This window comes from Sus scrofa, chromosome 4, assembly GCF_000003025.6.
Source record: "Sus scrofa isolate TJ Tabasco breed Duroc chromosome 4, Sscrofa11.1, whole genome shotgun sequence".
Lineage (NCBI taxonomy): Eukaryota > Metazoa > Chordata > Mammalia > Artiodactyla > Suidae > Sus > Sus scrofa.
Window position 1 is genome coordinate 122,795,606 of NC_010446.5, and position 260,096 is coordinate 123,055,701.

At 43.9% G+C, this 260,096-nt stretch overlaps 2 protein-coding genes and 4 long non-coding RNA genes across 17 annotated transcripts; 3 read left to right on the forward strand and 3 right to left on the reverse strand.

Annotated features, from left to right (window-relative positions):
* LOC106508578 lies at nucleotides 5,740–8,774 on the reverse strand. Of its 2 annotated transcripts, XR_001305526.2 has the most exons (3): nucleotides 7,822–8,520; nucleotides 6,885–6,955; nucleotides 5,740–6,067 (listed from the first exon to the last, which is right to left on the reverse strand). It is a non-coding gene; the product is annotated as an uncharacterized LOC106508578 (long non-coding RNA). The 2 variants fall into 2 exon arrangements; XR_001305525.2 differs by having other exon boundaries at nucleotides 6,885–8,774.
* On the forward strand, nucleotides 31,413–42,068 carry F3 (coagulation factor III, tissue factor). 2 transcript variants are annotated; one of them, NM_213785.1, is given in 8 exon segments: nucleotides 31,413–31,631; nucleotides 32,646–32,757; nucleotides 36,829–37,019; nucleotides 38,838–39,016; nucleotides 39,753–39,912; nucleotides 41,109–41,218; nucleotides 41,220–41,233; nucleotides 41,236–42,064. In NM_213785.1, coding segments are annotated over 8 exon segments (876 nt in total). In that variant the 5' UTR covers nucleotides 31,413–31,531; the 3' UTR covers nucleotides 41,246–42,064.
* On the reverse strand, nucleotides 52,320–133,849 carry ABCD3 (ATP binding cassette subfamily D member 3). Of its 3 annotated transcripts, none has more exons than XM_021088666.1 (23): nucleotides 133,658–133,849; nucleotides 108,279–108,315; nucleotides 101,328–101,426; nucleotides 96,950–97,038; nucleotides 90,537–90,606; nucleotides 87,600–87,697; nucleotides 87,126–87,249; nucleotides 84,698–84,754; nucleotides 82,723–82,865; nucleotides 79,776–79,845; nucleotides 76,798–76,867; nucleotides 76,611–76,708; nucleotides 76,401–76,492; nucleotides 74,461–74,552; nucleotides 74,309–74,372; nucleotides 74,117–74,180; nucleotides 68,522–68,599; nucleotides 68,353–68,418; nucleotides 67,633–67,722; nucleotides 67,029–67,148; nucleotides 59,741–59,845; nucleotides 55,762–55,818; nucleotides 52,320–53,802 (listed from the first exon to the last, which is right to left on the reverse strand). In XM_021088666.1, exons 1-23 carry the CDS (start codon nucleotides 133,765–133,767, stop codon nucleotides 53,725–53,727), a joined length of 1,971 nt encoding a protein of 656 aa, XP_020944325.1. In that variant the 5' UTR covers nucleotides 133,768–133,849; the 3' UTR covers nucleotides 52,320–53,724.
* Nucleotides 136,157–205,691, reverse strand: LOC102161678. Of its 7 annotated transcripts, XR_002343596.1 has the most exons (7): nucleotides 203,042–205,691; nucleotides 195,156–195,293; nucleotides 175,590–175,671; nucleotides 166,475–166,602; nucleotides 158,480–158,553; nucleotides 146,060–146,236; nucleotides 136,157–136,816 (listed from the first exon to the last, which is right to left on the reverse strand). It is a non-coding gene; the product is annotated as an uncharacterized LOC102161678 (long non-coding RNA). The 7 variants fall into 7 exon arrangements; XR_002343595.1 differs by lacking the exon at nucleotides 158,480–158,553 and having other exon boundaries at nucleotides 136,158–136,816; nucleotides 203,042–205,689; XR_002343594.1 differs by lacking the exons at nucleotides 136,157–136,816; nucleotides 146,060–146,236; nucleotides 158,480–158,553 and having other exon boundaries at nucleotides 166,159–166,602; nucleotides 203,042–205,678.
* Nucleotides 175,678–179,381, forward strand: LOC106510223. The gene is made up of 2 exons (XR_001308524.2): nucleotides 175,678–177,490; nucleotides 178,572–179,381. It is a non-coding gene; the product is annotated as an uncharacterized LOC106510223 (long non-coding RNA).
* On the forward strand, nucleotides 221,337–225,063 carry LOC110260378. Of its 2 annotated transcripts, XR_002343603.1 has the most exons (4): nucleotides 221,337–221,596; nucleotides 222,189–222,267; nucleotides 223,526–223,647; nucleotides 224,920–225,063. It is a non-coding gene; the product is annotated as an uncharacterized LOC110260378 (long non-coding RNA). The 2 variants fall into 2 exon arrangements; XR_002343602.1 differs by having other exon boundaries at nucleotides 222,189–223,647.

The following is a 260,096-nucleotide window of genomic DNA, read 5'->3' on the forward strand; positions in this document are numbered from 1 at the left end:
ACCAGGATCTCAGACTTGGAGCTCCAGAACTGTGAGAAAATACGTTTCGTTGTTTAAGGCACCCATTCTCTGGTATTGCGTTACGGCCACCTGAGCTAATTACTCTCCTACCCTGTTTCTTATTTTGATTTCTGTATCACCTCCTAACTGCGTTCCTTATTTTATTTGTAGCATTCATCATAGTCTAATATACTACATAGTTTTATCTCATTGTTTGTCTTCTAGTCCATTATAATATGAATGAAAACATAAAAGATAAAAATTTGCAAAAATAAAGGGCAAGACAGAGCAGACCTAAGGGTGAATGTGGCAGTGCCCCCCCATTCCCCCTCAAAGCAGAGTCTGAAGCAGAGTTGAGCCTGAAAGGTGCCCTTGGAATCAACATCTGTGGGAGGAAGCGAGGCGGGGGCAGAGGGAGGGGTCCAGCTAGAGTGCACGCTTGGAGGTGGTGTCAGTGACCCACAGGGGACTCTGGTGCTAGATAGGCCTTCAGGTTAGGCCGAGATCACTTCACACTCTGCACTGATCCACCAGTGGGTGTCAGCCACCAGAAAGGGGCCTGACTGGGGCGGCGGGGGCCACCCTTGGGTAGCTAGACGGCCGAAGGCTGTCAACTGACAGCACTTCCGGCAGCTGGAGCCAAAAGCCCTGGGATTGGGGGTAGGGGACAGGGATCGCAGTGCCTGCCACAGCACCCAGCGAGCAGAGACAGCAGAGGGGAGGAACAGACCCGCTGGCAAGCATCATGACGGCTCCACTGAGAAGAGTCCTGGATGATGAGAGCCAACAAAGAGGAGTGTAACTCTGAGTTATGGTGCACAGGAACTATTGTCGCCTGGTGGGCTGGGGAGGGTGTGTTGAGGGGAGGTGAGAGGGTCATTCTCTTCCTGCCTGTTGCCAAGACCTGATTTCATCTCCTCTGTGAAGCCAGAGAGCCTCATCTTGTGCCATAAACACTAGAAGAGCCTAACTATGCAGACAAACTCTAAACTCCTGTGGCCAGAAAGAAATCAAATTATGATCAGCTGGTGAGCAACTCAACAAAATATTTTAATGGGCAAATATTTAGTCTGTTAATAAATACCAGTACCTGCATGATGGCTGCCAGCTTCCCTCCCCACAGGGTGGCCCAAGTCTGGTAGCCTCAGTGATGAGATGAGTGGGGAACACCCACATCCCTGACTGAGCAACTTTCTCTTTGTAACCTGAGCCCAGTCACTTCCTCTGGGCTTGTGGGGCATCACCTGCAAAGCAGAGCTAACACTTTCTTCCTGGGGTTGGGTGGCTTAAAGGCAGCAATGTATGGATCGTTGCGTTGGGCACTGCTGGGGTGGCCCCAGTACGGCTCTGCCGCCCTGGACAACTCACTAGGGCTGCAGGAAGTGCTCCCCCACTCCCACCCCCACCCGTGTGCTTTAGGGCCACCGCAGGTCCCATCCACTATGTCAAGAAAGAGGACACTATGGCCAGAGCAAGCCCGAGGCCCTCGTTGTGTTATGTAAGCCACTGCTCAATCCGGGATCGGTAATGAGCAGAGGCAGGACATAAGAGGCCTTGTCTTTTCTTCTTTTGCTGGTCCTGATCCGGGTTAGAGATGGTTGCTTAGCAACAGCACTAACTCAGCCTTGGGGGCCACCAGCCCAGACTCCCGGTTCCCACCAAGGAAGGAATGCCACGGCACCGGCCAGAGTGTTCATTTGGGCGGATTGTGTGGACACTTTTTCCTGAGGGGGGGGTTATTTTGAGGTAAACCGGGAACATTCCTCTGATGGGAATTACCCCTGGGATGAAAGAGGAGCTATGGGGGAGGGGGGATCAGAGCCGCAACTTGGGGCTCCTGCCCACCCTTTTCAGGGAGCAAATTATTCCGGAACAGAGGCAAGATGACTAAAGAGAAGCTGCACAAGTGGGCCTCTGTTTCATGCTTGGCAGGGAGCGTGAGGGAGTCCTTTTTCTCTTAAGTCTAATTCTCAGCCATTGTGCTGCCGGCAAACACGAGGGCTCCAAAGCGGCTCAGAGGTGGGGCTGAGCGAGAGGAGTCAGAGCGCCTGCAGGCACCTGCCTCGGCCGTGAGTTAGGAATTTCTGGACTCTTCCCTTTGAGCTGGACTCCCAGAGCTGTCAGGTCCCCCCTATTCTGGGGAGGGGACACACGTTCATTCCTTCAGCCCCGAGCCTGGGTTGCAATTGCTTTTGCAGGTTGAAAGCACGAAGCAGTGAGGCCATAACAGTGAGATTTTCCATAAGATTAAAAAGAATGAGCTGCAGCGTTTTAAGAAAAGACATTCCTCGGTCACTAGCCTCAATTGCCTTTCAAGGGAAAAAACAATGAAAAAAGCAGAACTATCCAGAGCAGCCTGGGTTGCATTTTAAATTCACCTCACAATGCAAGTTTATAATGCCCCTTTTAAGGGCGACTAACCAAAAAAATCAACTTTCAGTGAACGTTTAGGTGAGAAAACCATAGAGTATCCGATTGTTCCGTCAAATTCCGCCTTGAAGATAGAAGGATGCCAAGCCCACTGGGACGAGTTCCGGTGGCGCTGTTCCCGGCAGTGCTGCCCTCTGCAGGCCGGGCGCCTCTGCGCCTCCTGTGCAGAGGCCGCATTTACACCCCATTGGCTGGGGAAGGTCCCTAACAGGTATCAATCTGATTAGTCCGATCAGCACCAGGTGAGCTGAAACTGCCTTAAAGTTCACAGCTGGACCTGAACTTTTTAAAAAATGTCTAACAGCCTGATATATGAAAATCAAAGACTAGTCTGTGTCACAGGGTGATGAGCCTTTTCAGGTTCCTTCTCCTACCGTCTAGAAATCCAAAACGCCTGCTTGAGGAATTCCCTCCTCCCCTTCTTCAAAATTCTCCGGGAGAAAAAAACAAAACAAAACAGGAAAGGTCACCGACCTCTGTGCCCTTGGCCATTTCTTAGCCAGAAGGCAAACCCTGGGTACAAACTGCGAAAGGAACCAGATATGAGGAGAGGAGTGATGACTCTGTCCAGCAATTTAGAGACGAATTGATCGCAGGCCTGGCACTTGGAAGGTCACTGATGAGTGAATGCGGAGAATCTGCCACAAGAGCAACCTGGGATCAGCCCCCACTCGAGTCAACAAGCCCTCTCAGCACGGAGAGTCCATTAACAAGAATCATCTGAGCTCTGCTCCACCCCCCCCCCCCACCCTGAATCACTGCGAGGAAGGAAGGGAGGAGGACAGCATCTGCTCTGACTTTTCCAGTTTGGGTGGAAGAAATCGATATTTATTCAGTCAAGTAAAGAGAGATTTATTACAAGTGCACCCTAACCCCGGAAAAAGTATTTAGGGCGTATTCTCAGCTATTCTTTCTCTGCTCGTCTACGTTCTGCCATGTTCCCTCCCTCTGTTCAGTCTTATTTTTGCCTCCTGGTAGTGCTTTGGTTTTTACCTCCAGCCTACCCTTAACTTCAGATCCCAAGGCCACGGACCCTGCGTGGCCCCAGCTTCATCTGCTTCTGAATGTGCCCCTTCTGGGTTCTGCTCCCGGAAAGTCATCCTCTCGATATTTTTAGTTGAAACTCCTGGTGAACTGGGTCGTGACAGTTTGCTGGACAGACTATACATGATCCTGGGTCAACAGCCTGCCCTGGGCCACTTCCTGTGGCTGGAGGAGAGGCCGTGGGGGAGGGAAAGAGAAGAGGATCCAGCTTATCAGGTCTACTAAGGCGGACCCTTCAGCAGAAGCCCCCAGTTGTCAGGTGTTTAAGGCACCCAACCCCTTGGCTCTGGCCGAACAAGACAGTGCCAGTTTGGGGCACTCTGTATTAGAAAGACAAGCATCCTGAGAAATGAGTTCATTTTGCCTGAAATCTATTTCACATTCAAGACGACAGACATGAACAAACTGTGAAGTGCTTTCAGTGTTGAGTGAATTGCAGGTCTTTGGGAAGGACCAAATCTAAGCGAGGTGCTGGTTTGGTCATTCACACAGAACTAAAAGGCTTAGAGTGTCTAGAGTGGCTCAAGCTTTTGATGTAGGAAGTCCTGGTCCGAAGGGAAGGAACTTTCTAGCAGTGCCTTTTTGAAACCAGGGAACTTTAGAGAACCAAGAAGACCTCTGGGCCAGGGTTAAGGGAGAGAAACTGTCAAAGCTAAGGGTCCAGCTGGAGGAGAGCACCCCTGTCCCCTGTCATGTGCTGTGCTCCCCCCCCTACCCTTGGCAGATGACTTCATCTGTTCCTGGAGGAGGAGGTTTGACTATGACAATTTGTTCCCTTAGAAAAACCACAGTTGGGGGCTTGAAGCCCTAGCCTCCCTGGGAGAGTTATGCCCTCACACTCCTCAGCCCGACCCCCAAAAAAGGATCTTTGTGCTTTTTTTAAAGGAAGAAAAACGTCCTGTTTCTCAACACGCTCAGGGCTTCACTTCTGATGCTCAGAACACTTCTTTCTGGTCACACTGAGAAATTCTCAGACACCAGCTAAGCGCCCTACAAGTTAACTCATTCTGACACCGTCCACCTGGAGAGAGCGTCAGATCCCTCGGGTTAAGGGCTCAGTCCCACATTTCAGATGCCAGCCGCAGGTCCAGGTTGTTACCTGGGCTTGTGACCAATAGGCTCCTAATCAGAGGTTCCCATGACCCCCTCCTTGGGTTCAATTAATTTGCTAGAGTGGCCCAGAGAACTCAGGAAAACAGTTTCCTTTCTGTTTACCCGTTCCTGTAGGCATCATAGAGGGAACAGATCAACACCCAGGTAGAAGAAATGCATGGAGCAAGCGTGTGGCTCTCCCGTGCCCTCCCAGCCTGGGCCACTCTCCTGGCACCTCCATGTGTTCGTCCCAGAAGCTCTCTGAGCCCCCGTACGTTTGGGATTTCACATAGGCATGTTTGCTTATTCAGTCAGTTTCCAATCTCTCTCCCCTCTCTGGAGAATGGGGAGTGGAGCCGAAAATTCCAAGCTTCTAATGAGGCTTGGTCTTTCTGGTGAGCAGCCGCCACCCAGGAGCCCAACCAGAGTCATCTCCTTAGAAAAAGGATGCTCCAGTCACCCAGGAAATTCCAAGGGACTTCGGAGCCCTGTGTCAGGAACTGGGATCAGAGACCAAGTATTAGATCAAAAGATGCCCCTAATGCTTTTATCGCTTAGGAAATTAAAAGGGTTTTAGAAGCTCTGTGCTAGGAACCTGGGGCAGAAACCAATAGATAAATTTTTTCTATTTTCTCCCATTGTGATTCTGACCACTGGCTAGAAATTGGAGGTTCCCACGCCCCCCCTCTTTGGTTCAGTCCTTTGCTAGAGGTGTTCACAGGACTCAGGAAAACAGTTGGCTCGCTCTATTAACAATTTTTCATAAAGGGTTATAACTCAGGAACAACCAGATGGAAGCGATGCGTAGGGCAAGGCTTAGGGGAGGGTATGCAGAGCTTCTGTGCCCTCCCCAGGAGCACAGCCCCCCAGCACCTTCACGCCTTCACCAACAGGAAGCCCTCCAAACTACACCCTCTTGGGTTGTCACGGAGACTTCATGCCGAGGCAAGTTGATTAAATTATTAGCCACTGGTGAGTATTCAACCTTCAGCCCCTTTCCCTTCCCCAGAAGTAGGAGGGGAGGAAATAAACTTTCCAGTCCTGTGGTTTGTTTCCTTGGCAACCAGCTCCCACCCTGTGATTATCTAGGGGCTTTCCAAAATTCCTCCCATGAACAGAAATGCAGATACGGTCGGAAGGATTTGTTGTGAATAACAAAAGATGCTGATTTCATAGGGTTTTTTAAAAAAATTTCATTGAAGTGTAGTTAATTTACAACATTATCATCATTCTGTCATATGACGTCATGTTTACCCCTCTGAAGCTATTTCAGAATCTGAGGACAAAACCAAATATTTGAACAAAAGATGCCTTTATCGCTCTCATCAATTAGGAAATTGTAAGGGATTTGGGAACTGTGAGCCAGGAACTGTGGATGAACACCCAAGTGTATATTTCTTAGTATAAATCACAGTATCACCTGCTTCTTAGAAAAATCAGTAAATGGTTATGGAGCATCGCTGTCAGGGGATGGAGAGGGCCTGACACCGCAGTGAACGTCCTGCAGAGATGGAAAATATAGATTCTTATTTGAAGGAATTTTGAGAAGGCATTCTTTCTTTCTTTCTTTCTTTATTTATTTATTTTTTTTGTCTTTTTACTGTTTATTTGGGCCACTCCCGTGGCATATGGAGATTCCCAGGCTAGGGGTCCAATCGGAGCTGTAGCTGCCAGCCTACGCCAGAGCCACAGCAAAGCGGGATCCGAGCCGCGTCTGCAACCTACACCACAGCTCACGGCAACGCCGGATCGTTAACCCACTGACCAAGGGCAGGGACCGAACCCGAAACCTCATGGTTCCTAGTCAGATTTGTTAACCACTGCGCCATGACGGGAACTCCGAGAAGGCATTCTTTAAAGCTTTATTAAGTTTCTTGGATGTCTAATAGTGTCTCAAATTATATTTTAGTAACTTTTAATATTCATAAACAAAAACATATACATTCAATTTTCCTTTAAATGTAGTTTTTTAATCAAATCAAGAGAAAAAAATAGACAGCTGACTTCATTTTGATGTTTAAAAAAACCTCAAACATTTAAAAACTGCCTCAATGGCGTTGCCATTGTGGCTCAGTGGGTTAAAAACCTGACTAGTGTGTGTGAGGATGTGGGTTCGATCTCTGGCCTCACTCAGTGGGTTAAGGATCTGGCGTTGCCGCAAGCTGAAGTCTAAGTCTCGGATGTGGCTTGGATCCAGTGTTGCTGTGGCTGGCGTAGGCCAGCAGCTGCAGCTCCGATTTGACCCCTAGCCCAGCAACTTCCGTATGCCGCTGCCACAGCCCTCAAATGGAAAAAACAAAACAAAACACATAACCTACCTCAAGATATGTCCAGATTCCCTCATCAGATATTAGCATAAGACAACTTTTAAAACCAATTTCTTCATTTCCTGGAAAACATCAAGGTGAACCAATTAACTTACTTATAGAGAATTAACTTATTTATCCGTGGTGAGGGATCAAACCTGAGCCACAGCAGTGACGCCACCAAATCCTTCACCACTGGACCACCAGGGAACTCCCTCAGGAGGCCTTTTTGTGGCCCGCGTCCCTCACATCTGGGTTTTTCCAGTCACCCTCTAAGATTAGGCAACTGTACCCCAAACCCATGCCAGCTTATAATCGCCACAGTCCTCTCACGGAAAAAGAAACCGCGTCTTCCTGAAGTCTGAGTACAGAAGAAATAGTTTGGCCAACAGCCCACATGACCCCAGCAGGAGTACTTGAAAAAGCTCCTAATAACTTGTTTGTCGACAGTGTCCAAAGTCCCTGATACTAAAGCTCTAAACCCTTAGGCCTCCAAGAATCACAAACGCTTGATGGTGTTTTGCCAGAGAGGCCATCACGGAAAAGCTTGCAAGGTCTTACAGGGCTTTCTCCCCATCTAAATGGTAACTGCAGAAAGGGCGAGAGCGTAGGTGGGGCTCTTGGACTGAATGCAGAGAAGCATTGGCCAAGGAGTTGAGATTCACTTGCTTTTGCCATATAACATTTGAAAACAAAAGCTTAATTCAGTGCACCTTGTGGGAAGGGTGCCTATTATTAGTGTACAGGTAGATGCATCTTTACGAAGAACGCAGCTCTGCAGTCGGCACTCAGCACAAAGAAAACCAAGGGATCACCAGCATCCCTAAGACCCGCTTCCCCCTCCTCCCCCAAAGGGCCGTTCCCCACTCATGAGTTCGCCTGTTTCTGTGCTGTGTGGTCAGGGAAGCACAGAGAGCTCCCCCGTTAGTACCTGTGGGCCTTCACTCACCCGCATGTTTGAGTCACCGTCGTGTGGCACCAGCAAGGGCTATTCCTTGCCAGCCCCTGCACGCTCCACTCTGGCAAACACATCCCGGATCATTCCCCCCATGGCAGGTGTCCTTTGGGCCAAAGGGTATTGTCTGGTTTGGGAGAGTCTTCTTAAAAGAATCCCGTATCTGAGGCAGACAAGTCTGGAGATTTTGACGCCAACATCGACCAAGAAAATAGAGGGGCCACGTCACTTGCTTGGTGCTCTAGCCTCTGTTCTGCATCCCACCCCAACCCCTAGACTCGGGAGGAAAAAGTGAGTCATGCTCCTGAGAAGGTGATTGCTGCAAGGAGGGGGAGGTTTGGAATCCCAGAAAACGAGGGGGACTCTTGGGGCTGCAGGAGCGGACGCAGGAAGTCACCCCTGGGTGTAAACTTCAGCGAGACCCTCTGGTCACCGGAAAATCCTCCGTAATCTTCTCAGAGCAACTGGGGTGCCTCCCTCCACCCCAGGGTAATGGGGCTTCAGTCTCTAGAATCTCAACAAGAGTAGCTATCCAACCACTACCCAATCCCAGAAATTCTCAAGAGAAGGTGGCATCAGAAGAGGAGCATCTGGGAGTTCCCATTGTGGCTCAGTGGTAATGAAACTGACCGGTATCCGTGAGGACTTGGGTTCGATCCCTGGCCTCACTCAGGGGGTTAAGGATCTGGTGTCGCCATGAGCTGTGGTGTAGGTCACAGATGAGGCTTGGATCCCGCGTTGCTGTGGCTGTGGTGTAGGCCGGCAGCTGCAGCTCTGATTCAACCCCTAGGCTGGGCACTTCCATATACCCACAGGTGCAGACCTAAAAAGACAAAAAAAAAAAAAAAAGAAAAAAAAGTATTTGATTCAACCAGCAGCGAGGCTTAATGAGAGAGGTTTACCTCTCCGTTTTCAATACAACCATGGCCCAAACCTTCCCTCGCCTAGAGCTCGTATTTTTCTCCCTTCTTGGAGAACGCAACAGTTACACCACTAAAGGACTCTTTTGGGAACTCGCTGTTCCCTGCTCACTACATTTCCAATAACTTGAGGAAAGCCAGCTTATTTCCACACAGTTTCTGTTTATTTGGGTGCAATAGTTTAATATAGTCCTAAACACTGGAGAGAGGAAACTCTTGACATTTTATTCTCTGATCACTAGCAGATAAATTCAAAGTGCCTTTGGGACCTAAAAAAAACAAGTGCTCATTTGAAGGAGGGAGACTGGGAAAATACACGGAAGTGTAGTGTTTAGATTCATTACGAAGACTTGAAAATATTTATATTAGTATCGAGAACTTATTGATGTTTCATTTCTTGGCAAGGCTTTGAAGAAATTATATGTATATCCTCAAGGATTTTAAACAGTATTTCACAAAGAATATGCTAGTATTAATAAACACAAAAATGTTTGAGATGACTGTGAGCATATTTTTAAAGAAGTGAGGCTTTGAATTCTATTTTCCTCTTTTTCCTACCTCTCTTTACCGCATAGGTCTTTTTACTTGGTTCCTTATAAACTTTATAACACGCCGATGCTATGAGACAGTGGTTTCTAAAAAGGCATCTCAAAAACAAGTATTTGTGCTTGAGTTCAGGACTGTCAGTCTTCTGTAAAGTTCACAGACAAGCTAAAAGTACAAAAACAGGATGATAACAATTTTTTCCAGCTTTCTTGAGAAATAATTGACTTCCCTCACTGTATAAGTTTAAGGCATCCAGCATGATGGCCAGACTTACATGTAGCAGGAAATGATTTCCTCAACAGATTCAGCTAACATTATCCTCTCATATAGATACAACTAAAAAAAGAAAAGAAAAAAGGGGGAAAAAGTTCTCTTTGCAATGAGAACTCTTAGGATTTACTCTTTTCACTTTCATAGATAACATACAGCAGTGTTAACTAGTTAGTTCGTTACATCCCTAGTATTTAGTTATAGCTAGTGACCACCTGCCTCTAGTTCCCCTCCCTCCACCCTCCACCTCTAGTAACCACGAGAGTCTGAGCTCTTGTTCCGTGATTCTATGAGTTTGAGATCATATAGTATTTATCTGTCATGAATTCATTGATGGATCCTTAGATTGATGATAATAGTTTAAGTACTTTTCATATTAAAATAGCTGTTTACTTTTGTTTTTATTTCTATTGCCTTGGGAGACGGACCTAAGAAAACATCTGCATGGCTGATGTCGGAGAATGTTCTGCCCATGCTCTTGTCTAGGAGTTTGATGATGTCTTGTCTTATGCGCATGTCTTTAAGCCATTTTGAGCTTTTTTTTGTGCATGGTGTGAGGGGGTGTTCTCGTTCCATTGACTTACATGTAGCTGTCCACTTTTCCCAGCACCGCTTGCTGAAGAGGCTTTTTCCCATTTTATATTCTTGCCTCCTTTGTCAAAGATTAATGACCATAGGTGTCTGGGTTTACTTCTGGGCTTTCTATTCTGTTCCATTGGTTTGCAGGTAACACTGTCTTGATTAGTGCAGCTTTGTAACATTGTCTAAAGTCTGGGAGAGCTAGGTGTCCGTCCTGCTTGGTTTTTCTTCCCCCTTCAGGATTGCTTTGGCAATTCTGGGTCTTTTGTGGTTCCATATAAATTCCTGGATTGTTTGTTCTAGTTCTGTGAAAAATGTCATGGGTAACTTCATAGGGATTGCATTGAATCTGCAGATTGCTTTGGGTACTATGGCCATTTTAATGATATTAATTCTTCCAATCCAGGAGCATGGGATAGCTTTCCATTTCTTGGAATCCTCTTCAATTTCCTTGATGAATGTATAGTGCTCAGCATATGAGTCGTTCACCTCCTTAGTCAGGTGTATTCCTAGGTATTTCATTTTTTGAGGTGTGCTTTTAAAATGTATTTTTAATTTTCCTTTCCTAATATGTCGTTAGAAATATTGCACAGAAATGCAACCAATTTCCGAATGTTAACCTTGTGTCCTGCTACTTTGCTGAATTAGTTAATTAGTTTGAGTACTTTTTGTTTGGAGTCCTTGGGGTTTTCTATATGTAGTATTATGTCATTTGCATATAGTGACAATTTTGCCTCTTCTCTTCCAATTTGGATTCCTTTTATTTCTTTTTCTTGTCTGATTGCTGTGGCTAGGACTTCCAGTACTATGTTGAATAAAAGTGGTGAGAGCGGGCATCCTTGTCTTGTTCCAGATTTTAGCAGAAAGTCTTTGAGAATGTGAAATAGCTCATTAATAATTTTTGTACTAATTGAAATGACGTTTTGAATATATTAAGTTAAACATACTATTTTTTCTTTTTCTTGCCTCAGAACTTTTAGTACATATAACATGTATGTCGTATATGTTAACCTTTTATTAGAGATTGTCTTGTTTTCGAGCAAAAGCCTAACTTCAGGCTTGATCTTGAATTGAAAGGATGGTTGTGAGTGTCAGGGTGTTGGCAAGTTGCTCTCAGAATTTTAATACCCGCTGTGTTGTTGATGGGTGTAAATATGACTTGCCTCAGGGCTCATGCAATCTAGACATGAGGACCGAGATTTATCTCCTCGACAGGGAGGAGGCAAGTCCTCAGACTTGGAGACACATACTCTCGAAATGAACTTTGCCTGTTTCTTTTTACTTTTCAGATGGAGCTCCTGGGAGACTGAAAATTAGACTATATGACTCATATTTGTGGCTTACATTATATTTCTATTGGACAGCACTGGCTTTATAAATGAAATTACACAAACATATGCCTCGTTATTTCAAGACTTGCTGTCCATTTTCTGATTGTTATAAAGTTATGCAAAGCATAGCTGATATAATTGAATTTAATTAGTGGGGGGAGAGTGTTGGAGCATCTGCCTCACTCCAGCTTTGTTCTCAACACCTCTCAGTGGCCCTGTTTTAGTGAAGATTACTGGTAAAGTAGCTCTTCCCCATAGGCTCTGCCCCCGGAGGGACCCTGGCCTGCAGTCCTCAGCGTCACACGTTCAGAACTTGAGTCTGTCCCAGTTCCTGGATGAGACCCTGGGGACACATTTCTCAAGAGCTGGTATGAGAACAGTGACTTTCCAGAAGGACAGGCTTTTCTGGGTCATTCTGTCTGGTTTCATGCTAACTTGTCTCTTCATCTCCCAAAGGTATCTATGTCATGGGTTGGGCTCCAAACCCAGGTGGGGCCATGCAAGGCACAGGGCAGGCCCACTGTGCAGGGGCCGAGAGGTTCTCCCAAGGGTAGATTTACATGGGTGGGGCTGAGGCCTGGGAACGAGGTGCGGAGACCTCACAGAGATGGCCACAAATGTGCGTTCTCCCCGGGGTTCACCCCTCCCAATCGTACTGGGCACTTCCAACACGTCCCATCCCAGCAGTGACCAAGTGCTGGAGGAACAGTTTGAACTGTTCAGGTTCACACATGCGCTCGGAAAGCAGCTTACCAGTTTATAAGAAGAAACATAGTCAAGCATCAGCATCACGGAGTTCCCATTGTGGCTCAGCGGTAATGAACCTGACTAGTATCCATGAGGATGCGGATTCAATCCCAGGCCTCGCTCAGTGGGTTAAGGATCCGGATCTTGCATTGCCGTGAGCTGTGGTGTAGGTCACAGGTATGGTTCGGATCCCACGTTGCTGTGGCTGTGGTGTAGGCCAACAGCTATAGCTCTGATTTGACCCCTCACCTGGGAACTTCCATGTGCCTGCCACATGTGTGGCCCCATTTAAAAAAAAAAAAGAATCAGAATCACTTAGCTCTGCTCTTAGTGGGAGGGGCAGTGCACAAGAGCAAACCTATCAGTATTTAGAGTTTGTTTGCTAGGTAACACAATGACTATATGAAGAGGAGAGATAGTGGGGTCTCTCTTGGAAAAGGGAGCAATGGGGACCCTGCGGAGTGTTAAGTCATAAAACCAAGTTGCCCAGTGTTCAGAGCAGATCCATTTCTATAGCTCAGCTTAGAGGGAATATTCCAGAAATATTTATGGTCTGCCTGCCCGTCTAATCTAAGCGTTAGTGAGACAGAATGATTTCTAGGTCAGACCAGGACTTGACTGAGTATTAACAGACCTCATGGAGGAATGAGTTCATCACCCACGGAAGCCCAGAAAAGAGAGAGTTTCAGAAACAAGCTTTGACCGGAGGGTGGGCTAACGGGAGCCGGACTGGAGGCCAGTGAGGACGTAGAGGTCCCAGCTGTGGGGGAGGACACACCCAGCTGTCAGAGCCCAGACCTTCCAGCATCTGAGTCCTGGAATTGGGTTCCAGGCTCTGAATCCAGGATCATCACCAAGCGGATCATCTGGCTTCCTGTGCAGCTTTTCCCTGGGAGAGACCCCGCCAGTGAGCTCAGTCTGCCCAAGAGCTATATTCTTCTGTCCTGGTAAGGTCCTTGGATTTATGTTGCGAGATAGCATTTTTAAAATTATTTTTTGTCTTTTGTCTTTTTAGGGATGCACCTGCAGCAGATGGAGATTCCCAGGCTGGGGTCTAATCGGAGCTGTAGCTGCCAGCCTAGGCCAGAGCCACAGCAACGCCAGATCTGAGCCATGTCTGCAACCTACACCACAGCTCACGGCAACGCCAGATCCTTAACCCAGTGATCGAGGCCAGGGATCAAACCCATAACCTCATGGTTCCTAGTCTGATTCGTTTCCGCTGAGCCACGACGGGAAATCCCTGGCGATAGCGTTTTTAAGCATAGAATCCATTCATGTAATGAAGCGCTTCAACGAATTGTGTCTCCATGTCCACAAGACTTACTCCAGGAGCAGAAGCCGTAAGTCCAGCCAGTGTATTCCTCCTGTTGAGACCCCCCCATGCGACACTGAATTCCACTGCCTTGCGCTACAGTCTCCAGCAGTGACTACGAAGAACCACGTTCCCGTCTGGCTACGACGGCCAGTGCGGCATCTGCAAGTCCACTCGGCTGACCACAGCCCCACACTTTGGAAGCTGTGTGGCCTGGGGTGGAAAGAAGGGAAAGGCACTGAGCTGAATGTTACTCAGCCCAAGACAGCTCTTGAATGCTTTTTATTTTTTAATTTTGGGGGCATATGGAGTTCCCAGGCTAGGGGTCGCATCAGAGCTACAGCTGCCGGACTGTGCCACAGCCACAGCAACGCGGAATCCCAGCCGAGTCTGCAACCTACACCACAAGTCATGGCAACACTGAATCCTTAACCCACTGAGCAAGGCCAGGGATCGAACCCAAACCCTCATGGTTCCTAGTCGGATTCCTTTCCATTGAGCCAAGATGGGAACTCCTTGAATGTTTTTTAAACAGAAGTCTCTATCATTGGGATTTTTAATGTGTAAACATATAAAACCAGGATTGTGGTTTACTCATGCATGCTGTGTGGTCAGGCCACTCAGGACGGCTGCTCTCTGGCTCTCTGTGCAGCAACCCCTGCCAGACCAGTGCCTGCTTCACCTGCACCCTTCACCCGCACCCTTCACCCTACTCATAGGACTGAGCTCCCTACGTACTTGTCCCTGCCCCAGCTGACTATTCTAGCTTTATTACTTTTATTTTTTGCAATCAGTAGTTCATATAACTTTTTAATGTTATCTTATTGTGTTTCAATTGAAGTATAGTTGATTTGCAATGTTGCATCCGTTTCAGGTGCACAGCATGCTCTATATCAGAACTCCCCCCTGTGCTTGTCGAAGGGACGGTGAGGGGTGTGCCCCTCTGCTCGTTTCCCTGGTAACTGATGAGCCAACCTGATGTCAGCGCCTGCTATAACTGGCACCTCCCTCTCCCCGGAGACTGCTGCCACGTCCTGCCCACCGTCCAAGGCGCATGGTGGGGTGCTGCTCCAGGACTTTGCTTCAGACCTGTAAGCTCCCCTAAACCACTGATGTCTCTCTCACTGACTCCCGGCTCTTTCTTTGGTCTTGAAGTTGGGCACCTACGAGCCTTGCAGGCCTGTGGGGTGCAGCCCAACCCATGCATTTCACAAGTATTTATTGAATATCAGTTATGTTTCAAGCCCCGTTTTTTAATTTTTTTATTTTTTATTTATTTTTAATTATTATTTTTATTTTTTTTATTTTTTGTCTTTTTGCTATTTCTTTGGGCCGCTCCTGCAGCATATGGAGGTTCCCAGGCTAGGGGTCCAATCGGAGCTGTAGCTGCCGGCCTACACCACAGCCACAGCAATGCCAGATCCTTAACCCACTGAACAGCAAGGCCGGGGATCGAACCTGTAACCCCAAGGTTCCTAGTCAGATTCGTTTCTGCAGTGCCATGACGGGAACTCCCAATCACAAATACTTTAAAGCATTTTTAGGAAAGTGAGGAAGAGGGTCACAAGAATGGGTTAAAATCCGGGAGGCAGGAACGCCAAGGAAGTATGAATAATGCATGCTTGGTTTGCAAAATGGAAGAGCTAGAAGCAGCACAGAACTAACATTTTGTGGCTTCGACTCATGGTAACAAAGCTGGTCTAGAGGGTGGCGATTGAAAGCCCTGGCCGACTGAGGAGGAGCGGGGACACCGGGACAGGGTCAGCCCAGCTCCCGCAGCAGGCGGGAGGCTATCATGAGGACCTCACGCATTGCACCCCAGGACTGCAGAGGCCCTTCCCAGGCTGCCTTTAAGCAAGACCTTCCCCGGGGTGAGTAACCGTCATTTAGTTATTCATTCCACAGAAATTCACTAACCCCCTGCAATGTACGGGCACTCTTCTAATTTAAATTTTTTTAATTTTTTTTTCTTTTTTTCAGGGCCGCCCTAGCAGCATATGGAAGTTCTCAGGCTAGGGGTGGAATCCTAGCTGCTGTCCTACGCCACAGCCACAGCAAGGCTGGATCTGAGCTGTGTCTGCCACCTACACCACAGCTCACGGCAACACTGGATCCTTAACCGACTGAGCAAGGCCAGGGATCGAACCTGCAACCTCATAGATACTTGTCATATTCTTAACCTGCTGATAGGTAACTATTCTAAGCACTGCAGAGAAGAAAGAAGACAAATAGTAGGAACACCCCACCCTCACGGGAGGCAGAGGTAGTCCAGTCCACCCACCGGAAGGAGGGGGCGGGTGAGCCCTCGGTCCCTACTCCCGTCTCACTCCTAGCTCTGGGGGACACATTTGTGGCAGTTAAACATGCAATAGGGACATGCCTGTGTCCCTAATAGAGATACTCCTATAAAAAACAATATTTCCCCCAGGTTCTAGTTTATTCAGTTTAATTCCACAAACATTTATTGTGTGCTAATTCTATGCCTGGAAATGGAGCTGCTGAGACAAACATTTTCGATAAAAAGCATCACTCCTGGGAGTTCCCACTGTGGCTCAGTGGTAATGAACCCAACTACTATCCAAGAGGATGCAGGTTCAAACCCTGGCCTTGCTCAGTGGGTTAAGGATCCTGCGTGGCCGCGAGCTGTGTTGTAGGTCACAGACGCAGCTCGGATCCCGCGTTGCTGTGGCTGTGGTGTAGACAGCTGTAGTTCTGATTTGACCCCTAGCCTGGGAACTTCCAGATGCTGCAGGTGCAGCCCTAAAAGATAAAAAAGCATCGCTCCTGCCCTCAGCACAGGAGGCATGGCAGATCCCTACCATTTTAACCCAGAAGTTGCTGCCAGCAACTGGAGGATTCCACAGGCTCAGGCAGAGGGTGGGAGGTGACGCGGGTCAGGGCAGCTCAAAGGTGACCGGAGCTGCAGTGCTCCCGTGGCTGTGGCTGAGGGCTGGTTTTCCATAGGGAAAGCCTTTCGGCCTTTGCCTCATAAAAACAGGCTCCGCTCTCTCTTCAGCGGCACCTACAGTAAAATTAGAGCCAGAACAGAGACTAACAGGGCTCCTGCGCAAGCAGGCCCTGCAAATGCAAACGAAGTGTTTCGCGATTTTGTGACTGGGTGGAGCCCAGAGGATTTTCAGGGCAGCGAAATGCTCTGTGCGCTATTTCCTGGTGTAATTGTAGACACGTCGTTATACTTGTGTCCCAACTCATGTGCACTCCCAGGAGAGGACCGCATGTCAACTGTGGACTTTGACATGTAACAAGTGTACACTCTGGGGGGGGTGATCACCGTGGAGGGGGGAGGGGTGGGGAGGGGGAGGAGTGGGGGAGGGGTGGGGAAGGGGGAGGGGTGGGAAAGTTCTGTGCCTTCTGCTCAATCTTGCTGTGAACCTAAAAGCACTCTTTGAAAAAGTCTTAATTTAAAAAAAAAATGATTTAAGAAAAAAAGAAGTTCAGGCAGCTGAATAAACTCCCCGGAACAGCCAGACAGACGAGACAGGCCATCCTGCAGGGGCCTGAGGAAGCTGGAATAGTTCCACCGGGGAGGGGGAGAGGAGGAGGGGGTGGGAGGGGGGGGCTCACAGTCCATCTCTCCCTCCCCATCTGGAAGGGGGCGGGGAGTGGAGACCCGTACACTGCAGTCTAACTTTCTCCTCTTATACGAATGCTTTGCAAAAAACACCTAAGTAATTTAACGTGGTCAAATGTTATAATTTACTCTTCATTGTACTCATAATTAGGGGAAAATACATATGAACAAATTTCTTACATTGTAAACCCTTTTTTTCTTTTCTTTTTTTTTTAAGCCTTCCTCTGGGCTGATAAGGAAAAAGAAGACTGTCGGGTAGTCCAGATATCTTGCTCCTGGTGTTCCGCTCAGAACGGCACTCTCGGGACGGTACTGTGGGCCGTGACTTGAAAGTACAGATGCGCTTCTGTTTCATAAGAGAGAAGAGGTGGCGTCCAAACTTGGACATCCTTGGTGTAGAAGCGCTGCTTCCCGGGGTCTCTGTTTGCCTTGGAAAGTTACATTTTTAACCAAGGCCATGGCTAGCTAAGGGCACGGTTGACTCAGTCCCAGGATGCCGGGTATCGTGTAGCAATTTGTGCAGAGCTTGCACTCTCTGTTTGCCAGACAGGAGAAGGGCTGCTGGAGCCCTGCCAGCCCCCCCATCCTCCACACCCACCAGGCCTGCAGCCCGGGGCTCAGGGCAGACCTTCTCACCCGCCTCACCCGCTGGCTTCCTGCTGCCTCGTTTCGAGTGCATTTGTCTAGAAAAAAAGTTACTAAGCTGGATCTGTTCCTAAGTAGCCTTTTTATTTTATTTCATTTTAATTTTTTTTACTTTTTAGGCCCTCACTTGCAGCATATGGACGTTGCCGGGCTAGGGTCGAATCGGAGCTGCCGTTGCCTGCCGACACCACAGCCACAGCCACAGCTCATGGTGACACTGGATCCTGAACCCACTGAGTAAGGCCAAGGGTGGAACCCACATCCTCGTGGATACTAGTCAGATTCTTAACCCACTGAGCCACAACAGGAACTCCCCCTAAGTAGCATCTTGATCAGGACACTAATCTAAGGGTTTTCGTCACTCTCAACACCTGAAGACATCAGTGAAGATTCAACCTTTGTCTAAAACAGGGTCACTATTGTCGTTGGCTGGAACAGCCAAGTCAAAGCATTACACGTGGGTCCAGCAACTGGTTGGGGATGAACTTGAGGGTTGGGTGGACTGGGGTGTTGTTTGCTTCTTCAGCCTGTTGGTTAAAGCATCTGGAGTGGTCGAACAGGAATGGGAGGCCAGGGGCTGTTTCAGGGCCTTCTCCTCTTCCTCCTCGGCTTGAATTAAAAGATCTTATATCAGCATTAATGCCTTGGCAAGGTATCTGTTAAGGAAGCTGAATCCACCCTTGGAGAGAAGAGACGATACAAGAAAAAATGAGTGAACAGAAGGACACCCAAACATCCCAGCCTAGCGCTTACCAGGGATACAAATGAGAAAGCAACCTCTGGAATTTTATTTAAAGCCATACAACTTTTTTTTTTTTTTTTTTTGGAAAGGCACTTTTTCCTAGTTTTCAAAGTTGGCATAGTCATTTTTATAGACCTTGATTCAAGTACGCCGGTGAGTTTGAAAAGATAAAATAGCTCCCCGCCCAGAGCGGACCTCGCCCCTCTCAGCGCCTGCACACTCTGCATTCTGTCCCCGTCGAGGGCAGCGTCTTCCATGGCATTGGCCTAGTTCTGCCTTCACCTCCCCAGGCCTCCCGAAGGCGGGGGCGGGGAACATCTTGGTCTTCCTGGTGCCCCGGCTGCACCTCGCCCTGTGCTGGCCTGTAGTGGGTGCTTAGGGTGGGGTGCTAACAGGCTGGGTCAGGGTCAAGTGTATACACTTTGGACTCAAACAACCTGCTCTGAGCCCCAGCTCTGACGCATCCCAGTGTGTGATCTTAAGCACGTTTCTTTAGCCTTGCTAAAGGCGAAGCGGTGAGACAACCGTCCTTGCTTCTCAGGATTTTCATGAGAAGTAAATCAGAAAATCCCAGGGCATGGTAGGCACTCAGAACCTCCTGCGGCTCAATCACGATGCTCTAGGCCAGAAAGTTCATCCATGCTGGAAAAACCGTCGGAATGAATATATGCAGCGTTCAGCAAAGGGAAACCGACTCACTGGGACTGATGCTCCAGAGAGACGGGAGTGTTAGGAGGCGGGTCTTAGGAAAAGCCCCATTCCTTGTCCAGTGGGATCAGAAGGCTTGGAGGAATTGAGGTCTCAGGAGCTCTTAGTGGGAGGGGATTTGCCCAGGAGAGTCTTGGGGGGGAGCTGGAGAACCCCAGAAATTGCCTTGTGCCTTGCTCCCTGAGCTGCCCCTCTCCCGTTCTCGCTCCCCACGTCACTGCTGAACTCGGAGAGAGATGGGACACTGAGGAGCCATTTCAGGGCCCGCCACGCATTCATCTGCCGCCCAGCCTTGCCCACCCTAACTCCTAGGTGTGTGTGTGTGCCCCGCAGGTGTGCCCTGCTCCGGAAGCTTCCCTGTGTGCCAACTGCACGGCTGGATCTCAGTAATGATGGGCATTGCTAAGCCTACAATATCCTACCATTCCGCCAATGCAGAAATAAGATAGCCCCGCAAGCAAATGGCTCCTAACATCTGAGTTATTTCTGGTAACAAAGAAACGGCGGGTCTGAATTCGGTCTCAAACCCTCCTGACCAGTTTCTATCGGCAACACTGGATGCCTTGAACCAAGGCAGTTCAGAAGGTGTGTTCGCAGCAGCTATGAACTGACATCCTTAGAAGATGAATGTTAGTTACAGACTTTAAAGAGAAATGTGGCAAGAGAAACTCTGATACCACTAGCATGTATCAGCCATGATTACAAGCTCTGGCCCACATTCCCACGTCTCTGAGATAACATAACATAGAGCATGAGGTCTGAACCACTGTTCTGTTGTGCCCGCTTCATGAGAGGAAGCCCCCAACCCTGAGAAACGGATGCCTCACACATCTGCACACACGCGCACACAGCGCAGAGAGCTCTCCCTCTCGGAAGGAGCGTGTGCCACTTTTCCGGGACCACGTTTGATTTGAAGCCTTGGCTATTTCACATGGCCTCACAACCCAGCGTGATTTGCTCTGGGATTAACTGTGCTATTTGAACGAAAGGCTTAGCTTGTTCTTAATCTTCCCTTTGAAATGCTGACTTCGAGCTTCAGTGCCCTGCCCATCAGGTTCCAGGCACGGATGAAGCCCAGAGCCAACATGCACGCAGCATTAGCAGCAGAAAGCGCCTGGGTCGAAGATCTGGGGACCAGATTTTCATGGCGCCTGTGTCGGGGCCACATAGCAGCCTTACAGATCAAAGCAGAGACAGAGATAGTGCAGCTTCTCTGGGGAGGCAGCAGATAACGATAAGGAAGGATAATTCAGAGGGGGTGGGTGTCTCCGCGACAGAGAACACACGCCTGTTGTCATTATCCATCCCTGATGAGGCTTCGAAACCTTCCCCGCCCGCCTGGCCAAGAACCAGCTGGGAAGCAGACCCCATGTGCAGTGGCTTCCAGAACTGGAGTAATACCTCCGCTTAAACGTGACCTTTCTGCCCTAGTGGAGACGGAGGCAAAGTGACATTCTCAGGTGTGGGGACGGGGCACTCTTTCCCGCCCTCTCTCGCGGTATTGGGAGGCAGCTGCTGAGAACTTGAGGTTCGCATCCATGAAGTCAGCTGCAAAGTCCTCTCCAGCATAGAAAGGAAATTGTCTCCCTCTGACCGCACGGCTCCCTGACGTCTCGCACACGGCCTCCGTCGGCTGCTGCGGCCCCATGGGCTTGTCCTCCCCCGGCTGCCCTTAGGGATGACTGGCATTGCCCAAAGATAATCATGCATCTGATGAGAGGGAGGAAGAGGGCCCAAGGTGACTTTGCCCGGGCTCAGCCTCAGGCTGGGTTCTCAGACACCACTTGCATTCTTCTAAGTGGCTTTGAAGGTGATGGGATGAATCAGGCCGGGCGCAAAGGTGGTGACGGTTTAGTAAGCAAGACCCGGGCACTCAGGCACTGATGCCATCTGCCCGGCTCCCACGGCCAGGCTCGGAGGTCAGTGTGGCGACCCGGACTGGGTTTGGGAGGAAGCAGGGCGGCGCTGAGGGCGGTTCCTGAGCCCCAGGTGTTGGGGAAGGGGGACTGCAGGAGCCTCCCTCCTGGGCTGTCAGGAAGGAGGAACCATTGTTCGCAGACGAGTGGACATGCAAGAGGCTCCGCAAGTTCCACCTGGAGCCTGGCATGTGCATCACGAGGACACGAGTTCATAAGGGAGAAAATGCAAGTGCGGGTCAGGTAAGCGAAGGGGATTATGGGTGAAGCGAACGCCTCAGCTCCTGACCCAGACTCTAGTTTATGCATGGTAATCATGGCCCATGTTTCTTAACGAGGCACAGAAATGCTGAGGAACATTTATTTCATGCTGTCAGGGCCCACACACACACACACACACACACACCATTGGCAGGTAGAGTCTCTTTTTATTCTGCTCTGGAGAGGAAAAAAATTTGAATGTTGAAAAAAACGGTCAAGGACTAAATGAGTTGAAAACAAAGCGAGAAAGGAGCCCTTTATTCTCTAATTAGGTCAGATTTTGGCCTGGCCTTTGTTTTGGAAATTCCACCCCCCCCACCCCTTTTTTGAAGCCTGGAATTTCAGAGAGGGCCAGCTTCACAAGGTATGAAACAAGACTGGAATGCAAGCGGTGGCCTCCACAGAGCTTTCCTGGGACATACGCCCGCTGTGCTGTCCCCAGGAGGACAGCACACGCGGTGGTGATGGAGCCACACCCCGGAGCTCAGCTGCTGATGTTTGAATCTCAGCTCTGCTGCGTCGCAGCTGTGTAACCATGGAGACGTTCCTCAACCTCTCTGGGCTTTGGGTTAACTCAGGTTCAAGAACTCTATCTTTCACGGGGTTGTCCTGAGGATTAAATAAGCTAATCTCTAGAGGATGCTAAAATCGTATTTTCTGGCCATTTTTACTAGCTGCAAATAATAGAAATAAATTGCTGATGAGGACCCCTGAATATTTCCAAATGACCCTTTGCTATCCCACGGGCATCATGACATCAGCTCGGAAGAAATAAAAGGCTGATTGTAGAAGGAACTAAGTCAGTCTGCAGGTTTCCTGGATTCTTAGATAGTGACATCATGTCAGAACTCTGTTGACTCTATTGTCCATTCTTTGCTAAATATTTGATGGAAGCATCTAGGCGGTAGAGGTCCTGACCTTCAGTGAAGCAGTGAAGGAGCAAAGCAGACATGTTCCCACCTGCGTGATGCTTAGACCAGGGCAGAGGAGAGTAATGTCCTAAGTAACCTCAATACCGGGCAATGCAGGTGGTGAGAGGGTTCATACAGTATCCTGGCCACTGACCAGGTAGGAGGCTGGGTCTCGCACAGCCCCAGCCCCGCTAGGTGCCCAGCACAGACCAGACATATAGTAGGTGCTCAACAAACATCCAAGGAACTAGCAGAGACGGCACGGGCCCATGTGTCTCGTGTTGTCCTTTCCCTCCTACTCTTCAGAGCAAGGACGCTTGTCCATCATTTGGGTGACCCAGCACCCAACGTCATGCCTGCACGTGGGGTGGGAGGCGGATGAATGTTCGTTGAATTGGTGCGAATGGCTGCTAAAGCCTAGTGTGTCTCGCCCTGTTCAACTGTGGGGGCCTTTCTTGCTTCAACCCAAAGAAGTAGGAAACTTGACAAGCTTGGTAGCCACGTTATTCTTAGGGGTTGGATCTTTTCATACCCATTGAAATGACATGCGTCCCTGGTTTTCCGTGCGCTCTCAGCTGCCAGGTCCGCTTCTTTCTTCTTAAAACTCTTCTTCTTTAGGACCAGGATCCCCTCGGTCCTCCCACATCCCTCTGGGACTTTGTTTAAAAATTTTTTTTTCCTTAAGTATAGTTGATTTATATTGTATATATATATATATATACACATTCTTTTTCTCATATTATCTTCCATCATGTTCTATCACAAGTGATTGGATAGAGTTCCCTGTGCTGTGCAGTAGGACCTCGTTGCTTCTCCATTCTAAATGGAATAGTTTGCATCTCCTAACCCCAAATCCCCAGTCCATCCCCCTTGGCAACCACAAGTCTGTTCTCTATGTCTCTGCATCTGTTTCTGTTTTGTGGATAGGTTCACTGGTGTCATATTTTAGATTCCACATATAAGCGATATCATATGGTATTTGTCTTTCTCTTTTCTGACTTCATTTACTGTGATAATCTCTAGTTGCATCCATGTTGCCGTGGATGGGATTATGTCATTCTTTTTTATGACTTAGTAATATTCCATTGCATCTATGTACACTTCTTTTTTTAAATTTAATTTTATTGGATTATAGTTCATTTACAATGTTGTCTTTTTGGTATGCAGCAAAGTGAATCAGTTATGCATGTGAATGTATTCATTCTTTTTTCCCATATCGGTCATTACACACTGTTGAGTAGATTTTCCTGTGCTCTACAGTAGGTCTTGTTAATTACCTATTTTACACGGTCGTGTGTATATGTTATTCCCATCCTCCCACTTCTTCCCTCCCCCCCCCAGTGGTTTCACCTATGTAACCATAAGATTGGTTTTGAAATCTGTGAATTTGTTTCTATTTTTTAAATAAGTCCTTTTGTATCATTTTTATTAGATTCCACACGTAAGCAATGTAAGCTATAGTATATGACATTTGTCTTTGTCTGACTTACTTCATTCAGTATGATTATCTCTAGGTCCATCCATGCTACTGCGAATGGCATTATTTCATTCTTTTTATGTCTGAATAATATTCTTTTTTTTTTTTTTTTTTTTTTTTTGTCTTTTGTCTTTGTTGTTGTTGTTGTTGCTATTTCTTGGGCCGCTCCCGTGGCATATGGAGGTTCCCAGGCTAGGGGTTGAATCGGAGCTGCAGCCACCGGCCTACGCCAGAGCCACAGCAACGCGGGATCCGAGCCGCGTCTGCAACCTACACCACAGCTCACGGCAACGCTGGATCGTTAACCCACTGAGCAAGGGCAGGGACCGAACCCGCAACCTCATGGTTCCTAGTCGGATTCGTTAACCACTGCGCCACGACGGGAACTCCTGAATAATATTCTATTATATGTGTGTATATATATGTATTTCCCATCGTCTTTATCCAATCCTCTGTGAATGGACGTTTAGGTTGTTTCCATGTCTTGGCCACTGTAAACAGTGCTGCTATGAACAGTGGGGTGCCCTTTGTATTTTTTCGAGTTGTGGTTTTCTTGGGATATACGCCCAGGAGTGGGGTTGCTGATTCATGGGGTAATTCTCTAATTAGTTTTTAAAGAAACCTCCTTACTGTCCTCCACAGTGGTTGCACCAGCTTACATTCCCACCCACAGTGTAGGAGGGCTCCCTTTTCTCCACACCCTCTCCAGCACTTACTGTTTGTAGGTTTTGTGATCAAGGCCAGCCTGACTGGTATGTGATGCCTCATTGTAGTTCTGATCTTCATTTCTCTAATGAATAGTGATGTGAGCACTTTTCATGGGGATTTTTTTTTCCATGTCTGTCTTCTTTGGAGAAAAGTCAGTTTAGATCTTTTGCCTATTTTTTTCTCTGTTTTTTCCCCCACGTCATCTTCCTCCTCCAGCAACATAGCATGGTCACCTCCCAGCCTCAGTTCCAAGCCCTGTTGTAGACATGGTTGCTGTTAGACCACTAAGTTTAGCAACCTGCTCCCTCCAGGAGCAAAACCACCCCTGACCCCAGAAGTGGACAGGTGGCCAGGTCAGATTGGCCCAAGAATGGGCATGTGCTTCAAGCATGGACAAGTCAAAGTCATTCTCGGGCGGGATGGCTGGACCCTGGTGTGAGAAAGCTGAGAGGATGTCGCCCTGGGGCTGTTGGCAGCAAGCAGGCCCTACGACGGGGAGTCTACCTGCAGAAAAAAAATGGAGACCGGCTGAAATGAGAGGTGGGAGAGAGAGCAGGTGAGAAACCCAGTCTCAGAGGCTCTGGTTCCGGCAGCCCTTCCCCGGCTCTAAGCTCCCCTGGCCTCTAACCCTGAGTCTCCCCGCTAAGGTGAGCTGGGCAGAGGGGGTGCTCCTGCTGGCAAAGGGCTCTGCTGTCCCCAAAGGCCCTCCTTCGGAGACCTTGCCTGCTCTTACATCTCCAGCCAAACCTCTAGGCAAACGGCTCCCCGTTTCTATCCACCCTCCATCTCTTCACAAGCCTGCACCCCACTGCCCACTCTCCGTGCTGGGCATTTTTCCGGATGTCACTGCCCCCCTCCGCTTCAGCAGGTGTAAAGCTCATCATTGCCAAGCTGAGAACCTTCTCCTCCAGGCTCTGTCTTGACCTGCAGGGTCTCATCTCTCTCCCCCAACACCTGCCTCCCCTCTCTCCTTCCCACCACATCAGTTAGGGGCGTAGCTTCCCGATGTGGCCCCCAGACTCAATCCTTCTGACCAGCCGTGACCAGAGGGGTAAGCCTGAGATTCTGTCTGCTGAATTGCGTCCAGGCTTCTTAGCGGGGCCCACAAAGCTGCCCTCAGGCCATCGAGCCAGCTTCTGGCCACGCTTCTCACCTGCAAGACCCCTGCTCCCTAACCCCACGCGCACAGCCCCTGCTCCCACCGCTGCTCCTCTGCGGTCCAGCTCAGACACTGCTTTCCTCCAGGGAGCCTTCGCTCTCCCCCTCGGCAAAAGTGAACTCTCTCCTCTAAGGTCCCAGATACCTTTTAGCCAATCAAATTACTTTAAACGAAGCTTTGTGGATATGGAGGAACGGCTGTGTGCCAGACTCTGGGGACTTTGCTAAGGAAAGTGGCCTCTGCTGGCACGGAGATCTCAATCCACTCACAAGAGACCAGGTCCCGATGCATTTATACCGCCTTCTTGTGGGAGCATGTTAGTCTTGGCCCCTTGGCCGCCTGCTTGGCATTTCAGGAACAGGGCTCATAAGACAGTTCCTGGTACCTTCTCCTATATGTAGTAATTCCTCAATAAATATTTATTAGCTTGTATAAGGCTGGGTCTTGGTTAGCAAACCCATAAAGGATAGAAGGTGTGAAACAAATACTATTCTTACAATGAAGGTCCGGGCTTAAGACCAGTCTTTTCAATCTGGTCATTTTAACAGCTGTGTGTAAAGTTTACCAAATTCTGCAAACCCAGTCACCGTCATGATACCACAAGCACCCTCTAGAGCATATGTGCTGTTATTCCCCTCATGACGGGGAGTAGAAGTCACATCCTGCTTAGTTGCTCATTTAGAACTGTGAGTTGCTACGATAGAGTAACTTCAAGGGCCATGGTTCAGGATGGCAATTCCAACTAGCCAGACATAAACACGCTTCCAGTGTGGAAATAGCTTATTCGGAAATTATTTCCTGGCTTGAAAATCTGTTTGCTAGAGGAATTGGTGTAAATAGGACAGAGCATCTTTCACTAAAGGCAGCGAGTGATTGGATGGGTAATGGGCTAAAATTTTGGAGCATTTGTGACCTACACTGTTTTATAAAATGGCAGCAAATGAATTTTCTGAAAAAGAATGAAGCCTCCTGTGCAAACGCTTTTAAACGAGTTATTTCACATTTTTTTATTCTTCATCTGAGGAATTCCACCTTAATTATCTTTTCTATTAGACTTGCCTTTTTAATAGAGCTGTCTTTCTATAATGGAATTTTTTTCCATGTACAAAATTTAGAGAGTTCATCAATTCAACTCAATAAAGTACATACACTTCAAGCCCACATAATTTTCTGAAAGATACCTGTTTGATGGACTGACTGTGACATACCTACATTTTACATTAAAAAACAATTTGCATGGAACAAAATTTATTAATAAAAACCATTGTTAAGATTTTTCATATCCAATCCAAAATGCTGACAGAATATCATTCAAACCAGTAAGTAGGTGTTATAGTCATACATCATATGATTCATATATATATACATATTTGGAAAGGACTCTTTGGGTTTTATATCCAAAGTCAAGCAGAGAACTCAGCATCAGGTAAGCTATGCAAGCACTTATTGAATGAATGGAAGTATGTTCATCCACCTAGCACATAGGTCAGTGTGTGGGCAGGCCGCTCAAGATGGCTATTGTCTTGCTGTCTGTGTGTCTCCTGTTTCACCAGGCCCTGCTTCACTCACATGACCAGCCAATCCTCTTAATTATAGGGCTTAATTCGTCCCTTACAATTGGTGAGCCCACCTGACATCAATTCCCCCTATAAATGGTGGCCGGCTTCTCCCCCATCCCCCAGTAACGAAGACTGTTGCCTGGTCCTGCCCGTCACACACGCACAAGGGGAGGTGTCAATCCAGGACCCTTTGTGTAAGAGCCCCCCCCCCCATCTGTTAAACCCTTGATGTCTCTGTCTCCAGGCTCTTTCTTTGGTCTCGAGGTTGAGCAACCCAACTGGTGTAGCCCAACAGTCAAGTATAAAGAGTTATAGAAATAGGGAGTTAAGGGATGCTTACATAAAATGATACCACGTAAAAACTTTTAAAATCATGTTATATTAATAAGAACATATATTTAAAAATATATGTTAAGGACTGAAATTTTAAATACCTTTTTGTTACTAAAACAATATCCACAGCTTATGATTCATTTAATCATAAATACATCATATGTAGAGGATGTATGATGAATATTTACTCTTTTTCAAACTGAAATCTGGCAGGTAGTTTCATAAGCCTTAACATTATAAAGAGAGTGATGTACTGAAAATACCAATCCCGTATTAGTAAGGTTGAAACTGCAAGCTTTTTCTCTAAAATTATACTTTTCAGGATACTGCTGCTATGGGATAACTTATTTGGTAAAGTTTCTTGTAAACTATTCTAGAAAGCTAATAGAAGTATTTTGAGTGACCAAGATAACAGATTTCATTATATGGGCTCTTAACTACTTCATTTTGGTTGAAATGTTAGCTGCTGGACTAGTATATAATTATTTTCTCAAAATGCATAGTCATGACTGTCAATTTTTCCATGACTAATTATACCCTGCCAGATGTTTTTTAGGTTCTGCTAAGTCACATTTTTCTCCTAGAACTCTGTGTTCCCACTCCAATTTCCTCTGGCCTTTTTTCATATTTTGCCTTTTACCTGAATTTTGAGTAAAATGGTTTTCTTGCTCTCTTTACTATGTCATATGAACATAACATTTTTATATGAATTTGAATTGCTCTCAATCTCATATTCTATCATACAGCTGACTTTATCCCTTTCCTGGATAGATTTTGTGCAATTTATCCTGAAAAGTTATTCAGCCTTTTTATGCAAGGAAAGCTATTAACAGCTCATGAGATGACTGAAAATCTTCTGAATCACTTTACTATCAAGTCTTTCAGGAAAACGCTAACAAGTTCCCAAGCTCCCGCATTTGTTTTTTCTCTTCAGCCACATTTCCTGATGAGATTGCGGGGCTGTAGCAAGAAGGATCGCTAATCATGAAACGTCTGGAGCTTACGCTCAAGCGATGCCTCGCAATAAATGCTGGATTTGAATTTTCTTCCCGGTTGAGCCTTATGGAACATTCACTGCCAGCCACTAGACAGAGACATTTCAATGACAAGTTTCGTCTCTTGAATGCCAATGAAAATATCTGGCTGCATGATGGTTTTAAAAAGTATTCATTGATTCAAAATGTATTAAAAGCCCATCAGGTGCTTGTAATTGTGTGAGAAGTGTTTTTTAAAAAAGCAGAAAACCCAGTCCTTCCTCCTTTAAGGAGTTCGAGTGGGAAAGACAGAAAACGACACGCAGGTGAAATCAAGTAGTCAATGAGAGCAGGTCTGTGCGATCGGGGTGGGGGGGGGTTACTATAAATCACAGAGGAAGCCCCGAAGCAGGGCCCCCGTCCCTTTCAGGCTCCTCGTCAACCACATTTCATCACTGGTTATGCAAACGCAAGGCGACCTCCTCTGCACGTCTCCGTGCACGCGTGTTTGAAGGAGAAAACATGAGGATATTTCTGCCGGAGAACAAACTGCAAATATTTTCTACCGCAGCTGCCGAGCATGATGGAGCACCTGCGGATGAACACGTTAATCCGGTGAGCCTGGGCTGCGGCGTCAGTCTTACTGCCTCGCATAGGGAGAGAAAGCACCCTCTTGGAAGGACAGCTCTGGGGCAAAAAATGACATCTGCATCATGAGATCCCACTGGGGCCAGCTGAGGGCAGGAGCCTCTGTGAAGGCATGGCCGCCAGGTCCCCCCAAGTCCTCTGATATTTCATAAGATCTCATGAAAAGCGGATTGGTCAGAGAAGCTTGATCAGCGCTACAGCTTAGGAACTTCGGCAACTTCGCAATGTCTCCGAGATGCATCATAACAGGAGGGAGCTCTGGTAACTGCTGAGCTTTACTGAAAGGGGTCGAAAAATTGTTTTAACAATCCATTTGTTTTCTGGGCAAAAAAAAAAAAAAAAAATCAACGGTGAAATTTTAGGAATATACTTAAGTTGTGCCAATTATCACTTGAAATCAGCTGGCTACAGTCTGCTCAAGCAGAAAAAAACCTTACCGTGTTATTTACCACAGCTGGTTTTCTTCCTCTTCTTTTTGAAAATGGTAACATGTTTTAGCATTTTTCAAATCTTGAAGAATGTCATTCTATATTTACTCCAGCCTATGCCACCACCCAACAAACTCCTGTCTTCCCTGCCTGGTAACTTTAGTGAATACGCAAAATGAATGTTTGTGTACTTTAGCAACACCTTTTTGTCACAATATAATGTTAAATGTTAAATGTATTTGTATCAAGTTGGTGATTCTGACATTGCTTAAAGCCCTTAATAATTTCAGGTCAGTGGCTGCAGATGGAAAAATGTAGTCCGCAGACAGAGCAACACTTCCTTGGGTCTTGCAAGGCACTTGATCCAGGTGTAACATTTTCTCCCAGCTATCTTCAACTCCTGATTACAATCACCACCCAGACAGGGCTGAGATCTGTTAAGGAAAATGACTCGGGCCAGAGACTGCAAAAAAAGAGGATTGCATGGCGTAGTTTTGCAAATATAAACTTTGTGGGGTTTAGAATCGGAAGAGGGCTCAAAGAGGAAACCAGCAAGCACAGCTTTCAGCTTCCAGGAAAGAAAGACTCCCAGAGCTAAACCTGGATGTGCTATTTCAGTTCAAGCAAAGGGGGGAAATTAAATTTCAAAAAGTATTATTTCTTTTAAAATGAGTGTAATGCTATGGCTCAGGAGGCTATATGGAAACATGCAGAGAGCAGGCACTAAAATGCAAGGCTCATTTCCCAAGGGGAAAAAATAGGAGACTCCACTCCTCCCTAAAAACTCCCCAGTCTGCCTTGGAGACAACTACAGAGTAAAGAATAATGGGAAGGACTTTGACAAAACCAGGTACTACGCTATTCAGTAAAACAAAAGAGCTTTATTCTTTTATTCTCCCGACAACTTTACAGCAAAGCCCAGAAGAGGAAGCCAGAAAATTCCGAAGAACCAACGCTGAAGTCTGATTTTATTTTTTAATTTCATTTTTGGTTTCTTTATATTTGAGCGGAACTAACTCAACCCCCCAAAACGTCTTCAACGTGAGAACAATCCTTTCTGAAACCACAGGGCGGCAGATGTCACGCTGGGATTCTCCCAGAGGCACACTGCCAGATCTGGGGGCAGCTCTTCTTCGATCACTAACCCAAGATGGGCTGGGCCGGGCCTGGGTTGGGTGACCTTGGAACCTGTAAAACACCTGCAGAGACCTACGCTAAGGGCCCCGGGAGGTAGGCAGCCCGGGTATTGTCGCCTTCGGGGTAGAAGATGAACCCGCAGCTGGGAGAAGGCTCTGCTTCTCTGCACGCTCTTACTTGGCTGTCGATTCCAAGGCTGAGCCCCACGTAGGCAAAGCGCCGGGAACTGTTCCGCGTTGCCCGAACCCAGCCCGGAGCGGGTACTTTCTTACTAAAGTCGGTAAGTGCTGCGCCCCCGCCCGCCCAGACACCGCACCGCCAAACCGAAGCGGGGACGGCTTCCCTCCACCTCGAGGACTCTTTTCCACCGCCCCCTTCTTCCCCACAGACCTGCCGCCCACCCAGGCCTGGGTGCCCCGGGGGCTGGACGGCTGGGGGCCCGGTTCCGCTCAGCACCTGGAGCCGCCGAAGGGAACCAGCGCTCGGCGGCGGGTTGAATCACGGGTGAATCAGCCCTTGCAGGCTCTTGGAGTTTCCTACGGGAGGGGGCGGGACCAGGGCGGGGCCTCGCCGGGGCCCGCCCACCGGGCGTCGGGAGCCGGGCTGGGGGCGGGGCGGCGGGAGGAGCGGCGGGGGCGTGCGCGCGGCTCTTTAAAGCGCGCGGGGCCCGGGCTCCCGCAGACGCAGGGCTCACCGCGCCCCTCCCGCTCCAACCGGAGACCCCAGGCGCCGCCAGCCCACCACCCCAGCCTCCCGGGCGCCGTGGAATCCTCCCGACCTCGCGGCCAACTCTTGGACATGGCGACCCCCACCGGACCCCCGGTGTCCTGTCCCAAGGCCGCCGTTGCTCGCGCGCTCCTGCTTGGCTGGGTCCTCGTCCAGGTGGCTGGAGCCACAGGTGAGTGGCACCCGCCCCTTGAAGCCCTGGGGCGCTCTACTGGGAGGAGGGGGAACAGTCCTGCCTGGCAGTGGCTCACTCCGCTGCCCCAGGACCCCCGAGGACCCGCTGGCACTTCTGCTAGTGGGTTTGAGGCTCTCGCTTTAAGTTTAGGGAAGGAGCTTCCCAGGGAGCCGCCGCCGTGAAGGTTGTGGGCCGTGGGGTCCGCACCTGCAGTGTTTCAGTATTATCCTTCATTACCTATGCACTGCCCGTACTAAAAAGCGGCCCTCGGGCTTGTTCGTCTGTATTACATGGGGTTCGAGGCAATCCTGTTGCAAAATGTCGCTTGGATTGGAGCAGGCACCACATCATGCATGCCCTCTAAGCCTGGTCTGGGGGGGGCAGGGGCTGGGGCGCAGGGCAGAGACTGACCCGCTGAGAACTGGCCAAGCAGGCCTTAGTAATAAAGCATCCTAACCGATTTCATGGGACAGGCATAGCAACTCTGCCTGGGTGTCCGTGGAAGTTTCAGTATGGACACATTTTAGATAAAAGTGAAAAAAGTCAAGCTTTGGCTTCTTTAGTGTATGCATTCTTAATTTCCCTCACACACATGGGCTTTGCCTGTTACCATAATTTACCGAAAACCTAATGAGTTCATCCTGGAGACCTGCCCTTCCCTGTCGCCCTTCCCTAGCTGGGCCATGGGCAGCCTGGGCCAATGAGGACTGCTGGGCTGTGCTTCCAGGTCACTGTCACAGGGCATTTTCCCTGTGAATAATTTCAAACAAGGATTTCAAGATCCTTGTGTGTTTCCTGAGATTACCAGGTCATTCTTGCTGAGGGGAAATTCTGGGTTTCGGAAAAAAATGCAGATTTGTCTCACGGTAATTCAGTTAAAGCTTTTGTGGTTGGGAAATAATTAAGGAGGTTTGTGATGTCGGGTGTAGGACGATGTTTTCTGCTATCGACCCAAAATCGTGTGCTGAGACATTCATGTAAACTGAATAGCTGTTTCTCTGTTGTTTAAAGGCACTACAGATGTAATTGTAGCATATAACTTAACTTGGAAGTCAACTAATTTCAAGACCATTTTGGAGTGGGAACCCAAACCCATTAATTATGTCTACACTGTTCAGATAAGGTAAGCTAGGTACCAAAAAAAAAAAAAAAAACCCAAAAAAAACTGTTTCCACTTTGCTGTGCTCAATATGGTTGTCTTTAAAGCTGATTAATGGATGATTTAGCCATGATGATGAAGGCATTCATGGAAATTTGCTGTCCAGAGCCATACTCTGTCAAGCCTGTGACATTTCCAGACCTTAAACTCATAGAACTTTGTCAGTTTCTGGAGATTGTGGGGCACTTCCTAAGCAGCACGTAAGCTGTGGAGAATGAACCTTCTTGAGCAGGTCCCAGTGGCACCGATAGATGTGGCTCTGGATCGCTGGGAACTCATCTCCTCTAAGCCCACCCGTCTTTTTCTCTGCTGTCTAGACTGCGAGCCGGATCTAACATGTTGGAGAAGAGACAGGGAGGAATTCGGATGTATACATTGCCCTCAAGCAGTGTTTGATTCATTAATTTTCGGACTCGTGATTCAAAATTGGGTTGCATACATGATCTTGGAGGCGGTCAAAGTCGTGACTCAGTAACCTGGGGAGGAAAACGCCCCTGTCTGCCCCCTGCGCCAGGGCTGCTCTGCTCATCCGGCCGCCTCCCTGATGGGCAGCTGGCCCCAAGAGCTCCTCATTCAGCATATTCACCCCAGGGTGCTCTTGTCTTTCCTTGATGGGTGGCACCATATTCTTGGCAAGTTTTGGGTGTCTGAAATGTTCTGAGGCTTGGTAGCGATCTTATTAAGTAGAGGGGAACAGGTGTGGAAGTTATTTTGACCCTACTTGTAGAAAAGCACAGAAGTATCTCTTCCTAAAATGAAAGGTGCTTTGCTGTTTGTTTAGCTTGTGCCAAACCTTTTGCAGCATTCTGAATGCAGCCAAGTATCGAGTGGGTCTTTTAGGCAGATATTCTTTTTTTTTTTTTTTTTTTTCCAAAATCAACTTGATGACAACTGTTGCCAAGTCAACAGGGAAGGGAATTTGTGCGCGTGCGTGTGTGCGTGCATATATAGATATACAGATTTAAAGGAATTTCATAACTGGAGGTAATAATTACAGTGACGGTCAGACTTGTCGACTCAGATTCCACTGGTTGAGAGTCAGGAATTTCGCTCAGAGAGAGCTGAGGTTGACCTTGGTAGACACTTTCCTGCTGGGTGGTGAAAACAAGATTTTAGGAGGAATGCTTATCTCCTAAATAGATTCAGTCTTAAATATGTTTCCTCATGTTTGCTGAACTTAGGATTGGCCAGGTTTTTGTTTTTTGTTTTTTTGCCATTTCTCGGGCTGCTCCCACAGCAAATGGAGGTTCCCAGGCTAGGGGTCAAATCGGAGCTACAGCTGCTGGCGTACACCAGAGCCACAGCAATGCAGGATCCAAGCTGCATCTGTGACCTATACCACAGCTCACGGCAACGCTGGATCCTTAACCCACTGAGCAAGGTCAGGGATCAAACCTGCAGCCTCCTGGTTCCTAGTCGGATTCGTTTACCACTGTGCCACGACGGGAACTCCCATGGATTGGCCAGGTTTTTAAACATAAGCCTTTGTTAACATGAAGTTCTTGGGCTTTGCGTGGCTGCTGGTACTTAAGTGGATGTGGCCCCCGATGTGCCTGGGGGTGCCCTTAGACATGGGTGGGGGTGTTCCAGCCGAGCCATCTTCCCACGTGCCAGAGGACCTGGGAGCAGCCTCCCAGGGACCCCGCCCTCTCCCAAGACCTCCCCACGGGTGATGTGGGGTTCCCGGGCGAAAGGACCCTAGCAGTCATTTTATAGAAGAGGAAACTGGCCCCGGTGAGGTGAGAGACTGGTTCCTGACGGTCCCCATGGTGCGTGCCCATCCGGGTCTGGAACCAAGGTCTACCCAGCCCTGAGGCCACGGCCTCCTCCATGGGTCTGCCCGTCTGATGAGCAGCCCCAAAGTCAGATGGGGAAAGCAAGCCGTTCCCACTGGGAGCGACTTTCCCCTCCTGGTGTCCTGCCCTGAAGAAAGCACCTTGACCTGCTGCTCCTCACCCATCAGCCTGTCCCCAAACCCAGGGTGCCGCTGCTGTGCCTGTAGCCCTTCTTGGAGCCCCAGCTGCGTTTTTCCCTTTTGGAAGCTCTTTTCAGTGGTGTTGCAAGTGTTTCTGGCTCAGGCTTAGCACCGAACCATGCCCTGCAGTACTGACCCCGTGGAATGTTCTATATTCTAAAATTGAACTTCTAAAGTTTTTAGAAAACAGCCTGCTCCTCAGTTGCTGAGTCCAGATTCTGTTGGGATTTTTTAGTAGTTAAGGCAGAACTTCTATTATTTCTAAATCGGGAGATTTTGCAATAATACCCAGAAGAACCTCCGGAGGCGCGTTTGAAGTGTCCAGTGCTGCTAACAGCATTCAGAGGAACTTCCTGCAGAATTGCCCCTTCCCAACCTGTCCACAGCGCATTATGGCTTTAATTTGCTTGTGTTCAATTGTGCCAGGGGGCTGTGGTTCCTCCTGGGAGCTGGGAGGAACCAAATGCTATCTCTCGGGTGGAATGTAGCCAGAGCGCCCAGCCCAGCCGTGTTTCTCCTGTTATCTAAACGACTGGTTGGCTATGGATGGAGAAGAATCCTCATGTTCGCCTTCACTTTTTAAAATAGAAATGATGTGACTTTTTACAGTGCATTTCAGCCATTCTGGAATGAATACTGGATCTCTACTTTTATCACAGAAAACTCGAGAAATCTAAGAGTGTCTGAACTGATGTTTCTGCATCCATCTTAGTTTATGGATTTAAGGACCAAGAGTGGGTTACCCACACCCTCTTAGCCCAGTTAGTCAGTTCAGACTTTTAAGAAATACTTATTTATGGTCTTGCGCCTGGATTTAGACAAATGGAATCCACATGACAGCTTGTTGTCCCCCATTCAACCTGTAAATGTCAACAGTCTAATACTCAAAGGCCTGGCCCTGTGCAAGCCCTCAAGCCACGTGGCTTAATAGGGGAGCCCAGGGACGCAGGGCCCTGGCCCACCTCCACGCTCAGTGCTCTTCTGAGATGTCTGTGCTGGGGACGGGGAAGCGGGAGATCTGGAGGTTCCCGTGGAAGGTGGGATTGGACGTGGCTTTGAATGATGAGTTGGGGGGCTCTGGTGGTTGACAGGGAGGGAGGAAGAGCAGGGTGGCTGCCAGCTTCTGCGGGACAGCTCTGTGTGGATCAGGTTGCAGTGCCCTCACCTAGGAATTGTTTCAGTCCTGGAGGAAAATGTCATTTTTAGTAGTTCTTTATAGCATTTCAGAATCATTTCATTTTTAGTCATTCTTTAAATCATTTCCTCTCAATGACACTTTACAGAAGAAAGCTCTGTCTCTACTCAGATTGTCTTAGTCTCAGCCTTGGCTAGATATTTCCTGGACTGTTATTCTGTAATCTTTGATGGCACAGCTTGTGGTATCACACAGAGACCCAGCTCTCACCTCCTGGGGGGTGAGACCCTGTACAAGTTGCCTCGCAGCCCTGAGCGTCAGTCAGGGTCCTCATATGTGAGAAAGACCCAGTATCTTCTTGGAAGGACTATACCAAGTGGGAGAACATGTTTCAGGGCCCAGCACAGAACCTGGCTCATGTAGGTTAGTGTTAAGCAGCCGTGGTCCCCCTAGAATGTATTCCATAGACTGTATTATGATATTGACTGCCATAAGCAGAATATAATAAGTAGCCTGTAAGAGACTGAATCTTGATGGAAAGTTGTCCTTTATCCCGCATAATCATGCCAGATCATGTGTGTTTTAAACGGGTAATTAAGAGCATAGACCCAGGAGTCGAATTGCTCTCTGGCTCAAAATCCAGCTTTGTGACTCTGAGCTGGTCACCCAGGCACACTTGGCCTCAGTTGCACTTGGCCTCAGTTGCCTTATCTATAAAAACAGACAATCAGAGAGCCACCCCCGGGTTGCTGGGAGGACTCGAGACTCATCTAAAGTGCTCAGCAGAGCAAACACCTCCAGGGATTGTTTCTATAAGAAGCTTCTCCGAGAAGCTGCTGCGGTAACACTGCCCTGAAGCCAGCACGCGCTCTGTCTTGGATACTCGTCCTGACGTTCCTCTTGTTTCTCTTCCTCCTGCGGTCAGCCCTAGACTAGGAGATTGGAAAAACAAATGCTTCCACACGACAGACACGGAGTGTGACGTCACGGACGAGATCATGAGGAACGTGAAGGAGACGTACGTGGCGCGGGTCCTGTCCTATCCTGCGGACACCGTGCTCACCGCTCAGGAGCCTCCGTTTACCAACTCGCCCCCCTTCACGCCCTACCTGGACAGTGAGTAGCTCGGTCCCTGTCCTTGTTCTCAGAAGCTTCCGCCTACTCCCGTGAGCGCGGACCCCGGGGAGTCAGCGCATCCATGCATCTATCCAGCGACACCTCTGACTCCCCAGACTGCTGAGCACTGAGCCCTCTTCGCTCATTCCAGATTTGGGGGGGCAGGCAGGTGTCACAGACCGAGAACTTTGGGGTTGGTGATGGTGGTTGGAAGCAGGTTTGTCCCCAGAGCCTACCAGGACCCGGCTGGACCGGTGCTGGTGGGGAGGGAGCAGGAAGTTCACCAGCGCCGAGGATCCAGGCTTTCCTCATGTGTATTCTGGAGCTTTTGCATAACTCTCCTCTGAGCTTTCTGTCCCATCATCAGACCAGAAGTCCCAGTTGAGGTTATTCTTATTTTTATTTTTATTCAAATGGTTACAAATCCACAGGGAAAGTTCAGTTTCCCTCGGATCTCATGATCGGGCCTGCGGATCTTTTTAACCCCCCCACCCCCCCACCCCCGACGAGGACAGCACGAGCCCCCCGCTGGGTGGCAGTGCCACCCCGCTTCCTTCGTGCTGGTTTGGAAAAGCAGAGTGCTTTTCTCCGCTGCCTGTGGCCCAGTAACCGACCTGAGCATCCACGCAGGGCGCGCACAGGGTCCCTGCCACGAGGACGTACATTGTTTGGTCCCAGCAGTGGTTCTGAGCGGCTTCTGAACGTGCAGCCCTTGGAGAAGGGCAATCGGCTGCTCCATCAAGAGTCAGAATGAAAGCGTGTCACTGGCGCTCTTCTGTTTACCCCTCAGGCAGCCAGAGGGGCGTTTCTCAAGGCAGGGATGGAGAAGGGGCAGAGGGACAGACGGCCGCTTGCCCTTCATACTAGTATCTGCTTGGAGGGTGGAAAGGGGGGTGGCCTCCCCCCAGCTGCCTGGCTGCCGGCCCAGAACCCGTGGCCAGATCCTGTCTCCCACCTCTGGGGCTTTTCCCTGGGTGCCTCGCCGGCCCCCTGGTGGGAGTGCAGACCCACCCATGGCCACTCGCCTCCGGTAACTGTGGGATCGTGCTATTTATTCTCCCACCGTAGGCAGCATCCTCAGGATTTCTTTTATAGGTCTTTAGTTTTCTGTAAGCCGCTTTAAATCCTTTTTTGGTGCAAAAGAGAAAATGTTTTATATACTTTGCATGTGTGTGCCTGCATGCACCTGCAGGCACACACACACTTGCATGTAATTCCTGCAACATCATTGGGATTTGTCTTGCTGTCATTCACCCAAAGCACACGCCGTAACTGAGCCCTCGCAGAGACCTGGTGGTTACAACTGTTCCTTGAGGTAGCCAAGGACATTGCCTGGGCTTTCCCACAGCTGCTTATTAATTGTATCTACAAATATGGAAGCTCATGCAGCTGTTTGGTTAACCACATGTGGCTGCTGAGCGCTTGACATGTGGCTAATGCCCAGTGTGTGAAAGACAATGGGCTTTGAAAATGCTCTCCCCAAGTTCTCAAACTGATGAACTGTCAAGGTCATACTGTAGCCACATCGGGTAAATTATCTTAAATGAAATGTTATTAAATTAACTTCAGCCGTTGCTTTTTACCTTTTCTAATGGGTACAAGGTTTGAAGTGACGGCTGTGGCTCCCGTTACTTTCCCATGGGACAGCCCGCTGCAGAACGTCGCAGGGTTTGGCTCTGGTGCCCCTTGGTGTACCCCCGCCAGAGTGCTCGAGTGTTTTGAGGGCTGACGAGCTCGCTATGAACCGCGGTAACTGAATGGGGTTCTACTTGGTAGCGAATTCTTTGGTTCCAACGAAGCTCATTTTCTATGTTTTAGCAAACCTCGGACAGCCAGTGATTCAGAGTTTTGAACAAGTCGGGACAAAACTGAATGTGACCGTAGAAGCTGCTCGCACCTTAGTCAGGGTGAACGGCACATTCCTCAGGCTGCGGGACGTTTTTGGCAAGGACTTGAATTATACCCTTTATTACTGGAGAGCTTCGAGTACAGGAAAGGTGAGCATTCTTTTGGTTTTGTGACCTGTTTTAAATTGCGGCTCCGTGATTTTCCAGTCCACCTCTTCTCCAACTCGGAACCCCCAGGACGCGGGGCGGGTGGGAGGGCAGGGGGGTGCAGTGGGAGCGGCTTCTGTCCGGGTCTCCCGGGGATGTCGGCCGCCTTGGGTGGGGCCCCCTCAGATGCCCAGGTTCCTCAGCCCAGGGCCTGGACCAGTCATCCCCGAGGCTCCCCACAGCTCCCACGTGACGATCCAGAGACCAAACTTGTTTTCCATTCAGCAGTTACTCCTTCACTCCTTTTTTCCGTTGCTGCGAACATCTTCGGAAGGGGCCAGGTTGGGTTGGATATTTTCATTCTTGGGGAAAAAACTTCCTTAGCAGTTATGGGTGGAACTGATGAGCCAAGTCACTTGCCATCCTTTCTATGTCACATGTGTCCACGTAGGCTTTTCCTACCACAGTGTCTTAGTAGAGGGGACAGACTTCACTCTGGACCCAGATGAATCAAGAACTCTATCTTTTTGAGGGCCGCACTTGCGGCATATGGAGGTTCCCAAGCTAGGGGTCTAATCAGAGCTGTAGCCACCGGCCTATGCCACAGCCCCAGCAACGCGGGGTCCGAGCCGAGTCTGCAACCTACACCACAGCTCACAGCAATGCCAGACCCTTAACCCACTGAGCAAGGCCAAGGATCGAACCCACAACCTCATGGAAGAACTCTATCTTTTAACAGAAAAAGGCCACGACCAACACTAATGAGTTTCTGATTGACGTGGATAAAGGAGAAAACTACTGTTTCAGTGTTCAAGCAGTGATTCCATCCCGAAGAGTTAACCAGAAGAGTCCCGAAAGTCGCATTGAGTGCACCAGCCAAGAGAAAGCTGTGTCCCGAGGTGAGTGGCTCTGCCCATGATGGCCTGGGAGGCAGGGCCCCCCTGCAGGGGACACACCAGCCCTCGTATTTTAGTGTCGTTAGTGTTTGGGGTACTCATAATTTTAGGCATTCAGGGATGTTTCTGTGATGCTCCCTTGTATTAGCATGTTTTCTTGAGCGCCTGTTATGTACTAAGCTCTCTGCTGAGCACCAGGCCCATGGTACATGTTTAGGATTTAGCATCAAAACTATTTAAACTGCTCTTGAGGGTTTGGGGGCAGCTTCTGGACCCGTGGCTGCTGCACCTGATGGACACTGGTGAGCACCCCCTGTGGGCTGTTGCCACAGAGGCTGTACCCCATGAAGGGAAGGGATTGAGTCTGTCGGATACACTGCGTGCATGTGTGCGCGCCCGGCCAGCACCAGTGTGTCCACATAGGTGCCACACCAGGCCCCAGACGCCAGGGGAGGAATGGATCTCTTCTGGAGGGGCCGTGGGGGCTGGGCCACACCCAGAGGCTCAAAGCCCGGGAGTCTTCCTCCAGGCTTGATCAGGACAGTGCTGTGAGTGCGAGGGAGCAGGGAGCCAGGATAGTCATGACCACGCAGGGCCTTGCCGAGATGAGACTTACACATTTGAAACCCTTTAAGACACGGAGAGAAGGAAGGGGCCCTACCTCGCCTCGGGTCCTGCATCTTCCGGCCATCGGCCCTCACACCCATCTTCCTAAAGCCGGCCGGGGTTCCCCTGCCTCTGTCTTCACACTCACTCTGCTTCCGCTGTCTCCTCTGTCTGCTGAATGGTGTCCTTGAGAATCGTTTCGGATGCCACCTCCACCAGGAAGCCTTCTTAGTGCCCCGGTTGTCGTCTCTTTAGCTGAATCTCGGTCGTGCTCTGTATCTCTTTGCACTGAGAGTGTATCTCCTACTATAATCGTTGCCTCTGAACACAGCATCATTTTTAGCCACGTGTTTCTAAAAGGCGCTCTTGCTCCCACGTACATGGGTCTGTCTAAGCTGTGAGCATCACCCAGTTTATGAGATGCTTTTCACTGCTGTCCGTTACCCCAAACATCTAGAGGTTGAGAGGTTCTTTCCTAATGGATGAAGTGGGCGGTGGGGGAAGGCAACTGCCCGTTAGGCAAAAGCAGGATGGTGTGATTTGCTTTCCACCCACGGAACATGGGGTTCGACGTGGTCCCTCTTCTTTTTCAGAACTGTTCCTCATCGTTGGAGCGGTGGTGTTTGCGGTCATCGTCTTCGTCCTCGTCCTGTCTGTGTCTCTGTACAAGTGCAGGAAGGAGCGGGCAGGGCCCAGTGGGAAGGAGAACGCGCCCCTCAATGTGGCGTGACGGTCTCGCGGTCAGACCTGCCAGCTCCGCGGCGCTCCTGTCGCGCGGGGACCAAGAGCTTTTGAGACAGTACAAGAGTAGAATCCATGGAAACACAACCCCTGGGCTCCAGGAAGGCTCTTTTCTGACCTGGTCTCGCGACGAGCATTCTGGTTTCAACATTAGCATTAGACACTTGGGCATGTAATGAGCGGTACAACCAATTCCGAGGGTTCTGAAATGTCTTTTAACACTACGGCACCTTTTGCACATAATATTCTTGAGACTGTATGTTCTCTACATTGAGGTGAAGCCAGGTCATCCAAGGAAAAAGAAATGCCCTGGAAAACCCTGGGTGGACTTGGGAAGAACTTCTGAGAAGGTGACTTCAAACCAACTGGGGGGAGGGAGCAAGATGGGAGTTGGTGGACTTTTCTAACAGGTCTGTCCTTGTGTGACGTGGTATTGAGGGGTTTTGTTTCATTTTGAGTACTTTTGGAGGTTCAGAACACTTAGCAAAACTTTTATATGAATGTGTTACACGCGGCAGCCTTGTATCGGGGGCACATTCCTAATCTGCATTACAGTTTAGCACTTTAACTGACCTGAAGGCTGTTGATGAAACACGTGACAGCTCACCCTTCTGTTATAAGACTGCCAACAACCTACACAGCTTAAGGTACTTCAAGGTTGATAGTCAACATTGTGTTTATTTATATACTTTTTAAAAGGTTTTCTATATGGGGTTTTCTATTTATAGAGGCAAACTGTTCTGTTTGTATATATTGAGATAATTTATTTAATATACTTTTATATAAATAAAGGTGACTGGATATTGTGACTATTTCTGTCTTTCACATGTTATTTATAGAGTTTGGCCTTTGTATTAGCTGACTCTGCTGCAGTAACAAATGACCCTAAAATTCTCAGTGGCTTTTGACTAATATAAAGATACCACACACTTACAGTTTGGTGGCTGTGGGCTGACTCTGTGGTTGCAGCTCTTCTTAATGTCATCTCCTGCTAGGACCCAAACCAGAGGTGACAGACCCTCGTGGATCAGGGTAGAAGGAAAAGCAAAAAACTGGTAGACTAGGGCAGCCAGATCGTTTAGCTGCCGTCTCAAACTTCTGTCCGGAGTGGCTCCCTGTCACTTCAGTGCCTGTGCCCCTGGCCCAAGCAAGACGCTGGACCCAGCCTGACAATCCCCTGCCTGCCGGGAGGCATCACAGGTCACATAGCAATGGGTGGTGTGTCACGTTGTGGGGAAGAGGGGAGATGCTACAAGCACCTGCAGGCTTAGCAGGAGGACGTTCCCATGGGCCTTTGAGCTGCAGGTGAGGGTTGGAGAGGAGAAAAGAAAAATTCTCTGGATTATTCGTAAAACTGGACAAAAGGACGAGGTAAGACAGAGAGTGGGGTGTCGTCTCTAGAGTTAGTTCAAGGTAAACTAGACTGAGAGCTGTCCGGGGGCAGAATTGGGTCTCGATCCGGCTTGCAGCTCCTTCAGGGCAGCCATGCCAGGCTTGGCTGAGTCCAGCTGCCTTCACGACCTCGGTCGGAATGTGGGCATGGTGGGGAGTCCTCTGTCCCAGTGCAAACAAAATCTGGCAGAAGACTCTCCGTCCCACAACTGGAGGGAAAGGATTCTAAGCAGAGTGAAAATGAGGCCTGAGCGTGGATGGCTGGGCCGATGTGGTCCAGGGAGCGCTCCCAGAGGGCGCCCCACCCGCACGGGGTCCCACCAAAGGCCCAGTGGGCAAGCACTGAAAGGGGAACTCAGCTCACCGTCCCGCTGCTCCTGAATTCTACATGCATTTTGTTCCTTTGCTCCAAGGAATGCCGAGCACTGTCAATAAAATTCTAAACACGCAAAGTTAGCTGGAAAACCACATTCGGAGCTGGGCAGACCCCTTCCCATCCTCATAGGGTCGGCAGCCTGAAAGGAAAGAGAGACCCTTGGGAGAAATTAAGGCAAACAGGCCCGTGGCTGGTGTATCCGGCTGGTTGTGGTGGTTTGTTTGCCATCACCGACCTGTGCCAGTGCTGGAGTGGCTGAACGGTTCGCTGTTGCTGAGTTCACACCAGAGAAAGAGAGCGGGCATTCGCAGCAGAGCCAACAGAAGAGAGGTCGCCACGGGGGCATGGCCTGAAAAAAAGTGTGCTCTGGCCATTATCTTGAATTCCTGCTCACGTGGGGCTACAAGGGACAAAATGGTTCGTGCAGGAGGGTCAGACGCGCTCCTCAAGCAGGCATCTGACCAGGCAGCTTCATCAGGCTGCTCGCTCCCTGCCAGGAATAACAACAGCCTTACGCAATTCCTGGCCTCATAATCTAAGGAATTTAAATCGTCCCCCCAATGAAAGCACTGGTGGAGTGAAGCGGGTCTGGGTAGCAATGAGGTGTCTGGCTGTTCCCAGGGAAGGAATTCATTACAGATCCAAATGAGGCTGCACTGCAATCATCGGGAAGCTTCGATCCTGCACATTTTAACCACAACCCGGGTTTCCACATTCATCCTTATCCCTGAGACGAAAGAGCTGCTGCTAAAATCAACAATTAGCATTGGCACAGAAAACTAGTCTACATTGTGGGCTGGTATCCAGAAACTACTGCCCTCCAGGGGGCCAAATTACACTGCATTATTCATCCTGGCCCTTAAAGCATCTCCTAAAGCTGTTAGTAAACTCAACAGTCATGCTTTGAAGACAGGTTTTTACTACTTTAAATTATTAACCAAGTTTAACTTTCATGTGAGACTAATACTTGTGAAATCTAAAGTCATTTTACCTTTGTCATAGCTGATAATAGCCTCTAAGGACCTGTGTCAAATAAACAAAGGAACAATTCTATCAAATGGTAAATAAACACATTCCCAAACGCAATTTTTACCTGTTATAAGACATGCGTATTTAGCATGTGTTATTTTTCTCCAGTGGTTGCCTGGGAAGCTTTGTGACTGTTACAATGTGACTCCCATTCAGAGTGAACTCCAGTTCTTTTCCCACAGCCCTGCTTTGCTTTGCCGTTCAGCACATTCCTTCCTCATGGCTGCAGAAATTGGTTTAGGGAGTTTCCATTGTGGCTCAGTGGGTTATGAACCCAACTAGTACCTATGAGGACGCAGGTTCAATCCCTGGCCTTGCTCAGTGGGTTAAGGATCTGGCGTTGCCATGAGCTGTGGTGTAGGTTGCAGACACGGCTCGGATCCCGCGTTGCTGTGGCTCTGGTGTAGGCTGGTGGCTACAGCTCTGATTTGGCCCCTAGCCTGGGAACCTCCATATGCCGCGGGAGTGACCCTAGAAAAGGCAAAAAGACAAAAAAAAAAAAAAATTAACAACTGAAAGATAACACTTTCTCTGGGTGAAATGAAAATACGTTAAAACAATCCACGAATCCTGTAATAGAAATTGTGATTCATCCTGAATATACAACATTTCATAAACTTTAAAAACAGGGTTCTAAAAAACCTTTAAGAAAAAGGTTTTTGACATCTTAATTCAGCTTGATTTTCAAAAATCACTGGAAAACTGTGCTCAATCTGCAAAGAAACTTCTCATCAGGCCAGCGAATAAGAAACACTCAGAGGGACAGGAAAATGCTTTTCCTTCGCATAATGTCCTTCAGGAACCAAAGTGTCTGAAAACTACAATTGTGGCGCCACCTCCCGTTCCCAAGGAGGATCACAACCGGACCAGCACTCAAGAACTGGGCTGCGAAAGTAAAGGAACAGGAAAGCGCCCCCACACACCTGTCCACAACTAAGAACGAAGGCCCGAAGGGGATGGGTGGGCAGAATCAATAGAGAGGAGAATCTTCTCCACGTTGCTGCAACTCCACCTGGGATGGTCTCTTGAGTCCACAGCACGAGCTCTGCCCAGATGCTGATGCTGAAAGTGTGGTCTGGGGACAGCGTCTGAGCACCCTTTAAGGGCCAGTTACAGGTGCAAACTCTCAGACCCCCCTCCGACCTACTGAACCAGCATCTGCATCTTTCAGGTGATCTGCATGCAGGCTGAAGTCTGAGCAGCTCTGTGCTCCATGCTCTCCTGAACCCCTTAGCCCAGATTTCTGATTTCACAGAGGCAGGGAGGGGAGGGAGGTGGACAAGGGAGACGCCTCCTCAGTGGATGGACCTGCACAGCCTTGACGAGAAGATGCCACTCACTAAACTTAAATAGCAGCAATTTATGAATCCATGCCAAAAATAAGAGCTATGACCACAGAGCAAATATCACCCATTTCACCTCAGCCTTAATCCACAGCTTTCTAAAGACCAAAAGCTTTCCCGCCTCGCTTTCACTGATTGTTGAGTCCTGCTTCTACCTGTCCATCCTTCCAGCCTGTTGAGAATATCTCCCGGGTCTCCCCCAGGAACTTGCCTCCCCCAGGTTCCCTGTGTCCTCTTGTTACCTCCTTGCTGTACTCCACAGCTCTTTCCTAATATTCTAGACAATAAATAGTTCTGTACCTGTCACGGCCCCCTTTCTAGACAGTAACTTTTTTGGCAAGAACCATATTATGCATTTGGATTCATTCATTTTTTCTAATACTAAGCACCTACTATGTGCCAGGCATTTTGGATTTGACAAAATACAACAGGTATCAGCTCTTGCGGAGCTCACATATTTGCAGGGTAAAATTTCAAACAAGTAATGATAATGGAACATAAATATCATGAAAGTGGAAGTATAAGGTGCTTGGGGAACTCAGTGGGGCCATCTAACTTGGATGTGGAAAGGCTAAAATCCCAGGAGAGGGACAGAGCTCACCAGGAGGACACAGGGAAGAGAGGGTGGAAGAGCAAGGAATGTTCCAGGAAGAGGGAAGGCTTGATGATACATCGCTATCTGGGCAAGGACAATGCCCCAAATTAATGCGTTTGACAAAGTCTGGAGTTTTGCATTGCCTCAGGCATCCCAAAGTCAAAGCTATTTGGCAAAATGTCTTTGGCTAAATGAAGAATTGGGCCAATTTACGTTTAAATTTTATCTTTTCTTTAAAAAGATAGCTTTGAAGAGTTAACAATCTGGCACTGCCACAAGCTGTGGCATAGGTCACAGATGTGGCTCAGATCCGGCATTGCTATGGCCGTGATGTAGGCCAGCAGCTGCAGCTCCGATTCGACCCCTAGCCTGGGAACCTCTGTATGCCACAGAAACGGCCTTTAAAAAAAAAAAAAAAAAAAAAAAAAAAAAAAAAAAAAAAAGGAAGAAACTATTTATTCTATTTTTTAATTCAGGATAATCTATCTATCTACTTATTTAAATGGGGCCACAACCACAGCATACGCAAGTTCCCAGGCTAGGGGTCAAATCAAAGCTATAGACACTGGCCTGCACCAGAGCCACAGCCACACCAGATCTGAACCATGTCTGTGACTTACACCACAGCTCATGGCAATGCCGGATACTTAACCCACTTAGAGAGGAGAGGGATTGAACCTGTGTCCTCATGGATACTAGTTGGTTTCGTTACTGCTGAACCACAATAGGAACTTCAGTTAGTACTTCTTAAAAAAGCATTTTCAGAGACCCAAAATGACCAGATCACAGAGGCTGCTCTTGCATTCTAAGAATTAGCAAAACAAGCTTTGCCTGAATCAACAGAATGTTCTTAAAAAACTAAACAACTTGATTCTGCTCTGCATAAGCACTTGAAACACGATGCTCTACGGAACACCTCGAATCATGTCCCAATCAGTCACTCCAAGTTTTCCTAAATATACTATCCTTTTTATTGCTAAAATAAGCAATCTTCTGTGGGAAAAACAAAACACAACAAACACAGATTTCAGAGTCTTTATGGTCTTCTAGTCAAAGATACAACAAAGTTTCTCCTCTCCTTCCCAAGAACACACTAATATGATAAATAATCTCAAAAGGTCAAAATCTATAGGGGCAAAGAGAAAAGGAGACAGGAAGTTAAGGGACCCGAGATGTCAGTTACTGACGCACGAGGAACAGAAAGGATGGCTCACACTCGAGGAAGCCGGACCCTGTGTGTGCAGAGAAGAAAGAAGGAAAATTCATCTGCTTCCACCGAGCTCTCAAGAGGCTCAGATGCTCCAACTTGCCAGCCACAGCAGAGGATATTTTTGAGAAAGACAGAGGGGGAGAAGGGAAAAAGCATCACCAGTTATGTGCAGAGGAACAAGAATCAGAATATTGAACTTTGGAACAGCAAACTGGATGTAACAGATATAAGAGGACAATGAGGGTAAGAAACGTCTCAGGGATCTTACGCCTTCAATTCAGTATTCTAGCTGAACTTCCCACCAAGTGCGTTTTCAGACAAGTACATGAGACTCCAGAGAATTTTCCTCCCACGCACCCTTTCCCGGGACGCTGCTGTAGGACACATTCCACTAATAAAGGGGCAAAGCCCAAACAGACCAAAGCACGGGACCCAATGCAGGAGACCTCGGTGTCAGGCTGACAGCTCAGTGGGCCTGCAGAACAGTGAAGGGGGACAGAGGACACCAGAAGTGTCACCACCAAGTAAGGGCACACTGATTGGGTGGCACAGCTGGAAACAAGTAAGGACTACTGTCTGTCCGGACAATTACGGCAACGGTTAACAACAAGAAGGCAATCAGACCCTAGAGGGAAAAGACAGTAAGAAAAGAACGCAGTTCCCTACTTGGCTCTGCAGTGAACATCATCACAGATTCATTAGAAACACTGTGAATTTAAAATAATCTCACCAGAACTCCTACTGCGTTATTGCAATACTGCATTCTACTGGCTGCAGAAGTCCATTATAAATACACCGAGACCCCCGCTCTGTGATCGCCTGTAATGACCCCTGTGGGCAGGCTAGGATCCTTAGCCAATAGCCTACCTGTGACAAACACAAATCCTCACTCATCGGGCTGCCTTTTTGTTTTTTTTTTTTTTGGTCTCTTTGTCTTTTTAGGGCCACACCCGTAGCATATGGAGGTTCCCAGGCTAGGGGTCGAATCATTGCTGTAGCCACCAGCCTACGCCCCAGTCACAGGAACACCAGATCCGAGCTGCATCTGCAACCTACACCACAGCTCACGGCAACGCCAGATCCTTAACCCACTGAGCGAGGCCAGGGATAGAACCTGCAACCTCACGGTTCCTAGTCGGGTTCATCTCTGCTGCGCCACGACGGAAACTCCTCTGACTGCTTTAAATAGAGTCCCAAACCGTTAAGTTCAGCCAGTCAGAGCCTAGCTACTTTACACACCACAGAAAATTGAATGACCATCAATAAGACAAGCCTGCAGCTGCAAGACCCCAAACTGCTGCTTGCCCATCAGAGCAACTGCTGTTGAGTGACATCACCCGACATGTGAGCCCCTCTGACTGCCCCGTTCCCCCGGGAGTCCCCTTGTCCGAGTCCCCTTTTATGTGGTCCCATACCTCCACCTCTGGAGGTCATTTTCTCCTTAGTTCTATCAGTTTTCACGTAGTGAGGGGCTTCCTCTCTCATGCGATCCTGTCCAAGTGCCACCCAAATCAAGTTTCTGTGTCACCGCCTCTCGTGAACCTGTCTCTTCCTTCATCAACTCCCAAGCCCTCAAACTTACCGCAAGAAGTTACAAAGGTTCGCAGGTTCAAGGGCAGGGAGTACAGACGACCTCCCCACGCAAGAGGGTGAAACCACACTGTAAAGAGATGTGGGGTCCTTGGAAAATCAATCTGTCCAAAGATGAATTTACAAAAATTAACAGTTAGAAAACAGATACTAGAATGAACGTCAAAGGCCTAGCCACAAAGTTAATGAAGATGTGCATGACATCTACACACAAAATGACACAACACTGTGACAGAAACAGAGGTCAAATCAGTAAGAGGCTCTGTGATGTCCGGTGGGCTCTGCAGCGGCTGGGTGCACGTGGCAGGTCAAGGTGGTTAAGTGTGTTCAATATTTACGTGGGGTTTTGTTTTCTGTTAGTGTTGGAGCTACCCTGTATCACTATGAAATGTCCTTTTTAATTTTTAGAAACTGTTTTTGTTATTGTCTTAAAGTCTACTTTGTCTGATATTAGAACATTCATCTAACAAAGGACTCATTAAGAACATATACAACTGTCTGTAATATGAATAGAACAACTTATAAAAGGGGGTTCAAAGATTTAAAAGGGCCCCTTCGAAAAGGAGGAGCTCCAAATGGTCAGTAAACATGAAATGAGTCCAGCCTTGTTACTGGTCAGGGAAATGCAAGATGAAGTCATGATCGTCTACTGTTGGTGGCTAAAAACACACAAATAAAAACACCGATAACACTAGGTATGGCAAGGACCAGAAGAACCAAGTTTCTCATACACTTACGGTGTCAAAATGGCACAACTACTTTGGAGAACAACTTGGTAGCGGTCTACCTAGTAAAGTCGAAAATGCGCCCATGTGCACCAAGCGCCATGCCTAAGAATACCTACAAGGACTGTATGTGACAGCTCCAAAGAGAAAACTTTCCAAAAATGCGCCCATGTGCACCAAGAGCCGTGCCTAAGAATACCTATAAGGACTGTATGTGACAGCTCCAAAGAGAAAACTTTCCAAAAATGCGCCCATGTGCACCAAGAGCCGTGCCTAAGAATACCTATAAGGACTGTATGTGACAGCTCCAAAGAGAAAACTTTCCAAAAATGCGCCCACGTGCACCGCCATGCCTAAGAATATCTGTAAGGACTACTTGTAACAGGTCCAAAGAGAAAACCCAGTGCCATCAATGGAGGATGATTAAAGTAAGGTCTAGTCACATAATTACATATCATACAGCAATAAAAGGGAAGGAATTATTGCCACATCCATAATGGATTAATCCTCTTCACAAGGTTGAGGGAAAGAAGCTGCACACGAAGGCTAATATATACACAGTTCAGAAATGAGCAGCTAATTCATCAGTCAGAATAGTGGCTTTCATGGGCTAAGAACTGGACGAAGACATGACGAAGCCTTGCTGTGTGACAATGTCTTATGTCTTGATTGGGGGAGTGCCAATGAGCAGGAACACTTCCTAAAAATTCAATAAGCCCAAGGTTTATGAGCTTTCCTGCTTCGGTATTATACTATAATAAAGTATTTACAAATTTTAAAAAATGATTTAACTGTATGAAGAGGACACAGCAGACATACGGACAGGAAGGAATTAAGAAATAGCTATATAGCTTACCGCTTAAAAAGCAAGCAGCAATTACCACAAAACAATTAGAACTTAAAAATGGTTGCTCCTAGGGCGTGAGGAGGGACTGATTCGTTAATTTCTGGTAGAAATATTTTTTAAAAGTGACACTCATGTTATGTTGATAGGCAGAATATGTCCATTCTTTACAAAGGAGAAATTACGGATGCAGGTCAAAATGCAAAGCCGTTTCCTACAACTAACAATGCTAAAGGCCATCTGAAAGGAAAAGAAAATTCACTGTTTTTAGGGAAATTATGGCTTTAAACACCAAATTTAAAAGTTTAAAAATTCCCTAAAAAAAGAATGGGATTTCCATTGTGGTTCAGTGATAACGAACCCGACCAGAACCCCTGAGGATGCGGGTTCGTTCCCTGGCCTCGCTCAGGGGGTGAAGGATTCCGTGTTGCTGTGGCTGTGGTGCAGGCCGGCAGCTGCAGGTCTGATTTGTCCCCAAGCCTGTGAACTTCCACATGCCCTGGGTGTGGGCCTAAAAAACGAACCAACCAACCTTCTGTAAGGAAACATCTATGAGCTCACCAGGTTTAAGCCAAGTGCTAACCATTAAGAGAGCGCGGAAGGGTGAAGGTGGTGAGATCTGTCATCCGAAGATGCCACTTGGCATAAGGACAAGCTTGAGCAAAACGGCAGGTCCTGACAGGGCGCTCTGTCCCTTTTCTTCCTGGAAACAGGAGATAAAACTCCCACATGGGAGGTGTCCTCCCTGCGCCCGAAGGAAAACACCACTTCTCTCCGAGACAGCATGCGGCAGATGAGAGGATTCTCCAGAAACAGCATCACCGAGTAACTCTCATCTTCCTGCAGCCTCTCCACAGCTGCTTTTCCGCAACTGCTCTTCCTTGTTCAGCCTCACAGGCTTTGGGTTTTGCTGCATCTCTGGGGCTTCATTTCCTCAAGTGGGCTCCCTTGTCCCATGATGCATCTTACGTCAGCTTACTTCTTGGGTCCAGTCAAAACCCCTCAGAGGCGAGTGGTAAAATCTTGCCTGCCCTGCAGAGGCGAACCCTGGATGCACTTTCTTAGTGCACAGGAGACAAGCCCGTTGTTCGCATCCCTGTTTTCTCCGTATACAAAAGCAGAAGCTTGCTATGAGCCCAAAGTGATACTTGCCACATGCAGTTGGGTTGCTTTAGCTTATTCTTCAGATGAAGTGGTCACTTCCCAGGGCTCTTCGGAAGGGGCTGGCAGGAATCACACGGAAAAGGAAGTTGTGTGGTCAATCGTGTTTTGGAAACACTGGCTTCCTTTATTGCAGGCCTTCTTAGAACCATCATGTCCACTGTGCTTCTCCAGGGAAGGGACTTTCCTTCTTACCTCAAATGGTGAGGCACCTGAACACTTCTTAAATTAAAAAAGAAATGGAGTTCCCTGGTGGCAGAGTGGGTTAAGAATCTGGCATTGTCACTGCAGCAGCTTGGGTCACTGATGTGGTGTGGGTTCAATTCTTGGCCCGGGAACATCTGCATGCCCTGATGCAGCCAAAAAAAAAAGGGGGGGGGGGGGGGGGAAGAAAAAATAAAAAAACTTTCACTGCAAGAATTAATTACAGAGAAATTAGGAAGAAGCTAGGAGAACCCTTCTATTAGTAGGTTTAGAATAACCTAGAAATCTGAAAATCTGAAACTTCCTCCATGCCATAAAATCTTTCCCAGGACTGACATAATCTTTGAAGGTCTCTTGGCTATTTGGTAGTATTTGTGAAGTACACTGAATGGGTTTTTTTTTTTTTTTTCTTCTGGTTTTTCTAAAAGAGAAATTCATTCTGTTAAAACCACATGATAACTTTTTTTTTTTTTTTAAAGAGACAATGGGTGCATAAAAAAGCTTTCTGAATGTTCATTTTTGTATTTTTGAAGTTAAGATTATATGAACTTCCTAGGATTTAGACAGCAGAATAAAAAGAACAAGCAAAGGTTGTACAGGGTATCTGATTCTTTTTTATTCTGAACAGAAAATAAGTGAGTATACAAGTCTGCTAAAGAGAAGTGGTAAAAACTCAATGTTATGTGTTATGGAATCAGTACATCAAGTTCTACTTCGGTAGTCAGTGATTCTTATAGTTAATTCTGCAAAAAAACGAAACTATGCAGAAATGAGAATATAAAAAGGCCCTTTCTAAATCCCAGTTTGATAAAACTGATTTCATACCTAGCTCACTGATAATACCCAATTTCAGCTCCCCCTGTGCAAATAATACACACAGTCATTCATGGTGGTTTGGTGAGAGGAAATTGATTTCTCTTAGGATACAGTTCAACATCATAACCCAAATAATAAAAAGTTATTAAATAGTCACAGAGATAAACCACTGCCTTAGGGAACATAATTCACCCATGTGCATAATTTTATAACATATGTTTTGAATATAAAAATCACGGTCAAAGACAGTGACCACAGTGCACCCTTAGCGCTTGACTTCAGGCAGTGCATTCCTACGGCTCGTCTGGAGTTTAGCATCATGTAACCACCGCGATTCTACTGCAAGGGTTTCTCACATACAGAAATCCACCCAACTCTTTGAAAATTCTAAAAATCTCATAAGACCTTGAGCTCAATATGTAAGGACTGTGTTTGAATACCCCAACCACTGAGAAGATCAGGCAGGAAGCACAGTAACCACCCCTTGTAAGCAAGACTGAACGTATACTTGTGTGGCACCCCACAAAGAACCCTCAGAGCAATTCAATACTGAAGACTGAGAGGGGCGCATTTATCCTTAGGCCAAGGAAAATTCAAATGGCTTTCCTGGAGTCTAATGCACCCCAAGACATATATAAGGAATGAGCGTAAGTGTGGCAGCTGAAGAAATCTGCCAGCCAGAGTGTAATAAATGCTATTATGTGATGAGGATATAAATTTGGATAATACACTATGATTTGTTTCCCACTATCATGGGGCACAAGAAAATGAAACTCAAGACGATCTTGTTAAAACAGGACAAGTGATGACCCCAGTTTTAAATAGGGTTCTTCATTGAAGGAAAACACAGAGCCATACAAGTCAAAGTAGCTGACTTCAAATGGTTTACATCCCAGGATGAATCAGGTTACACTGATTTAAGCCCAATTTAATTTAGGCAGGTTTTTAACCACAAGAATAAGGACATTCTTAGTACATATTAATAATTAAACCAACATATACACAATTAGCAATATCCTATATAATATGAAATGTTTTAACAACTTGTCGATTATCTAGTTAATTTGTTGCTTTGTTTAAAAAACAAAAAACAAGTTCAACTTTATTTTACAATGTACTTTGTATGTCTAATGGTATTGTGTAATTACTTCACTGAAGCCGGTACAGTACAGTTCTCCGGATTCTAAGAGCCAAACTCAACTGTATCTTCGGTTATCTGTTTGAATTCATAATTGCCTCTGCCATCCATATGCAGATAGTACTATGGGAAAGAAGGGGAGAGAAAAATCAGTAACTAAGAATCTTCTTTTTGTCAGAAATTTACAGAGAGGTTATCATACAAGAAAATGATTGGAAATAATTCTTTCAAGCCACTAAAATCTTCAAAAGTTTACAGTCAGAAACACATACCATTTCCTGAGGAAAGACTAAAGGAAAGTCCGCTCTTTTTAAAAATAGCCCGATACACCGCTGCTTAGAGTGGGTACAGTACTGGACTTCATGAGAACCGCTACACCAGGCTTTCTCGTTATGCCGAAGAAACCAAATCTGCAAGCATCCCACAAATGAGAATGCTTCTATCACTCCAACCAAGGACCTGATCTCCTGATCTACCGAGGGGGAACGGCACCAGGGCAAGCCTGTCAGCTGGGACAGCTTCTAAAACACTGACTTGAGCTGGTTTCCCAGACCCGCGAGAACCTCTAACTTGAGGCTCTTTGTTCGTGTATTCTCTGACTCCGCAGAGGAGGATGAGAGCTGCAGAGTGAGCCCACGTACCCCGCCTGTGAGGATGCCCGGGACGGCGGTTTACAGGTACCCCACCTGTGAGCAGTTTGCAAAGCCTTCTGCTTCATTTAGCGGTTTCTTATCTACAGAAAAGACCTTTGTGTTTCCCTGTTCCATACTGTTATTTTAAGCGATTCTGGACTCTAACCCTGCCGTTCTTTGCGCCACACTCCTCCCTCACGTGATCTCTGGCCTGATGGCTCTTTGGCTACTTGTCCACACCTCCAGGAGAGGAGGAAAAGGGGACCCCAAGCCCTCCGACTGGGCTCTGCTAACGTTTATCAACTTCTGAGAACACCCAAAGGCTTGGACATACTGTAAACTGCTCTGATTTCTAGTTACTTCTCCCTTAATTCATGAAAATGGGCGTGTTCTCTATGCCACTAAGGCAACAGAAGTGTCTTTAAAGTTCGGTCATCGCGGCTGATGAGGCGCTCAGGGCTCCGGGGCGGGCACCTCGCTGACCTCGGCGCGGCGCGATCGATAACCAACGACAGGACGGAAGCAAGTCACGCCGGAACCCCGGCTGCCAGAACCGGGTTTTCTGACTTCAAATTCCATGCTCCTCATTTTACTCTCTGTTCACTGTCCCCTAAACTGTAAGGTTCTTGAGATGAAGACGTCCTTGGTACCCCTCACGGCACTACACAGTGACAAAGGCGCTCAGTCAGACGGTGCACTTGATGGGACAAGACACCCTTACCACGGTCCAGTTCTTCTCAAACCCTTTTCTTAAAAACCCAAAATTTCTGTCTCGTTTAAGAACGAGCAAGAGGAAGGAAGAGTAGGAGGGAGGAAAGAGGGATGTGGGGGAAAAAAGAACGAGGGTAAGAAAATAAAAGGAATCGTCTGGGCTTGATCGGTTTACGTTCAGAGCTGCGAAGAACTGCCACCCCGAGGACGCTGGAGCCCTGGCCCGTGCGGACCTCACTGCAATGGCTGTGCCAGTTCGGGACCACCCGACGATCCAAGCTAACACAGCGTAATGATAAACACGGCCGGCACTCAGCAGCTTGCTCCCGCTAGTCCTGACCGCTGTGAAAACTCTCCCTAAACCTTCTGCTGCCTCAACCTTCTTAAGACTCTGTCCCCTTCTGTCAATGCACAGTTTATCTGGCCACAGCTGTGATAAGATTATGCAGATTTGAGGAAGTTGTCACACAACAGTCATTTATAAAACTGGAGACCATTAACTGGTTCTCTAAGATCTCTCATACATAACCAGGGATTTGTTATATATATTGCGGCTTTCAAAATGGATGATTACAATAATATTTTTTAAAATCCTATTTTATTCTATAAAACTGAATTAGAATCACCTTTTCTTAAGGTATATAATTGTAAGGGAATGTAAACCAAAATCACCAGAAGTCACTTATGAAAGTAAACTTTCACTACACCACTCAGTGCAAACTGAATAAGAAATACAAACCTCATGGTGCTTCCAAAGAGACTTCCTGTGTGACACAGTGAAGAGGGTGATTCCAACCTGTACGAGGAAATTGGTTAGGTTAGAGCAGTAACACAGAGTCACCAATTAGTGTCTACGATGCAGGCTGTTAAGACAAACAACCGTCCTCAGTAGCTGTGGCTGAAAAGCAACGCCAAGAGAGACAATGACGGATGACCGGTGCTAACAGTTTAAAGAAATGGAAAAGTACAGGCCATCAACCACATAACAAACACCAACAGGTATCAACAGTCTTTAAGACAAAAAACAAGGCTAACCCAAAAGGCACTAGCTTAATTAAGTGTATTACTTTGTCTGGGGCGAAAAAACACACATTCTAGCATATTTTCTATTTTACTGTGAAAAATATAGGAAAAGATATAAAGACGGTAAAAATAGCAATAGGTCACAATCAGGAAAATTTAATCAATATAGTAGTAGGTGCCTACAGTATATTTGTTTTCCAAAATAGGGTCATAATTTTTTGGTGGAAACCCTTGTTTCAGAACGTGTCTGGCATTCCGTTTTTGGAGAAGTAGTCTCTGTGGCCCCCAGAGGGTCCAAGGCAGAATTCTGTCATTAAACACATCAATGTTTCTGCAACAACTCACAGGGACGGTGACATTCAGGGAGACAAATAACAAAGCTTAAAATTTTTGTTGTTTGTTCAGGCCAGGTTTGGCTACCCAGTGAGCCGGCTACAAAATAATGAAAAAAATTCTGGATGTAAAAGCTTACTGGATTTTGTTTTCTTTTTTGGTCTTTTTGTCTTTTTTTTTTTTTTTTTTAGGACCACACCCACAGCATATGGAGGTTCCCAGACTAGGGGTCCAATCGAAGCTGTAGCCGCTGGCCTAGGCCAGAGCCGCATCTGCGACCTACACCTCAGCTCACGGCAACGCCAGATCCTTAAACCACCGAGGAAGGCCAGGGATCGAACCTGCATCCTCATGGATGCTAGTCGTGTTCGCTAACCACTGAGCCATGATGGGAACTCCAAAGCTTACTGGCTTTTAGACTGTGAATCAGGATTTATGGATCGTTCCTAAGGTTTTAAAAACAATACTAACAGAGTCAGTTGCTCTGGATCAGTGATTCTCAACTGGGGAGGGGAGGCAGAACATTCTGTTCCCTGGGGGACATCTGGCAAGTCTTTTTGATTGCCACAGCTGAGAGTGCTGCCTGCTCTAGATCACCATTTCTTGGAACGGATCTCTCAAGGCTGGACACGTACTAAGGTAGCCAGGAAATCTCCATCATGAGTTCCAATTTTTTTTTTTTTGGCCACGCCCTTAGCACATGGAAGTTCCCAGGCCAGGGACTGAACCAGCCCCACACAGCAACCCAAGCTACTGCAGTGACAACTCCAGATCCTTAACCCACGACACCACAAGGGAACTCCTATTTTCATTTTGATAATGAAAACAAATTGTGCATGAGTATATTCTTCTTATCACTTTTATCATGAGATTTAAGCACCCAAATTTTTTTTTTTTTTGACTTTTGTCTTTTTCTTAGGGCCGCACCCACGGCATATGGAGGTTCCCAGGCTAGGGGTCTAATCGAAGCTATAGCTGCCAGCCCATGCCAGAGCCACAGCAACGCCAGATCCGAGCCACATCTGGGACCTACACCACAGCTCACAGCAACGCCAGATCCTTAACCCACTGAGCGAGGCCAGGGATTGAACCCGAAACCTCATGGTTTCTAGTCGGATTCATTTCTGCTGCACCATGACCAGAACTCCGAAGTACCCAAGTTTTTGTTGATACTTCTGCTGGTACCAAATAATGACTTCAAGTGGTATCACTTAAATCTTTAATGTGTTTTAAGTTTCGCTTCCATAGGAAAAGTTCTCAAGTCAGGAACTGCATGCCAAGTGTACTATCAGTTATTAATAAAACATATATTGTGATGGTGAAACACTTATTTGATTTTGGAAAGCTCATTTCAGATACTATTTCTCTTACAATTCCAAAATAAGTGAATTAGATCTCGACTTAATGAAGGTATTCTTTATAAAAGAATTACTTAAGATACATAAACAAAATTCAGAATATAAGATCTGGACCTCAGAATATATTTGGACCTCAGATCGAACCCAAACCAGTGGTTTAGTTTCAGCAAAACAGTATCATAGTATCAAACAGTATCACAGTGGCTTTAATGCTGCAATTTTGCAACTGTGTTTTAAAGTTTTCCCTGTACTTAATCTGTAAATTTATACTGGCTTTAGAGCTGTAAATGAGTTATAAGTTCATACCTCACTTCATGCTTATCCATATTCAAGTGCCATTATAGTAATACAATTTTAATGATCAAGTGGGGGCCCTAAAAGAATTTTTGGGGGTAATCTACACATCAGAGAACTACATCTTATGTGGGGACTTGTAGCCTAGAGCTAGATATAAGAGGAAATTGCGTGGCCAAAATTACCAGCAAAGAGCAGCTAAATCACAGATCAAATAGAGAATACACAGTTTTGGGTATAAAAGAATACCACAAATACCTCTAATACCTATTAATCTGAAACTCTGTATGGAGAAGTAGGTAAAAAAATCACAAATGGACAAAACTGATTCAGAACAGGAAACAAACCACTAAAGAAATAAAATCAGTACCTAAAATCTTCCTAAAAAATGAATGTAGCAAATCTGTTCTTTCATCGTGATGCCAGTTCTGCTCAAACTTGAATGTGCACGTGGACCGTCTGGGGGTTTTGTTAAAATGCAGGCTCTGGTTTTGTGTGGCCTGAGAGCCTACATTTTCCATGTGCTGATGCTGTGGAGCTGGGAGCACACGGGGAGCTTCCAGTGGGAACACACTGGGAGCAGGGGTTCTCACTGCATATGTGAGAGCTGTTCGTAGCTTCCAAAGAACAGTTAACAAAATGTCATTAAAGACTCCTGCATTTCATTTGCTTACGCGAAAACTATTCAACAGTTAGGATACACTACTCTTGTTCTCAAATCTGGCCAGAATGTAGATGATGGTGACAATTCCTCACAGAAAAACAAAAAAACCTGAGACTACTGGATAATTCCTTACAGAATGGAACCAATGCAGCCAGCCTCAGAAAAGGCTACTAAAAGAAGCCTTGGTAAAATACTGGTCAGGCCAGAGAAAAAAAACTGATAAACTGATAAAATAAAAATTGCCAAATATTTACTGTCAATTTTTTTTCAAATAAAAAATTTTTTGAATTTTTTAAATTAAAAACCAAATGATATTTAGGTAAAATTAGTGAAACAAATTAAGGCAATATCGGTTTATTAATTCTGAATATAGGAAATGAGGTAAAAAGGACATAAATGTAAATATTTCATATCTAATGCACAACTAAAAAAATTATATACAGAAATCATTGATACTTCATTTTTTTACTCATATCTGTTAATTATCAGTTTAAAGTCTTTATTAAAACAAGATATTATAAACACCATATGAAATCACTTATATCTGGACTCTAACACACAGCACAAATATACCTTTCCACAGAAAAGAAACTCATAGACTTGTGGTTGCCGAGGGGGAGGAGGAGGGAGTGGGATGGACGGGGAGTCTGGGGTTCATGGATGCAAAGTATTGCATTTGGCGTGGATAAGCAAGGAGATCCTGCTGTGTAGCACAGGGAACTGTCTAGTCACTTGCGATGGAGCATGATGGAGGATGATGTGAGAAAAAGAATGTATATGTGTGTGTGTGTGTGTGTGTGTGTGTGTGAGAGAGAGAGAGAGAGAGAGAGAGACTGGGTCACTTTGCTGTACAGTAGAAAACCGACAGAACGCTGAAAACCAACTATAAGGGAAAAAATAAAAATCATTTAAAAAAACCCCCCAGAACAAGACATGATGCCTTGATCCTAACTCTGTCACTTCCTAACTGGGCCTCTCGTCTCTGGATGGAGACCTGGCTGGACGCGGAGGAAGCTGGGAGGGGCGCTGAGAAGCCGCCGCCTTACCTTCCGGCAGTGGCTGTAAATGTAGTCTTCCACGTCCACACTCACCGCGCTGGTGCACTCATCCAAAATGGCAAACTGCGGCTTGTGATAAAACAGTCTTGCCATCTGAAGATAAAAAGAAACCCTCTGTAAATCACACATCTAGAATTAATAAGCTAAAACAGACTGACTTCAAATTAATCGTGTTTAGTCTTGCAAAGCGAAGATGAAATTACTCTAGCTCAAAAAATCTTACTTCTCAGAAACAATGTAAAAAAAGCCTGATTATTTCCATTGTCTTCGCAAAGGGGAAAACGTGAAAACACATGGCAAATACTGTGATGAGTAAAACACCTTTCAGATGGATATGAAGTGAGGCTGAGTTTTAAGCTAAAAGAAAATTCTCTACGCAAGGTTACAAGATACACATTTTAACCAAATTTTAGAGTTCAGAGTAGAGATGCAAAAACTGACTCCTTTAAACAGTGTGTGCTGATTAACGCGAGCTGCCAAGTGATATTCCCGACGGTGTCTGAGGGCCCGAGCCACTCCCGATGGTCAGGACCGGCGATGCTCGGATTTGAAAGTCTTTGCTAATTAATTTACAAGGGAAAATTACCATCAAGATCACTGGAGCTTACGTTCTGTTGATTAGCAGGAGTGCTGACCGTTTTCCCGTGTCTATTTTCCATGTGTATTTTATTTTCTGGGAACTATTTATGCTGATCCCTTGCCCAATTTTTCATTGCTCCGAACAGCAATCTCCATGTTGCAAGACCAATAAACAGCCCTTCCCATCCTCGCCGAATTTACCTTCCCTGCAACATTCAGCTCAGGGGACCATTCCCTCGGTCTTGAGAAAGGCAGAGTGAACCATGGCTTTAAGTTTCCATTTCTTCGGCTGCTTTCTCAGTTTCTTTCCCAGCCTTTTCTCTTCCATTTGACCGCTCAATGTTGGGGTCCCTGAGGGCTAATCCCTGGGTCCTCGTCTCCTTTTCCTATATTGTATCTCTCTAAGGATCTCATCAAATCTCATGATTTCAAATATTATTTACATTTATCAACTCCCCATAGATACCTCTCACCCATGTTTCTCTTCTCATTTCCAAACTGATACATAAAAATTCCTATTTGATCTTTCTATCAGGTTAATCTTACAAGATGGCAGACTTTAAGAATCTAAAGCTCAATGGATAATGGATTTTCTAGGTTTCTCCCTAAAATCCATCCCCTCACCCCACCTTGAACATTTCAGAAAATGACACTAGCACACAGCTGCTCAGGCTGGAGAGCTGAGCCCTCAATTTGTCCCCCCCCCCACCTGCTTTTCAGTCCTTTCCAGTAAGGCCCGTGGGGGGGTGTGGTCTGCCCCCTTTCCCAGCTCTCGGCCCTGCCCTGCATCCTGAGCCCACGGCCGCCTGCCTGGACAACCACAAACGGCTCCTACTTCCTCTCCAACCCATCCTCCATAAAAACAGACAGGATCTTCCAGAAATGTAAGTCAGAGAATTTCACTCTTCTGCCTAAACGCTTTGATACTTTCCCAGTTCACTGAGAAGGAAACTCGGGCTCCTCGCCATGGCCTACGAGGCCCTGCACGACCTTGTTCCAACTCTCACCTCAACACTCCAGCCACCACCACCTCCTCTCAACCACCAGGAGCCGAGTGTCACAGGCCTACAGGCTCAGCAGGTGTCACTCCCCTACGTCTCAAACGCCTAACTCTGCGCCCTCCATCCTCCAAATTCCTGCTTCATTCCACCTTCTCAGACAAGCCTACGCTGCCCTCCTCCAGTCCAGGGGCCCTTCGGCGGCATCTCTGCGGCTCTTCACACAGCCGAAACTCTACCATACCTGGTTCCTCGTCCGGCCCTCAGGCTGTAACAGTCACAAAAGCCGAGCCTCCCATTTTAATCACTACCGGATGCTCAACACCTGCACAGTGCAGGAAACATTCCAAGATTTGACGCCTGAATGACTAAAACCTACCAACAGCTCTCTTGGGGTTTCTACCTTATTTACCGGTGGTGAGGAGGGGGAAGCAGCCAGGACCAGCCATCACCTGCATCTGTGCAAGAACCAAAGGGCGGACCCACGGGACCTCGGAGGAAGGGCCATGGGACCCACGGGACCTCGGGTGAAGGGTCATGGGGCCCACGGGACCTCGGGGGGAAGGCTGTTTGCTTTTTAGATCACCAGACCTGAAACAGCTTTCTGAAAGCGGAGGACTGGACGAGATTAACTAGAGGGGTTTGTCTGTGTTGCGGGCGCACAACTGATGTGAGAAAGGAGGAGGAGGGAGGGGCCAAACACAGAGGGGACATGGGGCCTTTTTCCAGAGGACGGAGGACACACCCTGCCCAGCCTGGAAGCAGGGAGGTCAGGACGGCCCTGGGCAAAGTCACCGAGAGCAGTGGTCCCTGGAAGGCGGGCCACAAGTGTGCCTCCTCCGTGTTCCCGTGGGCTGCTCCGCACACCTCATCACCACGCTCACCACGTTCTAAGGTGTCCTCTCCCCCCCTGTGACCTGCCACTCGGCCCCGCCCTCTGGATCGGGAGTCCAGCAGCGCTGCGGTCCCAGGGCCGCCTGAGCGAGCGGGCACCCGCCGCCCCAGCTTGAACACGCACTAGATGCCTCGGCCTGGAAAGCCACTGCACCGCTCTGCGGTTCCATCTCCTCTGAAACAGGACACCCATAGCTCTGATCTCACAGGACCGCTGCCGGACGAAATAAGATAACCTGAAAGTGCTGGGCACGCTGCCTATCACCTATTAAGCACTCAATAAAAACTAGCTGTCATTTAACTGAAATAACAGCTTCTCTTTTTCTTTAAGACGCTAAGAGGCCAGTTATTCTGCTGAGAGCGGTGGAGCAGGTAATGGGATAGAAAGCCCGAGACTGGTAGTTCTCAAACGATTATCATGAGAAATGAGACAAAGGGACAAAAATAAGTAAAAGGATTGCCAAGCCAGGCTGTGAGTCCTTGTCACACAGGAAACCACCAGCCCAACTCATTCTTAGATTTTTTTTTTTTAAAGCGGTGCTCAGAAGCCTATGTCCAGAAATGCCAAGGTGAACAATTGCTCTTCGGTTGGTTAAGTAGTATGAAGAAACTAAAAAGTGGGAAAGGAAATTAAGGAGAAGGGACCATTTGTTCATTCCTTTAAGAAATTATCTCCCAAGTAGCTCCTATGTGCCAGCCCCTGGATTATTAAGTCTGTGCTGGACAGGAAGTGAAGCGGAGTCAGAGAAAAGGAAGGGGCCAATATTAGAGAGAGCCCAGTGAGTCTGAAGAACAGAGACCGCTGCCAGCTAGGTAAGAAAAAGAATTAACTACAAAAATGGATTTAAAAAAACACGAAAAATTTTATGACAGAGGGATCTCTAATAAGGTGGTCTGGGCCTTTCTTTATACTTTTATAAATATCCCAACTTTCCTATCATATATACTTTTCCATAATTCAATATAAAAAAAAAAAACCCCACTAAAGAGGAAGAGAGCTGGAAGAGTGCAGTGAAAAGACAACCATGGGTCAACCTAGGACATCGGGTAGAGCAATCCTGGCTGATGGTGGCTGGACCCAAGGGGAGGGATTGGGGACAGGTCCCTTGAGACTTCAAGGACAGTGTGGAAGAGAACTGGGGAGGTGGACCACCTGCACACTGAGGGCCACAGACCGTCAGGGACAGTTCCAGAGCCAGAGCTCTGGCTCAGCCCCACCTGCCCGTGGCCCTCTGTTCTGCCACTCAGCGGCTGTGCTACTGCTGAGTTAAGCTCTCCAGGTCGTTCCCTTGTCTGCACCTGCCTTCGCCTGGCTGCTGGGAGAATTCCACAGGGGCTGCCGTTCCACACCAGTCCTTCCCGCCTCCAGCTCCTGGTGCGCTTTCCGTGGAGCCATAACTAAAGGCTGCCTGCCCTGCATCAGAGTTACCTGCATCTGGCTCCCCTGACTAGGTTATGAAGGCAGGCACCTGGCGAAGTGCCTTGGCCAGAGCAGAGTCTCAGCTAATGCTGAACTCTGTGGAAAGTACGCCACGATTAAGTTTTGCCGCTGTCAAGATAACGGACTAACAATCTTATTTCCCCCTACACTGATGCTGACTGTTTTTCAAGGAACTCCTAGGTCTCCCTTTTTTCAGCAGTATTATTCCATTCCCTGAAATCCAAATCCTGACTCTCTTTACCTGAGAGCTCCTTTGGCTCATTCGTTTTACACCCATTTTCACTCTTGTGGTTGAACCTTTCACGTTTATTTATTCTCTCTAAAAATTCTAAGTTTTTATAACTAATAGATTTTAAGTCTTTATGATTTATAAAAATTGTCTTCTCAACTTTTTACTTTGAAAACTTTTAATTCAACCAAAAAAACTGGAAGGATGGTAACATGAATCCACATACACTCTCCACGCACCTTCTCAATGTTCATGCACGTTGCATCAACCTTTTCTCTCTCCAAACCTTCCAAAGTAGCAAAAGAATATGCTTTCTTTTAAACTTCACAGCAATTCTCCAAACACTGGCCTACACGGAACACACCCTGTCCACGGCCTGGTCATGCAACAGTGGCCCAGGACAGCGCTCCCCACTTCCCAAACAGGTCCATCGAGGTCGGCCTGGCTGTACTGGATTCCTTTCCTGTCACTCCTCTAGGCTTCCCCTTGAATTTCTTCTCTTCTAATAAAAACTGCCCCTGTACATTTATACCCCACACACAGGATTCCTTAGCTTTAGCACATGTACTTTTCTTTCTCTGAGTTTCTATTGTGTCTATCTGTGAGTCTTGCCTTATCCTTCCATTTTCTGTGAAGTCAGAGGATAGGAATTTAAAGCAATTTTCTTGACGAGCAGTTATTTCTACAGTCACCTTCTAAATTAATTCCCCAAATGCCTCACTTCAACTTCTCACTCCTTCAGCCGATTTTCGCTTTGAGTTTGGCTGGTAATGGCTCTTTTCTTCTGTCTACGGCTCATTGCTCACTCTAGATTAATCTCATGTAATAGCACGAGCCAACAAATCACAGCATTAGGTTGAGATTAAGTCCATATAGAATAGGTATGACTGAGGAAACACAACACACAAAAGCATCAGGGAAAAGGAGGGAACCAAAAGGCAGACTATATCCGTTGTGGCTCAGCGGGTTAAGAACCCGACTAATACCCACGAGGACGCGGGTTTGATCCCTGGCCTTACTCGGTGGGTTAAGGATCCAGAGTTGCCGGGAGCTGTGGTGTAGGTCACAGACGTGGCTCGGATCTGGGGATGCTGTGGCTGTGGCGCAGGGTGACAGCTACAGCTCCAATCCAACCCCTAGCCTGGGAACTTCCAGAAGACGTGGGTGTGCCCCCCCCCAAAAAAAAGACCAAAACATAAGGTAGACTATAAGCTAAAGAGTGAACATTTCTGCAACACGCCATTTCTTTTGCTGTCTTTCCTTGGCTACATTTTCCCACAAGGTTAACAATCTCCCACCAAAGATCCCTCTGCTCAAACTATGGTGTATGTCTAGTCAGAAAACGACTCTTGAAAAGTTCTCCCTCCTCCCAGAGAGACAGGATTAAGGTGGAAGAGTAGGAGGACTGGAGCTCAACTTCTCTCCTAAAAACAACAAAATTCACAACTAAAGACTGAGCACTCTTCACCCAAATGGACCAGAAACCTTAAAAAAGACACCCTACTCCAGAAGAAAAAGAGGAGGCCACATCAAGAGGTAGGAGGGGCGATTTCGTGATATAAACAACCCCATACCTCCCAGGTGGGAAGCCCCACAGACTGGAAACTAACTGGTTCACAGAGACTCACCTACAGGAGGGAGAGTTCTGAGCCCCACATCAAACTCTCACATGTGGGGATCTGGCACGGGGAGAAAGAGCCCTGGAGCAGCTGGCATTGAAGGCCTGTGGGGCTTGTGCGCAGGAGCTCCACGGGACTGGGGGAAACGGAGACCCCATTCTTTTTTATTTTTTTTTGTCTTTTTGCTATTTCTTGGGCCGCTCCCGCGGCATATGGAGGTTCCCAGGCTAGGGGTCAAATCGGAGCTGCAGCCACCAGCCTAGCCAGAGACACAGCAACACTGGATCCGAGCCGAGTCTGCAACCTACACCACAGCTCACGGCAACGCCGGATTGTTAACCCACTGAGCAAGGGCAGGGACCGAACCTGCAAGCTCATGGTTCCTAGTCGGATTCATTAACCACTGCGCCACGACGGGAACTCCAGACCCCCATTCTTAAAAGGTGCACATGGACTTTCACGTGTACTGGGTCCCAGGGCACAGCGAGGTCTCCATAGGAATCTGGGTCAAACCTGACCGCAGTTCTTGGAGGACATCCTGGGAAAACAGGGATGAATGTGGCTTGTTGTGAGGGAAGGATATTGAAAGCAAAGATCTGGGGAATATTCAGCAGCAGTGCCTTTCTCTGGAGGTGGCCATTTGGGGAAAATCTGGCCCCACCCGTCAGCCAGCTCCTGAGAAGCCCCAGGGCAAACAACAACCCAGGTGGGATCACAGCCCCACCCATCAGTAAACAGGCTGCCTAAAGACCCCTCAGGCACACAGCCACCTCTCATCCCATCCAGAGACTAAGCCCCACCCACCAGAGGGAGCAGAATCAGCTCCACCTACCAGTGGGCAGGCATCCTTTTTTTTTTAGTTTTTTTTTTATAATTTTATTTTATTTTTACTGAATAAAATACATATATTTAAACACAATTACATTCACACAGATTATTATATCATGGATTTTAAAAAACAGATTAAGTGACTCCCTCTGGAGAAGTGGAATGGAAAATATGCTGAAACAAATAGGAAATTTATTCTACACTTTATCCCTTTTTGTATGGCTTTCATCTTTACTATTTAGTATTATCTATTACATTTCAATTTTTCTTTAAAAATTAGCATTACATTAAAATTGTGTGTTTTATGCAACTAAAGTTTATAAAGAAGAAAGCCTTGTATACCACTAAATATTTTATATAGCATAATAAAAAGAATAGCTTAACTGGTAAGAATAACAAAAATAACATACCCTCTGAAAATAAGTAAAATATAAAATACATAAATTGGTTAAAAAAACAGTGTAACTATATAAATATGTCCTCATAATTTGTTACATCTTATTGATTCTTCAATATAGGCATTACACCATTCCAGGTGATGTGATAAACAAGACATTATAGACCTTACATTGTACCACGGAGAGAAATGGTTATTCATAATACAATTGTCGGACTGCATTATTTAATTGTACAGCTGCATTCTTTAATTATAATTATCATAAATTCTTTGACTTCGGGGTCCGCTTACCGCCATTCTCTGCTTCTCTCCGCCACTGAGCACGTCCATCCAGTCCTGCACACTGTCCCAGCCGCCTTCACGTTCAAGGATATGACCCAGCTGGACATTATCCAAGTACTCCTTCAGGACCTTTCAGCAAATGGTTAAGAATAAAATCACGCTTAACGAATACCAGAACGCTCTATCTCGCTTTACTTTTCAAACCAGAATCACTGTACTTCTGTTGCCGAAATCATTAAAAAAGGCACGTTTCACAAAAGAATGTGGCACCAAGGTAACCGACACTCCTGACACTCCTGACGTCCTATTAATTTTGACAAAAATCTACCTAGTGGCTTACAGAGCATGACACTATTGTATGTAATTAAAGGATGAGGGCAATGACCAAACGGTAACAACAGTGTAAAGATGAGGCTACACCTTCAACGAGTCACATTTCAGCCAAGTATAACACCTTCCCTCAACCTGCAAAGTTATAATTAACGATAAGGCTTTAGGAGGCTTTTGAAAAGATAAGGATGAACTGCCTGGTATCTAAAATACTTCACCGACTGAGAGAAAGAATCTGACATGGAGTGTTTTCAGTGGGTCTAGGACATAAACGTCTCCTTACGAGGTCGGATATCCCCTTCTTCTTCTGCTCTTCTCTTCCATCTGGGTAGATCACTTGGTCTCGAAGTGTTCCAAGGGTCATGTAAGGTCTCTGAGAGTAACAGCGCAAAAATCATTAGAAGTGAATTTTTTTTTTTTCTTTTGTCTTTTTGTCGTTGTTCTTGTTGCTATTTCTTGGGCTGCTCCCACGGCATATGGAGGTTCCCAGGCTAGGGGTTGAATCGGAGCTGTAGCCACCGGCCTACGCCAGAGCCACAGCAACGCAGGATCCGAGCCACGTCTGCAACCTACACCACAGCTCACGGCAACGCCGGATCGTTAACCCACTGAGCAAGGGCAGGGACCGAACCTGCAACCTCATGGTTCCTAGTCGGATTCGTTAACCACTGCGCCACGACGGGAACTCCTGAATTTTTTTTTTTAATGTCTTTTTAGGGCTGCACCCACAGCATATGGAGGTTCCCAGGCTAGGGGTCCAATCGGAGCTGTAGTTGCTAGCCTACACCACAGCCACAGCAACGCGGGATCTGAACAGTGTCTGCGACCCACACCACAGCTCACGGCAACGCTGGATCTCTGGCCAGAGATTGAACCTGTGTCCTCATGGATGCTAGTCAGGTTCATTTCCGCTGAGCCACCACGGGAACTCCATATAAGTGAATTTTCAAAAAATAAAGATCTTTAAATCAGACATTATAAAATAACTCAAGCAAAGTCTTACCTGGGGAACATAAAATAACTTTCCTCTCTCGGGTTTAGTCAGACGTCCCCCAAAAAGAGGCCACAACTATAAAAGCGAAGGAAGAGGGAGGCACAGATGTAAAGTCCACAACGTTGTAAGACCATGTGGCAAATAAGACAGCAAAACCTCGAGGCCAATTTTTACTTACTTCACCAAGAACTCGGAAAAGGGAACTCTTCCCACAGCCATTTGGACCACAAATTAGAACGTTGGCCCCAGATCGAACCTAAAAGAAAATGAGTCTATGAATGACTTTATAGAATATAAACTCAGTGAACATTTCCTTGGCGTCGGCAAATAGCTCTCTGCTCAGGATAAGTGTTCTATTTTGTCTGGAAGCATGAACTACGGTAGACGCAGGGGGGTGTGGCTGAAGAGACCTTTAACTTTCGGCACTTTTTCAAATCGGATGCAGTTACCTTGTTTTCGCTTAAAAATCACTACTGATTGATGTCAACTTATTCTCAATGCTAAAGCCTGCATTCCTGGAAACAGTAAACATGCATGTACACAGTCTTTTGTTTAAGGAAGGACGTGTACCATCAACACTGCTCTAGGACTTGTTACTATTTAAGAACCTATCACAGGTTTTCTTCCAAATCAGCATTTTCAGATCCTCTGCATTCTTCTCCTAGTGCCTGCGGTGTATTCCACAGTAAGGATGTATCATGATTTATTTCAATACTCCCCTTTTGTTAAGTAACTAGGTCATCTGCGTTTTGTTTGCTCCTTTAATGATGCCGCAATGAAGCTCCAAGTCAGCGGCCAAATTGATGCACTAATGAGAAATGTTTCTCTAGACCAGATTCCTAGAAATTAGAAGTGTTGGATCAAACAATATGTGTATTTATAACTGCCACCCCATCGCTCTGCAATAACCTAAAGTTAAATGCAAACCATGTCAGGAGTGGCTGAGTTCTAACTTATGGTCTTATGAAAGGGTTAACCAACCCTGTGAAGAATCGGAAAACCTGGGTCCTGAGTCCAATTTACACAGCAATGTAATCACAGCAGGAAAGAAGGTGACAGAGATAAATGGGGAACCTGCCTGTTTTAAACCGGTGACTCTGAGGTTCCTATTATTTAATTACATGAAAATGTACTGAATACTCAGTGTCAGGCTCTGTTCTAGGCAATGCCGCTACGTAAGTGAACAAAAAAACCACACGACAAAAAAAAATCATCAAAATCCTTATTGTTACATTCCAGCAGGAGAGAAATACATATGATAAAGAATATGTATAATAAATAAGTAAATTAAACAGTATTTTAGAAAATAAGTGCTATGGGGAAAAATAGATCAAGGCAAAAAAAAAAAAAAAAACCAAACAAACAAACTGGGAGTGGGTGGGCAAGGCTGCATGTTTCAGGTGGTCAGGCCAGGCTGCACCACCTCACACCCTTGACAACTGGGCAAAACTTTGAAAGCAGGAATAAATTAGGAGTTTATCTGGAGGAAGGCTGTTCATCAGCCAGAACTCTATGCACACAAAGTAGCTGCAGGTATGTGCCCGTCCCAGTCAGCAAACAGAGGGAGGCTCATGCTCCTGAAGAAGCACGAGTGGGGGGAGGGAAGAGTGTGAAGTGAGTTCAGGGAGGGGAGGGGCGGGGGCAGGGAAAGCAGGAGACTCCTGCAGGGCTCGGAGCCGCAGAGAGAACTCGGGCTTTCCTGATGGACCGCAGAGCCACCTGCACCATTCACCTCAAGCAAAGGCTGGAAGCAACCTAAGCGGATGAACAGATAAACAAAATATGAAAACACATACACACACCCTGGGATATTATTATTCAGCCTTAAAAATAATGAAATGCTGGTACAGGCCACAACATGAATGAACCTGAAGATATGACACTAAGTGAAATACGCCAGACACAAAAAGACAAGTATTAGGCGGCCTCTCACACCAGGTACCCGGGATAGCAAATTCACTGAGAGAGAAAGTAGAACAGCGGTTACGAGGGGCTGGAGGGGGGGAAGGAGGAGGACTTCTTATTTAACGGGTACAGAGTTTGTTTGCCATGACAAAAAAGTTCTAAAGATAGTGGTGACGGTTGCACAAAACACTAAACGTACTTAATGCCACTGAATCGTACAGTTAAAAAGATAAAATGGTAAATTTTATGTTACATACAATTTTATCAGAGTTGACCTATAATAAAATACCACAACTGGAGTTCCCGTCGTGGCGCAGTGGTTAACGAATCCGACTAGGAACCATGAGGCTGCAGGTTCGGTCCCTGCCCTTGCTCAGTGGGTTAACGATCCGGCGTTGCTGTGAGCTGTGGTGTAGGTTGCAGACGCGGCTCGGATCCCGTGTTGCTGTGGCTCTGGTGTAGGCCGGCTACAGCTCCAATTCGACCCCTAGCCTGGGAACCTCCATATGCCGTGGTGTAGCCCTAGGAAAAAAAAGAAAAAAAAAAGAGGATACATGAAAGTATGCTGTTTATGAAGATTTATATAGGCTTTTCTTTTTCTTTTTTTTTTTTTTTCTTTTGGCTGCACCCACAGCATGTGGAAGTTCCCAACTCAGGGATCAAACCCGCACCACAGCTGCAACCCAAGGCGCTACAGCGATAGTACGGGATCCTTAACCCACTGTACCAAAAGGGAACTCCTATCTAGGCTTCCTTACATATTAAAATGTGCTTACTGAAAAGGTATACCTGAAAAGGTAAAAATTTTAGTGAGTCACAAGGTATTTCTTAAGCTATAGTCCTTGCTCCTTTTCAAAAAAATTTTTAATTAAAAAAAAAAATTTTTTTTTAATGGCCACACCTTGGCATATGGAAGTTCCCAGGCCAGGGACTGAATCCGAGCCATAACTGTGACTTATACCAGATCTTTTAACTTGCTATGCCGGGCCAGGAATCAAAACCATACCACCATAGCGACCTTAGCCACTGCAGTCAGATTCTTAGCCACTGTGCCACACGGGAACTCCAAAAAATTATGTTCTTTTCCATTATGGTTTATCATAGGATACCGAGGACAGTTCCCAGTGCTATACAGTGGAATACTGTCATTCATCCATTCCACATACAATAGTATATGTATCTACAAACTCCTGCTCTACAAAGTACTATTTTAATGCCCACATTATAACCTACAAGTTGTTATATTTTACAGTCAATTTAGTCAACATAAATATACCACTACTGAAGGAGTTTATAAAGGAATAAGATATAAATTCTCCTCTCAAAGAAGCTTATATTATTTGGTTATTAGGTAACCCAAAAGGCAAACTGGTTCACAAAGTAGGAAACATTCATTTCTGATGGCCAAGCCTCTTTGCAGGAGGAAGGAAGCTTTATTTTCAAGTAAGCCAGATGGATAAAAAACAACCAGATGCTTCAAAGAAGTGAAGGACGTTGAATTAAAAAAAAAAAAAAAAAAAAAAAAAACTGTTAAGAAAAATGATGGGAAAGACAAAATATATGACAAACAGCCAAGTCTATCTTAGACTACTTTAAGTCCGAAAGAGACAGAAGAAGAATTTATAACAGAGGACCCAAAGGACAGGGTCAAAAGAAACAGCTCCCAGTGGAGGAGAAAACAAAATGAGAATCACAGGACAGACAACAGGTGACACAGAACATGGTCACAAAGTAAAAACACTTAAACCAGTAGGGATATGACTGGTCACTAAAATAAGACCTTCCAAAATGAATCCAAAATAAAAGCAAAAAAATAAGGGCATTTCTGAGACAAAAAAAGTGAAGATACTGGGACTGGCCAGAAGTGTGTTAAAATTCAAACATAAGGCCTTTTGTTGGAAGGGTTCTGGACTAAAATGAAAGTGATGGCATTGGTGCAGCCTTATGCCAGAGGGAGCTCCATCACACCTCAGCAGCATCATCTATTTCCTCCCGCATCTGTACAGACAGATCCCCCACCCCTGAGCTGCGCGCGCATCTGTGTGGCGGGGATACTCTGTCTGCTCAGAGACACGAGGGAGGGAGGGCAGGGGAAAGGGCTGACAGGACTCTGCCGTGGAGAAGTTTCTCGGGGAGTCGCAACAAAGAGGCTACTGGGAATCTAACAAAGATGGGTTTTGAGCTCTGGTTTATCCTCACAGAGACCTGTGTGGCCGAGGGAGCCCATCTGACTGGAACTCCCGGAGCTAAACGAGAAAACACGTCTGCAGCACTGGTGCCATTAAATATTTGCCAACAATGTTCACGTTCTCTCTCTGTCTCCTTGTGTTTCCTGGCTTTAAAATAAACCTGACAATATATAATATATAATGCTCATTGATAATACAGAACACTCATTGTTGAATAAGTGCCAATTACTTTGCATAACTAGCACGTCTCATTTTTACAGTTCCTTAAAAAGAGGGTAGCAATGTATGCAAGAAACGCACAGGACTAAGAGTAGAAAAACTAAAACCTTTTTAGATTAGAAAACAAATCCGATAATTACACTCCTTATTTCATAAACTATCAGAAAACACTTCTTCAAGGAAAGCCATTGAAAAGAATCTCCATATACAACCCAAATTACAAAAGGCCATACACATAGGCATGTAGAAAATTCTAGAGCTGTGCTGTCCAACACAACAGCCACTAATCACATGTGGCTCTTTAAGGTCAACGTTATTAACATGAAGAAAAATTTTACATTCAGTTCCTCAACTGTACTATTCACATTTCAAATACACAACCACATGTGGCTACTCTGCTGGACGAGAAAGACAGAGAAAACTGCCGTCACTGCAGAAAGTTCGGCTGCACAGTGTCGTTCTAGAGTGACAGTATCTGGACCTGGACAGGCAGCCCCCCTGGTAGAAATCCACTACTAATTTTCAAGACTTTCAGATGTGAACTCTTCATAAAGTCACAACAGACACATAACCTAAACAGTAACCTTTAGGTCTGAGAGCCTTATACAATCACATAATGATTCCACCTTTTGCTTTTTCTTTTGCATGTGGGCTGCCCCCTTCTCATTTGAATCAGCACCACCATGCACTGGCCAGGAGAGAGGTTACGTGTCGTGATCTGCAGTGCTATTAGGAATACAGAAATCTGTATTTTGTTTTTATAGGTACAGATCCTCCTGCACCATCAAAAAAACAATACCAAATCATAAATTATTTTAACTCAAAGAGACTAATGTTATACTGGCATGTTTAAATATCCATTTTACATTAGAGATTCCAAATAATTACATCTTCTAAGGCTTTCTTGACATGGACTTTATTTGCAAAAATAAAAAAATTTTGAGAGTAGTATTTTAAACCTTAAAGCCCTGACAAATAAGAAAATCCCATTTCTAACTGTTTCAAAGACTTTATTTTTTCTCTCTCAGCTTCACTGAGATATCACTGATACGCAGCAGTGTGTAATTTAAGGGGGACATAGTGATCTGACTTCCACACCCCAGGACATAAGAATCACCATCATCTCACATATAGAGACATAGAAAAAAGGTTGTGTGTGTGACGAGAACTCGTAGGATTTACTCTCTTAAACTTTCACATACAACGTACAGCACAGCTAGTTAGTCAGCATGCTGTACACTGCATGCCTGCTACTAATCTTACGACTGGAAGTTTGCAGTACCCTCCGACTGTCTTTATCCAAGGCAGGCCTCCTTTAAAAACGTTGACTTTTTACAGCAATTTTGTGGATTCAGAGACTACGTCAAGCCTTAAAACTATTTTAAATATTCAGACAACAGTTTTGCATTTCCCCTTGTGGAAGATGATTTAAGCTTTTATATAACCATGTAGAAACTTACTTCAAAATTAAGGTCTCTGATCAAGATATCTCCATTTGGCGTTGCTAAAGGAACATGATCAAATCTACAGAGGAAATCAATAAAAAGAGAACAATTTTACATTACACATTAAGCAGAGGCAGCTGAAAGAGAAAAGCTACTGTGTAGTTTAACAAATGTTTGCGGCGCTAACAAGTGCTTTTCTGTACCTACTTTATAATGTTATCTGCATTGATGATTTCTCCAGCACCAGGTATCAAGGGAATGCCCTGTGCACCTTCAACACATTAAACGGAAAATCAGTACCAAAGCGTCATGCCATGTCAGCAAAAACATACTCTATGATCCAGTGCGTTCACAGTTACCCTTTTCCTGCTGAGAGACCATAGTGCGCTCATATTTGCCATGATTTAAATCCTTTAATACTTGCATTAATTCCGTAATCCGGGCAGTAAAACTGAAATAAAAAAGAAAGCAAGCCATAGTCAAAACTCCAAAGGCTGTAATATCTTTTACTTTTATTATTTATTTGAATATAATTGCCATATAAAATTAAGTTCATATCTTTTATTTACACAATCCTAAGTTTATAAAATTATTAGTTTAAATGAAACAACGTGAGAGAAATCTCAACATGAAACACCGGTGCTGGCAGACCTGTTTTATTAGTACGTGTCAGCAGGAGAGCAGGAATGAGGGGCTAAGAAAAGAGGTCTCATAGGATCCCACTCCACAGACACTCACTTCGTTAACAGCTAAGTCAAGATAGTTGTTTGCCACTAGAATTTTAAGGAATGTTCTAGCAGATGCTACAAAGGACTGCATTAGGGTGTCCCTCAGACCTGGAGAGCACGGAGCCTGAGCTCCTGCTGGGGGGAGCTACAAAGCCTCCGACACAGCCGGCCTCCTCTCTGAGAACATCAGTCAAGTGTGCCGAATGCACGCTACTTCCCTGAAAACAAGGAAGGGGGTAAGATTCCTGACTTTCTTCCTCTCAAGAGGGGAAAAGGTGAAGCAGCCTCGATATTAGAGAGAAATCACTGTGATGGTAAAGTGCAATCAAACTAATGACAAGACGTCGAGGCACACAACAACGCCACGACGGTCAGACAGCAGGCATCTAACCAGAGACACAAACAGGATTTTTCTCTGGGAGACACAGCAACTTCCTGAAGGAACAGAAGCGTTCTGTATGCCAGGATCGGTAAAGGCATGAGAAACGTTATTAAACATTATTAACAGGTACTAACTGTCTGCATTTTCTTAAGAAAAGGAGACTCCTCGTTCCGGTCGTGGCTCAGTGGTTAATGAATCCGACTAGGAGCCATGAGGTTGCGGGTTCGAGCCCTGGCCTTACTAGGTGGGTTAAGGATCCGGCATTGCCGTGAGCTGTGGTGTAGGTTGCAGACATGGCTCGGATCCCGTATTGCTGTGGCTGTGGCGTAGGCCGGCAGCTGCGGCTCCAATTGTACCCCTAACCTGGGAACTTCCATATGCCGCGGGAGAGGCCCTAGAGAAAGGCAAAAAAAAGATAAAAAAAGAAAAGGAGACTCCTCATGGAGTTAACAACTTCTATCTGCCTTGAATACCTTAACTGCCAAAGGAGCAGAGAAGAAGGAAGAGAGGAAACAATCCAGATTAATCACAGGTCTGGAAAAGACACAAAGTCCTCCAGCATCTTCAGACGACCTGAAACTTAAGGTACTTTTATACATTACGTGTTTTCTTTTTTCTTTTTTTTACAGCATACCAAGCTCTTTATATTAGATCTTGAAATTCTGAAATACTTAATTCCATTTTATGGTCTAAGAACAATTTTAACAGACAACATGACCATATTTACAATTGGATCTAAGCTACCACAAGATAACTTCATTTTTTCCCATTAAAATCAACTTCGTCTTTGTTTTATCTTTTGCTGGGTTGCCAGTAACAACAATCTAAGGGGGAAAAAAAAAAAAAACTATGGTAGGGGACAAAAAAGTTCAAATGAGAACATTCTATTCACTAACTTACTTTTCTGTGAATTAAGAACAACTGCCATGATTCAACGTTTCCCAGCTTATTGAATACCTATGTCCACTGAGCAGACAGCTTGAGAACTACTAACCTAGTTTAAGGTTCAACAGCTCCTTGTAACGGAAACATGAAAAGCTCACTATGAGAGAAAAGCGTGCCTTAATTCTCCACCAAAACCAGCTTCCGAGAGCCGGAAACATGGGGCTTCAGTGGGCACGATCATTAGGGATAACATATTTTTAAAAAATTACTCCCTGCAATGCTCATAAATATTACTCTTACTTACCCGGCCAATCTAGTCATCTCACGGCCAGCCAAAACTATTCGGCCCAAAGCTTGAGACATTCGCAAAAGCATTCTTCCGCTTTGGTAGTAATCCTGACATAGAAATAAAGATTAATTTTCACTTACATTTCTAGGATGAAAACAAGCTTTTCTTTATCTTTATGGTTAAAATTTCCAGGGGTCATGATTATGATGGCTACTACCACGTTACCTCCAGAAGTTCTGAATGTGAACTTTTGAGATGTCGAGGATGAGACAAATCTAGGAAAGGACCACTGACAACGAGGTAACCAACTACGGTGGCAAAATCTGAAACAAAAGTTACGGTTTAAAAATATCAACAATACTTCACTTTTTCCACCAGTCTCATTCCACCATCTCTTTTAAAGCATACTTACATTTGGCAATTATGTTATCAATGAAGCCCATAGAAAACCGAAACAAAATGAAATTATGGAGGTGCTCCACCTGGCAGGAAAGCAAAAACAAAAAATAAAACACATACTTTCAATGTATTTTTTAAAAATGAATCTACCATGAGGACAAAAGAAAATGTATAATTTTTGCATTCAAAAAATATTTACTGTTGTTCCCACTGGGGCTCAGCATTAATGAACCAGACTAGCATCCAAGAGGATGTGGGTTCGATCCCTGGCCTTGATCCGTGGTTAAGGATCTAGCATTGCCATGAGCTGTGGTGTAGGTCGCAGACGTCACGTTGCAACAGCTGTGGCTCAGGCCGGCAGCTGCAGCTCCAATTCCACCCCTACACCTGGGAATTTCCATATGCCACAGGTGCAGCCCTAAAAAGCAAAAAACAAAAAAATTCAACGAGGACCTAAGATTTCTGGTTACACTATACATCACATTTCATCGGGCACGGTGCTGACGACAGAAGAGGTGCTAAACAAATACTTTAAGGAACCATTTTTATGCAGAGAATGGAACCCAGAGAAACTACAAAAAGCACGTATATGACGTGCTGTATACGGCGACACGGTAGTCCTAACACTGTCCGATACCTACACGCCAGAACTGATCAATCATCAAGCAGAGCAGAAAGATGAGCTAATTTAGGTGAAACACTAGCTGCCTGGAAATGGCCCTCGAAGGTTTGTTTGAGTGGGAGCCACCTGGTCTGTGCTTTCTCCGAGAATTATATGACACTCCATGTGAATCAGTGCTAAGGCAATGCCATAAAGCCTGGGTCTGTAGCTTGAATCTCCTCCGCACGCATTATCTCGAAATCACAAGTCTAAAGACGACTTCAGTCTGCATGTTTGGTGTTCCTGACTCTCCCATCTGTAGGATTACTCAGGGCCCTGCATGAGGCGGCCCGGGGCTCTCACCTAAACCGTGCCTGCTCTACTTCTCGCCTTCTCACTGAGCTACAGAAATACCGGCTCGTCAAACATGCTCCTGCTGCCTGAAGGCTTTTCTCCTGCTGTTCCCTCTGCCAGGAATATGCTCTTCCTCCATAATTATAGTTCGTGACTAACCCCCATCCCTCCTATGGGTTTCTCCTCAAGAAAGACTTTCTTGCCATCCCCGAGCAAAAAGGGCTGGGCAAGAGCCCCACCCTACGCTGCCCCTTTATCTCATTTTATTTTTGGTCACGAAATCCATTATGACCTGAAGTCATTTAAAATATCCAGTTATTTATTTGTTTACTGTCTCTCCCACAAAAATGGGGGCCTCCTGAGAAGAGGGCAGCTTGATCTTAATACCTCCTGCACAAGAACAAGGGCTGGAACCCTTATTCAGCAAGTGCCAGATGTTACATGCTGTGCTTGATACTGAACTACCGCAGCCGAGGTCCCTGAGCTCACGGAACTTACATTCGAATGAAAGAGACCAACTAGACCAACTAGTAAACAAACAGGATAATTATAAACTGCAATATGCTTTTAAGGAAAGAGATCGTGAAAATGGGCAGTAACTGGGAGAAGCTATTTTGGATGGACTAATCAGAGAAGATAAAACCTCAAAAAGGTGTTAACATGTGGACGAAAATCTGCAGGGCGAGATTAGGCAGGCCATGTGAAGAGGGAGCTCGTTCACACAGCCGCCTAGAAAACTACCTTAACTACATCTTATCAGTGAACACTATGGAAGCTCAGTCATGGTCAATATGAATGAGGCAAAAATTCAATTTCTGAAATAATCTAAAATAATTATTAATAATTTAACATAACACCTTTTAAGGGAGTTCTCGTCATGGCTCAGTGGAAATGAATCTTACTAGTATCCATGAAGACACAGGTTCGACCCCTGGCCTTGCTCAGTGGGTTAAGGATCTGGCGTTGCCGTGAGCTGTGGTGTAAGTCGCAGAGACGGCTCGGATCTGGCGTTGCTGTGGCTGTGGCGTAGGCCAGTGGCTATAGCTCCGATTCAACCCCTAGCCTGGGAACCTCCATATGCTGCAGCTGCAACCCTAAATATTTGTATTTAAAAGCAGGATTCAGTCACACTCACTCCTGTTGTCACACTGACAACTTGGATGAGCACAGGCGCTCAGCCAGATGATGGTCCGTATCTTTTGAATGAATGTCGGTGTTCAGTATCTCCTAGTAGGCAGTATCTTTTGGAGTCCAAAAGGTGTGTGGTATCTTTTGACACGGAATAATAAAATTAATGAAATTCAAATTTTCTAAGTGGCAACTACACAAAAACTGAAGTACGGTTCTCATAAGAAATACAGTTTATATTCTAAATCAAGGGTGAGCCAACTATGGTCCAGAGTTCAAATCCAGCCTGCCACGTCTTTTTATGAGAACACAGCCACATCCATTTACTTTACGGGTAGAACAGGGTTACTTTTTTTGACCACGTCCGTGGCACGCAGAAGTCCCCGGGCCAAGGATGAAACCCAAGCCACGGCAGTGAGCAGAGCCAAAGCAGTGACAGTGCCAGATCCTTAACCCACTAGGCCACCAGGGAATCCCCAGAACACGGCTACTTTTGAGAGGCAACGTTGCATTACTGCAGTAGAGACCATCAAGGCTGAAAAGCCTAAACGACACGTGGACTACCTTGCCCCACACAGAGACTGTTCCCTGGCCTGTGCTCTAAACAGCGATCTCCACGGTGTTTCCAGGACTGCTACAAAACACACCCTTCCCGTAACAGTCACTAAACTTATCACCAAATGCGACGCCTAATACACTGGTGATCATTTTATACATCATCCGTTTTATAACTGGGCAGCTTAATACATTGCTTTACCAGTTTTTAGGAGAATGCAGTCTAAAAATACTTATAGCTATTTGAAAGTAAGTATTATAAATAAAGAGTAAAGACACATACACACATATATGCACAGGCCGAAAAAAAATCTTTCTCCATAAATACATGAGCCTCAAACATGTCATCTTACCAGTTTGCGGAAGACTGCGTGGATTGTCTGCTTTTCTCTTTTATTTCCACTGTAAAAGGCAATTTCTTCACTATTAAAGAAAATAATTTAGAAATTAATTGTAACGGTACCTAAGCTTGAAAAATAATTGAAACACAGTATTTGATGAGTGACTATTTGTATTTAAATGGCTGTTTTGTGACTAAGCTTACTGGCGTCATCTCAGGCCACGGTCTACCCAGCTCCCCTGACAGAGTCCAGGCATACACACCCGACTGGATTTTAGAGACCAGATCAGCAACATATGCTGCATGTGCCATATGCAGCCTGGGTGAAAAAGATGTGCTGGACTAAGTCTCAGAAATGTGAATAAAGAAAGAAGAAATAAAAAGGAAATTGCCGTGACCTATAGGAAGCAGGGCTAAGACAGACATTACAGCTCCAGCCAGAAGGGAGAGAGGAAAACAACAGAGAAGAACAGGTAGTGATGTTACGACATTCGGCCTTTGAAAGAGAGGAAAGCAGACGAAGCCCTGCTACCCCCACGGCACCATCTTCAGGGAGCCCTAGCTGCACAGCTCTTCTTATCCTTGGCACCCCACCTGACCCTCTCAACAACTCCGCTTTCCTCGAGCCGATCTGAATGGGGACACAGGAGCCACAAGGTCTTAGCTAGGGAAAGAGGGCATTTTTAAGGATGAAAAAAGTGTCAGAGCAGTTAAGGTAATCTGCAAAAATCATGCAGCTAGCAAGTCAAAGAGCTGAGATTCTAACTCACATTGTTTTCCACTCTCTTCAGTATGATATAAACTTTCCCAGCAAAGTACCTTCTTATAGCAGAGGAAAGTAAAATTACATAGAAGTCTAGAAGGCACAGCGAGTACAGCCTTCAATAAACACCTGGTATTTCTTTAAAGTCTCTTTTTTTTTCCCCTTAAAAATGTGTGAATTTTATATTCTAGTCCAAAATGTACCTGTATTTTTTTCCATCATAAAAACAAAGTAGCGGAGTTCCCGTTGCAGCGCAGCTGAAACAAATCCAACTAGGAACCGTGAGGTTGCAGGTTCAATCCCTGGCCTCACTGAGTGAGTTAAGGATCCGGCGTGGCTGTGAGCTGTGGGTATAGGTCGCAGACGCAGCTCGAATCTGGCGTTGCTGTGGCTCTGGCGTAGGCCAGCGGCTACAGCTCTGATTGGACGCCTAGCCTGGGAAACTCCATATGCTTCGGTGCAGCCCTAAAAAGACAAAAGACAAAAAAAGGTAGCCTTCACCTCAACCCCTTCAAGTAAAATTAACTTTCCACAAGGATGCATCATGTTTGACCTGAATTTCATGGTCTCCTTTACGAAATGATGCAGAGCCCCAGGGTACTGGAATCCCAGTTGCACACAATTCTGCACCTCTAATTTCTTTTCTTGCTTTGTTCTCCCCTCCTTTGTACATTTAAGTCTAGGGAGAAAGACGTGAGAACTCTACTTCTCCTGAACATTGCAGCCTAACCAAAAACCTGAAAGAACAGAACATCCCAAAATACTGATAGCTACCTATCCCACACCGCTTTTCGTCCACGTCCCTCTTCCTAGGAAGAGAACCCCAATTTTCTTCATGTTTCCTATCCTTTTCTGTGCACCCAAATGGTTCAGGAACAGCCTCAACCCAACCCCACAGGGGAAAAGTCCCAACTGGTCTAAGCCAACCACTTTGCTGTAATTGCTTTAGTGATAATTCTGGCCAATGAGAAAGGAAAGAAAGTCTGTTTGGGGGCTTCTTGGAGAGTTTCCTTGTTCTCTTCAAGAGACAGCAGAAGAGGTCTGCTTTTACTTCTAGACTTTGGCAGAGGAGGAGGGCTGATGAGATCTAGAACTGCTTTTGCCAACTCGTGATCACAGAAAGAAACAGTCAGAGGAAGAGGGGGACACACAGAGGAGGACAGAACCAAGAGAAGAGGCAGAGCCCTGATCGTGCTGAGCCTGGAACTGCTCTGCCTTAAGGGTTCTGATGTGAAGTACTAAACGTCTCACTGCTGGAGCCACCTGAGTCAGGGTTTTCTGCTTTTTGCACTGGAAAGCATCCTAGCTGATACCATCTTTCATTCACTTGGCAAATCACCTCGCTACTCAACTTCTACTCTTCTTCCTCCCTACACCACGAAACCCTATTTAGGACTGGTACCATTTTAGCAATCCAAGGAAATAAAGGGAGAGGGAACTGTGAAAAGAACCATCTCCTAAATAATTTTGTAAAATGCCATAGGGTAGTAAATAAATATTAGGACCTTCAAAACGGCTTCAGGTCCACAGATCATCAATAGGTGAAAAAAATATACTGACCACCTGCTACATACTCCAAACAGTATTGGAAGCATTATTTAATACTCCATGTTTAATCTTCACAATAACCCTGTATTATCTACCTAGTATAAATAAGAAAAGTGAGGCTATTAATAACTTGCCAAAAGTCATATATTACATCATTGATAAGTCATATAATTGAAGGTAGATTTTGAAACTCGTCAGGCTGGCTCCAAAGCCCAATACTTTTTTTTCCCTATTTTGGATTTTTAAACTACGGGAAATAGAGACCCAGGCAGTGAGGCTGAATTAACTTTGAGTATTTCAAACACAGTCTCAAATAAAAATATCTGTGGATAAACTGAGACAAAATTTTCTTTGAAGAAGTAAATTTGAATTTGGTATTTTGACTTTGCTTAAAAAGTGAAAATAACAGATAGTCATCAGAAGATATGAAGAGGTAATCAGGAGTACTATAGTTAACAAGAAAAGGCCTAGAAATGTGGACAATTACTAGTTTGTAAAACCAACAGCCTTCATAGTGAATATTTTCAAAAGAGGTAAATAAACACACATAATTTTAGTGACACTGTGACTAGACATTTTGGAGTCAACTGACATGCCTTCCATATCCAGATAAAGGAATTTTTAGGACAGCTGAATACATCATCCTTACCTATTTGTGATGAGCCGAGAGTTAACGTATCTATACTCCCCTTCGTACTTTTGCTCAGTTATCGTCATCTTACCGATGGGCCTTCTAAGTCGAGTTAGGAAAAGCCCAGAGACCAGCAAGTAGGCCATCATGCTAGCGGGGCCCTGTTTTCAGCGGCAGAGAAAGACAGACAAAGGTCAAGGATATAATAAGGTCACTGAATGCAACGGGCACCATTAACGCCAGGGACTTTACTCTCTTGACCAACCTTTTTCCCTCCCTTGTTTCTTTTCTGAGAAAATACACACTCCACATTTTGTGCTACTCATCTATTCCTCCTCCCACCATTCGTCCCCAGCTCTCCCAAACTGCTCACTTAGAAACTCCTAACTGGAGTTTTCACTCTCTTTCTATAGCATCTAAAACTCTTCTGATGGAACTCTTCTTGGTAGTCTCTTCAGATGCCACAAAAACTCACAGACCTCTTTTTTGCCTTCTCTGTGCACGCTGATCTTCCCTGAGGCTTCTTCTTTAGCTCTCTTCTCCTATCGCTAATCCCACCGCTCTTAAGAATCCAAGGTATTATCTCCAAAGACACACTCTACATCTTCAGCCCCTACTCTGTCTCAAGCTCACCTCCTCCAAACGACCTCAGTCTCCTTTCCATCCCACATCTCGCCTCCAGCTGCCATACTTTCTAATGTGGTAAAGTGCCTCCTCACCCACGGACCCCGTCCACGGAGAAGCGTCAAGCGTGCCTTTCCAAGCGCATCGAAGGCTCTTCCCTCTTTCCCACAGAAGCCCATGTGCTGCCACAGTGAAAAAACTGCTGCCTGACACACCATTCAGAGATGTTCTCCTGTCTGGCAAGCCTGCTGTTCCCAACGGAGGCCTCCTCACCATCCTCAAAGCCGCTCAAGTATCAGCTCCAATTCTCCTGGACGCTGAATACATTATTCAACCTCCCATGACTGGACCTACCACTCTGCACTACAATTGTCTGAATACCTACCCTGTCACCAGATCATAATTCCTCTTCAATAGGAACTGTGTCTTACTCATCTTTTTATTCAGACTACCTAGCACAATACGTATGGAATACAGCGTACATTCAAGATCTCTTAAATTCAATGATTGATCCAATGCACTTCAATGATTACTAGAAGTACAGGCAAAAGAGATAACTAGTACATGGAGATACATTTAAGTATTCTAAAACATGTAATAAGTACCATTAAAATATTATAATATACATATAAAAAGATATTAAACCTAGTCACTTGTTTATAGTAAAAACAAGTTATAAGAATGACTAAATCTGATATCAAAAGTTTAGGAAGATAGACAAGAAAATTAAAATTTAAAAACTGCTTTCCCCAATGTTCTGGAATGAACAAAAATCACTCTATAAATTTACTAATCAATTACAAAAACTATACACACACACATGTACATATATATATAAAACAACCACACTATTATATGGCTTTGTCATAAATATATAATAATAATATTACATATTAAATGACTAAAGTTAGACTTTAATGAGAATACTCAGAACATTTAAAGGTTATTCTTACCAACATAAATATCAGAGAGAAGGAGCAAGAAGAGAATCTACCATTTATATTATAAAATATTCTGGAAACTGTTACAGCCTTTCCAAAAGTATTTCTGACATTTTCAAATTTCATATTAAAACAGCAGTCTCCAAATCTCTTTTTAGACATTACTCTGCAACAATAAATACATCTATGTTCAAAGTTTAAGTCCTCCTGGTTATTAAAGCCACAAAAATTATCTGACTTAAGGAAAATTGAGTCAAACCAGAATACATGGAAAATCTCGAATACAGTATTATTTTATAACCAGACTTTGTTAGGTACATCTTAGAAAAACACATTCTTTGAGATACATGAAAATTCTTATAAACCATCCAGCCATTCGCATCACAGTCTCACAGCAAATGTAAAAGACAGAATAACAGTAAACTTACCTGAGCTCCTATTGCACTCGTTAACTTGAAGATATATAAAACTATGTCTAAAAATGGCTGTAAAATAAACATTAGAAGGTAGAGAATTAAAAAGAACTAGACTGCCCAGACTGATAGCTAATACAACATGTTAAATACAAAATGCTACTCAAAATCTAACACATAATTGTCAACATGCAGAGTTCCCACTACGTGTAATGTACTGGAACAGTATGCAGCTCAATGAATACATAAAAGACACAGTACTTATTCTCAAGAAACTCCGAATGGAGACAGCCTGACCAAAACTACTCATCACCAGTAAGAAAAATATTTATCATTTTCCATCAGCGAAGGCAGCTCTACTGTGATAATTAACCATTATTCACTTTGCAGTTTCTCAATGTAGTACAAAGACACTGAATAAAATGACCTCAGTTGTAACCACTGACATACCACAAGCTACATCTATTTTGAAGTGTTTTTCAAGACACTCAAATTGTGTTCATTTACTTTAAGTCCACAGCTACCCCTTGCTGACTAAAATCTGCATTACTGCTAGGACAGGTGGCTTAGTTTATTAATTGACTTATACTAAGATGAACCTTTTCTCTCTTGCCTTATAAATTATCAAGAAGTTAAACATATTTATACACATACTTAGACATATAAAACTCAAGTACATTTAAATCACTGACAAAAATAATGACTCACAATTTAAGTCAGAGTTCAGATGATATTTTAAAAAGTAAATGTACTGTAATATACAGCACTATTGCAATTAATTTGATAATATTTTTCTCTATGCAGATTTGACAAGTCCAGAGCTAGAGACCTGCTCAAGTGCCAGGATGTGATAAAGAATATACAATGGTGTCTATAGAATCACATGAAAAATATTATGTACAGGCCCCTCACCCCTAGAGAACAACTTTAAAATGTGGTAATGGGGGGGGAGGGAAAAAGCAGAATTACTGAATAATTTGTAGTTGTAGGGGTTTTTAGAGTTCGGATCAGTAGTAAAGACTTAGCTAAATAAAGAACAAAGTTTGGCAGGAGGCGAAAAGGTATCTTAGTAGCAGCTTTCACGGGGGTGAAGTTCCTGTGGATACTGTCACTCTTCCAAGAACTGCCTGACCTCCTTCCATCCACACGAGCAATCTTACTCTTAGATACCACCTGACTCCTTTACACAGCTTTTCTTTTTTTTTTTTTTTTGGTCTCAAGACTGGATGTGTGGGAGTTCCTGTCGTGGCTCAGTGGTTAACGAATCCGACTAGGAACCATGAGGTTGCAGGTTCGATCCCTGGCCTTGCTCAGTGGGTTAAGGATCCGGCGTTGCCGTGAGCTGTGGTGTGGGTCACAGACACGGCTCGGATCTGGCGTTGCTGTGGCTCTGGCGTAGGCTGGTGGCTACAGCTCCAATTACACCCCTGACCTGGGAATCTCAATATGTCACAGGAAGTGGCCCTAGAAAAGACAAAAAACAAAACAAAAAAAAAGACTGGATATATGGATCCACTGTGGTCAGTCTGAGAAAAGCTCTGGCCGCAGACTGCAGCAGCCATGTGGACTGGACCGGGAAATGGGGCATCTGAGATGAAGAGGAAGGGGAGTGGGCAGATAGTCTCACAGTCCCGCCAGTGCTCCAGCAACCACCACGAAGACGGCTTAATGAGAAGACCATAGCGAAAGCTGTAGGGTGGCGAGGGGGAGAGGGTGATACGCAAGAACTGACGTAATTAGCAGGAAGGAAACCGGTCTGGCCTGTCATCAGAGTCAAAAGTTTTCCACTCTCCTGGGAAGGAGCGGGATAAAAAGCACTCAGAAAGACTGAAATATAGTAATATCCTGCGAATTTTTTTTGACTATGACTTAAATGATCTATTAGAATTAGAGACACTGAAGGAGAGGAATGGGCAGGAAGACATCTTAACCTAGCGTTATGGATGTGGAATTAAAAATAAACTGACCATCAAACTCTAACAACTGCCAGAAGTAATACAAGTCAAGAGACAAAAAAAAAATCCAAATTTCTGTTGTTTTACTGAAATCAGCCTGCAAAATTCTTTTTTTAATTTAATTTTACTGAAGCATAGTTGATTTACAATGTTGTGCTCATTTCTGCTGTACAGCAAAGTGATTCGGTCATACATAAACACACCTCCCTTCCCGTACAGGTTATCATAGAACAGTGAATAGAGCCAGCTGGCAAAATCCTGGTGACGTCTTTAAATGACATTCATTCTCAGTTCTTGGCCAAAGCATGTCACAACAATACAAAAAATTAAGTAACTGTAGTTAAAACTACTGTAATAACTAGTATTTTCTTATAAAAGCATGAAATATTTATACGCTGCTATTATGGTCATCAAGTCAATTCTATATAAATTTGCTTAGATTCAAAATTCAACAAATTAACAACAACCAAAAGAATAGAGAGACTTACCTTACTAAGATTTGAATACAGATCAACTACACTGTTACAAAACTTTTCTACATCCTGCGTAAGCAGCTGGTCTGGATTAGCGATTCTGTTGTCCAGGTTTCCCATTTTATAGTATGTGAAAGCTCTAGAACAAGAGCAAGAAAATGACTATAAAACAAATGGTTTTAAAAACAAGAAAAAAATTCGCATTGTACTACGTAGTGTAAACTCATAGAAACAGAAAAATTGGGGGCTAGAAGCGGCAAATGAATGTATTTTAGAGACACAGAAGCAAGTCCAGAAAAGGAGGACTTGCCAGTTAAAGAGGAGCCAGGATTAGACACCAAAGAGCTGAGGTCTTTGCCTATACGCTTCCGGGTCTGGAAGAGCAAGTCCCATGAAAAACACATCCAATCGGAAAGAAAAACTTCGACATCTCAACATCCTAAGTGTTATTCAATTTAAGTATTTTTAATATAAAAATAGGTCACTTACTGGAGGTATTCCTCATAGAGGTACTTGGTTAGTCTTATTCGGAAGCACAGTTTGAGCTCATTTAACCCAAACTTCAAGAAGTTATTAACCAGGGAGATCTAGAACAAAAAACACATAACATTGGTTTTGCTTCATTTCTACTTACTAAATCATAATTTATTTCCCTATCATTGGCTTTGTCCCCAAATCCTATAATTTGTGACAAATGACAGTCCAAATTGATATAATTCAGTTCTGTTTTACTCAAAATTTACAAAGATACAAAGAGAACATACTAAATCAAGTGCAATTAGCTATACTACCCTTTACCTGGAACTTAATTTTAGAATATATTAGTACCATCGCTTCTCGGCCTTTTGGCTAAGACCAAGTGTAGAATATATTAGTACCATTAATTATGAGAAACATCTTGCTGCCTTTCTTTTTTTTTCAGGGGGTGGGGGGTGTATGTAAACAAACAAAAAGCCAAATCTGTACCTTTCTACCCAATGTAAAGAACTTGTTTTAGGAGTACTGACATTTATGTGTTAATATATCTTCTCCTTCCTGCCACCAGCACTACAACTTTAGACAACGGGATTCTATACACACTGTACTCGCATTTGTAAAAAAAAAATATATATATATATATTTTACATATATATATGTTTCATACTAACTAATGCCATTTGCTAAATTATTTCTGGGGTTAGCTTTACTACTCTTTTTCACCATTATATGGAAATTAATTCTTCCATAATTCTGAAGTCACATTTACATAAAAATTTTCTCAAGAAAACACTGGTTTTCTGCTGAATCTTAATCTTAATTGAGATTGATGCTGCTTATCTCAATTTTCTATTTTAAACAATTATAATTTAGACCACCTACTGCTATTTTTAGTAAATTCAGATAATAAATTGCAATTCAAATTAAATTACATTAGTGGTTCAAGTTACCATAAGAGCTGTGGGCTGAGAGCCACGATTCACAACTAGGATTTCTGTTGTCACCTCTCTGCCTCCACAACCTCGTCTTAGCACCATGGGACATTTGGCCATATTTGGAGACACTGAAGACATTTTTTTGTTGTCACAGCTGGGAGAGAAGTACTACTTCCATCTAGTGGGAAGTTACTAATATTTAAGAAACCCCCAGACTAAAGGTCAAAAAAATGATCTACATTTGTATACACCTACATATGTTACAAAGAAACTAAAAAAAATTCTGTTACATTTTTCTATCTGGTGTAAAGGCTTGAAAAATTCTGCTCCAAGTTACAAAACTAAACGTGAAAAAAAACTTAGTACCATAAATCTTTAAAGAACTTAATAAGTAAAAATCCTTAAAAGAGTTTAGTTAGATGCCATATTTTTCCCTATGTAAAAATTGTTTAAGAATCACACTTACGAGAGGCATGGCAGCGATGAAGTTGAATAAGTATTTCTTGAAATCTTTTCTGCTACGACCAATGATACCACTGCAAACCACCACATGCAATGAATTAGTTGCAAAAAAAAAAGCAATTTTCACACTATAAAACCTCTGCAAATCTCTAAAATTATTTTTGAAAGTTTTTATTGAATCAAAAGAATCAGGAAGAAAAAAGACGCTAAAAGTATTTTCTCACAAAAACATGAACTTTTGAAATGTTATCATTTTAAACAGCTTGCTTGGAAAACATTCTATAAATGGCAAAATTAAGTAAGAAGAGAGCTAGTTCTCTCCTTCATAAAAACAGTAACTAAATAACAGGTTGAAATAGGCTGTTTTATAGGTGAAACAATTAACAGCTTTATAGACCCAGGAATGAATTTCTGTGGATAAAACAAACTAGTATTTCTTTGTTTTTAAATATTTTAACATCCTGATTGTCATCTGTATGAACTACTGGCAGGGAAATAGAGACTAACAACAGATGAGCAAACTCTTAGTATAACGAGCCAAGAGCGAACATTTTAAGCTTTGTGGGCTATAAGGTCTCCACTGGTACTCAATTCTGCTACTGTAGAGCAAAACCAGCTAAGAATGCAACTGGCTGTGGTCCTGAGAAAATTTACCCAAACAAATGGTGGTGGGATTTCAACTATTTTATCTGTTTTTAATCTGTTTTTAAAAAGCTCCATTAAGAACTTATTTAAAGTAAGGGTTCCCCTACTTTTTTTTTAAAGTTAGCAAATCATTGTACCATCGTAAGTAAAGGATCTCTGAATACTAAATGTCTGTGATCTAGCACAAAGATATAATTTATTTGATCACTACTTTTTTTTCAAATAATATTTATTAATATTCCCCAAAGTAAATTAAATATATTTTGTAAAACAGTGTGTTAAATGACTCAAACCTAGCCCCATACAGAGAAATGAGCGGTAATACAATTGAGACATAATTTGTTTTATGAGGCGGCAGGGGAATAATGCCAAGCAATGGGAACTGATCTTTTGGAGCAAAAAAGTTCCAGGGTCAAATAAATGTAGGAAAACCTGAGTGAAACAAAGCTAGTGAATGTCTTACCAAAGACCTTCTCAAAGCTCTAATGTATAAGATGCAGGGGAAAACTCGCTGAGAGGGCTTGGTAACACTGTAACCTTCCCTCCACCACAGCTAAGATTCCAAAGAAACACTTTGGGAAATGTTACTCTAGACTGATAGAAAAATCAATAGTCCAATTTTGACACAGCTGCTAAAAAGTAAAAAAGTAAAAAGTGAAGCTGAACTAGAAAAAAGGTAAACCACCACAAAAAAAAGGTAAAACCCCACAAAGATGTTGTTTACAGCAATAAGAATATTAGAGACGAGAAGCAATTAAGACAATACAAAAAGTTTAGAGGTTCCAATTAAAATTGTTTGAATCAAACGTTACATAGAACTAAAGTGCTTTAGTGCTGCCCAAGCTGTGAAACACACAAGGTTATCACACTCTGGTAAAACACATGCTATCATTCAGCAAGGATTTACCATTGGAGTAGCAGCTATAAATTTAAAAAATGGTTTCCTGAACAAAACTTTATTTCTGCTTATTATTCCACTGCAAAAGAAAAATGATAATCAATAGAGTAATTTTACAGTAGTACCAACATATTACTTCCAAAACATATAGGAATTTTAAGCTAGTTTAGTAATTTTAAAATGCTATTTGTAGCCAGGTTGGCAAAAATATATACTTATGACTACATATGGCATATGGGGGAACAAAATCTGCCACTTCAAAATGTGCCTTTAGGCATAAAGATTATTTTAGGCTTTTTTTTTTTTTTTTTTTTTGGTCTTTTTTAGGATTGTACCTGTGGCATAAGCAAGTTCCCAGGCTAGGGGTCGAACTGGAGCTACAGCTACCAGCCCATACCACAGCCACAGCAATGCCAGAGCCGAGCCATGTCTGCGACCTACACCACAGCCCACAGCAATGCTGGATCCTTAAACCACTGAGCAAGGCCAGGGATTGAACCAGGGTTCTCATGCATACTAGTCGGATTCATTATTGCTGCGCCACAACAGAAACTTCAGGCTGATTATTTACAAGAAACAGAAGATTCAGGAAGTCTTTTTGGTTTTTTTGAGGGGGGCCATGCCCATAGCATGCAGAAGTTCCTGGGCCAGGAGTCAAATCCATGCCACAGCAGTGACTCAAGCCACAGGAGTGATGATGCTGGATCCTTAACCACTGAGCCACGAGGGAACTCCCAGGGAGTCTTTCTGCCTCCCCTGCAGTTGCCTAAAGAATAAGAAAAGGGCCTGCTTTTGGAATAGAGTTATGACCAAAGATATCTGAAAAGAAACCGGCTAAGTGTGGTGAGGTAACCAGGCAGGACCCAGAGATCAGAGTCCACTCTGTGTCCTGTGGTCTCCACGGGCCCAGCCAATATTTGTTTCCCAAACATCTGCTTTTCCATCTCCATGTGAATCACCTCCCTCCCCCGTGAAGTCCTAAACCTCTACCCAACATGCTCTTTGTCTTTAGCTGAGGATGGTGTTTAAAGTGAAGGCTTTGGCCATTTTGGTGACTTACTAAGCTCTCCTGGTCTCTCCCATGTATACATGTTATTAAAATTTTGTTTGATTTTCTCATGTTAATCTGTCTCATGTCAACTGAATTCTTAGACCAGCCGGAAGAACCTAGAAGGGGAGAGGAAAACGTCCCCCTAACAGCAGCAGCAAGAATGAATGACTGCTCTCCACCTCACAGACTTGCCAGCCTCCACCTTGAACAGTCCGCCCCCTCCAAAGCCCTAAGTCAGTACCAACAAGTAAGCCTGATGGACGTGAAGGATACTAAAATGAAGCATATTAAGAGACTCCCTTTTAGCAGAAGTATATGAATCTAAACATACTTTGGAAGAGGCAAAATGGAAAAGACAGAGAAATAAATCTACAATGTACCTTAGCAGCATGTTAGAAAAATGTGTTAATTTCTCAAATAAAACTGTTCTGTATTATGAATTCACAGTTTTTTAAAACTTTTAATTTGACCAGATATCAAAGATCTCATTCAGAGCAGAAGCTTTTAATGTTTTAAAATATTTATTTAGGAGAAAGTTAACAGTTAACTTTAAAATGCCTGTTTTCATAATCAGTGCACTTGGGTTAAGAGTGTTAGGAAGTTCCTTGTATTACTCTTAACAACTTTTCTGCAAGTTTAAATTATATCAAAATAGTGTGTTTTTTAAAAACGCTTCAGTTTTTTGTTTTTTATTTTTTTTCTACATTTTAACAATTTTTTTCATAACTAAATTTAAAAACCAAGTACCCAACAAGTTGATTACTCTAATAGAATTCTAAGTTGGCTCATGCTGATAGGGCTGGAGTAGGAGAGTTACACAGCAGGTGTACAGGTCCCGGGAGGGACCACAGACAGAGAGGGAGACCTAGGGAACTTTGGGAGACCACTGTAAGTTAATAATCGCTCAAGAAAGCCATCAGAATGTCATGGAACGAGGGAGGTCTTGCTTAACGGTAAAAGCACGAGATATGCCTCAGGCCACTAGGTGAAAGGTAAATGTGGCCTGCATTCAAGTTTGGCAAGATAACGATCTTTAGGACCGAGGACAGGAAGTTAAGGGATGGAGGACACACACGCCAAAGGAGGAAACCCGAGATGATCCAACATACTTCAGCACCTGTGACCACCTTCTGCTGATCTGAATAAGCACCGGGCCTAGTCGGAGCCCACAGGGAGGAGGAGCTAATGATGCAAGCCCGCCCTCTACTTGACGGACAAGGAAGAAGGCGGGCTTTTCACCCTCCCCACTCTCCTTAGATTATAAAAATGCAGCCCACCCAACCGCTCAGGGCAGGGCTTCTTTGCCTGCCCACTGCTATCTCTCACAAGCGTCCTCTTAATCTGTTTCTTGCCCATCATTTTGTCTCTCACTGAGACACAAAAACCTGAGCCTCAGTAAGGCCAGACACTGAGTGAGTGATTCTAATTAAATACCTGTGGGCTCAAGGCCCAGTCTGGGTTGAGTCAGAGGTGTTTTGGTTTCAATGCTATGTAGTAACTTTCCTCTTATCTATCATCACTAATCAAATTAATACACCACCTACTCTAAGTAATGCATTTTCTCCAGGGCATTCAGTCTGAGAAAATTAAAATAAGCATTTTATTTAATTAAAATTGGAAATCCCAGTTTAGAAAACTAATCTTTTAGGTTACAAAAATATGAAATCGCAAAATCTGAATAAAAGGTGGAAACTTTAAAAAAAATAATCTTCTATCCTATAGCATGACTGTGCAGGGTTCTTTGTATGTATTATGTGACTAATTCTATACAGTTATCTAATATAATGTTACATAATGTTACATAATAGATGTAACCTGTTATTTTTGTCACAGATAATTAATAATGCTATAGGTATGGAGCCCATATATCTATTAATAGATATGACATTTAAATAATAAGTCATCAAAGGAAAAAACAAACTTCTATAACCATGTCAAAGGACATAAACGGCTTCTCTATGCTAATTATACAAATGATGCAAATGACTTGATGCACAAAGCTCAGAGAACCAGAACTTGGCCATAAAACTGATCCTCCTAAAGCTGATGTGCTAAGAGCAATGAGCAAACACTTTAATTACACTTAGGCTTAACTCAGAATTTGTCAGAGGACACACACACACACAACTGACCACACTCCCCCGACAAACAGACAACACCCTTCAGGGAAACCAGACAATCCACAATCCCACAACCTGTCTCCTGATAAGTTAAATATCAACACATAGCCACAAGCGACTGCTTAAGGGAAGTTCTAACATGAGTGACGAAGATCAGAACAACAAAGGACAGTGAAAGTCACAGACTTGAAAGAGTGATTGCTACAAAAATGCACATTCATGCAAAAAAAAAAAGACAGCTCTTGGAAATAAAATTAAAACAAACAAAAACGTGGATAATAAAGTTAAAAGAACTTTCCTAGAATATAGAATAAAATGTCAGAGACAAAAATGGCAGAGAAATCATAAGATAATCAGACGATCAGTCCAGAGAGTCCAACACTCTGTAAGGATTCCAGAAAAAGCGCAGGGAAAAACAAAGAGAGAGGAAGAACTTTTTGAAAAACACAAAAAAATTTTCTCAGAATGAAGAGTTTCTAGATTGAAAAGAACCAACTTGGTTCCTAGTACAACCACCACAAATGAAAAAAAAAAAAAATTCACACCAACATTCAATGAAATTCCTAAACACCATCAATACATAATAGAGAAATAACAAAAGCTTCCAGAGTGGGTAAAAACAGATGGTGGCTAAGGCAGGGCAATTAGCACAGGAATGTACCTCAGCACCCAAGGCAGAAGCCAGAACAGTGGGGTTTTTCTGGGTTGTTTGATTTTTGCCTTTTCTAGGGCCTCACCCGCAACACCTGGAGGTTCCCAGGGTAGGGGTCTAATCAGAGCTGTAGCTGCTGGCCTAGACTACAGCTCCTGGCAACACCGGATCCTCAATCCCACTGATCGAGGCCAGGGATCGAACCCGCAACCTCGTACTTCCTAGTCAGATTCATTAACCACTGAGCCAGGACGGGAACTCCAGACCAATGGTTTTTAACCTTGGCCGAGCATTAGAATCGCCAAGGGGAGGGGCTTCAACCAGACTCTCTCGGGGGCGGGCCCAAGCATTCTCAAAATTCCCCACATGGTTCCAGTGATCCTCCAGCCAAGGCTGAGAACCCCTGAGCTCTTTAGAAGACAAGGATGATGCTTCCCAAGTTCTAACAGAAAGTGATGTTCAACTCGGAATGTGCATAAATACAGCTAAATTACCAATCAAGTGAGTACAGGACTTTATCAGATGTACAAGTTCTCAAATTTTTACTTCCTTTGTACCCTTTTCTCAGAAAAAGACTGCACCTGCCAAACAGAAAAGTAAACTGAGGAAGAAGAAAACAAAAGATCCAAAAAGCAGGAGTTACGTAACGCAGGAGAGAAAGATGGAAAAAAATCCCAAGATGATGATAAAAGTAAATTCAAACATGACTGCTATTTAGTGGAGCTAAAGTGCAATCAATCCTAATGAGAGCAGGAAGACAAAAAACCAACAAGTGGTATGGGGCGGGGTGGTAATAAAGATAGAAATAAGTTACCTGCATGTTTGACATATTATAATACGGAGATTTCATAGTGTTGTCAATAAGCCTGAGCTGAATTAGTAGGAGGCAGGCAAAAAATTAAAGCACACAAAAACTTGTAATTTATAATGCTGGGAAAAACAAAAAGATGTATATAAAAGAAACTACCGGAGTTCCCGTCATGGCTCAGTAGTTAACGAATCCGACTAGGTACCAAGAGGTTGTGGGTTGGATCCCTGGCCTTGCTCAGTGGGTTAAGGATCTGGCGTTGCCGTGAGCTGTGTTGTAGGTCGCAGCGTGGCTTGGATCCCAAGTTGCTGTGGCTGTGGCATAGGCTATAGCTCCAATTAGACCCCTAGTCTGGGAACCTCCATATGCCGAGGGTAAGGCCCTAGAAAAGGCAGAAAGACCAAAAAAAAAAAAAAAAAAGAAACTACCAAAGAAGAGCGTGTGGCTCAGCTGTAAACAACAGTCAAAATCATATAAACAATAAATCCTGATTTAATAAAAAACTGCTATATAACATTGAAAGAATGAGCACAGGCATGGGTAGGAGTGTAAAAGAGCTAATTTTCATGTTGCAAAAGAAAAATAAATAGTGCGTGCTCTCCTAAGACAAAAACCTAGAGACAATAACATCAGTATGTTACGATGAAATGCAGAGATTAAAAATATGACACAAAACTAAAAAGAGCAGAAAACTGGCTCCAGGAAAGACAGTTATGGGTGGGGGGATGGGGAACGGGGCACAAGCTACTGTTTTTGTGATTAAGTCCTGCAAGGCTGTTTGACATTGAACTGTGTTCATGTTTTACTTCTTAAGCTCTTCATATACCATGATTAAAATAAAACAGAATGGGACGGACCACAGGCGCCAGGGAGACCTGAGTTGAATATAAGAGTCTATACAATTTACACACATACTCAGTGGGAGGCATGTGGCTGGGGTTTTAATCCTCTGCAGATAACCTTCCTTCTCCCAGAGGAGAGGCAGGAAACATGCGCGTAAAGCAGCCTGCCTCTCCTACAGGTGCTCTAAGCTGCAAATCAAGGATATCAGAAAAAAACTTTCAAAATTTGGGAGCATTTAAAAAATTTCAGTATTGTCATTTGAAAAATTAGATTAAGTATTTTTTTTAAATTTTCTGATAAATGCTGCATCCCAAGGAAACAAAATTCCAAGAAAAAAACATTTACTGACATTCAAATTGGTATGAAGAATAAATCCTTTATTAACAGATAAATGTTAAAATTCCAACTGTTACTGTTATTTTTGTTTTTAAACTAAAATCATCAATTGCAGTGATTAACACTATAATATGTACAAAGACTACAATGCAAAAATATATAAAACACTGACATTGGAAACAGAAGAAAATGTCTAAGAATTTTTTTTTCTGTTAATAAACATTCTCAATGTGACTCCCTGAAATGCTTTCATATTGTCCTCAAATTATCTCATTAATTTCAGATACCCAACTCGGTGATTTTTCTAAGTTCCCACCGCAGCATTAATCATACTGTACATTAATTTTCTGTGTACTTGTCGCCCTTGCTAAGCCACTGGCTCTGCAGGGCTTGGTACAGTGTCTCTCCCACCCACTCGCGGGTACACCCCCATCACTTTCTGTGGCACAAGGGAGACAGTCGATAAGTATCCACTAAGTAAAGGAACAAAGAAAGAACTCGCCGTACGTACGTAGACCTAATTTAGAATCCACTTCTTGCTCAAGATAATGCTTCTATGGGACACAAATCGGCATTTCACACATAGAGGAAGGAAGGTGAAGAGAAAAGTACCTTTCAATGAGTGTCCCATTTTGAATCATCCAAACGTCACAGTATGTTCGAGACACCAGCATAATAGCAATGAGTATCAAGTAGCCCGTCTGAAATAAACCAGGGACAGTAAATTAATTAACTGCACGTTAGAAGGTTAAAAGAGACAACTCTTGTGGTAAAGATTTTTGATTTCCAAATTCAAAGCTTTATTCTGGCTTTAATATAGCTGGATGACATTTACCTATAGGCAATTTTTCTTGTAAAAGAAATTTAAAACATAATGTAAATGGAAAAGACCTTACAGATCGTTTAATCTAAATTTCTCATCCAGAATTCAAAAGTGACTCCCAGTTTTGCCTTCCTAGGCAGTCAATGACAGAAACTAGCACTATCACTTAGACTGACTAAAATACAATGTATTGCGATTGTCCTGTATTTTTAATATATAAACTCTAATAAAGAAAAATGACAATAACTGCCAATATACAGTTAACAAATTTTGAAGCCTAAAATTTTGCTTAAGTAGAATAAATTTGGTTCGGTTTTTTTAAAAAAATCTCTAACAGTGCCCCTGCCCTTGCAGGGCTCTCAATTTAGTCATTAAGGCAAGATTTACCCATAAAAAGTAAGAAAACAGACCAGTGAAGGTGAGTCTACTTGCATCACTTCAAGCAGTAAGTGGTGGGATGGGAAGTCTGAGGTAGCAAAAGAGGGTTATGACATTAGAAATACATCAAATAAGCCCAGTAAAACAGAGGAGAGAATGTGGATGACAAATAAAAAAAAAGACGAAAGAGTTAATGGAAAATAAAACACAGACTAGAAGCATGTGAGTTACGGTGTTGCATATCCATCAGAGCTTCTACAACTATTCCAAGCTTCTAGGTAGAACCAAATGTTGTTTAGAAGGCATTGCTCAAGCAATGCTGGGCGAGATGGATTCTGGACGGGGAGAGATGAGACGCTGAGTGGCTGGCGAGGAGTCAGCTGTCCCTGTGTGGGATGGGAATCTACCCTCCAACCTCCAACTCCAACACACGCCCATTCAAAGCTGACCTTAAACTTTCTAAATTGGAAAACTATGACAGCAACACAGCAGCTTAAGTCAGAGAAGCACATTTGTGGCAGGAGGAATGTCTGCTGGAGAATGTGTTTGATTCCCAAGTTATGGAATTGAAGGGGAACTCATCCGTGACCTTTGTAATTTTTGCAAAATAAATCATCTTTTTAAAACAGGTAAAAGTACTGCCAATATAGCCCTTTAAGTGAAAGACAAGTCAGGGAGTCATAAACACAATGAATAAATGAATCCCTAAGAAAGAAGAGAATGTCAAAAAACGTCTCTGTGACTGAGCTGGGACAGCGGCTCCCCCAAAGTTGCGAGACTGGGCTAGTGAGGAAGGTACCAACCTCCTATCTTATCCCCTCACCTCAAAGTTAGGTATGAAATGGACAACGGAAGCGCCTACTGATTTTAACAAATGCTACCTGTAGATGGCACTTTAACTGGTTCACATCTGTGGCTTAAGGGCTCCAGGGAGTGAGTAACACCCCACAGGCCTGGTTAACTATCGGGAGTGGACCTACGCCCAGGTGGACATTAATCCCTGTGCCTCAGTTAACAGGGAGAAAAGGGCGAAGAAACTATGGGACTTTCGGGACATTTCCACCCCTAGGACCCTACTGGACAAGGACTGATACAGGTAACTGAGCAAGGCCAATGGGAGAAGATGACATCTCTCTGGACCCCACGTTGGTACCCACCCCCAACTTTAAGGAATTAAAATCCCTAAAGGACAACAGAGACAGGGGGCTCTTCTTTCCCCTCCCAGCAGCCCTGGGAGCAATCTGCTTTCCTTTGATAAAAACTTTGCTTGCTTGCAAAAAAACAAACAAAAAAAGCCCCCAAACAAACAAAAACCTGTTTGAGTTCAGACCTTAAACACAGTCTCAATCCTAAATTAATCAACCATCTGAGGAATAAAGGTAACATCAGACAAAGATAATCAGTTTTCTTTTATTTGATGTTCTTTCATTTTTTCCTCGAGTAAGGATCAAGTTTACTTGTCTCACTTTAGCAAAATCTGCCAAATTTTGATTACAGATAGTCCTGAAATGCCTTTTTATGCAAAAGATGTCCTCAGATTCACCATAATTCCATTATTGGATTTGTAGAATAGGTCAGAAACTAAAGATCAGCCTGATTTAGGCAGTCCCTCCCTCCACCTTATGATATAGATGAACTTCCACTGACTCACATGCAGCATTTTCACTTCTTTATTTTCATAATCGATTAATCATCTGTGACTTCTATTGGAGTTTATCTCAATTTCTTGACCTGGGGCTAAGCTTGGATTTTTTTTTTTTTCTCTAATATCCCTCCAAGATGGTTCATAAAATGGCTATGGCACAGATACACCTGTTCTCCCTATAAAGAATGGGAGGTTGGCCAAGTTAGGCCCGTCTGTCTTCTTACTAACTTCCAGAGGGCTACCCAGTGTGTCACATTCACCTTATACTCAGCAAACCCCTGCTAAAAGGTTAAGTGAACGTTAAGCTGTTAACTGATAAGGGGCAGTAACTCACGAATCTCTGCAGAGGAGCCTGTATTTTAAATAAAGGTTCTTCAAAGTCAGGTAGGTTGTAGAATGAGAAAACAATTAATTATGCCTAAAGTCATGGGCACCTCCCCAAAGACGAGGAGGAGCACTAAGCTATTTTTCAAACATTTATTTTTGTTGGGGAGAGGGGGTGTCACAGACATGATGTCAGGAAAATATGAGAGCACAGGGCCTGGCTACAAAACAGCAAAGAATCTTTTAAGGAGATGATCCTGAAAGAAAGGGCTAAGTCAGGCTGTGACGTGCCCTATAGGAAAAAGAACGCCAAATGTCTTTATTAGGGTTTTAGAAAGACAACTAGTTAGAAAAGCAAAGGCTGCAAAAAGACCAATGAAGAGATTATAATGATCCAAGTAAGTAAGAACAGTAAAAATGAAAAGGAAGAGACCGATCTAAGAGAAACTCAAGGATGCTTGGGGGAAAAAAACATTTAAAATATAGGAGAGGAGGCAGATTTAAAAAGTGTCAGTGTGATCTCATTTGCATTAAAAACAGGTGCTCACACACAAGAAGACTATATACACTGAAATAATGATAGAAGTTCTGAGTGGGAGGCTATTAGGTACCAAGGGAAAAAATAAAACACCTAACTGCATTTTCTAATTCTTTTTCAAGAAACACACATTATCTCTATCTAATTGGGGAAAAAACCCCCATGCTATTATTTTCTGGAGTTTCCTAAGGACAGAATCCACCAGCCAGGCAGCTGAAGTGAGAAGGAGGGGCCCAGAGCGATGGAGGAACACGCCCCACCTTGAGAACCACAGTGCTTGGGAATGACTCACCCCTCCTTGCTATCAACAGACTAGTAGCCTAATGCCTTTTAAAATTTGAACAATGGAAACAATTATGTTTGGAGGTCTTTTGTTTTTGTTTTTTAGGGGTTTTGTGGCTGTGCCTGCAGCTTGTGGAAGTTCTCGAGCCAGGGACTGAACCTGTGCCACAGCAGTGACCCAAACTGCTACAGTGACGATGCCAGATCCTTACCTACTGTGCCAAAAGGGAACGCCCATTACGTTTTAAGGGGACAGATTTGGCAGCAAAGATTTTAAATGGGGAGTTTCTTTGAAATGAGACTAATTACAGGACGCTATAATACCTAGGACAGAATATTTAGAAGGAAGAATTAGTAGATTATCAGTGGAAGGAGAAGGTAGGTAAAGGGGAGAGTCAAACATGACGATGTTTCTAGTTGTACAAAAAGAGGACACACAGGTGATTAAGACGAAGAACAGGGTATTCTTTTAATCAATAAAATACTTAATAAAAATGACAAAGAAAATCTTGATAAAAGGACAAAGGAAGAGATAAGAAAATGTTATTCTTACAACTAGCTCACTTCCTAAAAATACTTGAAGAATTCAAGTATCTTAAAAATACATTTTATCAAATACAAAGCAACCCTCAAGCATATTTCATATCAATGTGACTTGTTAACATCTTAATGTAATAAAAACATCTTTCTAAATTTAACCTTGTCTTCATTATAATGAAGCAATACACATTTAGAGCAGTTGTACTGAAGTACTCCAGTTTTCACAGAAAATAAAATAATATTTTATAAACGAGAGAAAATTATTTAAAAACTAACAATGAACAACCGGAATACCTGCACGACAGGCAATGATTTAAAGACAAAAACTCAGTATACTGTCTTCTTTCCTAACAGAGAAGACATTTGACCTGAAGTAGAACAAAGGCTTTATAATTTTATTCAATAACTTTATGCAAAATTATAGAGGTTCAGTTGAACATTTTAATTTCATAGGACTTACCTCTTTACAAAATGTTCTAGGAATCATGATTTTCAGAATCCGTGTGAGCCTTAAAAAAAACACCTTGTCCACCACAGCTCGCTCTTTTTTACCTTCTTTCTACATTAAAAAAAAAAAAAAAAAAAGGCTTTTAAAATAGCTATAACAGATAAAATTAAAGACCTGTTTAAGTCAATATAAACAGCTATTAAGATAGATACTGCATTCAGAATTACCATCGTGGCACAGTGGTTAACGAATCCAACTAGGAACCATGACGTTGCGGGTTTGACCCCTGGCCTCGCTCAGTGGGTTAAGGATCCGGCATTGCTGTGAGCTGTGGTGCAGGTCACAGACACGGCTCAGATCTGGTGTTGCTGTGGCTCTGGTGTAGGCCAGCAGCTGCAGCTCCGATTAGACCCCTAGCCTGGGAACCTCCATATGCCACGGGTGTGGCCCTAGAAAAGGCAAAAAAAAAAAAAAAAAAAAAAAAAAAAAAAGATAGATACTGCCTTCAAAGAGCACAGATCTGTACTGCTCTTCATCTTCAAACACGCTTTCAAGAAAAAAAGATGTTAGCAAAGCCTGAATAAGGACTTGAGAAGTTCTGAAGCTGCAGAGCTATCTGGGAGAAGATCACTGCGAAAAGAAGAATCAGCAAGTGCCAAACACCAAGGTGAAAGCCTCTTTAATGTGCTGGAAGAACAACAAACTGGACAAGCTGACTGGGGCTGTGAGCAAGAGGTGGGAGCAGAGGACGAGGTCAGAGGGACAGGTAAGAAATGGTCCAGTTCTTACTGACTATTCATTACCCACTTCCTGACTGACAGCAGAAGTTTTTAAAAATCTTGAACAGGAATTTTCCTGCTACCAATTACAGGAAACTTTCGAATTCCTAGATTTATCACGTATCATTTCCAATATGCCATCCACCAAATCACTCCATCTTCCTTGTAAATTCAAAAGAAGCCCAGGTGTCCTCGCTCCTATGGTTCACGTTCTAACAGGGGAAACACAGATAAAAAGAAAACCATCAATTGTTACAGACAGACTAGGCAGGAACATGAGGAAAAGAATGATTCAGAAAAGTCTGACAAGAGAAAGTCCCTTTGGGGAGGTGACATTTAAGCTGAGGTGTAAATAAAGTGAAGTCACATGGTCACTGTGGGGGAGGAGGGTGGTAAAGCCCAGGGAACACCAAGCACAAAACCCAGCTCAGGAACAAACTGGGGTGCCCGGCGAAGAGCAGGAGGACAGCACTGCAGAGCAGAGGGACGCCGGGAGAGCCGGGGTGGGCAGAGCCCAGAGAGAGCAGAGGCCCGAGGCCGGTGAAGGACTGAGGGTCTACTCCAGCACGCAGGGAACCCACCACCGATGAGCCAAGGCAGCGACTCCCTCAGACATCTCCTCGTTTTCGCCAGTCCCTGCGCACAGAGGCAGGGAACGACTGGCAGGGCTAAGGAAAGCGTGCCATGAAGTGGGTCTGGTGGAGGTTATTTATTACTCTGGGGCTGGCTGCAAGAACAGGCGGCAGAAACGTCTTGGGATGGGCGGGCTCTCCACACGAGCCCCATTCCCAACTTCGTCCCTTCCCGCAACTCCCACAACCGCAGCTCACTTATTTATGAACTGCTGTGCTCTTGATAAACAAATAGCCACGGGAGAGTCAGTTCTGTCAGTGAGACAAGCGCTGGTGTAAATATGCTTTAATTAAACTAATACTTAACTTGGTAAGCCTTAAGTGGATGGTTTGTGTACTGAATTAGAATAATAATAAGCTACCATTCATATGTCAGACACTGTGCTAAAAGCTTTATATATATAATCCAAATAAATAGTCACTGTATACAGTACGGAAGAGTAGACCGAGAAACGAAGGTGCTGAGTGTACAGTTAGATCAGGGAGATTAAATAGGAAGAATCGGACGAGAACCAGCCTACCTCGTAAGAGTTCACATCTTCCAAGCCTTATAAAGGTTCTAAACCTCATCCCACTGAGACGTGGGCTCGGGCTGCTTCATTCACACATGTGTGCATTCATTCATTCAATCAATATTAACTTGGCCCAAGGCACTGTCCATAATCCACAAGACACACCAGAGGAAACCCTCTTCACAGTCTAGTTACTCTAGCAAGTCTAGACTCCTCAAGCCACACCTTACAACTTCAGCCTAAATCTTCCATTCCCTTTCCCCAAACTGAGAAGGTACAGAAAAAAAAGAAGAAAAAAGGATAGAGGGCAATATATATCAAATTCATTAAAAAAAAACAAGTTAAACTTGTAGCCTCAAGTTTTTCCTCCTGCCACTGCCTCCCCACCTCTCCTCACCCCACCTGTGGTCCACACCTTCTCCATTCCTGGGCTGAGCCTTAGCTGGAATAATTCCAAGGTGAAACGGCCATCTTCTGACTTCAACAGAGGACTACTACTTCTAGCTGCCCTCAAGAAATGATCTAGGGCAAAGGATGAGGAGGGTTTAAAAAAAAATTTATAAGAAAGTAACAGTGAAGCCACCTGGCATACAATTAGCAGTTTACCTGGTATATAATCCTTCCTCTTTTTCTTCTGTTCCTGTTGTCACTGCTCCTATTTCTTAAGCTGTCTGAAAGGTGACTTTCTTGTTTTCGTTACATTGGACTCCACCAAGAGAACTATATGCTTCCTAAAGTTAGGCAACACCAACACATGGACCAGAGGGTTGACTCAGAAGGGCCGAAGAACTACCAAGATGCTCTACCACTCTTGAAGCATAATAAAGTTCATACCCAAAATCAATCTAAATGCAAATACCTACAGAGACAGTACAATTCAAAAGCACTCCTGCCTCTCCTAAGAAATCATTTTAAATTCACAACTGACTTTATCCACCTTTAAAAACTTCCTAGTAATGTTTTTAAAAATACAAAAAAAAAAAAAAAAGCTTTAATGATAAAGATCTAACATGCAAATCACAGAAGAAGCAAAGCACCCATTAGATAAAGATCATTTAGGAAGCAAGAGTAATAATTCAACCAGGAAAAAAAAAAAAGTACCTAACATTCAGGAGGCAATAAGGTTAAAGGGCAATGAGAAGTTCTGAATGATGTGTCAATCAACTTAGAAAGGTGACATGAACTTAGACAGATGTTTGAACTAACAAATAAAAATGAAAGGCCATATGGTGCTGACAAAAGTGCAAGCATTTCTGTATACTTTTATAGAAAGTGTAAATCAACATAACTATTATGTCCCATTTATCAAAATGTAAAATGTACATTCTCCCTAAAATGTAAAAAATATCTAGCACATTTACTTTTAGAAACGTATCCTAGAGATATTCCTACACATATGCTTGAACACATAAATGTAAAAAACGTGCACATTGTTTTATAACACTGTAAGATTAAAAACCTAAATGTACATACATGCCACATAAATGATGGCAAATTTGTGCAGGGAAAATTCTACACAACTGTAGAAAAGGAAGCACCTCATACTGCTACAATAGAATACTATAAAGTGGTTGAACTAACTAGATCCATAGTTATCAGCGTTGATGGATCAGAAAAAAAAACATGATGCTGAAAAAAACACAGAATGATAACACACAATGATTTGATTTATAAAATCTTTTAATATGCAAAATAATTCTACTCATATTGTTTCCGGAGATAAGTATACCATACGCACACCCCAAAAGTATAAAATACGCATGGGGATGCTGAACACCAAACCCAGCACAGGGTCACCTTTATATATTTTGAACTTCATATCCCATGTATTACATCACAATTAAAAGAACATTATAAAAATCGAATCAACTATCTCTTTATACTATGCTCTATCTAAATTTTTTCTCCTTAAATCTCATGTCTTACAAAAATTCTCACCCTAGCACATTCCATGAAAGACGATAAAAAATTTCAATTAAAAAGATTCCCTTTTTAATAGCTTCCCCTTATAAGGAATACATTTGCTACTGAAAAATTAGAAAATTCTGATGAGCAAAAATAAGGAGCCTATACCTACCATTCAGAGATGTCAACTGTTAACATTTGGCACATATCTTACCAAACTTCATTTTAGCACATCGGTGAATGCACTTCCTATAAATTTTACAAATGTCATCAGTGTGCACACTGTCTTAAACCTCTTTGCCAACTCCTGGATGTAAACTAAATTTATCTTGCTTACACTATACAACTAACAAACAAGTATATAAACAAGAATTAAGAGAGTTCCCGTCGTGGCTCAGTGGTTAACGAATCCGACTAGGAACCATGAGGTTGCAGGTTCGAACCCTGGTCTTGTTCAGTGGGTTAAGGATCCGGTGTTGCCGTGAGCTGCGGTGTAGGTCGCAGACACAGCTGAGATTCCGCGTTGCTGTGGCTCTGGTGTAGGCCGGTGGCTGCAGCTCCGATTCAACCCCTAGCCTGGGAACCTCCATATGCCGTGGGAGCAGCCCGAGAAATGGCAAAAAGACAAAAAAATAAAAGGAACTACGAAATGAATGAATGAAAACTGCTGTACTGAACAGTTTCAACAATGTCCTAGAACTTGCCACGGGTGATGGTAATACAACTAGGAGATATAACAAGATAAATAAGGTTTGATAGCTCAGGTACCACTTAAATATGAGCTTATGAAAATGGGAATTTTCCAGAAGACTGAAGATAAGCACATCCTGTCCCATTTTTCAAAGATGGAAACTAAAGAACAGCAATTTTAATGTCAATCTCTAGGATATTCAGAGAATAGGTCTTAATATTGACTGTTTAGGAAGACCTAAGCAATACTAATCCCTAGAAGCCAGCATGAGTTTACGACGAATAAGTCATGTCAAACTCTTCCAATTTCCTTCTTGGTTAAGGATATTGTATGAGTATAGGAGCTAACATATACAAAGGAAGCTCCATGGAGGTGGGAACTTACTTTTATAACTGCTGTACACGCAGAACCAAGAACAACACCAGGCTATATGAGAGGCTCAATCAATATGTGTTGAAAGGCTGACTTAATAAATGAATAAATTAATCAAGGAATTTGATGTTCCTTATAAAACTACTGTGGCCTTAATTTGATGCAGCTGATACAGTTACAGCCAAATAAGCCATAACCAAAAAAAGAAAGATTAAGAGATGCCACAGAGGAATTTTTTTATCCTAACCTAGTCAATATTATCAGCAATTGTGAGGAAGACAGAGAAGGCAAATTAAATTTGTAGATAATACCCTCTACCTAACATATCAGATGGTAGAATTACATTCAAAATTACACTAATAGAATAGACATACTAATCAAGCGACTAATAGTATAGACCCTGGAGGCTGACATTTACAGAGATAAATTAATGTTTATTTAAAACGACTAAGTTACCACATGACCTAGCAATTCTACCCCGACATATAAACCCAAGAGAAGTGAAAACATGTCCATACAAAAACCTGTACATCAATGTTCATAGCAGCATTATTCATAATGCCAAAAATGGCAAACCACCTAAATTTCCCTCGACTGATGGACAAATAGAAGTGGTATATCTATACAATGAAATACTATACGGCAATAAAAATTAATGAAATGTTGATATATGCAACAACACATATGAACCTTGAAAATGTCATGTTAAGTGAAAGAAGCCAGTCATAAAAGGCTACATATTACATGATTCTATTTATATGAAGTGTCCAAAATAGGAAAATCATCAGCAACGGAAAACAGATCAGTGGTTACCAAGGGCAAGGAGAAGAGGGTAATGAGGAAATGACTGTTAATGGGCATGGTATTTCTTTCCAGGGAAATGAAAATTTCCTAAAATTAGACCGTGGTGATGGCTGTACAACTCCGTGAACATACTAAAACCACCGAATTGTACACTTAAATGGATGGATTTGATGGTATATGAATTACATCTCAATAAAGCTGTTATTAAAAAAGAAAAAAGGAATCAATGGATGAATGTGGATGCAGGAGATCTGTCAAAAAAGGTGTTCATCAGAAATCTACCTGAGGGTTATAAGGGACCATAAGCTCCACTTAATGTGAACAAAGTTACAGCGAAAGAGGTAAAGGCAATTTTAAGCTGAATTTTAGCAATATGGTGTTCATATCAAGAGATGTAATAGTGTTGATATATTCCAAGCTGGTCAGGCCACATCTGGGCAGCCAGGTTCTATTCCAACCATAATGTCTAGAGGAAATGACGAGTACAGAGCCAAAGGAAGGCATACGCTGAAGAACAATCAGAACCCCGTTACCTGAGAAGCACTGGAAGGAATGAGGATGGCTTAGCATGGGGAAAAAAAAAAAAAAAAAGAGTCAAAAAATACAACTATCTTCAAACAATATGAGGATCTATCAGAGAAAACAGAGTCAAGCTGTCCTGTGTTTCTACAAAACACAAAATAGAGGTAGAGAGGGAAGATTAATCATGGGCTAGAACTGATATATTTATGGCTATCTTTTAGGTAGGACTTTCCACCAAACGACCAGATTCAAATACGAGAAGTCACCTATCAAGAATTCCTAGTTTAGGAGTTCCCGTCGTGGCGCAGTGGTTAACGAATCCGACTGGGAACCATGAGGTTGCGGGTTCGGTCCCTGCCCTGGCTCAGTGGGTTAACGATCCGGCATTGCCGTGAGCTGTGGTGTAGGTCGCAGACGCGGCTCGGATCCCGCGTTGCTGTGTCTCTGGCGTAGGCTGGTGGCTACAGCTCCGATTCAACCCCTAGCCTGGGAACCTCCATATGCCGCGGGAGCGGCCCAAGAGATAGCAACAACAACAACAACAACAACAACAACAACAAAAAGTCAAAAAGACAAAAAAAAAAAAAAAAAAGAATTCCTAGTTTAGAGAATTGCTATAACATGCAGTGGATCAGAGATGATAAGTTCCCTTCTAATTCTAAAAACCCATGATTTTATCCTAATTCAAAAATATGTAATGAAACAAATGCATGAAGTCCCAAAGAGTAGATGGTTTAAAATTTTACCTCATTGTTCTGTAACGGTGGCTTTCCACTTTTCTTACTGCAGAGAAAAAAAGAAAAAAGAGCAAGAGAGCTTAATTTGTAAACTGTTTCCATCATAAAAATTATTGCAAGACATCAAAAGAATATGCCAAATTTTCCAAATGAGTTTCTTCTTTTACATATCATACTGAGATAGAATATAGTCCATACAATAGTCCAGCTGCTTCTTATTAAATATAATTCACAGAAAGTCCTCAATTTTAACTACTATCATGTTATCAGCCATTATTTTGTAATTTTTTCACACACACACACACACACACACACACACACACACATTTTACAAACGCTCCTATGGAGAGGTAGAGTCTATTTGTCCATCCTTGAATCAGAGCTTGGCCATGTGAACTGCTTTGGCCAACATGACATCAGCAAGCTGACTCAAGCATGGGCTTGAAAAACCTCTATGCATTGGGGCCTTCTCTCTTGCTGCTGGAAATCCTTGTCCCAGCCCTGTAAGTAATTCCAGGTGAGCTGCCTAAAAGATGAGAGACCAGGTGTAAAGGTTACAAATGAAAACACTGGCTTTGAAGAGTCAGTAGCAGGCCGGGGTTCACGCTACTCAAAATAGTTCATCCGGTACGTAAGCCCAGGTCCAGCTACCCTCCTGAACAATGTAATAACCAGCTCTGGGCTCTTTTTAGACACACTGCCCTCGCACCCCATGCTTCCACGTAACATTGATCCCATTTTACATCTCTTGCTTAATGTATATTTCCTCCCAATAAATTAGTTTCATGAGATCAGGAGCCACTGCAGGTTGGCTTCTCTGTAACAGAGGTGAGGTAGTATCCAGAGTACAGAATGTTTGTAAGAGATCAGTGTCCGAAAGAACGGCGAAGGAGGAAACTTTGGGCAGAACTCTGACTGGGATGGAGGCCCCATTAACTTTCAGCCAACCCGCTGGGGAGGAGCCCCGAAGCGAGTGCTGTCCATCACGGCGTTCAGTGAAGGGCGGAAAGGGTCAGGTCTTTAAGCCTCTAATTCATACACACAAGCAGCTGCTCCAGTGAGGTCTCGGCCCTGGGGAAGGCAGCTCTGCAACTAAGACTGACCCTAACGTGTGCAGAGGGGGTTACCTGGGGATCCGTACTCCTCATAGCTGGACAATAAGCCCTTCTGTGAAAGGCAATCTGGGTAGCACATCTCCCGATCCACTAGAGGGGCCATACATTACCCAGCCATCTCTATTCAACACCTAGCTGAGCTCCAACCACCTGCAGAATGAACATTTTCAGTGACAGGTACCAGGTCACTGAACAAGGCTAGAAAGGCAAACAATTACAATTCGGTAGATGCTATCATTTTTTTTTTTCCATCTTTTTTTTTCTTTTTAGGGTCACACCGGCGGCATACAGAAGTTCCCAGGCTAGGGGTCGAATGGGAGCTGCAGATGCCGGCCTACACCACAGCCACAGCAATGTAGGATCCGAGTCACGTTGTGACCTAGACCACAGTTCAAGGCAACACCAGATCCTTAACCCACTGAGCGAGGCCTTGGGGATACTAGTCAGGTTCATTTCCGCTGAGCCATGATGGGAACTCCAGATGCTATCATTTTTAAAGTGCTTAGGTTTATTAGTGTTTATTAGTGCTTCTAGTTTTACTTGTACTACAGGATCATTCATCTGTTTTTAAATTTTCATGAGACTGTAAAACTATTTGAGAAAATGTTTTTCATATATACGTTCAAGCATGCATAGTTAATTATGAGTCCCTTTTATAGGGCTTTCTAAATTCCTCTTTTGAAAGAATTCTTTAATATTTCCTCAATTTTGAGGCTATGAGCTATATAAATACAGATAAATTGCTTAGGATACACTAGAACGGTCTACTAGAACCCTATTTAGTGGGTTACACTTTTTTCACTTGAAATGTATGCTAAAGACTGCAGAGAAGTTAATTTACTTCTCCAGAACAAGATCTACTAGTAGGCAGATTCAAGTCTAACAAAAATTCAGTATTTTCCTTTTCTTGGTATTTCTCCCATGAAACTAAAAAGAGTCTACGACAAACCTGTCTTTTACTCTTGTGTGTTCCTTCTAACAAAAAAATCTATCTATCAGCTAAATCTATTAAAATAGAAGTATTCAACACATTCAAAATACATTAGCGATATGCACACTAAATGGTAAGGAATCTGTAATATCTATAGCAGTCACCAAATATCAGTTGTCTTGTTACATTTCAGGGTATAACCAACTGCAATTATTTTTAAATCTCATTTTGTGACTATGAATCATGATCGCTTATAACACCAGTCAATGTTAACAATATCAATGTCATGTTCAATCAGGAGGTCCTCATCGACTTTCTTCTTACTCAGTACATCAGCACACGTCCCAAATATGACAACAATCTTGCATCAGTCCTTTTCGTTGCCTTGTCCAATAGTCCTGCCTGGACAAGGCAAGGAAAAAAGAATCAAAGTACCAGGATTTGATCTAGAAAAACAACCTGGTTGCTAGAGTATGAAAGAAGGGCACACAGAAAAGATACGCTGTCAAATGCATGCTACTGAAAAGACAGATAAATTATAAAAGTGACATGGTCAAGAATCATTCAAATGCATACTAATTGCTTACTATATGCTAGGCACTATCCTAGATCAGCATTTCTCAAATCTTGGGGTCTCAGGATCCCCAAAAACTTTTATTTATTTGTGTTAAGTGGATATCTGTCATGTGGAATGTCAACCTCAGAAACGTTTAAAATATTTACTAATTTAAAGATAATATATTATAAAAAAAATTTTATAAAAATATCTATATTTTCCCAAACAAAACAATTTAGTTAAAAATAGTGGCACTGTTTTATATTCTCGCAAATCTCCTTAATGTCTGGCTTAATAGAAGACAAATGGATTCTCATAGCGGAGTCTGCATTCTTTCCAGCTACTGCCATACAGATAATTGTAAAACAGGAGTATTCTAGTAATTGTGGATATTCTTCTGTGATACTGTATTGTTGCAATGCAGTTTGAAACGATCTCAATGAACTGGTACTCTGAAACAATAAAATTCACCCATCTATGTTATACTTCCATTGGCTCTTTTTACCCATTCAAAATTTTCTAAAGTCATGCATTTGTCATTTGGAAAATGCTGGTTCACTGAGTTATAGAGTATGCCTTCCAAATGTAATATATTTTATTATACAGTTTTAAAAATTATATTTGTTAACATTGCCACAATCTCATCAGAAAAGTCTTAAGCATTAAAAGGATAGCAAGCTCACAGGAGCAGATAGGTTTTCCAAATTCTTATTTTCACTTGAAAGCTAAAATTGTAACTTTAGCAACAATCACTGCCAGCTGTTCTTCCCTGAAGGCTTGGCAAGAAAATGTCTGCAATGTTCAAAGCCAAATAATCACAGTTACTCAGTCTTTCTTTCAAGTAAAAAATGATGATTGACAAAAAGAAAGGAAGGAAGGGAGGAAAAGGAAAGAAAGGAAAGGGAAGGAAGGAAGGGAGGAAAGGAGAGAGAGGAAGAAAAAAGGGGGGGAGAGAAAGAGGAAGGAAGAGAGAGAGGAAAGGAGAGAAAGAAAGAGGAAGAAGGAAAAGGCTGGCTCAGTGCACGACTCAAACCACCGCACGGTGCTTTCCTTCAAGACCTTGGTACTTCGGCACTTCAGTAAGAAGGGCTTTTGCCAACTTTTCATTTTTCTTTGGCAAAGACATTGCAAAAAAAGAAAATACCAGAAACCAACTACTTATAAAAAGTATAGGAGAGTTTTATTCAAGAAATATAAGGTCAGGAGTTCCCATCATGGCGCAGAGGAAACAAATCCGACTAGGAACCATGAGGTTGTGGGTTTGATCCCTGGCCTCGCTCAGTCAGTTGAGGATCCAGCGTTGCCATGAGCTGTGGTGTAGGTCGCAGACGTGGCTCAGATCTGGTGTTGCTATGGCTCTGGCATAGGCTGGCAGCTACAGGTCTGATTAGACCCCTGGCCTGGGAACCTCTATATGCTGTGGGTGCGGCCCTAAAATGACAAAAAAGCCAAAAAAAAAAAAAAAAAGTAAGGTCAGATTAGTATTTCAAAAACCAATGTAACTCATCATAGTAACAGTCTAAAAAAGAATAAACATCTGATTACAATAGATAAAGGCCATTGACAAAAATCCAACACCTACTCATCTTAAAAAAAAAACTGTCATCAAAGTGGAAATAATAGGAACTTCCTCAGTCTGATAATGGGCATCCACAAAAACCTATAACTGTCATCATATCGACAAACCAAGTCTCTTAAGATCTGGAACGTGGCAGAGATGCCAACTCGCACTTCTTTTATTCACTACTGTTACTGGAAGGCACAGACAGTGCAGTAAGGTAAGGAAAAGAAACAAAAGGCATGGAGAATGAAGACAAAGAAGTGAAGCTATCTTTATGGCAGATTCCATAAACTTCCATATAAAAAAGGCAAAGAATTCTACAAAAAAAGCTGAGTTCAACCAGTTTCTAGGACACTGTATCTATACATAAATATCAACCGTATTTCTACATACGAGTAAAAGGAAAAAAACTGTAGTATTTCCATAAAATGTACTCAACAATTAAAAAACCAAACTATTGACGCATGCAACATGGATGAAGCTCGAAATCATTATGCTGGCTGAAAGCAGCGAGACAAAAACCTACATAGAGTAGATTCCACTCACATGAAATTCTAGAGCAGTCTAATCTCTAATACGAAAGCATGCCAGGCTAGTGGAGGGAGAGGACCAACTACAAAGGTGCGTGAGGCATCTTCCAAGTGATGGACATGTTATCTTGATTGTGGGGATGGTTTCACAGGTGTTTGTGTGTCAAAACCCATTAAGTTGTGTACTTTAAATATAAGCACTTTATTGTACATCAGTGATGCTTCAGTACATCCATGCCTCAATAAAGCTGCAAAGAAAAAAACAACCAAAATCTAGGAAAGGCTTTTTCCTAAGAACACAACAGAAAAGTACATTTTGTTTGCTCTTTATTGCTGGAGGGGTGAGGGAGAGGGAGATGAAATTAACTGTTCCTTAATAATGCCACAAAACATGTAAAATTAATAAGCAGAAACTTCCCTCAAAGACAGAAGGAGACAAACTGTGAGACTAGGAAAAAGAAATTGACGAAAGTTAAAATAGAATTTTGCAGATAACTTTCAGACTAAGTAAAAAAAAAAAAAAAAAAAAAAAAAAAGCACAATCCTGAAAACTTGAAGCAAAATTTAGCTACCCAGAAAAGTAACACTGACCCTAAAATTTAGTTCATTTTTCTAGGTCAGTGTCTCCTAGACTTCATGTAATGTACATGTATGGACCTTTCCTGAAGGAAAACAAATTCTTACAGAGCCCAGCTTTGCATGAAGTTAGTGCTTCCATAAAAAAGTACGAGTATAAAATTAAGCACAATTGACCCTTAAAAACTCAGGTGTGGAGTCCATCCTTCACACAGTGGAAAATTCACCTACAACCAAGCAGGAGGCCCTCCAGCTCTGAGTTTCCACATCCTTCATTCAACCAACCATGGACTGCATATCGTCCTACATATTCAGTGAAAATAATCCACCCAGAAGTGGACCCCCAAGCTCAAAACCATTTGGGTCAACTGTATACACTCCTTTTGTTTATAGGTCTTCCAAAAACAACAAAATAAAGTTTATCATTTAAAAACAAGGAAAAAAATTTAAAGCCAATAAAAACAGAATCAATATTCATTTAAAGTGACAGGTGATAAGTTCTCACTGTGGCGCAGTGGGTTAAGGATCTGGTATTACCATGGCTGTGGCACAGGTCACAGCTGTGGCTCAGCTTCAATCCCTGACCTGGGAATCTCCATATGCTGCGGGCAAGGCCCTAAATTATAAATAAATAAATAGATAAATAGACAGGTGAGATAGAGTGACAGGTGAGATAACATCCCTACCAACCAATCACCAGCACTGGGGTAAAAGAGTAAAAGGAATTATTTGCATATTATATGTTCCTGCTGACAGCCACGATTTTTTAAAAAATAATCTTCATTATTTTTCTTTTGTAAACAATGAGCTGGCTTTAAATCACTGTTCCATTAATGCTGATGAGATAATCCATTTATTGGTATATTCCAAAACAAAAGGCTAAAAATTAAAATATTCAGTGAAACTATCACAGGACTCACTACTAATAACTGTTACAAACTGGAATGTACAGAGATGAATGACGATCCGTGCAATGTACCTGCTCACAAAAATGCAATCTGGCATAGACGTATGTGTATCCTACCTGCCCACACATACACACCCCACGATGGGCCGGCCACATGCTCAGTCAGCTTTTTTCTCTTGAAGCTTCCACAAAATACCTAGTTCAGAGTGTACAAGGGCATCTTAAAAGGCCTTCGCTTGGCCCAAACTAATCCACACACGAGCCCGAAGGTCTTTTATCGGTGTGCGACAGTTAAAGTAACACTCTACTCAATTGCTCTTTTCCATGATTTCAAACAAAGCTTCATAAAATTTGACTGTGATGATCGTTGTACAACTATGAATGTAATAGGTTAATTTAAAAAGCTATTAAAAAAAGGATTTCCATTTCCTAGAAATTCTATGAAAACACCTTTCACTTGTAATTATCACTACAAAAGAAAATTTTAATAGCAAAATAATTCAGTATGAATACAAAAGTTGAAGAAGATTTTCTTAATTTTACATTCCTACGCTTCAACCCAATGTGGGTTCTAATGCAGCAGATTAGTTTGCCATACAGGTGGTTTCTTTGGATGCTCACTTAAGCAACAATTCGAACACAACGATTAAACACAAATCCAGGAGCAAAAGTCTGCGATAGTATGGTAGCCATTCGCATGACCCAGAATGTGTTTATCCTAATGTATTTGTAATTTATGACCAAGATGAAAACACAAGTTAGAAACTTCTCATAGAACTCTACGGCCCTGAAGAATGAATCTTTAGATCCGCTATCTCTAGGCGCTGCAGATACTGCTCTGGGACACCGATCAAAACATGATACTGACTATCACCTGGTCTCTAATGACTCCCCACATCTCTAGTTCTCTCCTCTTTCCTGAGCACCTGACCTGAATATTCATTTTTGAATAAAGTATCTGTAACCTGGAGTCCCCGACGTGGCTCAGCAGTTAACAAACCTGACTAGTATCCATGAGGACGGGGGTTCAATCCCTGGCCTTGCTCAGAAGATTAAGGATCTGGCATTGCCGTGAGCTGTGGTGTAGGTCACAGACATGGCTTGGATCCCCCGTTGCTGTGGTTGTGGTGTAGGCCGGCAGCTACAGCTCGGGTTGGACCCCTAGCCTGGGAACCTCCATATGCCGTGGGTGCGGCCCTAAAAAAGACAAAAAAAAAAAAAGCTATCTGTACCTGGATCTACTGAAACTGTTTTAAACTCTTACTTTCCACCCCAAATCTACACTTCCATCTTCTCATACTGAACTGGGCCCGACTCAGTGAATGTACCTTCTTCTACCCAACTACCCGAGCCACAAACTTGGGAATTGTTCTTAGATATTCTCCCTTTCTCATACCCTTCTCTCCACACTCTCCTGTTCCTCTACGGCCATGATTTCAATCCAGGCTATCAAAATCTGTCACAGAAGTGAACAATTTTCTCACCTGCTTTCTGCGTAGTTTCCTTATCATTTCTATTCTCTTCGAATTCACGTCCATCCACAGCCATATCAGGCACAGCCATACCAAACGAACCGAGGCCAATCAGGGCCCAGAAATGAGGAAGCCCTGAACAAAACTGGTGGCTATGGGAATGGAAAGAAAGATGCAAGAAAGCTCTGAGAAATGTCAGGGTGAGGGATAGATAAGAGCTAAGGCCTAACTGAATATGGAAATGAGAGAAGAGCAGAGACTTAAAGAACTACGTAAAGATAGAGGAGGTATTAGAAGCCTTCAGCTCCAAACTTCTGCCCTAAAAGGCAAAAATCATTTTTCCTCAGGTCTCACAGCTTGCACCCTGAGTGACCAGAGGACAGGGATCCCCTTACTATAATAAAGAGTAACAGTAGAAGCATTCAGGGAAAGAATACTTGGACTCTTTGTACATGTGTGAAATTTCAAGTTCCAATAAGATGACCATACGGAATTATCCAGAAGTCAATAGATTTGAAGTTCAAGAGTAGCGATGTTGATTTGAAAGAAATTAACATGACAATAACGTGACTATATAAGGATACAACTCCTTTGGGAAACAAACATTAGAAATGTGAAAAGTGATTCTTGTATCTGTTTATTAAGACACTGCACTCAAAGTTTTAGAATGTGCTCTTAAAAAACTAGGTTTAGGTTGTTCCCTGACTGATACTGCTCCCAGGCCCTTTAAGAAGCAAACTTTCCTCTTAAAATGAAAGTCTGTTTACTGTAAGCCTCCAAATTATTCCTACAAGTAATCTGAAATAAAATGTCCAAACCATAATCAAAAATAACGAAGCACATGAGAAACTAGACTCTATAAGCAAGAATCAGCAGGAATTACAGAAAAAAGGAAGACCCAAAAAGATTTCAGATGTTGGAATTTCCAAACATACCCTACAAAACAATGCAGACCATATCTAAAGAAATAAATTGACAAAATAAAGATAGCTACCAAGACAAGGAAAGCAACACAGACTTAAGAATACCAAATGGAATTCTGAAAAATACAAAATACAACAATTAAAATTAAGTACTTAATCAATAGGCTTAACAGATTTCACACAGCTGAAGAGGAAATAATCTGGATGCTAAATCAGAAATCGACTCTCAGAGTATAGCAAGGAGAAAACAAAAAGATGGCAAAGAAACTAGAAAGTGGTTACAATAAGACTATCTCAGTTGGTATCCAGGAAGAATAAAGACAGAAAATAAGGCATAGATAATGGCTGAAAACATTCCAAAATGGAAGAAAGATACCAATCCACAAAAATCAAAAGGCCCAGGGAATCCTAAGTAAGATAGATAAAAAATAAATCCACACCCAACCAAATCAAAATGAGCTTCAGAAAACCAAAGACAAACATAAATCCTTAAAAGCAACTACAGAAGACAAAAAGAATGACTACCTTCAAAGGAGCAAGTTATGAACTGATAGCTGACTTCTCAACATCGATAATGGAAACCAGAAGATGGTGGACTCAAATCTTCAGTGTACAGAAAGAAAATTACTGCTAATCCAGAAATGAATATTCAGGGGAACAAGACACTTACATGAACTCGGGCAAATACAGATATTACCTGACAACATGGATAGGGTTCATCATGAGCAGATTTGTACTAAAGGAATTTCTAAAGGACACATTTCAGGGGAGGGGAGGGTTGATCCCAGTTGGAAGGTGTAGATTGCAAGAAGGAATGAAAAACAAAGACTGTGCTAAATATAAAATTAACTCTACATGAATATTATATAAAACAATAATAATAATGTACTACTAGGAAAAAAAAAACTTCTACAAAGGCATGTAAATCAGGAGTGAAGTCAACGGGATCTCTGAAGTTCTTTTACTGCCTGGGGGATGACAAAGTACTGGATGTAAGATTTCTAGGGTAACCCACAAAAAAAATTATTAAAGTATAGCTTATTTACAATGTTGTCCCAATTTCAATTTCTGCTGTACAGCAAAGTGGCCCAGTTGTCATATATACACATGCCCTTTCTTATATTATCTTCCATCATGGTCTATCCCAAGAGACTGAATGTGGTTTCTGTGCTATACAAGAGGACCTCGTTGCTTAGCCATTCTAATAGCTCGCACCTACTAACCCCAAACTCCCCATCCATCCCACTCCCTCCCCTCTCCTGGGCAACCACGAGTCTGTCCTCCATGTCTGTGAGTCTGTTTCGGCTTTATAGACAGGTTCATTTGTGCCATATTTTAGATTCCACATATAAGTGGTATCAAATGGTACTCTTTCTAACTGCACTTTGTATGATAATCTCTAGTTTCATCAATATTGCTGCAACTGGCATTATTTCATTCTTTTTTAAGATTTTTTATCTACACCTTCCATTGAATATATGTAAAATTAAAAAAAAAAAAGTTCAATAGAGAGATAACTTCCAAACTACTAAGAGAGATAAAGACAAAATGATGAATAAAAGAAGGCAATACTCTAACCACAAAGCAAGTATGCTGGTAATTAACAGCGAAAAGAAAAATACAAGAAAAATTCCCAAAGTTTGGAAACTGCAGTAGACTATTCAGTGAGACAAACTCCTACAAGGAGGAATCTTCCCCATCCTTGAATCTGGGCCAGGCCTGTGACTTGCGCCAGCCCACAGGATGGGCGGAAGCCCTTCTGCTTTCACCCTGGCTTCTCGGAATGAACACCTGAGACGACCATGCGAGGAAGCGGTACAGCCGACCAAGGGATATAACGTCACGTAGACGAGAACAGAGGCATCCCAGCCACCAGCCAGCACCGACTACCAGATATCAACCTTCCAGAGCAGCCAATCCTCTTCTGAATACAGCCTCATAAGGGAACCCAGACAAAACCAGCCAAGGAACTACCCAGCCACCCAAAGAAATAAGGGGGGGAAATAACCATTGAGGTGGTCTGTTATAAACCAACAGGTAACTGACATAAAGAGATCCATGGGTCAAAGAAATTTAAAAATATTTAAACAAATAACATACATATCAAGTGATATGTTTACAGAATGATAGCTTACGTATCAAACAAACCTGTAGGATGCAGCTCAACAATGCTTAGAGAGCTTCATAACCTTAAATGCATACATTAGAAAAGAAGGCTGAAAATTCATCACCTGTATTTTTTTGTTCTTAGAAAGAGAACAATTAGGTGAACAAAGTATGAGGAATAAAAGAATTCAAATAAAAGCAAAAAAAATGAAATAAACAGATACTCAGAGTTTAGTAAAGCAAAACGAAGTCAGATTTTTGGAAAAAAATAACATATCTTACAAACGCACAGCAAGACTGATCCAAAAAAGTCAATATAACCAATTTTGAAATTAACCTATAAATTAGACGAAATCCTCATCAAAATTCCAACATGCTAATTCTAAAATTAAACAGAAATAACACCAACGCAAGAGGTGGTAACTGAGGCTCATTTCATGTTCTCATGAGATTGGCTGCCTTCATAAAGATTCCTGCAAGGCACCTTTAGGAGAGCAGTAAATACTTATTTCCAAGGAGTAAATCAAGAGGTTCATAATGACGCTTAAGAAGAACTCATCAGGCAGCTTCAGGGAATAACAAGGAACAAGTGTGTTATCTTAAATCCTAAAGAAACAAAGATCTAGCCTGCCTTTCCTAACCGAACTGTGCCACGGGGTAACCAAACAGTAGATTAAGTTTCATGTTATGGAAGCGTTTCACCTGGTAAGTGAAGTAATAACAGATGTCCAATATCACCATTTTACAAGCCCTACTAATCCCACTGTTGTAGGCGTCAAGTATCAGCGGCTGCCCAAATCACAAAAAGAAAAACAACCAGACATTATACACCACACACCTTGTGACAGAGGGTAGATACCACATCAACACCTAGGAAGTATACTTGTCCAAAACCAAAACCAAAATCTAAATTTGATCAAGTTTTTAGATTCATCCACCAACTTACAGGCAAAACCAGGAATAAGGAATATGTGTACAACTGGTATAATCTTGATGACAGAGACTGTGCAGCTTCAACAAATTAACCCTAACACAGAAAAGGGAAAGAGAAAAGGCGTGGGGACAAGCAGATTAAGAGAGAATTAAACAATAACAACAAACCCCACAAATACAATTAAATTATTCAGGAGTGTACCTTTAGGTGATAAAACTACAAAGAAACAAGAGGACGCAACTGCTTAGGGCCGAACAGGGCAGGAGCTGAGATTGGGAAGGGGCGTGGCAAGGCTGCCAGGCGGCTGGCCGAGACTTCCCAACCCGAGTGGCAGTCACCAAAAAATTCATTAATTTATATATGCGTTTTATGCAATTTTCTATATTTGCTGTATAATATATAATTAAAAGGTTTGGGACATGCTGTAAAATTTGGTTGTGATGATTGCTGTACACCTATAAGAGAATTCATTAAGTATTTTTAAAAAATCTTAAGAGTATTTCACCATGACTATAACATTTTAATATTAATATACTACACTAAAACTGTTAATTTAACAATTAACTTCACTTTGAATTTAACAGAAGACTTCTTTTAACCCCTGAATGGTTCTTGACCGGTCTTTTGAATCTGAAACTGAGCTGCCTTCCTGAGTTTGATCAATCTCTCTCTCCAAATCTTTATTCCCTTTTTTGTCCCTTCTGACCTCAATCCTGAGCTGCCTGAACACTAATCCACCAGAGTCAGATGACTCGAGTTCCTGTTGTTGATAACACCGTTCATGTGCTGAAACCACGAGTATATACATTTGTCCTCATTAACGTCCAAACTCAGGTGTTTCTCCAGGGCAGGACGAGCCGACAGACCCCTGGGCCATGGACCACCTGGCCTGAGATTCATAAACCAGAACATCCTGACTCCCGAAACTGTCACAAGATGATGATTAGTCCCAGCCTCTTTGTTCTTCCCTTAAAAAAAATAAAAAGAGTTCCTGACGCGGCTCAGTGGTTAAACCAACACAACTAGTATCCATGAGGATGTGGGTGCAGGTTTGATCCCTGGCCTTGCTCAGTGGGTTAAGGATTTGTCATTGCTGTGGCTGTGATGTAGGCCAGCAGCTGTAGCTCCAATTCAACCCCTAGCCTGGGAACCTCCACATGCAGTGTGTGTGGCCCTAAAAAGAAAAAAAAACAAAAAAAAAAAAACAAAAAACCTAACTCAAAGAAACAAGATGGAGTGGATCTGAGGCTTGTCTCCCACTCCCCTGTTTGGTGCCCTGCAATAAAGCCTTACTTTGCTGAAAACACTTGTCAAGAGTTAGCTCTCTGTGCCATGGGCATGACACCTCGCTTGGTTACAAACCTAAGTCCGTCAGAAGGCTTCAATAAAAATTCTTTATTCTGTCTTTTACCTTCCACATGGCTAATTCAAATTTAAGAACTGTTATAATCAGGTACCATTTTTACCTTCCTGGTAAAAATAATGATAATAAAACAACTATCTCAAAAGAATATAGTAAAGAATAAATGCAAAATATTTACAACAATGCCTATAACACGGCAAGTACTCAATAAATAATTAATAGTAACATTACCAGCTTCGTGTCTTTGCAATGCCGCCTTCTCAGATCATAAATCCATTAACATCGGGCTCTACTCATGCTGGTTTAGCTACCTAGAACGCCTTTAGCCCTTAAATCTCTCAGGATTAGGCACAAATGTGAAACATGCCCAGGTAACAACCAGAACAATCAAACACTGCCAGCTTGGTGCTCCCTCCCACAGAATTATTACTAGATCACAGGTCTAGGCTTCCTGACTGAACAATTTCCTAGGTATTTGTATTTCCACAGGCTAAGGTTAGAAGCAAGGTTCATCAATTTGATCTCTCCCTGCCTAGCCTAGTGACATACAGCAAGCAGTCAAGAGAATGTGCCGGATCAATGCTGCGTTTCCTCCCATTTTGGCATTTTCTCCAATGAAGAAAGCTATTTTGTGTGTTGTTGAGCCAGGGATAAAATATATGGAGAAATGTATTCACCCATCAATAGTTAAACCGGAAATTATCTGATACCTATATGCTGATTCTGTCGTATATTTGCTTCCTCCCTGGCCTCACTCCTTTAAACAACGTATCTTGGGCATTAGTTTGGGGCAGGGAGAGCATATGAATGCTATAGATGAAAATGTCTTAAATCTAACTTCCTGATTCAATAAAATTATATTCACAGGTAAATGGAGAATAACATTTTATGTAAAATATACCAGGAGTTGTTTTTTTATTTTTATTTTTTATTTTTTTTATTACTCAAATGAATTTATCACACCTGTAGTTGTATCAGGAGTTTTTTCAAACTGGAAACTTGATGTGATATTTTAAGACACAGGATTCTCTCTTTTCATAGTCTGTGAGTTTCTTAACTGCAAAAGTCTTGTCTGATTTCATGTTTAATCTTCCCAAGCGCCCAATTCAAAAGTACGGTGAAATAGGTTCTACCTTTTCCCAGCCCAGGATCCGCCCAGGAAACAGACTTTCTCATCCACTAGCACAAGTCCTCAGCACAGAGCACTCGATGCTGAGGGAAGGTAGAGACCTGTATCAAACCCCAACTCTTGAGAACAGGACCTTTCAAGCCTGTCCCCAAACCGAGCATCTGACCCAGCCGGCATGCCTGCCGCGGCGTTTGACCGCGCGCATGTTCTTTGCGTTCCCTTCTTGGAGTGGTTCGCTGATTCCCAAGCCAGCCTACTTACTCCAGCACTTGTTCCGGAAGGAGAAAAAGATCTGATTCTACCTCAATGTCTTCTTTTGCTATAACTTAAGTCCACCTCTAAGATTTAATGAAGAAAGAACGACAATAACACTGAATTTGAAGTCAGAACATTGAGTTTGATGAAAATGACCACAAAGCATTTTTATAAGCAGGTTAAAAACATGCATAGTGACAAGGAAATGCAACAATATGCTAATACTATATTAATCAAAGCTAAGATGCACCGGCTGTAAATTGTATCCAAATTTCAGAGAAGCTGAAATGTGAAAAAAGTCCCACTCACTAAAGTAAGACAAATTTAAAGGACAATACTTTTCCCTTCTGAGGACACACCATGTCTCGTGCAGCTTACTGCACAGGTTTACAAAAGTGTACAAATATTTTACACGTGACAGGCAGTGACACACAGAAACAGCATGCTGATTAAATGACTACATTATAAATTATCTAGAGAAGGTGCCTCATTCCACAAAGAACATTTTTTTTTTTTGTCTTTTTATTATTTTTATTTTAGGGCCGCACCCATGGCATATGGAAGTTCCCAGGCTAGGGGTCCAATTGGAGCTGTAGCCACCGGCCTGCGCCACAGCCACAGCAATACAGGATCCAAGCTGCATCTGCAACCTACACCACAGCTACAGCAATGCCAGATCCTTAACCCACTGATGGAGGCCAGGGATTGAACTCGCATCCTCATGGATACCAGTTGGGTTGGGTTCCTTAACACTGAGCCATGATAGGAACTCCTATTTTTAATGCCAATAGATAACTTCGTAAGCATAGAGTATATCAGTAAATCATATAAGCCACATTTACGTCTATTATTATGGCACCATTATAGCAGTATGTGAGATTGCTAATCTATTCACAGATATCACATTAGCTGAATGCTTTGATGATCTTTCAATTTTATACTTTATTAATTTAATTGCATTCATTCAGGACTGCTAATCTGGCCAAAGGACAACAAATGCATGTTTGACAAAAAAAACAAAACAAAGCACCATTAGCACACTCATTGGTTTCACCTAACAAGGCTTCAAACTATCTCAAAATGCCTAATGGTTCCCACTGAAGAGCATTATCCAGAGCATTTTACTCTTATGCTTACGGAAGGCTATCTTCTTGACAGAGATGCCTAAAACAAAAGTGATCGCCTCATAAAAAGAAAGTCATGATAGGAGTTCCGTTGTAGCAAAGCGAGTTAAGAATCCGACTGCAGCAGCTCTGTTTGCTGCAGAGGTGCAGGTTAGATGCCCAGCCCAGCACAGTGCATTAAAGGATCCGGTGTTGCTTAGCTGCAGCGTAGGTGACAGCTGTGGCTTGGACCGAATCCCTGGTCTGGGAACTTCCATATGCTCTAGTTGGGGCCATAAAATTAAAAAAAAAAAAAAAAAAAAAAAAAAAAAAGGAAAACCTCTTAAGCAAGGGCCTTACATCTACTTTGCTGTAGAAATGACTACAAATGACATTTTTAAAAAACCCCAACATTCCATAAAAATCATTGCAAAAAAAATCATTCCAAAAAAATAACAATAGGGAAATACAGTATTTCTTTCACATAAAATTCAATCTGGCATATGCAACTCTAAAGAAAATTACAAGGAGCACCTATCTTTCTTCTTCATAATTCTAGTTTACATTTTTATTACAATAGATTAGAAGGTGATGATACTCACCAGGTCTTGGCTAAGTCTGACGTTGATCCTGGGGAAAAAATAACAACTTATTTTTCTAAATGGCTAGTATGGTATAGGTACTTAGAAGAAAACAGTAAATTCCTGGAGCAAACATGAGTTCACCAAAAAGTCCTGGCAGGAGTTTCCTTGTGGCTCAGTGGATTAGGGATCCAGCATTACCACAGCTGTGGCTCAGGTTGCTGCTGTGGCGTGGGTTCGACCCCTAGCCAGGGAATTTTCACATGCTGCAGGTATGGCCAAAAAAAAAAAAAAAAGTCATGTCAGACCAAGCTACTTCTTGTCTCTGAAGGGACCATGAAAATTCTGTAAACTTGGTTTATTATGCTCCAAAGCATTTGTTACAAATCCAATCAGGGGTTCTCCATCTTTTCCATGTACAAAGGGAAGATGCCACATAGAGCTCAAAGGTCTCATCCTCACAGCTGAAGGGACTGAAAGAGAGACCCTCCCCCCCTGGCTCCAGCAAAAACATCACGGGGAGGAGGACTCTGACCCATCCAGCACGGATCAAATGCCTAGCCCTGTGGCGGAGTGCCACGTCATCACCAGAAGGCATGTAATTACCAGGTGTGGAAAGGAACTGATAAGTTAAAGGTGAGAACCAATACAACATCCAAAAGGAATCGTTTAAAACAAAGGTTACAGTGATATAAATATACTGTTCTATGCTTAGTCCTGTCCAATAACTTTATTTATTGACAAAATACACAGGAGGAATACTAATGAAATGTACAGGATGAAAAAAAAAATTTAGAAAGCAATGTGCTCATCAAGATAAGCTGTAAATACCCACAGCCAAGTTAAAAAAAAAAAAAATCAAACACAAGTTGAGAAGAGGAAAGGAAGGGAAAACAACTGTGTAAGCTAAAATACGAGTGAAAAATACTATTTTAAAAATGAATAAGACCTGAACTATTTTAACAAAAGCTTTGAATTTACAGTCCTTTCCATGCTGTCAAGGCAGACCACACTTAGAAGAAGGAATTCAGTTTCACACCTCCTCCTTAATAAAGGGTGGAGAAATAAAGATTATCATATTCAGGAAGAAGCAACCGAAAAACTGCAGAGGCCTGAAACCATATCACATAAAAGTAATTCAAATACTTTCCAACTCTCGGAGTTCCCATTGTGGCTCAGTGGTTAACGAATCCAACTAGGAACCCCGAGGTTGCGGGTTCGATCCCTGGCCTCGCTCAGAGGGTTAAGGATCCGGTGTCACCGTGAGCTGTGGTGTAGGTCGCAGACTCATCTCGGATCCAGCGCTGCGGTGGCTGTGGGGTAGGCCAGCAGCTACAGCTCCAATTCAACTCCTAGCCTGGAAACCTCCATATGCTTCGGGAGCAGCCCAAGAAATGGCAAAAAGACAAAATCAACAGCAACAAAGCAAACAAACAAAAAATACTTTCCAACTCTGAAGGATTCTGTCAGTTCAAAAGGTTTCCTTAGGGAGATTTTCATGGGCATATCTGAGGAAATTTTTAAGAAGGATAAATGGTTTTTGAGACCCTAACAATGCGACGTTTTGCTGTTTCTTTAGCAAGCATGGGGAGCGCTAAAGTTATCTTTTATTTACGGAGCTGTGTTCCAGCTACTGAATTAAGGTATTTTCTCAGTTAGTCCTCACAACTACTGAGATAAGTAAACACTATTATCCCTGTTCTACAGATGAGGAAACCGAGGCTCAAAGAGACTGAGCATACTGACCAAGGTCACAAGCCTACAAACAGCCGAATAAAAATCTGAACCCATATCCAACTCCAAAGATCGTGCCTCCCTGATAAAGCGATGTTGCCATATGTAGAAATGTGCAATCCTACAAATTTAAATAATTCTGCAATATTACTCTACACCTCTAAAGCTGTCCCCTCCAAATTCAACCACCCCTGACGGTTACAGAACTAAATCTGCTCCCGCTCATAGTGCTCTCTAGCACAACTCTTTGTTAAGTAATATGCGGCATGTGTGTGGCTCCAGAATGTTCACACCTTTTCCATAAACACTAAAGGAAAGCTCATAACATTACACCCTTCATTCATCCTATTTCTGGTCATTCATTCCAAGGAAATAATTCAGCAGAGACAGAAATGTTCACTCAGAAAAACATATAGTATTATCTACAAAAATTACAGAAGCAATCTAAACACCCAGTACCTAAGGGTAAAATAAATCCTGAAATAGTCACACAAGGTTTGTTTTGCTTTTTAGGGCCCCACCTGCAGCATAGGGAGGTTCCCAGGCTAGGGGTTGAATTGGAGCTACAGCTGCCAGCCTACACCACAGCCACAGCAACGCCAGATCCGAGCCCCATCTTCGACCTACACCACAGCTCACCACAACGCTGGATCCTTAACCCACTAAGCAAGGCCAGGGATTGAACCTGAAACCTCATGGTACCTAGCCGGATCCGTTTCAGCTGTGCCACCACGGGAACTCCACATAAGGAAGTTTTGTTTTTTTTTCTTCTTCTTCTTTCTTTTCTTTTTATGGCCACAGCTGCAGCATATGTAAGTTCCTGGGCCAGGGACTGAATCCAAGCCACCAGCTGCCACCCAAGCCAAAGTCCAACCCCTTAACCCACTGCACCAGTCTGGGGATCAAACCTGCACCTCTGAAGAGACCTGAGCCACTGCAGTCAGATTTTTAACTTACTGCACCATGGCAGCAACTCCACAAAGGAATATTTATGCATTTCTTTTAAAATACAGTAGTGGGAGTTTCTGCCCATGGCACAAGGGTATGGGTGGCATCTTGGGAGCACAGGGACACAGGTTCGATTCCCCAGCCCAGCACACTGGGTAAAGGATCTGGCATTGCCACAGCTGTGGCTTGGATCTGATCCCTGGCCCAGGAATTCCATATACCTCGAGGGTGGCCAAAAATGGGAAAAAAAAAAAATATATATATATATATATGTATACACACACACACACACACAGTAAGGAAACACAGGAAAGATGCCTAAGTTTTAAATGAAAATGACAAAAGATGTATACAACTTTGTGAAAATATATGCATATAAATAATAAAAGGTAATAAAAATAATAGGTGTGTTATGATGACATTATGGATGATTTTTAATTTTTTTAATTGCCTTGAACGTTTCCACTCTAATTGTTAACTGTCAAAAGCAGGTTATAGGAAATTCTCTTTGTGGTTCAGCAGTTAACAAACACGACTAGGATCCATGAGGATGCGGTTCTTTTGATCCCTGACCTCACTCAGTGGGTTAAGGATCTGGCATTGCAGTGAGATGTGGTGTAGTTCACAGACTCAGCTCAGATCCCACGTTGCTGTGGTGTAGGCTGGCAGCTGTAGCTCCAATTCGACCCCAAGTCTGGGAACTTCCATATGCCGAGGGTGCGGCCATTAAGAAAAAAAAAAAAGCAGGTTATAAAATAATAATGATACTATTTTAATAAATTTCTACTGCTTGCTTTTACCCATGCATATACAAGGGGCCCAACTCCTAAAGAGCTTAAAATATACTTAAAGAGACAACATTTACATCTGTAGCAAGAAAAAAAATTGTTATTTAAAACAGTAATCATAGCCCTTAGAAATGAGCATCTCAAATAGTCATTCAACAAACATTTTTTGAGTGCCTGCTATAAGCCAACCACAGCTCTAGCCACTGGAGTTAAAACAAGAACAAAACACATGAGAAATTCCTGCCCCCGCAGAACTTATATCTAAGCAAGAGACAAAATAAGAAGTTAATGTGTGAACTAAATAGTGCAATTGACGGTGATAAGTGCTAAGGAGAAATCGAAAGCCAAGAAAGGGGCAGTGTGCATGCGTAGGACTCTATTTTCAAGTGAATAGCAATGAGGAGTTCCCACAGTGACTCATCGGAAACGAATCCCACTAGTATCCATGAGGATGTGGGTTCGATCCCTGGCCTCACTCAGTGGGTTAAGGATCCTCGTTGCCGTAAACTGTGGTGTAGGTCGAAGACGGGGCTCGGATCCTGCGTTGCTGTTGCTGTGGTTTAGGCTGGAAGCTACTGCTCCGATTCAACCCCTGGCCTGGGAACCTCCATATGCCATGGGTGTGGCCCTAAAAAGACCAAAAAAAAAAAAAAAAAAAAAGATAAGGTGAGTAGCAATGGAAGGTCTCACAGATAAGACATCTGGTAAAAGACTAAAAAACGAGAGGAGAAACAGTGGGGAAATATGGGGAAATCCAGGCAGCGGAACAGCAACTGCAAAGCCCTAAACCAGAATGTCTAGTCAATGATGCTAACGTGCCCCGAAGTGAGAAGTGTAATTAATTAAACGGTCTGCACCCAGTTACCCCCAGCAGACCCCAGACAGCCCTACAGTTCTGAGAACACGACTTGCATCTGTTGGTTTTGGTTCTCAGCTGCTTTTCCCCGCAAATCCTTTAAGGCCTTCTGTATCTATAGTCGCTTACGCATCTCCTTTTCGTTCGGGGGATCTGTATGGGCCCAGCCCCCGGGCCATGCACTCGGGGTTCATCCTGAGGGTCTCACGCAAGGCCAGCCCCTCACCTGACGCACTCGTGCACTTCGCAGAACACTCAGTGAGCCCATGAAACTGAGAAAAGCGCAGCCCGATCACATGAAGGAAAGCTGACGTCAGCATGCAGGAGAGTGGTAGCAAGGTTAGTGGGGAGAGAGGACAGGGGGTAGGAGCCAGCGACAGGAAAGACCCAGCGACAGGCCACAGCGCCGAGGTGCAGGGAAAAAGAGCCGGCAAATTTCCAACAGTGGGAAGGTCCAAGAAACCTACAAATCAAAGGATGTCTCCGTGTGAAGCTGTTCACTATGTTGTGATAGAATCCTTGCCACTACTCCCAAATTTTCAATAAAACTCCACTACAAACACCTGCTTTGTGATGGATACTTTAGAGGAATCAAGGCAGGTACCAAATGACAAGCTCAAGAGACAAGACAGAAGTGGGATCGAGAATAGGGCAGAAGCACAGATGTGAAGTAAGCCATGACCCAGAGAAAGACCAGCTCCAGGAAACTCCTCAGAAATAGCTGGGGAGGAAACTGTGTTCCCACCATCTACACAGCCTGGGACTTTGAAGCTGGTGAACAAGGCTACATCCTGATGGCCAACAGCTAGATCACACCCAGTAAAGCAATTAATCCATGAACCAAGAAGAGTATCTAAATTCACAGTCTAAAAACCCTTCATGGAAAGGGGACCTGGACCTAACCCTTAAAAGTTAAGAGTTGAAGAACAGAGGAAACAGGAAGAGATATTCCAGGTGTGGCTAATATCACGAACAAGGCTCCCGAGCCAGGAATGAGTGTGGCCTGTTCAGAGAACAGTACAGAAACTGGTCTGTTTGGTGCGGGCCACACGGGAAGTCCCAGAAACTGGCCTGTTTGGAACAGAGCACGGTCACTGGCAGGCAATGGCACAAGAGATTAGCCAGGTAAGATGAGACCAGATAGACGAAGGTCTGAAATCCAGGATGAGAAATCTGAACCTTGACAAGCATTCATCAGAAGGGAAAGAAAACTGCTTTGTTCTGCTTTTGTTCTTGGGTTTTTAAGATCATAAACAGTTTGTCAGTGTCGACTGGCCCTTGCCCTGCCTTCTAAAACTGACCCACTGATTTCCTACCCCTCAGCTCACATTACATAATCTCAGATACACGACGACCGCTGGCTGCTCTGAAGATAATGTCTCTACTCGTGCTTGTACTGATAGCCCATCTCCAGCTGCTGGTCACACAATTACCCTTCAAAGGGTTTCAGCTATCCTACTTCATTCGTCCACTCCTCAATACTTCCTGAATGTCTATCCCGTGACACGTGTAAACGAGGAACTTAGAGACAACTCAGTTCACGCCCTCTAGAAACTCAGGTGGATGTAGGCAGAAGCCAAGAGCATCAACTCGTACAACACAGAGCAGTAACCAGCGTAGAAGGATGCTTAGAGCAGCATGAGAGCAGCGGACAACAACATCAGTCTGGAGACCAGGACAAGACAGAAAAGATTCACGACAAAGTGCTGACTGTCCTGAGGGAGAACACACACGGGGCTGGAAGTGATTACAATCCGACTGCAACGAGCCTGTCCTACTCAGAGACTGCAGCTCCACAGAGCTGGCTGAGGAGGAGAAGTGGACCATTCTCGCAGACTAAGAACTGTGAATTTTAGAAGAGCTGAAAGATTTTAATGAAGAGATAAACATGAATCATGATCATGTTTGTGTTTCTTCAAAAGAGCTCTGGTGGCAGCAGGAGGACTGAAAAACCACCACCAAGCTTCTTCCTCCCATAAAATGCAACAAAAATCGGATAAAGGCTGCTATTAACAATCAATTCATCTCCAACTACCCCCTTTACAGGTTTCGTTCACATCCTTCATAAAACCTTTCTTAACTCTTCCCAAACTCATCAATCTCGTCTTTCTCAGCATTTCTAAGGCATAACTGTCTGTACACTGCATTGTCATCATCTTACTCATCGTTTTAACGAATTCACATTTAAAGCTATCATATATTTTCTGTATGTGTGAAACACACACACCCCTCTCTCTATCCCACAGCACCTAGCGCCTAATACAACATTATGAAATAGATACTTCCTTTGAACCAAATACATAAAATAATCAAACCTAGGGTGAAAAGGGTAATACCATGGTCACGTGGCATGAATGCAAGGGAACTTTCCAGGGAGATGAAGATGTTCTAATTTATGAGCCGGATGTGTTATGCTGTTGTATCCATTTATTTTAAAAATGTAAAATAGTTCTACAGTTCAACACATATAAATTTTACCTAAAAACCTTTAAAAATAGAGGTGGGAGCAAGGAGCTTAGGTGGAACAGGAATGGTAGACTATTGATGGTACTTCTCCTGTAAAGTGTTTAGGGGGTCCATTATATTATTCTGTTTACTTTGAATATGTGTGAAATTTTCCATAATAAAAAGTCATATATAGAGATAGACGGAGATACATATGATTTGACTGGGTGAAATATCTGCATTAACAAAACTAAATTTTACTCAGAACATAAAATTACTCATTCTCCTAATGTCTGGAATAATATGACACTTTAACTTTTAAAGTGACTTTACTAGCTCTATTATCTATCTGATTCTAAGGAATGTCTTCAAAGACAAATCTACTATTCATAATAGAGGCCAAAAAAGGCCAAGCAGTCGCAGGTTCCTTAATTAGGCACTAGATAGTAAAATTAATTAGCCCTATTACCAAAGATATCCAAAAAGCCAGTGAAATATAAAGTTAGAATTTTCTAATCTTCAAGCTATGATGCCAAAGATAGTGACTGAAAGACATCCAAGATTCAGGAAGGATATTATCTACATAGACTCAATACCATTCTTAATGATTTAAAAATAATTCAACCATTTTATCTCAGTAATTTAAACTTCTTATCTGCTCAGAATTTGCATTCTCCTCCCACAAACTATTTAATATGTAAAATAAAGATTTTCCTCACTCCTGCCAATGCAAAAGATTAACAAACTTTTGCTCGGTAAATTAAGTGTTGCATAATCTAATCTCCCAAAAAGTTTACAAAGTTTCTCAAAAAGAGATTTTTCAAGCATTTTATGTAATAATGAATAAACACCTAAAATTATTTGCTAAGACAGATTCTATTATACTATTTTGTTCTTACTATTCCCATTAGATTATGTTTAAAATTTCCCTTACTCACTAATCAATGGCCTTATTAATTAGTAACTCCTTTAGCTGTGATTGGAAAAGACCTGAAGAGTTTCTGCACTGCTGATAATGTTACCTTGGTGCAGCTCTGGGTGGTGATTAAATGAATGAGCTCCATTTGTGAAACTCTTTCAAGCTCAACACTTAATGAGTATTTTTCCACAAGTATGCAACACTCCAATAAAACAAAAAAAAAATTTTTAATCATAAAAACAAGCTAGAGCTGCTAGGGCAGCTCATACTAAAATACGTGTTTCAGTTCTATGCGCTGAAACACGTCTCTGCAAAAATGTAATTCAAAGGTATTTTACATTTTCTATTGGCGTATTCCCAGGTAACAAACAACTTCCATCTGCAACTGGGAGCTCAGCAAGCATACAATTTAATAGAAAATTTGGTTTATATTTTCCAGAATTACTCATTTTAAAAGCAATCTGAATAGGAGAAACATGAATAGGTACAGTATTGTCTGGACAAAGATGCAAATCATTTTCAACTCTGTTAAACAGATTTAGGAAGGAAAAGAAAGGTCACCGATTCAGACTTTAATAAGATAAGGAAGTCAGGAGATGGTTAGTTAAGAACTTCATGGGAATTAAAGCCACTTGTCAGTGGTTTGGTCAAAAGTCTACTAATTAGATATAACGGGCAAATCAAAACAGAAGGCAAACAGTACCTGCCCAAATAAATAAATAAATAAAATGCATGAAAGCACTATGCCAAAATTTAATATGAAATATACAAGAGTGGCAGGAATGCTTAGGAAGTAGCCTTTTCTCATTCATTTGCTGAAGGAAAGTGACTCTTGGCAAATAAAAAATTATGTCAGTAACCCCAGAACAGTAACTCAATTCTCTCTCTCCCTTCTCTAATGTTATAATCTCCCCAAATTAAATCTAAACATTAAAATTCTCGAGGAGGCAAGCAGGGGAGTATAATCAAAGAGAATCCTAACCCTTACCTAAAACACTTTCACCTTCCACCTGCGAGTCAGGGAAGGGAACCTGGCCCTCCTAATACCTCGGAACCGATCAGCCTTTCCAGATGAAATGCCTGGGAGTTCAATGACCAACTCCAAGGGGACACCACTTTACAAGGCAACTTTGCCAAGCGGACCCAAGATAGTTTGTGTGAACCATCCTCGCGACTCTCAACAGCAACTACTAAGGAATCGTGCCAAAGCTCATCCAATGCTCTAGACCACAGCCTCTAGCCTGGTGAGTCCAGTCTCCATCCTCCCATCATACATACACGTCCACAAAGCAAACCCACGGTCTGGCAGGGGATGAGGTGGCAAAACTAAAACACACCCAGAAAGTTAATGCAGGAAGGAGGTGGTTTGGGGAGGACACGGGGAAGCCACGTCGGGACAGAGGCACAGGTTTGCCCACGGGCGCAGAGAAACGATTCCTTCACACCCCCGGGGGCAGAGTGAGCAGCCGGAAAGGCGGGCGGAGCGCAGGCAGCTCTGGGGCCGCCCGCGCCTCTGGGACACCGGGACACCCTGACATTGGAGCCTGGCAGCGGCGGCCGGCCCCTCTACGCTTGACCCCGCCGGGCAAAGATTGAGAGCGCGCGGGGAGCTCCCGCTCGGGCCCGGGAACGCGGCGCGGCCACGGGCCTTCTTACCCGTGCAGGCCGAGGGCGCGGCGCCGTTTGTGGAGCAGGCAAAGCAGCAGGAAGGCGGCCCCCGCCAGCGAGGAGTTTCGCACGGTCAGGTGCTTGCTGAAGGCCGCCATGGCACAGCCTGTGCGAGCGACTCGGGGACGGGGACCCGGGCGCGGCGGCGGCTACCTTAATGCAGGAAGCGCGGGGGAGACTGGGAGGAGAGGAGCGCGCCGAGGGAGGGCGGGGCCGGCCGCGCAGGGCCGCCCCCTGGCGCGGCCGCGCGCCGGAACCCCCGCCCCCGACCTCGGCTCGGCGGGAGCGCGCGCGGGCGCCGCGGAGGCCGGACAGTTCCCGGGATGCGCTCTGCGCACGCGCGGACCGTCGCAGGGTCACCGGGAGCGCGGGCGCAGAGACGGCCGCCGAGCCTCCCTCGGCAGCAACTCGGTGCTCCGAGGCCTCGGGGTGGCCCCCGCCTCGCCCCTACCCCCACTTCCGCGCGCGCGCACACCCAGGCTTTCTCAAGAACTGGAAAAGCGGGCCTGGCCTGCGCCGGGGCTTTGGTGGGACCAGCCACGCCACTCGCCTGGATGGGCTGTCACCACCCTCTTAAAGGCGCCTGGAGGAGAGGAACAGCCCGTCACAGATCATTTACTCAAAACTGAGCGCACAGTAATCCTTTAGATGAAAACACCTGTCGGGACAACGTGTGGAAATGGGGAAGGAGTGACTGCAAATCAAACACCTTTTTCCAAGCCAGCGGTGGCTGTAGGGGATGGTGCTATCGGTTTTCCGCCACTTTTTTTTTTTTAATGAATTCTGGTCGAACAGAACATAATAGAAAAAATCTCGGGGTGCATTTTGTGTAAAAGAATTGTTTTGAGAAAATGTTTTGCCAGTTTTTCGTATCTATGTGTCCTGAGGAGTAATACAAAATGTATTTCTTACTGTGGATCTGGTCAAACAGAAAGTTTGAGAAACGCTGTTGGCGAAGGGGCATTCAGAAATAACAAGCATGCGTTGTATTCACGCTGGCCTGACTCCCAGAATCAGAAAGGCATTACAGATTACAGCATTCTTCTGCTAGGCCCTGTGATACAGAAATCCCTCTCCTTAGCATTTGGACTGGGGAAATGTACGGTGACTCATGAGTTCTTGTCTTCAGTTGAGGAAACCAGAGAAAAGCAAGTGTGTCAGTCAGAAAATAAGTATATAAAATCTGCACAATAGGCGTATTAAAGTACTCCACATTAAAATAAAACACAAAACAATGGTTCCTTAGGAGTTTTCTCACCTAATAGAGATTACAAGAATTATTCAGGAAGAGGGAAAATTACTAATTCACTCATAAATTGCATAGCACTGTAAAAGCGTTAGAAACCCTGGGAGAAAGTGTATCACCTTGGAGTTAGTAGCAGTGAAGGTAGGGTGTGTAAGGTTAGTCCAAAATATATCCATTTAGTAAATATATTTCAAAGGAGAGATATATTTAGGAAGTAGACTATAGTTCAAAGGAAAGGTAAGGTAAGAATGTTACTCATTGGGCAAGGTGTTCTGAAAAACCCACCCTTGGCTCAAGAAGCATGGGTAATTTGTTTTGTTTTCTTTTTTGTTTTAGGCCATTTGGGAAGTTCCTGGGCCAGCTATCAAACCCACACCATAGCAGCAACCCAAGCCACTGCAGTTACTATGTGGGATCCTTAACCTGCTGAGCCACACTGCAACTCGTGATATGAGCTCAGATAACACCAAATGGTCATAAAGCCCTAGGGACAAAAATTGTAACCCAGCAAAGTTGGGTTTATTAACTTGCTGCAGCAAAAGAAACTGCATAGCAGAGGAATGGTGGGCATGTCTCCAAAAAAGGAAAGAAACTGGGATCATTATGGTGTTTGGAGTAGGGAAGAGTTAGGTCGACTCTAAATGACATAGTGCTTAACAGGCTCAGGGCAGTTCAGACCTACATGTAAAAGGATTCCTATCAGACCTGGGTTGGGACGCAGGCCAGGGATTCCATTTCGTTGAAAGAAAAATTTAAGATTAATGTAGAATATCTGAACAACCTTTTATCGGAACCTCTGCACTAAAATTGAGGCTACTTCTCCAGGTCAAAGTGACTTACATGGCACCCATTTCCCCAGGCAGGAAAGGAATAATCTGTTCGCACTAATATGTGTTCCAAAGAATGAAGTTTCTGCCAACCTAGGATTTTAGAGAAAGTTCCTTAGCACTGTATCCATTTATAATTAACGCAAGCAATTTTTCAGATTTACACTTTATAATAATAATAATTAAGGGGGAAAGTGTTTGGTTTTTTTGGTTTTTTTTTTTTTTTTTTTTTGCCTTTTCTAGGGCCACTCCAGAGGCATATGGGAGTTCCCAGGCTAGGGGTCTAATCAGAGCTGTAGCCGCTGGCCTACACCACAGCCACAGCAATGCAGGATCCAAGCCACGTCTGTGACCTACCCTACAGCTCATGGCAACGCTGGATCCCCAACCCACTGAGCAAGGCCAGGGATCGAACCCGCAACCTCATGGTTCCTAGTCGGATTCATTAACCACTGCGCCACCATGGGAACTCCTGAAAAAAGTGACTTTATCAGGAGATCTCCAGGAGCTCTGATTTTTTAAAGAATTTGAACTCCTGAGAACAGGGAGGAGAGGAACATTGGAGTTAAGGAATCTAGCTTCTTGAAGAGATGTGTGTCCGCCAGCCTCCAACACTGTCCCAGATGATACTTGCTTCTTGGTATATTCAGCCACTGTGTAATCTTCCTCACATTAGGGCTGGTCTGTGTGAACAAGAGTATGGCGAAGGTGATGGTGTGTGACTTCCAAGACCAGATCATAGAAGGCCTTGTGGTTCCTGCCTTGGTCCCTTGACCTGCCTGCTGCTGGGGAAGTCAGCTGCCACAGAGAACAGCCAAACAGCCCTAGAGAAGAATCAAGGACTCCCATCAAAAGCCAACACCGGGTTGCCAGCCGTGGAAGTAGATCTTCCATCCGCAGTCAAGCCTCAGATGACTGCAGCCTCATGAACAGTTCTGAACCAGAACACTCAGCCAAGATGCTCCGTAATTCCTGACCCACACAGACTGGAGGAGGTGACAAATGCTGGTCACTGTTTTAAGCTGCTGAACTTTGGGGTAATTTGCTACACGGCTGATGTGATTTGGGCCCGACCTTGAAAAATAGAAGAAACGGGCTTTAGGAAAAGATATGATAGGAGCAAAGATACAGATACAAGAGGTACAAAGCAGATTCAGGAACATGATTAAGGGGTGTGGATGAAGATTCAAGACAAGCTGTGAAATGAGAGAAAGGGATAGAATGTTTAATAGAAGTCAACTCGTGGAAGATCTAAAACCCCAGGTTAACCAGCGGGTATTTTATTCTGCGTGTAAAAGGGAATATTGCGGGTGTGCGAAAGGTCAGGACCTCACCCATCACTTAAGGAAGATTATGCTAGCAGCAGGGTGTGGAATGGATGGAAGGTGGAAGCATCAAGTAGAAACCAGTTTGAACACTCTTGAAATAATCTAGGTGAAAAGTCGTGAGCATCTGAGTCAGGGCAGCACAGAGCAAACAGGGAGGAAAGGACTTTGGATGGAGGGCAGAAAGGAAAGGACTCTGGCCTTTTTGGATGGAGATGGGTGAGATCATTATTTGGTAGGAAGAAAAAGTTTTCACTAAGTCTGAAACTTCCTAATTGAGCACCTGAAAGGATGATAATAGTGACCAGAGGGCAGGGGCACAGAAATAGGCACCTGCTTGTTAGGAAGGCCAGGAGAAGTAGACAGATAAATTCCTCACTAGTGTCTCATCACCAAGATAAAGGCCAAGATCTTTAGCATCTCACACAAAGGCAGTTATGATCTAAGCTCTGAGCTCTCTGAACTCCTCTGTCCTGGCACTCTTCCCCTCTAGCACGTGCGTTCTCCCTCTGCCCCAGCACATTGCTACTCCCCTCTGTGGTTTTCCCTTGCAGATGCCATTCTTTCTACCTGAAATACCAATCCCTTCTGGCCCTAACATCCTTTGAAATGAAGCTTTGATGATCTCCTACCCCAAACTGTCTTTTCTGACCACTTCGCCCCACCTCCTGCAAAGTCAATCACTCCCTCCTTTGTCCTGCTTCTGTTTCCCATGTCATTCTATTACTGTATAATAGGGTATCTGGGGAGGCAAATCTTAAAAGAAAAAATTTTTAAGAGAAACTGTCCGTCGTTTCTCTGACAAGGTAAGCACCTCAAGTCACAAGGAACATTTCATCTTTGCTTAGAAAAGAGTCACTTGAGAAGCCCCCTCTTGCTGACACAAATAGAGGGAGAATTAGGTACCCAATTCCCCGGGGGGAAAGTGTGTAACAGGACATCCCAACAACCCCATTTCTCCTCGTCGCCCTCATTAGCCCAAATCGGTAAGGGGAGAGTTTGCCTCGGGGTGCCCCCCCCTGAGAAGAAAGGCTGAGATCTCAACCTCCTTCCTTTTGAGGTTCTATATTATCAAAACTTTCTGATACACTGACAGAGTCCTGTCTAACAGGTTCAGGATCCTAAAGAGAAACTCCCCAGGGAAATAGCCTGGGCTGGTGGACTGGTTCAACAATGGAGCCTCATGGCCCCAAGGAGACCTGGTTCTAGCACTGTGTTTGTCTAAGCCATGGAGGCCCTCCCAGGTCAGTCATTCAGGAATAGTCATCCATGGTCTTTGGGGGAAATATCCAAGCAGAGAAAAACCGTGGGAGGCCGTGTCTCAGCCACTCTACAACCTGTGCACCTGGGACATCAGGAGAGGGGAGGAAGGATTCGGAGGATAGCCAACTCGCCATGGCAACACTAGCTAGTAGCCAAAGATTTTTGGCAGATAAAAATCCAGTCGATTATTTGGAAGCCTCACTTTCCTCTCTTATCTGGAGACAGCTAACTTCTAACTTCTCTGGGCTGAATTAGTGCCTGTGGGTTTGGGTGAATTAGGTGAGAAAGGCAGCCTCAAAAGGAAGATACTGGATTTCCTAATAAGTGATTAAATTGGGCAATTAATTTGAAAAATAAACAGTAGGAAATATGTGACTTTTATACTTTTACCCCAAACGGATAGAAGCAGGTCGCAATGATTAAAAGCATACACACGCACAGTTGTGCTCTTGTTTCTTTAGAGTAGGTCTGTCCTCAGGCCCTACCCACTGTCTGCACATGGGAGGCACATTAAACTGAACAAATATTCTGGGCTGTTAAGAGAATGGCCCCAGGAAATGCCCAGTCGAAAATCAGAAAATTAAGATCTAGTTTTTAGGAAAAAATGATCAATGCTAAATACTTAATTCAGGGACAGTCCTTATTAATGGTTTATGATGTGCCTGGCACTGGGGCCAGTGGTGAGAAAAACAAAATAGTCCTCACCCAGAACAGTCTAGTGGGTGAACAGTTATTAAGTAAATAATCATATATAAATATATATATAATTCCAAATATAACACGAGTTTCAAATATACATTTAGAAAAAAATATGGGTTCATAGATCTTCCGTATTCAAAACTGATGAATCCTTGGAACTGAGTAAGAATTTTAAAAAGAATGGGCAGTTAAGGAGTGGACTATAATCCTATGGAACACGTACATTTTACGAATAAAGAAAAGAAAAGGAGCCAGGACAATGAGAATAATTTAAAAGGTAGTATGGGAAGCTAGCCGAATAAGACTCGCAGAAGTGAAGATAAAAGAAAGTTCCAGAAGGATATCGGAATGCTGATTGAGATTATCACTAAGTATTGGAGATGTATTCCTTTGTGAAGCTTTTTCTGGACTCTCTTTTCCTCTTTGGTGTTCCCAGTGCACCCTATTCTGATTTCTGCCAACAGCCTATTTATTTAAATGGCAGTAACCATTATAAGGAGAGGATCCAAGTCTTATTTTTCTTTCTTTCTTTTTTTTTTCCTTTCTTTGTCTTTTTAGGGCCACATAGGAGGCTCCCAGTTTAGGGGTCGAATCAGAGCTGCAGCTGCCAGCCTACACCACAGCCACAGCAACTCAGAATCTGAGCTGTGTCTGCAACCTACACCACAGCTCACTGCAACACCGATCCTTAACCCAGTGAGCAAGGCCAGGGATCAAACCCATGTCCTCATGGATACTAATTGGGTTTATTAACCACTGAGCCATGACAGGAACTCCAAGTCTTATTTTTCTTTAATCCTGTATCATCTCAATAAAAAGAACTGGATTCATACCTCATGCTCCAAACAAAATAAAGAGAATAACTTCCAAATTGCTCAAAAAATGAATAAGAAAAAATAAACGTCAAGAAACCGTAAAACTATTGGGTGAAAACGTAAAAGAACTCCTCGTGAAACAATTATCCTAAGATCTTGGCACAAGGAAGACCTTTACAAGTATTAAAATCCAGAAATGAAATAGAAGAAAATCACTGATGTTTAGCTACTAAATGTAATCTCTTCAAGACCAAAAAAATGCACCATAAATAGAGCAGAAAGACAACTGTAGGAAAAAATTGCACTTTATTTCGTGGATTAGTGGTTCATTTACCTAAAAGTACATCAAATCAGTAAGAAAAAGGCCATAGCTAAATATAAAACTGAGTGAAAATGTGAACTATAGGTCTTTGAATGAAAAAATTAAAATTAATATGAAAAAATGCTTTCATCACACATGGTAAGTGGTACAAAATAAAACTACACTAAAATATAAATTTCACCTACCAGATTGGCCAAGAATTCAAATTTTTTTGAAATTTGAACACGCTATGTAATCTTTGATCAATATTTTTGAGAGGCTGGTAAATGAGTGCAAACTGTCAGATAACTGATCAAAAGTTTTAGCAGAGTCACAAAGGCACATACCTTATGATGCAGCAATTCACTTCAGGAAGTTGATTCTATAGATGTACTCTTACATAAGTGAAATGTTCTAGATATAATGCATCTTTGTTTTTAAAAGCAAAGAATTGGGAATATTCTTGAAATCAAAGCCATTTATGATAAACCCACAGCAAATATAATCCTCAATGGGGAAAAACTGAAAGCCTTCTCACTCAAATCTGGAACAAGACAGGGATGCCCACTCTCACCACTGCTCTTCAACATCGTTTTGGAAGTCTTAGCCACAGCAATTAGACAAACAAAAGAAATCAAAGGCATACATATAGGAAGAGAAGAGATCAAACTGTCACTGTATGCAGATGACATGATTCTATACCTAGAAAACCCTAAGGACTCAACCCCAAAACTCCTTGAACTGATTAATAAATTCAGCAAAGTGGCAGGATATAAGATTAACATTCAGAAGTCAGTTGCATTTCTGTATACCAGCAATGAAACATTAGAAAAGGAATACAAAAATACGATACCTTTTAAAATTGTACCACACAAAATCAAATACCTCGGAATACACCTGACCAAAGAGGTAAAGGACCTATACGCCGAGAACTATAAAACTTTAATCAAAGAAATCAAAGAAGATGTAAAGAAATGGAAAGATATTCCATGTTCCTGGATTGGGAAAATCAATATTGTAAAAATGGCCATACTTCCCAAAGCAATCTACAGATTCAATGCAATCCCTATCAAATTACCCATGACATTGTTCACAGAACTAGAACAAACAATCCAAACATTTATATGGAACAACAAAAGACCCAGAATTGCCAAAGCAATCCTGAGAAACAAAAACCAAGCAGGAGGCATAACTCTCCAAGACTTCAAGAAATACTACAAAGCCACAGTCATCAAAACAGTGTGGTACTGGTACCAAAACAGACAGACAGACCAATGGAACAGAATAGAGAATCCGGAAATAAACCCTGACACCTATGGTCAATTAATCTTTGACAAGGGAGGCAAGAACATAAAATGGGAAAAAGAAAGTCTATTCAGCAAGCATTGCTGGGAAACCTGGACAGCTGCATGCAAAGCAATGAAACTAGAACACACCCTCACACCATGCACAAAAATAAACTCCAAATGGCTGAAAGACTTAAATATACGACAGGACACCATCAAACTCCTAGAAGAAAACATAGGCAAAGCACTCTCTGACATCAACATCATGAATATTTTCTCAGGTCCGTCTCCCAAAGCAATAGAAATTAGAGCACAAATAAACCCATGGGACCTCATCAAACTGAAAAGCTTTTGCACAGCAAGGGAAACCAAAAAGAAAACAAAAAGACAACTTACAGAATGGGAGAAAATAGTTTCAAATGATGCAACGGACAAGAGCTTAATCTCTAGAATATATAAGCAACTTATACAACTCAACAGCAAAAAAAACCAATCAATCAATGGAAAAATGGGCAAAAGACCTGAATAGACATTTCTCCAAAGAAGATACACAGACGGCCAGCAAACACATGAAAAAATGCTCAACATCGCTGATTATAAGAGAAATGCAAATCAAAACTACCATGAGATACCACCTCACACCAGTCAGAATGGCCATCATTAATAAATCCACAAATAACAAGTGCTGGAGGGGCCGTGGAGAAAAGGGAACCCTCCTGCACTGCTGGTGGGAATGTAAACTGGTACAGCCACTATGGAGAACAGTTTGGAGATACCTTAGAAATCTATACATAGAACTTCCATATGACCCTGCAATCCCACTCTTGGGCATATATCCCGACAAAGCTCTACTTAAAAGAGACACATGCACCCGCATGTTCACTGCAGCACTATTCACAATAGCCAGGACATGGAAACAATCCAAATGTCCATCGACAGATGATTGGATTCGGAAGAAGTGGTATATATACACAATGGAATACTACTCAGCCATAAAAAAGGATGACATCATGCCATTTGCAGCAACATGGATGGAACTAGAGAATCTCATACTGAGTGAAATCAGCCAGAAAGACAAAGACAAATACCATATGATATCACTTATAACTGGAATCTAATATCCAGCACAAATGAACATCTCCTCAGAAGAGAAAATCATGGACTTGGAGAAGAGACTTGTGGTTGCCTGATGGGAGGGGGAGGGAGTGGGAGGGATCGGGAGCTTGGGCTTATCAGACACAACCTAGAATAGATTTACAAGGAGATCCTGCTGAATAGCATTGAGAACTATGTCTAGATACTCATGTTGCAACAGAAGAAATGGTGGGGGAAAAACTGTAATTGTAATGTATACATGTAAGGATAACCTGACCCCCTTGCTGTACAGTGGGAAAATAAAATTAAAAAAAAAAAAAAAAGACAAGGGGAAAAAAAAAAAAAAAAAAAAGAATTGGGAATATTCTTGAAACTCCTATCAGTGGAGGACTGGTTAAATGAATGTAATGGAATATTGTTCACTCTTTAAAAGAATGAAGCAATTCTGTACATACTAATATGAAATGATATTGAAATATAATATTAAGCAGAAACAAAAAAGGGCCAGGGGCAGAATAGTATGTAAAATGGGTTAGAGAGGCAGGAAAAAATATTTGGACTGAATAAATGTGTACCTTTTATATTTTTAACTATGTGAACGTATCATCTATTATATTTAAGAAAAAAATTTAATGAAGTAAAATTCACATAAAATTAACTGTTTTAAAGTCAACAACTCAGTGGCACTTAGTACATTCACAGCGTTATGCAAGCACCACCTCTAACTAGAGCTCCCAAAAATCCCCAAAAATCCCCATATCCATTAAGCCCTTCCACCCCACTCTTCCCTCCCCTCAGCCCCTTGCAACCACCAGTCGGCCTTCTGTCTCTATGGTTTTACCTATCCTGGATATTTCACATAAATAGAATCACACCACATTTGACACTTTGTATCTAGCTTCTTTCATTCAGCATAATGTTTTCCAGGTTCATCTCCATCATAGCGGCCCTTTTATAACTGAATAATGTTACATTGTAAGGAGAGACCACGTTTTATTTACCACTCATTGGCTCATAGACATTTAGTTTGTTTCTACCTTTTGACTATGGTGAAAAATGCTGCTATGAATATGTGCAAATATTTGCCTGAGTACCTGTTTTCAATTCCTTTGGGTATATACCTAGGAGTAGAATTATTGGATATATGGTAATTCTGTGTTTAAGCTTTTTGCAGAGCCACCAAACTTTTTCAAAGCAACTGAACCACTTTATATTTCTACCAGCAATGAATGAGGGTTCCAATTTCTCAACATTCTCACCAATACCTGTTACTTTTTTTTTTCTTGATTATAGCCATCCTAGTGAGTATGAATACTTATTGCAATGTTTTACATTTTCTCAGTGATGAATGATGGTGAGTAGCTTCTCATGTACTTGGCCATTTGTGCATGTTCTTTGGAAGAAGTCTGTTCAAGTACTTTGCCTTTCTTTTGGTTTGTTTTTTGACTTTTTAGGGCCACACCCATGGCATATGGAGGTTCCCAGCCTAGGGGTAGAATGGGAGCCACAGCAACACCAGATCTGAGCCACATCTTTGACCTACATCACAGCTCATGGCAATGCCGGATCCTTAACCCACTGAGGGAGGCCAGGGATTGAACCTGCATCCTCATGGATAATAGTCAGATTCATTTCTGCTAATCTACTACGGGAACTTTAGTACTTTGCCCTTGTAAAAGCTGGGTTGTCTTTTTGTTGTTGAGTTGTAAGAGTTCCTTACCTTTTCTAGATACTAGGTCTTTTTTAAAAAATTTTATTGAAATATAGTTGATTTATAATGCTGTGTTAGTTTCAGCCAGCAGAGTTCCTTCCATGTCAGGCGACTTTGGATGAGGCTGGGTTCTTCTGACCTACCATCCAGCTGAGCTGGTACACTGTGCAGCTAAAGAGCCCTTCTTTCCTCCAGTCACAGGCAGAATCTTTTTATTTTCTTCAAACCCCAGTCTCAGTTTAAGCTTGGAAAATCAAAAGTCATGAAGCCATCCTACCAAACCCAATCGAGGCAATGAAGCACAGAACTTGCTCCCTGAATGGGAACAGGAAAGGGGAAATGATAGGGAGAAAACATAAACTGATCCTGCCACACACATATTGGGAACCAAGTCATAAGAGATTCAAAAACAAATAAGATAGTCCCCACGCTCTTGAAATTAACAGTGTGAGGACAAATGCAGACTGGAGAGTTAGAACGAGCCATGTTCAACCAGACCTCGTGGGATTCAGGAAAGCTAAGTTAGACTCATTCAAATGCCATCATCTCGCTCCTAGGACTAAAGAGCTGCCCTGACCACAGCAAGGACTGGACTCTGTGCTGAGCCTTCTCAGGCCTCCTTCTCAGAAAGAGAACTTTGCACAAGAACTTGGCCACCCTAGTATCCTGCTCCCCAGCCCCTGTGGATCAGAGTTGGCCATTGTCTGACTCTCAGATTCTCTGCCGGTGTGTGCTACCCATCAGACTGGAAACTTAAAAGGCTGCTAAAATTTGGTGTGTCAGAAAAACCATGATAAAGCCAGACAGTTTTGAAATAAACAAGCCATAAAAAAAGCAAGTCTTGAAGTCTTTACTATTTTCATTATATAATTTTTTAAAAAACTTAATGAGTACTGTTTTACCAGTACACTTGACCCCGAAACATCATGGGTTTGAACTGAGTAGATCCACTTCCAGGCAGTTTTTTTTTTGGTAAATATAGTACCCGATCTACATTTTATAGATCTTTAAATTAACTCAGTGTGGGGGAAATTTGTCTTCAATAAGGGATCACAAAATGTAGAGTGAAAAGAACCAGGGTTTGCATTCTGATTCTATCTATCTAAACTGTTTCACCTTTCATCTTGGGTGAGTCATTTATCAATTCCTTTTTTTTTTTTTTTTTTTTTTTTTGTCTTTCCTCTTTTTAGCGCCGCACCTGCGGAATATGGAGCTTCCCAGGCTAGGGGTCAAATCGGAGCTGAAGCCACCGGCCTACATCACAGCCACAGCAATGGGGGATCCTAGCGGCATGTGCGACCTACACCAGAGCTCACAGCAAAGCCAGATCCTTAACCCACTGAGTGAGGCCAGGGATTGAACTCACATCCTCATGGATGCTGGTTGGGTTCACTAACCACTGAGCTATGACGGGAACTCCCTCAATTCCTTTGTTTGAGGCAGAGATAGCAGTACTTGGATTTTCAATTGGGCCCCTAACCCCCACATTGCTCAAGGGTCAACTGTGTATGCTGTGATAAACTCTAAGATAAGAAAAATGAAAATGGCTTATAATAAAAATGTGGACTAAACTAATTCATCCTGTTTGTCCCAATTGTCTGTCATAAAATGTATCAAAGATCTGTCAGCAAGTGCTCTTTAGAGAGAAAAGACTGAAACATAAAACAGTTAAAAATATAAGGTGACATGAGTTAATGTAGAAAAGACCGCAGGCAAAAATGGCTTAGAAGTTATAAAAAGGAGCACAATAATATGAATGGAATTAGTATGGTGAAAAGTTCTTTGTTCTCTGAATATTTCTTTTATAGAATCTCATACTTACATAATAGCTGCAATATCCTTTATCTCTCTGAGATTATGAATAAAATCTCCTTATTTTTGTCTTCTCTTTGCATACTTTGTTTCCTCCATGCTGTTATTTCTATCATGATTTTATCTTCCATATAAGAGCTTTTCATGGAAATTTGTTAATCCTTGATTGCGTGCTCATGATCCTTGACTGTGTGGAACAATTTTCAAAGCCTCCAATTAGCACTGATTTAAAACAAAAACAAAAACAAAACAACAACAACAAAAAAACACCAGCATCTAGGTGTTATACTTTAGTCAACTGACTGAGTTTATTCACTTTATTCCTTGGTATCTATTCTTACATTTACTTGGGTTTTACTTTGTGAAACAGGTACAAGAAGAGGATTATTTAAGTTGCAATGGTAACTATGGGAGGGAGAGCTATAAAAAAGCAAGTCTGAGCAGGAGATTCTAAATCTACCATGAACCTTTACGGTAGACCCATGGGAGAGGTGAAGTGACTTGGCCAATGTTCTGTGACTCATTAGTGACAGATTCAGTATCATTTTCCCTGTTCCATCATTTGTTTCTTTACTTTCCCCGCTTCCTTCCTCTTTAATGTAGTTGCAGAAAGACAGATCCATTCAGAGCAGGGTGTCAATGTTTGTAACCACTTGAATTCAGATATTTCTGTTTAAAATTGTTAACTTGAGGCTTTAATCACCAAAACAAGGTTATTGGAAAGATAAATAATGAGATTCATTAAACAATTTAAGTAATTGCTAATTAATATACTTTTTTAAAGAAAGCTATACCTTGGAAAATTGACTTGATTACCAACCGTTATCAGTAAGAAGGTTTTGATGGTTTTGTTTAAAATTTTTGTTTATTTTTTGCTTGGAGGGTTAAGTTCATCTTTTGTTCTATTTATTCTATTCTCTCGGTATTAATTAATTGTTTCTTAATGGTCCTGATAGCATCTTGGAGCAGCTTTGTCCACAGTTTCATTTGTGCTACAAAAATGGGTGGATATTTTTTCACCATGATAAGTATATGAATCTTACTCCTAAAGGCAATTTCTCATTTTTCTTGTTATTTTATTTATTGACTAATTTTGTTTACTTTATTTATTTTTTTTTTTTTTTTTTTTTTTTTTTTTTTTTTTTAGGGCGACACCACAACGCAAGTTCCCTGGCTAGGGGTCGAAGCAGAGCTGCAGCTGCTGGCTTAAGCCACAGCCACATCAACGGAGGATCCAAGCCGTGTCTGCAAACCACAGCACAACTCATGGCAACGCTGGATTCTTAACCCACTGAGCAAGGCCAAGGATCGAACCCATGTTCTCATGGATACTAGTCGGATACTAGTCTGATTTGTTACTGCTGAGTCACGAAAGGAACTCCCCACCTGTTTTTTTAAACAAAATTTTAATGCAAGACATGTACGTCTACTCATTTGTGACTTGTCTATGGCTGCTTTTGCACTACAATGGCAGGGTTGAGAAGTTGCATAAGAGACTTTTACACCCTTAGGTCTGACATAGTTACTCTCTGGTCCTTTAAATAAAATATTTGCCAACTTCTGCCCTAGGGAATCAATGATAAAATTATTTCAAACAGTATAAGAATTATAAAAGGTAGCAAGATATAAAATTATCATGTAAGAATCAATAACATTCATATACACAAATAACAACCAGTTAGAAGATGTAGTGGATGAGAAAATCCCATTTACAACAAAAAGGAAAAAATATTTAAGAATAAACTTAGTAAGAAATGTTCAAAATCTATATGAAGAAAATGATATAACATCCCCAAAAGACACAAAAATAGATTTGAACAGGTAGAAAGACAACCCTGTTCTTGGTTTAGATGGTTCAACATTATCAGTATGTCAGTTCTCCCTAAGTGAACTAGTAAACAGTGCAACTTCAAGAAAAATTCCAGCGGGCTTTGTATTTGAAGTAGGTAAGTTAATCCTAAAGTTCATACAGGAAAATAAACATGCAAGAACAGCTGAAAAGAAAGGGTTTAACTCTTTCAGACATTAAAACATACCGTGAAGCCTCCATAATTAAAAGTGTGGTGTTGGCACATGAATAGACAGGCCAGTGGAATAGAATAGAAAATCCCCAAATGGAGCCAACTACACAAAACAATCTAGCATATGATAAAAGCTGTATCTCATCACTGAGCAAATATAATCTTTTTATGAAATGGTGTTGGGACAACTGGATAACCATTTGGAAAAAGACACATTTAAATCCATTTCTCACACCATACACCAGAATAAACTCCAAATAGTTCAGGTATCTAAATGTAAAAAATAAATTATACAAGTATTGCAAGAAAACATGGGTGAATTTCTGTATAACCCAGGTATCAGGAAAGGCTTTCTAACTATGACTACCATTCAGATGTAGTAAAAGAAAAAAATGGATACATATAAGCAATAAAAATTTAAAAACTTTGATATGTCCAAAAACAGCATAAGCAAAGTCAAAGGCAAATGATAAACTAGAAGAAAGTATTTGCAACCTACATTCCAGATAATGGGATAATATTCCTTATTTATAAATAACATAAAACTTGGGGGGAAATAAAGCCTGTAGAATATTGGGCAAATGACAAAAACCAGACAACTTATAAAAAGAGATCATAAAAATGGCCTTTAAACATATTGACAGGTGTTCAACTTCACTCCCAATAAGAGAAATCCCGAATTAGCCTTGCTAAAGTATATTTCTTACTCATAACATTGGCAAGAATTCAAAGCTTAGCCATGTTACTTGGCAGCAATGCTATAGGGAAAACAGACACCCTCATACCTCACTGTGGGAATGGGAAAAAATTGAGGGAAGCTTGGCAATACAGATACTGAAGTGAGAGTTTTAACTAGAGGACCCCCCACCACCTGGTTAGGAGGCAGCTTCGTGCCTGACAGCAGCTTTGCTTGCCCCCATACCACCCTTCCCATAATCTTGTGGCAACTACTTGACTTATGTCCTTGCTAGCAGCTCTGCTAGCTGTGCTTCAAGCCTTGCTTACCAGTTTTGTTTCTATAATCTTGTTTACTCAGCTTCTTAGGCAGGAACACTGTCTGCTGGGAGGGGGGAGGGCGGGCCGCTGGAGTGGGAAAAACAGGACCTGGAAGTCTAAAATTGCATAAAAGCTACCCAGAGCCAAAACCTATTACTCAGACCCTGGAGGTGATGCCTCTGAGCCCGCACTGGTGCTGAATAAACCTGGCTATTCCGCATCCCTGACTGCCACTTGTCTCTTTCTGCTGCCACGGTTTCTGCACCAATACAAACACAAAATTATACATGTATTTACCCCTTGCCCAGAAATCCTACTTGCAGGAATTTAGATGCCAAAGAAAGGAGATCCACTTTTAGAAATACAAAAGTATATATGCAATAATTCTTTCTTGCATTATTTTGAAATTTTTGCAAAATCATGGAAACTAACCAAAGATTGAAGCATAGGACATTGAAGAATATTTGGTATAGGCATGCAATGAATTCTGTGCAACTGTAAAAAAAATAAAAAAGTAAGAGAGACCTCTGTGAACTGAAATGAGGTCATTTCAGGAGGTATGATTAAGTTTTTAAAAAGCAGGAACGCTTACATAGTTTTTACATACATTTATTACCTTTTACCTACAAAAGAAGAGAAAATAAGGATACATATATTTGCTTATCTTTACGAAAGTAACACGGAAGGAGAAACCAAATAAAAAAGGTGGGAGGAAAACAGACCAGATCAGGCACGTTCAGGGTGGTCCCACGGAGACAAGTGGGAGGAAATAGGGTGGAAGGAGTGTGAGGAGAATCACTTCTCGGAGGATACATTTTTGCATAACTTTGACTCTGGAAAGGACGTCTATGTGCTTGCTGCACATTCAAAAATTAAATTCAACCACTAGGAATAAACCCAATCGTACGTCACATGAATACCATAACTACACTGGGGGGACTGAGAGGTGAGGGAGGAAAAAGACAAGGAAAGAAGAAAGCCTTGTAACTTAGGAACAAATATTTGACGACACAACCTGAGTCTTAGGCAGGACAGGACCTGGGAAAGAATTACGAGTGAACCCTAAGCTCATTTTAGAGATTTATTTTACTGGTACTTACTGAAGCTATTTTTAGCATATATTATAGTATTGAACAAATGTACTGACATTCTTAGGAGCTAGAGATCTCACAGGGGAAGAAAGGACATATCAGTACAGAATGGAAGAAGACAAGAGAGAAACCTGAGGGGACAGGTCGGAACTGGAGATCTCAGATGTGAATTTATGATTTCTAAAATAGGTATTCGGGGGGTGTGTGCATATGTAAGTGCATGTGTATAAGTCTGTGCATATGTATTTTTTTTTTGTCTTTTTGTTGTTGCTGTTGTTATTGTTGTTGCTATTTCTTGCGCCGCTCCCGCGGCATATGGAGGTTCCCAGGCTAGGGGTCGAATCGGAGCTGTAGCCACCGGCCTACGCCAGAGCCACAGCAACGCGGGATCCGAGCCGCGTCTGCAACCTACACCACAGCTCACGGCAACGCCGGATCGTTAACCCACTGAGCCAGGGCAGGGACCAAACCCGCAACCTCATGGTTCCTAGTCGGATTCGTTAACCACTGTGCCACGACGGGAACTCCTGTGCATATGTATTTAATTTTGTCCATTGAAGGGCCAAGAAGCAGAGATACTGGTAGCAATGATCAGACCTAGTACCCAGATTTTGGTCTTCACAAGAGCGCCTCACAAAATGACCACTCTCAGGGATGGAGCAAGGGAGATATAAGAAGAACCTTGAAAATCTAGTTATGCTGAAAAATAAGCAAGTCATTTTAAAAAATAATGGCGGAATGTTGCAAGAACACGCATTAATCACCTGTGTGGGACAGAGGGACAGTTCATGCCTCCAACTATGCTACCCTGCGAAGGATATAGCATCTCCTGTGCAATAGTCTGGTCTAGAAAGCAAAATGGGAATCTAATTGTGAGGAAACATCAGAACAATCTGAAATGAGGAATGCTTATTTATTATATATATATATATATATATATATATATATATATATATATATATAACATACAGAGGTTCCCAGGCTAGGGGTCAAATCAGAGCTATAGCTGCTGGCCTACGCCACAGCCACAGCAGTGAAGGATCTGAGCCACGTCTGCAACCTACACCACAGCTCATGGCAACACCTGAACCTTAACCCATTGAGCGAGGCCAGGGATCGAACCTCATGGATTCTAGTTAGATTCGTTTCTGCTGAGCCATGACAGGAACTCCAGGAACACTTTTTTAAAAAGAGAGAAGGTATCAATTTGTCAAAAATGTAATGTCATAAAGACAAAGGCTTTAGAAATAGTCCAAATTAAAGGAGGTTAAAAGAGGTGAAAATTAAAAGCAATTGATAATTCTAAACTGGATTTTTTTATCAGAGGAATAGGGGACTTTATTAAGGACACTACTGGGTCTATAATTGACAAAACTGGAATATATCTGATAGATGAGTGTACTACACTGCCATTAAATTTCCTGAAATTGGTAACTATTCTGTGGTTATATTAGAGATTATGCACATTCTAAGGACATATATACTGAATTTTTTGGAGTAAAGGACCATAAATTTGGAGCAAAAGAGCTGCAAATGGTTCAGGGAAAATACAAACACACACACACATAAATGAGAAAGCAAAGTTTAAATATTTACAATAGATAAATCTGGGTAATAGGTATATGAGTGTTTCTTTGCAACTTTAATTTTTGCTACCTTTGGTATTATATTTTAAAAAAAAGGTTTTTTTTGTTTGTTGGTCTTTTGGGGGGGACCTCATTCGCGGCATATGGAGGTCTCCAGGCCAGGAGTCCAATTGGAGCTGTAGCCGCCAGCCTACTCCACAGCCACAGCAACACGGGATCCGAGCTGCATCTGCGACCTACACCACAGTTCACGGCAACGCTGGATCCTTAACCCACTGAGCGGGGCCAGGGATCCAACCCACGTCCTCTTGGATGCTAGTCGCATTCATTAACCACTGAGCCACAATGGGAACTCCCCCCACAAAGTTTTTAAAAAGAGAAAATTTAAAGACCAATTGAAGAAGAGCCTCACCAGCCTTTTTCATAACAGCCTAAAGCTGTCCATCAACAAGGGAATGAGAAAACAGACTATGGTATATCCATGGATGGATATAATGGAAGGGCATTTAACAACAAAAAGAACTACTGATAAGTATGGCAATATGGATGAACATCAGAAACATTCTGTGAGGGAAGATATATGTATGCATGTGTGTACGCGCACACGCACACGCACGCACACACACTGCTTGACTCAATAAATATGAAGTGTAAGAAAAGGTAGAATAAATGTATGATGGAAGTCAGAAAATTGTGGCATTTGGAAGTGGAGTAAAATCAGCTAGAAGGTAACACGAGGGAACTTTCGGGGGCTGATGAAAATGCTCTATATTTTGTTGGGGGTGGTGATTTCACATGTATTTACAAATGTCAAAACTCATCAATCTGAACTCTTAAGAGCTGTGCCTTTTGTGGTCTATAGATTATACCTCCAACTAATTGAATGAACAAACAAACAAGCTTTTTTTTTTTTTTTTAAATGGGAGATATTTTAAGGTAAATTCACATCGAAAGAGAAGTTCAACATCCCTGGAATTTGTTCCAGTGTTAAGACCATTATGTCCCAAGAAAGACCCGGGGTTTCTAAAAACATAAAAGGGAAATAATTTATCTTAAGAAGACCTAGGATATCTGAAAATATATAAGGGAAATATCTTAACCTTCTCTCAAACAACCTTTACAATATTTAAGAATGTCCTGTGGGATGTATGCTTAATTTCAAAACATAACTAACCAGTTTGTTACCCAAGAAGATGCATAAATTGCTGCACTTGGAAGGATGTCCAGATTTTGCTGCTTGGGACTTTTCCTGGTCATACATATAAGGAGTGGCATGCATGCATAGAATTGGTGCCTGTTTGGGCACCATTCAGTACTGAGCATGCCTTCCTGGTTTGCCCACGCCGAGCAACAACCAGGGCTGCAAACTACACGTGTTAAGCGAGTTCCACCCAGTTCAGGCCTCTAATATCTTTAGCAATACAGGAAGGAGTGCATTTTCTCCAAGTGGTAAAAGAATTAGTTCACAAAAACTCAATTGTGCAATGGAAATAATGCTAGTTTAAGGATCTGTGTTTAGTTCAGGCACCCACAGGCATAATCATGACATAGTTTTAGAGTTGCAGCAGCTCCTCTGCTAGAGGCTGCTGAGGCTTTTGTTTAAGACACACAGCGGTGATGCTCTATTCTGGTCCTGTGGCAGTTCTGTGGGTTCAGTCAGGCTGGCTCTGCAAGTTCTCTCCTCAACCTCTTTTATTCCAGAGTGCCACACTGGTCCAGTTAGAGCATGGTTTACTGTCACCACAGCTAAGACACAACTTCTGTAATTTCACCATCTTTTTAGTTCAGAGGCACAGATTACGTCAATAATTCTTTCATTGTTCTAGAATATTATGCTTCTAATTGCTACTGGACCAATCTTTACAAAACAGGGACTTCCATGAGAAAATCTTGGCTGATGCCTTCTGTCTGTGAGCTTCTCTGTGAATCCCTACTAAACTCTGGCTGCAGCCAGAATGGAAAAGTTTTTTATACTGCCCCTTTATCTGCAGCGGCTGAAATCAGATCGGTCTACTTACCACCTTATGAGGATTTTGCAAGTTATTCATTTCACACTCACCCATATCAGGGTTGCAGATTGATCTGAGTACCTGTGTTTGAACAAAACCACCAGGAAGTTGAAAGAAAAATGAGCTGGGAGTCTTGAGTCTAAGTTCCACCTCGATTTTGCCATAAATAACTACGGGAACCTTAACCACTAATTCTCAACTTTCTCAGATGTGAACTAAAAGCATCAATGCTGGTCAACTCTGAGAATGGAGCTCAGAACCATTAGCTACTGGGCCAGACAAGACATCCCAATGGAGATCAAAAGAGCCACAGGAGTAGACAAGTCCTTACACAGTCACACACGCAGACAACTGAGAGAGAATTATTTGTTCACATTCTACCTTTCTCTACCATTAAACAAAAATGCGTATGCATGACTTTCATAAACTTTAAAACTATAAAGTAAAAAAGTTTTAGACACGTTAATTCCTAATATTCTTTATTGCTCAACAGTGAGTATTGTTGAAAATGTTACCAGAAGCTGTTAGAGCAGGGGAGAGAATGTATAAAGAATGTATGACCTAACTGCATACTGGGGATGGGAGAAGACCTGACCTATGTAATTTGAGGACACTATGTTTTTACTGGAAACTGTAAGGCTAAAGACAAAAAGGAACTGACAAAAACACTGTATTCTACTTGGTAACTGTGTGTCACACAGAGTTCAGTTTAGCAAGTCTGATATTACTTTATAAGTATACTAGGGCTGAACAAAAGTAAGTGTACTGTAGATAATAGAAATCATGTTTCTCATTGTCAAAGAAAATAAATGACAAATAGGCAAAGGGGGAAGGCTAGAATAGCCCTGTGGAGCTGGATGAGTCAGAGCCATCAGCATAAACTCTAGGAGGGGTGAGAGAGGGAGAGAGAGAGAGGGAGGCAGGGAGGGAGAGAGAGGGATGACGCAGAAATAAAAAGAGCTTCCTTGGCCAAACTTGGAACAATTTGAGGGATAAAATTAACAACAATAGTATTGGATTATAACGCAAAGAAGTTGAGTAATTTGAAAATAAGTATCTATTAGTCCATTACTGATATAAATAAAAGATTGAATAAATAAATGGAGGAGAAGAGAAAACGCTTCCTTACAGAAAAATTCCAATATTCCAAATAATAAATGTAGAAGGAGTGAGGGCAATAGAAAAACCACCATTTGAAAACCACAGTAATAATTATTGTGGGCAAGATTCAAGGATACATGCTAAGATTAGTGGGTGAAACTTTAAGGAAAAACAGAATAGTTGCATAGCCTCAAAGTTCTCCCCCTAAATAGTTATTGTACGTTCTCATGGTTTTATTTACTTTATTTTATTTTATTTTATTTTTTGTCTTTTTGCCTTTTTCTAGGGATGCTTCCTGCGGCATATGGAAGTTCCCAGGCTAGGGGTCTAATTGGAGCTGTAGCCTCCAGCCTACGCGACAGCCACAGCAACTCGGGATCTGAGCCGCATTTGCAACCTACACCACAGCTCATGGCAATGCCAGATCCTTAACCCACTGAGTGAGGCCAGGGATCGAACCCACAACCTCATGGTTCCTAGTCGGATTTGTTAACCACTGAGCCACGACAGGAACTCCCTCATGGTTTTAATATATGTCCACAAATTCTTTGATACGCCTCTAGGTGTATCAAAAGGAGGTGTCATTTATTTCCCCAAATCTTGAATGTTAACTAGACTTAGAAACTTACTTCTGATGAATACAGTATGGAAATGGGAAAACTAGTAATTTTACAAACATCTGGCAGATACCGCCTTAACCAAGTGATCAAGGTTAATATCACCAGTAACAAGTTAATTAGAACATGTGGATATAATGTATCCCTGATATGATGCAATGAGAAGGGCATTTCAAAACTGTGATGCTCTTAAAAAAAAAACCCACGACCCTGGTCTAATCATGAGAAAACATTAGACAAACTCACACTGAGGGACATTCTCCAAAATATCTGGCCAGGGCTCTTTAGCAGTTCAAGTTCATGAAAAACAAGGAAAGACTGAAAAAAAGCACCATGGATTGGAGACGAAGGAGATATGTGACTAATCGCAACGTGGAATCCCCCTGGATCCTGGAGCAGATCAAGCGAAAATGGGGACAAGGGTGAGATTCAGATTAGTCTGCAATTTAGTTAATAATGCTGTAACCAAAACGTTCTTAGGCATTGCGAAAGGTGTTATACAATGTAGTCACGTTAGAGGAAGATGGCTGAATTCTCTGTACCATCTTTGTAACTTACCTCTGCACAATATAACTTATCTTTGTCATCACCTATAAATCTACGTTGTTTCAAAACAAAAGGTGCAGGAAAATGTCATGATAAAAGGCATTCCGAGTTGGTATACAAAATATATGTTGATATAAAAAACATCTGTCTAATCAGAAGCCAGAAATCAAGTAAGAAACTGGCATAAATAAAAGGAATCCTAAAAAAGGTTACATGTAAAGAAGTATAGGCCATTACACTCTTGTTTCTTGGAGACCAGCCAAAAACATCTCGGGCTTAACAACAAAGCCTGGGCACATACCTTGTGCATCATGTAAGGCTAGATGGAACTCGTTATTTTGTCCTTAGCTTGCTTTTCATCTCTCTAAAAGAACCTCCGGAGATCGAGTCCCAGGCTGGGAACCGTTTCATTCTCATCCAGGCCCATGGCCCCGTAGAAAACCAAAGCAATTGAATGCCATTGCAGTCGCTGGGTTTTTTCCCCCAGAGATAGAAATGTGTAACATTATACTCATGTGCATATAAAATTAAGAAGAGTTTACATAAAATTCTTCCATAAATGTGGGGAAAACAACCAAAAAAACCCTGTCTACCCCCAGGAGGCACAGAATGTGGAATGAGAAGGCAAGGAGAGAGAAAGTGGGATGAGGAGCTGCCGGACACCCCTAGGGAGGCACTGATTTGGGGCCTGGACTTCCCAGGGGGCCCTAGAAAATGAGGCTGGATGGGGTGTTTGTGTGAAGCAGCCCCTGAGAGGAACTGCAGTGGGTGTCCTGGTCAAGGATGGCTGTTCGTGTTCAGAGAATTTGTTGTCCGCTCTGAGGGGTGAAAGGGGAAAGACTGAGTAATTACTAGAGCTTCCACTTCAAAGGGGAAGATCTCATTTTATTTATTTTTAGGGTAACTAAAGTGAATGGACATTAAGAAAATTACCCAAGGTCACACAGTCAGTAACTGGGGAAACCAGAATTGGAAGCTAGGTTGATGTGACTTCAGAGTTTGAGCAGTTAACCATAACACAAAAGGAGTCAATAGCTGAGCAGACACAGGAAGCAAAAACAGAGAGAAAAGCCAGGCAGGAATAATGGGAGGGAGTTTAGCATTTGCCTTAAATACCTGAGATTCACTTGTAATGGCTGCTGGGGTTTCTGGGTTTAAAGACCCAGCGTTGGTGCAAACAAGGAAATGGCAATGGATACAGTAAAAGTTTTCTCTCCATCTCTCTCTCTCTCCCACACTCACACACACAGAAACAGGCTCACAGAGAAAGAACTGGAGCCTACATCACACTTTCAGAAGCAGCGTGTTGTCTCCTCCAGGGCCAACCTGCTCCCCGGCTCGGCTGTGAACGCCTTGAGCCTGGCAGAGCCCAGGCAGGTTGGATAGTGACTGGACACTCTTTCCCACACAGCGTGGGAACTAGAAGTGGTTTGCTGCTCTCACACCTGCCAGAAAGCTACTATTTCCACATCGGCCAAAAAAACTACAAAACTAAAGAAGAATACAGCCGCTTTCAAGGCCTTGCGTTCCTTGGGTTCGGCTTCCCCTACCTCTTTGTCTCAGGTGACATTGGGGTCTTCCCCAGAAGCCATCCTGTGTTCAAACACTGCTCCCAGGGCCATCTTCCTCTCTCCATCTCTGTGAAACCTGATGCTTTAAAATCAGACTCTCTGAGAATCCAAGCATGAAATCCCTAATTCTGTTCCAAGTTAGCCAGAGCAAATAAACAACTAGAAGGAAAAATTGAAATAGCAATTGCCCTTGATTTTTCATAATAGACAAATATATTCCAAAACTCATAGGAGAAATCTTGCTTTCTCTTTCTGTCAGTCTGTTTGTTGAAGCTTTTTGCTAAGTCCCCCATTCTGTTCAAAAGTGGGAGCTTTATTTTAAATAAGGCCACCTTAAGGGATGGCCTTAAGAGAAAGGAGGCAATGGAATGCATTCCTTAATTTTTATGCTGAAGCTTAAAAATTGAGACAATCTGAGACAAATTGACTCAAAAAAACAACTCCAAAAAGATACTTACCGCATGCAAAACCAAAACAAAACAAAATTAAAAACACACACAAAAAAACTTTGACCACCTGGGCAAGTAGACACAATTTGGATCCAACTATCTTTTGAGTTTGTATGTGAAAAAAAAAAACAAGATTTAAAATCCAAACTATCGTTTTGGAGTTTGGTATGTGGTGGAGACCTGGGACCCAAAATTTAAAAAGCAGCAGTAAGGCCCTTGTCTCCATCTGTCTGTATGTTCGTGTTTGTCTGCATATATACATACATATGTGTTGTAGATGTGTGGTGTTTTTTAATCTCTGGATGGTATTGCTAAAATTTATTGGTAAGGAGCTCTATTTAATTGACTCAAAAAACAAAGAAGCTCTTACATGAATTAAAGAATTGTTATAGAAGTTAACCACCATTACTTTAAGGTAGTTGGTTTAATTAAAACAAGCATACCTTTGGAATTATCAACACCAAAAAAGTAGGGAGTCTCCTGGTGGTCCAGTGGTGAGGATTCTGCACTTTCACCACTGCAGCGGGAGCCAAAAAAAAGCAAAAACAAAAAGAAAACCGCAATTCTTGAAACAAAACATAAGCAAACACACTGAAAGAAATGCAGTCATACAATTTTAATTCCGCAGGGATAGATTGACCAGATAAGTTTTATGTTATCCTCTTTACAAAATTTGTCAGCAAGAGAAATAACTTCAGATGGCTAATGGTTTTAGGGTCATATTGAAGTTTTTGTGACTAATCTAAATATAACTGTTGGCAACAAATGACTTAAGTAGAGGAAAATTGGATGAGAGTTTTTTGTACAGTAAATATGTTTTGTATAATAAATACAATAAATATGGTATGTGTGCTTGGAAAGCAAATTCCTCAAAACTTTTTGTTAACTTTAATAAGAGTTTTGCAAAGATTAAATTAAATGATGGACATCCTAGGTCTACCCATACGGAAATACCTAGGTAATCTCCAAATAGGATGAAATACCGAAACATTACTAAAAATAGGTTCATCCACTTTTTGTTTTCTTTATAAAGGAATGGATATCTGTTCATCTAATTTTGTTAATTAAGGTCTGTATTCACCAAGACTTACTTCCCAGATAGTTCTTTGCTGTTATGTTATATTGTTGCAAGGTTTAACTGAGCTTCTAAAAGGACTTTCTAAGCTTGTTTCTAAAGCCATCTCAGTAACCTAGTTTTGTTTTTTGTTTTTTGTCTTTTTGTCTTTCCTAGGGCCACACCCATGGCATATGGAGGTTCCCAGGCTAGAGGTGTAATCAGAGCTGAAGCCACCGGCCTACACCAGAGCCACAGCAACACAGGATCCAAGCTGCATCTGAGACCTACACCACAGCTCACGGCAACGTCAGATCCTTAACCCACTGAGCAAGGCCAGGGATCGAACATGCAACCTCATGGTTCCTAGTCGGATTCGTTAACCACTGAGCCACGATGGGGACTCCTCAGTAATCTAGTTTTGGGTGAAGATCAGATGCCCCAGGACCTGCAACCAGCAGATTATACATATTGGAAAAGACATAATTTAAAGGACATTTCCAAGGCAGATGGAAAGGTGCTTACTAGGTACTCTTAACAGCTCATGGGCAGCAAAACTAAAGGGAATCAACTCTTGGACTCATATCTCCCACTTAAAAAAGGCCCCCTGTACTGGGCTGGTCTGTAAAGAGGACTGCTGAGCTCGAAATCATCTTAACGCTCACATAGAGGGGAAACTACACCAGGATGAGAAGACAACACCAGAAGTAGACAGCTGGACCCAACTCTTACGTGGATTTTTAGTGTTTTCTTGACTTCCTGGACTTTTGCATACGAATCAAATGTTTTTCTATCATGGGCATTGTCCTATGCCAATTAAAAAAAAAAAAAAAGACAAACAAAAACAAAAACAAAAAACCAAACCAATTGTTGGGTCCAATTGTGGCTAATTCCCTATGCCTAGTACTTCTGGGTTACCTTGGTGGATTTCTCCCAACCAAGGCTCTGATTGGATAGCCCTTAGAAAATTTACTTTATTACTAGATGAGATTTTCCCACCTGGCCAATTAATAATACTTGCTCTGACCCTGACCATAAATACGAATTTTCTTTTAGGGCCACTCAAACTCAAGAACAACAAGCTAAGTCTTAATCAGAAACTGTAATCTCCTATTTATTAGAAGGGCAGCTTCCACAATTATGGGATGGGTTTATGTGGTTAACACCAGGCATGGCCATTTACATTTAAAGACTCCTCTAGTTGGGAACAATAAATCACATTAACACTGATAAGCCTAGCCTAGTAACATTAGAAAATTAGGCTGGGCGCCTTATGAACAATGCCTACATATTATTACCCTTAGAGATAGTGGCTGGTATGGAGCAGACTGGGTCAGACTAGCGGAAACTCACTGCGTCTCACCTCATGGAATACAGTGGGTTTATGGTACTAACTCATGGCCTTGGCTTCCACCAGGATGGATAGGAAGATGTACTCTAGGATTCTCTTGGACTCAAGGCCATAGACAGAACAATTTAAAAATGACCCTAAGCACTCTTCCATTGGTACAAGAAATCTGTAGTCTACTAGTACAACAATTTAGCAGCTATTTTGTACCTTCAATAGGATTAGCGTGTGTAATCAGCCATATCGAAGGGTTAAGGAAATTCACTCAACAGATTTTAAATGACAGTAACCAGGCTATTAACCCACTGAATTCTGAGACCTCTAAGCTGCTCTAAGTGACCCACTCCCCAGTCTTGACAACACCTTCAAAAACTGGTTTGACATAGGAAGCTCTTGGCTGAAATATTTACTTGTAACTCTGTGAAAGTTATTAGCTATGGTATTTCTATTTTGACTGTTTTACAAGATTATTGTTTCTTATATTGCCAAATATGTGACTGAGCTTTCAAAAAATAATGACTAGATGAAGCAATTGATCAAATATATTTCTTTACCAGATCAATGATTGTAATAGTATAACTCTACATATGGAAAGATGCAACAAGAGGGAATATTTTCCTGGACCATAACAGACTAGTAAGACAGGTGTTCCAGAGACTTTTGGCTACTATAATAAGGCCAGTCCAGTAATAGCACTTTGAGTGGCCTGTCAATGAAATATTTGCCAGACCTGGGAATGAGCATTCCTAGCACCATGGGATGAAGTGGTCATGAAACACCTCCCAAAACTAGGGTCAAATTTTTCTTCCTTCCTACCTTCCTTCCGTCCTTTCTTTCTGTGCCGACCTGTGGCACATGGAGTGCCTGGGCTGGGATCAGATCTAAGCCACATTTGCAACCTATGCCACAACTGTGGCAAAGCCAGATCTTTAACCCACCTTGCTGGGCCAGGAAGCAAACCTGTGTCCCAGTGCTCCAGAGACACTGCTAATCCCATTGCACCAGAGTAGGAAATCCTATGAACTGGAGACTGGCACTTGCCATCTGCCTCAGTGTGCACTGAATCATGAGCCAAGGCAGCTGCCAACTCTCAACATGCCCTGAAAGAGCTCAGGGCAGAGATCATGTGAAGAACTCTTTGGGAAAACTGGCAGAACAGGTCTTCGGAGAGTTAGATATTTTTAGGCGAAGAATTTATGAGCCAATTCTTGCATCTCCTTGTATCTAGAAAAGCACTAAAATCCTTCACGGTGATAACTGTTCCTGTGACTGGCAGTGACCTTCCGAGACTAGCGGCAGACTTCTGTCAAATGCGTATATGGCTGCATGTACCTCTCCCTTCACCAAAATCGCATGTATACTGATGTTTCCCCCTACGTCTTTGGAGTGATAGTCAAAGCCATCTGAAGTTCTACCTCCTGGGCTATAGCCCTCATTTCGCCCCAGATAAAACTGAACTCGCAACTTTTAAGTTGTGCACATTCTTTAAGTTGACAGAAACATTACTAAAAATAGGTTCATCCAGGTTCGGCTTTTTTATAAAGGAACTAAAGATATTTGGGTTTATTGGTGAACATTTTTTGTGTCACATTAGAAAATTTACTATAAGAAAAATAGGCTTTTACAGTGGTCTGCTTCTGAAGACAGATTGTGAAGGATTTTTCTTTGCCTGCTAAGTAATCTGCTTAGAAAACAAAGATTTGTGTTTTCTGAAAATAATTTCTTGCCTTCATGGGGTCTTAATCAGGCCTTTCATTACAAAAGAGAACAATCTTCTCAATATTGAAAGAGCTTAGTTTTGCTACGACTGTGTAGCCTATTTGTATTTGTCTTTGAAAACTTTTATGGTTGCATTGGTCAAATAGATAACTTAAGTAACATTTCAAAAGGATCTGTGGTCCTGTTCAGTGAAGTGTCCCAAACCTTTGACAAATTTCCAAAAGTCAGGTTCTAAATAAAGTCTTCTTGACCTTGAACTAACTTTGGGTTCATCCAGGGTCCCTGAAAATTTTTAAAGAATTTGTCTTTCACCTGGTATATGCTTAAATTACATGGGAAGCTTGTCAAGAAGGCAAACAAAAACTTTTAACCTCATATTTGTATAGGTACATGCCTATGAGTATTCTAAAATTGTGTGAAATTCCTGAAATTCTAGGATGTCCTAATATAATGATATTGGTCGTAATTTTAAAATGTATGCCACAGAAATAAGCAGATGCCTTTGTCAATCTCATTATAATGGTCATTTTCAAGTCTTTTTTGTCATTTATAGACAGGTATTGCTTTACTCTGATGCTTTTGCAAATGTGTTTCATCTTCCGAAAAAAATCATGGGAAGGATTCTGACGGGAATTCTGGATTAGAGGGTTTTTGATAACTTCAAGATGATAGCACTGAACTGGATGAGAATTTCTAAAACTCTAATAGAAAACTCGTTGCCTTAGTGTTTTATGTTCCAGATGTACAGGGATCCCCCTCTCTCTTCTCCTGTAAGCAATTTAGAACTTACAGCAACTTGGGAGACTGTATCTTCACAACAAATGTTGAAGCAGTTCTTCTTTTTTCTCCTACCTGATCCTTCAAGAGCTCTGAGACACTTTGTAAACATTCTTGTTTCTCATGACAATGTGTGTATTTGCACAGGTTCATTGGGAGGCTGTTCCCCTTGTAATGGGATACTTAATACACCCAGCTCCTGCTTCTTATGGTCCACGACTGATAAAGGAAGACAGACTTCTACATTGCCAAGGCCTATTTGCTTCGACTGAAACCCACCTTGCTTTGGTAGAGCGCTCTTTTTTGCAACTTGCTGCCAGAAGACAAAGGCCCCAAACATCACACCCTACAACCTGGAAGGGCTTAGGGAGTAAACTTCTGGATCTGCATGTTGCACCTAAAGAAGGCACCAGGAGTTCCCGTCGTGGCGCAGTGGTTAACGAATCCGACTAGGAACCATGAGGTCGCAGGTTCGGTCCCTGCCCTTGCTCAGTGGGTTAACGATCCGGCGTTGCCGTGAGCTGTGGTGTAGGTTGCAGACGCGGCTCGGATCCCGCGTTGCTGTGGCTCTGGCGTAGGCCGGTGGCTACAGCTCTGATTCAACCCCTAGCCTGGGAACCTCCATATGCCGCGGAAGCGGCCCAAGAGATAGCAACAACAACAAAAAGACAAAAGACAAAAAGACAAAAAAAAAAAAAAAAGAAAGCACCAAACCCCAAAGGACTGCACACTGCATGAGGACCTGAAGATAAAGCTCATTAGGAGATGAAGCAGAGACATCTGAGGCTGACAGTTGTCCCAAGATGTCCATACCAGGCTTATACACCCATCTTTCAATACGGTCTCTTACCCTTCCGTGGAAGGACAAGGCCCTGGTCCATATTCCCCACTCTCTTGAGAAAGAGGGAAGCCTCTCTGATTGCTGGATCTGCCATTGGAAACTTCAGTCCATCCAAGGTAGCAATGACCCTTTGAACTATATAGCTGCGGCCTATGCCACAGCCACAGCAACGCCAGATCAGAGCCACGTCTGTGACCTTCATCACAGCTCAGGGCAACCCCTAATCCCTGACCCACTGAGTGAAGCCAGGGATTGAACCTGCATCTTCTTGGATACTAGTCGGATTCGTTTCCCCTGCACCACAACAGGAACTCCCAAAAAGGACTTTTACCAGGAAACACCTGAGGGTTCTCCCTACCACTTTTCTTGCTACTCAAATGCAGCCCCGTGAGGTTTCTGATTTGTGTGCTTTCCCCTTCCATATGGGACATGACAATGAGGGAAAATCCTTCCTAGCACCAAGGGACTCTTGGTCAGCCCTTACAGGAAGGACTTTGACCAAAATGTGAAAATGTAGAATTAATTAAAGAAAGTGCAACGAAAATTGGAGTTAGGATAGGCCTGTAGGGTGAGCTGTCATGCTGAAGCATGAATCATAAATTACTCCAAATAGGAAGAGATGTCTGTCTACATCTCTAACAGGAAAATGTTGCCTACTTTACCAGCCAGCAGGAAGGAGAAACCTTCTCCCTGCTCAACAATAGCCCAGTCCATCAGAGACGATAGCAGCCCAACCAATGAGAAGCTTCTAACTTTGGACTCCCGGCTTCCTCCAATGGACTTTTTGGTTATACAGCCCATCTCAGTCTCTCCCTTTTCCCTATGAAAGCCATCTTCCCTCCCTTGCTGTCTGGGCCTGCCTCTGGCCTGCCATCACTCTCATGTTCCACATTGCCATTCCTCTTTCAGTTCCCAAATAAACTTGCTTTTGCTGGTAAAAGAACTGGTCGTTATATTATCAAAGTTGGCAGGGTATAGCAGAACGAACAGGGGACCAGGAGCAAGGAGACACGGGTTATTATTCCAACCCTAAAACTAACCCGTTTGTGATTTTGTTTACTTCACTTGAACTTCCTTGGCCTTGTTTACTCATCTGAGAAGTAAAGACACTAACCAAGACGATCTTTTCATTCCCTCCGAGTGCTGAAGTTCTTTAGACCATGTGAGGTGCAAGGGTCCTAAACCTCTGAACCACGAAATAGGAACCATCTGGCAGAATGTTCCCTTCCTTCCAACCCCGCTGCACTGCGTGATAATCTTGACACATAATAAGTGCCTTTAATGAGTGTTAGTTAATCAGAGTTTACCACATTGAGTAGTCATAATAATCCTCCAGGGTAAAAAGTATTCTTCTCGCTGTACATTTAAGATGATCTTCTGGAGGCTGAATTTATATGCTTAATAAGCAAGAGAATCCCATGGTCTCTCTGCTCCAAAGTCAAGGTACACTTTCTGATATGCAGACAAATTAATTTCAGTGCAGAAGGTCTGTTACAAATTTTAGCAACAGGATCAATTTCAATCTAAAAGCAAAACTAGAACTTTTTTGCCCTATGCTGAATTACGGAAAAATGTTTACTCTTGACTATTTTGTAAAACACAGTAATAGGTTGTTTATTGAAAAATTAGTACTTTGACCCTTCCCTTTCAGAGACTTACAGCTTAAAACAAGTTGTACACATGTAACAATGAGTAACACATATAAAATGTGTGACAAAAGTTTGCAAGATTACAGGACAAATGCTGATTCCCCCTGAATTCTTTACCCTCTGCAAATGTCAGTGATTATATACCTTGACGGGTCTCCTATTAAACTGCTTTCACTAAAAGAAAAGTCAATATTTACATTGTATTAAAAACCAGGAATTCTCGGAGTTCCCATCATGGCGCAGTGGTTAATGAATCCGACTAGGAACCATGAGGTTGTGGGTTCGATCCCTGGCCTTGCCTGGTGGGTTAAGGATCCGGCGTTGCCGTGAGCTGTGGTGTAGGTTGCAGATGCGGCTCAGATCCCAAGTTGCTGTGGCTGTGGCATAGGCTGGTGGCTAGACCCCTAGCCTGGGAACCACCATATGCCATGGGTTCGGCCTCAGAAAAGACAAAAAGACAAAAACCAAACAAACAAAAACCAGGAGTTCCCATCATGGCTCAGTGGAAATGAATCTGACTAGAATCCATGAGGATGCAGTTTCTATCCCTGGCCTCAATCAATGGGTTAAGGATCCCATGTTGCCATGAGCTGTGGTGTAGATTGTAGACATGGCTTGGATGTGGCGTTGCTGTGGCTGTGGTGTAGGCAGCTCTAATTCGACCCCTAGACTGGGAACTTCCATATGCTGCAGTGGTGGCCTAAAGAGACCAAAAAAAAAAAAAAAAAAATTTAAGCATTTCTCACATTTTGTTTCAATCAGACTGCCCTTACAAGCACCCTCCTTTCCCACTGCAAGATTGTTTCTTTAGTATCTGTTAATATTTAGGTCTTTCCTTTGGTCTCTATATCCATCACTGTCAAAGACACTTCTTGGCTCCCTCTTTGTTCCAAATTCCATACTTAAAATCTCATTTCACCCCTTCTTACTCCGAATACACGCGCACACACACGTGTATATGTATATGTATATGTATACACACACACATATTTAGTGTTATGGTAGGATTTTATATGCTTTTATTAACTTCCCACATGGCACAAACCTTACCCGGCATGTAGGACGTGCATGCCCATGTTCTGCTGAGCAGAACCAGCTTCTCGCAGATCTGTGGATGGGATGACAGACTTCTTCCCAAGTGGCAGCTGGAACCAGCCCTCTCTTCACTAGCTCTTGACCTTTGCGGAAGAGAGCAATATTTTGGAGACATTTGAAAAACCACACCTGAGGCAAGTTCCTCTCAAGGTTATGAGTATCTTCCTCAAGATCTGACCTGCCTTCCCTCATTACCTTCTGGTTGGTAACGAAGCATAGTTGATATATAAGCATAGTCCCAGAGCAGAAATATAGCTTCTATTGTGGCAAGAGGTAGCCTACCAGCCAAAAAAATTTCAGGACTTGATGAATATGACTATTTCAGGAGAATATATATGGAAGGGGAGCTTGGGGATTCTGGATCAGGGGTGGTGGTGGCAAGTGGGGATGTAAAGCTGGGTGGAGGATAGTTTATTGACACACGAGTCCTCTTCCATGACTTGCAGCTCAGTGCTCTGCCGAGGACACCAGGAGCCTGTCTACATGCCAGAAAGATGGCTCTCTGCAGCTTGTGCATGATAACAGCCTAGTATAAATGAGGTGGAACTGCATAATATTGAAGAAGGAAGACAAAGATTCAAGGAGGTAAAAATATTAGGATAAATTTATTTTGTGTGATCAGAGAAACTGGCACTCAACAATGTTCCCTGGAAGGACCCAGAGGACACTTTTTTTCACTAAAGCAAGAGGAATGCATGGCTCAGGGGCACCGGTTAAGTTAGGAAGCTCTGTGATAACTATCCCACGTAGGCTGTGTAGGCTGGGTTGGCAGAAAGAAGGTGTTGCAAGGGGAAGGGAATTGCTAATATCGGGAGACGATAGGATTGCGGAATTGCAGAGGCCAGTGGCAGCACCTGACTATTAGAATAAAGGGAACACAGGTCATGATAGGCTATCTGTAGAAGGACTCAATACACCTTGACCCCTCGGAATTGGTAGCAGTACTTAATAAATCATGGTATTCCCTTGGGGGAGAGAGATGGAGAGCCAATCAGAATGTTACTCGACTTGTAAAAAAGAAAAAAATCAAGAGCTGATGAATGGAAGAACCTTCACCAGCTTTCCCTTCAGAGGAAAAGCGTCCCTACTCAGTTTCCAAATACATTATTTCACAGACCCAAAGCCCTCTCATCGAAGGAGAGGTGGATCCCCTTGAACAAAGACAACGCAGGGCTGCCACAAGCATGTATGATAAACAGTCCCAGGATCCTTCCCATAGGTTAATCTAAAACTGTTTATCTGGTTAGTAGAAACTGACAAAATGGGAATCCTTGGACTTTTAAAGAACAGTTGAATATAGGGACTCTGCTCTGTGTTCATACTAACTCAAGGGTCCTGAAATTATCCTCCAGTTGAAATGAGGTCATAGGGAGGCCAGGTTAAGAATGGAATTCTAGCTCAAGTAAGTCTCAGAGGGGTTCAGCGGATCTATTGGTCTACTCTATGGTTATTTCTCTGGTTTCTGAGTCTGCAGTTGGGATGTATACAGTTAGTAGCTGGGAGAACACTCACTTTGTTCCCCAACCTATGAAGAGCCATTACGGTAAGAAACTTAAAAGTGACCCTTCTTTCAGCCAAGTAAACAAGCCAAAATAATAACACATGCTGGCAGTATTGTGTACCAGCTACCCAGAACGGTCACTAAATCAATAAGACATCATGAAATTTGGGGGTTATTTTTTTCTTCTTCCCTGTTTTACTCCTCTGACCTTCAGTCTTGCTCCTTGGGATTACTTCTAAAATAAACTACCTGTAAGCAAGACTGCTTTGGGGGAGACTCAGGATAAGCTGATTCCTCTGTGGCCTTGTCTGTGTTACTCCACTTAATTTGGGGGACTTCTGTGGAAACATTTTCAGAACGGGAGCTGCCATATTCTTAGGGAACTTCGTTTTCCTGGCCATAGTAGTTGGTCCAGAGATGGACATGGGACACAAGATGGGCCAAGTAGAGTGCTTCTCCAAATTTTCTCTATCTATGGCTATTGGGAAAAACAGCCTCAAGCCTGGGCACTACTAACAGAACATGAAGTCTGGCCAGACCTGCAAAACTCCTATCTGCCAAGGCTGCCATGTCTGCCTCCACCTCTTTTGGAAGAATGCATTTGACTACCTCTCCCTTTCCAAATATTTTGAGTGTAGCTCATTGAGGCATTTAAATTGCATCCAGAAATATAGTTCTTGAGCTTCTAGCCCTTTGAACACAAGGAGAAGCATAGAAAAGGGTGGACATAAAAGCTGATGGCTAATAAATAATATCAAACATGAGAGATAGTGTATATTTCATAGGGTTGGCAATAACTAAATAAGACTATATAGAATGGCTGGTTCAGAGTAGGAATTGAATATGTGAGAGCATATTCAACTCAAAGAGCAGGTAAAGTGATGTTGCCATGGTGAAAGACTGTATCTATTATGGACTATTTCCCTTTAACACTTCTGCAGAGGTAGACTAACCAGCCATTTCCACAAACACAGCATAAAAGTTGGACCATCTTTTGTGCCATGATATTGTTTCCATCTGTATTATTTGCTCTATATAACAACCTGTGAGATAGACATTATTATTTCTGTTTCATAATGGAGAATCTGACTTTTAAGACCTATGTATTTTGCTCCAAATTATGTGGTCAGTAAGTGAAAGAAACAGGATTTGAACCCAGTGTTTTTTAGCATCAAAGTTCATGGTCTTTTTCTTGTACCATGATGAATTATAACAGAACTACAAATGGCCTTTGGAGTATAAATGAATTAATCCCAGTTTGGGGAATCTGGAAGCGTTTTGGAGGAAGCAAGACTTATGTCTGGCCTTTCTTTTTTTTTTTTTTTTTTTTTTTAAGAATTTATTGAGCCGGTTTCTTTTCTTTTCTTTTCTTTTCTTTTCTTTCTCTCTCTCTCTCTCTCTCTCTCTCTCTCTCTCTCTCTCTCTCTCTCTCTCTCTCTTTAGGACATGCCCATGGAATGCCAAAATTCCTGGATCAGGGATCAAACCTGCACTACAGCAGTGACCTGAGCCACAGCAGTGACAGCACCTGATTGTCAACCTGCTAGGCCACCTCAGAGCTCCCGTATGCCTTTTGAATAATTCAACAAATGATGGACATGCTATAAAATTTGGTTGTGATGATTGTTGTACGCCTATAAATGTAATAAAATTTATTAAGTAACAACAAAAAAAGAAAGTGTTCAGAATAAAACAAAACAAAACAAAAGACCATGGGGAAGAAATACAATCCAGGTAGAGGACAAGCCTAGAGAGGAAAAGCATGAAGCATATCTGGAGAGTGATGAGTGACTTGTTGGGTCCAGAAAGCATGTCTCCGATGAAGCTCCGTGAGGCCAGTGACTGGACCTGGTGTTGCTCATGTCTGTATCCTCAGAGTCGAGCACAGCACCTGGCACAGAGCAGACCTAGTAAATATCTGTTGAATAAACTGACTGAAGAAAAGTCTGGAAATGTGACTAAGGTCAGGATGTCAAAGTTTGAATGCCAGGCTGGATTTGCACTTTACTCCATGCACGATAGGAAGTCATCTGAGAACTGCAAAAAGAACAGTTACATCACTGAATGTGTGGAAATATTGTCCTCAGCAGCCATGTGTTGGAGACTCTGAAGGAGAAGACCCGAGGCAGAAAGGTTGCCAGAGAGAGTAAGGCATGAAGCCTGAATGAGGGTGGAAGCTGTAAGAGCAGAGAGTAGGGAATAAATTCCAAAAGTATTTTGGAGATGAAATCAACAAGATTTCTCAAGAGATTTTTGAGTGTGGAGCCAAAAGTAGGAGGAACGTGGAGATTATAGAGATTTCAAGGCTGAATTACTGGGAAGATGGTAATGATTCAAGGTAATGAACACAAGAGGAAGGATAGAACAGGAATCTAGGTGGGAAAGTCTTGGGGCAAATGATGACATTTGTTTTGAACAATTTGGTTTTGAGATGCATATGGAACACGAAGGAGAGATATTCAGCAGGTGGCCAGCAGGTGCTTCCCTTAGGGGACAATGAGAAATACAGTTGGTGCCAGTAGTACGTCCAGGACTTGACAGAAACACTGGGGAAGGCATTAGGTCTCCCCTAAATTGTGAAGTAGAGGTTCAAGCATATTTTAATAGGATAAATTTCACATAGAAGATATGTTTGCAGGTAGAGAACCAAAGGCACATAATGTATCTGAGCACTTCTACAGAAAAGAAAATGATAGCAAATCAAAGAACTAGCTAAGCTTCTTGTAGCAGTGAAAATAATCATTGTAGACTTTCTGAGACACTGAGCTCTGAAAATGAAATTGGATAAAAGAAGTGTTGCCAGTAGAAAACCTTAATTGTTCCAGTGAATGTTTTTCAGTGAATTCTTTTACTGTAGTAATAAAATATTAGACTGCTTAGAAAATCCAAATAGTGGAGTTTCCATTGTGGCTCAGTAAGTTAAGGACCTGATATTGTCTCTGTGAGGATACAGGTTCAATCCCTGGCTTCATTCAGTGGATTAAGGATCTGGCCTTGCCGCAAGCTGTGGTGTAGGTCACAGATGTGACTCCAATCTGGTGTGGCTGTGGCTGTGGCAGAGGCCTCAGAAGCAGTTCTGATTCCACCTCTAGCCTGAGAACTTCCATATGCATCAGGTGCAGCTGCAAAAAGAAAAACAAAGGCAAAAGAAAATCCAAATAGTTAAATGGGTAGTCCTCGTAATGACCCTGAAAGATTCAGAAAGTATCAATTTTTTTTTTTTTTTTTTTTGTCTTTTTGCCTTTTCTAGGGCCGCTCCTGCGGCATATGGAGGTTCCCAGGCTAGGGGTCTAATAGGAGCTGTAGCCACCGGCCTATGCCACAGCCACAGCAGCGGGAGATCCGAGCCATGACTGAAAACTACACCACAGCTCACGGCAATGCCAGATCCTCAACCCACTGAGCAAGGCCAGGGATCGAACCCACAACCCCATGGTTCCTAGTCGGATTCGTTAACCACTGCGCCACGACAGGAACTCCAGAAAGTATCAAATGTTCTTATGAGCATCTTTTACCATTCTGACTACCTTTGCTTAATTGATTGTACTCTGATCTGTGATATTGTTATTTATGTACTTGTGTTTTCTCTTTCACTAAGTTAAAATCCAGCTTTGCCCTCCTTCAAACTACCTCGGACGTAGTAAGAGACGAATATGTGCTGAATTCAATAGACCATCTTCCCAGGGCTGATCACATGTAATAGAAGAGAATCAAACCTAAGTTATCTTAGCAATTTAACATTTGCTTTGAGGTAAGAATGTGTTCATGAAACTCTTAGACTTTTCTTGTTTCTATGATGAAATTAAAATGTAATTCAGGATCACCCAAATTGTTATCACACCTTTCTTCTAAGGAGCTCATTGCTCATCATGGCCTTCGAGGCCACCGTTTAGGAAGCTTAACCGCTGCTAAGCCCACAAAGACCCCCAGCCACCCCGACTCTGAGAGTTTTGCTTAAAAGGGAGAAGTGGCTCCCGTAGCAAGAAAGGGAGAGAGACAGAGACAGAGAAAGAAAGACAGAGGGAGGGAGAGAGGGGAGGGAGATACAAACATGTACTCAATGTGAAGAAGAACATGAATTTAACCATTGTCACATTTTATTGAATATCTTTGCAGTCGTTTTTCACAGTTACGGTTATATAGTATAAAGTCTGTTGGCAGCTGTGTGTATGTATTTCCTCACATTTTATGAAAAATTCAAGACACGTCCTTAGCGACATCAATAAACATCCCCTGCAGATAGGTGGATTAGGGCAACGTTTCTCCAGCTGTGGGTCATGACTGATAGAAGACTCATAACTCAGACATAGAGGCTCTGAAATGCAAAGTTATTTGGAAAATTGGCTACAAATATTTTCCATGGGCAGGAAAATAGAATTTGGGCATGTTTGAGTCTGCGACTGATACATACAGGTGCCTTTCTACCACGGGGTGCATGGCAGTCAGAGGAATGTCGACAGGTGGCCGGGGCTGGTGACAGGGCCGCCCAGCAGGTGGGATGTGCTTGTGTCAGGGCATAGCGCAGTTCTCTGGTCCTCTTTTTCTTCCGTAACGGTTCCCCTCTAGTGGGCTCTCTTGACATGTTTGCTCCCCTCCTTTCTTCTCCATTCGCCTTCCCTCGCTCGCTCTCTTTCTCTCTGCTTTATATTCCGGAGTCACTTCAAGGGTTGTGTCACTTCAAGGTCTCATTCCAGTCCAGGATCACATTTTCCACTTCTAGATTTCCTGGAAGGTCAATTCCAAGAGAGTTCCTTTTGCCCGTCAACACTCATGTTGAAGTAGGACCGCTTGCCTTCCCCTGGGCTGAGAGAATGCCCCCACGTTCACTCTGTAATAAACCCATGAGATATTGCAGAGCGAACAAAATTCAATCTGCTCAGAGCTGGTACAGATCTGCTACAGGAAAAACTCAATTTTCAGGCTTTCATCTTCCTGGCTTCCACTGTTTGCTGTTCTGTGTGCCTGCAAAGTCATCCGCAGTGGCCACCATTTATTCACACCGAGCTCAGCCTCTGAGCAGCATGCCTGGTCTTTATGGGCTCACTGGCCTTTAAGGCTGGGCGAGCCAATAGCTCCTTTGCTCCTGTCTTTGTTGTGGACTCTGGAGAGAGATCCAGGCTTTTGTCTTTAATTTTACCCAGCATTGCTTCCGCTAAGGGCTCTGAGCCACCCTTCGTTCCTAAAAGTGGTTGTTTCGCTTTAATTGAAAGGTCGGTTTCAGAAACTGACTCTCAGGGTGATGACGTTGAAAGAGCAGAATGACTTGGGATAAGAAATATTTGTATTAACTGCTATTCATTGGGTTTCTGGGTTGGCCATGTTCTCGACGTATGTTATCTCAGTTTTATCAACACAGAAAATATGGGAAAGTAGCTATTACTTGTCCCATTGCAGGTGAGCAGAAGCTGAGAAGACCATTAACTTTCGCAAAGGCACACGCCTAAGAAATGGCAAAACTGACACTCAAATCTAGGTCAGACTGGCTCCAAATGCTGGCTCTTGGTCACTATGCTAACTGCCCTCCACAGAGAAAACACTAAGGTCCCCTCCATAAGCATGAAAGCATGGGTCGTGTTATTTTAACACAGGTTATTGCAATCTGTACTAATCAGTCAATGATTTACAGGGTCCAACTACATGCAAGGACATCAGCAGGTACAGCAGGTACAAGCCAAAGTGTAACATGGTCCTTGCTCTGAAGCTGGAGAGACGACATCCAACTGAATGTGGCATGAAAGTGCCAACATTAAGAACAACGTCAGGCAACAAAAGAGATACGGCAAATAACACAGAGAATGTACTGTGCCTCAGACCCTGTTCCTTTAAAAACATTTTTTATTGTAGTATAATATACTTTTTAACAATCATTTTGTGGCATAATAAATATAACAAAACTCAGTATTCATCCCCCCCCCCCTTTTGGGCCACATTGGTGGCATGTGGAAGTTCCTAGGCCAAGGATTGAACTTGCGCCACCACAGTGACAAAGCCGGATACTTAACCTGCTGAGCCACCAGGGAACTCCATAAGTTAACTATTTTATTGATTGTGTTTTACTTTTGCTTTTTAGGACCTCGTTCACCACATATGGAAGTTCCCAGGCTAGGGGTCGAAGCCAGCCTATGCCACAGCTACAGCAGTGCGGGATCTGAGCTGCATCTGCAACCTACACCACAGCTCACGGCCATGCTGGATCCCCAACCACTGAGCGACGCCAGGGATCGAAGCTACAACCTCAAGGATACTGGTCAGATTTGTTCCGCTGCGCCGCAATGGGAGCTCCCCATGTAACCAGTTTTAAGTGTACAGTTCAGTGGCAGGACACGCATTCACACTGCTGTGCAACCAGCACCACTTTTCATCTCCAGAACTTCCTCCTCATCCCAAATCGTAACTCTGTATCCGATAAACAGTAATTTCTCATTCTTTCCTTCCTCTGGCCCCTGGTAACTCCTGTTGTACTTTCTGTCTCTAGTAGTCTCCTATTCTGGGGACCTCAGATGAGTGGAATTATACACTATTTATCCTTTTGTGCCTGGCTTATTTCACTTAGTGCAATGGCTCAAGAATTGATCTGTTCCGTAGCATGCATCAGAATTGCATTTCTTTGTAAGGCTGAATAATAAATATTCCATTATATACTTGTCTGACATTTTGTTTGTCCATTTGTTTGTTAGTGGATATTTGGGTTGTTCCAAGCCCTTTTATAAGTATTACCCTTTGAGGGTTTTTTTGGTTGGTTTTTTTGTTTGTTTGTTTGTTTTTAATCCCCATTTTCAGATGAAAAAACTAAAGCTGAGACAGATGAAAGATCTTGCCTGAATCTAGAAGGCTGAGTCGAGAGCCTGAAGCCTTAGCCATTATGCTCTGCTGTTTTAAATGAAAGGTGGCTACATTCAGGATGAGGGAATCGCCATAGTTTGGACTGAGGGAGGAGCGCTTTATGGCAGCTGTGACTCTGGCTCTGAACCTTATAGAGGAAGTGAAAGATTCAAATATACCCTGGGCTTTAAGAGCCAAAGTATGAAGGGGTGGGGACAGGGTTTTCTTTGAGGGAAAGGGTTATACAAGGACAGGCAGAATGAGGCATTTTCCACAAGGGAGGCCTTATGCCAAGGAAAACACCTGCTGAAAAGGCAAGGCAAGCAGTGACCAGGCAGCCTATTAGGCAGCCTTGTCAGGACTGTGCTTCCTTAAACACAGCCATTGGGTCCAGAGGATTAAAGGGCTTTGAAAACGAAGTATGCATTTCCCCCCAAACCTACAGAACATCTAACTTTTTAAATCAAATGACATTTTAAATGCGTTAGAAAGACTGGCTATTTAAAGAAACATGTCATTTCTTTTTAATGTAGCATAAATTACAGACCATTTCCTAACTTAATATTTCATGGAATCATTCATCAACACAGTCTGAAGACAATCCAGCTTTTCACTGGTTTTCCTCCTCCTGTGATTCTTTCAGCTGAGAGTTAAGAATTGGCCTGGCGCCACTCATGTTTAAATGGAAGCATTTTGAGATTTTTAAGGCTGTGAATGTCTTAAAAGCAAAACCTCTGGCTTCCTTACCTCTGCATCCTTTGGAGCTCAGCACAAAACAGTCATCCAAAATTTGAAAATATGGCGTCCTGGATGACATGGGACCAAAAGGCTGTGTTTGGAGTAAAGAGGAAACAAGCCCAGGTTTAGACTCAGTCCCTGTGTAACCACCAGCAAATTCCTTAAATGTTCTGGGCATCAGTATATTGTTAGTTGAAAAATGGAAATTATCATGCCTATTATTGAGAATAAAGATACCGGTTTGTTCCCCTTTTCTTTTTTAGCCCGTGGCCCCTTGGCTTAGATGTCCACCCACCCACTGAGAAACCAGTATCCTAATCAGTAGACACCTGCCGTTGTCTACTGAGAATTTTGCTGAGAATAGGATACTTTAATTTGAAGGAAAAAAGAGCTGAGATTACATTAGGAGATCAACAAAGACCTGTAACAATCATCACTGACATTAATCACACTGATAGCCACTCAGTAACAGGGCCAAAGAGAAGTGCCTGAAGGTTGCTGTCTTGGCCACTAATTGAGCCTGAGACAAAGGCATGGGTGCAGTTAGTTGATGTGGAGACATGAGGCTTGGGAGCATGGAATGAGAAGAGAGTTAAAAGAGAAGAAGAGAAAACCAACATGGGAATGCATTATCCCCATGGGTGGGTTATTCTTAAGGGCAACCAGTTACTTTTGAGAATCTTTTGAGAATTATGCTCTATATGCCTCAAAACTATTCACTTGGGGAGGAAGAGGGAAGCATTTATCCATAGCTTCCTGACCTCTCTTGGACACGGTTCGATACTTGGAGAGTTAACTACTCTTCGGAGGACTGGTCCCCAGGGGTCTCCCTTGTGTTAGCAGGAGAGAAGATCTGACAAAGCTGGTTGAAGCTTGAGAGGCTCTGGTCATGGCAGCACGGCTGTTTACAAGAGGGGCCTGATACAGTCAGGCCCCCTGACCACATTAAGCCCAGACAGGTAGGGTTTTATTTTAGTATTATTATTATGTTGCTTTTGAGGGCCACACCGGCAGCATAGGGAAGTTCCCAAGATAGGGGTCTAATCAGAGCTGTATCCACCAGCCTACACCATATCCACAACAATGCAGGATCCTTAACCCACTGAGTGAGGCCAGGGATCGAACCTGCATCCTCATAGATACTAGTTGGAGTTGTTTCTGCTGAGATACAACTGGAACTTGAGGTGTGTTTTTAAAGGGAAGCTAGGGAAAGAGATCTCACTAAGGCCTCCCACCCCTGCTATCCAGAACTTTCTTCTGACTTCAAATTCAATACAAATACTCTGTCCACAGTTTAAACTCATTTCCTAAAGAATATTATAGTAAACGAGAAAGCAAAAAAGTCGCAAGGATGGCACATCGCACATATATATTTATATTAAAAACACTTATTGTGTCATTGTCACATATAGGGGAGCAAAATTTGCCTCCCTAAAATGTCTCTTTGGCATGCTGGTTATTTTGAGCCGAAGACAGTCAGGAAATAGAAGACTCAGGAGGTTTTTTCCTGGAGTCCCTGTTGGCCTAGTGGTTAAGGATTCAGCATTGTCACTGCTGGGGCTCTGGTTTGGTTGCATGCCTTGGGCATGGCCAAAAAAAAAAAAAAGAAAGGGAAGTCTTTCTTTTGCCTCCCCGTTACCTGCCTAAAGAATTTAAGTAAAGGCCTGCTTTTGGAATAGAGTTATGACCAAAGATATCTAAAAAGAAACCGGCTAAGTGTGGTGAGGTAACCAGGCAGGACCCAGAGATCAGAGTCCACTCTGTGTCCTGTGGTCTCCACGGGGCCCAGCCAATATTTGTTTCCCAAACATCTGCTTTTCCATCTCCATGTGAATCGCCTCCCTCCCCCGTGAAGTCCTAAACCTCTACCCCGACATGCTCTTTGTCTTTAGCTGAGGATGGTGTTTAAGGTAGGAGTTTAATTGGCTCAGTTTTCTTTTCTTCTCTTTTTTTTAAATAATGATTTTTATTTTTTCCATTATAGCTGGTTTACAGTGTTTTGTCAATTTTCTCCTGTACACACATGTATACATTATTTGTGCTCACATGATCATACTCAATCATAAGTGACCAGATACAGCTCCCAGTGCTATTACTCAGTTTTCCTGAGTCACTCCCATGTGCACAAGTTATTAAACTTCTGTGTGATTTCCTTCTCTTAATCTGTCTCATGTCAATTTAATCCTTAGACCAGTCAGAAGAACCTAGAAGGGGAGAGGAAAATTTCTTCCTCCCCAGGCATGACAAGAAAGGAAATCCATCCTTCTGAAAGATATTTACAACTTTAGCATTATACCTTTTTCAGTGTAAGTGACAATTTACTTATGTGGAAGTAGGAGACGTAGTCTAGGAAAAGTTAGAGATAACATATGACAGTGATATTTCTTTTACTGGTTTTTTGTTTGTTTAAATTAGGAGTTCATCAGTTCTCATTTAGAAACTCATTTTTAAGAACTCTAACTAAGAAACTTGGGGCTAACTCCACTTCAAGATAATATAATAAATGATATTACAGGAGTTCCCATCGTGGCACAGTGGTTAACGAATCCGAGTAGGAACCATGAGATTGTGGGTTCAATCCCTGCCCTTGCTCAGTGGGTTAATGATCCGGCATTGCCGTGAGCTGTGGTGTAGGTTGCAGACAGGGCTCAGATCCCGTGTTGCTGTGGCTCTGGCATAGGCTGGCAGCTACAGCTCTGATTAGACCCCTACCCTGGAAGCCACCATATGCCGCGGGAATGGCCCAAGAAATGGCAAAAAGACAAAAATAAATAAATAAATAAATGACATTATAGAATTGGAGACTTGTGTCATAAGAGATTCATTTCAGAGATTTCAACAGAAAACAGCAATATTGAGAGAGGTCTGGGAAGTGGTGATTTATCCAGTGAAGAAAGCCCTTTGGAACTTGCTATGCTTAAGAATCGTGTCAGCTTATTACCCCATAGAGCAAAGTTCATGTCCTTATTTTAACTAAGTCTCTCTCCACAGCCTGTGTATTGAAACAAATGCAGGCACAAAGATCAGAGCTACAAAATATGTGAAGCAAAAACCGATAGGCCTGGAAAAGAATTAGACAAGTTCACAAGTACAGTTGGAGACTTTGACACCCCTCTCTCAACAATGGATCGAATAACTAGCCAGAAAACTAGGTAAGATGCAGAACTCCACCAGAGGGTCAACCAACAAGATCTGACGGATATTTACAGAACCCTCCACTCAACTGTAGTAGAATACAGATTCTCCTCAGGTACGCGAGGAACATACACCACGAAAGAGGGTGCCTAGAGTGGTAAGGGCACTGCACGCCCGTTAAAATGGCCCCAATCCAAAAACTGACAACACCGAATGCTACTGAGTAACAGGAGTTCCCCAGAAGGCTGTACACCTGGGCGCTGGAGGCAGGCGACCTGGATTGAAACCTGCCTCTGCCACTTCAGGAATATGTGACCTCGTCCCAGTCATCAGCCTCGCAGAAATGCAAACTCTCCATCCTTACAGCTGTTGCAGTTCTCAAGCTACTGTGTGTTTTCACAAGCAGCACATGCATGTAACCAGCCCCTTGATCATGAAACAGAACTTTTCCCAGACTTTGGACATCTTTGTGCTCCCTTCTTGTCATTATGTGCCAAACGACCAACCATCCTGACGTCCAAGGGCACAGATGAGCTGTGCCTGCTTGGTACCTCGTGCCAATGGAAGGCTGCCGCGCATGCTATTACGTATTTGACATCTTGCCTTACCATCATGTTCTGAGATTCATCGCCTGCATGTAATAACAAATGATCATTTCTTTGCTCCTATTACTGTATAGTATTCTGTTGTGTGAACATTCCGCGATGTAATTATAGCTTAGTTCTTGATGGGCATATAGGATCAGAGTGTCGTTCTGGGGATCGAACGGTAGGCACTGAACTGGACGAAATGAACACACCCATGTAACCACAAGTCACCATGCCCCCAAAGGACACTGCTATTTTAATCTCAAATATTACATAATTTTTAAAAGCAGTACCTGATTGTTATTGTTGAGGTCAGAAGAGATCAGAAGTTATTTTTTCTCTTTAGCAAGAGTTGTGTCAGGAAATCGCTTGAGATCGGTGCGGGCAGGTTCTCACTCTGAGAGAGGGCGTTAGAGCCTTGAAACCCCTCGTGCAAGGGTGAGGCTAGGGCCTTGCTGAAGCGTCCATCACTTTAAACCTCGGAGAGTAACTTTCTGAGTGTGGGCCGAGGCCCCTGGGCCTCAAAAGGTGGCCAGCACTTTAAAAGGAGTAATCTTTATCCCTGCTGCCCAAGGAAATGGGGCATATTCAGACTGCCTGTGACTTGGAGGCCTAAATAGAAAAACTGGCCAAAGTTTAGAGCGGTGGCTTTCAAACTACAGGTGTTAATCACTAAGGCATCACAACCAGTGCTTTTTAATAAAATGGCAAAATAGAGTAGAGGAAAAATATGGATCCTATGTACTAAGGTTAACTTCTGTGAAGCTTTTGTTTCATATTCACCTATATAAGCGTGTGCTGAATGTGGGTTTGTGTGATCACATGTAGCGAGTTGAGTCAATGGGTCCAGGGGGAGGCCGGAGGTTCAGGGGTCAGATCTGAAGTGCTTCTAGGGCTAGCTGGTGGCCCCGAACATGGCTGTCCATGAGATCTGAAAGTGGGATCATTCTATCTGTCTATCTATCTATCATTGATCGATCTTTCATTGATCCATCGATCTATCAACTTCCTACTTGCTCTCCACCTACTTACTTATCAAAAGCTAACAGTGAAGTATAAATACAGGCAAATTTCTACAAAAAGCAGATGCTATAAAAGCAGATGCTCAATATATATTTGTTGAATGAATAAATGTACTTTCCATTCATTCTAAACTCCATGAGAACAGAGACTTTGTCTGTTTTTGTTGAGTATTGCATTCCTAGTATACAAATACAATAGGATCTTTAAAATGTTTATTGTTTCAATGAAGAATGTTTTTTCTTTATATTAAACATGAGTTGCTTTTTAAAAATTGAAATATAGTCAACATACAATGTTATATTCGTTCCAGGTGTGCTCCATATTGACTTGACATTGGCATACAGATTTGTAAATAATGCTGCTACGAACATTGGGGTATGTGTATCTTCTTGAATTAGTATTTTTGCTTTCTTTGGGTAAATGTCCAGAAATGACATTGTTGGATCATAGGGTAGTTTATGTTTAATTTTTTGAGGAGCTTCTGTACTGTTTTCCATAGTGGCTGCTATGGAATTTACAACTTCACTCACAGTTCGTGAGCGTTCCCTTTTCTCCACATCCTCACCAACACTTGCTATTTGTTGTCTTTTTGATGAGAGTCATTCTGACAGGTGTGTGATGGCATCTCAATGGGGATTTAATTTTCATTTCCCTGATGACTAGTAACACTGACATCTCTTCATGTGTCTGTTGGCAATCTGTATATCCTCTTTTTTCTTCCTGTCTTTTAGGGCGGCACCCATGACATATGGAAGTTCCCAGGCTAGGAGTCAAATTGGAGCTGCAGCTGCCAGCCTACACACAGTCATAGCAATGCAGGATCCGAGCTGCATCTGTGACCTACACCACAGCTCACAGCAAAAGCAAGACCAGGGATCAAATCTGAATCCTCACGGATATCAGTCTGATTCATTTCCACCGCGCTACCACAGGAACTCTGGTGTACTTCCATTGGAAAAATATTTATTCAGGTGCTTTGCTCATACCATAATCAGGTTGTTTGTTTTTGATGTTGAGTTGAATGAGTTTTTTGTTTATGTTGGAAATTAACCCCTTATTGGATAGCTTCTTCCATTTAGTAGGTTGCCTTTTCACTTTGTTGACAGTTTCCTTTGCTGTACAAAAGCTTTTTGTTTGATTTTGTCTTATTTGTTTATCCTTGCTTTTGCTTCCCTAGCCTGAGGAGGCAAGTCCAAAAAAATGTTACTAAGACCAATGTCAAAGAACATACTGCCGTTGTTTTCTTCTAAAAGTTTTATGATTTCAGGTCTTAAAGTTTTTATCCATTTTGAGTTCATTTATTATTATTATTATTATTATTATTATTATTATTATTTTGTCTTTGCCTTTGCCTTTTAGGTGGCATATGGAGGTTCCCAGGCCAGGGGTCCAGTTGGAGCTGTAGCTGCCTGCCTACACCACAGCCACAGCAACCCGGGTTCCAGGCTGCATCTGTGACCTACACCACAGCTCACAGCAATGCTGGATCCTCAACCCACTGAGCGAGGCCAGGGATTGAACCCACAACCTCATGGTTCCTAGTTGGATTCTCTTCTACTGCACCATGACGGGAACTCCTCGAATTTATTTTTTTAAAAATATGAAGTGAGAAAGTAGTTCAGTTTTATTCTTTTGCATGTAGATATCCAATTTTCTTAGCATAGTTATTGAGGAGACTGTCTTTTTCCCATTGCATATTCTTGCCTCCTTTGTTGTAGATTAGTTGTTTTTATTTGTTTGTTTGTTTGTTGTCTTTTTAGGACCATACCCCAGGCTAGGGGTCAAATTGAAGCTGTAGCTGCTGGCCTCTACCACAGCCACTGCAATGCCAGATCCGAGCCACATCTGCAAACTACACTACAACTCACAGCAGTGCTGGATCCTTAACCCACTGAGGGAGGCCAGGGGTGGAACCTGTGTCCTCCTGGATAATAGTCAGATTTATTTCCACTGAGCCATGGTAGGAACTCCTGCTATAGATTAGTTGATCATCAAGTGTGGGTTTATTTCTGGGCTCTCTATTCCGTTTCATTGATCTGTGTGTCTGTTTTTGTGCCCATACCATACTGTGTCAATTACTGCAGCTTTGTAATATAGTCTGAAGTCAGGGACTATGATACCTTCAGCTTCGTTTTCTCAAGATTGCTTCGACTATTTGAGGTCTTCTGTGTTTCCACACGAATTTTAGAATTATTTGTTCTAGTTCTGTGGAAAATGCAGTTTACATTTTGATAGGAATTGCATTGAATCTGTAGATAGACTTAGGTAGTACAATTATTAGTTATTTCAGTATATGAGTACAGTATATCTTTCCATTTGTTTGTGTTGTTTTCAGTTTCTTTCATCAATGTGTTTTAGTTTTCTGAGTATAAATCTTTTACCTCTTTGGTTAGATTTATTCCTAGTATTTTATTCTTTTTGATACAATTGTAAATGGGATTGTTTTCTTAATTTCTCTTTTTGATAGTTTGTTATTAGTGTATAGGAATGCAACAGATTTTTGTATATTAATTTTATATCCTGCAACTTTACCAGATTCATTTATTAGTTCTAGTAGGTTTTTTTGGTAACATTTTTAGGATTTTCTATATAGAGTATTAGGTCATTTACAAACAGTGACAGTTTCACTTCTTCCTTTTCAGTTTGGATTCCTTTTATTTCTTTTCCTTGTTTGATTGCTGTGGCTAGGACTTCCAATACTATATGGAATGAAAGTTGTGAGAGTGGGCATCCTTGTGTGTTCCTGATCTTAGAGAAAATGCTTTCCAGCTTTTCACTGATGACTATGATGTTGGCTGTGGCTTTGCCATATATGGTCACATATGTTGCTTTTAAAATCATACTAAAAATTATATATATATACTTTTTTTTTTTTTTTTTTTTTTGCTTTTTATGGCTGCACATTTGGCATCTGGAAATTCCCAGGCTAGGGGTTGAATCAGAGCTGTAACAGCTGCCAGCCTACACCACAGCCACAGCAACACAGGATATAAGCCATGTCTGCGATCCATACTACAGCTCAGGCAATGTCGGATCCTTAACCCACAGGGCGAGCCCAGGGGTTGAACCTGCATCCTCATGGATACTAGTCAGGTTCATTACCTCTGAGCCACAGCAGGAACTCCTAAAAATGATATTATTATAGGATTAACTAAATAAATACTTATCTAAAATGAGGATTAGTAGCTTATCTGAAAAGATAAACACATCACCCTGATCATTTCCTTGGCATTGAACCCTTCTGTTCAGAAATTGAGGGCTCTCAGACAGCAAAGCACTAAATCAGAATGCATAAGCCTCTCAAGATTGTAGTTTTTTCATCTTTTTTCTGATACCTATTATTTCTCTCTCTCTTGCCCTTTTGTCTAGAGGAAAGAACACTTGAATTTTTAAAATGTAAAACAGATAATTTCTTCCACTGTGTATATGAAGAAAAATCCTAACCCTCTTTGAGCATTGCCTTATTTAGCTAGCCATATAAAAATGAAACCTCAAAAGGCTCTGATCTTTATCTTCAAAGCTCAGTGTGAGTTAGAGAAAAGATTTTATAGTTTTTTGAACTCTAAATTCAGATCAGTATGAACCATCTGCTTCATTTAGTATCTTATGAAAAAGAAGCTTCAGATGTTTATAACACAACAGATTTTAGGGGGAAAAAACCATGTCCTTGTGTTTAGATAGGAGCAGATCTTTGAACATTTTAGCATTTCTCAGATGTGAAGTCTTCCTACCTCCATTTCATTCAGTAACACACCTCCGGTTCAGAAAAATCTCAAAATCAGCTGCTCAGTATTTCTACCATAGACTCTCACTAGATGACTTCAAACTCACCAGCATGGAGGGGCACTGCCCCAGGATTAAGCAACAGTACTCCTGACTTCATCAGACAGAGCCACCGATTGACATCCTCTGTCCCAGACCTAAAACCCCTTTCACCTTTCCCCCGCTGCTTTATCTTCTCTCTCTCTCTCTCTCTTTTTTTTTTTCCTGCACCAGCCGCATATGGAAGTTCCCAGGGCAGGGGTTGGATCCAAGCTGCAGCTGCAATGCATCAGCTGCAGAGACAATGTGAGATCCTCAAACTGCTGCACCACAGCGGCCACTCCTCCCCCAGTTTCTCTGATGATTAAAAAAATAATAATTTTACCTGGAACTTTATTTGACAGATTATTGATAGTAGTGCTGGGTGGAGAAAATGAGCTGCAGATGTGTCTTGATGAAAAGTCAGATTTTCCCCTGATCATGGGTGGGAGAGAAAGTGGGGGTAACTGTGCTGTTTGTCAAGGAGAAGAGGGGAAGGGACTTCTCGGGGTGAAGGGCAGGGAAAGGAGGGGGAAATTGATCGATCCTCCCTATTGATTATGTCCCTCTTGCTATAATAATAATAATATAATGTGGGGGAAACCACGCTGTTTGTCAAATGATTCAATTAGGAGAAGAATATATAAGGCTTTGCTAGAGGCAAGAGTTTCTTAGGACCATATACACTTTGGTTAAAAAAAAACTTTTTTAAAACAGCAAAAAATATATACATATATACTTACATATATACTCTCTCTCTCTCTCTCTCTCTCTCTCTCTATATATATATATATATATATATATATTCCTGAAAAATTTGAGGAGCTACCTATCAATTTCCTCAATGGCAACAAGACAAATATAAAAGCCCCAATCGCTGCCAACCAGATTTTAAGAGCAAAGGGTCTCTCTTAAAATGTGGTATTTGCTCTACATAATAGCAGCTTAGAATAAACAAAATACGAAAGGAGAGCTCACATGTTAACTTCTGGCGGCCTTTCCCAATGTTCGAACAGGAAATGAGGTTAGATATTAACATCTGACCTCCTCTCTCAGGCAAGCAGTGGGCCCTTAAGATGGGCATGGGAGGCGAAGCTGGCCTGCAGCCACACACTTGGGGGACAAAGGGTTCCAAAGCTGAAGTGTCCGTTGAAGTAGCCTTGAGAAGCCAAGTGTCGTTAGCATCAGCTGGACCCGTTGCTTTAGGCTGTAAGAAACAGCCTAGAGAGAAGTGATAGAGACTCTGTCTGGGAACTCTAAGATCTGAGTTCAAATCCTAGCTTTGTAACCTAACCAGCTGTGTGACCGGGGCAAGTATTTAATCTCTGTACCTCTGTTTTCATATCTTCAAAGTGAGAGAAGCAACGAACCTATAGCTTTGTAATAAGCCTTAACTACAAGCATTTCTTAAGGAACTTAGCATATGGTAACAAGTAATAGAGTCCCCTCCTGCAACAGAGTTAAACATTTAAGAAGTGTGTGAGACCACACGTAACCAGAGGCCCAGAGGGAGAGTGCGCGTCACAGGTGACGGCGTGAGCAGCACGATACGGTCATCACCTCTGTTCTGCCACCCTCAGCAATGACTTTCTCTTCTCGCTGGTGGCACCTGGGTACAGCATCTCCAAGCAGCACATCTAGAAAGAGGATGTGTTTCTTTCTGTGGCTTTCTTTTAAGAGGGAAAGGTAACATTTTGGAGAAATTCTTCCTTGGACTTCCTCTGACATCTCATTGAGCAGAATTGATCTATTGGCAAAGGAAGTGAATGGGTTACTCTTGGGCCAATCAATTCCGCTTTTGAAGCTGGGGCTGGGAAGGAAGTGAATGTCTACCTGGTGTTTGAAGTCCCTCCGAAAATCATGCGGCTGTGGAGGTTAGCGATGGTAGAGAACAAGCACCAGATCGCCAACAGCAGTGCCTACAGCTCGTGTGGACAGAGAGCAAGAACAGGCCACGGCGGTGAAATAGGATGGCACAAGAAGGTGAAAGAGGCAGAGCGAGGAGAGGCCAACTGAAGTCATTTTGCCCTCTACAAGGGGGCTGTTTAAAGAGCATGGGCAAAGCCTACAAGTGCAGAGAAAGCTGCAAAGGACACCAAATGTCCCCCTAATTCCTCATTTGTTCTTTCCTATGTGGAGAGGAACAGAATTTTCCCAGTTCACTTGGTGGAGGCATTTAACCCATTAGAAGCATTATAAATAAGATAGATTGATGTCGAGAACTGTAAATATTTTACCCAACTTGCAAGCTAAGTCAACCTCCCACAATTTCATGGATGTTGGCAGAAGACTTGAGATTCCTGAGTCAAAGACAAAGGACTTTATTACTCAAAGCAATAGCAGTTGTCAAAGTGTGAGCATTTGTGCTGCTTGCCCAGACCCCAATTTCCATGGAATGATGCAGAAACAGCCAGGTGACACTTGTACATGTAATGGGTTTCATCACAAGAGAGGAACACTGAACTTAGAAAAACCCAAATATTATAATGGAAAGTAAACTACTTGCTTTTATTTATTTATTTATTTTTTGCTTTTTAGGGCCGCACCCACAGCAACATATGGAGGTTCCCAGACTAGGGGTAGAATCGGAGCTGCAGCTGCCAGCCTACACCACAGCCACTTGGGATCTGAGCTGAGTCTGTGACCTACACCACAGCTCACGGCAATGCTGGATCCTTAACCCATTGAGCAAGGCCAAGGATCGAACCTGTGTCCTCATGATTACTAGTCGGGTTTGTTACTGCTGAGCCACAGTGGGAATTCTAAAACTACCTGCTCTTTGTCTCAGAAGTAAATAGCCTATTTATCACATTGGGCAATGAGCATGACTATAATGTTGGATTCTGAAAAAATTCCCATTAGTCTTCTACTCAATTGGCCTCTCAGATTAGTCTGACCAGTAGAGGCTGAGAGTAAATCAGTCCAATTTGTCTTGTATGGCATTCAATTAAGCTGGTATCAATAGGACTCCAGGAGTTTCTGGTGTGGCTCAGCAGGTTAAGAAACCGACTAATCCATGAGGATGCAGGTTGATCCATTGCCTCACTCAGTGGGTTAAGGATCGGGCATGGCTGTGAGCCGTGGTGTAGGTCACAGAAGTGGCTCAGATCCTCAGATCCTGAATTGCTGTGGTTGTGGTGTGGGCCAGTAGCTACATTTCTGATTCGGCCCCTCACTTGGGAACTTCCATATGCCGCACCTGTGGCCCTAAAAGCACAAAAAACAAATTTAAAAAAAAAAAAAAGGATTCCAATGAGCAGAATGAGGCTAATCTGTAGTATTGACCTCAACCATGCCCCCCAGGATTCCAGACCCAGGCAGCTGAACAAATTTCCATATATCACAAGGTTCGACCTTAGAAAGTCAGGTGACTTTGCTCAAGTTCTTACACTGATTTTTCCCCTTGGCCTGAGACAGAATGACATGGTAGGTGATGGCAGAGGCTCTGTCTCGGGCCTCAAAGAGGAAATCCAGGGCAATTCTCTCGTTTGTAACCACCCTGATCAGTGAGAGGAGGTCAACCTGAGTGCCTTCCAAGGCTGGGGCAGCACCGTGGATGACGTCACCTGAAGTCAGGGGCTGGTTTTGAACCCTTTTCTAACTGGATGCCTCCTGACATAAAGATAAGTACACAGAGACTATGTAAATGACAAGTCAGGTGTCTCTCTGGGACCCTCTCCTGAGTAACCAAGTGTAGCCCTCTTTGTGGAGCTACCTCTGCCGTTCTAAGGGCCACAAGATCTACTGAGGATTCTTCCTTAAACTCTGGAACATTTCTTATGACCACTGCCAAACTGCAAGTCACTTGTGTTCAGAAGGCAGGGAGGCAAATGCCTGGATGCCACAAAAGAAGTACATCACGCTCACGGAAAGAAAGTGTTGTCTGTAATTGTCGGGGGTGCCTCCAGCATAAGCTCTTGGCCAGCCGCTAAACCTTAACAGTCCCAGTACAGTTTTAAAACTTGAGTTTAGCCATTCTTTTTAGGACCACCTAAAGGCAGTCAGCCCTCAACATGTCCTGTGGTCCTGTGGTCCTGTGGTCCCCATGACCAACTGGATGGCCCTTGTCCATCAGAGGAAATGACTTAGTTATGAAACTGGGGGTAGGAAAAATATCTGGAGGTGTTAGGTATTTTAATGAAGGTGCAGGAGATGGGGACACCACCACCCCTGCCCCCGCTTCTGATTGGCTTCTCAGTAAGGCTCTGGGGGACGATGGTCAAATCATGGCCAGAGGCATTGGGCAGAGGATGACAGATGGAGCCGTCACTAAAATCGAAGGCACATGAACATCGCCAGGAGGCGTTCCTTCGTGAAGAAGGCTCCAGGGGTGATTCTGAAAACCAAACGTCACTCAAATCCATCTCTCCTCTGTGTGTCTTAGGGTCTAAAGTTCTCCCATATCAGCCACTGTTGTTGTCTGTGCTCCATTGATTCAAAATTCAGCAGGTCCAATTCCCTTACTGATAATTTCACTTTTTTTGCAGTTGTCCCTTAATCACATCCAGACATTTTATTCAGAAAAAAAGGTGCAATATTTGGAGATTTTGATCAACTTATACAGGCCCATTATGGCCCCCACATCGGCCTGTGTGGGCCTCTGCATGGGGATTTGGTGACAGTGTGCTCAGCCGGGTGGCAATTATCCTTATGATCTAGGACCAGCCTAATTAGAGAATCCAGGTGGCTGAATCTGAATTAAGTTTGGGTCTCCCAGGCCCCATTTTTGGCCAGGCTGCCATCTGCACCAACCAAGGTGACCTGGGCATAATATAAGGGGAGAAAAAGACATGCCATGCCTAGGAATGATCAGGAAGAAATCTCAGATTGTCACGATACGTCTATAGCACCTCCCATCCCTTCGGTCCTGATCATTATCCCGAAAGCAGCTAAGAGGAAATGGTCCATTTCTGCGGACAGCAACATTTAGTGACCAAACTGCCCCACTATAAAGGGCATGGACCAGGAGAGGGTGAGGGAAGCAGAACAAGAGACTTTTTAAGTCAATTTTTGAGGCGGCTGCTCCAGCGCTAGATGACTGTGGTTGGCAGGGAGCATGAAGGGCCCATCAAATAGCTGTACGGTCGGCAGCTCAGATGAGGGTAGAGGCGAGAGGTGGTATTCAGAGAGAAAGAGCCACCCCGGACAGTAAAGCTTTACATTGAGTGTTAGTTTCAAACAGGGTGGTAGCTGCTCATGGCTGCATCAAATGAACCTGTGATGCTTTTGGCTGGTTCAACAATTTCAGCTGGGTAAAGATCCTCATGGCTGATACCTCCTACTCTGGTCTTGGGAACCCTCTGGCTCAGCAGCCATGGACATGTTCTTTTCTGGCTTCCTTCTGCTCTCTTGGGCTTGGCTCATACAGTGGTTTTGTTTGTTTGATTGTTTGTTTGTTTTTTTTAAAGGAATCCACCTCAACCTGGGGTATTTGCTGCCTCATTATCAAAATAACATCTCCTTGGCTTCACCTAGTTCCATGTAAGTTTTCCAGGGCTGAGAATATCTATAGAATTCTTTGGATAGGTTTCTTATTTTCCAAAGATCACCTGCAACAACATTAGAAACCCAATCCCATGCAGGAAGAGCTCAAATATTAGTTAATGCCTCACCTGTGGCTTCCCATGTGAGTTTATTTATCTCAAGGAAATTTTCTATCAAAGAGCCACAGCGCCATTGTAGCAGCCAGCACCAGCTGCAAAACACGGAGACATTCTGTTCTTGTCTGAATGGCTCTCAGGTTGGCAGGAGAGATGGTAGGAGTGATTGAGCCATGAAACTGCCCAGCTGTTGCCATTCTCCTGAAAAGGAGCGAAACCTCTGCTTCTCCAGGGTGACTATGAGAACGGCTTGTCTCAGTGGGGCAGGTCTGAAACTGACTGGTAGGCTGGTGAGAAAGCCCCCGCACAGAGGAGTCAACAGCGCCGCAGGCACAGTTTCACGCAGCTGACCTTCAACCTACTTTCCAGTACTCAGCCCACAACCCTTTGAGTCTTCCTTATAATTGGAGAGTTATCTGATGCCTGATTAATCATAAACTTTGGTCAACATGATCTCAGCATTTGTGCCGGTGTCCAAAGGCCAATTCAAAGATGACACCTGCACATGAGGTGAATGGCGTTACAAGAGAGAAACCCTGAGTTTTAGGAACCCAGACCTCTTACGGACAAGAACAAACACGCACTATCTCTGTCTTCCAAAGCTGTTGCACAAGCATGCTTAAAAAGACGGTTCATAACAACAGCAGTCAGTCCTTGTGCTTGCAAGGCATGCAGAGTCACTGGAGACCCACAGAGAATTGCTTCCCAACAATGAGTTTTAGCAACGACTTCTCTGAGTCACACCATTCCTAAAATTCTCTCGTGAGACATCGCTTATTTTCCGTCCCAGTTTATCACAGATTAGCAAGGGGATGGCAGATGAAATGGAGCCAGAAATGCACCCATGGCCTATGGAAGTTCCTAGACCAGGGGTTGAATCAGGGCTGCAGCTGCTGGCCTACACCACAGCCACAGCCATGCCAGATCCGAGCCATGTCTGTGACCTACACCACAGCTCACGGCAACACCAGATGCTTAACCCACCGAGTGAGGCCAGGTATCGAACCTGCATTCTCATGGAGGATGAGCCGTAATGGGAATTCCATGACAGGGAGACCTTAAAGGAGGGAGGCAACAGGTAACTGAAGATTTATCAGCTCAAGGTGTTTTGGTTGCAAATGACAACTTTGGTTAGCATAAGAGGAAATTTATTATAGAACGATGGAATAGCTCAGAGAAATAAAGAAAGAGTTGAAGAGCTGGGTCTTTGGCCAGAAAGCAGGGCAAACCTGCTGGTCTTTGGCCAGAAAGCAGGGATCTAGATCTAGGATGGATCTGGAGCTAGGGTGGATCGGATCTAGATGGATCTGGAGCTAGGGTGGATCAGATCTAGATGGATCTGGAGCTAGGGTGGATGGATCTAGGATGGATCTGGAGCTAGGATGGATCGGATCTAGGATGGATCTGGAGCTAGGGTGGATCTAGATCTAGGATGGATCTGGAGCTAGGATGGATCTAGATCTAGGATGGATCTGGAGCTGGGGTGGATCTGGATCTAGGTTGGATCTGGATCTAGATGGATCTGGATCTAGATGGATCTAGATCTAGGATGGATCTAGATCTAGGATGGATCTGGATCTAGGTTGGATCTGGATCTAGGATGGATTGGATCTAGATGGATCTGGAGCTAGCTCTAGATCGATTGGACAGTCTCTCCAGGGCATCCCTGTTAGGATGACCCAGTTCCAACACTGAAATTCTTGTATCACAGCTCAAGATCCAAAGTTTCATGGGAGAAAGTCTGATCATATTGGATCATATGCCCTTGCCTGGGGCAGGTGAGGGTGAAGATTTCTTTTTTTGGGGGGGGGGCTGCAGCTTTGGTGTATGGGGTTCCTGGACTAGGGATCGAATCAGAACTACAGCTGTCAGCCCACACCACAGCCACAGCAATGTGGGATAAGAGCTGCATCTGTGACCTATGCCACAGCTCATGGCAATGCCAGATTCTTAACCCACTGAGCATGGCCAGGGATCAAACCCAAATCCTCATGGATACTAGTCAGGTTCTTTTTTTTTTTTTTTTTTTTTTTTTTTTTTTTGTCTTTTTGCCTTTTCTAGGGCTGCTCCCATGGCACACGGAGGTTCCCAGGCTAGGGGTCTAATCGGAGCTGTAGCCACCGGCCTACGCCAGAGCCACAGCAACGCAGGATCCGAGCCGTGTCTGCAACCTACACCACAGCTCACAGCAACGCCGGATCTTTAACCCACTGAGCAAGGCCAGGGATCGAACCCGCAACCTCATGGTTCCTAGTCGGATTCGTTAACCACTGCGCCACAACGGGAACTCCACTAGTCAGGTTCTTAACCTGCTGAGCCACAATGGAAACACTGAGGGTAAGGATCCTAACAGATAATTGAGCCAGAACTGCCTTCACTGTGAAGGAGGAGTCCCCAAAGAAAATTCAAGATAGTTCCCTGAATCTTCTAGATTCATTTTCTCAACCTTCTCCAAACTGTGGGGGACACAGTCGCTAGGAATGCTGGGATCACATCTAACATCTCCATTACCAGCGAGAGAAGAGGAGGGATCACGGGAAAGCTCTCTGATTGGCCAGGTTGGGTCACAGCTCTGCACGTGAGGCTTGGGAGTAGGGTAGCATAGTGGGACTGGTGCCTATACCAGAACCACAGGGCGAAACAGGAAAGGAACAGTTCCCTAAAGAATGGCAGTGCCATTATCCAAAAAGGGGGCAAGAGTGATACTGGGCAGAGAAAAACAACACATTCCCATCATGGTCTCCAGCTCTGCACTAGCCTTCCTTCCAGCCTGGACTTTTGTGAGTTTGGGTCTGAGCATATCTGGAGGAGAAAGAAAACTAAGGGTGTGTTGCCGGTGAATTTTCCCTGGAGAAGCAGCCCGGCTCAGGGTGGCTGGGGTCTCCTTCTGGGCACTAGAGGGTGATGGCAGGAGGCAGGGTGTGGCACAGAAAATAGCTGTGGCATCGTGGACATTGGTGGGGCCACTGGAAGGTGGAGGCCAAGTCTGAGAAGTCTTCCATTAAATGCCACATGATTCCCATCAGAAAGCTGAAGAAAATCTACCAGGTGGACAGGGTCAGGGAGCCAGGTTTGCTGTTTGCCACCTGGGGCTCAAGAGCCAGAGGAGACAAGGAGCTTCCTGGACTTGCTCTCATCCCAGACCACTCTGCAAAAAAAGCCCAGTCTAAAATGTCGAGCTCATAGGAGCGGTCAGAGGTGGGAATTAGGGTGAGGTGTCACAGCCAACCTATAAAACCAGATGTCAGCCAAGAACCCCTCCAGGCCAGGTACCTGCAGGTAACGCCTGAAGCCATTTCCTCCCTTTTTGGAGGGTGGGTGCCTGCAGCATGGGGAAGTTCCCAGGGCACATACTGCTCAATCTCCAGAACAACCCTATGTTCCATCATGAATCAAGAATTGCACTATACATACACTGTGGGATACTGTACACAATGGAATACTGTACAGTCATGGGAACCACAGCAGTGACAACACTGGATCTTTAACCCACTAGGCCACCAGGGAACTCCTGAAGATATTTCTTGAGGCACCAAAGCCAGGGGAGGGAGTCATTTATGGGCTCTGCGAGTGGGAAGGAAAAGGAAAAAAGAGGGTAATTTTGAACAAATGATAATTTTGTGGAAATATAGTGAAGTTTTTTTCTTATGTATGAACAAGAGCATCCGGTCTGGAGGTAAGTGACATAACTATCTGTCACATTGAATAAAGTACGTTTCATTATGTCACATTATTCACATACGATGCACAGCTTTTGTAGGCTCACTTCTCCCTGGATCGCCACGCAGTTACTGGGGAAGTAATGCAGAAAGTGGCCATAGAAGAAGGTTTTCGCTGCTGCACAGAGTCCTCAGAACCTGTGGACGCAGAACCCCAGCCAGAGGTCCCCATGTGGAGCATGACTCACAGAATAAAATCTTGGCATTGGGGACTGGAAAATCTGACATTGGAGGTTATCTGCAGGCCATGGTTCAAGATGGTAAGCTGTCACAAGAAACACAAGGAACCTGTCTGTGGAACTAGAGTCATAACCAGATGTAGGAAGCCCAGCAGGGCTGGGAGCCAAGAGACGCAGGTGACATAGAAGAACAGCTCCTGATGGACAATGCAGCACAAGTCGAAACCTGTCCAAATACTTCTGGAAGAGAGAAACTTTTTAAGGAGGGAAAGAAGATATTTGGGCCACAGGTGGATCAGGTTCTAGACTTTTCACTCCCCCCGAAAGGTGGAAGCAAGATGCAATGGACTTGTCAAGGTCAAGACCACATTTTCTAGAGTGGCGCTTTGGGTGAGGTTATGAACAAATTCATGCAAAAACCACATTAAACAAAATGAAGAAGCAACAAGCAGGGACAGAGGTTCCCCGTGGAGTGATAAGCAAGGGGTGGACCTCAATACAGAGAGAAGGCCTCCAGCTCAGGGAGAAAAGGCAACCGAATGGAGAACTGGAAGTGAAGGCACTCAGACAAAATAGGATGGAGCGAGGAGGGTCCATCTGCAAGGAACTACCTGAGCAGCGGTGAGTGAAAGGCACAGCGAGTACGGTGACCGGAGGTTCGGTGTGGCCAACCAGCTACCCCTCTATGTGCAAAAGGTCAAAGGGGGAAAGGTTACAGGAGCCCAGTGTCAGAGAGGGTCAGGTTAGAAGAGCAATGAACTTTGTTTTGAAAGACACAACCAGGCCGAGGCAGCCCCGCAAGAGGAGCCAGGGGAGTAAACACTTTGAGTTTATTCCCTTTCGCCTCCAATCAACCACCCGCGGGGAGCCAGAGGGCACTGGGGCCAGGCTGATGAAACCCACGGGGCCAGATGTCTAGGGTGAGAGCAGAGAGGTGAAGGGGAAGAGTGGCAAAGAGAAGATGCCCAGCACAGCGGGAGAGAATATGAAAATGCGGCTCACAGAGATGGTGCTGGACGAGACCAGGCTCAATCTCACCAGCCAGTCAAGGCTCAGGTGCTGAAATCAGGCTTCCTGAGACCACCTGGTCTACTATTTCATTACGGGACCTGGATCAGGTCTTGTTTCCTCCACTGGGGAACTAAAGGGAGTAACAATAATACCTAACCCATAGCGTTGCTGAAGGGCCTGAGCAGGTAAAGCCCTAGGCCAGGGATCGGCGTGGAGAAAGCAGTCAATACATGATACCTACTTTTTCCCTTTTAAATTAGTAAATGCTAAAGATTTATAATGCTTGGTATGGGCAAGGTTAAGGGGCAAGACACTCTTAGACACATTTCATTGGGAGTATGAGCTGTATATAACCTTTTAGGGGGATGACTTGACAGTATTGTAACTCAAAATAGGAGCAAATGATTCCATGTCCTAGAATTTATCCCACACCATGACTTTTAGGAATTCTCAAGACTGTATGCACAAAGATATTCAATACAATTGGGAAAAGGTAGAAATAAAACCTGCATTTACTTACGGGAATTTTATGTACCCATTTATGCTGGTTGTCTGCTGTGTAACAAATTATCTTCTCAAATGTCAGAAATCCATGGCTCAAGGTCCCGCAGGAGGTTGCTGTTCCACTACTGATCAAGGCTGTGATCTCATCTGAAGGCTCAACAAAGGGACGGGGGAGGGTCAGATACAGACAAAGAGATGAGTTGCTATTTCTGCGGTGGGTGCTCCATCTGGCTCGGACTCTACCCTCTTCCCAGTGAAGCAATAAGCCCCACAGCAAGGGTCTGGGCTTTCAGGTGGAAGGAACCGGAGGAAGCCTTCCACCTCCCTCGATCCTAGCCCCTCCAGGCCAGTCCTCTTTTGAGAGGAAACACGGGGGTCTAGAGTCAAAGGCCAAGCTAAGGGCAAGATTTTGCCTTCCCTTGCTTTGTTCTCTGGGACTGTATTTCCTCCTGGTATCTTAGATGAGGCGCTTGGCATCTAAAACAGAAATCAGATATCTTGTATTCCACCAGGTCGCATCTAGTTCCACGTTTTGATGTGTCCACACCTTCACACGCACTGCCCTACGTCTATCATGAAGACGCCCCAGATGGCCCTTCTCAGTCTTCTGTCTTGAGGCTAAACACTCCCCGTTTCTTATTTTCCCTCTCATGAGGTAGGTTTTATATCTTTTACCATTTAGCTCACTCCCTGAAGGAGTTGTACGGTACTCCATAAATATTTTTTGGATGAATTCATTCATTCAGTAATAAATACTCTAATTAGTCAATGTCCTTCTTAAAACATCACCATGGTGTGATACTGTTTTAGGGACCGTGAATTACCGAGGATGCTTAAATGACACACACATTAAAAAAAAACCTGACCTTGAGCTAACTTAAACAATGGAATTCACTAGTTCACGATACAAAGAGTCCAGAAATGGTGAAGATCCGGCAGGATTAGAAGGAGAGGTTTGCACCGTGGCAGGGGCTCTGGGTCTGCTCGTCTTTGCTGGTCTGTGCTCTTGGCTCAGCTCTGGACCTAGTCCTCTGGCCAGGGTTCCTCCTGTTAGCAGAGTCCCTGCAGCCGTTCCACAGTGACCAGGGTGGGCGAAGCCCCGGCAGAGGACAGAGTGCTTCCCACACCCCCTAAGCACAAAGCCCAAGGGACTTCGGCTGGACCAGACTGACCTGGGCCACCTCCCCCCACCCCACCCCATGCCCGCCCCGGCCCACCCACTGCCTGTCCTGTTGGACTTGGACTCGAGGAGGTGTCCACCTCGGAGCCAATGAATGCTGCCAAGAGAACGGGGCTTCTAAGCCAGTCGAACCCTCCCTGTCCTCCACCCCAGCACCCAGAAGTAGGAAACTTCCTCTTGCAGCCCTGGCTGGAACGTGCAGATCCCGCTAGGGAGCGAGCAAAGGGAATGGGACGCTGCTATCAGGTGTGCAGCTGGTGTTTATTAGGTAACTGTGCACCAGACCCTCTTTTAGGCCCTGGGAATACAGCCAAGAACAAAATGGACAGAGTCCATTTGTCCATTTGTCAGAGAGGAGAAACAGAAAATAAACAAACACATACATAAGTAGGGAGAGAACTCTGGGGAGGAACGCAGGGGGTGCCGGGGAGACCTCCCTGGAAAGGTGACATCGGAGGTGTGATTTGGGAGAAGGAGGCAAGCACAGAGGGCCTGGGTGGAAGAGCACTGGTCATTTCTGAGAGACAAGGACTGAGGGCCGACGTGAGGGGCCTGGTGGGCCGGGCAAGGACTGAGGTTGGGCGGTGAGGGGGAGACCACCACATCCTCAAGGGCAGGGCCTGATTTTTAAGCAGTGGTTGCCACACCGTCAGTTGCTATGTCAATGCCCCCTCCACCTGTTCCCGCTGCCGGGCTCACCTGCCACAAAAGTCTGCAAATACCAGGCACCCCTTTTCCCTTCCAGGCCTGCTGCTGAGGTGCGAGCCAGTGATCCCAAATAGACCATGTTTCTCTAGATCATAGCTTAGGATTAGACAGACTGGAAAAGAGCAAGGCTTCAAGCCAAGAGCCAATCGGGAGGCTTCTGGCAGATTCGAGGACAGAGGTGAGCTGCGCTCGAATAGTGGTCATGGTCGCAGGACAAGAGATGAGGGCTGGGTGGGACCGAGATGACGGGGGGGAAGTGACGTGTTCTGGCAACTGGATGTGAGCAAAAAGGGAGACAGGTCAGACAAGGGGACAGGGGGCAGGGGGCAGGAGTGGGGCAGAGCCGGGAGCAAGAGCCCAGGTGCAGTTAGAGAATGAATCAGGGACGTGGTGGCTGTCCATTTGACATGTCACATGTCGGGGAAGCCAAAGGACGCCTGTCTTTGTCTTTCTGTTTGTCTTCTTAGGGCCTCGCCCACAGCATATAGAGGTTCCCAGGCTAGGGGGGGAATTGGAGCTGCAGCTGCCGGCCTATGCTACAGCCATAGCAACGCCAGGTCTGAGCTGGGCCTGTGACCTACACCCACAGCTCGTGGCAACTCTGGATCCTGAACCCACTGAGTGAGGCCAGGGATGGAATCTGCATCCTTATGGATACTAGTTGGATTCTCAACCCACTGAGCCACAGTGGGAACTCTTAGACTCCCATCTTTGGGGAAGAGTATCTAGAAAACAAAATAGAAACTGATCTGACTCATTGCAACTAGAGATTCTCACACTAAGTGAAGTAAGTCAGAAAGAGAAAGACAAATGTGATACCACTTATATGTGGAATCTAAAATATGGCTCAAATGAACCTTTATACAAAACAGAAACAGACTCACAGGCATGGAGAACAGACTTGCGGTTGCCAAGGGGGAGGGGGGAGGGAGTGGGATAGACTCGGGGTTTGGGGTTAGTACATGCAAATGTTTACATAAAAAAAAAAAGGAAACTGATCTGACTCATTCATAGATCTGGTCTTTGCCTATGTTATTTATCCATTCTGCCTGGGGTGCTCTTTGTCTGGCAAACTCCTATTCATCCTTCTATACCCAGATTAATTGCTGCCTCCTCCATGAAACCTTGGCAACTTTGAGGCAGAATTATTTCTTTTTCAAGGCTTCTGGAGCTGTTCACTGACACACGCATCCTATCACTTGCTCTGCACAATGCATTGCCATTTATGTGTCTCCTCCTTAGTACTAGGTTGCAAGTGGGCTCCTAGAGGCCAACTTAATGCTTTTGTATCCCTGGCACTTAACAGCAACTTGAATATAATCATCAAATGAGCGATGGATGAATGAACAAAATATTGACACTGGAGAAAAAGTAAAGGTTAAAAAGTGATAGGAGAAAGGGGTGGAATGTTGAAATATTTAAGATATTGAGACATTCATAGAGAATGGTAGGCCCAATGAGGTTATCCTTGGAAGCTCTTAGAAGGTTCTATATATGGAAGGAGGAGATCTAAATATTTGAGCTAATACCAAATATGAGAAAGAATTGCAATCATTACCTAAGAATACCTCAAGAGGAAATGTGCAGAGAATAGATGAAATATTAGTTGAAGTTGAAAGCCAGAGCACATAGGGAACCGGAAGGTTAGGAAATCGTGAGAATAAGTTTTTTCCAGAATTTCTGGAGACATACCAGTGACATTTTACAATGCAGTCACACAGCATGATCATGTGTACATGACTTTCCGCAGCATGCAACGTAAGGGGTGCTGGTGCAGTCTCAGGCTGCAGAACACGTAAACATGAGAGATTTTGTGGCACTTTTCTGGGGGCTGAACTCGCGGTTGGGCCAATGGCATTTTCCCATTGTTTCCGTCCCTCTTCCCTGTCTTAGGACAATTTGGGAAGATTCAAGTGACACTGGTGATAATGCTGCTTTTATTTTCTCCATTTTTGTATCAATGATTTCAGAATGTACCGTCTCAATGGTTCTCAACTCAGGAAAATGTGAGCCTTTCCACTGCCCTCTGCCCAGAATGGAGACATTTTAACTTTTGCAACAAGTGATGTTGGGTAGACATCAGGGCTGCTGCTAAATATGTTAGCTCGCAGGAAAGCCCCCAACCACCAAGAATTAGCCGGCCTCAAATGTCGGTAGTGCCGAAGTTGGAAAGCCCTATAAAGTCTATCCCACACTAACAGCTCAGATATTATACCAACTGCTTGGCTGGGGCCAGCTTCAAAATTTTTGTGGTTCTTAACAGATGTGGAAAATGTGGAGGGAGTTTATTTACTTCCATTTTGTGGGTTAAAATGAGTCGTTATCATTATATCTCATGTTGTACTTCAAACTTTATCGCATCGAAGGTCCATGGCAAAGGGAGCACTCTTCGTGTGCCTTCTGCGCTAACACTAACCCGACCATTTATTAAGTGCTTAGATGACCTTGCTAAAGGGCTCTGAAGGTCGAAGCAGGACAACAGCAGTCACTAAAATCATGCCCAGTCTTAGCAGAGTTAGAGGTGGCACGAAGTAGGAGTGCGTGGAGGAGGGGATATGTCCCACGTCTCATGTCGCAACCCTGGCACGTACTAGTCATTGGCCCTTGGCAGTTGCCTCACTGTGCTTCAGTTTTCTCTTTGGATATGAGGATTATAGCAGAGTCCCACCTCTTAGAGCTGTTGTGAAAATTAACTGTTGACACGTGCGACGATATTGGACGGCACTCAGCACGGCTGCCAGGATGCTGGGCATTTCTATTTAGTCAGAGTCATGCTGCCCCCTGACACTGTCATGAAGATACTCTTCATTTTCTCCAGCTGGACAGATTTTTTGTTTTTTTTCCAATCTGTTTTAAGGTCTGATCAGGCTAGGGGTCCAATCAGAGCTGCAGCTGCAGGCCTACGCCACGGCCACGGGAACACCAGATCCAAGCCACATCTGCCACCTGCATCACGGCTCACAGCTTAACCCACTGATGAGGCCAGGGATCGAACCCACATCCTCATGGATACTAGTCAGGTTCGTTTCCACTGAGCCACAGCGGGAACTCCCCCAATTATGTGATTCTTAATAAATGTTAAAATGTTGGAGAGAGTCCCCTTATTTCCATTTTTAAGTTAAAACAAAACTTTACTTATATAGCTCAGATTGCTGTTCAAATTCACATGAATTAAAAAGTGTGGCTACACTGTGATTCTTCAGGGAAACCCTGATGGTTATGACGGCAGGAGGGTAAACACCTACCTGCAGGACTCCTGGAACAAGGAGCATTATCCCCAAGCCCTTGTGTGACAGGCCACTAGAGGGCGCCAGAGACTTCTTTCGAAAAACATACAGATTTGGGGTTTTGTTTAAATTGTACCCCAAACAGTCACTAGATGGTGTCCAAAGATTCCTTTTGAAAACCTAAGTGGCCAGATACTCATTTGATGTTTATAGCAAAAATAATAACTGATTATCACATTTAATTGGAACAACGCAGTGCATCAGTCCAAGAGCAACGTCTCAATTCAACATAGACAAGTGTTTTTCTCTGTTCTAGATCCTTGTCATAGGGAAACTCCTACAGAAAAAATTCCTTTTCCTATTAATCTGTTAAAGTTTTAATTAAAAAATTTAAATCACACGTCACTGGTGGTGATTTAGCAACCCCATTGCCTAGAAAGGATGGGGGTTTGGAGTTCCCATTGTGGCTTAATGGGTTAAAGACCTGACATTGTCTCTGTGAGGACACAGGTTCGATCCCTGGCCTGGTTCAGTGGGTTAAGGATCCAGTGTTGCCATGGTGTAGGCCGCAGCTGCAGCTCCGACCGGACCCCTGGCCCAAGAGCCTCCGTATGCTGCCCATGTGTTCGTGAAAGGAAACGAAGAAAGGACGGCTCCTTGGGATCTGCTATACGGAGCCCCACCTCCCAAATCCAAAGGACTCCAGGAAGAAAGATATGTTGGTGACTCTTGGTTTCTTTTCCGTTACAAGCTTACACCCGAGCAAAGGAGAGGCAGCTCTGGAAGCACAGCGGCAGGGATTTTTGGAGTTCTGGGCTTTGTTCAAAGTAAACCCCAAATAGGGTTTTCGACAGACACGAGGGCCTTGGACCTGCAAAAACTCACATCCCTGCCCCTGTCTCCCTCCCTGGGGCCAGTCCTCCGAGCCTGGGCAGGGTCTGAGAAGCCACGCAAACCTGCCACCTGCCACACACAGTCCCACAGGCCGGTCAGCCCCAGGATGGGCGGAGAGCTGAGGGACGCATTCGAACCAGCGTACGTGCCTCGCTTTTAGGAGGACAGCATGACAGCCCAGAGAAAAGGAATGTGGGGGTCTTCCAGGTTCCCAGTGACTGTTCAAAGAGTCATCATTCCTTAGAGATGGTTTCTCGACTCATTTCACTTTCTCTCTTTCATACTTATGGAGAGAACAGACTTAAGAACAAATAATGAAGTCAGACAGAGCCCTGAAGGCTGGAACCAAAAGGCTGAGACAGAAGAGCAGAAGAGGGAGGAGGGGCCGGTGACGATGGCTGACCCGTCTTTGTTGGCACAGTCTTAGCGCCCACTCAAGGCTGACTCTACCAGTTTGGTGCTTGGCCCTTCCTTTGACAGATAAGCAAACTGAGAATTTGAGACGTTGCTTTTTCCCAGGTCACACAGCTGGTCAGGGGTGGAGCCAGGAATCGAACCAGAGAGCTAAGAGCTACCCAGTGTGTGAAGTTTTAATAAGGTGGACAACTAACCCTCCATAACCTTGGGTGTTTCCTCGGTGGTGGTTGTTGGCAGAGGGACCTACGGAAAATAGGTTATTTGCTCTCTTTCTTTGACCGCAGGGGCAGAGACCACAGAGGCTGCAGCTTGGACCCAGGTGCTGCCCAGAGGAAGGAGCTCCAGCTCTCTCTGAGGAGGCCCCAGGGTGCTGGGTGGTCTCCGGTTCAGAGTCCATGGAGCCCCCTCCACGGGCCATGGCCCACCCAGTAAAAACGCCCCGGCTTTCTCCAAGGGGGTCGTTTCCCTCCACTGTTTACCGACGTGCTGTAAAAAGAAAAGCTGCTGTAAACAACGCGAGTGCGTGAAGAGCCTAATTAAAATAACTAAAGTAATAGCTCGTGAAAAAACTAGTAAAACTAATTATTACAGAGTAGCCGTGTGGGAAGGCAAAAATTGCTGCTCCACTTGGCCTAGAAAAACACGGACAGTTTACCAGGTCCCTTCTGAGGATACGGTTCCTCCCAACCTGGATTCAAACTCTACTGCCTCTCATCTCAGTGTCTCATTTCCTTCTTCTTTTTTTGTTTTTTACGGCCGCACCTGAGGCATGTAGAGGTTCCCAGGCTAGGGGTCTAATCAGAGCTGTAGCTGACGGCCTACACCACGGCCACAGCCACAGCCACGCCAGATCTGAGCCTCATCTGCGACCTACACCACAGCTCATGGCAACACCAGATCCTTAACCCACGGAGTGAGGCCAGGGGTCGAACCTGAGTCCTCATGGATGGGAGGGAACTCCTGATTTCCTTTCTGACAGTAGTCATTTGTGAGGGACCCTTCAATGGTCCTAACTCCAAATTGTTCCTTATCGTCAAATGTCTGGCTTTTTTCTTTTTAACTCGGAGAATCAGGAAAGTTTAGAATCTGAGAACCTCTGCGCTGAAGACGTGTAGACGTGCAGTAAATCTTCTGCGGGCTGCATGGGTCCCTCTGCCAACATCCCTACGTGATGGCTGGCCACTCTGCTTGAGCATCTTTGAGAGGCGAGGAAATGGCAGCTCTGGCAGCTCTGGCTGCTTGGGCTGCTGTCAAATACCTTTTTTTTTTTGTCTCAAGCTATACTCTGCCCCTCTAACGTCCCACCATTCCTCATTCCACCCCTCGAGGCCACAGAGAATAAGAAAAATGCCTCTTTGAAGGCAGAACCATGTCAGCTCACACCTTCCCCGTATGGAGTTCCAACCCCAGCCCTGCTGGGTGATCCACCCCAGGAGTGGAGCCCTGGTTGAAAGGTCCCCCGGGAGGGGCATTTACCTGCAGAGGCGACGAGGACCAGCGTCTTTGCCAGGAAAAGCAATGGTCATATCTGAGGGGAAATGGAACATCGAGTCAGAAGGTAGAACAGGGAACAGAAGAAAGATGTGGAACGGTACATTTGTTAGCTCAGAGGGTCAGGAGCAGAGGAGAAGCCGTCAGAGGTACGGGAACAGAAAAGGCAGTTCAGAGATAAAACCACGGGAAGTAACTTTTTGCAGGAGCTGCCTTTTTCTTACACAGTGATTTTTACATCTCCCAAGGCCATGCAGAGCCAGATACCCTCAGTTAACAAGGCTAATTCTTCCATTTTTCATCAGACGACTGCTGTTGAAACTGCCATCATAACCTATTCCAGAATCTTGTTGAGCATCTCATCAAATAACTGATGGTGAGCTGATAGAATCCACCTGACACTTTTGGCTAACTGTGTCTGAGAGCATTTAAAATGTATACCAGAGCATGGAGCAGACTTTTCTTTGCTCAGGAAAAGTCCCGTTAGCGGACCCTCTTAGTTATATAAACATAGCTTGATAAAGTACGCGGAAAGCACTTAGCGTAGCCAATAATATTAGCACGCATCACCTCCCCACTTTAGACCAAGTGGGTCTCAGGGTTCTTGGACAATGGAGGTAAGTGAGGCAGAGGTGGCCTTCCGGAGAGATACAGACCGTATTGCAGACTCGAGCGATTTCATGAAAATGCTAAGGTGACAGCAGTGTGGCGAGCTCCCTGCTTGCCTGTGCATCTCCCAAGCTGACAGCTACCGCCCACAGTGCAAGCCTGACTGCTGCCTGCCGCAGCCTCTGCAGCAGGGCCCCTCAGACTGCTGCTAGCTGAGCGGCCGTGTTCCTATGGTCTGCTGGGCCTCTGGCAGGAGGGAACAGAGTAGTTGGGAGGAGGAGGGTCCTAGGAGCTGCCGGCTGCCAGGCCCAGGAACCTGGGGGCCGGGAGGCCAAGTTCAGTGTCCACATCTGTATCACTGGGTGCCAGAAGCGAGCCAGAGCCTGGGAGCAGGCAAGAGATGACCGTAAATATTTCAGCTCTGCATGATTTAGAGAAAATGTACAGAATGTACATGTGAAATAAATGTCCTTAACTCCCCTTGGAAAAAAAAATCATACTCATCAAACCAGGAGGACCTGGTTTCATTTGGATACCCCACTGACATAGTTCCATTCCCAGCTCATAGGGCTTTCCTTCTTCCCAACTTCTTAATGGTCACTAACTGGGACTCGGTGACATCATTCCCAGGTTCACTGGGTAGCTGATGTAATCCATCCGGACCAGGAAACAGCGCTCCCTGAGAACAGAAGGTTTCTTTGCATTCAGCAGCCTCACCAGCTTCCTCTGCGGAGCCCCAGGTTAGGTGGCGCGGGAACAATGGCCAGCTCTCTGACCACCCTCCGTGCCCCCCCAGGCTGCAGGTCCCCTCCACAAAGCACAGTGTGAACTTTCTGGCTTTGCACCTGCTCGTGCACAGCAAGACGCCTGGTTATAAAGTCCTCCAGCTGCTGAGGCTCTCTTATCCTCTAAGGTAAAAATGAAATGGGAACCCCGGCCTCTCACCCCAAATCTTGAGATGTTCCCAGAGGCTTAATCTTCTAGCCACGTCTAGGCTCTGGCTTTCTGCTTCTGCCACATCCTCCGAGCCCACTCGGCCCCTCGCCTCCCGTACGCACTGTCCTTTTCCACACCACATCACCCCACCACGGAAACTGCTCCAAATCCCACACTCTCCACGCCCCATCCCCAAGAAAAACATCCCCCTGAGTCCGTTCAGGTCCTCTGAGGTCACTCACCAAGACAGAATTAGAAACGCAAGCGATTTCTAGAGGAATGTGCTTCCGAAGGAAAAAGGGGGCGCAGGAGTAGTTAGGGGGAACCTTGGGCCGGATGCGGATCTGACACCCATGAAGAGAGAAAAGGAGGTGGGGAGAGGATTGGTAGGAAGAGCCTCAGGCCACAGAGCAGCCCTGAGAAAGTCCTGAGCAGACAGATGGGGAGATTGCAAGCCAAGGTCACCACTGCAGGAGTCCTGCAGAGGCCAGGAGTGGCCGGCTTAGAGTCCCTGCTGTGTGCTGTCACTGGCTGTGGCAGCCCAGGGGCAGTGGCCTTGGCATGAACACTAATGTGTTCCAGGGGTGCAGCAGCCAGAGGCTGATGTAACTCTACTCCCTACAGCAGATTCTCTCCAAGAAGCCCTGAGCAGCATGTTCCACAACCGCCGCACCCACGACCTCAGAGCATCACACAGCAGACTTTTTTGAGGTTCTAAAATAGAGGAGAGAGGGATTCCCTGGTGGCCTAGTGGTTAAGGAACCAGTGTTGTCACTGCTGTGGCACGGGTTGCTGCTACGCCGTAGGTTTAATCCCTGGCCTGGGAACTTCCACACGCTGTGGGTATGGCCAAAAATGAAATGAAATGAAATGAAATGAAATGAAATAATCTTGTATACGAAGTTACAGCACAGCCAATAATGTCAAGCTGAATACTGGGCACCTCTGTGTTCAAAACTCACCCAGCCATCCTTCTTTAGCTGCTGGCTCTCCGCGTGATGGTCCCTGGCAAAAGCATCCCTCACTCCTCCTCCCTTGGCTCCCATTCCTTTTCCTCTCTTCTCCTCCCTTTGGCTGCCAAGCTTCAATTCTTCCTCTTTTTTAAATTGATTTTTATTTTTTCCATTGTAGTTGGTTTACAGTGTTCTGTCAATTTCTACTGCACAGCAAAGTGACCCAGTCACACACACACTTATACATCCTTTTTCTCACATTATCATGTCCCATCCTAAGTGATTAGATTCTGTACAGCAGAATCTCATTGCTTATCCATTCCAAATGCAATAGTTTGCATCTATTAACCCCAAGTTCCCCATCCACCCCACCCACTCTCCCTCCCCCTTGGCAACCACAAGCCTGTTCTCCAAGTCCATGACTTTCTTTTCTGTGGAAAGGTTCGTTTGTGCCCTATATTAGATTCCAGATATGAGTGGTATCATATGGCATTTGTCTTTGTCTTTCTGACTTATTTCACTCAGCATGAGAGTCTCTAGTTCCACCCATGTTGCTGCAAATGGCATTCTTTTGTTCTTTTTTATGGCTGAGGAGTACTCCATTGTATACATATACCACATCTTCTTAATCCATTCATCTGTCAATGGACATTCAGGTTGTTTCCATGTCTTGCAATGTGAATAGTGCTGCAATGAACATAAGGGTGCGTGTATCCTTTTCAAGTAAAGTTTTGTCCAGATATATGTCCAAGAGTGGAATTGCTGGGTCATATGGTAGTACTATGTTTAGTTTTCTAAGGTACCTCCATACTGTTCTCCATAGTGGCTGTACCAGCTTACATTCCCACCAACAGTGCAGGAGGGTTCCCTTCCCCCCGCCTCCAGCATTTGTTATTTGTGGACTTGTTAATGATGGACATTCTGACTGGTGTGAGGTGGTACCTCATGGTAGTTTTGACTTGCATTTCTCTAATAATCAGTGATGTTGAGCATTTGATTTATCCATCTTTCATATGCAAGGGCATTTGCTAAACAAACACTAGTCTTCTCCCTGACTAATTCCACCTCCGTCTTCAAAATTAATGTTTTTAGGCCCATGACATGATTTTTCTGCACCTTCTCTAGAATTTTAGAATGTTAATTGTAGGTATCAGTTGATAGCTGAGTGCAATTGTATTTGTGCCAAAGAATTGGATATGTCTTTAACATCCTTGCCATACCTATCACTTCATGAAGGATTTCAATTCAGTATAATTCAACAATATTTATGGAGTTCCATTCAGTCCTAGAAACTATACTTAGCTGCTTTTGGAGAGAGCAAAGAGAATTGGAATTAGCTCCTGCCCCTAAGAAATAAGCTAGCTGCTAGTTTCTTAAAGGCAGACACATGCGGTAAAGGAGTCCCTGTGTCCTGCCATCCCAACTCAGTGGCTGATTAGATGTCTGGATGAGGAGGCTCAAGGTGACTTCTAAGCAGTTCCCGTCGTGGTGCAGTGGAAACGAATTCCACTAGTACCCATGAGGACGAGGGTTCAATCCCTGGCCTCCCTCAGCAGGTTAAGGATCGGTCATTGCCGTGAGCTGCAGTGTAGGTCACAGATCCCGTGTTGCGGTGGCTGTGGTGTAGGCTGGTGGCTACAGCTCTCATTCGACCCCTAGCCTGCGACCCTCCATATGCCCCGAGGGGCCCCTAAAAAAGCAAAGGGGAAAAAAAAAAACTTCTAAGATCCTCATTCAGGTGTGGTGATCAAGATGTCACCTATCCAGAGAAAGGACAGGACACAATGCAGATGGGGTGGCAACGAAGAGAGGCAATTCGATGGCTTTAGACATTTTTCTCTAGACATTTTTCAGAGGCGCTCAATAAACGTGTGTGGAGAGGATGAATAAATGAGTGAAAAGGCAATGACGTGAGATTTTCAAAAGGCAGTTGGAAACTGCAGCTTCAGGAGCGTAGCGAAGGAACGACCTGCAGAAAACCTCACGGGCTCCGTCGAGGCTGCCAGAGGAAGAACATCCCGGGTGGGAAACTGAACAAGCTAAGCTGAGGGTGCTTGGAGGTGACAGCCGGAGTAAAGAAAAGACGACAGAGAAGCCGCAGTGAGAGAAGAGAAGACGCTGCTCTCGGCGTGGCGGGAGCTGTGAGCACTCCTGCCTCCCCGGCAGACGGAGGAGGGAGGCCCAGCCTCCTGGGAAGCTGGCGTAGAAGAGGACGGGAAAACCTGCAATTACGGAAACCCTCAGGCAGGAGAGAGGGTGGATTTGGAAAGGAGTTGGGCTGTGTCCTCGAAAAAGAAGGAGGGGTCAGGTGCCAAAGAAATGGACTCTGTTTTGAGTGGAGAAAGAGGTCCGGAGGGTGAGGGAAAGCCTCCCATCCTTTCCTGGAGCCAGAGAGCCAAGGGGAGCTGTGGCCTCCGGAGAGTATAAAAGACTTGCGAAGGCAGCGGGAAGTCAGCCAGAGATGACGGAGCAGGAGCTTGGGAAGGTGTGGATTCTCATTCTCGGACTGACCGCCATTCATTCACGATAGCTATTCTTGGAGTCCTTTTTTTTTTTTTTTTTTTTTCCCCACACATCATCTCTCTTAACTCTTAGAATGATCCTTAAGTTCGGTTCTATTAAAATCTCTCTCTCTCTCTTTTTTTTTTTTTTTTTTTCCCGCTTTTGTAGGGCCACACCCGAGGCATATGGAGGTTCCCAGGCTAGGGGTCGAATGGGAGCTGTAGTCAGTGGCCTACGTCACAGCCACAAGAACAGGGATCCCAGCCATGTCTGCGACTATACACCACAGCTCATGGCAACACTGGATCCTTAACCCACTGAGCGAGGCCAGGGATTGAACCCGCAACCTCATGGTTCCTAGTTGGATTCATTTCCACTGTGCCACAACGGGAACTCCAAAATCTCGTTTTCGAGATGAGCAAACTAAGGCACAGAGGTTTACAACTATGCAGCTGAACTTCAAACACCCCTTGTCTTGAGCCCATGCTCAACACTGCCTTCCCTTCCAGAATACCTACTCTTCCCCACCACTCCCTCCCAAACTGTGCTCGTACCAAGCCCTGCTCAGCAGTCCTCAGGGGGATTTCCCACTCTTGGCCCTGGGCCTTTGAGGAGGTTCTTTCTGTATCAGAAATACCCTGTCTGCCAAGCAAACTGCTGTCCCCCCATCTCTCATTGAGGATTTCCTCACGTACGACTCTTCCGTGAAGCCTTCTCTTTTTAAGTGAATCTGAGATGCATTCACGCATGCGCTGAACCATGCATGTGCTTTTTCCTATTGTTCGACGCCCACGCTTGCAGGAAGCTTCATGTCTACACTGATGTCAGCTCCTTCTAACACAGATGTTAGAATTGAGGGAGAGGGGGATCCTTCATCTGCTGTTAACCTTCTTACCAGTCTCTAGCATGACGTGAGTTAACAAGTAATATTTGTAGAAAATGATGGAGATGCCAATCAAGCTTCAGCTACCAGCCTTCTTATAAATGTCTCAAAAAACCCTAAGAATGTTCATTGAGGTAAGTTTTCTTAAAACTAGATCATTTTCTAGCTTTCTGAACTCAGATACATTTCGGCATTTGGTAACTTTACCCTGATAACTTCACACTTTAAATTCTTCAGCTGCTCTTGAGTTGAGAGGTAAACGCTAGCAATTCTCTGCTTCCTCCCTGCTCCATTTCCAGAAACGTGTTAGACTTACTTGGCTTTGATTTCCCCAAGTGTTCTGTCTTTCCAAGAAGCCATCCAAACACTGCATTAAGGCAGCACTAATCTCTGCAGCTTTTCCTCCCACCCAGGGGTTGTCTCTTCTTGAGTCATCGTAATTTATTGGCGGGAATTCCTAATTGCCCTTAATTTATCACTCTTCCGACACTGTTTCCATTTCTGATACATTTTTGCTGGCCTCATGAAGGCAGGACAAAAAACTAAACTGAAACAAACTAAAGTAAAACCTAGGTCAATGTTCCCCAGTTCCTGGATGTTCCCCTCGCCCAGGACCACTGCAAGGCAGTTAAACAATCTTTTATTCTTGTGGCTCTTTCTGAGGCTGCCCTTCCATCACCAGCTACTTTAGATTTTCTCCGTTCACTTTTACATCCTCTTTGTATTGTTTCAAAGCGCCTCTCCCTGGTATTTTTTTTAATCTTCTTTTTAAGTGTGCTGGTTTTATAAAGCAAGAGGCTTCTGTTCTTTTCCATGGTAACTTTTGGCTATTCTCATGCGATCCTTCCTTATTTATTAGTTTGAGCAGTTAATTCATTTCCTGGACACAGAGGATTTTCAAGAATCCTTAATTTGCCTTATTGTCCACTCTGCCCCCTCAATCAACCCTTTGTAATAGTAGCTGGTTCTTCTAATTCTATTTAGCATCCGCGTCTTCTTCCTAACCAACTCCCTGCCCTCGTCTCAAGAACTCCAGCTGCTGCGTTCATCCCTATGTGCCTTTCTCCCAGGATTTTAACATCTTGGTTGACTGGGGTCGCCCTTTCTCTTAGCTTTCTGCCAATCAACTTTTAGAAATGACGCAAAAAACAGTTTTATTTTGGGCCCATGGTCTTTTTTTTGGGGGGGGGCAATAATCATGTGTGGCAAACATACCAATTTAAAGAATAAGCAAATTCTTATTGTCATAAAACAATTGTACTTTCTCCCCACCGCCTCCCACTAGTTAAAGAATCTTCCATCCCATTAGTTTTAAACACTGATATCATCCTGATGTTAGTTGCAAACCCTTTCACATGTTTTCTTTGAAAAGGGGATCTCATGAACACACACTTTTTTCTTGGTCTTAAACCGTCTACGCTCGCTGATACTTGTGCTCTAGATGTTTCCGGTGGCTTCTGGTGGGACTACTTTGCTCACCCATCCAAGCTTCAATTGTTGCCCTTTCTCTGAGATAGTCATGAAGAGTTTCCCATCTGGAATTTGCAGTGTTCATGAAGCAATCTCAAAGAACCGCGTGAAGAGAGAGCTGCCGGCAAGTTTGACACTTCGAGGTAGAAAAGGGGTTAAGTTAGGAGCCACAGCAACCAAACAATAAGGCCCTGACAGAACCCGAAGGAAAGCCAGCATTCCTAAGGCCTCGCTGGCCTCCTCAGGCCCCCACCCCGCCAGGCCTCTTTTGTTGCTGGCTCGTTTCCTCCGATTGTAATTCATTCTGTATTCCTTCCTGCTCCTCTGTCCTGGCTAATTGTTCTTTTCCCACACGACGAGGTTTTAATTTCCTTGGGTTATCGCCTTATCACCCACGTCTACACTTCCTCCACTTCTTCGGACCTGCCGCCGCTCACCAGTGACTTTGAGGGACCCCGGCACCGCGGCCTGGCTGTTCCTTGGTTTGCCCATCGCCGAAATGGGAGCATCACCCCTCCCTGTCCCTCCAGGGCAGCTGCACTGAGATCCAGCCCTTCTGGGACAGGCTTACCCCAAACACACCGGGGACAGGCCGAGGTCCGGGACAGTTTAATGACCCTTCCAATTAGTTTCACTGGCAAAGCTGGAAGCTGCAAGCAAGCCTAAGTCATTTGTGGTTGTTATTGTTGTTGTTTGTCCTTATTTTTAGTTTTGTGAGGCAATCCAGCAATAACAGATTTTAATGATGGGGCGCAGTCCCTGACCAGATTAATTTTCTCTGGGCTCGAAAACTCTGGGTGGCCTTTTGAGCAAATGCACCCTCTCTTTTCTTTCGGGGAAAAAAGAATCCTTTCCCCCATCATGACGTGGTGGTGTTCTAGGAACTCCATCGCGCTGCACAGACCCAGTAACCAAGTTTCTTTGCAGAGGGTTAAGAGGGAAATCTTAATTTTGGAAAACTACAAGCCCTGTTTTCTAAAAGCCTCCTGCCAGGATTCCATCGGAGCAGTGGGGCGCCCAGCAGCACATGGGGGGGTCACTGATCCTGGGCATACAGATGGGGTACAGGCACTGCTGTCCGGTTTGGGTGTTTTTGCTCTTGCAGATCTGATCCTTCTTTCTCCTCGGGGTGCCCAGGGTTGGGGCTGGGGCGGGAGGGGAGTGATCAGTCCTCGGACTGACTGAGGGAGGAGGCGGAGTGTAGGCCTTTGTTTTAAGACCACGGTTCTGATTACACCTGACGACTGAAACTTGATTCCCACAGAGCAGGCTGCACCTTATCTTCTTCCCCCAGTGACGGTGAGGGCAGGAATGCAGCAGGCATTGTCACTTTGATTCCATTTGTCTACTGCTGACGATGATAACAAAAATAAAAGTTCATTTTTTAAAATCGAAATTTGCTCCAGGGGGAGTTCTCCCATCTGCCTTTTTTTTTTTTTTAAATATTGGGCAACATAGTGAGTTCTCATCTCAAGGCTGAATCTGCTGGCTGAGATTCTCCTGGTTCAAGTATAATCACATTTAATAAAAAGTCTGTCTGCCTGAGAAAAAGACCCACATAGCCTGAGCTGTGGCCACGATTCTGTGGTATTTGGACTCATGTCTGTAAAAATATTTGGACACCAGATGGTGGGTTGTTAGGTGCATTCATCCCAAACCAAAAGTTTAAAAAAAAAAAAAATGCACACACACAAAACATGGGGAGGAGGGGAAAGTCATCACTAGTTTTTTTCCCAGTCGTGTTGCATGAGTAATGGTAAAAGCAACAGCTAAAACAATAAGATTACTGTGTTGAATTCTTAGTGCGTTGTCAGGAATAAAGACTTCAAGCCGTGCTGGAAATATTTTCTCCCTCTGAATAACGCATACCTTAAGCACAACTCACTTGGACAGCTTACCGAGGGAACATATTTTCTAAAAAACAAAATCATCCTGCTGGTGGCGGAAGCTATATGGGGTGACCCATCTCCTGCCCAGGACTGGATGGAGAAGGAGCCAAATTAAACACTAAGCCAGCAGCCTCAGGCCGCAGTCATTCATCCAAAATGACTTTTTCTCTGCAGGTTGATTTTGTTTTTAACAGTCGCTTCTCCACTCTCTGCTGTAATGGGTGGAGAGGCAGAGGACGAATAAAGCAAAACAGGGTTATAGAAAACTAAACTGTGGAACATATGATCGAGTTGTGGGAGGGTTGTTATTTATGTCACTTGGTGGTCATGTCCCACGGGGCTCCGGCTGTGCTTTTGCTTTCGTGTCAGAGCAAACGTGAGCTGTTTTCTGAAGGAGACCTGGCTCGCGCCCAGGGGTGCGCCTTAGCTGGCCTCTTGACAGAGGTAGGTCGATGCAGGCACCTGGCCTGGTTAGGGATCTGCCTTTTCATAAGCATTCACCACACTCCTGGTTACACACTTGCATCTTACCAGAAATACAGAGTTTAGGAGTTCCCATTGTGGCTCTGTGGTACTGAGCCTGGCTAGTATCTGTGAGGATGCAGGTTTGATCCCTGGCCTCGCTCAAAGGGTTAAGGATCCAGTGTTGCCCATAAGCTGTGGTGTAGGCGGCAGACAAGGCTCAGCTCCCGTTGCCGTAGCTGTGGCTGTGGTGTAGGCCGGCAGCTGTAGCTCTGACTGGACCCCTAGCCTGGGAACCTCTATATGTCGCAGGTGCAGCCCTAAAAAAAGAAAAAATGAAATACAGAGATTATACATGTTAGGTCTCTGCCAAACAATTTATCCTTGACTTCCCTGACGCTTGATTCTTACTGACGTTTCATTGGAGAAAATTATACAGATGGGAGGAAGCACTCTTTTTTTTTTTCCTAGATATTTAAAATTTTCTCTTTGGATCAAATCAGATAAAGAACTTCATATTTGGGCGACATTACTCTGTTCCCTCAGTTCAAGTACGATCTTGAACTTTGCTGTTAGGCCCTAAGTGAAGGCTCCTCGAGCGACACCGTAAGAAAGAGTTATTAGACACTCCCTGTAAACGTTATTTATGACATCAGTGTCCCTTTCAAAGATGCACGGGGGAACTTCGGGGCTCCAGTCCAAGCTCCATCTTACAAAACATCTTCTCGAATCCTTGACCGGTTCGGCTTCTTCATTGCTCAGAGCCGAATCTGTGACCCTCTACAGTAACTGCTTGAATCCCTGTGGTTGGAATTTCTGTGCAGTGGCTTTATTTCTTGCTTCACTTTACTAGCTTTTTCTCTTTGCACTGATTTATCTCTTTTGCAAGGTTTATATAAGTCACCTCAAATGTATTTCAAAACGAGGCAGGGATTCAACAGATACCGTCATCATTCTTATGGCATTTCCGGAGCAAACATCCACAAGAAAACACCCTTGGAGATACATCCAAAAGTATGAATGATTATGGGAGAACATTTTTAAATGTTTTAATTGCCCCTATAATTAAGACTTGGAGATAGGACAGCTCTTTTAAATTAATTCGACTGAGGCACAGAGGAAACTGAAGGGCACGTTGATCTCAGACTCAAAGACGAGGAAGAATCAAAAACTCTCTGTCGGGTAGGATGCTCTTACTGAGAAAACCGGAACTCCCAAGAAGCGAGCAGGATCCCATCCGGCCCTTCCCGGGATGGAAAACGGTCCTGGCAGGTTCCATCTGGAGGCCTCCTTCATCTAGAGGGAAGGCTGCTCTGCTGAAAGAGTGAAGCAGGGGGAAACTTCATTCTCCACAACACAATTTAATGCTTCACACCCCCTTTTTCATATTGTTTATGTTATTAAGACGATGCTTACATTTGAGCAAGCCGTAACTTGATCCTTGTATTCACGCTTAGTAAAGATGCTTATTGATGCAGATAAAGTCTGTCAAATGCATTCAACAGTGTGCCTGGCACTGAGCATAAGCGAAGGAGTCAGAGGCCCTGTCCTCAATGAGCTCAGCCCCTTTAGCCGCTATGTTTGTTCATGTATTCAGGCAATAGTGAGCATCAGAAGACAAAGCTGTAAGAAGAATTATGAGAGGGCACCTAAATTACAATGGGTTGGAGGACCGAGAAAGCCTACCTGAGGAGGTGGCATTGAGATGCGACCTGGAGGATAAGGAGCTGGCCCAGGAGCCAGGATGGGAAGGGAGGAGGCTGAGCTGATGGAATAGCATGTGCGAAGCCCTGCGGTAGGAAAGGGGTGGCGGGGTGGCTGGAGAGCAGAGAGGGAGGGCCAGGGTGCGTGAGAGGAGGTGAGAGGGTACCTGAGGAGGCCACACTGTGGGACAACACTTCTTCTTCCCCCTGGTAGCCTCTGGCCCATGCCCTTCACCTGCTTCAAGCCTTTGCTCCAGCCACTTTCTCAGTTAGATCTGCCCTGACCATCTCACCTAAATTGTAACAGCCCCTTCTAATATAGTATAATACATTACTTATTTACGTATTAGGTTTCTTGTTTGCCTCCCCTTACCCTCTCCTGTAAGGCAGGAAGAGGAAGAAAGTAGGAATCTTTATCTGCTTCGTTTACTGACATATTCTCAGCATTCACAACAGCCCTCGGCAGGTACTCAGTCAACAGCTGTTGAATGGAATTAAATTGAAAGGCAGTGAATGTTTTAAGCATGAATGTGACCTTATCCCATTAAATAGCTCCAGATGCTGAGTGAAAAGGATATTTTAAATCAGAAAGACACTTTTCTGCATTGGGCCACATGAACCCCAAAACCAGGCTTGGCCAGGAAGATGTGGAGCTTCTGTCCTTTTAAAATCACCCGGGTAGAGAAAGAGACAACATGGGCGTTACGGAGGCTTCAGGCTCCCTGGCGAGAGGCACAGAAGGAAGCCCTGTCGGGTCAGGTCAAGCTGGGAGTGCACTCTGTGTGCGTGCCTACCAACAAAGCCCCAAATACCTGGGATCGCCCAACGACAGGTCAGAAAGTTGTGTTTGTGCCTTGCTTCTCTTTGCTGGGGCTTTGCTACTGCCTTGAGGAAGAAACTGTTTATTTTTCCTATCAGATTTTTTTTTAATGTTCAGGTTTCACTCAAAAGCAAAGCAATTTGTCCCAGTTAACTCTTTTTAAGGCAGTCTGTTGAAAGAGATGGCCTCGGGAAGGGGCACTCATACGCCATTAAGAGCTGTGTATTAGTTACACAGGCTCAGGCAGCCTCCTCGGGGCTGATTCACTCATTCAACAAGTATTTATAGACCATCTTCTATGTGAATGGCCTTGCTGGGGAATTAAGGGAGCAGTTCGTATGCACGTTCCTTATAAAGCACATCTTCTAGTTGAGGAAATGACATAGGTGCACAAGAAGTTAAATAGAGTCACTGATGCCAACGGCGCCCCCAGGCAGCTTGTGAGTAAGAGCTAAACTGGTGCAGAGGCCAGGCCAGTTGTTTCCTCTGCCTCAGTCACACAGTAATGCAGTGACTTCGAAGTACCACCTTCAAAGAACTGACCGTTATCAGAGATTATGCCTGTTGTGCTTCTGGAGTGTTCGAATGTCTTTTATAAGAGAATTATGACAGTGGCATTTTGTTTTGAGTCTTTATTTTGGCAGCGTGAAAAATGGACAGTCCTGTATTGGGCTTTGCTATTATTTTGAAAAGTCTTACTGGTCTGTTAAATCTCCTGAACTAGAAACTGCTGCTGCTGCTGCTGCTGGGGGCAGCGGGAGGACGGGAGGCGTTCATTGCCCGCGTGGGGTAAGCCGGCGGGATTCTGATGGTCAGACTGGAGGCACAGGGACATCCTATTCTTTGTTGAATTGAATCCGCCCATCCTCTGTGCAGAGGGGCTGTGCACCACGCGGAGCTGACGCTGGGGACGGCCAGCTCAGAGTCCCCGCTGCGGGGAGTGTGTGGGAGGGACCATGGGGAACCTGTGTGAAGAGTAAAATTGGGGCTGAGTACAGAGACTCTTGGATGCCAAGTAAGGAGCTCGCCGTACTTGCCGCTCAATTTTTCTGTGAACCTAAGTGCTCTGAAAAATAAAGTCTCTTCACCAGAAAAAGGGTTAACCTGGCACCTGAGTGCAAAATGAACAGGGGCGGGGAAGATGCTGTTTTGAGAGACCTGAAGCTTATATGGTTTAGGGAATCTGCTTTAAGAAAGGGAGCATGAAGTCACCAGTACAAAATTAGGTAGAAGCCCTAGAAAGGGGTTCGTCTATGCAAGCAAAGCACTCTGGGGCGTCGGATCTCTTAGCTCAATGATGAATCCCCTTCCAGGAGAGGGTAACTGTAAAGGCAGAGACCCCAGTCAGGAAGCAAGTGTACTCTCCCCGACCCGGGAAGGGAAGGGCAGAGAACAAAGCATCTGCAGAGAAGACGGAAAGCAGAGGATGAGTCTGGGCATTAACGGGGGAGGAAACCTCGTGTGATGAATGGGCTCTCAGGGGAGGAGGGTTTGGCAGAGGCGAACCTAAGGTTGGCGCAGGTCCGGAGTGGGGAAGTCAGGGCAGAAAACCGGGGGGTGTTGCCTTTGGGTTGGAGGAGGTGGCGGTCCGTGGGCGGCCTTTCCTAAGTGCCAGGCGCAGTGCTGGCCCCGGGCGTGAGAGATTTCTAAGCCAGAGAGTCTGAATCTGAAGAGAGCAGCGTCCTCAATGGGAGGAAATGTTCGATCCTGTCACATTTCAATTCTGTTTTCCCATTGGCCCCAAGGCATCTCAGAGGCCGAGAAAATTGTATTCTTGGCTCCAGGAATCAGAATAAAGTCAGGAAGCAGTGGGTGCTGGTCACCTTTTCCGGGAGTGGCCCAGAGGATGTTTACAGGAAAGATTCCTTTCTGCCCTTTGACTTCTAGAGCTTTTAGACTAGAAATAAGGCCCCAGAGTAGAAAGCCTAGGGGCACAGAGCAGACACAAATAATAGATAAAACAGAAGTGGAATTTCCCACGTCACCAAGCCCCCGTGCACATCCCTCAGAAAGAAGGGAAACGAGCTGGGGTGGGGGCGGGGGGAGAAGCTTAGGATCGCCCCTGTGTCCCTGTCACTCCTCTCCTCCGTCCGGCTCTTTTCATCCTTCCATCGACTAAACAAGAATACGAGGTGGAGGTGGGGGCAGGACAAGCCTGTCTAACAAATGGTGTCCCCACATCATAGGTTACTGTAAAAGCCCAGCCCTCCTCCTTGTCGTAATAGTTGCATCAGGTGAAACTATGGGATTTGCCAAGTGCACCCTAATTCAGGGACCGGAGTCGGGTGCGGCCTCCCCTCTGCTCCGTGAAACAGGAGTGCTGGCCTCAAATGCCAGGGTGCAAACCCTTGCGCCTCAGGCCCCAGGAGGGTGACTGTGCTCGAGTGATCCTGCTTCCTCATCTGAGAAGTGAAGGTTACAAGAGGTGACCAGGGAAAGCAATTAGCAGATCTCTTAGGCAGGCAGGAAGTACACCGGCAGGTCCAGATTGTGTGGGGCCTGAAGATTACATGGCTTTGGGGCCTCTTTAATGAAAAGAAGGGAAATCTTACTTTTGCACAAGGTGTCTATGGACACATCACTAAAGCCCCTGCCAGGGCCTGGGAAGGGCTGGTTAAAGGGGGAGGACCTGGAGCTTCGGCTTTATCAGACTCAAGGGGAACCAACTTCTGCAGGAATGTTCAAAATCAGTGTTAGCCTGTGCTTTTCCTTATTTAAAAAATATTTATGGAACACCTACTATGTGCCAGGCTCTGAGGTACTGCTAGGTGTTAGGGGGTTACACATCTGGAAATCCTACGCCCTGGGTAAACGGAAGGTCATTAAATATCAAAGTAAACCAAACTCCTTATCTAAAGAATGTGGCTTGATTTGACAAAACATCCTAAGCTAATAAATGACTGCAAAGCACTTTGCAAACCTCCTTCACGGAAACAGGGCACCAGTGGAGTCGATGAGCCCTTCGTAATCATTCTTCAAATGTTTTTCATTTTAAAAAATTACATTAAAATACACATAACATAAAATGTGCTACCTTAACCATTTTTACCTATACAGTTCAAGGGTATTACATACATTCATATTGCTGTGCAACCATCACCACCATTCATCTCCAGAACAATTTTTATCTTGCAAAACTGAAACTCTGTGCCTATCAAACCCTAACTCTCCATTTCCCCTTCCCCAGAGCCCCTGGCAACCACCGTTCCATTTTTTGTCGGTGATTTTGACTGCTAGAGTGGTCAAGTACTCCATGAGTCTTTGTATCTTAGATCTATAAGAATTCACTTGCAGAGTATTTCGTGTAAGTGGAATCAGAGAGTATTTGTCTTTTAGTGACAGGCTTATTTCACTTAGCATGATGTCCTCAAGGTTCATCTATGTTGTAGCATGTGTTAGAATTTCCTTCCTTTTTTGAGGCTGAGTAATATTCTATTGTATGTTTATACCACATTTTGCTTATTCTTTTTTTTTTTTTTTTTTTGTATTTTTAGGGCCACACCTTCGGCACATGGAAGTTCCCAGGCTAGGGGTCTAATCGGAGCTGTAGCTGCTGGCTTATACCACAGCTACAGCAATGCAGGATCCGAGCTGCATCTGTGACCTACACCACAGCTCACGGAAACACCAGATCCTTAACCCACCAAGCGAGGCCAGGGATCGAACCACAAACTCATGGTTCCTAGTGGGATTCGTTTCTGCTGTGCCATGATGGGAAATTCACATTTTGCTTATTCATTTGTCCATCAATGGAAACCTGGTTGCGTTGATTCCATGATTCAGCTATTGCAAATAATGGTGCTATAAACATAGGTGCGTAAGAGGTGGTCATTATTCTTACTTTGCTTCAGAAAATTTGCATTCCCGTGATTACTGAATAGAAAGTACTTGGATCATTGCTCTCTTTGCTTTCACATGAATTAAATAAAGCAGTCAAATGCCCAAGAGCTAGTACTCAAACTTAATTTCTTTCTTTCTTTCTTTCTTTCTTTCTTTCTTTCTTTCTTTCTTTCTTTCTTTCTTTCTTTCTTTCTCTCTTTCTCTCTTTCTCTCTTTCTCTCTTTCTCTCTTTCTCTCTTTCTTTTTTCTTTTCAGGGCTGCACCGGCAGCCTATGGAAGTTCCCTGGCTAGGGGTCAAACTGGAGCTACAGCTGCCGGTCTACCACAGCCACAACAAGGTGGGGTCTGAGCCACGTCTGTGACCTACACCACAGCACACGGCAACACCGGATCCTTAAACCACTGAGAAAGGCCAGGGGTCAAACCTGCATCCTCATAGATACTAGTCAGACTTGTTACTGCTGAGCCACAAGGGGAACTTCCAAACTTAATTTCTTCCTCAGAGTTGACCCCATATCTCATAGCCAAGACAAGGAGAGTGGGTGAGCGGAGCCCTAATCTAGGACTTAAGAGATCTGGGTCCCGGTGCTGCAAACACAGTGAGTGTTAGTTACTTACGTCATGTTAGGGAAAATTCTTACATTTTGCTGGGCCTCAATTTCCTCCCCTGCCCTGTGAGTGATTTTGGACCAAGAATTCCTTTCCAGGGTGATCAGCTCAGTCTGTGTCTTGGGAAATTCCTCATTCTCAGGCAAACGAGGCTGGTTGCATACCCTCCCTTCAGCAACTCCTCAAATATGACACCAGAGTTTTAGAAAAAACATGCTAGATTAAATGGAACAGGCCTCTTTTCCTCTCCCCCACCCTCCAGGAAATATCTAGGGGATGCAGCAGCTGAGTCAGGTTAGGACAAAATTCCAAATGTGTAATTTTTAACAGGCCTTTTGGGGAAGGTTTGATTTCAGATCCTGTTAAGAAGGCATCCCTCACAAATGTTCTGGTTAGGGAGGTTTGAATGTTAACGATTAGACAAGAGCTGAGCAGCTTAAAGTATTTTCTCCTTTTAATAAATAGCTTGGCTTCTCCTGGAACCAACTGTAAATTTTAGCAGGTAGAATTTTTTCCCCCCTCAAAGAGCACACGTTCTTGTCATGGAGGAAAAACAAAAACAAAACAATAACAGCAGAGGCACAAAACTAAACTAAGACATACTTCTCGTCTGACATGCAACTAGAAGGAAAGCTCAGCCTGGAATGCGCTGAAAGTCCCGCTGCCTTACATCAGGAATGTGCGGGTGTCCCGCCTCAAATCCCAAGTGAGCCCCCTCTACTGGGAGGATGATTCAGCCCGATGCCGACCTCCTGCCGTCAGCAACCGGGCAGGGCTGGTGTGAATGAAGTCGGCAAAGACTGGAGGGTTATTAACTTCGAGGCGTGAAAGGGATTCCCGGTTGATTTGGGCAAAAGCAGCGTTTCAGCTCAATCTGTGGGTTGCATATCTTTAGATTATTTGTGGTGTCAACCCTACATCCACAAACAGTTACAGTGCATTTTTCATTTGATTGACACAGGGCCAAAAAGGCAACCTTTTCGCTCCAAGTATATAGAAATGAAGAGACTGTCCCCCACATCAGCTCTTATTCTCCACTGAAAATGGGTTATGACACTTTTCTTTTGGTTTGTCAAGATCGAATCTATGTTTTTAGTTCAGGTTATATTTTATAAAACATTACGATTTTTTTAAAAGCTATGTTTCATAAAACAAGTCACGCATTAAGATAATGTAAAAGGTCAGACGTCACTATCCCCAACGTACAAATGCAGAAATAGAAGCCCAGAGAAGTTAGGAGTTGTGCCCACAGATACAAAACCTGTAAGTGACAGAGCTGGGCTCAAACCTTGGTCTTCTCAGTCAAAATCCAGACGCATTAAAAGGCAAAGCAAAGTGTGTTTTGCTTTTTAAAAATAGTCCTTCTATGGAGTTCCCGTCGTGGCACAGTGGTTAGAGAATCCGACTAGGAACCATGAGGTTGCAGAGGTTGTGGGTTCGAACCCTGGCCTTGCTCAGAGGGTTAAGGATCCGTTGTTGCCGTGTGCTGTGGTGTAGTTTGCAGACGCGGCTCGGATCCTGAGGTGCTATGGCTCTGGCATGGGTCGGTGGCTACAGTTCCAATAGACCCCTAGCCTGGGAACTCCATATGCCACAGGTGTGGCCCTAGAAAAGACAAAAAAAAAAAAATCCTTCTAGCATTTTTGCTAATCTTTCTCATGCTATCAATATCATATAAAGATAATGATTAACAGGAGTTTAGAGTGTTAAAGAGAAGAAGGTCAAAAGCAAAGTTGGGTGATACCTCCACTTAAAGGACCAGCAGGAGGAAGAGAAGCCAGCAAACGGGTGGGTGGCGTGACCTGAGAAGGGGCGGGGGACCCCGCCGGCTCAGTGCTGCCTCCTAAGCCATGGAAGGAGAGAGGTAACTTTGTCTGTAAGGTTAATAAGTGATAGCGACCCTGGGTGTGGTGTTTGGGGAGTACTGTTGACCTCAGGGAGCTCAATTTCATGGAGCCAGAGTCCTGGGTTCAGTTACCCCAAATATTCACCTTCACCTCAACCAACCCCCGGAGATGGCTCTTGCCCACCCCACTGCAGAGATACTGATGAGCAGCTCTCCAAGCAGCCTGCACACTTTTTTTTTTTTTTTTTTTTTTTTTGGTCCTTTTAGGGCTGCACCAGCGGCATATGGAGGTTCCCAGGCTAGGGGTCCAATTAGAGCTATCGCCGCTGGCCTACACCACAGCCATAGCAACGCCAGATCTGAGCCACATCTGCGACCTACACCAGAGCTCCCGGCAACACCAGATCCTTAACCCACTGCGTGAGACCAGGGATGGAACCCACATGCTCATTGATATTAGTCGGATTCTTAACCCTCTGAGCCACAACGGGAATTCCTTTACCCATTTCTTGATGGTTTAGTATTAGTCTTAGAAGTTTTGGGTGGTGAAGGGAAGTGTATAATTTATTGATATCTATTTATTTAGCAACAAAAACATTTCTTCTAAAAGGTCAGTACTACGAGCCAGCAGCAGACAAACGCGACGTGGCCTTGCCTTCGTGGAGGGTGCAGTGTGGGAGCAGAAGAAGGTCCTTTCGTTTGGTTTGTGTTTTTAATGAGGCAGACCTCAGCTTACCTAGAGACTGAACTTTCCATCAGAGTCTCTTCTTTTTCCTCCCAGTTGTAACAGAGGAACTGAGCCTTATCCCTTCAAAACCCCTTCTCTTCCAGTTTGGGATTCATCCCTTCTTAGCGACTCCCTCTCCCTCCTGCATCACTCATCTCTCTCTCCCTCTACCCCATGATTCCATTCAGCACAGGCATCTGCTCAAGAATTTCTCACCTTCAGAAACCCTTTCATTGACTCCCATTCCCCTCTCCAGCTACTGCTCTATTCCTTTGGGCTCCTTCATAGCAAAACTTCTTGAAAAGAAAAACCCTCTCCCCATGAGGTAGCCGCAGCTGGAAACAGCATGGATGTGTTTGCAACAGTGGTGGGTGTCACAGCAGAGAGCCGATAAGCGAGGAAGAACACTTTCCAGAGGGGGAGGCACCGCGATCCAAGCCCTCGGCAAAGATTTTGCTGGCAGGTGGCTGTGCCCTGGCAAAGATTTTGCTGGCAGGTGGCTGTGCCCTAGCAAAGCGGGAACTGATCTCCCCTCGGATGACCTGTGCTGAGTCCTGGTTTTACCATTCTCTAGCTGATGTGACCCTAATCAAGTCACTTAACTTCTTTGAGCCTCGTTTCCTCACCCAGCCAGTGGAAACAGAGATGCTGCTCTCCTGAGTGTGTCGGGATCTTGAAATAGAACACCCGAAAGTGTGAGACAGAGGCCAGGAAGTGTTGCCATACAGGAAGACATCTCCCCTCCATTTGAAAGGATGGGGTTCGTCCCAGTCTGAGTCTGGGGCCTTTCCAAATCGGAGCCTGACCCACAGGCTTGCATGCGTGACACCTCTGCTGTGCACTTGGGAATGTGATCCTGGGGAGCCGGGCTGGGAAGAGGCAAAGTGGAAGAGGGAGGCGGGGCCAGAAGGCTGGCACAAGTGTGGGCTGGTCAGGGCTCAGTGGGTCAGGGCGGTGGGTCACTGGACCTCAATCTCACAACCTTCTGAGGAGCCTTAGAAATAAGGGGGGGCATCCATCCAAAGATTCCCATCTCTGTTGATCAAGGGTGGCCCACTGGCATAGACTCCCCATCTCTTCAGGGCTGCACACATGTGAGTGCCAAGTGGACACCTCCCCTGTTCCCCGGCCCCCAGAGGAAGCGAGAGCAGAAGGTGCAGGAGGGGGAAAGGCCATGTCAGGTAGTACCTTTGACATTTACCCAAAATGAGTTCTTGCAGCAGTGGCTGGAGTAAGAGATGGGAGCAGGAAGACTTGAAATGGTGCAGAAGATACAACCCCATCCGTCAGGAGTGAAAACAAAGAAGAGGATGGCATGACTTGGCTTTAGTGTTGACAGCAGGTATTACATAACATCTCTTTGTAGAAGAAGAGGGTAGATCTTGGACGTCAATTATCCTTCCTACTTTTTGAGGAACTATGTATTTCTGTAGAATTAAGAAATACGGTCCCCAAACGCCCACCTAGCTTGTTGTACCAAATTACAATTAGAGACAGCATGACCTAACTGAAAGAGACCCAGCCAAGACCTTGGATAAATAGCTTAGTTTCCCTGGGGAAGCAGGGGAAGGAGGTGTGGGGTAAATTCCTGCTTCTACTACTACCTATGACCACAAGTATCTTTTCTTACTCGTTTCTAGTGGGTTTTTTTTTTTTTTTTTTTCTTGGAGGGGAAGGGAAATTTCTCAAATAACCCATGTAAAAAATATTTTGTAAACTAGGAAGGATTATTATCACTTGGGCATTATTACTAAAGTCTACTTTTCTAAAATACTCTATCATAATCAAAATAGTTCAGTCAAGTCAAATCACCAGACCTAGAGCATAAACTTTGCGCCACGCCCTGTGCAATGCATGATGGATTCAAAGATGCACAAAGGGGAAAGGCACAAGGAGTTACATTTACTCTGAAGGATCACTCATGGTACTACTGTCATAGCAAGAAAAAATGGTGGCATCAACGCTTTGCCAGAGGGACATTTTCAGAAACAAGTGTGTTACAAATATTGAAATATTGAAATCCAGGGGTCAAACCAATTGAAATAGACAACCTCTTATGCCATTCTCTAATTTACCAAATCCAGTTTGTTTAATAGGGGGTAAAGGCTGGCAATGACACTCCTAAATTCTGGAGCACTTCTCCTTTCAAAATGATTTTAAAACAATTAAATAGATACTGACAAGACTCCCGGCAGCAAGAACTACTGAATATGATCAGGAGTGAGGAGACCCTTGGTCATTTATACATTCAGGCTATTTATTTATTTATGGAGCACCCACTGTATGCCAGCCACTGCGTGTGCAGAGTAGGGAACGACACAGATGGTGACTTCCCCACGAGGGTGGGTGTGGGGGAGTAGAGAGTGAAGGGGGAAGAGGGCACAGGACCCGCCTCAGAGGATGCTAGCATTTCAGAGTCAAGTGGCCCACAAGTGAGCAGCCGCCCAGGGAGACTGAGAGGAAGTAAGCAAAGAGGCAGAAGGGACAGCAGGAGAAAGCGCATTGTCACTGAAGCCAGGAGAAGAGAGTGTGAGAAGGAGGGAGTAGCCCATCTTCAGTGTAGACTACTGTTGAGACATGAAATAAGGTGAGGCCATGACCCCTCTCTCCACAGGAAGGTTACTGATGACGTCAGAAGAGCTGACGGAGGAGCCTGGGCCAGAACCGGACTGGGTGTGTTGAGAAGTGGCTGAGGGAACCCTCCTGCACTGCTGGTGGGAATGTAAACTGGTACAGCCACTATGGAGAACAGTTTGGAGATACCTTAGAAATCTATACATAGAACTTCCATATGACCCTGCAATCCCACTCTTGGGCATCTATCCGGACAAAGCTCTACTTAAAAGAGACACATGCACCCGCATGTTCATTGCAGCACTATTCACAATAGCCAGGACATGGAAACAATCCAAATGTCCATCGACAGAGGATTGGATTCGGAAGATGTGGTATATATACACAATGGAATACTACTCAGCCATAAAAAAGGATGACATCATGCCATTTGCAGCAACATGGATGGAACTAGAGAATCTCATACTGAGTGAAATGAGCCAGAAAGACAAAGACAAATACCATATGATATCACTTATAACTGGAATCTAATATCCAGCACAAATGAACATCTCCTCAGAAAAGAAAATCATGGACTTGGAGAAGAGACTTGTGGTTGCCTGATGGGAGGGGGAGGGAGTGGGAGGGATCGGGAGCTTGGGCTTATCAGACACAACCTAGAATAGATTTATAAGGAGATCCTGCTGAATAGCATTGAGAACTATGTCTAGATACTCATGTCGCAACAGAAGAAAGGGTGGGGGAAAAAACTGTAACTCCAATGTATACATCTAAGGATGACCTGACCCCCTTGCTGTACAGTGGGAAAATAATTAAAAAAAAAAAAAAACAGAAGTGGCTGGGATGTGTGTAAGTGGAATGTTCAAATGCAGACCACCCGTTAACAAACCCGAGCGAGAAGACAGTAGCTGGATGCACGCGAGAAGCTCAGGGAGAATTTTCAGAGATGGGAGATAACTAGCAAATTTGGAAGCTGATAAAAAGAACTTGTGAAAGCAATATTCCTTAAATCATCTTTTAAAATGTATCTCCCAGTAGGAAATGTATCTTTCATCACTCAGTATGTCCTCTACACACATGCTATTGAGACATATGTTTCAGAAAGCAAAAGTTTAAGCAAACAATGTTTGCCTTTATTATGCGTGATAAATGGATAATCTCTATTTTCTTCTATTTCATTTTTAATTAAATTATAAAAGTATACTTGATTCAGTGTTTAAAAATTCAAAGTAGTAAATTCAAATGCTCAAGGTAATAAATTCAAACAAGACAGAAGTAGTACAGTAAAAGCTGACATTCCTCCTCAATACCTACTATCCTTCTAAATCCCATTTCCCAGCTCAGAAGACTGGGAATGAACAATCTGATGTGAGTCCTTTGAAAGCACTTTCCATGCATTTACCTAAGTAATGCACACGGACGCACACAGACAGCTGTTCCGGTTTTGGTAAATGTGATCATACATACTCTATTGTTCTGAAGCTTAATTTTTCTCTCCTTCTCTGTTGAAAATATTTTTATGTCAGTAACTTATTATCCACCTCATTCTCCAGAAAGATTTGTAGCTTTCTATCATATAAATGTACTGTGATTTATTTTAAATCATCCCTGTATTGAGGGACAGTGAAATTGCTTCTAATTCCACGCAGTGCTAAAATGAATATCCATGTACAGGTGTGAATATTTTTAAGGAAGAGAATCTTGGAAATAGGTAAATAGGAACACTTTGATAAATATCACCATGTGCACCTCTTTAAAGGCTAAGCTCGGTGTGTACAACGCCACGTGATAATGAAAGGCAGGCGTCTACTGTCAGTAACAGTCTATAGTCAATCTGTCAAATGTTTTTGTCTGTTCCTTGATTTTGTCTTGCTTTGTGAGGATGTTCTCATTTTGAAAATCATAAAACTTCTCGCATATTTCTATTTAGAAATTTTACAATCTTATTTTGTATTTCATGTACAGCTTTTGAAATCTATCCAATTTTTTTAAATTGGTGAGAAGTGGAAGAAAATTTTTTTCCATACGGAGAGCCAATTTCTCCAATACCATCTGTTAAATATTCTAATCTTTATCAATCTTTTGAAATGCTTTCTTTATCTTATCTCAGTTCTTATCTGTGGTCTCTGGTCTGTGCCATTGATGTATTATCTATTCCAGAAAAAATTCCACATGATTTAATGATAGTAACTTTATGGTTTATTTGATAAGTGGGAGAGTGATACTGCCCCTGTTGTTTTGTTTTTCTCATTTTCTTGGGTATGCTTGTGTACTTACTTTCAGGGACAACTTTTACAATCACTTTCTGTTCCATTATAAAATCTTTTTAAGGTGCTGGTTGTGATTTGCTTATGTTTTCTGTCTGAAATGTTATCCCGAGTCATCCACTTAGAGTAAGGCATGGAGGAGAAGGGTCAGATGTTTGAAAAGAGTGAGGGTTTGAAATAACTGTTCTGGAAAGTGGAAGAACTGGCTTATCAGATTGTCCTGCAGAGGCGGAGGCAGCCCAGAATTTACACTAGCATCTCTCTGCAGTTTGGGTGATGTTTTCCATCCATGCGCAGCTGCTCCTGAGCACGATTTGGTTGGGTTCATGCTGGAACTGGGTACGGCTAAGACAAGCATAACAGAGGGAGAGAGGGATGAGAGAAATGAAGGTATTTTTATCTTTTTGTCATCTTTTCAGTAAAGACAGAATAGAAATAATTTTGTTTTCTAGTCATCAAATAGGAATACATGTGAATAAATCAAGAGAGGTGCAACTTCTTCGTTTGGTTGTTGCTCGAAACATCTTAGTCAAATAAAAATATGAACTTGTGGGCAAGCAAGCTATATTACAACTGATCTTTGTATTGTATAAACAATCTATTATGTATATGAAATGATAATATGTTATACTTGAGATACTGTCCTTGTAACAGGAGAGCACTTTTGGTGTAAACTCCTATTTCGAGTGTGTATAATTTCCCTAACATTTTCTTTGGTACTAAGCATTCTCAAATGCGTTCCCAGGGGGATCTGGAAATGTTGGTACATAGCCATTTGGCAGTTTAGGGATTTGTTAGAGCGTGGGAAAATTCCGAGGTTATTTTCAGGTTATGATATCTGAATACTTCTTTGCAGGTCCAAAGAAGAGTTTGTTTTTAAAACTGTAAGGATACCTTCGTCTTGGTCCTCACTGAGAGGAGAAATTGCTGCTATCTTTGAAGAACTATCATTCCAAAGAAAATCTGGAGTTAGAAAATTGAAGACCTAAAATCCAGAAGAAACATAAAAATCTCCTAATATTTCACATGGCTTATTGGTTTGTTATATTTTCCTTTACTTGGACAAGCAGAGTGAAAGCACACTGAAGAAGGGAGTCATATGGGATACGAACGTGGGTGTGATGGGTTCCCATCATCGTGGATTTTAGCCACTAGCCATTTACACGTTCCCTCTCTGTGAACCCAGGCTTCCGCAGGGTGATTCTCTGTTCCACGCTGGGGAACTAACTCAGAGCTTCTCCTTTGGGGCTTCCCAAACTCTTGCAATGCCCTCCATTCCTAGCATAGCTCTTTCGGCCTGACTGCTCTGTAGGTCTCTAGCAATCCCACTCGTACCCAGGGCTCAACTACTGCAAAGAGGAGAGCATGATGTTAGGACCTCGGGAAATGGCCTCATCTGAAGGCATCTGACTGCTGTTTTCATAGTTTCCATCAGCTTTCAGCACACTCTCCGAATCTCCTTCAGCCACGGTAGCCTGAACGCATGCAATTTTGGGGGGCGGGTGGGAGGGCGGTACGCCAGAGACATGCAGAATTTCCCAGGCCAGAGACCAAACCCATGCCACAGCAGTGGCCTGAACCACAGCAGTGACAATGCAGGATCCTTAACCCACTGTACCAGCAGGGAACTCCTGGACTCATGCAAGTTTAAATGAGTGGTTGTTCCAGTCTAGCCTCTCACTGAACCAAAATGTGGTCAGACGGGGTGACCGCATTTTTCAAGAGGTGCCAGAAACCTCACATTCAACTGTTCAACTCGTGTATCCTATGTCTGATCAACCACAATTTATTCCCTGAACTTTGAGTGAAGACAGTGAAAATAAACATGAAACATCAATGTGTTCTTGGCATGTAACACCAATTGGAAAATTCATGTTTTAAGAGTTCTGTCGTGGTGCAGCAGAAACGAGTCCGACTAGGAACATGAGGTTGCGGGTTCAATCCCCGGCCTCAATCAGTGGGTTAAGGATCCCGCGTTCCCATGAGCTGTGGTGTAGGTCATAGATGTGGCTCTGATCCGGCGTTGCTGTGGCTGTGGTGTAGGCCGGCAGCTATAGCTCTGATTAGACCCCTATCTTGGGAACCTCCATATGCTGTGGGTGCAGCCCTAAAAAAAAAAAAAGAAAAGAAAAAAAAGAAAAGAAAATTCACATTTCACGTTTCAGATTCTCACTCCTCTCCGGTCAATTTTAACCAAAGAATATATCTCTTACATCTATGCCCCCATCCACTGGCACTGCCAAAGCTCTTGGTTCAAGTCTTCATCATTGTTCATCTGATCCACTATAAAGCCAATGTCTCTTATCTTTTGAAAATGTACATCTACTCACAGTACTGCTAACAATTTTCTGTGGCTTGTCTGCCCAAACTGTTGGCCTGAAGTCCTTCAAGTTCTGGTCCTTGCCTGCCTCGTCTTCTGGCATTCTCTCCTTGGTGTTCTGTGCTCCTACCATATAGAACTGCCTGCTCTCCCAGGGTTGTTTGGTGGCGAGCATAGCTGCCTTCCAGTGCTGTTCCCCTTGCCCAGGGGTGAACTTCAAAATATTTAAAGAACCAGTCAATCAGAACAAACCCCGTGACCACTCGAAACGACTCATTAGGGCATTCTGCTGAATGTGGCTGCTCTTTCCAACACCTTGGCCATGATCCGTTCCCGGGGAACTTCTGCAGATCCTTCACACGGTCCACAGAAGACTAGCCATTAAGCAGAGGCTAGAGGTAAGGGACAGCGTCTTTTAGAAGGTTTATGGACCTGAAGATACCACGATGAACCTTTCCAGTACCTATGTAGAAAATGAAGTGTCTGCACAGCACACACTCTTTGCAGCACCTGAAATGAACTTTTTAATTTTTTGAAATGTGCTCAAAAAACCCACTGCCTCATCTCTGGTTGCTTTGTAAATAGTTCTGCCTGCTTCTGTTTTTCAGAATTTAATCAGAAAGAGACATCTACCTCTCACACAGGCCCACCAGCAGATCAATTGTTTGCTTGCACCAGGCTTAATCTTTTTAATTCCATGCTGACGAGGAAACATTACGTCCTGAACTGACCTAAAAGGACAAGGAAGAGTTCCAGGATCTTTTCTAACAAGAAAGAAAATAAGACATGTTTTTCTTCAATCCAAATAATGGCTGTGCAAACTAGCTGTCATTAATCATATTTCCTATATCAGCATTGCTTAGAAATTATCAAGTCACTGTTTAATACAAAACACCAAACTAGCATTGAGATGAATTTAAAGTAGTAACCAAAGGAGTTCCCATCGTTGCTCAGCAGTTAACGAACCCAACTAGCATCCATGAGGTTTCGGGTTCGACCCCTGGCCTCCCTCAGTGGGTTAAGGATCTGGCGTTCCCGTGAGCTGTGGTGTAGGTCGCAGATGCAGCTCGGATCCCGTGTTGCTGTGGCTTTGGCTGTGGCGGGCGGCTACAGCTCAAATTGAACCTCTAGTCTGGGAAACTCCATATGCCATAGGTGCAGCCCTAAAAAGACAAAAAAAAAAAAAAAAAGTAGTAATCAACACAAGCCATGCTTTCTATTGAGCTGATAGTCTGCTGTGGAGATAAGACATGAACGGCTGAAATAATAATTCTTAGGGAAGCAGTACACTGTATGTTGCTTTCAAATAATAAACACGGTAGCAGTTAAGGGGAAGAAGTGACTCTGTCTCTGTTTCAGGTAGGAGAGGCTTTCTGGAGGAGTTGGGTTTTGAGCTGAGCACTGAATGGTGGGTAGAGTTTCAATACTGTTCCACCAGGAGAACCAGTGTGTGCTATGGACACAGGTGACACAGGGGCAGGGAAAACAGGGCCTAGACCTTGCGATGAGGCTGGAAAAGTCACTGTTGTCAGAGGGCAGAGAAAATTGTGCCGGGAGGAGGCATTTCGGCTTTAAATCAGGAGTAAACCTCTTAAAGTTTTGTTAAACAGGAACCTGACATAAAGCAGCATTTAAAAATGTGAATCGGGCGATAGCAGCTACAGAGCACTGTGCTGGGAAGAAACGTGGAATAATGGCCCCTGGGATCAAGTATGGGGTTTGAGTCCGGCTCTGACACTCTCTAACTAGGTGGGCTCGGACCACTCTATAACCTCCACATTGCTCCATATAATCAGTAATAAAAATAGAGGATATACATCACGCTAAAAGTTATTATGAAAATAACATTTCACATTTATGCCTGTGTCCTCATTTAATCCCTACATCACTATTTTATTGTGGTAAAATAACATATATAACATAAAATTTACTGTTTTAAACTTTTCTTTTTTTGTCTTCTTTTTTTTTTTTTTTTTTTTTTAATGGCAGCACCTATTGGCATATGGAGGTTCCCAGGCTAGGGGTCTAATCAGAGCTGTAGCCACCAGTCTATGCCACAGCCACAGCAACATGGGATCCGAGCCACATCTGTGACCTACGCCACAGCTCATGGTAATGCTGGATCCTTAACCCACTGAGCGAGGCCAGGGATCGAACCCACAACCTCATGGTTCCTAGTCGGATTCATTTCCAGTGCGCCACGACGAGAACTCCTGTTTTAACCATTTTTAAGTATACAGTTCAGTACCATTCAGTACATTCACCGTGTTGTGCAACCATTCCCACCATCCATCTCTCCAGCTCCAGAGCTTTTCTTGGCTTCTCAAAGCAAAACTCCACATACATTAAAAAATAACTCCCATTCCCAGGTTCCAGGCCCTTCTACTTTTTGTCTCTGTGAATTTGACTCTTCTAGATGTTTCATATAAGTGTGTCTGGTTTATTTTACTTGGCACAGCATCTTCAAGGCTCACCCATGTTTTAGCATTTGCCAGAATTTTCTTCCCTTTTAAGGATGAACACTATTGCACTGAGTGTTTTTTTTGTTTGTTTGTTTTGTTTTGTTTTCATTTTTTGGGGGGAGGGCTGCACCTGCTGCATACGGAAGTTCCCAAGTTAGGAGTCTAATCGTAGCTACAGCTGCCGGCCTACACCACAGCCAGAGCAACGTAGGATCTGAGCTCATGGCAACCCCGGATCCTTAACCCACTGACCTAGGCCAGGGATCAAACCCACATCCTCGTGGATACTAGCAGGGTTCTTAACCAGCTGAGTCACCATGGGAACGCCCCCACTGAGTGTCTTACATCACTGTTTCATAGAAAGAAATTTGGACCTAAAGAGGTTAACTTGTCCAAAATAACGTAGCTGGTCAAAGAGAGAGGTGGGGTTTGGACAAAAGCGATCTGATTCCATAGTTCATCCTCCTTTCCCCTGACATCCTGCCTCATGTAGGGAAAGGCCCTGCCACTCCGCCTGGCCCAGGGTGGCTGCCAGGAAGAGAGCCGATTGTTCTTGATGATCTAGCACCACTTCGGCTCATCTCGGTAATGCAGTCCCTCTTTTCCTTGGGGAACTCTCTCTGTGATTGCACCCACTCTCCTGCATACAAGGGCTACAGGTTGAGCATGTTACTCAGGCCGGGCCAATCAGAGTCTTCCCTCTTCCCCCAACAAGGATTATCCAGGGATGGTTAGATGGGTGCCATCAGAGTCCACCCTGGTGGTGAGGCAGGGGTCCTGCCTGTCCATCTTAAGCTTAAGCAAGAAGGTGGTGAGAGAGGTGGCATCCTGAGCATTCATGTGACCCCTGGATTTAAGCATGTGCAAAGCCAACCAGCCCCATCAACTTCCCAGACACATGATCCAATTTATTCCTAGTTTTGCTTTTAGCTAAGCAGAATTGAATTTCTCTAACTTGTAAGGGGAAGAAACCTAATTCGCTGGATCCAATGGTCCCCATGGGAATGGGAAGGAAGAAACTAACAAGAACATTGCCAAGGTGTGTGGTGCGAGGAAAAGGGTCCTTCTGAAGTTTGGATACTAAAGAAGTTGCTATTTTGGGTATGGAAGAGGAAATTACAGAACTCCCAGGAGTCTTGATTGCTAGTTAGCTTCCAAAGGTAAAATGCACATTATTTATGATTACTGAATACTTCATCCCCTTCCAGAACCTTAAACTCATGAAGCGCTCAGGGTCTGATTGGGATAGGACTTCTGGACACTGACCTTTATCCTCCATTCCTACTTAGGAATCCACTCATTAATCTGCTCATTCATTTATGTAACTCAAACTTGCTGAGCGCTTACCATATGTCAGGTACTGCGCTAGGTGCTAAAGATAAAACATGGTCCCCTCTCTTTATAATCGAGTGAAGAAAAGAGGCATCGAGTGGATTCCCACACAGATGAGTATAATTAGAAATTGTGTTACAAAGAAAATGGAATTTCCTAAGAGGTATGTTGGGAGCATCAATTTCGATGGAGCAGAGCGAGGACAGCAGGGAACAGCTTCTCTCGGGAAATAACGTTTAGGCTAAGGCCTGGCTGGGGGAGAGAGGTCAACCCTGAAATGAAAAGGAGAGGTGGGGCCTGGAGCAGTTAGTCTCACCTACCAGAGGAAACAAGTGATTCACCCACCAGGAATGTGTGGCAGGAAGGCTTGAAACGGTCTTTGAAGTGGAGCTACCCAGGCCATAGAGAGGCCCTGGAACGTACATTAGCCATTGCAGGGCTCCCCCTCCCTCCCCGTTGCCTGCTGTCCAGTTCCCTTTCAGCGACTCTGCTCATTCATTCATTCAGTGCTTCACTCTTTCAGGAAATATTTATGGGATGCCCTCTGGTGGGGGGCATTATTCTAAATGATGCGGGTTCATGAGAAGGAAGACACGCTCTGCTCTGGTCTGGTTCTCAGCAGGAAGGCAGAAGCCTGGGGGGGGGGGGGCTCTTCCTCAAACGTCTCCCAGAGACACCCAGTTCTTTCCTCCAGGGAGCCGTTGGACCCAGGCTTCTGGGCGTGGTGCTAAGCCTTCCTTCTCGCGGCACTCACCCCCAGCAGACATGTACACTTTCATTTCTCCACAGAGACGTGAATCTCCTCCTTGGAGCAGGAGTGAAGCTCCTTTATCCGCAGAGCACTGAGAAGGAGATCACGTGGGGAAACAGGGCAGAATGACACCCCGCAGCGGGGCTGCCGGGCCCTCCAGATAAACATAAGAAGGTCATCCAAACACAGGAAGGCCACGTCCCCTTCCCTTGTCCTTTACCCCTCCCCTTCCTCCCTCTGGCTCCCTTATCCCCAGAGGGTGGGCCCAGCCTTTCCCAAAGTTTATTCTGAGAGCTCCAGGCTCCCGCAGTGGAACGTGCAGCGGACATGGGAATACAGCGGCCCAGCCAACAGGGAAAACAAAACTATAAACGGAGAGGTTTAATAGATTCCTTTCTCTCTCCCCCTCAAAGTTTTAGCAGACATTTCTCCTACTACTGCTTTTACCATTCTTGATATGTCAGCCCTTCCAGGAAGGAGGCCATCTGATGTTTATTGCATTTGTCAGCAAACATTTTGCACAGAAAAAGTTCAGGTATTTCTTAGGATCTCAGAGCCACTGACTTGGTCCAATAAACAAATGCGATACAATGTTAGGAAGCAAAGTCCAGAAAGCCTTGCATCTCAAACCCTGACCATGAGTTTGACTAGGGCACAAATAACACTAAAACTGAAGGGGAAATTTTATAAGGGTAAATTTCCTTTAAACCCACTATTGGGATGTTGTAAATAAGTAGGACCCCCGAGCCCATAAATAGGAAGTCTTTTGATCTTTAGTAAAAGATCATATTCTGATCAAAACAGTAGTGAACATACAAGGTTTGGATTTTATTCTCTACTTAGGAGTGAAAAGGTTAGTACTGCAGGATTTTGTGCCTCAATGATTATAAACCAGCATTTGTGATGAAACCTTCAGTACTAAATTCAAAACAAACAGAGCGTTTGAAAGCAGAGCATAACGGTGACCTTTCTCATGAGCTGTTGCTCAAACAAAGATATGTTCCAGCAATATCCGATGCTTCCTTCCTGCCAGGGCCTCCGCCTAGTACCATTTAAAACACTCCTGTTATGTCCAAACTGGAGCTGAGGATGTGGGGGAGCGGAGCTTCAGCAGCATTTTGTTTATGGTTTATTATTACTTGATAAGTTTTTTAATACTTCATTTTCATAAATTGATTGTCATGAGTTGGATTTGCAAGAGTAAGCAGGTGAAATCACAGCAAGGAACTCATTCCAGCCTTCTTTACTCTTCTATGTCTTCACCTCCCTACTTTTCCGGTGAGCAGCATCATAGGTTCTTGACCACAAGGACAGATAACAATCTCATTGCTCTTCGGTAAATAATTTTATGACTACATTGTCAGCAACAAACAAACAAAAACAGAAAGGCTTTTGAAAGACGATGCCGAACTTGGTTTGTGTAAAATGCTATAGATCTAAATGAACACAAATTGGAGCAGAGAATGACAGAAAGAAATAGAAGGAGATTGAGAGATTGTTTCATACGAGTAATCCTTGTGTTCATCATGACTGATGCTTCTCAGGTAATGTAAGTTGAAAATCATCAATATCAAGGTGATTTTTTTATGAAACAACAAATAATGAAGAATTTTTCTTCTGGTCTAAGACCTGATGCTCAGTCTTTACAGAAAAGACCATAAACACTCAGTCCAACCATAAATGATATAAGCTATTTATATTTTTTACAATGTATATAACTTTATAATAGAAAAAATCAAATCCGTGTTATTTTTGAAGTAATTTTACTTCTTTATACTTATGCAGTATAAATCGTTCTGAAGTATGTATATAAGTTAAAAAGAGCTATGCACTAGTGAATCCCATGAAAGACCAGGGAGGTGATTAGCTTAAACCAGTCAGGGACTATCCTTGCATCTGAGAGTGGAATCTGTCATCCTCGAACAATTTTGCTAAGAGTAGAGGAGCTCCTTTCCCCCTCAAAGATAATCTGGGCCCTACCAGGAAAGGGGAGAGGGGAATGGACAGTGGAGAGGCGACAAATAACCACCCAATTCAGTAGTTCACAGGAGCTGTCATACAAATTAAGTCATACTGTGGTTCTAAGAGCGTTTGCACAGTACCTGGTGCATACAGGTGCTCAAAGATGGGCTGAGACCTGAGCACGATCAGACTCAGTCCTTGCAGAAATTTTTGTTTGTGGACATTGAAGAGTCTCTCTTTCTAAAGGACCATGAGGTGCCAGCAGGTGAGCTTAGAGCTGCCAGTAGCCATCTTTCTATACGGAGCCACGTGGAAAAAGTCTGTCTGTTGCAAGAGAGGATAAGAATAGAAACCTCTAAGAAACCTTAGAGATGAAAAGAGAGAGTCTTGACAGTGAACTCCAAACCCATGGATCCAGACGTCTCAGGCCACCTGTGCCCTTGGACCTCCCAATTAAGTGAGCCAATAAAGCCAGTCTGAGTTTAGTTTCTATTAACTTGTAACTAAGAGGGTACAGACCAAGGAAAACTTCAAAATCAGTTTTTTCAACAATGCCTTATCTGCTATTCAGCTCTCTATCAACTCCTCTACTTTCCCATGTGGATTAGTCACCTCCTGCCTTTACTTTCCTCCCTTTGCTACTTAGATTTATGGTTCATCATTTCAAAAGCTCCCTGCCTCCACTTGGCAAAAATTCCATCCATGGAGCCTAACTGTCTGCTTTCTCCACACTTGAGCAATTAAGCCACGCTAGAGAAAAATCTCAGGAAGAGCAGACTAATCTCACCTTAAGTTCATGATCATGCCTCAAAGGACCCGCAGCACGGCTCAGCCATCCTGCGGCCATTCTCTGGTTGGTTTTCGCTTTTGTTCGCCAATGATAACATCAAACCTTTCATCCCTCTCACCTCTTCTCTCGATCATCTCCATTTGATGACCTCTGCTTCACAGATGGAAGGGAAACCATAAAACAATCTGCTAAGACAGCCCATCCTCTATTTATATTCCCTTCTCATAAAAAAGGAGTCATCATTCCTATTTAAGTCTCATTTTTCCACCTGAGTCAGGGATCTCACCCCTCCCGCCTTGTGAGAAATCCGCTATCAGTTTGCCCTTCTCTAGCCTGTGTGTTGGATCTCACTAGGCTGATGAGCTTTGTTGCCTCTCCAGAGCCACTTTAATCTTCTCTAGCCTGCTTGCATGAAGAGAGGCTAAAGTCTATAGGAACTGTATCAGCAGGTTTCTCTGCCCTTTACTCTCTGGGGTGGGGGCGGGAGGGCAGGGGGGCCAAAGGGAAGCCCCAGCAGGAGATCTCAGAGACAGAGCAGCAGGAGATAGGAGTATTTATTTTTTCTAACGTTTTCTCCTCAAAGCCTTCTTTGGTTTGCTATTTCTTCTGACCAAAGTCTTTGTCCTCTCAAGACAGCCCTCCTTCCCGTTCCTGGTAATTGCCCCCTTCCCTGATCCCTTTAAATCTAAGGTAATTGTTCCACCGTGGTTTTGCCCCAGGGTGCTCTACAATCCCCTGTTGGTTCCCTATATTATAGCCACACCATTGTAAGTGGTCCCTTCCTCAAATTAACCTACTGTTTCCTACCCACAGACGCATGCTTCCTCTCTAATGAATTCTTCTCTTCAAGACATTGTGTTCAAGTGTCCTAGCCTCGGAGACTTAACTTTTACCTGTTACCTCCTTTTTCTATCCTCTACTCTTGCTTATACCCCAGTTCTCGTCATCAGTTGGAATTGTTCCATCTCTGAAATTTTGAAGTCCGTTATCTGAGCACCATATCCTAACATTATCAACGCGTATTTTAAAACTGTATCAAAAGCACTAAGCCCCTTGACTCCTCCACCCCATCTCCAATTTCTCGGTAGCATCTTGTCCTTATTTCCTTTTCCAGGTGGACACATCCTTTCAATCTTTCTCTTGCTTAATACTCTCATTCCCATTTCTCCTCATTCTTCCACATTCCCATCTAAAAAATTCCCAGTCCTGAGTCCATTCGGGTAGCCCCTTTCTCCCCCTATACCTAAGCCTGGTGGAGAGCGGCATGCATTTGTACATATCAGAGTCCTCTTCTTTTAAGATCTCCAGCCTCACCTCTGCCTCTGCTCGACATCCCTTGTCAACACCTTCTCCTTCTCCCCCTCAATGATACAATTTCAAACCTTCTTAAGGTGAAAGAAAGGGTTGGCTTTGCCATTTTTCCTTTCTTAGTCCTTTTCCCACCTTGATTCACTTCAGCATCTTTCAGTCACACACTGTCCACTGACGCTGCTTTGCTGTGGTCAGCAATGAATTCCTAACTTCTCAATACAATTGAATTTTCAGTCTTTGCCTTATTTAGCCTCTTGAGGAAATTGGATACTGTTGTCTGCTTCCCTCTTGAACATTTCTCCTGTCCTGTCTTCCAGGACAATACGACCACCTGCGTCCTATTTTTTTTGGTCTTTTCTAGGGCTGCTCCCATGGCATATGGAGGTTCCCAGGCTAGGGGTCGAATCGGAGCTGCAGCTGCTGGCCTACACCACAGCCATAGCAACGCTGGATCTCCAACCCATTGAGCAAGGCCAGGGACCGAACCCACAACCTCATGGTTTCTAGTCAGATTCGTTAACCACTGCGTCACAACGGGAACTCCTTATTTCTTAAATGTTGACATTTTGCTGGGGTTCCCTCCTTTTCCCGCTTCTCATCTCCCTCTTCTTATTCAATGCTCTTATCTCTCTAGGTATTCTGATCCACTGCCAATGGTCACAAACATGAACAACCTGTATACTAATGGTCCCTGAGTCTAGAGGTCGAATTTTGCTCCTAAATTTAAAATCTAGTTGCTGAGGCTTTTGACTGTGTATCTGACTAGAACCCAGAACTCAATCTGTTACAAATTAAATAATCAATATTTCTCTCTATGGTACAGTCTGCTCATATCCTCCTCCTCTATTGAACGGCACCACTTTCCATTTTGCCAGTCACTGGAAATCAACTTTCTGCAATCATCTTTGACTCCTAATATACCAAGTCTTACTCATTCAATTGCTCACCAAGCCCCTTTGATCCCATTTCTTTTTCAATAGTTCTGAAATCCATTTGTCCTCTCTATTGTGTCTGATCTCATGATTTCCTGACTAGAGTGTTACAACAACATTCTAGCCAATTTCTATAATTCTAACCTACCTGTCTTGCATACCACCAAAAGAATGGTCATTCCAAAACAAATGTCTCATTGTGTTACTTCCCTTCTCAGAACCCTTCAGTGACTCTCCATTGTCTTAAAGGTAAAATCCAGACATCCTATCATGATATAATAATCTCTAATAGGACAAATTCCTTTGGTTGCAAGGAATTAAAAAAAAAATTTTCTGGTGAGGTCAAGAAAAAAAAAAGAGGCTAGTTTATTGAAATGATATTGGAAAAGTTTATGGAATTGGAGGAATTGAACAACCAACTGTGAGGAAGAACCTGAACCAGGGCCACTCTGAGGATATCAGCAGCAGAAGCCAGGGCTGATGTAACTGTGCACTGTTTGTGGTGAACTTTCTCCCTCAATTCTAACTTGACTGTGTATCTGACTAGAACCCAGAACTCAGGTTCCCAGGAATATTCAGAAAACTAAATGTAGAACTACCATATGATCCAGCAATCCTACACTTGGGCATATGTCCAGACAAAACCATAATTCAAAAACATAGGAAGTTCCCGTCATGACTTAGCAGAAACAAATCTGACTAGTATCTATGACGACTCAGGTTCGATCCCTGGCCTCGCTCAGGGGGTTAAGGATCTGGTGTTGCCATGAGCTGTGGTATGCGTCAAAGACACAGCTCAGATCTGGCATTGCTGTGGCTGTGGCGTAGGCTGGCAGCTGCAGCTTGGATTCAACCTCTAGCCTGGGAACCTCCATATGCTGCAGGTGTGGCCCTAAAAAGACAAAAAAAAGATATATGTACCCTATGTTCACTGCAGTACTATTCACAATAGCCAAGACATGGAAACAACCTAAGTGTCCACTGACAGAAGCATGGATTAAGAAGATGTGGTACATACACACAATAGTATATACTCAGCCATAAAAAAGAATGAAATAATGCCATTGACAGCAACATGGATGCAAATAGAGATTCTCATACTACGTGAAGTAAGTCAGAAAGAGAAAGACAAATGCCATATGATATCACTTATATGTGGAATCTAAAATTTGCACAAATAAACCTGTCTACAGAAAGAAGCAGATTCACAGACATAGAGAACAGATTTGTGGTTGCCAAGGGGGAGGGGAAGGGAGTGAGATGGACTGGGAGTTTGGGGTTAGTAGATGCAAACTATTATATTTAGAATGAATAAGCAATGAGGTCCTACTGTATAGCACAGCAAACTATATCCAATCACCTGTGATAGAACATGATGGTAGATAATATGAGAAAAAGAATGTGTGTGTATGTATGACTGGGTCACTTTGCTGCACAGCAGAAATTGACATAACACTGCAAATCAGCTATACTTTCATAAGAAATTTTTAAAAAAGAATAAGGGGATATTTCAAACAAAAAGGCATTCCCAGGACTAATATTCTGATTGGCTCAGTTGAATAAATTAGCTAATCTCTAGACTCTGGAAGAAGCACATGGTGCAGGTGCAACCACTGGGGACTCCCTCCTGTGTATACGGTATTCTCAAAGATCTGAGTATGAAGTATCACCATGAGCTGAGTATATCTGATGGGTGTCTGCTGCACTCTGTAGTCTTACCTCTCAATTTTTTCTCCACTATTCCTTAAACTATACCTTGTTTTTCAGTCTCAGTGTGTGTTATGGACTGAATGTTTGTGTCCTTTCAGAATTCACATGCTGAAGCCCTAACCCCCAATGTGATCATTTAGACAATAAATCACTGTTGTGTAAGCCACCTAGCATATGCTATTATGATATGGCAGCCTGGCTAAGACAATGTGTTACTTACTGTCTCCTGGAACAAATCATGCTCTTTTGGACTGTCTCGTCTTTGTGATCGGCCTGGCTTTTTAATCCATTGTTCATGGGGTTATGAATTAATTTCTCCTTCTCTCCACCAGCACATCCCCCTCCGCCGCTTCCTTCTTTATCTTGCAAATACTCATCTATTGGAATCAACCTAAGGATCAATTCTTCCAGAAAGCCTTCCTTGATTCTTCCAGGCTGATCTCACATTCTTCCTCTATACACCATAGCTTCCTGAGCTTAACTTTATCACAGCTCTCATTACAATTCCCTGTTCTCAAATTTGTTTCTCCCATTAGCTTGTGAGATCTTTGAGATCAGGAGCTGAATTTCTTAAATTCATATCTTCAGAGGCAAACCTAGCCCCCAACTTGTTGATATTCAACACATTTTTGCAAAATGAATGGATGAAAATCTTGGTTTTCTAGTTCCAAACTCAGTCTGCATTCAACTACACCGTCTCTCCAACCCTCTGTTCCTGGCCTCGTGACATAGTTGGTTGTGAATGTTTGACCCTCATTCATGAAATTATGAATAGCTAGGAGAAAATTGTTCCTACCTTTTATTTTTGTATCATCCATGATATCTCATTTTGTACATGTTAGGTAGATAATACCTTAAAAAAAGATAAGTATGATTGACCCTCTAAAAGCTAATGCCCTCTAGGCCTTGTTAACACATGTCCAGGGTCAAAAGAGTATCTGTATTCCTAGCGATTCTTATGTGGATGGGATCACATCTGAAATAGTATGGTCAGTTGTGGGCAATCTATATGCATTCTTTCCTTCAACAAATGTTTATGGAGGGCTGAGTTTGTGCCAAGCACTTTTCTGCTATGCCCGGGGCTTGAAAATGAAACAGACTTGCTGTGTATATGGGTCAAGACAGGTTAGGCTTTGCTGCAGAAACAAACAATCCCAAGATACTAGTGGCGTACCACGTCCTGGTTTAGTTTCTCATTCATGCCACATGTCCACGTGGAAGGAGCGTGGCTCTATTCCACAGTCTTCACTCCAGGACCCATGCATGCTGCCTCCATCTGCAACACTGCTGCTTTCAGGGCAGAGAGAGAAAGCATGATGACCCAGGAAACCATCTGCCAGCAGTGACACACATCATTTTTGCTCACACTTGGTCATACAACCACACGTGGATTCATACAGAGAGGAGTCACAAAGGGTGAACCATACGCTTATTTGCCTGTACAGCACCTCCACACATACTAAGGGTCCTAACCTGTGCAAGTCCTTGCCTTATCATTTGTAGAATAACAATCATCGTCTCTGCATTGAAGAGTGAAGTGAGGATGCAAAATCTTATATGTAAAGTGTTTGATATACTGAGGTCTGTCAGGACATAGTGGTTATTTCAGTTTATAAGTTTTAAAATCCTGATATTCAGCTTAAGAAATGACTATAGGTAAAGTTCTCCAAGCACATCAAAATGAAGTAAATTAATACACTCTTCCTTTGAATTTTTTCTCTGTAGACCCCGCTGAAACCATCTGAACTATGTTTCCAGCATGGGCTTGATGTTTTTCCCACCAGGGTGATTCTCGCCAGAATCAAGATGATCTGCAAGGAAAGAGGTTGTCTAGAATGGCTAAGATCTACTGTTCATTTTTTTCATGTTTGAGCTGTTTTCCAAACAGGATTGTAAGCAATTGGGACAGGGCCATGTCTCATACATTTTTGCCTACTGGAAACTCACACCGTTCCCCACCCAGATGATATCTTGGTGGCAAAAAAGATGCTTGGAAGTGGAATTGGGGTTTTATGATGTCATTGCACAGTATCCACTGATCTTCTAAGTTTATAGTTACATTTTGCAGATATTTCTTTTTTAAGGCATCCTATTGATTTGCTGATGTTACACACTTTTTTCTACCAAATAATATCCAAGCAAGAGCATGGTTGTCTGATTTGGCATATAGGTTGAGTTACATAAATCCTGGTGAAATAGCTTCTGGACATAGCCACTAAAAACTAAGTAAGATAGCAATTTATTACTTTTTCATTACTCTTCCTAGAGTGACTAAAATAAATGCTATGTATGTGAAGAGTTGAAAATTCTTCCCATGAGGTAATTGATTCTAGTTCTCCTAAATATTTGGTAACTAGATGAGTAAAATCAAATGTGATTTTTTTTTTTTAAATTGTGCAATTGGGGCATTTGAAAGTGAGACATTGAGATACATTATATATCTTCTACTTCAACCTCTTAAGAAATCTCATTTAAAATGAGGGACAGGGGTGATGCTCAGAAGTTTCATTGGTGGTACATTTGTGGACTTCTCTAAACCACTTAGCCCCATGCAGCCAATGTCACTTGTGCAGAATCCCCTTCATGCCATGCAATGTTTTCCATACAGAAGCAGTGGTACAGAAGCTGCCATTTAAATGGTCACCTATTTGCAGTCTCCCAAAGCAATAGAAATTAGAGCAAAAATAAACCCATGGGACCTCATCAAACTGAAAAGCTTTTGCACAGCAAAGGAAACCCAAAAGAAAACAAAAAGACAACTTACAGAATGGGAGAAAATAGTTTCAAATGATGCAACCGACAAGGGCTTAATCTCTAGAATATATAAACAACTTATACAACCCAACAGCAAAAAAGCCAATCAATCAATGGAAAAATGGGCAAAAGACCTGAATAGACATTTCTCCAAAGAAGATATACAGATGGCCAACAAACACATGAAAAAATGCTCAACATCGCTGATTATAAGAGAAATGCAAATCAAAACTACCATGAGATATCACCTCACACCAGTCAGAATGGCCATCATTAATAAATCCACAAATAACAAGTGCTGGAGGGGCTGTGGAGAAAAGGGAACCCTCCTGCACTGTTGGTGGGAATGTAAACTGGTACAGCCACTATGGAGAACAGTCTGGAGATAACTTAGAAATCTATACATAGAACTTCCACATGACCCCGCAGTCCCACTCTTGGGCATCTATCCAGACAAAACTCTACTTAAAAGAGACACATGCACCCGCATGTTCATTGCAGCCCTATTCACAATAGTCAGGACATGGAAACAACCCAAATGTCCATCGACAGATGATTGGATTCGGAAGATGTGGTATATATACACAATGGAATACTACTCAGCCATAAAAAAGAATGACATCATGCCATTTGCAGCAACATGGATGGAACTAGAGAATCTCATCCTGAGTGAAATGAGCCAGAAAGACAAAGACAAATACCATATGATATCACTTATAACTGGAATCTAATATCTAGCACAAATGAACATCTCCTTAGAAAAGAAAATCATGGACTTGGAGAAGAGACTTGTGGCTGCCTGATGGGAGGGGGAGGGAGTGGGAGGTATTGGGAGCTTGGGCTTATCAGACACAACTTAGAATAGATTTACAAGGAGATCCTGCTGAATAGCATTGAGAACTATGTCTAGATACTCATGTTGCAACAGAAGAAAGGCTGGGGGAAAAATGTAATTGTAATGTATACATGTAAGGATAACCTGACCCCCTTGCTGTACAGTGGGAAAATAAAAAAAACAAACAAACAAAAAAACAAAAACATATTTTTGCAGCTACTTAAAAAAAATAAAAATAAAAAAATAAATGGTCACCTGTTTGGTATAAAACCAGAGCCTGCTATGTTTGTAATCTCATTAAAATATGCTCAATATTAATAAGAATCTTACAGTGTTGACATTAGGATTTAAAATAATGCCTTTATGCATTTTTTTCTTAAGCTTAATTTAAAAAAGGGTTGCTGACCACCGTGTCTTTGCCAAACTTTTTAACCTTGGTGTTTGTAGAGCTCTAAATACTAGGGCTCCCCTACCACGGGAGAGGAAGGAAAGGGAAAGACCACATCCACGAAAGGGGAATGGAGACATGCTCCCTTGCTCATGCAAGCACAAACACTGATTTGAACTGGACCTGAGTTAGGTGTTGTTGTAATTGCTGTCTGGAGACAAACCACACAGGGAGGAAAGTCATTTCTGTCAGTTTACAAAAGCCCCTCCTTGGTTCTTTTTCTTTGCATGAAGCAGTTCATTGCTCTCTAGGTTGCAAGGCTTCCCTTCTCATCATCTGGCGAATCCTTCAGGGCCGCGGATATTTATGCAGCAGAGAAGAGCACTGAAGACCCTGAAGAGTGCTCAAATCCCATTCTACCTTATTTCTCTTTCTCTTCTCTCTCCCTCTTTTTTTATACCAAGAATTAGCAAAAATGGTTTATACCAATGGTTCCCAAACCTACTGAATTACAGAGACACCCATGGAACTTTTTTTTTTTTAAAAAAGGATTGGGTTCTGGGCTCCAGCACAGATCTTTGAATCAGACATTTGGGGTGGTAGGCCTAGGAATCTGTGGGGTTTTTTTGAGGGGGGGTTGCACCTGCAGCATGTAGGAGTTCCTGGGCCAGGGATCGAACCCACACCACAGCAGTTATCTGAGTGGCTGCAGTGACAGTATCAGATCCTTAACCCACTGTGCTATAAGGGAACTCCTGGAACCTGTGTTTTTAAAGAGTTCCTTGGTGTATTAATGATCTGTCAGTGTTAGTGTTAAGAGGCTTGCCGGGCTGTGGGTTACTTTGGTTTCTGCCTTTGGGAAAGCAGTTGTACCTGGGGCTTGGATCATTTTGGGGGTAGAGATCTGGCCAGATCTATAGCCCTCCTCACCCCCTTTCTTCACTGCCCCCTCCCACATATATACCATGTTGTCATAGCTGTGAGGAGAGCAACCCTATGGATCAAATAATATTCCATGCAGAGGCCTTCATATTTGCATCTCCAGCAACATGGCAGAGTCCTAAGCTTTGACATTCCAGGGGGAAAAAAACCCCAGCAGTGCTGCCAAAGCTGTACATATAACTTGGAATTGATTTGCACCAATCCTAGCTGCTCTGTGTAGCACTTGTCTGACTGTAAGTAGCTAGTCGCTAGTTGATTTTATACAGAACCCCATTTTCCTCACGTGCTTATAAGCAGTGCCTGCTGGAAAAACTCATTTAATAAGAAAAGCCTGGCGTGCACATAATTCAAATCCTACAACAGTTCCCAATGATAACACTATTACATGTGACTGCAATTCTCTAAATTCTTTCAGCTTATTTTCTGCCACTAGAGTGACAAATGCTTTGATACATGCCTGAATTTCTGTGATGCTCTGCCATGAAGCCCTGTAACCTGTTTCTCTGACGGTCTTGATCTCAGGGTTAGCTTTAAGTGCTGGGCTGTTTCCAGAAAGAGCAGCCTACAGTATACCTGCTGCCTCATGCTTGCCCAGAGAGATATGATAGCACAGGGGCCCCAATTCCTTCCCTATCACGCTGTCGTGTTTGGCAAACATAAGGATTTAGTGTGATTTTAGAAAATTTTTAAATCCTTGTTTTAGAAAGTAAGTTTGAATGTATATACATTTTTATCTATGTGAGTATTTTGTAAATGTATCTGTGTGGATACATGTGTGTGTGCTTGTGGCACATGTGTGCACCAATATATAAGACTCAAATTTTCTACTGTTTTTTGTTTGTTTGTTTTTTTATTTGTCTTTTTGCCATTTCTTGGGCCGCTCTCTCGGCATATGGAGGTTGCCAGGTTAGGGGTTGAATTGGAGCTATAGCCACCGGCCTATGCAACAGCCACAGCAACATAGCATCTTCGACCTACACTACAGCTCACGGCAATGCCAGATCCTCAACCCACTGAGCAAGGCCAGGGATCGAACCCGCGACCTCATGGTTCCTAGTCGGATTCATTAACCACTGAGCCACGACGGGAACTCCTCTACTGGTTTTTGTATCTCACAGAGCAATATTAAAACCACCTCTCTATCCAATATTACAGGGCATAGTTATCACCTGTCAAAATATGATTAACTTTGAAAGGAGTTGAAATGTTTCTCTGTTGCTGGAAGTCATTCATCAAAGTTGGGATGATGCCTAGAAATCCAGGATCGATGGAGAACGTGACCCAGGACAATGGAAGGGAGGACACCAGGCTTCTCTGCTTATCCTGCCATTAGTCCATCTTTTAGGTAACTTGACAAGTCCATCCCATGCTCCCAGATAGAGAAGTGGACTGGATGATGCAACGGCTGAAGACTGGATGGCAGTTTGCGGGGAAGAGACAGGACAAGCTCGAGACATTTTTTTCTCTCCTTCCCCAAACAGCACTCCTTCCCGCCAGTGCCCCCCAAGTTGTCCTTTTTTTTTTTTCTTGTCTTTTGCCATTTTCTTGGGCCGCTCCCATGGCATATGGAGGTTCCCAGGCTAGGCGTCTAATCAGAGCTGTAGCCACCAGCCTACACCACAGCCACAGCAACGCGGGATCTGAGCTGTGTCTGCAACCTACACCACCGCTCGCGGCAACGCTGGATGCTTAACCCACTGAGGGAGGCCAGGGATCGAACCCTCAACCTCATGGATCCTAGTCAGATTCGTTAACCATTGCCCCACAGCGGGAACTCCCAAAGTTGTCCTCCTTTATTCTTTATCTCCCCAACTCCAGGGCAAAACAGTTCCTGCTTTTACTGGGATAAAATAGAAGTAACATAATCGTTATCATTTTTATCACTCATGAGTACAAAAATTCAGTGGTATTAAATTTCCCTACTTAATGGCTGAGTCGTGCGAGTGGCTCTGCTCACTGCGGCCTGTGGAAGAACTCCAGGGGAACTCCGGGGAGCTCTGATTCAAGAGATTTTCACTGTGGCAAAGACCTGGAAAAGGGTGAGTGGGAAATACGACTTTGTAGACCACCTCCTGTCCTCCAGACCCCCCCAAAAAAAGAATCAAAATACAATTAAAAACAGACAAAAAAAAAAAAAAACCCTTCAGAAAACAAGTGCTAACAAGTGGAAGGAGAAGGGAGAATTAGGTTTAAATAGGGGTAATCAGGGGAAGAACAGAATCCCCAAAGGAGGAGAAGGGCGGTCTTGGTAGAATGCAGCAGAGAACAGTGCTTGGCATATGTGAAGTGCACTTATTGAATGAATAAATGAAATGCACATATATGGGAATGAATAAATGAATCGAGGGCCAAATCCGAGGCAAGTTTGGGAACTGTGAAAGTGTAAGGGAACTTTGATGGGTGGTGTCAGGATGTTTGCTAGAGACAAAGTTAGAATGGGGTTAGGGAAGCCGTGGCCCCAAAGAGCAAATTCTCATGAAATTTCCAGCAGAATAAATGGAAAGAAAGACACCAAAGAAAAGACTTATAGGTAGGGTAAAAGACCAAGTCGACCCCGCGGGTTAGAGTGCCTTGAGGGGTGGGAGTGAGGGTGGAGGCGGGACCCAAGAATTAAGACAGCAGTTTAGACCAGAGAAAAGATACCGTGAACACATCTATTCAGTGCGTCAGAAACAACGAAGGAACAGCATGCATTTGACAAGCATGGACTAAAGGCCTACATGGGCCAACCCTGTGACCTCCATTCTACTTTGAAAGATCTAAGGGCAAATTAAGGATTTGGATAAGATCTGAAAGGTGCAATAACAGAGCTTATGTGCTAAAAGAAATGGCAGAGAGTGGAAGGCAAGTGTTGTGCCAGCCCTCGAGGTCAGGAAAACCTCCTAGACAATTGACATTTAACCCTGGTCCTTCAAGTATCATGTAGGCTCATCAGTTAGAGAGGAAGGGCACGGCGCTCCAGGCCGAGGGTACAGCACGGACCAAAAGGGGCATGAAATTGCATGGCAAGCAAAGCATTGCTCCATACTATGAGCAGCTGCCTGCTAATCTGTGAAGACTTCCTAAGCCTGCGGCAGCTTAACTAGCTGGAGGACCCTCACGGGTGCTTTTTGAGAACCACTGCACTGAAGAACCAAAAGAAACCATGAGAAATAGCAAGCCTGGCCAAGACGATCAAAGAAGCTTGAAAGCAGGACACCATTGCCTGCCACTCATATGAACGCAGCTGACTGATACCAAGTTGCCGGTCACCTTGATTTCCCACCAATGCACATTGTAATTAGTCTACTTTGACTCCTGACACGTGTAACTTGATCAGTATCACTACCAGCTTATTCTCCTACATATCAGAAGTGAGTATTTGTCCTAATAGTCACCTTTGTGCATTTACCCAATAAGTTTGACTACGGTTGTCATCACCTCACTCGGTGGGAGAAACCAAAGCAGCCACAGGACTCTCCCAGGTGAGCGGCCTCGTGCTGGGGAGCGGCTAAGCATCTTCTCCCATTTATCCACAGTCAGGTTGGTCCTAAGCCCATCTTTCCAGGCTGGCATGCCGACATAGTAATTAAGGGAGGCTTTTATATGGCTTAAAATATTTTAATGTGATTGTGCCCTGAGGGTCCTCAGCAAAGAGTTTGGTTTAATAAATTTAATAACGAATTAAGGCACCCTCAATTTCAACCTCCATTAGGTTAATTTTTTAATGAGTTTCAGAATGCCTCTCAGGACATATCTTCCCTGGATGTGGTGAGAAACACACACATACACACTCACACACACGTGCACGCACACGCGCATACAGTCATGTGCAACATACCAGGTGTGGATTTCAGGCTTTGAGGTACCAGGCGCTACTGTGTAATCTTGGGTAGAATCATGGAACCTCTCTGGGCTGCTGTTTCTTTATCTACAGAGGAAAAGGTTTGGACAAGGTATTCAAAGTGCCTTCTTAGGCCAAAGTGAATGGCTATTCTTGGTACTTCCCCTGAGAGAGGCCGAGGGTCCTAAACCATACAGAATACATGTGTGTGTGCACATGTGTATACATGCACACGTAAATGAGTATCACAAATCTGATGGCTTTTGCCGGTAGCAGAATTAGGATTTGGTATGTCACCAAAGATTCCTTGAAAGCTTTTACTGACTGGCTGATAAAATTTGGAACCAATCTCGAGTTCCCAAGATGTACCCATTTTCCCCAAACTGCTTCACCCTTCTGCTCCTGAGGGTCTGAACTGCTTTCTCTCCAGGAGCACATCTTGGAGGACCCGCCAGCAACTGATGGAGAGGAACAGCTCTAATCAACCTGCCTCCCTGACTAGGGATCTTTAGGGAAAAGCAAATTGCCAGGCTGTCCTTCCTTTCCTTCCTCCTATCATCACGTCAGGCAGCTCATGCTGCGGGATATTTACCTTAACGGGGGAAGGAGGGGAGAATCTCAGAGAAAGGGGAAGAGAAAAATGAGCATATTCACTATTTCATTGTGACAATGGAATGGTCCTTCTTCCCAGGTTCGGGAAATACAATCCCTTGTTTTTCTGTCCTCCGATATAAGACAGCACACACACACACACACACACACACACACACACACACACACACACACACACACACACACACGATAGATTCAAATGCTGAATCTGATCCACCTAGTGCTGACAAAAATAATTGGTACTTAAAAAAAAAGCTATCTTACAATTTGTTTAAAATCATCGTCAAAACGAGCGTTTCATTTCCCTTCGAGCCGTAATTTAGGGCAGCATTATCTGAAGAAAATAAGGTCTGAACTGTTTCATTCAGCACAGCGCAGTGTTGATCCGGATCCATGACAAATCTGCCTTTCAGTTTCACTGTGACATCAGTCCCGCCTCCTGCACATTTGACTCATCTTTAAGAAAGAGAAGTTGGCCTGCTCTCCGGTTTCTTCGGAGCTGAATCTTCCGAGAATGGCAACATTATTTTATTTAAAGTCCAATGAATTCCCAGAACTCTAGAAAAATCTCTATTCATATGTTAGAATAAAAACACATTCCAAAGCAAGATGAAAAGCTGCACTCTGCTCCAAAGCATGGAAAATTAAGAGTTGACTGGAAAAGTTCCTGCTGTGTCAGAACCGGTTGAAAGCAAGTCTGTTTTCATTTTTATATTCAAAAAGCCCTCAGTAACAATTTGGAGGTCATGGCTGGTTAATGCTAAGATTCTTTTTTTCTGTTTTTTGTTTTTGGCTCTTTAGGGCCGCACCCGAGGCATATGGAAGTTTCCAGGTTAGGGGTCGAATCCGAGCTACAGCTGCCTGGCTATACCACAGCCACAGCAATGCAGCATCTGAGCTGCATCTGCGATCCACGCCACAGTTTGCAGCAACGCTGGATCCTTAAGCTACTGAGCAAGGCCAGGAATCAAACCTGAATCCTCATAGATACTAGTTGGGTTCTTAACCTGCTGAGCCACAATGGGAACTCCCCAGAAATTTTTTGAGGTTGAAAACCTCCCTGCTGGGCTTGTAGTTTTGCTTCTATCCAAATGCTCTAATTTACAATAGAAGCTGAGACTACAGGTCTTTGGAGTACCAGAGAACTAAAAACTCAATAACTGGCCTAATGTTTAAAGCAGAATCAGGAAATAGGAGACTTTCTGCCACTCCAACATTTCTTTTCTCTCTCACTGCCTTCGCACGCTCCCTCTCTTTTGTGTTCCTACTCCTTTACCCTGGTCCGTCCCCTGCTCATAACTTTTGCCAGCTAGCACTCCATGACCCCACAGGACATTGGTTTAAACCAGTTCAGGTGCTAAGAAGACCTCCCGCCCGTGCCTGTCCAAAACCTGAAGGCAAGAAGAGTCTTGCTAGTGCCTTTCCAGGCTTGGTTTATACACAGATGCTGCTCTTTTGCCATGGAGATCACGCCTGAAGTAAGCATGCAGGCCGGACCCATCCAAGAGTCACATTTTTGTTCTGTTACCTAACAAGGAGGAGCTCCTGACCACTCTTCGGCATATTAGGGCAACCAAGTTGACTCCCACACAGCAGCTTATCATACCAATCACTGTCCCTACATGGCAAGCGATGGGAAGGTAGAGGCCATGGTAAACATCCCCAAAACCAGTTAGATTTTTTTCCTTCCTTCTTGGTAGGATGTTTGTAAATGTAGTCATGGCAACAGACACAGACTAGCTGGCTGGAAAGGTTAAAAGCAACTTTAGAAACCCTCCTGATCAGCAGTTTCCAAACATAGTTCACTCGCATCAGAATCACTGGCGGCGCTTGTTGAAAGACTGGACTTTCAGACACTTCTGATCCCAGTCTCCAGGATAAGGGCCCTAGGACTTTATTTCAAATCTGTGTCTCAGACAGTCATGTTTCAGAACCCCTGGCAGGCCAATGTGCAGTTACCCATCTGCCGCTGAGAGTGAGCAGGATGGTTTCTTAGACAGGGCGGGGTTCAAGGCAGCATTAGAGAAACGAAGATCCTTCAAAAATGAACCGGTAGTTTCTTTTACCTTCAGGTGACAGTGCCAGGTTGTGATGCATGGGACACATACACTGTCAAGAGCCTGAGACTAGAGCAAGCTGAAGCCATGTTCCCGCTGTTTTACTCAAATAAGCTGTGCTCCTGGAGGATGGATCTGAGTGGCAGGAACATGGAGTTGGCGCTGGATCACTGGCACATTCTGCTAGAAGCCCCGATGCCCCAGGCCAGGCTAGGTGCCCTTTTTCCATGTTCCCTGGGGACCCTAATCACTGTCCGGATCATAGAGCACTTGTCACCATGCGTTAGAACAATAATTGTCTACCAACTTGTCTTTTTTTCCCCACTGTTATCACTGAATTGCTGATATCCCAACAGTTACTGAATGAATGAGTCTTTATTTTCGATAGTTCCATCTTGGTTAGAATTTTCTCCAAATATATTTATTTTTGGAAAAAAAACAACCTACGTTCCTCACAATTTAAAACACTGTTTCACCCGAGAAGAGGAAACGACAAGCACAGGTTAGGCCCACCTGTCAAACTCAGATGGCCTGTTTTTGTACGTAGTCTTATTGAAATACAGACGTGCCCATTCATTTACATTATCATTTATAGCTGCTTTCATGATGCAACCACAGATTTGAGTAGTTGCAACACAGAGACAGAGACTGTATCGCCCACAACGTCCCAAACATATGCGATCAGACACTTTGCAGGAGAGTTTGCCAACTTCTGCCCTAGGGTTGTATAGATCTGACTGTGTGACAGTGGGCACACTGCTTGTCTCTTTAAATCTTGGTTTTCTCATCTGGAGACAGGGGATAATAACGGTATTCTATTTTATAGGGTTCTTGTTTGGAATAGATGGGATAAGCCTTGTAAACTTGCACATAGTAGGTGTTCAGTAAATATAAGTGTTATTTTGATAAACTATTTTTTTTTCTCTCTCTTTTTTTTTTTTTTTTTTTTTTTTTGTCTTTGCCATTTCTAGGGCCGCTCCCATGGCATATGGAGGTTCCCAGGCTAGGGGTCAAATCGGAGCTGTAGCCGCCGGCCTACGCCAGAGCCACAGCAATGCGGGATCCAAGCCACGTCTGCAACCTACACCACAGCTCATGGCAACGCCAGATCCTTAACCCACTGATCACAGGCCAGGGATCGAACCCGCAACATCATGGTTCCTAGTCGGATTTGTTAACCACTGAGCCATGACGGGAACTCCTTGACAAACTATTTCTATAAAAAAAATCCTAGGCAAGGTCTTTGGGTGTTTAATAAACATATTTTGATAGGAGAGGTACTTTTTGCAAAGCTTTTGATCAAAACAGACCAAAGCGGGGCTTGGTTTTATGTGTATTTATCCCCTAATTTGGGATCTGTCTGACATATTACTCAATTGCCTCTAAAACCAAACAGCCACAGGAGTTCCCATCGTGGTTCAGTGGTTAACGAACCCGACTAGGAACCATGAGGTCTCAGGTTCGATCCCTGGCCTCGATAAGTGGGTTAAGGATTGGGCGTTGCCGTGAGCTCTGGTGTAGGTCACAGACATGGCTCGGATCCCATGATGCTGTGGCTGTGGGTTGGTGGCTACAGCTCCAATTCAACCCCTAGCCTGGGAACCTCCATATGCCAGAGATTCAGCCCTAAAAAGACAAAAGACCAAAAACAACAACAACAACAAAAACCAAATAGCTACAGAACTTCTATCGAATTGCTTAAAAAAATGTGGATGTGGGTTCTTTTTTTTTTCCAGCAAGAAAGTTCTGAATGATAAATAAAAGACCAAGCCAAGAATCCCCCAAAGCATCTTTTATTTAACTTGTAAACCCCATTGCTAGAAAACCTCTGGACTCCTCTCGTTAAAACCCAATCACTTAAGTCCTTTACGCAGACAAATGTCCTGCAGAGTGGCCTGTGGCTCATGCAAAGGAGGACAGCTCTCTGACTCATCTAACCTCTTAGTTATTAGTTTCTCTTTCTGGTCATAAAGCTTGAATGGAACTGCAGTTTTCCCTTTAGCCGTCAAGATTTCCAGTTGTGGCGCTGACCAAGACTCTGCCCTACGGAAACTGACAGCAGCACGGCCTCGTACCTAACCCGTCAGCTCCCATCTGCCATCTGAGGAGCGACCTGCTTGGGCACTGATTCTCGTTGCCCATAGCAACAGGAAACTTACCGTCTTTGCTAATGTACAAATCTATGCTCTAAAAGCAGAACTGCAGAATGGATTTGTATTTGGGATACTCACAAGTTGGATGAAAACCTCTCCGGATTTTAGAAATGTACTTGGACCCTGAACTCCAAGGGGTCAGCTCAAGGCGTGGGGAGGCCATAGAAGGAACAGTCACTGAGAGGGAATTAGACATGCCCAAGGCCTGCTGGGGACAAAGCCCATGAAGGATGTAAGGGGCAAGAGAGCAGGAAAACGCAGGAAGAGCCTTCACGCTGTGATGCAGGGGTGATACGCGCGAAAGGAGAAAAGAGGAGGGAGAAGTGGGTAGAAGGAATGTCCGACAGCAACGCAAATCTCACAAGACTCATCCAGGCCAGTGGGACCCTCCAGAGCGAAGACTGCTCAGCAGAGAAGTCTGTGTTGGACAGAAGAGCCCAGCGCCAGGACCCCGCACGTCAGTCACTGGCCGGGGAGACTGTGGCACCAGCGTGAACACTGCGAGCATCCAAAGCAGTGGCTGGCGGCTGCGCTACACTCCTTGCTCTGGTTCTCCTCCCGGGAGATCTGAGCAGCCCCCTTCCTGGTCACCATAGCCACCTGCGCCTCACAGACCTGCCTCTCCACACAAGGTCCAAGAGCAGCTCCTCCGGGGTGTCCACAGTCCTCTCTCTCTGAGGAACAACTTACAAGAGGTGGTGAGTGGGACTCGCCACCCTCCCGACTCTCAGAGCCACAACTGGCAGCTGTCCTCTCCCACCTGCGCTGCCTGCTCAAAATCTCTCTCAGCCCGGCCGTCGCTTGGGCAGGTGTTCCCGCCTCTCCTGGTGGTCGAGTCCAAACTCTTATCCCTGAGGGATATCCCCATTCTTCCTGCACCAGGGCTGCTATAGGCGACTGTTCACAGTTACAGCTGGGTAACAGGTTACCAAGAAGTGTCCAGGGGGAACATCTGAGTTCTCCACGTGCTCCTGCCTGAGTTTTACATGGGTTCCTGCCGGGGTTTGACATGTGTTCCTGCAGGCTCCCATGGCGTAAAAGCAACCCATTCCTCCTGCTGATCAGGGTCAATTAGTCCTGATGTTAATGTTTGTCAGCTGGTCTCTGGATACACGGGTTCCGAAGCGGCTAGGTGGGAGCCGTACCATGTAATTCACTGGGACGCCTTCCTCTGCTCCCTGGCAAGAGGGCCCTGCCTTTGAGGACCAGAACGTCTAATCCCGCAGAGCCCAGAATTACTGGGATGAGTCATTGGAAATAATGGTGAGACCCGCCTGCATCTACTCGTTGTATTCTTGGTAGAGGGGACACAGTCTCATAAAGAGGCCTCTAAAAGCAGCTGCGTCCTGAAGATGGCACCCCATCCTGTAGGGTACTGCCACTAAGCTGGCACTGCAGCTGTACCCTCACAGCTCATTCTACTGCTCTAATGGGCAGTTGCTACAGGCCATTGCCAGGAATCTACTGTGGAAAGCAGTTTCTAAGACGGTTCCTGGTATGTTCTGCCTACAGCATTTAGGCCCTTATGTGATCCTTTTCCCTTGAGTGTGGGCAGGGACCTGCGACTTACTTTAAACAAACAGAACACAGCACGGGTAATGGGATATCACTTCTAAGATGAGTTTCACAAACACGCACTTCCACCCTTCTTGCCTTGTCTTATTCTTATACGCTCACTCGTGGAAGCCAGCTGCTTCGTTGTGAGTTATCCTACAGGGAGGCCCATGTGGCAAGGGACGGAGGGAGTCTTCTTTCTGGCCAGCAGGCGACCAGGACCCGAAGCCCTCCATCTAATGTCCTGTGAGACGTGGCGCCTGTGAACAGCCACGTGCGTGAGCCTGGTTGCAGATGCTCCCTTGCCGTGCCTGGAGAGACTCCAGCTTGGCTTGAATATCGGTTGCAGCCTTGTGAGAGACCCTCAGCCAGAGGATCCAGCCACAAGCCACACCCGATTTCTAACCCACAGAAACGGCGAGATGTGTGTTGTTTTAAGCTGCTAAGTTTCGAGGTCATTTGTAATGTAGCAAAAGATAAAAAAGTCCATTCAGATCTTGGGCCACTTTTCCTTTCTCACAAAGCAGACGTCCAGCTGTGCTGCTTCCAGCTCTGGCTCCTGGGAAGATCTTCTTTCTTCATCTTCTCCCAGCTCCATCCCTGACGGTGGCTGTAATGCAGCTGCTGTGCGGTTTTGGCTTGTTCCCATAAGCAAAGCCAACCTATGCATAATTCAAACTCAAGCTTTCCCCCTCTGTTTAAACTAGTCACACAGGGACCCTCTTAGGGCAGAGGTAGGTGCAAGTTGAGGAGGAGATGCTGGTACAACTGGTGGGTGACACTGGGCTCGGGACTACCCGCCTGCGAAGCTTCTTTGTACCCTCTGGTACTGCTTGGCCTCAGTCCTGGATGTACCAGCTCCTTCTTTAATGGACTACTGCTGGATCTGTCTGACTTTATGACTTGGTGGGTCCAAAATAACCCAACTCATGGGTAGTTCTGGTACTTGGTGTCCCAGGGCCAGGCAGTCTATGTATACCAGGGCTCAGTGACACATCAAGAACTATTTTTCAAAAAGTGCATGATGTTGAAGCTGCAGGTGGCATGACCATCTCCAGACCTCCAGGGGCTTGCATGGTGATTCTCCCACCGGGACTTACCAGAAACTCCATTTCCCACCACTAACAATTTGACCACCATACATCTGCTGGAACTTACGGCCCAAAGCAGCCCAGCTGCTTGTATCAGGCCTGCTGCAAAGCTCTTTTCTGCTCCAGTCAAAGCTGGCAGTCTTCTGGGACACTGGTATATGGCCTGGCGTAGAAATGCTGTTTCCAGAACCCAAGAGCCTTATCAGGCACAGTGCTTCCTTCTTTGTAGTAGAGAATGTAAGTTGCAGTGATGCGTCTGTTACTTTGGAGGCATATTCCAGCACATTCTTGCCCAATGGACCCTGAAACCTTTATTGACGTGGCAGATCTCTGAATCTTCAGAGGGTTTATTTCCCATCCTGTGGAGTGCCCGTTATCTTACCAAGGTCTCCAGCATGATAACTACGTCTTGTTTTTTTGCCTGATCAGAATGATGTTATCAAGGTAATTATGTTCTGAGGGAAGCCCAGCTCTCTTTTTCAGACTATATTATGATAAGCAGGATAGTTAACAAAGCCCCGGAGCAAAACTGTACCTCTGCCATTCATCTCCTTGACTTTCTCCATCTCCAGCCTCTATGTTTGTTGATTGCAATTATACACTCGAGGACAAAAGAAATGACCCCCTTTGTATTCATCTGTGGGGCCAATGGACCTGCTGTAAACTGGGTTTCAGCTGGGACTCTAATTACAAGCACCTAATTATTATTTATTCATTTGTTTATTTTATGTCTCTGCTGTTTATTCCAAAAAGAATATAAGCTCTTTGAGAGCCATGACTTTGCAGGCTTACTTTCTGCTGTATCTCTGGCACCTTCAACAGTACCTATCACATAACAGGTGCTCAATAATTGAAAAAAACCTATTGCATTATAATTTTAATTTGCATTGTTTGTTTTTTTGTTATCTTTTTAGAGCCATACCTGAAGCTTATGGAAGTTCCCAGGCCAGCGGTCAAATCGAAGCTGTAGCTGCCAGCCTATACCACACCACAGAAATGCCAGATCCAAGCCACGTCTTGCCAACACCAGATCCTTAATCCACTGAGTGAGGCCAGGGATTGAACCCATATCTTCATGGCCATTAGTCAGGTTCTTTTTTTTTTTGTCTTTTCTAGGACCGCACCCGTGGCATATGGAAATTCCCAGGCTAGGGGTCTAATTGGAGCTGTAGCTGCCGGCCTTTGCCCGAGCCACAGCAATGCCAGATCAGAGCTGTGTCTACGACCTACACCACAGCTCACAGCAACACCGGATCCTTAACCCGCTGAGCGGGGCCAGGGATGGAACATGCAACCCCACGGTTCCTAGTCAGATTCATTAACCACTGAGCCATGACGGGAACTCCATACTAGTCAGGTTCTTTTTTTTTTTTTTTTTTTTTTTTTTTGTCTTTTTGCCTTTTCTAGGGCCGCTCTTGCGGCATATGGAGCTTCCCAGGCTAGGGATGGAATCATAGCTGTAGCCACCGGCCTACACCACAGCCACAGCAACGCCAGATCCAAGTTGTATCTGCAACCTACACCACAGCTCACGGCAATGCCAGATCCTTAGCCCACTGAGCGAGGCCAGGGATTGAACCCTAAACCTCACGCTTCTAGTCGGATTCGTTAACCATGGAGCCACAATGGGAACTCCTAGTCAGGTTCTTAACTAGCTGAGCCACAGCGGGAACTCCTGCATTGTTTTAATTATGAGTAAGATTGGATTTCTTGTTCTATCAACTCCCTTGTCCTTATGATCATCATTATTATTAAAAATGTAACCATACTAGTAATGGTAATAATAATAATAATAATTTTTGCTCCCTCTATTCCTGGCCATAAACAATTGCTGTTTCAGAGCAGACAAAAGGGCTGATCTAATTTTGAAAATCTAAGGCTTGTCCAAAGGTGAACTTGGCAGGGGTCTGGATTACTTAAAGCTTGTCAATTTACACCAACTTCTTATATTCCTTTCTGTTGTCAGCTGTAAAGAGGCACTTACCCTGGATGACAGCTGTCATTTTACCTCTATATTACTTCTCTTACGTGATATTTCTTAACGGAATGAACTCTGTCCTTTCGTCATGATACCATCATACATGACCAGGACCTAGTACGACGCCTGACAAAGAGCGGGAAGTGAATCAGTTAATTAAATGAATGTTCATGAATAAATGAATCGAGTCAGTTAGCCAGGGCTGTGCAGAAAGAGACAACCTTATTTTAGATAAAAACAGCTTTCTCCTGAGCTCCACTCTAAAATGATACTCCATATTCAAGCACCAACATGGTAAACATGATTCAGTTGTCTAACTGGATCTGGGCCCAAACTAGACTTGACTCTGGGAGTTTTGAAAAGGAACTTTTTCTGGACTTTCACCCCGGGGCATTCATTGCTCTGTGGGATATGTGAAGAAATGGCTAGGGCTTTAGAAATAAACATTGCCTCAAAATAGAAAACAAAACAAAACAATAACACTGCTGACAGACTTAAAATTACGGCAACAAAAGTCATTTTTTATATATGTGTATATATGGGCATTTACATGTGTATTACACATGCATATGTATGTGTATATGTATACACATGCACACATTCATATGTTAATAACGTCTAGTTTGGTTGAGCAGGAAAATACAAAAAGACAAGGAGAAGTTAGTGGCTCAGGGATTTGTCTATATTTTTACTATAGAGGATAAATCATTTGGCCATTTAAGTGGACCTATTTAATTAAATACGCTGGTGTATTTATGTAACATTCAGCTGATATTTACTGTATTTACTGAACATCTGTTACATCCCAGGCACTATTCTAAGCACTTGGACTATATTAATGAGAGAAGAGAGAAAGGAGAAAAAAACAGAGACCTTTGTCTATGTGAAAATATACAATAAACATAGGAAAATTACATGGTATGTTAGATGCTGATAATTGCTATGGAAAACAAAACTGAGCAAGATCAGGTGGCTCTGAGGTGCCAGTGTGTGTGTTGGTGGTGTGACGGCAGGAGGGAGGGAAGGTGAAAGCTTGCAGGATTAAATGGGATGATTAGAGTAAGCCCCATTAATAGGGTGACATTTGACCAAAGCCTTAAAGAAGTGGAGGGAATTAGTAAAGTGGACATCTTCAACATTACATATCAAATATTGCTTATAGGTATTGTCATTTAATACAAATATTTTAATAA

What these genes read in the sequence shown, in the direction of transcription:
- F3 (XM_021088682.1), top strand. Translation starts at nt 31,532, where the DNA reads ATGGCGACCCCCACCGGACCCCCGGTGTCCTGTCCCAAGGCCGCCGTT. An exon ending in CCAGGTGGCTGGAGCCACAG is followed by an intron (nt 31,632 to 32,645) that starts GTGAGTGGCACC and finishes TGTTGTTTAAAG; the next exon opens with GCACTACAGATGTAATTGTA. An exon ending in CTTCACGCCCTACCTGGACA is followed by an intron (nt 37,020 to 38,837) that starts GTGAGTAGCTCG and finishes TCTATGTTTTAG; the next exon opens with CAAACCTCGGACAGCCAGTG.
- ABCD3 (XM_021088666.1), bottom strand. Translation starts at nt 133,767, where the DNA reads ATGGCGGCCTTCAGCAAGCACCTGACCGTGCGAAACTCCTCGCTGGCG. An exon ending in TTATAGCTGCTACTCCAATG is followed by an intron (nt 87,698 to 90,536) that starts GTAAATCCTTGC and finishes TTTTTGTTCTAG; the next exon opens with ATCTCCCTGGTTAATAACTT. An exon ending in CGAGTGCAATAGGAGCTCAG is followed by an intron (nt 82,866 to 84,697) that starts GTAAGTTTACTG and finishes CGCTGAAAACAG; the next exon opens with GGCCCCGCTAGCATGATGGC.